The sequence below is a fragment of the Physella acuta genome, unplaced genomic scaffold (genome assembly GCF_028476545.2).
Source record: "Physella acuta isolate Inbredline_101_S28 unplaced genomic scaffold, ASM2847654v3 ptg000483l, whole genome shotgun sequence".
NCBI classification, from domain to species: domain Eukaryota; kingdom Metazoa; phylum Mollusca; class Gastropoda; family Physidae; genus Physella; species Physella acuta.
Window position 1 is genome coordinate 205,028 of NW_026732002.1, and position 221,791 is coordinate 426,818.

General features: G+C 42.0%; 10 protein-coding genes across 13 annotated transcripts; 6 read left to right on the top strand and 4 right to left on the bottom strand.

The window, feature by feature from the left end:
* Positions 1–6,111: 6,111 nt before the first annotated feature.
* On the bottom strand, positions 6,112–6,951 carry LOC131944135 (uncharacterized). The gene has a single exon (XM_059304648.1). The coding sequence runs from the start codon at positions 6,949–6,951 to the stop codon at positions 6,112–6,114; it is 840 nt and encodes a 279-aa protein (XP_059160631.1).
* A 7,699-nt stretch (positions 6,952–14,650) lies between these two features.
* LOC131944146 (uncharacterized) lies at positions 14,651–43,235 on the top strand. Of its 2 annotated transcripts, none has more exons than XM_059304663.1 (10): positions 14,651–14,740; positions 34,025–34,090; positions 35,812–35,928; positions 36,611–36,762; positions 37,198–37,320; positions 38,091–38,237; positions 38,659–38,764; positions 40,282–40,435; positions 42,221–42,394; positions 43,008–43,235. In XM_059304663.1, exons 2-10 carry the CDS (start codon positions 34,030–34,032, stop codon positions 43,123–43,125), a joined length of 1,152 nt encoding a protein of 383 aa, XP_059160646.1. In that variant the 5' UTR covers positions 14,651–14,740; positions 34,025–34,029; the 3' UTR covers positions 43,126–43,235. The 2 variants fall into 2 exon arrangements, with proteins under 2 accessions (XP_059160646.1, XP_059160645.1); XM_059304662.1 differs by lacking the exon at positions 14,651–14,740 and adding an exon at positions 33,124–33,252.
* LOC131944136 (uncharacterized protein PFA0635c-like) lies at positions 18,204–18,790 on the bottom strand. The gene is made up of 2 exons (XM_059304649.1): positions 18,692–18,790; positions 18,204–18,554 (listed from the first exon to the last, which is right to left on the bottom strand). Exons 1-2 carry the CDS (start codon positions 18,788–18,790, stop codon positions 18,204–18,206), a joined length of 450 nt encoding a protein of 149 aa, XP_059160632.1.
* LOC131944148 (uncharacterized) lies at positions 18,804–25,716 on the top strand. The gene is made up of 7 exons (XM_059304665.1): positions 18,804–18,809; positions 18,991–19,125; positions 20,484–20,630; positions 20,823–20,928; positions 22,774–22,927; positions 23,824–24,000; positions 25,506–25,716. Exons 3-7 carry the CDS (start codon positions 20,550–20,552, stop codon positions 25,618–25,620), a joined length of 633 nt encoding a protein of 210 aa, XP_059160648.1. The 5' UTR covers positions 18,804–18,809; positions 18,991–19,125; positions 20,484–20,549; the 3' UTR covers positions 25,621–25,716.
* Positions 25,764–27,690, top strand: LOC131944137 (putative uncharacterized protein DDB_G0282133). Its single transcript, XM_059304651.1, has 2 exons — positions 25,764–25,775; positions 26,758–27,690. Exons 1-2 carry the CDS (start codon positions 25,764–25,766, stop codon positions 27,688–27,690), a joined length of 945 nt encoding a protein of 314 aa, XP_059160634.1.
* Positions 43,236–46,342: 3,107 nt separating the features above from the next.
* Positions 46,343–55,228, top strand: LOC131944143 (uncharacterized). Of its 2 annotated transcripts, none has more exons than XM_059304658.1 (3): positions 46,343–46,476; positions 53,495–53,759; positions 53,929–55,228. In XM_059304658.1, exons 2-3 carry the CDS (start codon positions 53,541–53,543, stop codon positions 55,069–55,071), a joined length of 1,362 nt encoding a protein of 453 aa, XP_059160641.1. In that variant the 5' UTR covers positions 46,343–46,476; positions 53,495–53,540; the 3' UTR covers positions 55,072–55,228. The 2 variants fall into 2 exon arrangements, with proteins under 2 accessions (XP_059160641.1, XP_059160642.1); XM_059304659.1 differs by lacking the exon at positions 46,343–46,476 and adding an exon at positions 50,519–50,619.
* A 28,988-nt stretch (positions 55,229–84,216) lies between these two features.
* Positions 84,217–98,157, top strand: LOC131944147 (uncharacterized). Its single transcript, XM_059304664.1, has 10 exons — positions 84,217–84,316; positions 85,979–86,044; positions 86,462–86,578; positions 87,527–87,678; positions 92,161–92,283; positions 92,825–92,971; positions 94,474–94,579; positions 95,152–95,305; positions 97,606–97,779; positions 97,913–98,157. The coding sequence occupies exons 2-10, from the start codon at positions 85,984–85,986 to the stop codon at positions 98,028–98,030; spliced, it is 1,152 nt and encodes a 383-aa protein (XP_059160647.1). The 5' UTR covers positions 84,217–84,316; positions 85,979–85,983; the 3' UTR covers positions 98,031–98,157.
* A 2,278-nt stretch (positions 98,158–100,435) lies between these two features.
* LOC131944144 (uncharacterized) lies at positions 100,436–113,192 on the top strand. Its single transcript, XM_059304660.1, has 3 exons — positions 100,436–100,557; positions 110,700–110,964; positions 112,086–113,192. Exons 2-3 carry the CDS (start codon positions 110,746–110,748, stop codon positions 113,097–113,099), a joined length of 1,233 nt encoding a protein of 410 aa, XP_059160643.1. The 5' UTR covers positions 100,436–100,557; positions 110,700–110,745; the 3' UTR covers positions 113,100–113,192.
* Positions 113,193–114,412: 1,220 nt separating this feature from the next.
* On the bottom strand, positions 114,413–137,266 carry LOC131944142 (Bardet-Biedl syndrome 2 protein homolog). The gene is made up of 22 exons (XM_059304656.1): positions 137,134–137,266; positions 134,147–134,408; positions 133,698–133,901; positions 133,213–133,338; positions 132,871–132,933; positions 132,327–132,404; positions 131,344–131,448; positions 131,024–131,110; positions 130,103–130,180; positions 129,614–129,680; positions 128,501–128,592; positions 128,158–128,310; positions 127,593–127,877; positions 126,489–126,545; positions 126,332–126,365; positions 125,343–125,406; positions 124,676–124,783; positions 121,719–121,845; positions 120,438–120,704; positions 116,980–117,092; positions 115,943–116,091; positions 114,413–115,590 (listed from the first exon to the last, which is right to left on the bottom strand). The coding sequence occupies exons 2-22, from the start codon at positions 134,261–134,263 to the stop codon at positions 115,490–115,492; spliced, it is 2,475 nt and encodes an 824-aa protein (XP_059160639.1). The 5' UTR covers positions 134,264–134,408; positions 137,134–137,266; the 3' UTR covers positions 114,413–115,489.
* Positions 137,267–139,560: 2,294 nt separating this feature from the next.
* On the bottom strand, positions 139,561–188,328 carry LOC131944133 (uncharacterized). Of its 2 annotated transcripts, none has more exons than XM_059304647.1 (4): positions 188,153–188,328; positions 159,007–159,295; positions 148,836–148,871; positions 139,561–139,718 (listed from the first exon to the last, which is right to left on the bottom strand). In XM_059304647.1, exons 2-4 carry the CDS (start codon positions 159,284–159,286, stop codon positions 139,630–139,632), a joined length of 405 nt encoding a protein of 134 aa, XP_059160630.1. In that variant the 5' UTR covers positions 159,287–159,295; positions 188,153–188,328; the 3' UTR covers positions 139,561–139,629. The 2 variants fall into 2 exon arrangements, with proteins under 2 accessions (XP_059160630.1, XP_059160629.1); XM_059304646.1 differs by having other exon boundaries at positions 139,561–139,727.
* Positions 188,329–221,791: the final 33,463 nt, after the last annotated feature.

A 221,791-nucleotide genomic window follows, 5' to 3' on the forward strand; every position in this document is an offset into this window, starting at 1 on the left:
TTTCGCATGCTGACACCTCACACAAGCCTCACAATGGCGTTTGACCTCCATTTCCATATTGGGCCAGTAACACCTCCGTCGTAATATTTTGTGCGTCCTGTCCTGACCCTGGTGTCCTGCCCTGTCATGTGCCAACCTTAGCACTTCTTCTCGTAACTGTCCAGGCACCACCACCTGGTGTATTGTCCCATCAATTTGGTCATGAATTCTCCGCATGAGAGCACCATCCTCTATACTGAGACGGTCCCACTGACTCAGTATTTTCTTTGTTTCTCGACCAAATTGTTCCCTTTCCCTTCTTCCTGGGAATTTTTGTTCCTGGACGTATTTCAATAGCGGTTGTAAGCCACTATCCGTTCTCTGGGCATCTCTTATCTTTTTGTGATTAAGGCAATTAAAATCACTACTGTCCATATGTCCGGGCTCTGTGGATATGTGCTCCACCCCGGTCTGCCCGTTTTGCATCACTTGTACCCCATGAGGGATATCTGTTGACGCTCTGACCTCACATATTCCTGTCAGCGTTTCTTCCTCATCACCCGGTTTCTCGTAAGGATTCCTTGATAAGGCGTCCGCATTGCCATTGGACCGCCCCGGGCGATACTTTATCTCTAGGTCAAAGAGTGCCAATTCTGCTGCCCATCGCTGTTCGATGGATCCCAACTTTGCTGTCTTTAGGTGACTCAAGGGGTTATTGTCAGTGTATACCACACATTTAGCACCTAATAGATAGTCCCTGAATTTCTCAGTCACAGCCCATTTTAATGTCAAAAGTTCTAGTTTCATGGCGCTGTAATTTGTCATGTTCTTCTCTGATCCCTTCAGAGCTCGACTGGCATACGCAATAACCCTGAAACCTTGCTTTTGTTGTTGTGATAGCACAGCTCCCAGACCTTTAGAGCTGGCGTCAATTTCTAACCGAAATGGTTTGTCAAAGTCCGCGTATCCCAATATCGGCGCCTCTGTCAAAGCCTTTTTCAAGAGCTTAAACGAGTTCAGGCATTCATCAGTCCATAATTCACCTATCAGTTGTGTTTTACCTTTCTTTTTCTCCTTACTGTGTTTCTTTGTCATTTTGTTTACCAAGTCATGCAATGGTGCGGCAATTTTTGCAAAACCAGGCACAAATTTTCTATAATAGGAAGCAAAGCCCAAGAATGATCTGACCTCTACTGTAGTTGTTGGCTGTTTCCATTCTTTAACAGCTGCAATTTTATCTGGGTCAGTGGCGATGCCATCCGACGAAATCACATAACCCAAAAAATGTACCGATTTCAGACCAAAGCAGCATTTGTCTGGGTTCAGCTTTACTCCTATCTCCCTAAGACGGAGAAACACTTGTTCTAATCTTTTTAGATGGTCCTCCCAAGTTTTTGAGTAAACTAGAATATCATCCAAATACACCAACATTATTTGAAATAGAAAGTCACTCATAGCACTCTGCATTACTCGCTGGAATGTAGCAGGTGCATTAGTTAGACCAAACGGCATACGGGTCCACTCGTACAGTCCCAGTGGAGAAATAAATGCAGTTTTATGTTGATCGTTGGGGTGCATGGCCACTTGGTGGTAGCCACTAGCCAAATCCAAGGTAGAAAAAAATCTTGCTCCCCCCAACGCATCAAGACATTCATCAATACGAGGCAAGGGGAATGCATCCCTTCTTGTGATATTGTTCAATTTCCGGTAATCACAACACAGTCTTATCTCCCCTGACTTCTTTTTTACCACTACTATCGGTGCCGCATACGGGCTTGTACTGGTTGTAATAATTCCCTTTTTTAGTAGATCATTCAGGTGTGCTTTCACCGCCGAGTAGTGACTCGGTGGTAATCTTCGATAAGGTTGCGCCACCGGCTTGTCTTGTAGTAAGGGTATCTGGTGTTTTATTACTTCCGTGTACCCCAAATCACCCTCATACGAGGCAAATATATCACTGTATTTATTCAGCAATTCATTTAGTTTTGGGTCCTCAGTTTCCGGGAATGTATATGATCGGCCATCCTCTTTCTTTACCTCGGCCGTCACAATGACCGACCTAATTGTTACTTCATTACTGCTGGTATTGCTCAGTTCGATGCACTGTGCCGACCTTAGTACCTCGACGTTCTGTGGTACTCCTACCAGAGTATTAGGCGGTATAAAAATTTCCTCATCCAAAACATTTGCCACTAATCCTTGAACTAGTCCATTTTCCGCTGATGTGTATGTCCGCAGTAACACGACGCCTGCCCTCAGTGCGGCGCCACATGGTTCTATCATCACATCACCATTCACACTTCTATCACCAATTTGTAATGTGATTGCCTTGACCGTGTTTGCCGGGACTGCTGTCCTTCCTCTGGTCTTGGCAAACCTGGCCAACTTGGATCCCCGACCTGGTGTGGTCGATCCGACAATATTTGTAAGAAATTCTGGCAACTGGCCAAGAATATTCATGCCCAACAGGCAAGGTATATTTGACACATTTGTCTCTAGGTTGTGTTTCGTAACGAACACCCCAACCTGCTTCAACCTATGTCCTGCCACCACGACATCCGCCAGAAAATAACCACAGTATGGAATGGTTAGTCCATTAGCTGCCGTCAGGCGCATGCATGTGTCAGACCTCAACCTATGGTCTTTTCCTTTCATCCATTTGGTGTAAAAATTTTCCGTGATTGTCGTCACCTGGGAGCCTGTATCCACAATTGCCTTCACCGCGATGTCCCCAATCGTAATCACCATTTCGGGACAGACTCCCATCATTTTGCTTCTTGGGCCATAACCTCGCCCCTCTGTAGCCTGGCCCTGCCTTACAGAGGACGACCGTTTCCCTGGCAGTACCGTGCCATATGTCCGGGTTGTGAACAAGACAAACAAATTGGTCGACCGTCGGCCGTCCATTGGAGTGATGGCTTGGCAGGACGCGGCCGTCCAACCCGTCCCTGTTTTGTCCCGTTCTTTTCCTGATTCTCAGCTGTTGACCTGCTTTCTAACCTCTCCAAACGTTGGTCAACCTTATCTAGGTGGGCCAACAGTTGAGCCATCATGGTCTCCATCGTGTCGGCCCCTGTGGGTGGGGATTGTCTCTGTTCAGGCACAGAGACTTTGTCCACCGAACAGTTCGATTGGTCCTCATCCTCGGACCTGCGGATCGCTGAGTTCCTGACCTGAAGGAAGGTCAACTGCGGGTCTTTGTGGACCTCCTCTTTCAACTCTCTTCTTAGGATCGGGGTTGCCAGCCCCTCGATGAAATGGTCCCTCAGTAGGCGCACATCAATGTCAGGTGTTTTGACCTTTACCGAATCAAAGGCCCTGTTCATCCGGTGTGAGTACTCCATCACACTCTCCGCCAATCTCTGCCTTAAGCCTACGAACCCTGCTAGCAGTTGCGATCCCGACCGTCTCTCCCCAAAGGTCTCCATAATCAGATCCAGCACCTTATCTGGATCTGATTGGATGGTTTTATCGTGGCATTTGACCTCTGCCCTAACCGTCTCTCCTATACTGCCCATCAGCAGTCTTAATCGTTCCTCTGGTGACATGCCTCTCGAGGCCCAGGCCGCTTTGACCTCTTCACTGAACCTGTTGGTTAAAGTTGGATCACCGTCCCCGTAAAATTTGTTAATGTGGGACTCTCTGGGTAGGACCACTATATGGGTCTGCTTCTCGTCCAGAGTAGACATTTTATTCCGTAAGTAAAACAAAAGAGTTCTTTCTTACCGTGTGTATATGAAAAAAATTTTTCCTCGTTCCTCAATTTTCACAGTTCCTGAATGTCCGAATTCACATACACACAAAACACAGTTATGCACAAGGTTGACTATGGGTGCCTCAAACGGCAAGTCTAGTTGAATTCATCCTGCTCGCAGCGCCAATTGTGACCTAGGCTACTCGCAGCGCCAAATGTGACCCTGCTCGCAGCGCCAATTGTAACCTTCCCCGAGTCTATCCTGCCCGACAACGCCAATTGTAACGAGTTGAACCACTCATGCTACACAACATCGATTACAGTAGAAAGACTCGAAGATGCAGGTTCGCTATTGATCCTTTTATTACATGAATCAAGAAATGCTTCAATATAACACAATGAATCAACAGAAATGTTTCACAATAATAGTCTGAATCAACTGACCCCCTAACAGTCCTCACTAGGCTTCATATAACTGAATCCACATGTCTATTGTCCTTCTTAACACAATATAACCAACTTGATATGTCACACAGACTGACTGATCTAAAGCGAGCGATGAAGAGGGAAGAGAACGAGTTCAGTCGTCCCCTCCTATTTATCCCTTGTATTCGTACTCATCTTCGTACTTGTATTCCTCCGTAATCGATACTTGTACTCGATGTCTCCGACCACTAGTTGCGCAGTTCTAACGTACAGTCCGTGTCATAAACATCTGCATCCTATCAATCAAAGTTGACAGGCCGTCTGAATCCCCTCGTACCGTTTCCCAAAATAGCACGCGTTGGCTTTGAGATTGTTATCAGTCCGATCCAATAAGCCACCTGCTATCGGTTGCATCAGACTGTAATACTGCGTCTCGGCTTCTCGTTCGTTATCAGATTTGTAACTAGTAGCTAGGCCTACCCTAGTTACATATATATATAAATATATATAAATATATATATATATATATATATATATATATATATATATATATATATATATATATATATATATATGTATATATATATATATATATATATACATATACATATATATATATATATATATATATATATATATATATATATATATATATATATATATATATATATATATATATATATATATATATATATATATTATATATATATATATATATATATATATGTATATATATAAATTCTGTCTCCATTTAAAAACTGCGTATACGTCAAGCAGAGGGTGTATTGATGCAATCAATGTTCAGTTCCATTTGAACCAAAATCTTTTCAAGTCTGCTCACCTCGTATTTCTGACCTGATGCCAGTTCAAACACACTTTCTTTGAAAAACCATTTTGTGGTGGTGTTGTATAGGGGATGTAACCCGAACATAGGTACTCGAGTGTATTTCATAGATTTAAAAAAAATTATTTCCCATTTTAATAATAAATCTCAGTTCAACAGTATGTCTCTCTCTCTCTGTCTCTCTTTTTTTTAAATTATCGATCATGTCCAATAAATTACCGGGAACGGCGTGGTCGAGTCGATAAAGCTCATGGCTGCTAAACCGAAAAGTCTCGAGTTCGTACCCTCGGGCAGTTGAGGCTCGTTAGCTGGGGACAGCCACTCTTCTAGGAGAGACAACTCCAAAATCAAGCAACTGCTGCCTTGTAGTTTGTTTTTGATTGGACAAAGGCGCTATGGAAGCAAATCCAAAAAGAAAAGTAGGCTGAAATCGGAGTCAAATTGCGAATAACCAGTTGACACGTATCCGGTAATTGTGATGGAGGCGTAGTCGAGTCGGCAAAAGCTCATGGTTGATAAATTCGAAAAAATCTCGAGTTCAAACCCTCTGGCAGATAGTTCTCGATCCCTTCCAACACTAAAAATTAAGAACGAAGAAGAAGACAATAAATTACTTGAGCTTATTAAAAAAATTTCAAGTTTTGTGAAGAGTAAATAAAATAATAATAATCATTAAAAAAGTTTTTAAAAAACCACGTTTTCTGATTGAACTAAAAAGTAGAAAATAAATGCTATACATCACAATAATGCAAGCGATCACTCTACTATAAGCGATCAAAAACGTGGGGCGCCGAAGTAAAAGTTATATTACTATTGATTAGATAATACTATTGACTTTTATTAGGGAGCTTGTAGAGAGTCAACAGTATTCGAAACTGTAAGAAAATCACGGCGCCCCACGTTTTTCATCGCTTATAGTAGAGTGATCGCTTGCATTATTGTGATGTATAGCATTTATTTTCTACTTTTTAGTTCAATCAGAAAACGTGGGTTTTTTTAAAACTTTTTTAATGATTATTATTTTCTACTTTTTAGTCTTTGTCTGTTTGTTTGTATTAAAATCTTGCTATCGATTTTATCTTCTCGCATTCACTTTTGTTTTGGGTAAAAGAAGACAAATACTCACAAAGGACGAACACCAAGAGTTACACCAGGCATGACACGCTTATTATTCAGGATCAGCTGCAGGTTCGTGTCGACGCATTCTTTCCATCTCCTGTAGACATTCCTCATTGCAGGGTTTTTTTCCTGTTAGCTTGCTGCAATCCAATTCCACAATGCGTACGCCTTCGAGTGATCGTACTCGACTGAGCGCAACATACGCCTGGCCCGTTTCAAAAAGCGCTGGTCCTAAATAGACAACTGCGTGATCAACTGTGCAGCCTTGCATTTTATGCACTGTGCATGCCCAGCATAGAATTATGGGCAGTTGTCTTCGCTCGACTTTTCCATAATTCAGTTTTCCATCAAATTCTACGCATCTCGGCTCAATCCGATGGATTCCATCTGGTCCAAAGTCAATGCTTAAGTCGGGAATGTCTTTATCAATCTGGTCGCGTCTGAAATTTGGCCAATGAATTTCTGTAATGTTGCCGATTGCGCCATTAACCAGTCCCTTTTCAACGATGATGTTTGCTCTCAACATCACTTTAGCGCCGAGGAATATTTCCAATTCCTTTTGCAATCCTCCAGTCTTATTTATATCGTTGGATACAACTTTGCTCATGTCGATTTTGTCGGCGTTTCTTCCAGAATCAATGATTCGATCCTGAGACTCGATCTTGTATATTCGAATGCCTTGCGATCGATAATATTGCAAAACAGAATTATTGTGATCCTCGACCATTTTTCTTGTCGGATAAATTCTGATTGCCTTATTTAGTGCAAATTCTCCAGTTGGCTCTTTAAGAGTTTTCGTCATTAAGAGCTCGAAATGAGGACCTTTGAGCTCGCCAACTCGTAATGCATTTAGGAGATCAGCGAAAGATGTATCACCGCGCTGACGCATATTTTCTGTCAATTCGACTAGACCGAATAGATGCCAAAGATGAAGAGCTGGCTGAAATCTGGCTGGCTGCTTAAATACAAATGATGCCTTTATTGGGCGTAATTGCATCAAATCGCCAAATACAATTACATTAACTCCGCCAAAGACTTTTTCGGGCTCCTTTTTTAGCTGTCTCAATCGAATCGAGAGTCCTCATGTAAGTTTAAAGTCGGTTCAAACTAAATTATCTGCCCCTAAGCCTGTCGCGACGTGGGATCGTTCGCGTCACTGCGCGCGGCAAGAGAGAGGCGAGCTACGCGTCGCTCGTTTTTTTTTCTAATGGCTCGCAGAGGAGAATTATATATATAGATTATATAGCGGTCTAAAATGCTCAATAAAATGTTTCCATTGATCAATTTAGTAATAATAACAATTGAATATTCTATGGTCATCCAAAAGAAAGCTTCCCTGAAAATTTCAGCGCGCTAGCTAACTGGGAAGTGCCAGAAATTTCGATCACAAGATTTGATTGGAAAAACAAACAGAGAAAGCAAGTTAAAGAAAACGTGGGAAAAATGGTATGCGTTCATTGATAAAAAAATTTGTTAAAGTATATCCCCCACCCCCCCCCCCCCCCCCCCATTACAGTGCACCATGACGTTAAAACACGGTAGAATTGATTGCATTTTTAGCATCTGCTGAGTCACAGCAGAATAAAACAATTTACTCGCAAAACAGGTAAAAACGTTTTCGTTTACTTGGTTATTTACGTGCTAGACTAGTGCCTTTTCTTAGAGAAACGCAAATATAAACATGTTCATCATAACACTACACTTTCTCTACGTAACAAAAATACAATACCTCAAAATAAAAAAAAATTTAAAAAAAGTTAATAAAAAGTCTAGTGACAATTTAAGCGCAATTTCCTTATGTTGTCTAAAAATAGATAGTGATCAAGTTTGGGTGCGTTCAAGCTAGGAGAACGATCGGTTTGTAGGTGTTTATGTAATTTAAAAAATTTTGTTGTGACCGAACGAAAGGATATTTTTGAAAACTTTCTTCGGCAATATTGTTCTAAATTATGGCAGGAATCGATTGGTAAATGTTTCAAGTCGCTAAGTGGTCTGGTTGCCGAGATATGGGCCAAAAACTGCATTTGTTCGAGGTTTTTTGGCTTTTCCAGGAAATCCAGGAAGGAATTCCGGGAATTTTTTTTGGCCCATAATCATCCTTGGAACTTGCTTAGCTTAACATATTTGCTTTTGGAACTAGTCCTCGATATTGCTTCGTTGAGGAGGAGATACGACTTAAAGCTGCGGACACACATCCACACATCCATCCATCCATCCAGAAATGACGCATTATTAAACGCAATTGCCAGTATGGAAATTGCGCTAAAAACCACAACATAAACACAAGAATAAATAAACCGGAGTGATCTCCCCTAAACTTTCTCGAATATTCTTATATAACACTACGGGGGAAGGCACCTCGGGATATAGACATGATTTTTAGTCCATTTTGTATTTCTTAATCTTTTTAAAATAGAATAGAATCTGGTAGAAAAAAAAAAGAATTGCGCACCAAGTGAATGGCAAACAATAGGTGTATAATAGTGCGGACTATTATTATTAGTTTATAAATTCATATGAGTGTTTTGAGAAATCGTAAATAGCGTAAAGTATTATTTCCATGAAATATTGATAGTTTTCAGCGTTTTACACCTTAATACTTTATCATATACGGAGTATAGGGGACTTTTTTTTAATCGGGCAAAAATAATAATTATAAATGCAGGTGATACAAAATTTCGGCCATCTATGCGTAATCGAATCGATTAAACTGGGCATTACGATTCTGTCCGTATGTCTGTATGTGTGGATGTATGTATGTCTGTGAACACGATAACTTGAGTATCGTTACAGCTAGGTTGATGAAATTTCATATATACAAGTATTATATGAAATTTATAGTTTTGTAACAACTTTTCAGTTATTTCCGATGATTACAAGTGGAACTTATTCTACTTATAGTTTTTCAAAAGCCTGTAACTTGAGTACTGTTTCTCACAGATAAATGAAATTTCATATACAAGTAAAAGATTTAATTTTCTGCCTTCTATCAAATTTTGAGCTATTTACGTTGACCGGAAGTAGTACTGTACGCTGTTTCCGATTTCTCCACACACAAAAAAAACCCTATACGAATTTATACAGTACTAGTATTCCGCACTATTATACACATATTGCTTGCCGTTCGCTTGGTGAATATTCGAGATAGTTTAGGGGAGATAACTCCCGCTTTTTTTTCAGTACTCTAAATTTTAAAAAATTAAATAGAGTTGCATGACTAAAAATAATTGCGCACCTTATGAACATGCTAACGCGCGTAAAATAGTGCGGAATAATTGAATAGATTGCCTAATAATTTGGACAAAATTTTAATTAATTCATAAAAAATTAATTAGGCATCCAATTAAGTCAAATTTAATGTCAGATAGCATTGTCTTCATGTCTTGACCCACTCAGCCCTGAGTCACACCTGAGTCACACAATAACAGTCTTGAGTCACACAATGACAGCCAACTTTGAAACGAATCTGTCTGTTACAAGTGCCCGAAGTTTTACTCGAACGTTTCAATCTATGACTGACAGGCTTTGACAGAGAAAGCAAGTTAAATAAAAGCTTGCGAAAATCATAAATAATTGTTTTCAGGCATAAAATGTTTTAAATTGTTACAGATTTGCTTTTTAATGTATTAGTGATCAAGGTGTTTCGATTATCCAGGTTTGTAGATTAGTTTTTATTGACGTATGCTATTATAAAAAGAAAACTACGAGCTGCTTTATAGATACGACTTCTTTTGTCTTAGGAGACAGTGGGCGCACCTTTAGAAATGAAAACCTTAGTGCAACACCAGGGCATTTAATGAAGTCCTGAGTGACACCTGAGTCACACCTGTGTCACACAATGAAATTCCTGAGTCACACATGAGTCACACAATGACAATCCTGAGTCACACATGAGTCACACCTGAGTAGCACAATGACAGTCCTGAGTCACACATGAGTCACACCTGAGTAGCACAATGACAGTCTTGAGTCACACATGAGTCACACCTGAGTAGCACAATGACATTCCTGAGTCACACCTAAGTCACACAATGAAATTCCTGAGTCACACCTGAGTCACACAATGACAATCCTGAGTCACACCTGAGTCACACATGAGTCACACCTGAGTAGCACAATGACAGTCCTGAGTCACACATGAGTCACATCTGAGTCACACAATGACATTCCTGAGTCACACATGAGTCACACCTGAGTAGCACAATGACAGTCCTGAGTCACACATGAGTCACACCTGAGTAGCACAATGACAGTCTTGAGTCACACATGAGTCACACCTGAGTAGCACAATGACAGTCCTGAGTCACACATGAGTCACACCTGAGTCATACAATGACGTCCACAACGATGACTTTCAAGTAGATATAATTTATTCATTTCATCTTTTTCCACAAATCAACCTAACATACCCGATGCTAGTCGCTATCAAAAAATTCCATAACAATCGTTCTCTCCGCTTTTATATCCGTGTACGACCTTGGGATAATAATACCTAAATACCCCTACGTTCTAGATTATTCTAACCTATTCTTATCTAACCTACAAAAGCCCCGTAACACCTGTATCGACCAAGGCCGTTACGGGCAAAAAGAATGCTAAGCATTATGTTTGGTGCCTCATGTCTTGGACATCCAAGCACAAAGCCAGGACATCAAGTTGAGGGTTAAATATTCTCCAGGTATTAGCCCCCCCCCCCCCCCCCAACCCCACATTGATAGCTGGATAATCCGACTAATTCCTCATTCATTTTAAAATTTCTCAAGTTTTTATACATATAGGCGAGATAACACAAATATAACATTAGAATTGGCGAATTTCTCGAGTAGCTTCCCTTAGTTTGTTTAATTTAAAAAATCTTTCGATAATTACGGATATGCTTATTTCGATTTACGGTAGAAGAAATAAGCAACGCGCTTTTTTTCTAATTTGGGAATAATCTCACGTAAATCTCGGGGTCAAAGCCACGTGTCGATGTTAGCTGTGATGATTGTCAAAATAAAAAAGCAAGCGGCAAAAAATCGCAAGGTTTGATACTATAGTTTTAAAAACAATTCCATTACATCTAAATTAGCGTTAGTCTTACACTAATGATACTAAAGCTCTTTATCAGAGAGAAGATTAAGAAAAATTAATTATCAAAATTTTTTTTTTCCGTTTACATGTCAATGCGGAGTTTTGACTTTAGACATTTCAGTCATATTTGACCCATGTGAGGAAATAAGCACAATAATTGTTCCTTCGACAGCTCTTAAGATCATATAAGATTCTCTCTTCCGTAAGACGAAATAAGCACAACCGCTGGAATAAGCACTTTTTACAAGCTTTTATTTAACTCACTTCCTCTGTCTGTCGTCAGTCTCTCGTCAGTCTGTCTAGATCGAAACGCCCGAGCGAAATTACTGGCACTTCTAACTGACAGATACGGTTCGTAGTTGGAATGTGGGTAAAGCCATGAAGACAATGCATTATGATATTAAATTTGACTTGATTGGATGCCTAATTATTTTTTTTATGAATTAATAAAAATTTTGTTTTTTTCTTATCGTGAACCGATCTAAGCACTATCTGTTTTGTTGTCTAGAGCTATATTTAGACAGTCTGTCGTCTGCTTTGGGTGTTTTCTCTTGAGTGTGTTTGTATGTGTGTGTGTGTGTGTGGTGTGCTGTGCTGTGTATGTGTGTGCCAACAATGTCCCCGTTGCGTCCAGTTGGTCAGCACGGGGAGAGTAATCTTCTTCATCGAGCTCCCAGCAGGTGAGTGGACATTAGCCTGGGACATTGAATGAAGCTCCCGGGAAATTCATTTTATAAGTTCTAAAAAAAAACTCGCCCTTGGTTGAACACACGGCGAGTTTGTAGCTCGCCAGCCTGGCGAGAACAGGTCACAGGCTCACGTGAATCTCGCGGGGCAAAATCTCACGTGATCTCACAATCACACGTGAATCTCGCTTGTCACTTAATCATTAATTATTGCATTTTGGTTTAATTAGCAAGCTCGCGCGGGAGAAATTGGGTTGGTTGAATGTAGTCAGATCTAGAGCAGTGTTTCTTTCTCAGGGTTGGGGGGGGGGGGGGTGGATAGTGCCCACCTGAGTTCCTCCAACGCCTCACCCCCCTCACATTGACGAAGGAGAAATAAAAATGCAATTGAATAGACACTCCTTATCAGTAAGTTTTAAATTGCCCCCCACCCCCCTCACCTCTGACAAATTGTTTGAACGAAACCCTTATGTCGAGGGTAGGGATTGGGTTGATGGTTAAATACAAATATAATTAGATCCAGAGATGTTGGGCCGATTATCAAAATCATTACTTGACTCCTTGTGGAGCAAAGGGGCACAACCACACGTCCCCAATATTAAGTTCAACTTCAAGTTGAGTCCACGACATTCCTACTGCGTGTGTTTCACTAGCAACTGATCTTTCACAACTTTTGTTTTGGCCTATGTGGGGTTGGGTTCGTTACTTTTGTTTTGGCCTATGTGGGGTTGGGTTCGTTACTTTTGTTTTGGCCTATGTGGGGTTGGGTTCGTTACTTTTGTTTTGGCCTATGTGGGGTTGGGTTCGTTACTTTTGTTTTGGCCTATGTGGGGTTGGGTTTGTTACTTTTGTTTTGGCCTATGTGGGGTTGGGTTCGTTACTTTTGTTTTGGCCTATGTGGGGTTGGGTTCGTTACTTTTGTGTTGGCCTATGTGGGGTTGGGTTCGTTACTTTTGTTTTGGCCTATGTGGGTTGGGTTCGTTAAATCCAAATATAGTCAGGTATAGAGGAAAGGTTTGAGTTTGTTTAGATAGATATTTCAACATTGAAAATGAAAATCGATAAATCGATTTCGTCTATTGATTATTTTATAATAAACTGACGTTAATGATTACAACAATGAAGCGGCAACAAACAGCTGTTTTTGGCCTGGATATTCTTGTTACAGGCACATAAACGTCAGGCTAGCGGCGGACCTCTGAGAGATATAATTTATAGTTTGATAGCAACCTACGCGAGCTATTTAAATATCTTTAAGCTACACCAAATCAAGTTAAATAATTTAGTAGTTCTTGGGCATATTTTATAGTTTGATAGTCATCTACGCGAGCTATTTAAATATCTTAAAGCTACACCAAATCAAGTTAAATAATTTAGTAGATCTTGGACAAAACAATACTGTCAAACACATGATCCAGCTTATTTATATCAAAATGTTTGGCTGGGGGAGGGGAGGGTGGAGTCCCTAACTGTATGACTTGACGTGTCATACGTTGGTGAAATAAAATCTTGAACGAGATTCTAATTTGTTCTAGCATGACAAAGTCTGTCTGAGAACCATAGAACATCACGTGCATACGTCATGTAACTATCACGTGGTACAACAACGTCTTTAAGTCACTTGATGATTTCTTCTCTTAGATCACATGAATGGGACACGTCAGCTTGCCTGAACATCAACACAGGTCTGACACAAAAACAATTTGAATCAAATAAATGTCAACCGTAGCATACTGAAGTCTGAAAGTTTTAAATGTTAAGTCACGTGATGAGGTTTGGTCGATGGTAGCCACGTATGCGGTTTGGGCAAGTATCCAGGAAGCTAGTTAGTAGGTAGTTAGTAGCACATATCCTAATAGAGAATACACACAGGTAGCCAGTAGCCCATATCCTAATAGAGAATACACACAGGTAGACAGTAGCACATATCCTAATAGAGAATACACACAGGTAGCTAGTAGCCCATATCCTAATAGAGAATACACACAGGTAGCCAGTAGCACATATCCTAATAGAGAATACACACATGTAGCCAGTAGCACATATCCTAATAGAGAATACACACAGATAGCCAGTAGCACATATCCTAATAGAGAATACACACAGGCAGCGAGTAGCACAAATTACCCATATGCCATATGTTTTACATTGTAACACATCGCTGTATTCCAGCACTATTGGCCAAGATTCACGCTCGCAAGATTTGGCCACCTTCAGTTTGTGGCAACATTTGGCCAGCGAACCAAAAAAATAAATAAAATAAAATAAATACAATTTTAAAAGATTCAAATAACTACTCAAATCTTATTCGTTTTGTAAAACTGCCAGGTATTCAAAAGTTTTGTAAAACTGGCCGGTAGTGTAGGTAGACGCTTGCCTCGACCCATACAGGCATTGTTTACATTTAGATAACTCAGTCTTAGGAAACAATGTCACACGTCTAAGAAATTCGGATAGGTAACGCATTGATGAAACGCTCTAAAAATATTTCGTCAGACTTTCATCTGAGACCGCGGCAACGTGCGGGGACGGGCACGCTAGTATGCGTTATTCAAAGCAACTGGAATCGAATGTACATGGATGTGTGACATTATTGTACGAAAAAAAAAACATTTATGTTTCTCTGAAACTAAGAAAATATTATTTTCTTAAATAAATATAATTATGCATCAGAAAGTAATTTTCTAAATTATAGAAAGTAATTAGCAACGTTTAAAATTATCAGTATCGATTCTCAATATCTGTATCTGAGTATCGCTTCTCAATATCTATAGCCGAGCCGTAAAGTGGACGAGACGTGTGAGAACAAACGACTGGAGATGTGAGTAAAGCTGACACACCTGTGACAGGTATGGCTGCAGCCAGCGGATATAACCTGCAGCATCCGCAGGCCTGACAGCAAGGGGACATAACTCACAGGTATGTAGTTGTCTCTTGGCCTGTGTCCATGTAACATTTAAACATTCAGATAAATTAAAAATAAATTAATGTATCGTTGTCTCAGCATAAACTGGTGATTTCAAATTGTATTAGTGTATTTTAAAAAAAAGAGTCAATGAATTACATCTTGTGTAGACAACTAGATACGTTAATGAATATCTGTTCATGAAAGTAAATTGATTTCTATTTAGTATGGAGACTGCCGAAAAATATTACCTCCCTTCTGTGATATACCTTGAGCAGTAACTTATTATTATCTCTTCAGTGACTCTAACAGTAAAATATTACCTCCCTTAAATGATTTGACTATGTCTGAATAAGAAAAAAAACATGTTTGTTTAAAAGTTTGTCAACGATGAAATCTTTATTGCAGGTAAAATGTCAGGACACCTGATCTTATTTCTGCTTGGTGCAGTGCTAAGGCAGGCTGCTGCTCAAGGTAAGACTCACTTTACAGGTGTTATATTAGTTCACCTTGTGTCAGGTGTAATATTAGTTCACTTTGTGTCAGGTGAGATATTAGTTCACCTTGTGTCAGGTGAGATATTAGTTCACCTTGTCTCAGGTGAGATATTAGTTCACCTTGTGTCAGGTGAGATATTAGTTCAACTTGTGACAGGTGTAATATTAGTTCACCTTGTGTCAGGTGTGATATTAGTTCACCTTGTGTCAGGTGTAATATTAGTTCACCTTGTCTCAGGTGAGATATTAGTTCACCTTGTGTCTAGTGAGATATTAGTTCATCTTGTGTCAGGTGTAATATTAGTTCACCTTGTGTCAGGTGTGGTATTAGTTCACCTTGTCTCAGGTGTAATATTAGTTCACCTTGTGTCAGGTGTAATATTAGTTCACCTTGTGTCTAGTGTAATATTAGTTCACCTTGTCTCATGTGAGATATTAGTTCACCTTGTGTCAGGTGTAATATTAGTTCACCTTGTGTCTAGTGTAATATTAGTTCACCTTGTGTCAGGTGTAATATTAGTTCACCTTGTCTCAGATGTGATATTAGTTCACCTTGTGTCAGGTGAGATATTAGTTCACCTTGTGTCAGGTGAGATATTAGTTCACCTTGTCTCATGTGTGATATTAGTTCATCTTGTCTCATGTGTGATATTAGTTCACCTTGTCTCATGTGAGATATTAGTTCACCTTGTGTCAGGTGTAATATTAGTTCACCTTGTGTCAGATGTGATATTAGTTCACCTTGTGTCAGATGTGATATTAGTTCACCTTGTCTCAGGTGTAATATTAGTTCACCTTGTGTCAGGTGTGATATTAGTTCACCTTGTGTCAGGTGTGATATTAGTTCACTTTGTGTCAGGTGTGATATTAGTTCACCTGGTGTCAGGTGAGATATTAGTTCACCTTGTCTCATGTGTGGTATTAGTTCACCTTGTCTCATGTGTGATATTAGTTCACCTTGTCTCATGTGTGATATTAGTTCATCTTGTCTCATGTGTGATATTAGTTCACCTTGTCTCATGTGTGATATTAGTTCACCTTGTGTCAGGTGTGATATTAGTTCACCTTGTGTCAGGTGTAATATTAGTTCACCTTGTCTCAGGTGTAATATTAGTTCACCTTGTCTCATGTGTGGTATTAGTTCACCTTGTCTCATGTGTGGTATTAGTTCACCTTGTGTCAGATGTGATATTAGTTCACCTTGTGTCAGGTGAGATATTAGTTCACTTTGTGTCAGGTGTGATATTAGTTCACTTTGTGTCAGGTGTGATATTAGTTCACCTTGTGTCAGATGTGATATTAGTTCACTTTGTGTCAGATGTGATATTAGTTCACTTTGTGTCAGGTGTGATGTTAGTTCACTTTGTGTCAGGTGTGATATTAGTTCACCTTGTGTCAGATGTGATATTAGTTCACTTTGTGTCAGGTGTGATATTAGTTCACTTTGTGTCAGGTGTGGTATTAGTTCACCTTGTCTCAGGTGTAATATTAGTTCACCTTGTCTCATGTGTGATATTAGTTCACCTTGTGTCAGGTGAGATATTAGTTCACCTTGTGTCAGGTGTAATATTAGTTCACCTTGTCTCAGGTGTAATATTAGTTCACCTTGTCTCAGGTGAGATATTAGTTCACCTTGTGTCAGGTGTAATATTAGTTCACCTTGTGTCAGGTGTAATATTAGTTCACCTTCTGTCAGGTGAGATATTAGTTCACCTTGTGTCAGATGTGATATTAGTTCACTTAATCTCAGGTGAGATATTAGTTCACCTTGTGTCAGGTGAGATATTAGTTCACCTTGTGTCAGGTGTGGTATTAGTTCACCTTGTCTCAGGTGTAATATTAGTTCACCTTGTCTTATGTGTGATATTAGTTCACCTTGTGTCAGGTGAGATATTAGTTCACCTTGTGTCAGGTGTAATATTAGTTCACCTTGTCTCAGGTGTAATATTAGTTCACCTTGTCTCAGGTGATATATTAGTTCACCTTGTGTCAGGTGTAATATTAGTTCACCTTGTGTCAGGTGTAATATTAGTTCACCTTCTGTCAGGTGAGATATTAGTTCACCTTGTGTCAGATGTGATATTAGTTCAACTTGTGTCAGGTGTAATATTAGTTCACCTTCTGTCAGGTGAGATATTAGTTCACCTTGTGTCAGATGTGATATTAGTTCACTTAATCTCAGGTGAGATATTAGTTCACCTTGTGTCAGGTGAGATATTAGTTCACCTTGTGTCAGGTGTGGTATTAGTTCACCTTGTCTCAGGTGTAATATTAGTTCACCTTGTCTCATGTGTGGTATTAGTTCATCTTTTGTCAGATGTGATATTAGTTCACCTTGTGTCAGGTGAGATATTAGTTCACCTTGTGTAAGGTGTGATATTAGTTCACTTAATCTCAGGTGAGATATTAGTTCACCTTGTGTCAGGTGTAATATTAGTTCACCTTGTGTCAGGTGTAATATTAGTTCACCTTGTGTCAGGTGTGATATTAGTTCACCTATGTTAAGGCCCAATGATTTAGTGATAAGTTGATTGATAATTGTGATAGAATGTAACCAATGAATACATGTGACCAACTGACCTAACGTCCAAAGTCTAACGTCACGTGACCTTTGACCTGCAGGTGGACTATGTGGCACCCACTCCTGCGTCAGTGACGCCATTTGTGTCAGCAATACCTGCAAGTGCCCAAACCCGCCGTTTGTACGAGGAAACGGACGTTTCGCGTGCTACAGAAACAGTAAGGTCTTTCTTATGTTGTAGTGTACGGACGTTTTGCGTGCTACAGAAACAGTAAGGTCTTTCTTATGTTGTAGTGTACGGACGTTTCGCGTGCTACAGAAACAGTAAGGTCTTTCTTATGTTGTAGTGTACGGACGTTTCGCGTGCTACAGAAACAGTAAGGTCTTTCTTATGTTGTAGTGTACGGACGTTTCGCGTGCTACAGAAACAGTAAGGTCTTTCTTATGTTGTAGTTTTGTTTAACTGTCTGTATTGTCTGTCTTGGCTGGTACATTGTCTGTCTGGGCTGGTATATTGTCTGTCTTGGCTGGTATATTGTCTGTCTTGGCTGGTATATTGTCTGTCTTGGCTGGTATATTGTCTGTCTGGGCTGGTATATTGTCTGTCTTGGCTGGTATATTGTCTGTCTTGGCTGGTATATTGTCTGTCTGGGATGGTATATTGTCTGTCTGGGATGGTATATTGTCTGTCTGGGATGGTATATTGTCTGTCTGGGCTGGTATATTGTCTGTCTTGGCTGGTATATTGTCTGTCTGGGCTGGTATATTGTCTGTCTTGGCTGGTATATTGTCTGTATTAGCTTTGTCTGTCTGTTGATGTAAGCACAGACTTATTTCTCTCTCGAGATGTAGTGCATATTTGCTGAGATAAACAGACTTTTCTCGCCCTCCCCCCCCCCTCCCCATTAACAGACGAGGCGGATGCTGAGGTGAGGAACGACCCAAACTTGAGGACCTTCAATGGCGAGACGGTCAACTTCCCCTACCCCTGCCGCTATCTGCTGGCTCACGTCAGGCAGGAGATGAAGTCTGGGGGGGTCGGTCATCGGCTCCTGCGAGTTTCAGGTCCGGCCTGGCTGTCGTAATTCCCTGTAATGTAGTGGACGCCAGTTTATGTCGTAATTCTCTGTAATATACTTGACGTCAGTTTATGTACGAATAATGTCTTAACTTTTCATTATTGTATAATTGACGTACATCTACTTAGACTTAAAATATCCAGCTAATGAAATAAACACGTGAGCAGGTCCACGCGTTCAATGCACGAGATTTGGGCAAGTTTTATGTGCGCGGCTACGAGGTGGCACTACAAGCCACCTACAACAGCAACACCTACCCCGTGTCTGGCTTCTCGTCGACCACCTATGGAGACATCTCGACTGTAAGACACACACGTTGTATGGACATCTTCCTTCATACAGCTTTCTCTCTCGTTATGGACATCTTCCTTCATACAGCTTTCTCTCTCATCACTTTATGGACATCTTCCTTCATACAGCTTTCTCTCTCATCATTTTATGGACATCTTCCTTCATACAGCTTTCTCTCTCATCACTTTATGGACATCTTCCTTCATACAGCTTTCTCTCTCGTTATGGACATCTTCCTTCATACAGCTTTCTCTCTCGTTATGGACATCTTCCTTCATACAGCTTTCTCTCTCGTTATGGACATCTTCCTTCATACAGCTTTCTCTCTCATCACTTTATGGACATCTTCCTTCACACAGCTTTCTCTCTCTTTATGGACATCTTCCTTCATACAGCTTTCTCTCTCATCACTTTATGGACATCTTCTTTCATACAGCTTTCTCTCTCTTTATGGACATCTTCCTTCATACAGCTTTCTCTCTCTTTATGGACATCTTCCTTCATACAGCTTTCTCTCTCATCACTTTATGGACATCTTCTTTCATACAGCTTTCTCTCTCTTTATGGACATCTTCCTTCATACAGCTTTCTCTCTCTTTATGGACATCTTCCTTCATACAGCTTTCTCTCTCTTTATGGACATCTTCCTTCATACAGCTTTCTCTCTCTTTATGGACATCTTCCTTCATACAGCTTTCTCTCTCTTTATGGACATCTTCCTTCATACAGCTTTCTCTCTCTTTATGGACATCTTCCTTCATACAGCTTTCTCTCTCTTTATGGACATCTTCCTTCATACAGCTTTCTCTCTCTTTATGGACATCTTCCTTCATACAGCTTTCTCTCTCTTTATGGACATCTTCCTTCATACAGCTTTCTCTCTCTTTATGGACATCTTCCTTCATACAGCTTTCTCTCTCTTTATGGACATCTTCCTTCATACAGCTTTCTCTCTCTTTATGGACATCTTCCTTCATACAGCTTTCTCTCTCTTTATGGACATCTTCCTTCATACAGCTTTCTCTCTCTTTATGGACATCTTCCTTCATACAGCTTTCTCTCTCTTTATGGACATCTTCCTTCATACAGCTTTCTCTCTCATCGCCATGTCGCCTTTTATTAGCAATATGATAAGTTCTTAAACAATATCATTTTATCCTGTGTTTGAATTTAATGTTTTTTAAAAGTCTTATATTAAGCCTTTTTATTTATAAATAAAGATTATAATTTTAAAAGTTTATGTGGTCATGTCGCATCAAAATTGTATTTTTCTGGTCATTTCATGTCCTCATCATGTCTTGTGGTCAGTTCATGTCCTGTGGTCAGTTCTGTTATTTACGACTATGATGCTGTATATGCCACTAACCAGGTTGTGACATTTGAAGACAACACCTATGCACCAAACGGCCCCTACCCCTATGCTGGCACCAGCACTATGATCAGGGTCCCTGCACCTTCCGGCGTTAAGGTCAAACGCTATTTATCTAGCTCAGTCACACAAGAATACATCTTTCAGGTGAGATTTACACTCAGTGTTGTAAGGGTCTTAATACACACACACACACACACACACACATATATATATATATATATATATATATATATATATATATATATATATATATATATATATATATATATATATATGTATGTTGTAAGAGTCCAGAAGAAATAGGAATGTAAACTTGTCCTAAAACTTCCTCCCCAGGTTAACGACTGTGGGTTCAAGCTGACCTTCATACCATACGACACGGTGTTGAGAATCAACTCTCCCAGAACCCCTGGCATTTCCCTCAACATCGACAATGATTTTAGTGAGTACAGATTGTCCATCGACGTCATGGTGATGAGTTTAAGTCTGATGACGTCATCGTGATGAGTGGAAATCTAATGTCCTCATGTTGAAGTAGTTTCGACGTTCTTGTCTTACTTAATCATATTTTTTCTCTTACCAAATCTTACAGATCCTGTATGTAATGACCAAATCTTACATACCCTGTATGTAATGACCAAATCTTACATACCCTGTATGTAATGACCAAATCTTACATACCCTGTATGTAATGACCAAATCTTACATACCCTGTATGTAATGACCACATCTTACAGATCCTGTATGTAATGACCAAATCTTACAGATCCTGTATGTAATGATTACATCTTACAGATCCTGTATGTAATGACCAAATCTTAGAGATCCTGTATGTAATGACCAAACAAATTCTGTATGTAATGACCTAACAGATCCTGTATGAAATGACCATATCTTACAGATACTGTATGTAATGACCAAATCTTACAGATACTGTATGTAATGACCAAACAGATCCTATATGTAATGACCAAATCTTAGAGATCCTGTATGTAATGACCAAACAAATTCTGTATGTAATGACCTAACAGATCCTGTATGAAATGACCATATCTTACAGATCCTGTATGTAATGACCAAATCTTACAGATCCTGTATGTAATGACCAAACAGATCCTGTATGTAATGACCAAATCTTACAGATACTGTATGTAATGACCAAAACAGATCCTATATGTAATGACCAAATCTTAGAGATCCTGTATGTAATGACCAAACAAATTCTTATGTAATGACCTAACAGATCCTGTATGAAATGACCATATCTTACAGATACTGTATGTAATGACCACATCTTACATACCCTGTATGTAATGACAAAATCTTTCATACCCTGTATGTAATGACCAAATCTTACAGATCCTGTATGTAATGACCAAATCTTACATACCCTGTATGTAATGACCAAATCTTACAGATCCTGTATGTAATTACCACATCTTACATACCCTGTATGTAATGACCAAATCTTACAGATCCTGTATGTAATGACCAAATCTTACATACCCTGTATTTAATGACCAAATCTTACAGATCATGTATGTAATGACCAAATCTTACATACCCTGTATGTAATGACCAAATCTTACATACCCTGTATGTAATGACCAAATCTTACATACCCTGTATGTAATGACCAAATCTTACATACCCTGTATGTAATGACCAAATCTTACATACCCTGTATGTAATGACCAAATCTTACATACCCTGTATGTAATGACCAAATCTTACAGATCCTGTATGTAATGACCAAATCTTACAGATCCTGTATGTAATGACCAAATCTTACAGATCCTGTATGTAATGACCAAATCTTACAGATCCTGTATGTAATGACCAAATCTTACAGATCCTGTATGTAATGACCAAATCTTACAGATCCTGTATGTAATGACCAAATCTTACATACCCTGTATGTAATGACCAAATCTTACATACCCTGTATGTAATGACCAAATCTTACATACCCTGTATGTAATGACCAAATCTTACAGATCCTGTATGTAATGACCAAATCTTACAGATCCTGTATGTAATGACCAAATCTTACAGATCCTGTATGTAATGACCAAATCTTACAGATCCTGTATGTAATGACCAAATCTTACAGATCCTGTATGTAATGACCAAATCTTACAGATCCTGTATGTAATGACCAAATCTTACAGATCCTGTATGTAATGACCAAATCTTACAGATCCTGTATGTAATGACCAAATCTTACATACCCTGTATGTAATGACCAAATCTTACATACCCTGTATGTAATGATTACATCTTACAGATCCTGTCTGGATGTCTGGCTCGCAGGTCCTGGCCCTGGCGCCAGTGAGCGCGGGGGGTCAGCTAGTGTCAGAGATCCAGGACATGTACCCCTACCTGTGTCCGGCTAACGCCATGTTGCACCGCGCATTCACCAGAAGTGTGCTACAGAACCAGTGAGTTGGTTAGCCGTACCCTCCTGGGCTGATCTGTGTGTGCGTGCGTGTGTGTATGTGCGTGTCTGCGTGTGTGTTTGTGCCCTACCCCACCCATCTGCCCTACCCCACCCCCTGCCCTACCCCACCATCTGCCCTACCCCACCCATATGCCCTACCCCACCCCCTGCCCTACCCCACCCATCTGCCCTACCCCACCCATCTGCCCTACCCCACCATCTGCCCTACCCCACCCATCTGCCCTACCCCACCCATATGCCCTACCCCACCCATCTCCCATACCCCACCCATCTGCCCTACCCCACCCATCTCCCATACCCCACCATCTGCCCTACCCCACCCATCTGCCCTACCCCACCCATCTCCCACACCCCACCCATCTGCCCTACCCCACCCATCTCCCATACCCCACCATCTGCCCTACCCCACCCATATGCCCTAACCAATTTGCCCTACCCCACCCATCTGCCCTACCCCACCCATCTGCCCTACCCCACCATCTGCCCTACCCCACCATCTGCCCTACCCCACCCATCTGCCCTACCCCACCCATCTCCCATACCCCACCATCTGCCCTACCCCACCCATATGCCCTAACCAATTTGCCCTACCCCACCCATCTGCCCTACCCCACCCATCTGCCCTACCCTACCCATCTGCCCTACCCCAACCATCTGCCCTATCCCACCCATCTGCCCTACCCCCCACCCATCTCCCCTACCCCACCCCCTGCCCTACCCCACCCATCTGCCCCACCCATCTGCCCTACCCCCACCCATCTGTCCGACCCCACCCCCCCTGCCCTACCCCACCCACCTGCCCTACTCACCAATCTGCCCTACCCCACCCACCTACCCTACCCCACACATCTGCCCTACCCCACCGCTGTATTACAGCCCTGGTGCCAGCATGCGATGTGGTGCGGTCAGTTCCAGCCTTTCCTCCTGTAACCAGACAGAACTGGACACGCTCTACGACCTGAGTTCCTACATCTTTGGCGACTACACCCAGTTTACCCGCTGTATATCTGGCAGCGACCCGGCATCAGATAACGTGCTACACCTCTTCCAGCTGTAAGTCTCACCCCACCCCACCCCCAATCTTAGCTTGTTGATGACGTGCTAGTTAGCAGACGTGATGACGTGCCAGTTAGCAGACGTGATGACGTGCCAGTTAGCAGACGTGATGACGTGCCAGTTAGCAGACGTGATGACGTGCCAGTTAGCAGACGTGATGACGTGCCAGTTAGCAGACGTGATGACGTGCCAGTTAGCAGACGTGATGACGTGCCAGTTAGCAGACGTGATGACGTGCCAGTTAGCAGACGTGTTGACGTGCCAGTTAGCAGACGTGATGACGTGCCAGTTAGCAGACGCGTTGACGTGCCAGTTAGCTGACGTGATGACGTGCCAGTTAGCAGACGTGATGACGTGCCAGTTAGCAGACGTGATGACGTGCCAGTTAGCAGACGCGTTGACGTGCCAGTTAGCAGACGTGATGACGTGCCAGTTAGCAGACGTGATGACGTGCCAGTTAGCAGACGCGTTGACGTGCCAGTTAGCAGACGTGATGACGTGCTAGTTAGCAGACGTGATGACGTGCCAGTTAGCAGACGTGATGACGTGCTAGTTAGCAGACGTGATGACGTGCCAGTTAGCAGACGTGATGACGTGCCAGTTAGCAGACGTGTTGACGTGCCAGTTAGCAGACGTGATGACGTGCCAGTTAGCAGACGTGATGACGTGCCAGTTAGCAGACGTGATGACGTGCCAGTTAGCAGACGTGTTGACGTGCTAGTTAGCAGACGTGATGACGTGCCAGTTAGCAGACGTGATGACGTGCCAGTTAGCAGACGTGTTGACGTGCCAGTTAGCAGACGTGATGACGTGCCAGTTAGCAGACGTGTTGACGTGCCAGTTAGCAGACGTGTTGACGTGCTAGTTAGCAGACGTGTTGACGTGCCATTTAGCAGGCGTGTTGACGTGCCAGTTAGCAGACGTGATGACGTGCCAGTTAGCAGACGTGTTGACGTGCCATTTAGCAGGCGTGTTGACGTGCTAGTTAGCAGACGTGTTGACGTGCCAGTTAGCAGACGTGTTGACGTGCTAGTTAGCAGACGTGATGACGTGCCAGTTAGCAGACGTGATGACGTGCCAGTTAGCAGACGTGTTGACGTGCCAGTTAGCAGACGTGATGACGTGCCAGTTAGCAGACGTGATGACGTGCCAGTTAGCAGACGTGATGACGTGCCAGTTAGCAGACGTGTTGACGTGCTAGTTAGCAGACGTGATGACGTGCCAGTTAGCAGACGTGATGACGTGCCAGTTAGCAGACGTGTTGACGTGCCAGTTAGCAGACGTGATGACGTGCCAGTTAGCAGACGTGTTGACGTGCCAGTTAGCAGACGTGTTGACGTGCTAGTTAGCAGACGTGTTGACGTGCCATTTAGCAGGCGTGTTGACGTGCCAGTTAGCAGACGTGATGACGTGCCAGTTAGCAGACGTGTTGACGTGCCATTTAGCAGGCGTGTTGACGTGCTAGTTAGCAGACGTCAACCCTTTGACTGTGTCCTCTACAGACACGCCAATTTTTTCTGCGACCAAATGTGTGTCAAGGCACAGATACAGGCCATCGTGGGTACCTGCCCCGCCCCTCCTGAGTACACAAACGTGCTGAACTTGTTGACCTGCTAGCGCCCCTGACCTTTGACCCTCTGACCCGCTGACTCTGGTATCCGAAGGATTGCCTTGAAAACTTTTCTTGATTGGAGAAAAAAAAAAGAATTGAAACAAAATTGTCATTTTTATATTGTTGTGTTGATGGTGTAGCCCTAAATATGGCAGATGAAGTAGAGCTAATCTATAGCAACTGTGTGGTCACTACAACACCTAGCGACTTGTCTTTGCCACATGTGTCTGTAGCACCAGTCACGTGGCGAAATACACTAACAACACACACACACAGACACAGACACACACACTATGTCACTGCCTCTCGCCTGAATAATATCATTTGGGATATTCTAATGTGTCACAAGTATTTGAACAATCGTCCATTAGGGATTTTTACAAGCTTTTATTTAACTCACTTCCTCGTCCGTCGTCAGTCTCTGTCTAGATCGAAACGCCCGAGCGAAATTGCAGGCACTTCTAACTGACAGATACGGTTCGTAGTTGGTACGTGGGTCAAGACATGAAGACATCATGACATTCAATTTGACTTAATTGGATGCCTAATTAATTTTTTTTCAAAAACTTTTTAACACAAAATTTTTAAAAAAATGGCATCGCAGAGCGTGAACCAAGTGAATAACAACAACATGTGTACAATAGAGCGGAGAATTTGTTCTTTACACATGGAACATTGGTTACTTATTATCAAGTTAATTAAGCATCGAGTCTTGACCTTGCAACTGCAAAAGTTTGAAATAGACCGTTCAGTAGAAGTGAGCTTTTCTCAGAAATCGGGAATAGCGTAAAGTACTATTTTCGGTCTACGGAAATCACCCAAAAAATTGAAAAAGAAAAGGACCTTATACACATTTATTTAATATCCTCCACCTAACTAAAACGGTATTCAAATTATCGGTATTTAAGAAACCAGATAAAGAGTAAAGTACCACTTCCGGTGTTTTGAGGTCAACCAAAACCTGCGTATATTATGTAACTTATTGTAACACTCCTATGTGAAGTTTCATCCACCGAACTGAAATGGTGCTCTAGTTATTGGCTTTTATGTGACCGGAAGCGTCAGTTCCGGTTAGTGGAAATATCTTTTTTTTAAAAACGACAAATTTTATAATACTTATAACTGAAATGTCGTCAACCTAGCAAAAACGGTACTCAAGTTATCGCGATGACAGACATACAGACAGATTGAAGGACACACGCACTGACGGACGGACGAACTACACGGACCTAAACATCAACACGGACCTAAACATAAACACGGACTTAAACATCAACACGGACCTAAACATCAACACGGACCTAAACATAAACACGGACTTAAACATCAACACGGACCTAAACATCAACACGGGCCTAAACATCAACACAGACCTAAACATCAACACGGACCTAAACATCAACACGGACCTAAACATCAACACGGACCTAAACATCAACACGGGCCTAAACATCAACACGGCCCTGTTTGACCTAAACATCAACACGGACCTAAACATCAACACGGACCTAAACATCAACACGGACCTAAACATCAACACGGACCTAAACATCAACACAGACCTAAACATCAACACGGACCTAAACATCAACACGGACCTAAACATCAACACGGACTTAAACATCAACACGGACTTAAACATCAACACGGACTTAAACATCAACACGGGCCTAAACATCAACACGGACCTAAACATCAACACGGAACTTAACATCAACACGGGCCTAAACATCAACACGGACTTAAACATCAACACGGACTTAAACATCAACACGGACCTAAACATCAACACGGACTTAAACATCAACACGGGCCTAAACATCAACACGGACCTAAACATCAACACGAACCTAAACATCAACACGGACCTAAATGTCAACACGGACCTAAATGTCAACACGGACCTAAACATCAACACGGACCTAAACATCAACACGGACCTAAACATCAACACGGACCTAAACATCAACATGGGCCTAAACATCAACATGGGCCTAAACATCAACACAGACCTAAACATCAACACGGACCTGTTTGACCTATACATCAACATAGACCTGCCGAAGACAGTTTGAATCACATCAATGTCCAACGACTTGAACGATTTGTAATCGATTAAGTAATTTGTGATCATGTGATGAAGGTTTGGTCGATATGGGGCGGGGGGGGGGAGATGCTGGTTAGATTTTAACATAGACTTGTAAATGTTTGCAAGTTTGACACACAAGCTAGCGAATAACGCACATACACGCAAACACACACACATACACCAGCCTATTAGTACTAGATCATCATATTAAAGGTATAGAAAGATTAAACGGACATCTATACATCATAAGATCTACGATAAAGAATGGCTAGACTAAGATCTGTTTATCATAAGATTTACGGTAAAGATTGGCTAGACGACTAAGATCTCTTCATCAAAAGATTTACGGTAAAGTGTTGCTAGACTGAGATCTGTTCATCATGAGATTTACGGTAAAGTATGGCTAGAATAAGATCTGTTTATCATAAGATTTACAGTTAAGAATAGCTAGACTAAGATCTGTTCATCATAAGATTTAGGGTAAAGAATGGCTAGACTAAGATCTGTTCATCATAAGATTTAGGGTAAAGAATGGCTAGACTAAGATCTGTTTATCATAAGATTTAGGGTAAAGAATGGCTAGACTAAGATCTGTTCATCATAAGATTTAGGGTAAAGAATGGCTAGACTAAGATCTGTTCATCATAAGATTTAGGGTAAAGAATGGCTAGACTAAGATCTGTTTATCATAAGATTTAGGGTAAAGAATGGCTAGACTAAGATCTGTTTATCATAAGATTTACTGTATGCTAGATCTGGCAGCGGAAGCTACAGACATGGTGTTCACATGGAGTCATGTTGAGAAATTGGCACAGGACAGAGGGCTCTTTAGATCTTTGGTTGTCGGCCCATACCCCAGCAGGACAGAGAACTTTGGTTGGCGGCCCATACCCCAGCAGGACAGAGAACTTTGGTTGGCGGCCCATACCCCAGCAGGGTTAGGGCAGTGATGATGATGTTGCCTTGGAAATATATTGCTTGGAAATTAGTAGTGGCTGCCGACAAATTTTGAACAGGCCCAAAATAATGATTTAATACTTAACATAAATAAACGTATTTGAAAAAAAAATCGATAAAATAAATGCAACAATATAAGGGAAGTAACCAAATTATTACTCGTGAGAAGTTTTTGTGAAAAGATTTATCGTTACTTGCAATGAACATATTGAAGGAATCGGATTTCCTTTTTAAATGCACATTGCTAAAACAGGATGATTGAGAATATTATCAGAAAATATCTTTATAATTTTTTTAATAATTTCAAACGTTCAACAAATAATATGAGGAAATATACGAAATAAATAAAACATGACAAAACTTAACATAAATTTCTATTTGTACATTTGTTACTTTAAACATATAATTTGTATTCCCATTTCTCATTCTAATAATATAAAAACAATATCCATCAGTCGTCGGAGCTAATATTTTTTTTCTCAATAAACAATTATAAAAACCTTTATAGCAACAAAGCTTTTAAATGCACGGAATAAAAAAATAAAATGTATAAGATCTCAAGAACGATCATAGTTTTTGTGAAAGAAAGCTAATTGATTAATTGTCCATACATTTAAAAGCTTGTAGCTATAAAGTTTTTTTAATTTTTATTTTCTACTTTTTAGGGATTCCTAACTTACGAAGTCGACACGCCAAAAAAGAATTTGCTTTAAAACGCCATCGGTAGCTCGCGATATCTGAAAGACGATTATCTGCTAATTATCTGCCTAGTGAAACCAGTTGTACTCAATCATATTTTACAAACGACAGCAAGTTCTAAATCTTTTTACCTCCCCTTAGTTTCAAATCGTTTAAAAACTTCATTACCTGCCCCTATTAGCCTTCACCAGATCGACCGGCTCTACGATTGTAAACATTCGACGTGAACCACAGCTCACCAAACTGGTCGGTTGATAGCGTCTGGTAGTCTAGCTAGTTATCTCCCCTTCTGTTATTGAATATAGTAATGTCTCGAGTGATTTAATTTTATTATCTCCCCTAGATTTCAAACCCGTTCAATTAATTTTTAATGACTAATTAACCATCTAATTAAATAAAATAATATATAGACGTGTATTGCCACCGAAATGGAACGTACCTTAAAGCTTAAACGAAATCACTGCATTAGAAGTGTGTCAAAATTGAGTTACAAGATTTGCCACAAACCCTGAAACAGACGTTGCGAACTAAATAAAAGCTTGTTAAAAAAAACGGAAAATCTTCCAACCGTTGAAAAATGAATTCTAAAAAGGGAGGTCAGAAAATTAATTGTGGTTAAAACAGTTTCATGAGTTACCTTTCCTGGCGTTCGGCAGTTTTCTTAGTTGGATATATTTTTTGGATCAAATTTAATTTACATAGGACACTAAATTCTATGCGACAGACTTAAACATATTACCTGAACAAAATAAACCGCGAGTGATCTCCCCTAAACTTTCTCGAATATTCTTATATAAAATAGCAGGGGATGGGAACTCGGGCTATAGACATGATTTTTAATCCATTTTAAATACTTAAATTTTTAAAAATAGAATAAAATCTCGTAGACAAATTAATTGCACACCAAGTGTACGCCAAATCAAAAAGCGCATAACAGTGCGCAATATTATTAGTACTTTTAAAATTTACATTAGTTTTTTGAGAAATCGGAAGTAGCGTAAATTACTTCTTCCGGTCAACGGAAATTACTCAAAATTTAACAGAAGGTAGAGAATTAGATCTTTTACTTACATGTGAAATTTCATTTATCTATCTGAAATAGTACTTAAGTAATAGGCTTTTGAAAAATTCAAAGTAGGAAAAGTACCACTTCCGGTTATCGGAAATCGCTCAAAAGTTGATCCGGATCTACGATTTTGATAAAATACTTATATATGAAATTTCATCAACCTAGCTGTAACGGTACTCAAGTTATCGTGTTACACACACACAGACAGACAGACAGACACACAGACAGACACACAGACATACGGACAAGATTGCAAAATTATGTTTTTCCGTATCAGTGAGGTGTAAAACGTCGAGATTTGTAAAAATCTCGATTTTTTTTTTTGCACGATTACAAGACTTTCTCTATACTTCGTATATACGAGAAAGTAAAAATCATAGATTAGCTTGACTGTATGGTATCTAACTAAGCATGTGTTTGTGTCGGGGTGTGGTGTGGGGGTGTTGTGTGTATTGTGTAGGTGGGGTCTGTGGGTGTGAAGTAGTTGGTGGACACGTGAGCTGTGTGGGGTGGAGTGAATGTGTGGGGCAGGGTGTATTTATTTCCAGTCCATTCTTTGGGCATCAATTATTGTTGTTTTTGCATTACGAGACGGGTGGGGTGGGGTAACGTGGATACTAGATGCTAACCACACATTAAAACGCATACTCTACACCCCACATCATAGGCGTAGTGACATATTCGCCCGGGGCGAATTATCAACTCTGCGCCCCTTCCCTCATATGTATAGTTATTCAAATCGGCAATGGCAAAAAAAGCGCCCCCTCCCCACCCCAGGTGGGAAATATCGGGAGCCCTTTTTACCAGTCACTGTCCCTTAATGGTTTTTATTGCAATTTCCATAGCTTCAACTGTGTATAATTTAGTAATGCAGCTTAAAATGAGTTTTTTAAATTTATTTTCCTACCCTGATCGGCGTCCCAATTCAGTCGGCACCCGGGGCAGCCACCCCACCCGCCCCCACCCCCAAGCTACGCCTCTGCCCCACACTAAACTACCTGACATAACACAACTTAGCTCACTCATCTCTCACCTGACACCACACACCACACCACAAAACATTCACACACCACTTCACCACCATAAACTTTAAAGTATGACACCGATTGTTTTGTTATCTTTATAGTAGGATTTTAAAGTATTTAATTTATACGATTCATTTATTTTGTAATTAAAGAAAACCGTACTATTTTTTTTTGTTTGTCTGCTGATTTATTATAAAATATAATGTGATGTCTTACAATGCGCTATGATGTATTTCTAAAGATGAAGTCTGATGTGTGTGATGTTTCTCATGTCTATCTGATGATGTGGTGTGATGTTTGTCATGTCTGATGATGTCTGTCAGTGTTTGTGAATAAATGATGTTCAAGGATGTCTCTCTGATTTCTCATGATGTATTAGAACATCTCTGTCCAAGTGTACTCAACGTCCCCACCCCCACCTCCCACCCCCTGCACCCCGGACAACCTCCCCTTCAAAGCATGTTTATCTTGAATTTTGTTTTGAAATGACGGACGGTTGTTTGAAAGGTTCGTCAGCTGCGGTCGTTCATTAGCTGCGTCCCCTCATTAAAAGTTATCGCCCTGTTAATGACACCTGTAAACTTGGTCATCTTTCATCGCGTGACCTGGATGTTTCCTAACTCGAATCGATCAAGACTAGTAAGGTGGGGATCGATTCTGTTGGCTTACACTCGCTCGCTCTCAACACCTAGCTAGCCAAGTATGGTCTCGGACTACGAAATTAACCGCTTTCTGTGAATTGACAGTGTTCGTATCTTGGAACACTTTTCCTCCAGCTTTGAAGCAGTCCTCAGAAAGATGAAAACATATAGTTTACATCCACATACCCCCCCCCCCATCACACACACACACACAGAATACGTGAGAGGTATTAGCAGGGATAAGACACTGCTGATAAATTTGACCCTAATTCTATCCCCCCCTCCCCCCACAGGTCATTCTGACCAAATGTTGTCTCACGTGACTACATTGCTGTGAACCCGTCGCTCAGAGCTGCCACCACAAGCTAGTTCAGGTTGTTCGTAATTAGAATCACACTTCGGAACTCGTAAAGTTCAATCTCTCCTAATGTTCGTATAGTGGAGCTGCATTCTGTAATTTTATAACTGTACGTGCCTGCAAATCTCAACATCTCAGAAGTACGTGTCTGCAAATCTTAACATCTCAGAAGTACGTGCCTGCAAATCTCAACATCTCAGAAGTACGTGCCTGCAAATCTCAACATCTCAGAAGTACGTGCTTGCAAATCTCAACATCTCAGAAGTACGTGCCTGCAAATCTCAACATCTCAGAAGTACGTGCCTGCAAATCTCAACATCTCAGAAGTACGTGCCTGCAAATCTCAACATCTCAGAAGTACGTGCCTTCAAATCTCAACATCTCAGGAGTACGTGCCTGCAAATCTCAACATCTCAGAAGTACGTGTCTGCAAATCTCAGAAGTTCACATAACGCTGGTTTATGGGGGCATCAACACATCATGCAAACAGTAAATCTCAGTCTGGTTATCTTATGTCCAAGTTAATGACTGGATTAATGACCCAAGTTAATGACTGGAATAATGACCCTTTATTTTGTTCTTTTGGATTTTGTTCTTGACCTGCCGAGCACGTGACCCGGGCAACCAATGAGAGACGAGGTGAGATAAATTAACGGCAGGCCATAAACGGACGAGACGTGTGAGAACAAACGACTGGAGATGTGAGTAAAGCTGACACACCTGTGACAGGTATGGCTGCAGCCAGCGGATATAACCTGCAGCATCCGCAGGCCTGACAGCAAGGGGACATAACTTACAGGTATGTAGTTGTCTTTTGTCTATACAGTTATAGGACTTGGTTATATTTCAATATGGCATCGCATTTGACTACCATTTAATTAAATTAGTAATAAAACCTATCCCATGTACCCGTCAAATAGGAAGTCGAACAAAACTCGTAAAACAAGATAAGATTTCGTTAATTACAATTGTAATTAGACTCGGCAACAAGAGAATCTGATATTCAAGTTAGAATAGCCCACTTCAAGAGTGGAGGTTTTATCAGCCTTGTGGCCAGTCTTCAAATATTTTTCGTTCTAGAAACTCGTTATATCGCTAGAACCAAAATCAAATAGGACCTAGCAGCCCAATACAAATGTTGAGGCCATCAAATAGGACCTAGTAGCCCAATACAAATGTTGAGGCCATCAAATAGGACCTAGTAGGCCAATACAAATGTTGAGGCCATAGAATAGGACCTAGTAGGCCAATACAAATGTTGAGGCCATAGAATAGGACCTAGCAGCCCAATACAAATGTTGAGGCCATCAAATAGGACCTAGTAGGCCAATACAAATGTTGAGGCCATAGAATAGGACCTAGCAGCCCAATGCAAATGTTGAGGCCATCAAATAGGACCTAGTAGGCCAATACAAATGTTGAGGCCATAGAATAGGACCTAGCAGCCCAATACAAATGTTGAGGCCATAGAATAGGACCTAGTAGCCGAATTAAAAATATTTAGGACTTGCCTGCCTAGAAAGCTTTATATATTATAGCAAAGATATATATTTTTAAATATATGTATTCAGGTAAAATGTCAGGATACCTGATCTTAATTCTTCTTTGTGCCGTGTTAAGGCAGACTGCTGCCCAAGGTAAGACTTGCTTTACAGATGTTATAGTTTTATCAAAGTTCTGTTCCTATAGTTTTATCAAAGTTCTGTTCCTATAGTTTTATCAAAGTTCTGTTCCTATAGTTTTATCAAAGTTCTGTTCCTATAGTTTTATCAAAGTTCTGTTCCTATAGTTTTATCAAAGTTCTGTTCCTATAGTTTTATCAAAGTTCTGTTCCTATAGTTTTATCAAAGTTCTGTTCCTATAGTTTTATCAAAGTTCTGTTCCTATAGTTTTATCAGAGTTCTGTTCCTATAGTTTTATCAAAGATCTGTTCCTATAGTTTTATCAAAGTTTTGTTCCTATAGTTTTATCAAAGTTCTGTTCCTATAGTTTTATCAAAGTTTTGTTCCTATAGTTTTATCAAAGTTCTGTTCCTATAGTTTTATCAAAGTTCTGTTCCTATAGTTTTATCAAAGTTCTGTTCCTATAGTTTTATCAAAGTTCTGTTCCTATAGTTTTATCAAAGTTCTGTTCCTATAGTTTTATCAAAGTTCTGTTCCTATAGTTTTATCAAAGTTCTGTTCCTATAGTTTTATCAAAGTTCTGTTCCTATAGTTTTATCAAAGTTCTGTTCCTATAGTTTATCAAAGTTTTGTTCCTATAGTTTTATCAAAGTTCTGTTCCTATAGTTTTATCAAAGTTCTGTTCCTATAGTTTTATCAAAGTTCTGTTCCTATAGTTTTATCAAAGTTCTGTTCCTATAGTTTTATCAAAGTTCTGTTACTATAGTTTTATCAAAGTTCTGTTCCTATAGTTTTATCAAAGTTCTGTTCCTATAGTTTTATCAAAGTTCTGTTCCTATAGTTTTATCAAAGTTCTGTTCCTATAGTTTTATCAAAGTTCTGTTCCTATAGTTTTATCAAAGTTCTGTTCCTATAGTTTTATCAAAGTTCTGTTCCTAAAGTTTTATCAAAGTTCTGTTTCTATTATTTTATCAGTTCTGTTTCTATTGTTTTATCAAAGTTCTGTTTCTATTGTTTTATCAAAGTTCTGTTTCTATTATTTTATCAGTTCTGTTTCTATTGTTTTATCAAAGTTCTGTTTCTATTGTTTTATCACAGTTCTGTTTCTATTGTTTTATCAAAGTTCTGTTTATATTGTTTTATCAAAGTTCTGTTTCTATTGTATTATCAGTTCTGTTTCTATTGTTTTATCAAAGTTCTGTTTCTATTGTTTTATCAAAGTTCTGTTTCTATTATTTTATCAGTTCTGTTTCTATTGTTTTATCAAAGTTCTGTTTCTATTGTTTTATCACAGTTCTGTTTCTATTGTTTTATCAAAGTTCTGTTTCTATTGTTTTATCACAGTTCTGTTTCTATTGTTTGATGAGTTCGGTTTCTATTGTTTTATCAAAGTTCTGTTTCTATTGTATTATCAGTTCTGTTTCTATTGTTTTATCAAAGTTCTGTTTCTATTGTTTTATCAAAGTTCTGTTTCTATTGTTTTATCAAAGTTCTGTTTCTATTATTTTATCAGTTCTGTTTCTATTGTTTTATCAAAGTTCTGTTTCTATTGTTTTATTATACCAATGTTTCTATTGTTTTATCATTACTATTGTTTTTATTGTTTCATAATTGTTTCTATGGTTTACGATTACATAATCGTAAGTAGTTGTTACATAATTAACGAAAAACCAAGTGATGATGCTGTTAAACGAGAATTGTTAATTTTAATGATTCGCGTGACCTTTGACCTACAGCGCTATGTCGTAACCACTACTGCATCAGTGACGCCACGTGCGTCAACAACAACACCTGCAGGTGCAATAACCCGCCATTTTCACGAGGAGATGGACGCTTCGCTTGTTACAGACAAAGTAAGTTTTGATTTGTTGTACATGGTCGATGTTGTATCCAACATTCGCTTTATCAGTAGTGTGCCCAACATTCGCTTTATCAGTAGTGTACCCAACATTTGTTGTACATGGTCGATGTTGTATCCAACACTCGCTTTATCAATAGTGTACCCAACATTCGTTGTGCTTTATTAATAATGCACCCAACACACGTTATACTATATCAATGCTGTATTCAATATTTGTTATACTGTATAGATGTTGTATCCAACATTTATTGTGCTAAATAAATATTGTACCAAACATTTAGTGCACGATATTAATTTTGGATCCAACATTTGTTGTACCATATCCTTGTTGTATCCAGCATTCCTTATGCTAAATAAATATTGTACCAAACATTTGTACTCAACATTGATGAACTATATCCATGTTGTATCCAGCTTTCTTTGCGCCCTATCCATGCTGTATCCAGCTTTCTTTGCGCCCTATCCATGCTGTATCCAGCTTTCTTTCCACCCTATCTACGCTGTATCTAACTTTCTTTGTACCCTATCTATGAAAACTAACAAGTCTATCAACATACAGAACCACAGCCAAAGTATCTATGTACAGATCTTGTAACCTGTCCGCTAATTTTGTCTTCCTCACAATTACTTTCTGTAACGTTATCCTGACATGCTCCGGCTTACCCCACCCACAGACACCGTGGACGCTGAGGTAAGGAACGACCCGACCCTGACGACGTTTAACCAGGAGACGGTCAACTTCCCCTACCCCTGCCGCTACCTGCTGTCCCACGTCAAGCAGGAGTTCAAGCTTTATGGGACGGTCGTTGGATACTGCGAGTTTCAGGTCTGACGTTAGATACAAACACACAAACAAATATTGAGTTTTGTGACACAGAAACACAGAAACACACAAGCAAATATTGAGTTTTGTGACACAGAAACACAGAAACACACAAGCAAATATTGAGTTTTGTGACACAGAAACACAGAAACACACATGCAAATATTGAGTTTTGTGACACAGAGACACAGAAACACAGAAACACACATGCAAATATTGAGTTTTGTAACACAGAGAGAAACACACAAACACACATGCAAATATTGAGTTTTGTGACACAGAGACACAGAAACACAGAAACACACATGCAAATATTGAGGTTTGTGACACACAATATATATATATATATATATATATATATATATATATATATATATACATATATATATATATATATATATATATATATATATATATATGTATGTTATTCTGCTGCAGGTCCACGCATTCAATGCACGAGATTTCGGCAAGTTTTATGCTGAAGGTTTCGAGGTGGCCGTCAAAGTCACATACAACGGCGTGTATGGCTTCTCTTCAACTACCTGGGGAGACACCTCTGGTGTAAGTCCCACATATTTCTTCTCGCAGGTGTCTAATTGCTGGACGGATGTGTGCGGTCTCAACAGGTCTGTTTCTATCATCTGTCACCTGTTTCCTGACTAGAGCTGACCACATGACTAGAGCTGACCACATGACTTTAGAGCTGACCCCATGACTTTAGAGCTGATCACATGACTTTAGAGCTGACCACATGACTTTAGAGCTGACCACATGACTTTAGAGCTGACCACATGACTTTAGAGCTGACCACATGACTTTAGAGCTGACCACATGACTTTAGAGCTGACCACATGACTTTAGAGCTGACCACATGACTTTAGAGCTGACCACATGACTTTAGAGCTGACCACATGACTTTAGAGCTGACCACATGACTTTAGAGATGACGGCATGACTGTAGAGCTGACCACATGACTTTAGAGCTGACCACATGACTTTAGAGCTGACCACATGACTTTAGAGCTGACCACATGACTTTAGAGCTGACCACATGACTTTAGAGATGACGGCATGACTGTAGAGCTGACCACATGACTTTAGAGCTGACCACATGACTTTAGAGCTGACCACATGACTTGAGAGCTAACGGCATGACTGTAGAGCAACCACGTGACTTTTGTTGTCCTGACTTTATGGTTCTTGATGATTCCATTTTGTTGTCACGTGGTGTGCAGGTGATGTGTACATGATGTAGCCACGTGATGTGCATGTGATGTTTACATGATCTAGTCACGTGATGTGATGGTGTTATCTGTATATCCACCGCCCAGGTGACGACCAAGGAAAACTTTAACAGCTACGCCCCAAACGGCCCCTTCAATGATCCCTACTCCGGGGCGTCGAGAAACGTGCCAGCCTCGGGCGGCGTTCTCATCAAGACCTTTTACAACACTGTTAACCAGCAGTATGTCTTCCAGGTTAGGTTGTGTTCTACATGTCAATACAAACACAGACAGACAGACACACATACACGCACAGAGACAGATATACAAACACAGACAGATACACATACACGCACAGAGACAGATATACAAACACAGACAGATACACATACACGCACAGAGACAGATACACACACACACAGACACAGACAGATACACACATACCCGCACAGACACACACACACAGACAGATACACACAGACAAACACACACACACGCACGGACACACACACACACGCAGAACACACACGCAGACACAGAGATATACACACACACACACGCACACCCACAAACACACAAATACACAACCACAGATATCCACACACACACACACACACACACAGAAACACACACGCTGAGAGAGTAGATGTGTTGACCTGTGTACGCTTCTCCCCAGGCGGATCAATGCGGGTTCAAGCTGACCTTCACACCCTACGACAAGGTCGCCCGGATCAGGTCTCCCAGAATCCCTGGCATTTCTCTCGCCATCAACTGCGCTCATCGTGAGTACACTTTGTCTCGTGACGTCATCTTGAGTACATCTTGTCTGGTGACGTCATCGTGAGTACAACTTGTCTGGTGACGTCATCGTGAGTACATCTTGTCTGGTGACGTCATCGTGGGTACATCTTGTCTGGTGACGTCATCGTGAGTACAACTTGTCTGGTGACGTCATCGTGAGTACACTTTGTCTCGTGACGTCATCTTGAGTACATCTTGTCTGGTGACGTCATCGTGAGTACAACTTGTCTGGTGACGTCATCGTGAGTACATCTTGTCTGGTGACGTCATCGTGGGTACATCTTGTCTGGTGACGTCATCGTGAGTACAACTTGTCTGGTGACGTCATCGTGAGTACACTTTGTCTCGTGACGTCATCTTGAGTACATCTTGTCTGGTGACGTCATCGTGAGTACAACTTGTCTGGTGACGTCATCTTGAGTACATCTTGTCTGGTGACGTCATCGTGGGTACATCTTGTCTGGTGACGTCATCGTGAGTACAACTTGTCTGGTGACGTCATCGTGAGTACACTTTGTCTCGTGACGTCATCTTGAGTACATCTTGTCTGGTGACGTCATCGTGAGTACAACTTGTCTGGTGACGTCATCGTGAGTACATCTTGTCTGGTGACGTCATCGTGGGTACATCTTGTCTGGTGACGTCATCGTGGGTACATCTTGTCTGGTGACGTCATCGTGAGTACAACTTGTCTGGTGACGTCATCGTGAGTACACTTTGTCTCGTGACGTCATCTTGAGTACATCTTGTCTGGTGACGTCATCGTGAGTACAACTTGTCTGGTGACGTCATCTTGAGTACATCTTGTCTGGTGACGTCATCGTGGGTACATCTTGTCTGGTGACGTCATCGTGAGTACAACTTGTCTGGTGACGTCATCGTGAGTACACTTTGTCTCGTGACGTCATCGTGAGTACAACTTGTCTGGTGACGTCATCGTGAGTACATCTTGTCTGGTGACGTCATCGTGAGTACAACTTGTCTGGTGACGTCATCGTGAGTACAACTTGTCTGGTGACGTCATCGTGGGTACATCTTGTCTGGTGACGTCATCGTGAGTACAACTTGTCTGGTGACGTCATCGTGAGTACATCTTGTCTGGTGACGTCATCGTGAGTACATCTTGCCTGGTGACGTCATCGTAAGTACATCTTGTCTGGTGACGTCATCGTGAGTACATCTTGTCTGGTGACGTCATCGTGAGTACATTTTGTCTCGTGACGTCATCGTGAGTACATTTTGTCTCGTGACGTCATCGTGAGTACATCTTGTCTCGTGACGTCATCGTGAGTACATCTTGTCTGGTGACGTCATCCATAGTACATCTTGTCTGGTGACGTCATCGTGAGTAGCCTACATGTCGCTTACTGCCCTCATCTAGTGAGCGAAATGAAGGACATTATGTTTAAGTTTTTGTGTGTAGGGTAGGTCTACTTAAGTTAGTGTACGATGTGAAGCCCTAAGGTTTCTATTACGTTGTATGCCGTGTGTCCCACAGATCCACAGTGGCTGTCCAACTGGCAGGTGATGGGTCTGGCACCAACAAGCCAGGGCGGTAAGCTGATCGCGGCCATCCAGGCCATGTACCCCACCCTCAACCCCTCCAACGCCATGCTACAGCGTGCCTTCACCAGAGGCGTCGTCCAGAACCAGTGAGTCTTATTCTAACCCCCCCCCCCCCCAACCGCACCTACCTGCTCTTACCTGGGTTCTAACCCACCCACCTGTTCTCTAACCCACCTGTCCATCTGTTCCCTAACCCACCTGTCCACCTGTTCCCAAACCCACCTGTCCACCTGTTCCCAAACCCACCTGTCCACCTGTTACCTAACCCACCTGTCTAATGGTTCCCTAACCCACCTGTGCTCTAACCCACCTACCTGTCCCCTAACCCACTTACCTGTTCCCTAACCCAACTGTCCACCTGTTCTCTAACCCACCTGTGCTCCACCTGTTCTCTAACCCACCTGTCCACCTGTTCTTTAACACACCCACCTGTTCTATAACCCACCTGTCCACCTGCTCCCTAACCCACCTGTCCACCTGTTCTATAACCCACCTGTCCACATGTCCCCTAACTCACCTGTCCACCTCTTCCCAAACCCACCTGTCCACCTGCTCCCTAACCCACCTGTCCATCTGTTCTCTATCCCACCTGTCACCTGTGCCCTAACTCACCTGTCCACCTCTTCCCTAACCCACCTGTCCACCTGTTCCCTAACCCACCTGTCTAATGGTTCCCTAACCCACCTGTCCACCTGTTTCCTAACCCACCTGTCCACCTGTTCTTTAACCCACTTACCTGTTCCCTAACCCACCTGTCCACCTGTTTCCTAACCCACCTGTCCACCTGTTCCCTAACCCACCTGTCCACCTGTTCCCTAACCCACCTGTCCACCTGTTCTCTAACCCACCTTTCCACCTGTTCCCTATCCCACCTGTCCACCTGTTCCCGAACCCACCTGTCCACCTGTTCTATAACCCACCTGTCCACCTGTCCCCTAACCCACCTGTCCACCTGTTCCCTAACCCACCTGTCCACCTGTCCCCTAACCCACCTGTCCACCTGTCCCCTAACCCACCTGTCCAACTGTTCCCTAACCCACCTGTCAACCTGTGTTATAACCCACCTGTCCACCTGTGCTATAACCCACCTGTCCACATATTCCCTAACCCACCTGTCCACCTGTGCTATAACCCACCTGTCCACATATTCCCTAACCCACCTGTCCACCTGTGATATAACCCACCTGTCCGCCTGTGATATAACCCACCTGTCCACATATTCCCTAACCCACCTGTCCACCTGTTCTCTAGCCCACCTGTCCACCTATGCTCTAGCCCACCTACCTTTTCCCTAACCCACCTGTGTTCCACCTGTTCTCTAACCCACCTGTCCGCCTGTGCTATAACCCACCTGTCCACCTGTTCCCTAACCCACCTGTCCACCTGTTCTATAACCCACCTGTTCTATAACCCACCTGTCCACCTGTTCTATAACCCACCTGTCCACCTGTGCCCTAACCCACCTGTGCCCCACTTGTTCTATAACCCACCTGTCCACCTGTTCCCTAACCCACCTGTCCACCTGTTTCCTAACCCACCTGTCCACCTGTGCCCTAACCCACCTGTGCCCCACCTGTTCTATAACCCACCTGTCCACCTGTTCTATAACCCACCTGTCCACCTGTTCCCTAACCCACCTGTCCACCTGTGCTCTAACCCACCTGTCCACCTGTTCCCTAACCCACCAGTCCACCTGTTACCTAACCCACCTGTCCACCTGTTCCCTAACCCACCTACCTGTTCCCTAACCACCTGTCCACCTGTTCTCTAACCCACCTGTCCACCTGTTCCCTAACCCACCTGTCCACCTGTTCTATAACCCACCTGTGCTCCACCTGTGCTCTAACCCACCTGTGCCCCACCTGTTCCAGGCCAGGTGCTAGCCAGAAATGTGTCTCTCTGGGCACGAGCCTGAACTCCTGCAGCAACACGTCACTGACCAACCTCTACAACAGCGCTGGCTGGATCTTCACCACCCCGACCTTCGTCCGGTGTCTGTCTGCCAACGACCCATCATCAGATGCAGTGCTACAACTCTTCCAGCTGTAAGTTTACTTGACCCCTCCTCACATTTGTCATGACTTGACCCCTCACATTTGTCATGACTTGACCCCTCACATTTGTCATGACTTGACCCCTCACATTTGTCAAAACTTGACCCCTCACATTTGTCATGACTTGACCCCTCACATTTGTCAAAACTTGACCCCTCACATTTGTCATGACTTGACCCCTCACATTTGACCAGACTTGACCCCTCACATTTGTCAAAACTTGACCCCTCACATTTGTCATGACTTGACCCCTCACATTTGACCAGACTTGACCCCTCACATTTGTCATGACTTGACCCCTCACATTTGACCAGACTTGACCCCTCACATTTGACCAGACTTGACCCCTCACATTTGTCCAAACTTGACCCCTCACATTTGACCAGACTTGACCCCTCACATTTGACCAGACTTGACCCCTCACATTTGTCCAAACTTGACCTCTGACATTTGTCAAAATTTGACCCCTAACATTTGTCCAAACTTGACCTCTGACATTTGTCATGACTTGACCCCTCACATTTGTCAAAACTTGACCCCTCACATTTGACCAGACTTGACCCCTCACATTTGACCAGATTTAACCTTTGACATTTGTCCACAGGCTGTCTGATTTCTTCTGTAACGGCACGTGTGTCAAGGCCCAGGTGCAAACTTTGATTGGCAGCTGCTCCCCTAATCCACCCGCTAATCTCATTAGCTTGCTCGCTCTGCTCTGCTGACCTGCCGACTGACCTCTTGACCCGCTGACCTCTTGACCCGCCAGTCTAGCTACTCAATGTGTCCTGAATGTTTATGTTTGAAGTAATAAATGAAGGTGTCCGACACAGTTTGATTGTGTCTTCTTATTGTGTCTTCTTATTGTGTCTTCTTATTGTGTCTTCTTATTGTGTCTTCTTATTGTGTCTTCTTATTGTGTCTTCTTATTGTGTCTTCTTATTGTGTCTTCTTATTGTGTCTTCTTATTGTGTCTTCTTATTGTGTCTTCTTATTGTGTCTTCTTATTGTGTCTTCTTATTGTGTCTTCTTATTGTGTCTTCTTATTGTGTCTTCTTATTGTGTCTTCTTATTGTGTCTTCTTATTGTGTCTTCTTATTGTGTCTTCTTATGGTGTCTTCTTATTGTGTCTTCTTATTGTGTCTTCTTATTGTGTCTTCTTATTGTGTCTTCTTATTGTGTCTTCTTATTGTGTCTTCTTATTGTGTCTTCTTATTGTGTCTTCTTATTGTGTCTTCTTATTGTGTCTTCTTATTGTGTCTTCTTATGGTGTCTTCTTATTGTGTCTTCTTATTGTGTCTTCTTATTGTGTCTTCTTATTGTGTCTTCTTATTGTGTCTTCTTATTGTGTCTCCTTATTGTGTCTTCTTATTGTGTCTTCTTATTGTGTCTTCTTATTGTGTCTTCTTATTGTGTCTTCTTATTGTGTCTTCTTATTGTGTCTTCTTATTGTGTCTTCTTATTGTGTCTTCTTATTGTGTCTTCTTATTGTGTCTTCTTATTGTGTCTTCTTATTGTGTCTCCTACCATCGTGTTGTTGTAAGCCGTTAACAAAACTCCCTCAAGTTGATTGTTTTATATCCAGCAGACACCGTAGCTCAGTGCCACTCGCTTTGCCCCCCCCACCTCCCTTATATAAACTACGTCACCCCCCCCCCCCATCCTGAGGTGGGGTTTAGACGTTTATAACAAGCCTTATGGTGGGGAATGGGATCTTCAAAAATGTGACGTAGCTTTTACCTTTTAAATCTTAAGAAAGTAAGGACAGTTTAAATTTACTGTTTTATATGACAAGATTAGGGGGTGGGGGTAGTAGGGGCAGTTTTTACACTCCACCCCAGTAGGTGACTCACCGTTTCTAGCGGCACTGGATATATCGGTAATGAAATCACACCCCTACCCCACTGTGAAAGGGTTTCGATCCGCCAGTGTTAAGTTAATGAATTCTCTCAACTGCTCAAAGTTTTGATCCTTTAATTCCCCCTAGATCTACTACTTCGTCAGCTAAAGGGCCCGCTTTAAACCACGGGAACTCTTGACACTTTTTTTATCCCCCTTGAGCTGACACTTGATGTAGAGTTGTCGCACCTAATGAACCAACTCTAATCAATGTCAACCTGTCGAGTTGCGCCCCTTACATTGTGTTTGTAACTGCTGTTTAAATTGGGGAGCGTAATCAAAGGGAAATAACTTTTATAGTGAAACAAGCTACAAAGGGAAATAACTTCTCAAGTGAAACAAGCTACAAAGGGAAGTAACTTCTCAAGTGAAACAAGCTACAAAGGGAAATAACTTCTCTAGTGAAACAAGCTACAAAGGGAAATAACTTCTCTAGTGAAACAAGCTACAAATGGAAATGATCGCAACTTGATCTTAACCACCAATACTGGTGAGACACAACCACCAGAATTGGTGAGACACAACCACCAGTATTGGTGAGACACAACCACTGTATTGGTGAGACACACCCACCAGTATTGGTGAGACACACCCACCTGTATTGGTGAGACACACCCACCAGTATTGGTGAGACACTACCACTGTATTGGTTAGACACACCCAGCAGTATTGGTGAGACACACCCACCTGTATTGGTGAGACACACCCAGCAGTATTGGTGAGACACACCCACCTGTATTGGTGAGACACACCCACCTGTATTGGTGAGACACACCCACCAGTATTGGTGAGACACAATTACACAGTTACACTACTTACTAAAAAGGTGAAACAAAACTGTCTAACAGGTTCATTCCACAACATGGCTACCAGCAAAGCTCAAATGGTCCATGTTTGAAATGGTCTCACACAGAAAATTCTGTGACATTTTGTGATGATGGACTAGTCTGTGATAAGTTATTGTCTGTCGGTAAAGGAACAGCCCCCCCCCCCCCCCCAAATCCAGGTTTATAGTCCCTGTGTCTTTGAGTTTCCCCTAAATCCAGGTTTAGAGTCCCTGTGTCTTTAAGTCCCCCCCCCCCCCTAAATCCAGGTTTAGAGTCCATGTGTCTTTAAGTTCCCCCCCCCCCCCTAAATCCAGGTTTATAGTCCCGGTATCTTAAGTTTCCTCTAAATCCAGGTTTATAGTCCCGGTATCTTAAGTTTCCTCTAAATCCAGGTTTATAGTCCCGGTATCTTAAGTTTCCCCTAAATCCAGGTTTATAGTCCCGGTATCTTAAGTTTCCACTAAATCCAGGTTTATAGTCCCTGTGTCTTAAAGTTCCCCCTAAATCCACGTTTAGAGTCCCTGTGTCTTAAAGTTTCCCCTAAATCCACGTTTAGAGTCCCTGAGTCTTCCCCTAAATCCAGGTTTAGAGTCCCTGAGTCTTAAAGTTTCCCCTAAATCCAGGTTTAGAGTCCTTGTGTCTTAAAGTTTCCCCTAAATCCAGGTTTATAGTCCCGGTATCTTAAGTTTCCCCTAAATCCACGTTTAGAGTCCCTGTGTCTTAAAGTTTCCCCTAAATCCAGGTTTAGAGTCCCTGTGTCTTCCCCTAAATCCAGGTTTAGAGTCCCTGAGTCTTAAAGTTTCCCCTAAATCCACGTTTAGAGTCCCTGTGTCTTAAAGTTTCCCCTAAATCCAGGTTTATAGTCCCTGTGTCTTTAAGTTTCCCCTAAATACACGTTTATAGTCCTTGTGTCTCTAGGTCCCCCCTAAATCCAGGTTTATAGTCCCCGTGTCTTTAAGTTTCCCCTAAATCCCTACATATAGTTTGAACATGTGCATGATTGTTAAAGCTACCGTTGGCTGAGGAGTGGGGTCAATATTTTCCGCCAAGTGGCGCAGTACGCGTATGAATACATTCCTTCACATAGGGCTTTTCTCAACAAAAGACGGGCAATTAACAAGCAAATGAAAATGCAATCGCATACGAATACGAATAGGTTTTTACTTTTTATATTTCTATAAGAGCAGTTTACCCAGGCAGAAATCGATCGGAATGTGAGAGGGGTCGAATAGACTGCGTAGATTAGTCCCCAGACTGGCCGGGCGGCAAATAGTGCGAGCAGTGAAGCGTGGGACGTGCTGACACTTTCACAACACACCAGGGGCAGACGATAGAGCAGTACGTCAGCAGGTAAGTTGATGACAATTACACTTTAAAGTACCGATTTGTTTTACACAATCTGTTCAAAGTTGTGTTTATGAAAACATGTGCTGGCTTATTAATGGTGGTTTTGTCTGTTGTTGACTGTTGGTTTTGTCTGTTGTTGTCTGTTGTTGTCTGGTGGTTTTGTCTGGTGGTTTTGTCTGTTGTTGACTGTTGGTTTTGTCTGTTGGTGTCTGTTGGTGTCTGGTGGTTTTGTCTGTTGGTGTCTGGTGGTTTTGTCTGTTGGTGGCTGTTGGTTTTGTCTGGTGGTGTCTGTTGGTGTCTGGTGGTTTTGTCTGTTGGTGTCTGGTGGTTTTGTCTGGTGGTTTTGTCTGTTGGTGTCTGGTGGTTTTGTCTGTTGGTGTCTGTTGGTGTCTGGTGGTTTTGTCTGTTGGTGTCTGGTGGTTTTGTCTGGTGGTTTTGTCTGTTGGTGTCTGTTGGTGTCTGGTGGTTTTGTCTGTTGGTGTCTGGTGGTTTTGTCTGGTGGTTTTGTCTGTTGGTGTCTGGTGGTTTTGTCTGTTGGTGTCTGGTGGTTTTGTCTGGTGGTGTCTGGTGGTTTTGTCTGTTGGTGTCTGTTGGTGTCTGGTGGTTTTGTCTGTTGGTGTCTGGTGGTTTTGTCTGTTGGTAAATGTTGGCTTTGTATCTTTAAGAAAGATGATTTAGTCATTAGCTTCACGAGTGCTGTAAAACCATGTCCCTCGCCGTTTGAAGTTTATGTGTACACACAGTAAGACAATACTAGATGGCCCATTGTTGCTGTCCCCTCGTTGTTGGCCTCTGGTCGTTGGCCTTTGATTGTCTCTAACAAGTGTATGAGAGAACTAGCTCTCCTTACCTTCACTTTTCCATTCATTTTTTAAACTGCTATTTAATAAGGTTTGTGCACCACTTCATAGGACTGACATTAAAAACGTTCAATTACCATTATAGGCTGATATTTAGACAGTTGTTTTCAAATTTTCTGACAGTTTGTCTCGCACGAAAAAATAAATATAGACATTGGCACCTTTCCAGGCACCCACACTCTTATATATATTATTATTCCAGTATTACTACTTGGCTTCAATTTATGCTGTGTCAATGTATTTATCAAACTAATTTCTTTTAATTATATAATTTGTAATGACAAACTTTTGCTTGATACGCTTTGTTAGAATAAACGTCGTATCGTTGGTTGTTTCTACATTGTAAATCTGTTTCGAGTTCAGCATATAAGAAGGGAGGTAACAAAATAAGGGCACCTTAAAGCGGGAGTGATCTCCCCTAAACTTTCTCGAATATACTTGTATAACACTACGGGAGGGGGTGGCAACTCGTGATATAGACATGATTTTTAATCAACTTTTAATTAATTAAACTTTTGAAAACTTTTTAGAATAGAATCTTTGTAGAAAAAAAAATTTCAGAAATCGGAAATACCGTAAAGCACACACTTAAACGAAAATTAAACAAAATTCGACAGAAGATTAGATCTTTTACTTATATGTGACATATCGTCTATTTACCAAAGGTAGAATAAGTTCCAGTTCTACTTCCGGTTAGCGGAAGTCGCTGAAAAGTTGATACAGAAATACAAGTATATCAATACTTATATGTGAAATTTCATGAAAGTTCACTATGCTTTTCCGATTCAGGGAGGTGTAAAACGTCAAGATTTGTGAAAATCTCGATATCACCTCCTTGTACGTCATTACGGCATTTATGTAATGTTTACAATTTTATTTACACTTTTAGTTTTTAAAGTATATTTGTAAAAGTACGGGCGGATTCCCGGAGTGGTAAGCCCACACCCCCAACATATACATGGGTTACATTTGAAATTATCCACCACCATAACTCATATATATATATATATATATATATATATATATATATATATATATATATATATATATATTAATCTATAATAATAGTTTCGCTGTCTCTCTATGTATCTATCTATCTGTCTGACAAGAACGCTCTAGAGAAAACACAAGGAAATTAAAAACTCTCACAGTGAAACGAAAGACGAAGTATGACGCGGTCACATTTTGCATAGAGTAGAAAATAATATGACGTCATTGATTCTCGAGTAAACATTGAATCAAAAGGAAATTTTGTCTAATCTAAATGGTTTGCGTGAAGAGTTTCTTGCATACAATTCTTCGGGTAGGGGCGAAGCCCCACCCCCCGCGTAAGAACGTCTGAGCCCCCCCCCCCCTCCCCAACTCAAAAGAAATTTCCTCATCGATACTCTATAATAAAATTACCGCCTAATTAATGTGTCTAATCTAAAAAGTGGTTTTCTCGCAATTTCTTTAATGCAATTCTTCGGGTAGTGGCTAAGCGCGACACCAGTGTTTCTTTCAGACTTTTTCCTCCCCGGAGAGGGGTGGGGGTACTTGAAATTTTCGGGGGCGGGGGTAGAATTTTCGGGGAGGGGGCGGACACTGGAAAAAGTATATAATTATATTTCGTTGAATGGGACGGTAGACATGTTTTTTGGGGGGTGGGGGTGGGGGGGGGGGTGGGGGTGGGGGTGGTGTGTGTGGGGGGGGGGGTGGGGGGTTGGGGTGGTGTGTATGCGGGTGGGGGGTGTGGGGGGGGGTGGGGATGGTGTGTGTGGGGGGGGGGGTGGGGTGGTTTTAGTTTAGAGAAAAGAGACGGCACTATCAGCCTAGCGCCCGTTGTATCCTTCCTCAACGGGCCATTTTTCTCGTATATATATATATATATATATATATATATATATATATATATATATATATATATATATATATATATATATGTGTGTGTGTGTGTGTGTGTGTATGTGTGTTTTATATTTAAATATATCCACCCTCCTTTACATATATATACTTGGTTTAAATTCAAATCGAATCAGCTCTTTGCTCTAGACAACTTGACAGTATTATTATTGCTATTCCAGCGTTGAGGCTATACGGTGACGCATGTCTTTTGTGTTTTGTTGGTGCTTAAAACAGCATTAGCAAACCATTACACAGTGTTTTTATTTGTACACGTTTGTTTTTAAAAGTGTGTCTCAAACAATGACATTAACATACCCTCAACACTGACATAAACCTATCCCAAACAATGACATAAACCTACCCCTAACAATGATATAAACCTACCTCCAACAATGACATAAACCTACCCCAATGACATAAACCTACCTCAAACACTGACATAAACCTACCTACAATGACATAAACCTACCTCCGACAATGACATAAACCTACCTCCAACAATGACATAAACCTACCTCCAACACTGACATAAACCTACCCCAAACAATGACATAAACCTACCTCAAGCATTGACATAAACCTACCTACAATGACATAAACCTACCTACAACAATGACATAAAATTACCTCCAACACTGACATAAACCTACCTCCAACAATGACATAAACCTACCTACAACACTGACATAAACCTACCTACAACAATGACATAAACCTACCTCCAACAATGACATAAACCTACCCCAAACAATGACATAAACCTACCTCCAACAATGACATAAACCTACCTCCAACAATGACATAAACCTACCTCCAACAATGACATAAACCTACCTCCAACAATGACATAAACCTACCTCCAACAATGACATAAAATTACCTCCAACACAGACATAAACCTACCTCCAACAATGACATAAACCTACCTCCAACAATGACATTTGACATTTGACCTCGAAAAGTGTTTGTCGTTCAAACCTCGGTCTTTTCGTTTGATTTAAAAAAAAATTTTAAACAATGTTACGTCAAGTGAGAGTTGATCAAAATATTATGTGTGGTGGGTGGGGTGGTGTGAAACCTTTTTTTGTGCTGCATTATGTGTAGAACACTTGACACCGTGCCTTAAAAATGAAATCAATGCGCCAGAAAGTAGTCCCGATCAAGGCGGGGTGCCGGGCGGCTCAAATATCCGCGTTGCCTAGCGCTGTCGACAGTTAGGGAGAGTTTTTATCATAAGTAAATAATGGGCCCTTGGAGGGGATATGGCAGTAGATTTGTACCGCCTTCGTTTTGTGTTGGAGGGGATATGGCAGTAGATTTGTGCCGCCTTCGTCCTTGGCACCCTGTCATGTCGTCACAGATTCCTATGTCTGGCACCAGACGTCTGCTGTTGAGACTGCAGGTCTGTATCTGTTTTCTCTCACTTCTGCTACACAAAACTATTCAGACATTAATTTTGTATTGTCAAACTTTGGGTCGAATAGTGCCGTGTGGGGGGTCTCAGGTGTGGCGTGTATGTGCCGTGTATGGGGGGTCTCGGGTGTGGGGGTCTGAGATGAGGGGGTCGCACACACAGGGTACAGTCGCTTGTTTGTCAGAGGGGGTCAGTCTAGAAAGAACAGTTTGTTGTTGACCTTTGTATGTTGTTGCCCCTCGTCTGACTGCATCAGAAACATTGTCTGTACTGCTGTGTCACCTTTAGGGTTCACATTGTACTGCTTGCACTGTGTCACCTTTAGGGTTCACATTGCCTGTATTGCTGTGTCACCTTTAGGGTTCACATTGCCTGTATTGCTGTGTCACCTTTAGGGTTCACATTGCCTGTACTGCTGTGTCACCTTTAGGGTTCACATTGCCTGTATTGCTGTGTCACCTTTAGGGTTCACATTGCCTGTATTGCTGTGTCAACTTTAGGGTTCACATTGTACTGCTTGCACTGTGTCACCTTTAGGGTTCACATTGCCTGTATTGCTGTGTCACCTTTAGGGTTCACATTGCCTGTATTGCTGTGTCACCTTTAGGGTTCACATTGCCTGTATTGCTGTGTCACCTTTAGGGTTCACATTGTACTGCTTGCACTGTGTCACCTTTAGGGTTCACATTGCCTGTACTGCTGTGTCACCTTTAGGGTTCACATTGTACTGCTTGCACTGTGTCACCTTTAGGGTTCACATTGCCTGTACTGCTGTGTCACCTTTAGGGTTCACATTGTACTGCTTGCACTGTGTCACCTTTAGGGTTCACATTGCCTGTACTGCTGTGTCACCTTTAGGGTTCACATTGCCTGTACTGCTTGCACTGTGTCACCTTTAGGGTTAGACATAAAGAAACAGGCAAAGGGGGTAAATTATGTCATCATGACATCAAGCTTGATGACATCAGACTGTATGTCTTCTAGCATGACATCAGCCTAGATGTCACCTAATTCGCCTGCTTTACTTGTTGAATGCTTGACATCAGCCTAGATGTCACCTAATTCGCATGCTTTACTTGTTGAATGCATGACATCAGACTGGATGTCACCTGGATGTCACTTGGATGTCACCTAATTCGCCTGCTTTACTTGTAGAATCTCCGCTTTGAATGGTTGTCACCGGCCCGGTATCGCACAGGTGACGGGAACCTTTGAAGTGGGAGTCGGACATGTTCCGGTATCGATCCCGCCCAGTTGAAAGTGAAAGTTGCATTGATTTATCGAAATTAGAATCAGAAACACAAACACACCGGGCGGTTTGTCCATTCACCGGCCACAACCAGCAGCCAAACAAAAAATAATAATTTGCGCTTGTATCGATAACTTCCGCATTAGGCGATTGATTGATTCTATCGATTCGCTTTTTATCCATCGGGCTTAAAAAGTTCAAAGTTTGAATCAAACTTTTAATAGCAAGAGTCTATTTTTGTTTGAATCTATTTTCTTGTCCATTTTCGGGATGTGAACATTTCAAATATAGTAGATAAATGAAGTTCTCTTGGGATTTGAACATTTCAAATATTGTAGATAAATAAAGTTCTCTTGGGATTTGAACATTTCAATTATAGTAGATAAATAAAGTTCTCTTGGGATGTGAACATTTCAAATATAGTAGATAAATAAAGTTCTCTTGGGATGTGAACATTTCAAATATAGTAGATAAATAAAGTTCTCTTGGGATGTGAACATTTCAAATATAGTAGATAAATAAAGTTCTCTTGGGATGTGAACATTTCAAATATAGTAGATAAATAAAGTTCTCTTGGGATGTGAACATTTCAAATATAGTAGATAAATAAAGTTCTCTTGGGATGTGAACATTTCAAATATAGTAGATAAATAAAGTTCTCTTCCAGTCCTCACGGCCCATAGGGCAGATGTAGCTATGGTCTAATATTTCTGTACATCAGCATGTGAAGGGGTGATGAGGTCAGTATCGAGTAAATCAGTCGATCCAAATGTGACCTACAACACACTTGCCGAGTGTAGTGATGTCACTAAACACGTCAATACTATAAAAACATGACGTCACTCTCTCCCGCACGTCCATCATATCTGGTCTTACATCATCACCAAAAACAACAGCCAGGACGTGACCTAACTAGTGACCTAACCACTACGGCCAAGACGTGACCTAACCACTACGGCCAAGACGTGACCTAACCACTACGGCCAGAACTTGACCTAACCACTACGGCCAGAACTTGACCTAACCACTACGGCCAGAACTTGACCTAACCAGTGACCTTACCACTACGGCCTGGACGTGACCTAACCACTGGGTTCAGGACGTGACCTAACCAGTGACCTAACCACTACGGGTTGGACAGTGACCTAACCAGTGACCTAACCAGTGACCTAACCAGTGACCTAACCAGTGACCTAACCACTGACCTAACCAGTGACCGTACCAGTACCACTACGGCCAAGACGTGACCTAACCACTACGGCCAGGACCTGACCTTACCAGTGACCTAACCAGTGACCTAACCAGTGACCGTACCAGTGACCTAACCACTACGGCCAAGTCGTGACCTAACCACTACGGCCATGACGTGACCTTACCAGTGACCTAACCAGTGACCTAACCAGTGACCGTACCAGTGACCTAACCACTACGGCCAAGACGTGACCTAACCACTACGGCCAAGACGTGACCTAATCACTACGGCCAAGACGTGACAACCACTACGGCCAAGACGTTACCTAACCACTACGGCCAAGACGTGACCTAACCACTACGGCAATCACGTGACCTAACAACTGTGTCAGGTGCCTTAACCCCCTTATGTTGGTCTACCAGGTCAGGTGCCCCACCCCCGGGCCGTACTAATGTCAGCGTACCCCTCATGACGTCCACGTCACCCGTAGCGTCAGCGGCTGGGTCAATAGCCATGACGTCACCAGCTGGATGGCCAGGCTCTCCAGCGCGGCAGTCACATGACCTGAGCTTCATGCATCGGCCACCGAACATCCTCCCCAACTACGGCAAGAAATACAAGGAGATCGTCCGTCTCAAGACCAACCTGCCCCGCGTCCTGCTCTATGATAACGTCACTCAGCAGACGGCAAGTTCACTCACCTCTCGGTCCTTACTTTATAGGTTTATATATATATATATATATATATATATATATATATATATATATATATATATATATATATATATATATATATATATATATATATATATATATATGTCTGGCCATGTCTAATTGTCGTTACGTCGTCTTGCAGGTACTCGATGCTCAGCTGTCAGGTATCGATACCCAGAGCATGAAAGTACGACGCGAGCTGGAGCTGCAGAGAAAATCCTTCCTGCTGAGGAAACGCTTCAAGGAACGCTCGCTCAAGAAGCTGACCAAGGTCCAGCACTACAGCGACTGCACGGACTTTGAGAGAGAGTACCAGACCACCCAGCCCGGCCCCCACCAGCCCGGCCCCCACCAGCCCGGCACCCACCAGCCCGGCACCCACCAGCCCGGCACCCACCAGCCCGGCACCCACCAGCCCGGCGCCCACCAGCCCGGCGCCCACCAGCCCCGCGCCCACCAGCCCGGCACCCACCAGCCCGGCGCCCACCAGCCCGGCCCCCGCCTGCCGGACATACGCTACAACAACAAGACCACCAGACCGCGGGGACTCGCCAGGGGCCACAGGGCCAGCACGAGAAAGGCCACGACGTCACAGGGCGAGTCACACACGGGAAGTGACGACAGAGATTTTAGCCTGCCTTCCATTGCCCATAGCAACGAGCCGGGTCAGACTGAGCCACAGAGCCGGGAGCCGGGTCAGACTGAGCCACAGAGCCGGGTTGGCTACCGGGAGCAGAGAAGCGCTAAAGGGCTGACCCAAATTTTTCATACTTTCCCCAATGGTCAAAGTAACGGTCGAGTTGACCCAGCTAGCGGTCAAACTGACAGTACCAAAAACATGGATGAATCTGACGTCATTTCCGCTGTCGTTGAAGCCAACAAACCGGAAGCCGTGCTTGAAGACCCAGGTGACGCGGATCGTGACGTCACGTACATTAACATTGACGATGAGAGCGCCGACCTGGTGGAGCAACTTCCGGTCAACGTGCACCAGCCGTTGCTGGACTACAGGTTCGACCAGCTGCAGCGGGCGCTGGTCAAGCAGGCGCCGTCATGTGAAGGCTTCCTCGAGCTCAGTCCCAGCTTCGTCAGGCCGCACGTCTTCCAGGACGTTTCCAGAAGGTTCTTGCGCCTGGGGGAGCCGGCGGTGCTGGAGGAGGAGTGGAGGGGGAGCGTCTACTCGGAGGGTGTGACGCCGGCACTCACACAAGTCTCGGGGGAAGAGGAGGATGACGTCATTGAGAGCCGAGCCAACAGCGCCATCAAGCGGCTCGGGGCTCGGTGACCTTGACCTACTGGACTGAGGTCAGTGTCAGGTCAAACTATGACATGTCGGGTTAACTGACGACCACAAAAATTGGTTTCAACTGGTGTAGAACTATGTATATATACACTTAAATATATATGTATATATACACTTAAATATATATATGTGTATATATATATATATATATATATATATATATATATATATATATATATATATATATAGTGAGAGAAAGGAGTATATTTGTATATATTACATATGAGTTTTAAAATAAAATTTGTGTTTTTCTGACAAATTTTGAATTGTTGACATAAAGCGACAGGGATAAACGTGGGCGTACCAAGAAAACCCGGGACGTTTCTTGGAGAAGCGAGTGCCACCAAATATTGAGAATGTTAAAGGATGGATGCAGCCTTGTGCTTGCCGACACAATCACCGACACAATCTCCGACACAATCACTGACACAATCACTGACACAATCTCCGACACAATCACTGACACAATCTCCGACACAATCACTGACACAATCTCCGACACAATCACTGACACAATCTCCGACACAATATCCGACACAACCACAGACACAATCACTGACACAATCTCCGACACAATCACTGACACAATCTCCGACACAATCTCCGACACAATCACTGACACAATCTCCGACACAATCACTGACACAATCTCCGACACAATCACAGACACAATCACTGACATAATCTCCCATAACTGTAACTTGAGTCATACATTATTTATTTATAGAACTGCTGGGTGTATGATTTGTGTCGGGTGGGGTGGTGACACATGTGTACCGTGGTGGGTGGTGACACATGTGTACCGTGGTGGGTGGTGACACATGTGTACCGTGGTGGGTGGTGACACATGTGTACCGTGGTGGGTGGTGACACATGTGTACCGTGGTGGGTGGTGACACATGTGTACCGTGGTGGGTGGTGACACATGTGTACCGTGGTGGGTGGTGACACATGTGTACCGTGGTGGGTGGTGACACATGTGTACGGTGGTGTGTGGTGACACATGTGTACGGTGGTGTGTGGTGACGCCAATTGTATGGTGGTGTGTTGTGACATCAGTTGTATGGTGGTGTGACGACATATGTGTACGGTGATGTGTGGTGGCACCTGTGTATGGTGATGTAGACACACCACAAAACATATAAAGCTATGAACGAAAACATGAAGACAATTGGCTATAAAGATAATGAAAGTCAATAAACAGTTCATCCAGAAAGCAATTGAAGAGATTTGTTTTCAACTGAGACAAAAGAAATTGTGTAGTCAGATTTATTTATTTTTAACCCAGCTTTAAACATTTGCAACAAAATGTAACCTGACATTAGTACAACATCACTGTATGTGACATTAGCAATTCAAACAACATACATGACATTATTATGTTATTGTTAGTAGAACATTTATTTTAAAGTCTAAATATACAACAGATCTTAAAATAGTGTACATGAACAGATCTTACAGTACGAAATATATAATTCTGGACGGATAAAAACAAACTTATGGCATCAAGGATCTTACAGTAGGTCTTTGTGGTGTCTTTATAGGACACTGGGATAGACATATGCACACACTGACAAACACAATAGATGTGCTGACACACATACGCACACACACACACACACACACACACATACACACACATCAGATTCACACACACACAGTTCAAATACTGGAGAGACAGACCTAGCAGACAGTAACCCGACACAGAAAATTATTTTTTTTAAATTATGCTGGTGTGTCATGAAGTTGTTTGATACAGGTGTGTGATGCAGGTGTTTGATGGTGTTTGACAAAGGTGTTTGATGCAGGTGTGACAAAGGTGTTTGATGAAGGTGTGTGATGGTGTTTGATGCAGTTGTGTGACAAAGGTGTTTGATGGTGTTTGATAAAGGTGTTCGATGCAGGTGTGTGATGAAAGTGTATGATGTAAATGTTGATAAATTCTACAGTAAGAAGCACATTAAAGATGCACCTCACCATTAAGTACATCATAGACTGCCAACATCAACACACTAAACAGGACGGTTACAGCAGGCTTTATAAAAACAAACAATAAACAAGGGTTTCTTTCACTCACTAAATCTGTCTTACAATCCATCCAACACACAACAGGTGAGAACATTTTGGAGTTCAAAGGTCACAACTTTGTGCATTCAATAAGAAAACAACACAATGTTCATACAACCTGAAGATAAAAAAATCTGGAGCAATCAACATGTGGCATCATATAGCAGCAACATGGTGAGAGAAAATTATTCTAAACTATCTCACAGCATTCACAGAACCACATCTCAACGACAGAACTTGTTTCCATAAACTGTCTCACAGCATTCAGAGAATAACATCTCAACTATAGAACTTGTTTCCACAAAAATACCTCCACACCCTCCCCCACCCTAAATGATGACCTTGAAGAGAGATCCTCACTCCACACCGGTGTGGATGATCTTGAAGAGCGAGGGTGTGTCACTCCACACCGGTGTGGATGATCTTGAAGAGCGAGGGTGTGTTGTTGTTTTTGATGGCGTTACGACAAGAGGCAATCACTTGTGTCTTGTACCTGCCCACTGTAACATGAGTAGAACATGAGAGGTAACATCAACATCAACAGCACATCTAGACATCACAAGAACTCAACATCAACAGCACATCTAGACACCACTAGAACTCAACATCACTAGGTCATCTAGACTTAACACAAACACTGACTTCCCTAGACCATACAACTCTCAGGGCCACAAACAACTGACCTCTCAAGGTCACCTACACCGACATCTCAAGGTCACCTAACACTGACCTCTAAAGGTCACCTAACACTGACCTCTCAAGGTCACATAAAACTGACCTCGCATAGTAACCTCGCACTGACCTCGCATAGTAACCTCGCACTGACCTCTCTAAGTCACCTCACACTGACCTCTCAAGGTCACCTACCACTGACCTCTTAAGCGCCCTGCCTTCTGTATGACCTGGTTGACCATCTTGAGACAAGAGACCAGCTCCTGGTGGTTGTTGCACCTGATGTTGTAGCCAGCGATTAGGTCACGGTTGAGGTCATTCAGCTCCATGTAACCTTTCCTCATGCTCTTCCTGCACATACAGGGATATATATATATATATATATATATATATATATATATATATATATATATATATATATATATATATATATATATATATATATATATGTGTATATATATATGCTGATAAAAAATCTCTTACATAATAATGCAGTTCCCACACAAAATCTATATATATAATTCTCTTCTGGGAGCCGCTAAAAAACAAGCTGTAAACGCGCTCCCTACCTCCCCACCCCTACATGATCTTAGTGAGCTGTGTTCACTCTAAATGTTTACAAGCAGAGCCAATGATTTTAAACGTAGGGGGGGGGGGGGAGGGGGGGGGGAAGGAAGGAAGGGGGGGGGGGGTTATGGTCCTTAACGAGCTACTTATAGTGTTTTAAAGAAATATTTTCAGTGTCAGCATTGGTACTGTCGAATTCACAAATTATGAATTACTGAAAAGTAGACAATAAAACAACTAAATAGCGGCGTATGTTATGCCGCGGGCCGGCTCATACTAGTTATTTTATATATTTATTTCATATACATAAATTCATACATATATGTCCCCTATATTATTAGGTGTACGTACATGTCGTTTCCCCCCCCCCCCCCCAGCCACATAAGAAAGTGAAAGTACTCCATACAAGAATGTGTACATACATGTCCCCCATATAAAAAAGTGTACGTACATGTCCCCCATATAAAATATATACGTACATGTCCCCCATGATACGAGCATCTTCAGCCCTTACCACCATGCTACGTATCAGGTTGGAGTGGTCAGCCATCTCAGCGGTCAGCTTTGTCCTGACTTTATGGAACTCATCCACCTGTGGAGGTCAACCATCCTGGTTTTACCATCAACCCATCCTGGTTTTACCATCAACCCATGGTTTTTACATCAACCCATGGTTTTTACATCAACCCTTAACTAAACCCAACCTGACCTTAACTAAACCCAACCTGACCTTAACTAAACCCAACCTGACTTTAACTAAACCCAACCGGACCTTAACTAAACCCAACCTGACCTTAACTAAACCCAACCTGACCTTAACTAAACCCAACCTGACCTTAACTAAACCCAACCTGACCTTAACTAAACCCAACCTGACCTTAACTAAACCCAACCTGACCTTAACTAAACCCAACCTGACCTTAACTAAGACCAACCTGACCTTAACTAAACCCAACCTGACCTTAACTAAAACCATCTTCAGGTTTTCAATCTCCACAGGGAAGTCTGCTGTGGTCTGCAAGTCTTCAATGTTGAGGAACTGTGCCAGAGACTGGATGATGTCCCCTGCTAGGTTCATGTCCTCCGTGTGGATGGCCACTTGACCAGTCTGTGACATGCGCAGTCGCAGGGTGCCAGACTCTCGCATGCTGACCAGGGTGTAGTGGAGGTCACCCTCACAGGTCAGTTCATCTGGCACCAGAAAGTTCTGGTTCATCCACATCAAAAACTGGAAAGCAAGAGGATTGGTTTTAGAGGATTGTTTTAGAGCAGGGGTTCCCAACCCTGTGCACCCGGGCGCCATGGCGCCAGCTGAACGATTCGTATGTGCCCGCCTCTCACTATTCGACAAAGACAGAATTTCTTTCATAAACGTTATTTTAAAAATGATTTATTTTTATTCATTCGTTACAGTTTTAATTTTTTTTTACTCCCTAGGTTTATTAAATATGTTCGTTACTTGTCCCAACTTGTCTAGCGGCGAGCCAGACTGCACTATTTACGCTAGCCTGGAACGGCTAGTGCCATTTGCACATCACACCTTGTACACGCAGAAAACCGAAGTAAGCGAATGTAACAAACGCCACGAACTGATCCGATAAACGCCGAAGGCGCCAAATCACAAGGCACATTACACTGATTGCTTCGGCGATCATCGGCTCACTTCGGGTTTTCAGCGTGTACATGGAGTGATGTGCAAAAAGCATTCTCCTTCTGGAACCGTGTTGTTGTCATTGTGATTGCTGCCCTGTTCGGGTCGCGACAGTTAGATAAGAGACATGTTCGCCAGACGAAACACGAATTAGGAGTTTTCTATTAAAAAAAAAATTAATAGGCTCAAAGCGAGATGCGTAATTTATTGTATTCGTAAGCGATGATTTCTTTGTTTATTATTTATTAATACATTATGACTATAACAAAATAAATTATGGGAAAATGACAAGTTATGGAAGGAGTTTGTCGATTTAAAAATAGGTGGTGCCCGCCACCCTACCGATATTTTAGAATGTGCTCTAGAGTAAAAAAAAGGTTGGGAACCCCTGTTTTAGAGGATTGGTTTTGGAGGATTGTTTTTAGAAGTTGTTTGTGATGTCAATTATAATGCTACAACTATATGTTGGTCAAGAAATGTTTGTGATGTCAAGTCTAATGCTACAGCTATATGTTGGTCAAGAAATGTTTGTGATGTCAAGTCTAATGCTACAGTTATATGTTGGTCAAGAAATGTTTGTGATGTCAAGTCTAATGCTACAGCTATATGTTGGTCAAGAAATGTTTGTGATGTCAAGTCTAATGCTACAGCTATATGTTGGTCAAGAAATGTTTGTGATGTCAAGTCTAATGCTACAGTTATATGTTGGTCAAGAAATGTTTGTGATGTCAAGTCTAATGCTACAGCTATATGTTGGTCAAGAAATGTTTGTGATGTCAAGTCTAATGCTACAGCTATATGTTGGTCAAGAAATGTTTGTGATGTCAAGTCTAATGCTACAGTTATATGTTGGTCAAGAAATGTTTGTGATGTCAAGTCTAATGCTACAGCTATATGTTGGTCAAGAAATGTTTGTGATGTCAAGTCTAATGCTACAGCTATATGTTGGTCAAGAAATGTTTGTGATGTCAAGTCTAATGCTACAGCTATATGTTGGTCAAGAAATGTTTGTGATGTCAAGTCTAATGCTACAGCTATATGTTGGTCAAGAAATGTTTGTGATGTCAAGTCTGATGCTACAGCTATATGTTGGTCAAGAAATGTTTGTGATGTAAAGTCTAATGCTACAGCTATATGTTGGTCAAGAAATGTTTGTGATGTCAAGTCTAATGCTAGGCTGTATGTTGGTCAAGAAATGTTTGTGATGTCAAGTCTAATGCTACAGCTATATGTTGGTCAAGAAATGTTTGTGATGTCAAGTCTAATGCTACAGCTATATGTTGGTCAAGAAATGTTTGTGATGTCAAGTCTAAGCTACAGCTACATGTTGGTCAAGAAATGTTTGTGATGTCAAGTCTAATGCTACAGCTAGGCTATATGTTGGTCAAGAAATGTTTGTGATGTCAAGTCTAATGCTACAGCTATATGTTGGTCAAGAAATGTTTGTGATGTCAAGTCTAATGCTACAGCTATATGTTGGTCAAGAAATGTTTGTGATGTCAAGTCTAAGGCTACAGCTATATGTTGGTCAAGAAATGTTTGTGATGTCAAGTCTAATGCTACAGTTATATGATATGTTGGTCAAGAAATGTTTGTGATGTCAAGTCTAATGCTACAGCTATATGTTGGTCAAGAAATGTTTGTGATGTCAAGTCTAATGCTACAGCTATATGTTGGTCAAGAAATGTTTGTGATGTCAAGTCTAATGCTACAGTTATATGATATGTTGGTCAAGAAATGTTTGTGATGTCAAGTCTAATGCTACAGCCATATGTTGGTCAAGAAATGTTTGTGATGTCAAGTCTAATGCTACAGCTATATGTTGGTCAAGAAATGAAGCAAAGCCCAGGGCAGCTGGTTGCCATGACTACAAACCCTTTGTGGCCGGTCATTCAAGGTAAAGTGGATGGAGCTCCTGGGGTCAGGCAGGTCATTGCTGGCCAGTAGATACATGGAGAACCTGGGCAGTTCCCTGGTCAGCTCAAACACATGGAAGTGTGTGCTGGGGAACAGAGGGGAACATGGCTGTTACATGTGTGCTGGGGAACAGAGGGGAACATGGCTGTTACAAGTGTGCCGGGGAACAGAGGGGAACATGGCTGTTACATGTGGGCCAGGGAACAGAGGGGAACATGGCTGTTACATGTGTGCTGGGGAACATGGCTGTTACAAGTGTGCTGGGGAACAGAGGGGAACATGGCTGTTACATGTGGGCTGGGGAACATGGCTGTTACATGTGGGCTGGGGAACATGGCTGTTACATGTGGGCTGGGGAACAGAGGGGAACATGGCTGTTACATGTGTGCTGGGGAACATGGCTGTTACGTGTGTGCTGGGGAACAGAGGGGAACATGGCTGTTACATGTGTGCTGGGGAACAGAGGGGAACATGGCTGTTACAAGTGGGCCAGGGAACATGACTGTTACAAGTGGGCCAGGGAACATGGCTGTAGGATGAGACAACAACTGTACCTGACTAGCTTACCTGTTCTTCTGCCCTATCAGTGTCTTGATGTGCAGGTCCACTGGCACATCTTTGGGTGGGATGATGGGCACTCGGACAGAATTGGTCAGGGAGGCAGCGTTAGGGTGGCTGGAGGGGAGATCATTTATGAGGTCAGGTATGATTGGTCAAAGGGAGGTAAGGCATGATTGGTCAAAGGGAGGTCAGGCATGATTGGTCAAAGGGAGGTTAGTCATGATTGGTCAAAGGGAGGCAAGGCATGATTGGTCAAAGGGAGGTAAGGCATGATTGGTCAAAGGGAGGTAAGTCATGATTGGTCAAAGGGAGGTAAGTCATGATTGGTCAAAGGGAGGTAAGTCATGATTGGTCAAAGGGAGGTAAGTCATGATTGGTCAAAGGGAGGTAAGTCATGATTGGTCAAAGGGAGGTAAGTCATGATTGGTCAAAGGGAGGTAAGTCATGATTGGTCAAAGGAAGGTAAGGCATAATTGGTCAAAGGGAGGTAAGTCATGATTGGTCAAAGGAAGGTAAGGCATAATTGGTCAAAGGGAACTAAGTCATGATTGGTCAAAGGGAGGTAAGTCATGATTGGTCAAAGGGAGGTAAGTCATGATTGGTCAAAGGAATTGATCATTTACTTACACAACATGACATTCCCCATCAAAAATTCCTTCAGCAAATATAAGAACAGCTTTAATGATGGTTTCTGCAGGGGAAGAAATAGTTTTTTAGATAAGAGTTAGCTTGGATAGATATAGACAACAGTTAGCTTGGATTAGATATTATGGGGATATCTGCAGTTTATTTTTATTTTTTTAAATTTAGGATCTAAAGCCTTTTGAAGACTTTTACCATGTTTGGCACATGAAAGTAAGTATTAAACACAAAAATGTTATTATGGAAACCTGAAAAAACCTCCGCCATTTTTAACTTTTTGGTACTTATTAAAAGCTAAGGCTTTTTTATTTATGCACGTATAGCAATCAAATATAAAAGGCCTATATTTCAGTATATATTAAAACTTTTGCCACGACAACTTTTTGAAAGAGCTGCTGGTCAGAACTCTACAAGGTCTAAAAATCTACCCTTTTTAGTATGAAAAAGTTTCAAAATTTGCATATTTACCACACTTTTTACTTTCTCGTATATACGTAGTATAGAGAAAGTATTGTAATCGTGAAAAAAAAAAATCGAGATTTTTACAAATCTCGACGTTTTACACCTCACTGATACGGAAAAACATAATTTTGCAATCTTGTCCGTATGTCTGTGTGTGTGTGTGTCTGTCCGTGTGTGTGTCTGTGTGTAAACACGATAACTTGAGTACCGTTACAGCTAGGTTGATGAAATTTCATATATAAGTATTTTATCAAAATCGTAGATCCGTATCAACTTTTGAGCGATTTCCGATAACCGGAAGTGGTACTTTTCCTACTTTGAATTTTTCAAAAGCCTATAACTTGAGTACTATTTCAGATAGATAAATGAAATTTCACATGTAAGTAAAAGATCTAATTCTCTACCTTCTGTTAAATTTTGAGTAATTTCCGTTGACTGGAAGTAGTAATTTACGCTACTTCCGATTTCTCAAAAAACTAATGTAAATTTTTAAAGTACTAATAATATTGCGCACTATTATACGCGTTTTTATTCGGCGTTTGCTTGGTGCGCAATGTTTTTTTTATGAGATTCTATTCTATTTTTAAAAGTTTAAGTATTTACAATGGATTAAAAATCATAACTATATCCCTAGTTACCATCCCCTGTTGTTTTATATAAGAATATTCGAGAAAGTTTAGGGGAGATCACTACCGGTTTATTTTCCATAAAATACAAAGATTATATAGGGAAATACGACTGGTCAGTTTTGACCCCTTTACGAAGTTTACCCAGATATGCCGAGTTTTTTGTGACACCCCAAGGCGTTCTCCTACCACCTCACAAAATTTCAAGGGGGGTCGTCGGAGGAAATTTTTTTTCGTAATAGAGCTCATATAAAGAGAATTTCACTCGCGGTCACGTTTTAGCCCTCGTCGAGGGCTTTGAGTGAAACCGACAGTTTTCCCTAAAGGTCAAGCCATTGACCTAAGAGTATGCAAAAATTTAGCCAGATATATTGAGTTTAAGTACCCTAAAGCCTGCGTTGAAATGACCCTCTGTTTTTCCAATAAAATACAAAGATTATATAGGGAAATACAACTGGTCAGTTTTGACCGCTTTACGAAGTTTTCCCAGATATGCCGAGTTTATTGTGACACCCCAAGGCGGTCTCCTACCACCTCACAAAATATCAAGGGGGGTCGTCGGAGGAAATTTTTTTTCGTAATAGAGCTCATATAAAGAGAATTTCACTCGCGGTCACTTTTTAGCACTCGTCGAGGGCTTTGAGTGAAACCGACAGTTTTCCCTAAAGGTCAAGCCATTGACCTAAGAGTATGCAAAAATTTAGCCAGATATACTGAGTTTAAGTACCCTAAAGCCTGCGTTGAAATGACCCTCTGTTTTTCCCATAAAATACAAAGATTATATAGGGAAATACAACTGGTCAGTTTTGACCCACTTCCCGATTTTTCCGAGATATGCCTAGTTTTTTTTGACACCCCAAGGCATTCTCCTACCACCTCACAAAATTTCAAGGGGGGTCGTCGGAGGAAATTTTTTTCCGTAATAGAGCTCATATAAAGAGAATTTCACTCGCGGTCACTTTTTAGCCCTCGTCGAGGGCTTTGAGTGAAACTGACAGGTCAGCCGTACGGCCAAGCCATTTACCTATAAACATGCCGAAAATTAGCGAGATGTAAAGAGGGTAAGTGCCCTAAATTCCGTTTTGAAATGACCCTCTGTTTTTCCCATAAAATACAAAGATTATATAGGGAAATACGACTGGTCAGTTTTGACCCACTTCCCGATTTTTCCGAGATATGCCGAGTTTTTTGTGACACCCCTAGGCGTTCTCCTACCACCTCACAAAATTTCAAGGGGGGTCGTCGGAGGAAATTTTTTTTCGTAATAGAGCTCATATAAAGAGAATTTCACTCGCGGTCACTTTTTAACCCTCGTCGAGGGCTATAAGTGAAACCGACATGTCTGCCCTACGGCCAAGCCATTTACCTATAAGCATGCCAAAACTTAGCCAGATGTAAAGAAGGTAAGTGCCCTAAAATCCGTTTTGAAATGACCCTCTGTTTTCCCCATAAAATACAAAGATTATATAGGGAAATACGACTGGTCAGTTTTGACCCCTTTACGAAGTTTTCCCAGATATGCCGAGTTTTTTGTGACACCCCAAGGCATTCTCCTACCACCTCACAAAATATCAAGGGGGGTCGTCGGAGGAATTTTTTTTTCGTGATATAGCCCATATAAGGCGCCGGTCAGTCGAGGTAAGTTTTGACCCCCTCTCCGTATATTTTTCGGCCAACCGTCACTGGCCCTCGTGTTCTATCGCCCGAAGGCACCATCGTGCCAAATTTGACGCGCCTGCGGCGCCGGGAAGTGCCCTATCGGGCACTTGACCACTTTGCTTTATATATATAGACTAGGCATACTGCCTAGCTTCGCTTAGGTTGTCAAAAACATTTGATAATTTGAATACTAATTATTTATTGATTGATGAGGTGTGGAGTGTTAAATTTAAAAAGTAATGCTAATTTGAGAGGTTTTTTTTTTTTAAATGATTTGTAGACATTTTAGAAATATGTAATATGAGAGAAGATGTTGTTGTATGTTGTTTACGATCCGCTTTCAGAGAAAATAACTGAAAGTACGCAATTTATGACTAAAATGAAATTAGAACTACAGAGGTTCCACGATCAGTATATCTCATAATTTATGTTAAGTTAAATTTTAAAATTAATTTTTTTATTTAATTATGATTTGTAGCTTAATTAACAAATTAATGTTTTACTAAAACAAATGCTATACTTTGTCATTTTCTGTTTCTGTTTAAAATAGTATACAATTAATTGAAAAATAATTATTTAAAAAGGTTACCTCCCTTGAAAATGGCCCGAACGACGTCTGTCATTGTTTACTTTTTTTTACTTTCTCGTATATACGAAGTATAGAGAAAGTATTGTAATCGTGCAAAAAAAAAAATCGAGATTTTTACAGTTCTCGACGTTTTACACCTCACTGATACGGAAAAACATAATTTTGCAATCTTGTCCGTATGTCTGTGTGTGTGTCTGTGTGTGTGTCTGTCCGTGTGTAAACACGATAACTTGAGTACCGTTACAGCTAGGTTGATGAAATTTCATATATAAGTATTATATCAAAATCGTAGATCCGTATCAACTTTTGAGCGATTTCCGACAACCGGAAGTGGTACTTTTCCTACTTTGAATTTTTCAAAAGCCTATAACTTGAGTACTATTTCAGATAGATAAATGAAATTTCACATGTAAGTAAAAGATCTAATTCTCTACCTTCTGTTAAATTTTGAGTAATTTCCGTTGACTGGAAGTAGTAATTTACGCTACTTCCGATTTCTCAAAAAACTAATGTAAATTTTTAAAGTACTAATAATATTGCGCACTATTATACGCGTTTTTATTCGGCGTTTGCTTGGTGCGCAATGTTTTTTTTATGAGATTCTATTCTATTTTTAAAAGTTTAAGTATTTAAAATGGATTAAAAATCATAGCTATATCCCCAGTTACCATCCCCTGTTGTTTTATATAAGAATATTCGAGAAAGTTTAGGGGAGATCACTACCGGTTTATTTTTTCAAAGAAACCCATCACAAATCCTTCGTGACAAAAGTTTTATTTTTGCATGAAGGACAATACTGAAAACATGGGGGGTATTGTATAATAAATAAAAAAATAGTAATCTTTTTAGGGTTAAAAAAACTGCAAAAAGTAAGGAAAAGTAGGTCACGAAAAAATCACATCTGTGTAACTTGAAAAGGCAATTGTAAGCTTTGGCTGTTTCTGAGATCATTGAAAATATGATTATCAAATACATGAAAAATCCAGCTTACGATGATGGATATTAAACTTTTCATAGCGAGCTTGTAAGATTTGGAAAAAAAAAGAATTATTTTTTAATTAATAAGGTGATAAAAATGGTGTTTTAAAAATGGTAAAAAAAAATTTCTCAATAAAGTTATTATTTTCTTATTACAAAAATGGACAAAGTATCCAAAAATGCAAGAAACCCTTTATGACAAATAATCAGGATTTTGGTGATTTTGTAATGAGCATATCCCTTTAAATAGCATGATCAAAAATGTGGTGGTGATACAGTTAGACTTTCTATTGGTGGTAGAGGTAGACTTACTATTGGTGGTAGTGATAAAGTTAGACTTACCATTGGGGTAGTGATAAAGTTAGACTTACCATTGGTGGTAGTGATAAAAAGTTCCACATGAGCCTAAGGGAAAAGAAATAAAATTTAAATATTTCTAAAGACAAACTTTAGTTTACAATAACAGCACAAGTAGAACAATGTGTGAGCCATGAGTGAGCCATGAGTGAGCCATGAGTGAATCATGAGTGAGAACTTACTGGCTGTGTTTGATCACCTGGGTGGACTGACAGGGTTGTCTGTAGCTGGGTGTTAGCCTGAGGACAGCAAATGGCTAGGTCACCAGACACTTACAGGTATCATCACAGACTTACAGGTATCACCACAGACTTACAGGTATCACCAAACAATTACAGGTATCACCACAGACTTACAGGTGTCACCACAGACTTACAGGTGTCACCACAAACTTACAGGTATCACCACACATTGAGAATAAAATGGCGTCAACTTGTTTACTCCCGGAATTGATGTCAACTTTCTTTCATAGTTTTTAGTGTTTTTATTCACTATTTAATCCAAAAAATCTAAGGGAAGTACTACTCATCCATTAGGGTTGAGAATGTAGTTTAGTACTAATTTACTAGCCGGTTCTTATTGTGATATTTTAAGTTTTTATTTTATTGTCTCATCCATTGTTAAAATGTAAACCGGATATCTATATTCTTAGTTGTTGTAGATCTACTGATGATTCGTTTTCTTTTTTATCTATTTCTACTGATGTCAGCATGATATTTTAATTTTACTGGTGAGTGAAAATGTTAGGGACTGGTGTTGTCACCAGAAGCAGCAGAGCTAAGAAGTATCGTTTAAATAAAGAAAAAGCGATATCAAAAAAGATTGCTAACATTTGTGCAGCGGATGATATTCATTTTCAAAAGAAAGATGGAGGACAATGCGTTATCATTGCCTTTAGAAACTCAATTAGCTATGAAAAAGTAAAAAGAATCTTCAAAACAAAATATGCTGGTGTTGTTGAGGAAAGAAGGGATGATGATGGCGCCAATGTTGAAGATAATTATAAATTACCAGGGCTGTCTGTCCATCTGTACCACACGAATAACAGAATTATGGTACAGGGAAAATCTAACGTTGTGTCTGTTTGGGTAGATTCGGAATTTTGCTGTATTCTAAATAACCTAATTACAACAGACAAAGCTGTCGACATGCCTCTACCCATGTCGCCGCCACTATCACTGTCACCACCACCTTCACTGTCCCCACCCAGAGTATTGGAGCTACCCATTTCACCGCCCATGATTATGTCCGCTTCCAACAGTGACAATCAATGTGCAGAGGATACGATCAATACCAATCCGTTAGATTGTGTAACACCTATAAATAACTATACATTTTCATCAAACCTATCTCAACCAACTGATTTGCTTAGTCCAAAAATATCATTTCTTCAAACCACACAACTGGATAATAACTTAAGATCGTTTATTCTTAACGAGATCACCTGTGTTAAAAAAGCTTTTAAAGCGGAGAAATTGCAGTATAACAGCCAACTAGAACAACTCCGAGTCGAAAACGCTGTCTTAAGGGACGAAGTCAAGAGACTATCTAATGAAGTGCATAGCTGCAAAGATATACACGTTAACCTTAAGAAGCGTTTGATTGATCAAGAAAATATTTCTGCGTCACTAAAGAAACTCCTCACAACCAAGAATCCCTCTTGCAGCACAATATCCACCTCAACATATGAGGATAATCAACCACTAATAAATGAAACAAAAATCACATCGGCAGGCATCATGCAAGAAGCTCCGTTCCCAATCCCTGTTAAAATTACACAACGTGATGACAGAGCGCGAATCAAACCATCGGAACATTCGAGTCCCAGCACCCTGCAACGACCACGAACTAAAAGCAATTCTACACAATACAGCGTCCCAACGGTCAAGGCTGTTCATGTCCCTGTTGTCCAACGCTCTTCTCACTATGCCACTAATAGAGATAGCACACAACATGTCGCCGCCCCCTACACCAACCTAACAACGAAACACCATTTGATCCTTGGTGACTCTACACTTAAAGGTCTCCATCCTGATATAATGGCCACGGATCATTACGAGCGTGTATCGGTAATAGCGCTGCCTGGGGCAAATTTTGAAAAAATTAGGGACGTTATTAGTAGCCGATCACGTGACTCTAATACCACAACTGTAACCTTACATTGTGGTGTCAACGACAGTCTATCAAACGTCAGACTGTCACAAGCTAATATGCTAGAAATTGTGAGAAGTATCACTCACAAATTTCCCAACGCAACAATCCGATTTTCATCCATCGTACCCCCATGTCGAGGCAAGGGGAGGCACTTGATAGATATAAATAATAGATTTTTACAGTCTTTCTGCATTAGTTATAAATACTGTTTTATAAACAATACACCTTTTTTCACTGTGAAGTCAGGTGCCCCGAGACAACGCTTGTACAGTGACAGTATTCATTTGACTAAAATTGGAAGCAGCATTCTCGCTAAAAACATAAAGTATCCCCAAAGAGCCGTCAGCATAACAGATAAAGACCATGTGCAACTTTCAAACGTAAAAGGTACAAGGTCTGATTTGGTTTCGACTGTTGATTTGCTTCCAACAATATCTTCAGATCAATTGAACTCTAGCCCAGGCTTACATCACTTAATGGGCTTTAGCCCTTTGTTGCTTCATCAAGCTCTAATGTTGTCGCTTTTAAGCGCCTTCCTGGAACCTAACTTTTTTCACTTACTATTTACTAGTTTAGCTCACTGTACTATTTTAATTATAATACATAGTGATACTATTGTACATTTATATAGCAATATTTATATATATATATATATTTATATATATATTTATATATAGGTATTTATTTTGAGAGAGAGAGAGAGAGAGTGAGAGAGAGAGAGAGAAAGAGAGAGAAAGAGAGATAGATAATAAGGCAGTGTGAAGAGCAGCGACTGTTTGTTTTATTGGGTGACAAAGCGTTTAATTGTAAGACAATTATATTGATTCTGTTTAATTAGTTCATTATATTGATTTTTGTTTATAACATCTCTTATTCATTGATATTTTATTATCTTTATGCATTGTCTATTTTCATCATCCTGGCCCTCACAAAGTGGGCTAAAATTGGGCCATTTAAATATTTTCCACATATTTAATAAACACCATGAAGTTCTAAAAATTTTAAACAATTCCAACAATCCTTTCCATATCTTTGGTTTCTCTGAAACTCGATTACAATCTTTTATAGATGATGTTGAGATATCCGTCTCTGATTATAACCTAATACGCCGAGACCCATCCTTACACAAAGAAACTGGCCTTTGTGTCTATGTCCACTCCTCAATTCGTTTCAAGTACAGGAAGGATCTGTCAACGGACAATATAGAATGTATTTGGATTGAACTCGAAAAAAGCAAACACCATCCGGCAATTTTAATTTGCTTCCTTTATAGAAATCCCTGTGAAAACATGGATTGGTATGATCGTTTTTGCTCCATGATGGATACCGTTTTATCTACTAACAATGAATATATCATATTGGGAGATTTTAATATAAATTTATTAAAACCTCAAGGATATTGGCAAGATATTATTGATTCTTTGAATCTAAAACAATTTGTGCACACGGCTACCAGGGTAAATGATAAATCAAGTACAATAATTGACCACATATACGCATCACCTGACTGCAACCTAATAGAGGTCTGTGTCCCCTCTTGTGGTGTTAGTGACCACTTCCCTGTTTGTTGTACGTTTTCGACAAAAAGATTATGTGTACCCTCGCGGCAACACATAACTATAAGTTATCGCTCTTTTAGAAAATTTAATGAAAATCTTTTTCTTTCGGATTTATTGGCTGCCCCCTTCTGCAATGTATACAATTATAATTGTCCCGATCTTGCCATTTCTGAATGGCTGCGTATTTTCTATACTATATATGACAAACATATTCCTAAAATCTCTAAAAGGGTTAAGACTACATACAAACCTTCTTGGTTTAACAACAATATCGAATCTGCAATTAATAAAAGAGACTGGCTTAAACGTTATGGAACTTCTGAGGACTTCTGTAGGCAGCGAAATTATGTCAAACTGCTCGTGCGTAGGTCGAAGAAGGAGTATTTTAATAAGCTGCTGTCAGGCAAACCTAATTCCAAATCTATCTGGACTGCTATAAATCAAATAATTAGAAAAAAACGCACATGTAATACAGCTGGACATTGCCAGATATCTGCTGATGACTTTAACAATAATTTTATATCATCTGTAGCGCTCAACACAGATGCTGATTACACAATCAGTGAGGAGCTTAAAAATTTTTGTAATTCTGCTCACCGTGGTAGGACAGAGCTGATCATTCCGCTTCTCACTGTTCATGAAGTATATGTTAGCCTAAAATCTCTTAAACCGTCTTCAACAACTTCGTTTGATGATATTTCTAATAATGTATTGAAGATTTCAGCTCCAATAATTTCCGAAGTTTTAACCTATGTCTATAACCTCTGTATTGCCAAGCATTATTACCCGACACATTTTAAGCATGCTAAGGTTATACCACTACACAAAAAAGGTAACATCCAAGATGCTAATAACTACAGGCCAATTTCTATACTTTCTTCCCTCTCCAAGCCACTAGAAATACATATAAACAAATGCATTTCAAATTACCTAGAAAAGCTCAAGCTTTTCCATAGTAATCAGTCTGGGTTTAGAAAGTTTCATTCTTGTCACACTGCTCTGATTAAGATGAATGAAAACTGGCTTAAAAATATTAACAAAAACCTACTCTGTGGCTCGCTGTTTGTCGATTTCAGAAAAGCCTTTGATTCTATTGATCACACCATACTTCTTAAAAAACTAATTCCATACAAATTCCACGACTTTACAGTTAGGTTACTTCACTCCTTTTTATCTAACCGATCTCAACGCGTGTTTCACCTCAATACCATCTCTTCACAGAAATATGTTAATATAGGGGTTCCACAGGGCTCAATCTTAGGTCCTTTACTTTTTTCTTTATACATTAATGATCTTCCATTACATATTGACGCTGGTCAGTGCGAGATGTTCGCTGATGATACTTCTTTGCATGTCTTTGCAGACAGTGCTGAGTCACTCAGTTACAAACTTCAAACATGTGCCAATCAGCTTGCTACTTGGACAAAATTTAACAAAATGAAACTTCACCCCGATAAAACCAAGTCAATGTTTATTACAACTCATCAGAAACGCCTTCGTCTTCCATCCACCGCATTAAACATTACTATAGACAATTCAAACATTGAACAGGTAGACAGTTACAAATGCCTAGGATTGTTTATAGATCACAACCTCACTTGGTCTGACCATATTCATTTTCTAAGAATGTCCTTATTAAAGACAACCTTTCAATTAGCAAGGATAAAGAACTTTCTCAACTATAGGAGCAGGCTGGTTTTTTATGAGGCTTTTATTCAATCCAGGTTGGATTATGCTTCTGTAGTGTGGAGCGGCAGCTTTATATCTAAGCAGCGTCCTCTTCTTTCTTTACAAAAAAGGGCTATAAAACTGGTTACTGGCTTGTCTAGTAGTCTGGATTCTTTTCTTACTACTAAAATACTTCCATTAAATAAAAAGATAATATATACTAAATCAATTTTCTTATATAAAATATTCCACGAAACAGCCCCCTCTTACTTATCAGATCTATTTTCTTTTAACATAAAATTAAATCGTCGTCTTAATTTACCATTCCCTTATTCAACCTTTTTCCAAAAACATAGCTTTGCCTACTCTGGTTCTAATTTGTGGAACAATCTTCCTAATAAAATAAAGCTATCTAGATCTGAAAATATATTCAAATCTAAACTAAAACTAAAATTATTTAATGACCTAACTGACTCATTGTAACATTTCTCATTCATCTATTATATTCTCTTTTTTATCTCATTATGTATGATAGCTATGTACCATTGTTTCTTTATTCCACGTTTTCAGTGCTATGTGTTACTGCTATGTGTTATTGAATTGCTTTATTTGTTAAACGGCCAATGTGAAAAAAGGCCTTTGAGCCTACAATTGTAACCGTTGTTTGAATAAATTTGAATTTGAATTTGAATTTGAATTTGTATCACCACAGACTTACAGGTATCACCACAGACTTACAGGTATCACCACAGACTTACAGGTATAACCACAGACTTACAAGTATCACCACAGACTTACAGGTATCACCACAGACTTACAGGTATCACCACAGACTTACAGGTATCACCACAGACTTACAGGTATCACCACAGACTTACAGGTATAACCACAGACTTACAGGTATCACCACAGACTTACAGGTATCACCACAGACTTACAGGTATCACCACAGACTTACAGGTATCACCACACATCTACAGGTATCACAACAAAATTACAGGTATCACCGCAGACTTACATGTGTCACCACAGACTTACAGGTATCACCACAGACTTACAGGTATCACCACACACTTACAGGTATCACCAAAGACTTACAGGTATCACCAAAGACTTACAGGTATCACCACAGACTTATAGGTATCACCACAGACTTACAGGTTTCACCACAGACTTACAGGTATCACTACAGACTTACAGGTATCACCACAGATTTACAGGTATCACCACACACTTACAGGTATCACCATAGATTTACAGGTATCACCACACACTTACAGGTATCACCACAAACTTACAGGTATCACCACAGACTTATAGGTATCACCACAGACTTACAGGTATCACCACAGACTTACAGGTTTCACCACAGACTTACAGGTATCACCACAGACTTACAGGTATCACCACAGATTTACAGGTATCACCACACACTTACAGGTATCACCATAGACTTACAGGTATCACCACAGACTTACAGGTATCACCACAGACTTACAGGTATCACCACAGACTTACAGGTATCACCACAAACTTACAGGTATCACCACAGACTTACAGGTATCACCACAGACTTACAGGTATCACCATAGACTTACAGGTATCACCACAGACTTACAGGTTTCACCACAGACTTACAGGTATCACCATAGACTTACAGGTATCACCACAGACTTACAGGTTTCACCACAGACTTACAGGTTTCACCACACACTTACAGGTATCACCACAGACTTACAGGTATCACCACAGACTTACAGGTATCACCACAGACTTACAGGTATCACCACAAACTTACAGGTATCACCACAGACTTACAGACAGGTATCACCACAGATTTACCGGTATCACCACACACTTACAGGTATCACCATAGACTTACAGGTATCACCACAGACTTACAGGTATCATGCCCATGGAACTTTTGCCCACTTCTCCCATGGCTCCAAGTTTAAAATTTTGTGCTTGACCAGCTGGTGATAGCCGCCCAAAGGGGGGCCCTTGTGTTGTCAATCCAAAGGGGGGCCCTTGTGCAGTCAGTCCAAAGGGGGGCCCTTGTGCAGTCAGTCCAAAGGGGGGCCCTTGTGTCCCTAGGGTAGCCAGCCCAATCTGTGCCCCTGGGCCCATGAGTGGCCCAGCCAGCCCTGGCCTGGACACAGACTGACTGTCCCCGGCCCCAACTCCAGATGTATCAAAGCCCACTCCGCCCCCAGCCTGGGGAATACAAGGAAGTAAACATCAACACAAGGAAGTAAACATCGACACCAGTTCTTAGTGAAACATGAGCAAAGAAAATCTACTGGCTGAAACTTATTTTAAAACATCTTGTAAACACAACACAATACAATCAAAGCTGATCCTAAGAAATTGCTACAAAATATAACACATTTGCTATTTTATATGTTACAAAAATTTTTAGACATCCAAAATCTACCTGCAATCTCTTTAGGCCCAAAAGAATAAAAATCTACCTGCAATCCCTTTAGGCCAACAAAAATAAAATCTACCTGCAATCCCTTTAGGCCAGCAAAAATAAAATCTACCTGCAATCCCTTTAGGCCAACAAAAATAAAATCTACCTGCAATCCCTTTAGGCCAACAAAAATAAAATCTACCTGCAATCCCTTTAGGCCAGCAAAAATAAAATGTACCTGCAATCCCTTTAGGCCAACAAAAATAAAATTACCTGCAATCCCTTTAGACCCAAAAGAATAAAAATCTACCTGCAATCCCTTTAGGCCAACAAAAATAAAATATACCTGCAATCCCTTTAGGCCAGCAAAAATAAAATCTACCTGCAATCCCTTTAGGCCAACAAAAATAAAATCTACCTGCAATCCCTTTAGGCCAACAAATAAAATCTACCTGCAATCCCTTTAGGCCAGCAAAAATAAAATCTACCTGCAATCCCTTTAGGCCAACAAAAATAAAATCTACCTGCAATCCCGTTAGGCGGCCAACAAAAATAAAATCTACCTGCAATCCCTTTAGGCCAGCTAAAATAAAATCTACCTACAATCCCTTTAGGCCAACAAAAATAAAATCTACCTGCAATCCCTTTAGGCCAGCAAATGGAAATTTTCCCTGGCCAGGGCCATTCTTGTCCATCTCCGCAGCATGGGCTGCAGCAAATCCCACAGCCTCCCCTGACAATGCCACTCGTGAATTTTCTGCGTAGTTTTTCAGCTCCAACATCAGGTTCTGGGGGTTTCAAAAGGTCACGGTCACCCAGTCATCTCATGCATTGCATCATTTAACACACACACAAAGCATGCGGGATAGATTCTCAATTAGCACTGAGTGACATTGGTCACTGAGTGACATTGGTCACTGATTAGCAATTAACCTCAGGCCACACCCAGCACAGCACTGACCTGTTTCCTTTGGCTCAACTCTCTTATAGTATCTTGTTCAACATTTGAATCCATCAGAGCAGTCGCTCCTGCAGCTGGGTTATATCCCCTGACTAGATGCAAGAATAAAACAAACTTGGTTATATCCCCTGACTAGATGCAAGAATAAAACAAACTTGGTTATATCCCATGACTAGATGCAAGAATAAAACAAACTTGGTTATATCCCCTCTCTAGATGCAAGAATAAAACAAACTTGGTTATATCCCCTCTCTAGATGCAAGAATAAAACAAACTTGGTTATATCCCCTCGCTAGATGCAAGAATAAAACAAACTTGGTTATATCCCCTGACTTAATGCAAAGATAAAACAAACTTGGTTATATCCCCTGACTAGATGCAAGAACAAAACAAACTTGGTTATATCCCCTGACTAGATGCAAGAATAAAACAAAGGCACCAAGGCATTCATAGTATCCTAAAATATTACTTTTAGAAGTTTGAAATGATTGTTTAAATCAACTTGGAACCAGGATAGCACTAGCTAGACTGAGAGAGGGTAGCACAAGCTAGACTGTGAGACAGTGTAGCACTAGCTAGACTGAGAGAGGGTAGCTAGACTGAGAGAGGGTAGCTGGACTGAGACAGTGTAGCACTAGCTAGACAGATGAGCTGTACTGTAACATGTCTACTGTAGCACTAGCTAGACAGATGAGCTGTACTGTAACATGTCTACTGTAGCACTAGCTAGACAGATGAGCTGTACTGTGTCTACTGTAGCACTAGCTAGACAGATGAGCTGTACTGTAACATGTCTACTGTAGCACTAGCTAGACAGATGAGCTGTACTATGTCTACTGTAGCGCTCACCTTCACCCTCCACTGACACACACATCAGCTGCTCTGATCTGGAGTTGGAGTCCATGCGATAGTCAGCCTGCAAGATCAGGGCAAAAACTGTAACTTCACTAATTCTAACTAGGTCAAAATGTTTTCCCATCTAAATTTAACCAAGGCTAATTGGATAGAAAGTGACAAGTGTTAATGTATGTTTTAAATGTGTTCTGTGGTGTTTGTTAAATGTCCAAGAGCTTGATAAACAATTTAGAAAAGATAAGCTAAAATAACATTTTGTTGAGAGTTCCTCAATGTGGGTAGTAATGCCCCTTATGTGGGGGATGATGGGATAACCTGGGGAATGGACTCTAGACTAGAAATAAATTCATTTTTACAAGAGTAAAAATCCTATAGAAAGATGAAAAAATATAGTTTACTTCCACATAACCCCCCCCCCTCATCCCACACAAAGAGAATATGTGAGAGGGTGTAGCAGGGATAAGACACTGATAATAAATTTGACCCTAATTCTATAACCCCCCCCCCCCCCAACAGGTCAGTCTGACCAACTGTTGTCCCACGTGACGACATTGCTGTGAACCCGTCGCTCAGAGCTGCCACCAGAAGCTAGTTCAGGTTGTTCGTAATTAGAATCACACTTCGTAACTCGTAAAGTTCAATCTCTCCTAATGTTCGTATAGTGAAGCTGCATTCTGTAATTTTATAACTGTAAATAAGCCAGCAACAGAAGTACGTGCCTGCAAATCTCAACATCTCAGAAGTACGTGTCTGCAAATCTCAACATCTCAGAAGTACGTGTCTGCAAATCTCAACATCTCAGAAGTACGTGCCTGCAAATCTCAACATCTCAGAAGTACGTGTCTGCAAATCTCAACATCTCAGAAGTACGTGTCTGCAAATCTCAACATCTCAGAAGTACGTGGCTGCAAATCTCAACATCTCAGAAGTACGTGGCTGCAAATCTCAACATCTCAGAAGTACGTGGCTGCAAATCTCAACATCTCAGAAGTACGTGCCGGCAAATCTCAACATCTCAGAAGTACGTGCCTGCAAATCTCAACATCTCAGAAGTACGTGCCTGCAAATCTCAACGACTCAGAAGTACGTGTCTGCAAATCTCAACATCTCAGAAGTACGTGCCTGCAAATCTCAACATCTCAGAAGTACGTGCCTGCAAATCTCAACATCTCAGAAGTACGTGCCTGCAAATCTCAACATCTCAGAAGTACGTGCCTGCAAATCTCAACATCTCAGAAGTACGTGCCTGCAAATCTCAACATCTCAGGAGTACGTGCCTCCAAATCTCAACATCTCAGAAGTACGTGCCTGCAAATCTCAACATCTCAGAAGTACGTGTCTGCGAATCTCAACATCTCAGAAGTACGTGTCTGCAAATCTCAACATCTCAGAAGTACGTGTCTGCAAATCTCAACATCTCACAAGTACGTGCCTGCAAATCTCAACATCTCAGAAGTACGTGCCTGCAAATCTCAACATCTTAGAAGTACGTTCCTGCAAATCTCAACATCTCAGAAGTACGTGCCTGCAAATCTCATCATCTCAGAAGTACGTTCCTTCAAATCTCAACATCTCAGAAGTACGTGCCGGCAAAACTCAACATCTCAGAATTACGTGCCTGCAAATCTCAACATCTCAGAAATACGTTCCTGCAAAGCTCAACATCTCAGAAGTACGTTCCTGCAAATCTCAACATCTCAGAAGTACGTGCCTGCAAATCTCAACATCTCAGAAGTACGTGCCTGCAAATCTCAACATCTCAGAAGTACGTGCCTGCAAATCTCAACATCTCAGAAGTACGTGTCTACAAATCTCAACATCTCAGAGGTACGTGCCGGCAAATCTCAACATCTCAGAAGTACGTGTCTGCAAATCTCAACATCTCAGAAGTACGTGCCTGCAAATCTCAACATCTCAGAAGTACGTGTCTGCAAATCTCAACATCTCAGAAGTACGTGTCTGCAAATCTCAACATCTCAGAAGTACGAGTCTGCAAATCTCGGTGGCCGGAAAGAACCGCAACGGAAAAAAGCGCAACGGAAAAAGCGCAAAACAAAAAGCGCAACGGAAAAAAGCGCACACGGAAAAAAGCGCAAAGAGAAAAAAGCGCACACAGAAAAAAGCGCAAAGAGAAAAAAGCGCAAACGGAAAAAAGCGCAAAGAGAAAAAAGCGCACACGGAAAAAAGCGCAAACAGAAAAAAGCGCAAACGGAAAAAAGCGCAAAGAGAAAAAAGCGCACACGGAAAAAAGCGCAAACAGAAAAAAGCGCAAACAGAAAAAAGCGCAAAGAGAAAAAAGCGCACACAGAAAAAAGCGCAAACAGAAAAAAGCGCAAACGGAAAAAAGCGCAAACAGAAAAAAGCGCAAACGGAAAAAAGCGCAAACAGAAAAAAGCACAAACGGAAAAAAGCGCAAACAGAAAAAAGCGCACACAGAAAAAAGCGCAAACAGAAAAAAGCGCAAACGGAAAAAAGCGCAAACGGAAAAAAGCGCACACAGAAAAAAGCGCAAACGGAAAAAAGCGCAAACAGAAAAAGAAAAATGCGCAACCAGAAAAAACAACGAAAAATGTGCAAAAGAGAAATTTAACACAAAGACCATATGGACTAGATGACACATTTATACATGACTGTTAGGGCTGCTGTGAGAGTGTCGTGTTTGATCACGTGGTCTACTACCATTTAAAGCGTACCACTACCATCTGCATTCCCATCACCACGATACAGGCGATAATCACTTTACACAATGCCTATTATTTTCTTGGTCAATAATTATTCAACTACTATTCTCGTATAAACATAAAACTATTGACATTACAGAAGTATCTTTCACATTCTCCCTAGTCCGAACTACCTAGCTTGCATACTATAACAACCCGTTCCTATGGCAAAACTTCACTCTCTTTCATCCGCGTCATCAAACATGCATTCGTCATATCTCTCGTAACAACATTCATTCGCACCAAAAGAACAATTTTGTATTTAATATTTTTTTCACATCATGACGCACCTACCTACCTGCCTACTACCCACCTACCCACCTACCTACCTACCTACCTAACTACCCACCTACCCACTTACCCACCTACCCGCCTACATACTTACCAAACTACCCACCAAAAAAGTATCGGCGAAGTTCGTAAGTTTCGTAAACTGTACTAGACATCATTTTTTTAATGAAAATTCATTGACATCATTGACATATGTTACATATATGTTACATTTTGCGACAACCTTAATTAGTGCGTTGGGCTTGTATGAAAACTCACTTCGAACTAACTCAATTACATGCTATTTATTTTAACATTACACGGTAAGCGTCACCCAACTGTTGTGATGTGATGTGAGGACAGGTTCGACAATAAACCAACACGAAAGTACGAAAGAGACATAGACTGCCTGTTAGAGAATGGACCCCTTAACTTTCCTAACCCCACCATTTATTATACCCTACCTAACCTATATATATATATATATATATATATATATATATATATATATATATATATATATATATATATATATATATATAAAGTATGAGGGGGGTGGATATCAAAGTTTAAGGGGGGGGGGGGGTACAATCGAAAGTTTGAGGGGGGAAAAAGTCTGGAAGAAACACTGCATGTAGCCTGATGTAATTATAAAACTTCATCTCTCTTTGTTTCTTTATAAAAAGGTTACGGAAGGTTTTTAAGGTATTTTACTGAAATGTTTACCGGACGAATGCAAAACGATATAAACAACCATAGCTCTTCTGTTATATAGGCTACATGCAGTGTTTCTTCCAGACTTTCCCCCCCCCCCTCAAACTGTCGATTGTACCCCCCCCTCAAACATTCGATTTGCATATATTTATATATATATATATATATATATATATATATATATATATATATATATATATATATATATATATATATATATATATATATATATATATATATATATATATATATATATATATATATATACCGAGGGGTCTATGGGGGGGGGGTTATGACCCCCCATAAATCCATAAACCCCCCCTGCCTACGCCACTGCATATAAGTATTCGCATAGATTTAGAGTAGCGTCCCTTTTGTTTACATGTTTTCATTACCCTTCAAACAAAAGTCTATTTTAGTTATATTGAGATTAAAGAATGTAAATAAATAGTATACACAATTCTGTAGAATAGGAACGATTGGGAGGGAAGTGACATTTAGCGCAGTAAATTTAGAGGTTAGGTAGGGTATAATAAATGGTGGGGTTAGGAAAGTTAAGGGGTCCATTCTCTAACAGGCAGTCTATGTCTCTTTCGTACTTTCGTGTTGGTTTATTGTCGAACCTGTCCTCACCTCACATCACAACAGTTGGGTGACGCTTACCGTGTAATGTTAAAATAAATAGCATGTAATTGAGTTAGTTCGAAGTGAGTTTTCATACAAGCCCAACGCACTAATTAAGGTTGTCGCAAAATGTAACATGTATGTAACATATGTCAATGATGTCAATGAATTTTCATTAAAAAAATGATGGCTTGTACAGTTTACGAAACTTACGAACTTCGCCGATACTTTTTTGGTGGGTAGTTTGGTAAGTATGTAGGCGGGTAGGTGGGTAAGTGGGTAAGTGGGTAGTTAGGTAGGTAGGTAGGTAGGTGGGTAGTAGGTAGGTAGGTAGGTGCGTCATGATGTGAAAAAAATATTAAATACAAAATTGTTATTTTGGTGCGAATGAATGTTGTTACGAGAGATATGACGAATGCATGTTTGATGACGCGGATGAAAGAGAGTGAAGTTTTGCCATAGGAACGGGTTGTTATAGTATGCAAGCTAGGTAGTTCGGACTAGGGAGAATATGAAAGATACTTCTGTAATGTCAATAGTTTTATGTTTATACGAGAATAGTAGTTGAATAATTATTGACCAAGAAAATAATAGGCATTGTGTAAAGTGATTATCGCCTGTATCGTGGTGATGGGAATGCAGATGGTAGTGGTACGCTTTAAATGGTAGTAGATCACGTGATCAAACACGACACTCTCACAGCAGCCCTAACAGTCATGTATAAATGTGTCATCTAGTCCATATGGTCTTTGTGCTAAATTTCTCTTTTGCACATTTTTCGTTGTTTTTTCTGGTTGCGCATTTTTCTTTTTCTGTTTGCGCTTTTTTCCGTTTGCGTTTTTTTCTGTGTGCGCTTTTTTCTGTTTGCGCTTTTTTCCGTTTGCGCTTTTTTCTGTTTGCGCTTTTTTCTGTGTGCGCTTTTTTCTGTTTGCGCTTTTTTCCGTTTGCGCTTTTTTCTGTTTGCGCTTTTTTCCGTGTGCGCTTTTTTCTGTTTGCGCTTTTTTCCGTTTGCGCTTTTTTCTCTTTGCGCTTTTTTCCGTTTGCGCTTTTTTCTGTTTGCGCTTTTTTCCGTTTGCGCTTTTTTCTGTTTGCGCTTTTTTCTGTGTGCGCTTTTTTCTCTTTGCGCTTTTTTCTGTTTGCGCTTTTTTCTGTTTGCGCTTTTTCCGTGTGCGCTTTTTTCTCTTTGCGCTTTTTTCCGTTTGCGCTTTTTTCTGTTTGCGCTTTTTTCCGTGTGCGCTTTTTTCTCTTTGCGCTTTTTTCCGTTTGCGCTTTTTTCTCTTTGCGCTTTTTTCTGTGTGCGTTTTTTTCTCTTTGCGCTTTTTTCCGTGTGCGCTTATTTCCGTTGCGCTTTTTGATTTGCGCTTTTTTCCGTTGCGCTTTTTTCCGTTGCGGTTCTTTCTGGGAACCGCAAATCTCAACATCTCACAAGTACGTGCCTGCAAATCTCAACATCTCAAAAGTACGTGCCTGCAAATCTCAACATCTTAGAAGTACGTTCCTGCAAATCTCAACATCTCAGAAGTACGTGCCTGCAAATCTCATCATCTCAGAAGTACGTTCCTGCAAATCTCAACATCTCAGAAGTACGTGCCGTCAAATCTCAACATCTCAGAATTACGTGCCTGCAAATCTCAACATCTCAGAAATACGTTCCTGCAAATCTCAACATCTCAGAAGTACGTGCCTGCAAATCTCATCATCTCAGAAGTACGTTCCTGCAAATCTCAACATCTCAGAAGTACGTGCCGGCAAATCTCAACATCTCAGAATTACGTGCCTGCAAATCTCAACATCTCAGAAATACGTTCCTGCAAATCTCAACATCTCAGAAGTACGTTCCTGCAAATCTCAACATCTCAGAAGTACGTGCCTGCAAATCTCAACATCTCAGAAGTACGTGCCTGCAAATCTCAACATCTCAGAAGTACGTGTCTGCTAATCTCAACATCTCAGAAGTACGTGTCTGCAAATCTCAACATCTCAGAAGTACGTGCCTGCAAATCTCAACATCTCAGAAGTACGTGCCTGCAAATCTCAACATCTCAGAAGTACGTGCCTACAAATCTCAACATCTCAGAAGTACGTGCCTGCAAATCTCAACATCTCAGAAGTACTTGTCTGCAAATCTCAGAAGTTCACATAACGCTGGTTTATGGGGGCATCAACACATCATGCAAACAGTAAATCTCAGTCTGGTTATCTGATGTCCAAGTTAATGACCGGATTAATGACCCAAGTTAATGACTGGATTAATGACTCAAGTTATTGACTGGATTAATGACCCAAGTTAATGACTGGAATAATGACCCTATATTTTGTTCTTTTGGTTTTTTTTTCTTGACCTGCCGAACACGTGACCCGGGCAACCAATGAGAGACGAGGTGAGATAAATTAACGACAGGCCGTAAACTGACGAGGCGTGTGAGAACAAACGACTGGAGATGTGAGTAAAGCTGACACACCTGTGACAGGTATGGCTGCAGCCAGCGGATATAACCTGCAGCATCCGCAGGCCTGACAGCAAGGGGACATAACTTACAGGTATGTTGTTGTCTTTTGTCTATACAGTTATAGGACTTGGTTATATTTCAATATGGCATCGCATTTGACTACCATTTAATTAAATTAGTAATAAAACCTATCCCATGTACCCGTCAAATAGGAAGTCGATTTTGTTAATTACAATTGTAATTAGACTCGGCAACAAGAGAATCTGATATTCAAGTTAGAATAGCCCACTTCAAGAGTCGAGGTTTTATCAGCCTTGTGGCCAGTCTACGAATTTGTTTCGTTCTAGAAACTTGTTCTATCGCTAGAACCAAATCAAATAGGACCTAGTAGCCCAAAACAAATGTTGAGACCATAGAATAGGACCTAGTAGGCCAATACAAATATTGAGGCCATGAAATAGAAACTAGTGTCCCAATACAAATGTTGAGGCCATCAAATAGGACCCAGTAGGCCAATACAAATGTTGAGGCCATCAAATAGGACCCAGTAGGCCAATACAAATTTTGAGGCTAACAAATAGGACCTAGTAGGCCAATACAAATATTGAGGCCATCAAATAGGAACTAGTGTCCCAATACAAATATTGAGGCCATCAAATAGGACCCAGTAGGCCAATACAAATGTTGAGGCTAACAAATAGGACCTAGTAGGCCTATACAAATGTTGAGGCCATCAAATAGGACCTAGTAGGCCAATACAAATGTTGAGGCCATCAAATAGGACCTAGTAGCCCAATACAAATGTTGAGACCATCAAATAGGACCTAGTAGCCCAATACAAATGTTGAGACCATCAAATAGGACCTAGTAGCTGAATTAAAAATATTTAGGACTTGCCTATCTAAAAGGATTTATATATTTTAGCAAAGATATATATATATATATATATATATATATATATATATATATATATATATATATATATATATATATATACGAGAAAAATGGCCCGTTGAGGAAGGATACAACGGGCGCTAGGTTGATAGTGCTGTCTATTTTCTCTAACCCAAAACCAAAGCCACCACCTTAACCTCAAATTTAATCGGAAACGACAAATTTCTTTGAAAACGGATTTTTAGCAAGAATCGTCATTTTAATCGGACTTAAGCTTGATCTACACTTAGTTACCGCGCATTGATACTAAATACAGTCGTAGCCACACCCCTAAACCATGCACCTGATCTCAATCATGACAAAACTCGCATTTGGAGTTTCTTTTAGGCGACTCTACTTGGGGATTGGGGGCTTCGCCCCCCCCCCCCCCCCACCCCCACCCCAAAGCACGTCTACCGTCCCATTCAACGAAATACAATTATATAAATTTTCCAGTTTCCGCCCACTCCCAGAAAATTCCACCCCTGCCCCGGAAAATTTTCAAGTACCCCCCCTCCGTCTCCGGGGATGAAAAAGTCTGAAAGAAACACTGACGTCATATTACTGTGTGCACTCTCCGGCTTGATACTATTTTCTTCTATATGCTAAATGTGACGTCATATTTCGTTTCCGTCTGACTGTGCATGTTTTTAAATTGCATGTGTTTTCTCTAGAGCGTTCTTGTCAGATAGATACATAGATACACAGATAGATAGATACACAGACAGCGAAACTATGATATATATATATATATATATATATATATATATATATATATATATATATATATATATATATATATATATATATATATATTCAGGTAAAATGTCAGGATACTTGATCTTAATTCTACTTTGTGCCGTGTTAAGGCAGGCTGCTGCCCAAGGTAAGACTCGCTTTACAGGTGTTATAGTTTTATCAAAGTTCTGTTCATATTGTTTTATCAAAGTTCTGTTCCTATAGTTTTATCAAAGTTCTGTTCCTATTGTTTTATCAAAGTTCTGTTCCTATAGTTTTATCAAAGTTCTGTTCCTATAGTTTTATCAAAGTTCTGTTTCTAATGTTTTTATCACTGTTCTGTTCCTATAGTTTTATCAAAATTCTGTTCCTATAGTTTTATCATAGTACTGTTTCTATTTTTTTTATCATACTACTGTTTTAATTGTTTCATAATAGTACTGTTTCTATTGTTTACGATTACATAACCGTAGGTTGTTGTTACATAATGAACGAAAAACCAAGTGAAGATCGTGTTAAATGATAATTATTATTTTTTATGATTCGCTTGACCTTTGACCTACAGCGCTATGTCGTCGTCACTACTGCATCAGTGACGCCACGTGCGTCAACAACAACACCTGCAGGTGCAATAACCCGCCATTTTCACGAGGAGATGGACGCTTCGCATGTTACAGACAAAGTAAGTTTTGATTTGTTGTACATGGCAGTGGCGTAGGCAAGGGGGAGTTAGGGGGGTTATAACCCCTCTCATGGACTCACACCCATATATATATATATATATATATATATATATATATATATATATATATATATATATATATATATATATATATATATTATACATATGGAAAAATATTTAAACACCTCCCATGACCAATTCCTGGCTACGCAACTGATACATGGTCAATGTTGTATCCAACATTCGTTGTGCTTTTTATTAGTAATGCACACAACACACGTTATACTATATCAATGCTGTATTCAATATTCGTTATACTGTATAGATGTTGTATCCAACATTACTTGTGCTAAATAAATACTGTACCAAACATTTGGTGTACTACATTAATTTTGTATCCAACATTTTGCACATTATCCATGTTGTATCCAGCTTTCTTTGTACATTATCCATGTTGTATCCAGCTTTCTTTGTACATTATCCATGTTGTATCCAGCTTTCTTTGTACATTATCCATGTTGTATCCAGCTTTCTTTGTACATTATACATGTTGTATCCAGCTTTTTTTGCACATTATCCATGTTGTATCCAGCTTTCTTTGTACATTATCCATGTTGTATCCAGCTTTCTTTGTACATTATCCATGTTGTATCCAGCTTTCTTTGCACATTATCCATGTTGTATCCAGCTTTCTTTGTACATTATCCATGTTGTATCCAGCTTTCTTTGTACATTATCCATGTTGTATCCAGCTTTCTTTGTACATTATCCATGTTGTATCCAGCTTTCTTTGCACCCTATCTATGAAAACTAACAAGTCTATCAACATACAGAACCACAGCCAAAGTATCTATGTACAGATCTTGTAACCTGTCCGCTAATTTTGTCTTCCTCACAATTACTTTCTGTAACGTTATCATGACATCCTCTGGCTTACCCCTCCCACAGACACCGTGGACGCTGAGGTGAGGAACGACCCGACCCTGACGACGTTTAACCAGGAGACGGTCAACTTCCCCTACCCCTGCCGCTACCTGCTGTCCCACGTCAAGCAGGAGTTCAAGCTTTATGGGTCGGTCGTCGGATACTGCGAGTTTCAGGTCTGACGTTAGATACAAACACATGCAAATATTCAGTTTTGTGACACAGAAACACAGAAACACACAAACAAATATTCAGTTTTGTGACACAGAAAGAAACACAAACACACAAGCAAATATTGAGTTTTGTGACACAGAGAGAAACACACAAACACACATGCAAATATTTAGTTTTGTGACACAGAAACACAGAAACACACATGCAAATATTGAGTTTTGTGACACATATAGAAACACACAAACACATGAACACATTCATATTTTACCTCTTTTATCACACACACACATACACCACACAAACACATATACGTGTGTATATATATATATATATATATATATATATATATATATATATATATATATATATATATATATATATATATATATATATATATATATATATATATACATATATATATATACATATATATATATATATATATATATATACATATATCTATATATATAAAGCAAAGTGGTCAAGTGCCCGATAGGGCACTTCCCGGCGCCGCAGGCGCGTCAAATTTGGCACGATGGTGCCTTCGGGCAATAGAACACGAAGGCCGGTGACGGTTGGCCGAAAAGTCTACGGAGAAGGGGTCAAAAATGACCTCGACTGACCGGCGCCTTATGTGGGCTATATTACGAAAAAAAATTTCCTCCGACGACCCCCCTTGAAATTTTGTGAGGTGGTAGGAGAACACATTGGGGTGTCACAAAAAACTCGCCATGTCCGGGAAAAATCGGGAAATGGGTCAAAACTGACCAGTCGTATTTCCCTATATAATCTTTGTATTTTATGGGAAAAACAGAGGGTCATTTCAAAACGGATTTTAGGGCACTTACCCTGTTTACATCTGGCTAATTTTTGGCATGTTTATAGGTAAATGGCTTGACCGTAGGGTAGACCTGTCGGTCTTACTCAAAGCCCTCGACGAGGGGTAAAAAGTGACCGCGAGTGAAATTCTCTTTATATGAGCTGTATTACGAAAAAATATTTCCTCCGACGACCCCCCTTGATATTTTGTGAGGTGGTAGGAGAACGCCTTAGGGTGTCACAAAAAACTCGACATATCTGGGAAAACTTCGTAAAGGGGTCAAAACTGACCAGTTGTATTTCCCTATATAATCTTTGTATTTTATGGGAAAAACAGAGGGTCATTTCAACGCAGACTTTAGGGTACTTAATCTCAGTATATCTGGCTAATTTTTTGCATGCTCCTAGGTCAATGGCTTGACCTTTAGGGAAAACTGTCGGTTACACTCAAAGCCCTCGAAGAGGGCTAAAAAGTGACCGCGAGTGAAATTCTCTTTATATGAGCTCTATTACGAAAAAAAATTTTCTCCGACGACCCCCCTTGATATTTTGTGAGGTGGTAGAAGAACACCTAGGAGTGTCACAAAAACTCGGCATATCTGGGAAAACTTCGGAATGCGGTCAAAACTGACCAGTTGTATTTCCCTATATAATCTTTGTATTTTATGGGAAAAACAGAGGGTCATTTCAACGCAGACTTTAGGGTACTTAAGCTCAGTATATCTGGCTAATTTTTTGCATGCTCCTAGGTCAATGGCTTGACCTTTAGGGAAAACTGTCGGTTACACTCAAAGCCCTCGAAGAGGGCTAAAAAGTGACCGCGAGTGAAATTCTCTTTATATGAGCTCTATTACGAAAAAAAATTTCCTCCGACGACCCCCCTTGATATTTTGTGAGGTGGTAGAAGAACACCTAGGAGTGTCACAAAAAACTCGGCATATCTGGGAAAACTTCGGAAAGCGGTCAAAACTGACCAGTTGTATTTCCCTATATAATCTTTGTATTTTATGGGAAAAACAGAGGGTCATTTCAACGCAGACTTTAGGGTACTTAAGCTCAGTATATCTGGCTAATTTTTTGCATGCTCCTAGGTCAATGGCTTGACCTTTAGGGAAAACTGTCGGTTACACTCAAAGCCCTCGACGAGGGCTAAAAAGTGACCGCGAGTGAAATTCTCTTTATATGAGCTCTATTACGAAAAAAAATTTCCTCCGACGACCCCCCTTGATATTTTGTGAGGTGGTAGAAGAACACCTAGGGGTTTCATAAAAAACTCGGCAATTCTGGGAAAACTTCGTAAAGCGGTCAAAACTGACCAGTTGTATTTCCCTATATAATCTTTGTATTTTATGGGAAAAACAGGGAAATTTTAACACAATTTTTAGGTTACTTAATGTCTGTACATCATGCTAAGTTTTTGCATACACTACTATAGATGACTAGACCGTATGGAAAAACTGTTGGTCAGACTCAAAGCCCTCGACGAGGGCTAAAAGATGATCTTGAGTGAAATTCTCCTTATATGAGATATATATATATATATATATATATATATATATATATATATATATATAAATAAATTGACGAACGATCCCCTTAATATTATGTGACGTCGTAGACCGACCATGGAGGCTAACAAAAAAACTTTATTCCCGTCGGAAACAGCCATTATAGTCGTTAAATAAGTTCATATAACGTAATTTCTTATATAAGCAAACAATATAAGTAAACAATGACATACGTCATACGTTCAGTTTTCAAGGGAGGTAACGTTTTTAAAATTATTATTTTTCAAATAATTGTATACTATTTTAAACAGAAACAGAAAATGACGAAGTATAGCATTTGTTTTAGTACAAAATTAAGTTGTTAATTTAGTTAAGTATGTTAATTAAATTAATTAATTAATTTCAAAAGGCAATGTAATATAAACTATGAGATATACTGTTCATGAAACCTGTGTAGTTCTAATTCCATTTTAGTTATACATTGCGTACTTTCCAAAAATTCGCTACGAATCTGCATGTAAATGACTAACAAAAACATTTTTTAAGTTAGCATTACTGTTTAAATTAAACTTATTAAACTTATTAAAGCACTCCACACCCAATCCATCGCTAAATAATTAAGTATTCAAATTCTCAAATGCCTTTTAAAAACCTAAGCGAAGCTAGGCAGTATGCCTAGTATATATATATATATATACATATGTATATATATATATATATATATATATATATATATATATATATATATACATATATATATATATATATATATATATATATATACATATATATATATATATATATATATATATATATATATATATATATATATATATATATATATATATATATATATATATATATATATATATATATATATATATATATACTAGCCGTCCCGGCCAGGCCCTGCACTGGCCTCTGTGAAAGGACCATGACATATGTGTTTAGCATATACCCGGCATTGCCCGGGCTTAGGAAATATATTACTTTTTAATTAACCAGGACTACAACCATCCGAAACCAAAACAAAAAAAAACGCACACAACCACAAACGCAAACACAAACAATAACTCAAAATAATGTTTCAGCTTAGTAAACGACTATAGTACTTTTTTAGTACCCTGACTTATTTATAGTCTTTTGCACTCACTTAAACGAACGTAGGCGCCATAGCGAACACGTGAAGGCCCGGGGCGCCGAATAGCACGCTGTTGGGGCGCCGGAGGACGTCCGGATTTAATTCAGTCCAAGACTATAACAACCTTTCTAATCCATAGCCTATCGCACTGTATAAAACGAACGTATGCACCATATAGGTCACAGTACAGCCCAGGCGCCAAATGGAACCTTGCCTGGTTCAATTTAGTGAACGACTATAACACCCCGAGCTTGTGCGCAAACGAAAAGTTAGAAATAAACATAGAAGACATTTAGGTGCGGCTTGTAAACTGTAATTGATTACAAATAATATTTAGTAAACAGTACGTTCAGTGTATAAAATAAATAAAACTCAGTATTTGCTTATCACATTGCACTTTATCAATCCACGCTAATTATGTAATTATTATTTTCCCAACACCAAAACGCGTAATAAAAATTATTTTTCCCCCGATTAAGTTTTTTTAAAGGTAAGTAATTGTGATTTCCTAATTTATCAAGGGACGTAATTGGTGCTAAAGGACTAAATGAAAATAATTTTCAGACACAAATAAAAATTTTTGTGAAGAGTGATACATTTTCTTTCATTTTGTATCATGCAAATGCCATCAATTAACACTATAAGTTTGGAAAATAAAATTTGTTTTATTACACCTTCAATATAGATTTTTTAATTATTAATTTAGATAATGAGCACTTTAGATAAATTATATTATGGCGATCGTCCATTTTTTACTATATGCATTTGTAATCTCGGGTCCGTCTGCCCGTCCGTCCATATACAGAATTCAGCTTTATATATATATATATATATATATATATATATATATATATATATATATATATATATAATTTTTATTTATATATATATATATATATATATATATATATATATATATATATATATATATATATATATATATATATATATATATATATATATATAACAGTGTCACTGACGTGTATGTGAAGGACGTGTATGCTATTCCCCTGTAGGTCCACGCATTTAATGCACGAGATTTTGGCAAGTTTTATGTTGAAGGTTTCGAGGTGGCCGTCAAAGTCACATACAACGGCGTGTGTGGCTTCTCTTCAACTACCTGGGGAGACACCTCGGGTGTAAGTCCCACAATCATATTTCTTCTCGCAGGTGTTTAAATGCTGGACGGATGTGTGCGGTCTCAACAGGTCTGTTTCTGTCATCTGTCACCTGTTTCCTGACTAGAGCTGACCACATGACTTTAGAGCTGACCACATGACTTTAGAGCTGACCACATGACTTTAGAGCTGACCACATGACTTGAGAGCTGACCACATGACTTTATAGCTGACCACATGACTTTATAGCTGACCACGTGACTTTAGAGCTGACCCCATGACTTTAGAGCTGACCACATGACTTGAGAGCTGACCACATGACTTTAGAGCTGACCACATGACTTTAGAGCTGACGACTTGACTTTATAGCTGACCACTTGACTTTAGAGCTGACCACATTACTTTAGAGCTAAAGGCATGACTGTAGAGCAACCACGTGACTTTTGTTGTCCTGACTTTATGGTTCTTGATGATTCCATTTTGTTGTCACGTGGTGTGCAGGTGATGTTTACATGATCTAGTCACGTGATGCGCAGGTGTTATCTGTATATCCACCGCCCAGGTGACGACCAAGGAAAACTTTAACAACTACGCCCCAAACGGCCCCTTCAATGATCCCTACTCCGGGGCGTCGAGAAACGTGCCAGCCTCGGGCGGCGTTCTCATCAAGACCTTTTACAACTCTGTTAACCAGCAGTATGTCTTCCAGGTTATGTTGTGTTCTACTTGTCAATACACACACACACAGACAGACATACACGCACAGAGACGGATACACACACACAGACAGATACACACACAGATACACGCACAGAGACGGATACACACACACAGACAGATACATATACACGCACAGACACAGATACACACACAGATACACGCACAGATACACGCACAGACACAGACAGATACACACACAGATACACGCACAGACACAGACAGATACACACACAGATACACACACAGATACACGCACAGATACACGCACAGACACACACAGATACACACACAGATACACGCACAGACACAGACAGATACACACACAGATACACACACAGATACACGCACAGATACACGCACAGACACAGACAGATACACACACAGATACACACACAGATACACGCACAGATACACACACAGATACACCCACAGATACACACACAGATACACGCACAGACACAGACAGATACACACACAGATACACGCACAGATACACGCACAGATACACGCACAGATACACACACAGATACACGCACAGACACAGACAGATACACGCACAGATACACGCACAGATACACACACAGATACACGCACAGACACAGACAGATACACACACAGATACACGCACAGATACACGCACAGATACACGCACAGACACAGACAGATACACACACAGATACACACACAGATACACGCACAGACACAGACAGATACACGCACAGATACACGCACAGATACACGCACAGACACAGACAGATACACACACAGATACACAGACAGATACACGCACAGATACACGCACAGACACAGACAGATACACACACAGATACACACACAGATACACGCACAGACACAGACAGATACACACACAGATACACGCACAGATACACACACAGATACACGCACAGACACAGACAGATACACACACAGATACACGCACAGACACAGACAGATACACACACAGATACACACACAGACACACATACACGCACATAGACAGATACACACAGATATACACACACGCACAGACACATACAGATACACACAGACACACACAGACACACATACACGCACATAGACAGATACACACACAAATACACACACACCCACGCACAGAAACATACAGATACACACATACACGCACAGACACACATACACGCCAAGATACACACACACGCACAGAGACAGATACACACACGTACAGACTCATACAGATACACACATACACGCACAGACACACACACACACAAACAGATACACACACACACTAAGACAGACAGATACACACAGACACACACACGCACGGACACACACACACTCAGACACAGACAGATACACACACGCACACCCACAAACACACAAACACACAACCACAGATATCCACACACGCACAGACACACACACATGTACACAAACACCCACACCCACACACATATAAACACACACACGCTGAGAGAGTAGATGTGTTGACCTGTGGACGTTCCTCCCCAGGCGGATCAATGCGGGTTCAAGCTGACCTTCACACCCTACGATAAGGTCGCCCGGGTCAGGTCTCCCAGAATCCCTGGCATTTCTCTCGCCATCAACTGCGCTCATCGTGAGTACATCTTGTCTCGTGACGTCATCGTGAGTACATCTTGTCTCGTGACGTCATCATGAGTACATCTTGTCTCGTGACGTCATCGTCAGTACATCTTGTCTGGTGACGTCATCGTGAGTACATCTTGTCTGGTGACGTCATCGTGAGTACATCTTGTCTGGTGACGTCATCGTTAGTACATCTTGTCTGGTGACGTCATCGTGAGTACATCTTGTCTGGTGACGTCATCGTGAGTACATCTTGTCTGGTGACGTCATCGTGAGTACATTTTGTCTGGTGACGTCATCGTGAGTACATTTTGTCTGGTGACGTCATCGTGAGTACATCTTGTCTCGTGACGTCATCGTGAGTAGCCTACATGTCGCTTACTGCCCTCATCTAGTGGGCGAAATGAAGGACATTATGTTTAAGTTTTTGTGTGTAGGGTAGGTCTACTTGGGTTCGTGTAAGCTGTGAAGCCCTAAGGTTTCTCTGCTTCTGACGTGTGTATGACGTGTGTATGACGTTGTATGACGTGTGTATGACGTTGTATTACGTGTCTATGACGTTGTATGACGTGTGTCCCACAGATCCCCAGTGGTTGTCCAACTGGCAGGTGATGGGTCTGGCACCAACAAGCCAGGGCGGTAGGCTGATCGCGGCCATCCAGGCCATGTACCCCACCCTCAACCCCTCCAACGCCATGCTACAGCGTGCCTTCACCAGAGGCGTCGTCCAGAACCAGTGAGTCTTATTCTAACCCCCCCCCCCCCACCCCGCACCTACCTGCTCTCTATCTACCCACCCAACTGTGCTCTAACCCACCTGTCCACCTGTTCCCTAACCCACCTGTCCACCTGTAGCCTAACCCACCTGTCCACCTGTGCTCCTGTGCTCTAACCACCATGTCCACCTGTTCTCTAGCCCACCTGTCCACCTGTTCCCTAACCCACTTGTCCACCTGTGCTATAACCCACCTGTCCACCTGTTCCCTAACCCACCTATCCAACTGTTCTCTAGCCCACCTGTCCACCTGTTCTCTAGCCCACCTACTTGTTCCCTAACCCACCTGTCCACCTGTTCCCTAACCCACCTATCCAACTGTTCTCTAGCCCACCTACTTGTTCCCTAACCCACCTGTCCACCTGTTCCCTAACCCACCTATCCAACTGTTCTCTAGCCCACCTACTTGTTCCCTAACCCACCTGTCCACCTGTTCCCTAACCCGCCTATCCAACTGTTCTCTAGCCCACCTACTTGTTCCCTAACCCACCTGTCCACCTGTTCCCTAACCCACCTATCCAACTGTTCTCTAGCCCACCTACTTGTTCCCTAACCCACCTGTCCACCTGTTCCCTAACCCACCTATTCAACTGTTCTCTAGCCCACCTACTTGTTCCCTAACCCACCTGTCCACCTGTTCCCTTACCCACCTATTTAACTGTTCTCTAACCCACCTGTCCACCTGTTCCCTAACCCACCTGTTCCCTAACCCATCTGTCCACCTGTTCCCTAAGCCACCTGTCTACCTGTTCTATAACCCACCTTCCACCTGTTCTCTAACCCACCTATCCAACTGTTCCCTAACTCACCTGTCCACCTGTTCTCTAACCCACCTTCCACCTGTTCTCTAACCCACCTATCCAACTGTTCCCTAACCCACCTGTTCCCTAACCCACCTGTCCACCTGTACCCTAACCCACCTGTTCCCTAACCCACCTGTTCCCTAACCCACCTGTTCCCTAACCCACCTGTCCACCTGTACCCTAACCCACCTATCCAACTGTTCTCTAACCCACCTGTCCACCTGTACCCTAACCCACCTGTCCACCTGTGCTCTAACCCACCTGTTCACCTGTTCCCTAACCCACCTGTCCACCTGTTCCCTAACCCACCTGTCCACCTGTGCTATAACCCACCTGTCCACCTGTGCTATAACCTACCTCATGTCTACCTGTGCTATAACCCACCTGTCCACCTGTGCTCTAACCCACCTGTTCACCTGTTCCCTAACCCACCTGTCCACCTGTTCCCTAACCCACCTGTCCACCTGTGCTATAACCCACCTGTCCACCTGTGCTATAACCTACCTCATGTCTACCTGTGCTATAACCCACCTGTCCACCTGTTCTATAACCCACCTGTCCACCTGTTTCTTAACCCACCTACCTGTTCCCTAACCCACCTGTGCCCCACCTGTTCTTTAACCCACCTGTGCTCCACCTGTGCTCTAACCCACCTGTCCACCTGTTCCCTAACCCACCTGTCCACCTGTTCCCTAACCCACCTACCTGTTCCCTAACCCACCTGTGCCCCACCTGTTCTTTAACCCACCTGTGCTCCACCTGTGCTCTAACCCACCTGTCCACCTGTTCCCTAACCCACCTACCTGTTCTCTAACCCACCTGTCCACCTGTTCCCTAACCCACCTACCTGTTCCCTAACCCACCTACCTGTTCCCTAACCCACCAGTCCACCTGTATTATAACCCACATGTGCTCTAACCCACCTGTTCACCTGTTCCCTAACCCACCTGTCCACCTGTTCCCTAACCCACCTGTCCACCTGTGCTATAACCCACCTGTCCACCTGTGCTATAACCTACCTCATGTCTACCTGTGCTATAACCCACTTGTCCACCTGTTCTATAACCCACCTGTCCACCTATTTCTTAACCCACCTACCTGTTCCCTAACCCACCTGTGCCCCACCTGTTCTTTAACCCACCTGTGCTCCACCTGTGCTCTAACCCACCTGTCCACCTGTTCCCTAACCCACCTGTCCACCTGTTCCCTAACCCACCTACCTGTTCCCTAACCCACCTGTGCCCCACCTGTTCTTTAACCCACCTGTGCTCCACCTGTGCTCTAACCCACCTGTCCACCTGTTCCCTAACCCACCTACCTGTTCTCTAACCCACCTGTCCACCTGTTCCCTAACCCACCTACCTGTTCCCTAACCCACCTACCTGTTCCCTAACCCACCAGTCCACCTGTATTATAACCCACATGTGCTCTAACCCACCTGTGCCCCACCTGTTCCAGGCCAGGTGCTAGCCAGAAATGTGTCACTTTGGGCACGAGCCTGAACTCCTGCAGCAACACGTCACTGACCAACCTCTACAACAGCGCTGGCTGGATCTTCACCACCCCGACCTTCGTCCGGTGTCTGTCTGCCAACGACCCATCATCAGATGCAGTGCTACAACTCTTCCAGCTGTAAGTTTACTTGACCCCTCCTCACATTTGTCCAAACTTGACCCCTCACATTTGTCAAAATTTGACCCCTCACATTTGTCCAAACTTGACCTCTCACATTTGACCAGATTTAACCTTTGACATTTGTCCACAGGCTGTCTGATTTCTTCTGTAACGGCACGTGTGTCAAGGCCCAGGTGCAAACTTTGATTGGCAGCTGCTCCCCTAATCCACCCGCTAATCTCATTAGCTTGCTCGCTCTGCTCTGCTGACCTGCCGACTGACTTCTTGACCCGCTGACCTCTTGACCCGCTGACCTCTTGACCTGCCAGTCTAGCTAATCAATGTGTCTTGAATGTTTTATGTTTGAAGTAATAAATGAAGGTGTCCGACACAGTTTGATTGTGTTCTTATTGTGTCTTCTTATTGTGTCTCCTTATTGTGTCTTCTTATTGTGTCTTCTTATTGTGTCTTCTTATTGTGTCTCCTTATTGTGTCTTCTTATTGTGTCTTCTTATTGTGTCTTCTTATTGTGTCTTCTTATTGTGTCTCCTACCATCGTGTTGTTGTAAGCCGTTAACAAAACTCCCTCAAGTTGATTGTTTTATATCCAGCAGACACAGTAGCTCAGTGCCACTCGCTTTACCCCCCTCCCTTATATAAACTACGTCACCCCCCCCCCTCCCCTCGGGAGGTAAGGTTTAGACGTTTATAACAAACTTAATGGTGGGGAATGGGATCTTCAAAATGTGACGTAGTTTTTAATTTTTTAAATCTTACGAAAGTAAGGAAAGTTTAAATTTACTGTTTTATATGACAAGATTAGGGGGAGGGGGGTGGAAGTAGGGGCAGTTTTTACACTCCACCCCAGTAGGTGACTCACCGTTTCTAGCGGCACTGGATATATCGGTAATGAAATCACACCCCTACCCCACTGTGAAAGGGTTTCAATCCGTCAGTGTTAAGTTAATGAATTCTCTCAACTGCTCAAAGTTTTGATCCTTTAATTCCCTCCCAGATCTACTACTAAAATCTTTGATTCGTCAGCTAAAGGGTCCGCTTTAAACCACGGGAACTCTTGACACTTTTTTATTCCCCTTGAGCTGACACTTGATGTAGAGTTGTCGCACCTAATGAACCAACTCTAATCAATGTGAACCTGTCGAGTTGCGCCCCTTACATTGTGTTTGTAACTGCTGTTTAAATTGGGGAGCGTAATCAAAGGGAAATAACTCTCTAGTGAAACAAGCTACAAAGGGAAATAACTTCTCTAGTGAAACAAGCTACAAAGGGAAATAACTTCTCTAGTGAAACAAGCTACAAAGGGAAATGATCGCAACTTGATCTCAAACACCAGTATTGGTGAGACACAACCACCAGTAATGGTGAGACACAACCACCAGTATTTGTGAGACACAAGTACACAGTTATACAACTTACAAAATGACTACCATGGACACAAGACGTAGCAGACTGTACCAGCAGAGCTCAAGTGGTCCATGTTTGAAATAGTCTCACACAGAAAATTCGGTGTCATTCTGTGATGAACTAGTCTGTGATAAGTTATTGTCTGTCGGTAAAGGAACAGCCCCCCCCCCCCTAAATCCAGGTTAAGATTCCCTGTGTCTTTAAGTTTCCCCTAAATCCAGGTTTAGAGCCCCTGTGTCTTTAAGTTCCCGCTAAATCCAGGTTTATAGTCCCTGTGTCTTTAAGTTTCCCCTAAATCCAGGTTTATAGTCCCCATGTCTTTAAGTTTCCCCAAAATCCAGGTTTAGAGTCCCTGTGTCTTTAAGTTTCCCCAAAATCCAGGTTTAGAGTCCCTGTGTCTTTAAGTTTCCCCTAAATCCAGGATTAGAGTCCCCGTGTCTTTTAGTCCCCCCTAAATCCAGATTTAGAGTCCCCGTGTCTTCCCCCTAAATCCAGGTTTATAGTCCTTGTGTCTTTAGGTTCCCCCTAAATCCAGGTTTAGAGTCCCTGTGTCTTTAAGTTCCCTCTAAATCCAGGTTTAGAGTCCCTGTGTCTGTAAGTTCTCCCTAAATCCAGGTTTATAGTCCCTGTGTCTTCCCCCTAAATCCAGGTTTATAGTCCCTGTGTCTTCCCCCTAAATCCAGGTTTAGAGTCCCTGTGTCTTTAAGTTTCCCCAAAATCCAGGTTTAGAGTCCCTGTGTCTTTAAGTTCCCCCTAAATCCAGATTTAGAGTCATCGTGTCTTTAAGTTTCCCCTAAATCCAGGTTTAGAGTCCCCGTGACTTTTAGTCCCCCCTAAATCCAGATTTAGAGTCCCCGTGTCTTCCCCCTAAATCCAGGTTTATAGTCCCTGTGTTTTTAAGTTCCCCACAAAACCAGGTTTAGAGTCCCTGTGTCTGTAAGTTCCCCACAAAACCAGGTTTATAGTCCCCATGTCTTTAAGTTCCCCTAAATCCCTACATATAGTTTGAACATGTGCATGATTGTGAAAGCTACCGTTGGCTGAGAAGTGGGGTCAATATTTTCCGCCAAGTGTCGCAGTACGCGAATGAATACATTCCTTCACATAGGGCTTTTCTCAACAAAAGACGGGCAATTAACAAGCAAATGAAAATGCAATCGCATACGAATACGAATAGGTTTTTACTATTTATATTTCTATAAGAGCAGTTTACCCAGGCAGAAATCGATCGGAATGTGAGAGGGGTCGAATAGACTGCGTAGATTAGTCCCCAGACTGGCCGGGCGGCAAATAGTGCGAGCAGTGAAGCGTGGGACGTGCTGACACTTTCACAACACACCAGGGGCAGACGATAGAGCGGTACACCAGCAGGTAAGCTGATGACAATTACACTTTAAAGTACCGATTTGTTTTACACAATCTGTTTAATGTTGTGTTTATGAAATCATGTGCTGGCTTAGAAATGGTGGTTTTGTTAGTGTCTGGTGGTTTTGTCTGTTGGTGTCTGTTGGTTTTGTCTGTTGGTTTTGTCTGTTGGTGTCTGGTGGTTTTGTCTGTTGGTGTCTGGTGGTGTCTGTTGGTTTTGTCTGTTGGTTTTGTCTGTTGGTGTCTGGTGGTTTTGTCTGTTGGTTTTGTCTGTTGGTGTCTGGTGGTTTTGTTTGTTGGTTTTGTCTGGTGGTGTCTGGTGGTTTTGTCTGTTGGTTTTGTCTGTTGGTTTTGTCTGTTGGTGTCTGGTGGTTTTGTCTGGTGGTGTCTGTTGGTGTCTGGTGGTTTTGTCTGGTGGTGTCTGGTGGTTTTGTCTGGTGGTGTCTGGTGGTGTCTGGTGGTTTTGTCTGTTGGTGTCTGGTGGTGTCTGGTGGTTTTGTCTGTTGGTGTCTGGTGGTTTTGTCTGGTGGTGTCTGGTGGTTTTGTCTGTTGGTGTCTGGTGGTTTTGTCTGGTGGTGTCTGGTGGTTTTGTCTGGTGGTTTTGTCTGGTGGTGTCTGGTGGTGTCTGGTGGTGTCTGGTGGTTTTGTCTGTTGGTGTCTGGTGGTGTCTGGTGGTGTCTGGTGGTGTCTGGTGGTTTTGTCTGTTGGTGTCTGGTGGTTTTGTCTGTTGGTTTTGTCTGTTGGTGTCTGGTGGTTTTGTCTGGTGGTGTCTGGTGGTTTTATCTGTTGGTGTCTGGTGGTTTTGTCTGTTGGTGTCTGGTGGTGTCTGGTGGTTTTGTCTGTTGGTGTCTGGTGGTTTTGTCTGGTGGTTTTGTCTGTTGGTGTCTGGTGGTTTTGTCTGTTGGTGTCTGGTGGTTTTGTCTGTTGGTTTTGTCTGTTGGTGTCTGGTGGTTTTGTCTGTTGGTTTTGTCTGTTGGTGTCTGGTGGTTTTGTCTGTTGGTGTCTGGTGGTTTTGTCTGGTGGTGTCTGGTGGTTTTGTCTGTTGGTGTCTGGTGGTTTTGTCTGGTGGTTTTGTCTGGTGGTGTCTGGTGGTTTTGTCTGGTGGTGTCTGTTGGTGTCTGGTGGTTTTGTCTGTTGGTGTCTGGTGGTTTTGTCTGTTGGTTTTGTCTGTTGGTGTCTGGTGGTTTTGTCTGTTGGTGTCTGGTGGTGTCTGGTGGTTTTGTCTGTTGGTTTTGTCTGTTGGTGTCTGGTGGTTTTGTCTGTTGGTTTTGTCTGTTGGTGTCTGGTGGTTTTGTCTGGTGGTGTCTGGTGGTTTTGTCTGTTGGTGTCTGGTGGTTTTGTCTGGTGGTTTTGTCTGTTGGTGTCTGGTGGTGTCTGGTGGTTTTGTCTGTTGGTGTCTGGTGGTTTTGTCTGGTGGTGTCTGGTGGTGTCTGTTGGTTTTGTCTGTTGGTGTCTGGTGGTGTCTGGTGGTTTTGTGTGTTGGTGTCTGGTGGTTTTGTCTGGTGGTGTCTGGTGGTTTTGTCTGTTGGTGTCTGGTGGTTTTGTCTGGTGGTTTTGTCTGTTGGTGTCTGGTGGTTTTGTCTGTTGGTGTCTGGTGGTTTTGTCTGTTGGTTTTGTCTGTTGGTGTCTGGTGGTTTTGTCTGTTGGTTTTGTCTGTTGGTGTCTGGTGGTTTTGTCTGTTGGTTTTGTCTGTTGGTGTCTGGTGGTTTTGTCTGTTGGTGTCTGGTGGTTTTGTCTGTTGGTGTCTGGTGGTTTTGTCTGGTGGTGTCTGGTGGTTTTGTCTGTTGGTTTTGTCTGTTGGTGTCTGGTGGTTTTGTCTGTTGGTTTTGTCTGTTGGTTTTGTCTGTTGGTGTCTGATGGTTTTGTCTGGTGGTTTTGTCTGTTGGTGTCTGGTGGTTTTGTCTGGTGGTGTCTGGTGGTTTTGTCTGGTGGTTTTGTCTGGTGGTGTCTGGTGGTTTTGTCTGGTGGTGTCTGTTGGTGTCTGGTGGTTTTGTCTGGTGGTGTCTGGTGGTTTTGTCTGGTTTGTCTCTTGTTGTCTGTTGGTGTCTGGTGGTTTTGTCTGTTGGTGTCTGGTGGTGTCTGTTGGTGTCTGTTGGTGTCTGGTGGTTTTGTCTGTTGGTGTCTGGTGGTTTTGTCTGGTGGTTTTGTCTGTTGGTGTCTGGTGGTTTTGTCTGGTGGTGTCTGGTGGTTTTGTCTGTTGGTTTTGTCTGTTGGTGTCTGGTGGTTTTGTCTGTTGGTTTTGTCTGTTGGTGTCTGGTGGTTTTGTCTGGTGGTGTCTGGTGGTTTTGTCTGGTTTGTCTCTTGTTGTCTGTTGGTGTCTGGTGGTTTTGTCTGTTGGTGTCTGGTGGTGTCTGTTGGTGTCTGTTGGTTTTGTCTGTTGGTGTCTGGTGGTTTTGTCTGTTGGTTTTGTCTGTTGGTGTCTGGTGGTTTTGTCTGGTGGTGTCTGGTGGTGTCTGGTGGTTTTGTCTGTTGGTTTTGTCTGGTGGTTTTGTCTGGTGGTGTCTGGTGGTTTTGTCTGTTGGTTTTGTCTGTTGGTGTCTGGTGGTTTTGTCTGGTGGTGTCTGTTGGTGTCTGGTGGTTTTGTCTGGTGGTGTCTTGTGGTTTTGTCTGTTGGTGTCTGGTGGTGTCTGGTGGTTTTGTCTGTTGGTGTCTGGTGGTGTCTGGTGGTTTTGTCTGTTGGTGTCTGGTGGTTTTGTCTGTTGGTGTCTGGTGGTTTTGTCTGGTGGTGTCTGGTGGTGTCTGTTGGTTTTGTCTGTTGGTGTCTGGTGGTGTCTGGTGGTTTTGTCTGTTGGTGTCTGGTGGTTTTGTCTGGTGGTGTCTGGTGGTGTCTGTTGGTTTTGTCTGTTGGTGTCTGGTGGTGTCTGGTGGTTTTGTGTGTTGGTGTCTGGTGGTTTTGTCTGGTGGTGTCTGGTGGTTTTGTCTGTTGGTGTCTGGTGGTTTTGTCTGGTGGTTTTGTCTGTTGGTGTCTGTTGGTTTTGTCTGTTGGTGTCTGGTGGTTTTGTCTGTTGGTTTTGTCTGTTGGTGTCTGGTGGTTTTGTCTGTTGGTGTCTGGTGGTTTTGTCTGTTGGTGTCTGGTGGTTTTGTCTGGTGGTGTCTGGTGGTTTTGTCTGTTGGTTTTGTCTGTTGGTGTCTGGTGGTTTTGTCTGTTGGTTTTGTCTGTTGGTTTTGTCTGTTGGTGTCTGGTGGTTTTGTCTGGTGGTTTTGTCTGTTGGTGTCTGGTGGTTTTGTCTGGTGGTGTCTGGTGGTTTTGTCTGGTGGTGTCTGTTGGTGTCTGGTGGTTTTGTCTGGTGGTTTTGTCTGTTGGTGTCTGGTGGTTTTGTCTGGTGGTTTTGTCTGTTGGTTTTGTCTGGTGGTGTCTGGTGGTTTTGTCTGGTGGTGTCTGGTGGTTTTGTCTGGTGGTTTTGTCTGGTGGTTTTGTCTGGTGGTGTCTGTTGGTGTCTGGTGGTTTTGTCTGGTGGTTTTGTCTGTTGGTGTCTGGTGGTTTTGTCTGGTGGTTTTGTCTGTTGGTGTCTGGTGGTTTTGTCTGGTGGTGTCTGGTGGTTTTGTCTGGTGGTTTTGTCTGGTGGTGTCTGGTGGTTTTGTCTGGTGGTGTCTGTTGGTGTCTGGTGGTTTTGTCTGGTGGTGTCTGGTGGTTTTGTCTGGTGGTGTCTGGTGGTGTCTGTTGGTGTCTGGTGGTGTCTGGTGGTTTTGTCTGTTGGTGTCTGTTGGTGTCTGGTGGTTTTGTCTGTTGGTTTTGTCTGTTGGTTTTGTCTGTTGGTGTCTGGTGGTTTTGTCTGGTGGTGTCTGGTGGTTTTGTCTGGTTTGTCTCTTGTTGTCTGTTGGTGTCTGGTGGTTTTGTCTGTTGGTGTCTGGTGGTGTCTGTTGGTGTCTGTTGGTGTCTGGTGGTTTTGTCTGGTGGTGTCTGGTGGTTTTGTCTGTTGGTGTCTGGTGGTTTTGTCTGGTGGTTTTGTCTGTTGGTGTCTGGTGGTTTTGTCTGGTGGTGTCTGGTGGTTTTGTCTGGTGGTTTTGTCTGGTGGTGTCTGGTGGTTTTGTCTGGTGGTGTCTGTTGGTGTCTGGTGGTTTTGTCTGGTGGTGTCTGGTGGTTTTGTCTGGTGGTGTCTGTTGGTGTCTGTTGGTTTTGTCTGTTGGTGTCTGGTGGTTTTGTCTGGTGGTAAATGTTGGCTTTGTATCTTTAAGAAAGATGATTTAGTCATTAGCTTTACGAGTGCTGTAAAACCATGTCTCTCGAAGTTGAAGTTTATGTGTATGTGTACACACAGTAAACAATGCTAGATGGCCCATTGTTGCTGGCCACTGGTTGTTGGCCCCTGGTTGTTGGCCTTTGATTGTCTCTAACAAGTGTATGGGATCACTAGAGAGGACTGTTACGTTCGCCTTACCTTCACTTTTCCATTCATTTTTTAGCTGCTATTTAGTAATGTTTGTGCACCACTTCATAGGACTGACATTAAAAACGTTCAATTACCATTATAGGCTGATATTTAGACAGTTGTTTTCAAATTTTCTGACAGTTTGTCTCGCACGAAAAAATAAATATAGACATTGGCACCTTTCCAGGCACCCACACTCTTATATATATTATTATTCCAGTATTACTACTTGGCTTCAATTTATGCCGTGTCAATGTATTTATCAAACTAATTTCTTTTAATTATATAATTTGTAATGACAAGCTTTTGCTTGATACGCTTTGTTAGAATAAACGTCGTACCGTTGGTTGTTTCTACATTGTAAATCTGTTTCGAGTTCAGCATACAACACCATAAGAAGGGAGGTAACGAAAGAAGGGCACCTTAAAGCGGAAGTGATCTCCCCTAAACTTTCTCGAATATACTTATATAACACTACGGGAGGGGGTGGCAACTCGTGATATAGACATGATTTTTAATCAACTTTTAATTAATTAAACTTTTTAAAACTTTTTAGAATAGAATCTTCGTAGAAAAAGAATATTTGAGAAATCGAAAATACCGTAAAGTACACACTTCCGGTAAACGAAAATTAAACAAAATTCGACAGAAGATTAGATCTTTTACTTATATGTGACATTTCGTCTATCTACCAAAAGTAGAATAGGTTCCAGTTCTACTTCCGGTTAGCGGAAGTCGCTGAAAAGTTGATACAGAAATACAAGTATATCAATACTTATATGTGAAACTTCATGAAAGTTCACTATGCTTTTCCTATTCAGGGAGGTGTAAAACGTCGAGATTTGTGAAAGTCTCGATATCACCTCCTTGTATGTCATTACAGCATTTATGTAATGTTTACAATATTATTTACAATTTTAGTTTTTAAAGTATATTTGTAAAAGTACGGGCGGATTCCCGGAGTGGTAAGCCCACACCCCCAACATATACATGGGTTACATTTGAAATTATACACCACCCTAACTCATATATATATATATATATATATATATATATATATATATATATATATATATATATATATATATATGTGTGTGTGTGTGTGTGTATGTGTGTGTTTTATATTTAAATATATCCACCCTCCTTTGCATATATATACTAGGTTTATATTCAAATCGAATCAGCTCTTTGCTCTAGACAACTTGACAGTATTATTATTGCTATTCCAGCGTTGAGGCTATACGGTGACGCATGTCTTTTGTGTTTTGTTTCTGCTTAAAACAACATTAGCAAACCATTACACAGTGTTTTTATTTGTACACGTTTGTTTTTAAAAGTGTGTCTCAAACAATGACATTAACATACCCTCAACACTGACATAAACCTACCTACAACACTGACATAAACCTACCTACAACAATGACATTAACCTACCTCCAACAATGAAATAAAATTACCTCCAATAATGACATAAAATTACCTCCAACAATGACATAAAATTACCTCCAACAATGACATTAACCTACCCCCAACAATGACATAAAATTACCTCCAACACTGACATAAACCTACCTCCAACAATGACATTAACCTACCTCCAACAATGAAATAAAATTACCTCCAATAATGACATAAAATTACCTCCAACAATGACATAAAATTACCTCCAACAATGACATTAACCTACCCCCAACAATGACATAAACCTACCTACAACAATGACATAAACCTACCTCCAACAATGACATAAACCTACCTCAAACACTGACATAAACCTACCTACAACAACGACATAAACCTACCTACAACAATGACATAAACCTACCTCCAACAATGACATAAACCTACCTCAAACACTGACATAAACCTACCTACAATGACATAAACCTACCTACAATGACATAAACCTACCTACAATGACATAAACCTACCTCCAATAATGACATAAACCTACCTACAACAATGACATAAACCTACCCCCAACAATGACATAAACCTACCCCCAACAATGACATAAACCTACCCCCAACAATGACATAAACCTACCCCCAACAATGACATAAACCTACCTCAAACACTGACATAAACCTACCTCTAATAATGACATAAACCTACCTACAACAATGACATAAACCTACCTCCAACAATGACATAAACCTACCTCCAACAATGACATAAACCTACCTCCAACAATGACATAAACCTACCTCAAACACTGACATAAACCTACCTACAACAATGACATAAACCTACCTCAAACACTGACATAAACCTACCTCCAACAATGACATAAACCTACCTCAAACACTGACATAAACCTACCTACAATGACATAAACCTACCTACAATGACATAAACCTACCTACAATGACATAAACCTACCTACAACAATGACATAAACCTACCCCCAACAATGACATAAACCTACCCCCAACAATGACATAAACCTACCCCCAACAATGACATAAACCTACCTCAAACACTGACATAAACCTACCTACAATGACATAAACCTACCTCCAATAATGACATAAACCTACCTACAACAATGACATAAACCTACCCCCAACAATGACATAAACCTACCCCCAACAATGACATAAACCTACCCCCAACAATGACATAAACCTACCCCCAACAATGACATAAACCTACCTCAAACACTGACATAAACCTACCTCCAATAATGACATAAACCTACCTACAACAATGACATAAACCGACCTCCAACTATGACATAAACCTACCTCCAACAATGACATAAACCTACCTACAACAATGACATAAACCTACCCCCAACAATGACATAAACCTACCCCCAACAATGACATAAACCTACCCCCAACAATGACATAAACCTACCTCAAACACTGACATAAACCTACCTCCAATAATGACATAAACCTACCTACAACAATGACATAAACCTACCTCCAACAATGACATAAACCTACCTCCAACAATGACATAAACCTACCTCCAACACTGACATAAACCTACCTCCAACAATGACATAAACCTACCTCCAACAATGACATTTGACACTTGACCTCGAAAAGTGTTTGTCGTTCAAACCTCGGTCTTTCCGTTTGATTTTAAAAAAATTTTAAACAAAAAAGTGTCAAATGTTACGTCAAGTGAGAGTTGATCAAAATATTATGTGTGGTGGGTGGGGTGATGTGAAACCTTTTTTTGTGCTGCATTATGTGTAGAACACTTGACACCGTGCCTAAAAAATGAAATCAATGCGCCAGAAAGTAGTCCCGATCAAGGCGGGGTACCGGGCGGCTCAAATATCCGCGTTGCCTAGCGCTGCCGACAGTTGGGGAGAGTTTTTATCATAAGTAAATAATGGGCCCTTGGAGGGGATATGGCAGTAGATTTGTGCCGCCTTCGTCCTTGGCACCCTGTCACGTCACAGATTCCTCTGTCTGGCACCAGACGTCTGCTGTTGAGACTGCAGGTCTGTATCTGTTTTCTCTCACTTCTGCTACACAAATCTTTTCAGACATTTATTTTGTACTGTCAAACTTTGGGTCGTATAGTGCCGTGTGGGGGGTCACATGTGTGGGGGTCTGAGATGAGAGGGTCGCACACACAGGGTACAGTCGCTTGTTTGTCAGAGGGGGTCAGTCTGGAAAGAACAGTTTCTTGTTGACCTTTTCCGTTGATCTCAGTTTGTTGTTGACCTTTGTATGTTGTTGCCCCTCGTCTAACTGCTGTGTCACCTTTAGGGTTCACATTGCCTGTACTGCTGTGTCACCTTTAGGGTTCACATTGTACTGCTTACACTGTGTCACCTTTAGGGTTCACATTGTACTGCTTTCACTGTGTCACCTTTAGGGTTCACATTGCCTGTACTGCTGTGTCACCTTTAGGGTTCACATTGTACTGCTTGCACTGTGTCACCTTTAGGGTTCACATTGTACTGCTTTCACTGTGTCACCTTTAGGGTTCACATTGCCTGTACTGCTGTGTCACCTTTAGGGTTCACATTGTACTGCTTGCACTGTGTCACCTTTAGGGTTCACATTGTACTGCTTGCACTGTGTCACCTTTAGGGTTCACATTGTACTGCTTTCACTGTGTCACCTTTAGGGTACACATTACCTGTACTGCTGTGTCACATCTAGGGTTCACATTGTACTGCTTGCACTGTGTCACCTTTAGGTTTACATTGTCTGTACTTCTTGCACTGTGTCACCTTTAGGGTTCAGATGACAAACAATTCTCTGAGTGACATTTAGAAGTTATACGTGAAGAAACAGGCAAAGGGGGTAAATTATGTCATCATGACATAAAGCTTGATGACATCAGACTGTATGTCTTCTAGCATGACATCAGCCTAGATGTCACCTAATTCGCCTGCTTTACTTGTTGAATGCATGACATCATGCTAGATGTCACCTAATTCGCCAGCTTTACTTGTAGAATCTCCGCTTTCAATGGTTGTCACCAGCCCGGTATCGCACAGGTGACGGGAACCTTTGAAGTGGGAGTCGTACATGTTCCGGTATCGATCCAGCCCAGCTGAAAGTGAAAGTTGCATTGATTTATCGAAATTAGAATCAGAAACACAAACACACCGGGCGGTTTGTCCATTCACCGGCCACAACCAGCAGCCAAACAAAAAATAATAATTTGCGCTTGTATCGATAACTTCCGCATTAGGCGATTGATTGATTCAATCGATTCGCTTTTTATCCATCAGGCTTAAAAAGTTTAAAGTTTGAATCAAACTTTTAATAGCAAAAGTCTATTTCTGTTTGAATCTATTTTCTTGTCCATTTTCGGATGTGAACATTTCAAATATAGTAGATAAATAAAGTTCTCTTGGGATTTAAACATTTCAAATATAGTAGATAAAAAAAGTTCTCTTGGGATTTGAACATTTCAAATATAGTAGATAAATAAAGTTCTCTTGGGATTTAAACATTTCAAATATAGTAGATAAATAAAGTTCTCTTGGGATTTAAACATTTCAAATATAGTAGATAAAAAAAGTTCTCTTGGGATTTGAACATTTCAAATATAGTAGATAAATAAAGTTCTCTTGGGATTTAAACATTTCAAATATAGTAGATAAATAAAGTTCTCTTGGGATTTAAACATTTCAAATATAGTAGATAAATAAAGTTCTCTTTCAGTCCTCACGGCCCATAGGGCAGATGTAGCTTTGGTCTGATATTTCTGTACATCAGCATGTGAAGGGGTGATGAGGTCAGTATCGAGTAAATCAGTCGATCAAAATGTGACCTACAACACACTTGCCGAGTGTAGTGATGTTACTAAACACGTCAATACTATAAAAACATGACGTCACTCTCTCCCGCGCGTCCATCATATCTGGTCTTACAAAAACAACAGCCAGGAGGTGACCTAACCAGTGACCTAACCAGTGACCTAACCAGTGACCTAACCAGTGACCTAACCAGTGACCTAACCAGTGACCTAACCAGTGACCTAACCAGTGACCTAACCAGTGACCTAACCAGTGACCTAACCAGTGACCTAACCAGTGACCTAACCAGTGACCTAACCAGTGACCTAACCAGTGACCTAACCAGTGACCTAACCAGTGACCGTACCAGTGACCTAACCAGTGACCTAACCAGTGACCGTACCAGTGACCTAACCACTACGGCCAAGACGTGACCTAACCACTACGGCCAAGACGTGACCTAACCACTACGGCCAGGAGGTGAACTAACCACTACGGCCATCACGTGACCTAACAACTGTGTCAGGTGCCTTAACCCCCTTATGTTGGTCTACCAGGTCAGGTGCCCCACCCCCGGGCCGCACTAATGTCAGCGTACCCCTCATGACGTCCACGTCACCCATAGTGTCAGCGGCTGGGTCAATAGCCATGACGTCACCAGCTGGATGGCCAGGCTCTCCAGCGCGGCAGTCCCATGACCTGAGCTTCATGCATCGGCCACCAAACATCCTCCCCAACTACGGCAAGAAATACAAGGAGATCGTCCGTCTCAAGACCAACCTGCCCCGCGTCCTGCTCTATGATAACGTCACTCAGCAGACGGCAAGTTCACTCACCTCTCGGTCCTTACTTTATAGGTTTATATATATATATAATATATCTAATATATAAAGCTCAGTTCTGTATGTAACGCATATGTTTGTCGATGGTCTTGGATGGATTTAAGTGTTAGACAATTAGCGTGCGCATTTGTCTAAATTTATGAGTTAAAAAATTACTATTGAAAGTGTTGGGAAATCATTTTCATTTTTCAAATTACAGTAATAATTGTCGGCATGTTCATTCAACACAAGTTTTAAAAAAATATCATCTTTTACAACAAGTCTAATCATGTCTTTATTTAGTCCTATAGCACTTACTTCCCTTTGATAAATTAGGAAAACACAATTACTTCCCTTTATAAAACCATTGCATTTTGTGGAAAAGTATTTACTTTTTAATTACTTTGTTTTGGTGTTGGGAAAAAAATAATTACATAATTAGCGGGGATTGATCAAGTGCAAATGTTGTAGGTATTTTACGGATAAGCTTGGAGTATTATAATTGTTCATCAAATTGAAACAGGCGCGTTCGTTTAAGTGAGTGCAAAAGACTATGAATAAGTTGGGGTACTATCGTCGTTCATTAAGCTAAAACAGGTGATTCCGCCCCGGGCGTTTATGTTCGCGTTAGTGTTTTCTTTGTGTTTAGGTGGGTTTGCGTTAGTGGTTGCGTTTTGATTTGGTTCGTTTTTGTTCTTTCTTTTTTCGTTTTTGTTTTCGTTTGCTTTTTTGTTTGTTTTTTCTTTGTGTTTGTATTGGTGTTTGTGGTTGTGGTTGGGTTTGTTGTTAGGTTTTTGTTTTCTTTTGTATCTGTAATTGTGTTAGCGTTATGTTTGCGTTTTGTTGTTTTGGTTGGTTGTGGTTTGGGTGGGCAATGCCGGGTTTAAGATGATTACTAAACACACAGGTAATGGTCTTTAACAGAAAGGTTTTTCACAGAAGCCAGAGCAGGGCCTGGCCGGGACGGCTAGTATATATATATATATATATATATATATATATATATATATATATATATATATATATATATATATATATATATATATATATATATATATATATATATATATATGGTACATAGCCTGTCTGGCCCTGTCTAATTGTAGTAACGTCGTCTTGCAGGTACTCGATGCCCAGCTGTCAGGTATCGATACCCAGAGCATGAAAGTACGACGCGAGCTGGAGCTGCAGAGAAAATCCTTCCTGCTGAGGAAACGCTTCAAGGAACGCTCGCTCAAGAAGCTGACCAAGGTCCAGCACTACAGCGACTACACGGACTTTGAGAGGGAGTACCAGACCGCCCAGCCCGGCGCCCACCAGCCCGGCGCCCACCAGCCCGGCGCCCACCAGCCCGGCCCCCGCTTGCCGGACATACGCTACAACAACAAGACCACCAGACCGCGGGGACTCGCCAGGGGCCACAGGGCCAGCACGAGAAAGGCCACGACGTCACAGGGCGCGTCACACACGGGAAGTGACGACAGAGATTTTAGCCTGCCTTCCATTGCCCATAGCAACGAGCCTGAGCCACAGAGCCGGGAGCCGGGTCAGATTGAGCCACAGGGTCGGGTTGGCTACCGGGAGCAGAGAAGCGCTAAAGGGCTGACCCAAATTTTTCATACTTTCCCCAACGGTCAAACTAACGGTCGAGTTGACCCAGCGAGCGGTCAAACTGACAGTACCAAAAACATGGATGAATCTGACGTCATTTCCGCTGTCGTTGAAGCCAACAAACCGGAAGCCGTGCTTGAAGACCCAGGTGACGCGGATCGTGACGTCACGTACATTAACATTGACGACGAGAGCGCCGACCTGGCGGAGCAACTTCCGGTCAACGTGCACCAGCCGTTGCTGGACTACAGGTTCGACCAGCTGCAGCGGGCGCTGGTCAAGCAGGCGCCGTCATGTGAAGGCTTCCTCGAGCTCAGTCCCAGCTTCGTCAGGCCGCACGTCTTCCAGGACGTTTCCAGAAGGTTCTTGCGCCTGGGGGAGCCGGCGGTGCTGGAGGGGGAGTGGAGGGGGAGCGTCTACTCGGAGGGTGTGACGCCGGCACTCACACAAGTCTCGGGGGACGAGGAGGATGACGTCATTGAGAGCCGAGCCAACAGCGCCATCAAGCGGCTCGGGGCCCGGTGACCTTGACCTACTGGACTGAGGTCAGTGTCAGGTCAAACTATGACATGTCGGGTTAACTGACGACCACAAAAATTGTTTTCAACTGGTGTAGAACTATGTATATATACACTTAAATATATATGTATATATACACTTAAATATATATATGTAAATATATATATATATATATATATATATATATATATATATATATATATATATAGTGAGAGAAAGGAGTATATTTGTATATATTACATATGAGTTTTAAAATAAAATTTGTGTTTTTCTGACAAATTTTGAATTGTTGACATAAAGCGACAGGGATAAACGTGGTCGGACCAAGAAAACCCGGGACGTTTCTTGGAGAAGCGAGTGCCACCAAATATTGAGAATGTTAAAGGATGGATGCAGCCTTGTGCTTGCCGACACAATCACCGACACAATCTCCGACACAATCACTGACACAATCACTGACACAATCTCCGACACAATCACTGACACAATCTCCGACACAATCACTGACACAATCTCCGACACAATCACTGACACAATCTCCGACACAATCACTGACACAATCTCCGACACAATCACAGACACAATCACTGACATAATCTCCCATAACTGTAACTTGAGTCATACATTATTTATTTATAGAACTGCTGGGTGTATGATTTGTGTCTGGTGGGGTGGTGACACATGTGTACGGTGGTGTGTGGTGACACATGTGTACCGTGGTGTGTGGTGACACATGTGTACCGTGGTGTGTGGTGACACATGTGTACCGTGGTGTGTGGTGACACATGTGTACCGTGGTGTGTGGTGACACATGTGTACCGTGGTGTGTGGTGACACATGTGTACCGTGGTGTGTGGTGACGCCAATTGTATGGTGGTGTGTGGTGACACATGTGTACGGTGGTGTGTGGTGACGCCAATTGTATGGTGGTGTGTGGTGACACATGTGTACGGTGGTGTGTGGTGACACATGTGTACGGTGGTGTGTGGTGACACATGTGTACGGTGGTGTGTGGTGACACATGTGTACGGTGGTGTGTGGTGACACATGTGTACGGTGGTGTGTGGTGACACATGTGTACCGTGGTGTGTGGTGACGCCAATTGTATGGTGGTGTGTGGTGACACATGTGTACCATTGTATGGTGGTGTGACGACATATGTGTATGGTGGTGTAGACACACCACAGAACATATAAAGCTATGAACGAACACATGAAGAGAATCGGCTATAAAGATAATGAAAGTGAATAAACAGTTCATCCAGAAAGCAATTGAAGAGATTTGTTTTCAACTGAGATAAAAGAAATTGTGTAGTCAGATTTATTTATTTTTAACCCAGCTTTTAACATTTGCAACAAAATGTAACCTGACATTAGTACAACATCACTGTATGTGACATTAGCAATCTAAACAACATACATGACATTATTATGTTAGTTTTAGTAGAAAATTTATTTTAAAGTCTAAACATACAACATATCTTAAAATAGTGTACATGAACAGATCTTACAGTACGAAATATATCATTCTGGACGGATAAAAACAAACTTATGGCATCAAAGATCTTACAGTAGGTCTTTGTGGTGTGTTTACAGGACACTGGATTTACATATTCACACACTGACAAACACACTAGATGTGCTGACACACATACGCACACACACACACACACACATCAGATTCACACACACACAGTTCAAATACTGGAGAGACAGACCTAGCAGACAGTAACCTGACACTGAAAATTATTTTTTTTAAATTATGCTGGTGTGTCATGAAGTTGTTTGATGCAGGTGTTTGATGGTGTTTGACAAAGGTGTTTGATGCAGGTGTGACAAAGGTGTTTGATAAAGGTGTGTGATGGTGTTTGATGCAGGTGTGTGACAAAGGTGTTTGAAGAAAATGTTGATAAATTCTACAGTAAGAAGCACATCAAAGATGCACCTCACCATTAAGTACATCATACACTGCCAAAATCAATACACTAAAACAGGACGGTTACAGCAGGCTTTATAAAGACAAACAATAAACAAGGGTTTCTTTCACTCACTAAATCTGTCTTACAATCCATCCAACACACAACAGGTGAGAACATTTAGGAGTTCAAAGGTCACAATTTTGTGCATTCAATAAGAAAACAACACAATGTTCATACAACCTGAAGATAAAAAAATCTGGAGCAATCAACAAGTGGCATCATACAGCAGCAACATGGTGAGAGAAAATCATTCTAAACTGTCTCACAGCATTCACAGAACCACATCTCAACGACAGAACTTGTTTCCATAAACTGTCTCACAGCATTCAGAGAATAACATCTCAACTATAGAACTTGTTTCCACAAAAATACCTCCACACCCTCCCCCACCCTAAATGATGACCTTGAGGTGAGATCCTCACTCCACACCGGTGTGGATGATCTTGAAGAGCGAGGGTGTGTTGTTGTTTTTGATGGCGTTACGACAAGAGGCAATCACTTGTGTCTTGTACCTGCCCACTGTAACATGAGTAGAACACGAGGTAACATCAACATCAACAGCACATCTAGACACAACTAGAACTCAACATCACTAGGTCATCTAGACTTAACACAAACACTGACTTCTCTAGACCATACAACTTTGACCTCTCAGGGCGACAAACAACTGACCTTTCAAGGTCACCTCACACTGACCTCTTGAGGTCACCTAACACTGACATATCAAGGTCACCTAACACTGACCCATCAGGGTCATCTAACATTGACCTCTCAAGATCAACTTACAACTTACACTGACCTCTCAAGGTCACCTACCACTGACCTCTCAAGGTCACCTACCACTGACCTCTCAAGGTCACCTAACACTGACCTCTCAAGCGTCCTGCCTTCTGTATGACCTGGTTGACCATCTTGAGACAAGAGACCAGCTCCTGGTGGTTGTTGCACCTGATGTTGTAGCCAGCAATTAGGTCACGGTTGAGGTCATTCAGCTCCATGTAACCTTTCCTCATACTCTTCCTGCACATACAGGGATATATATATATATATATATATATATATATATATATATATATATATATATATATATATACTAGTTATTTTATATATTTCATAAACATAAATTCATACATAGATATCCCCTATATTATTAGGTGTACGCACATGTCCCCCATATAAAAGTGTATGTACATGTCCCCCATATAAAAATGTGTATGTACATGTCCCCCATATAAAATGTGTACATACATGTCCCCTATATAAACATGTGTACATACATGTCACCATTATAAAAATGTGTGCATACATGTCCCCATATAAAAATGTGTACATACATGCCCCCCATTTAAAAATGTATACATATGTGTCCCACATATAAAAATGTGTATGTACATGTCACCATATGAAAACGTGTACATACATGACCCCATATAAGAATGTGTACATATGTGTCCCCCATATAAAAATGTGTATGTACATGTCACCATTATAAAAATGTGTACAAACATGTCCCCCATATAAAAATGTGTACGTACATGTCCCCCATATAAGAATTTGTACATATGTGTCCCCCATATAAAAATGTGTATGTACATGTCCCCCATATAAAAATGTGTATGTACATGTCCCCCATATAAAAATGTGTATGTACATGTCCCCCATATAAGAATGTGTACATATGTGTCCCCCATATAAAAATGTGTACATACCTGTCACCATATGAAAACGTGTACATACATGCCCCCCATATAAGAATGTGTACATTGTGTCCCCCATATAAAATGTGTACATACATGTCACCATTATAAAATGTGTACGTACATGTCCCCCATATAAGAATGTGTACATACGTGTTCCCCATATAAAAATGTGTATGTACATGTCCCAGATATAAAAATGTGTACGTACATGTCCCCCATGATACGAGCATCTTCAGCCCTGACCACCATGCTACGTATCAGGTTGGAGTGGTCAGCCATCTCAGCGGTCAGCTTTGTCCTGACTTTATGGAACTCATCCACCTGTGGAGGTCAACCATCCTGGTTGTAACATCAACCCATGGTTTTAACATCAACACATCCTGGTTTTAACATCAACACATCCTGGTTGTAACATCAACCCATGGTTTTAACATCAACCCATGGTTTTAACATCAACCCATCCTGGTTTTAACATCAACCCATGGTTTTAACATCAACCCATGGTTTTAACATCAACCCATCCTGGTTTTAACATCAACCCATCCTGGTTTTAACATCAACTCATGGTTTTAACATCAACCCATCCTGGTTTTAACATCAACCCATCCTGGTTTTAACATCAACCCATGGTTTTAACATCAACCCATCCTGGTTTTAACATCAACCCATCCTGGTTTTAACATCAACCCATGGTTTTAACATCAACCCATGGTTTTAACATCAACCCATCCTGGTTTTAACATCAACCCATCCTGGTTTTAACATCAACCCATGGTTTTAACATCAACCCATCCTGGTTTTAACATCAACCCATCCTGGTTTTAACATCAACCCATGGTTTTAACATCAACCCATCCCAGTTTTAACATCAACCCATGGTTTTAACATCAACCCATCCCAGTTTTAACATCAACCTATCCTGGTTTTAACATCAACCCATGGTTTTAACATCAACCCATGGTTTTAACATCAACCCATCCTGGTTGTAACATCAACCCATCCTGGTTTTAACATCAACCCATGGTTTTAACATCAACCCATCCCAGTTTTAACATCAACCCATGGTTTTAACATCAACCCATCCTTGTTGTAACATCAACCCATCCTGGTTTTAACATCAACCCATCCCAGTTTTAACATCAACCCATGGTTTTAACATCAACCCATCCCAGTTTTAACATCAACCCATGTTTTTAACATCAACCCATCCTGGTTGTAACATCAACCCATCCTGGTTTTAACATCAACCCATGGTTGTAACATCAACCCATGGTTTTAACATCAACCCATGGTTTTAACATCAACCCATGGTTTTAACATCAACCCATCCTGGTTTTAACATCAACCCATCCTGGTTTTAACATCAACCCATGGTTTTAACATCAACCCATGGTTTTAACATCAACCCATCCTGGTTTTAACATCAACCCATCCTGGTTTTAACATCAACCCATCCTGGTTTTAACATCAACCCATGGTTTTAACATCAACCCATGGTTTTAACATCAACCCATCCTGGTTTTAACATCAACCCATCCTGGTTTTAACATCAACCCATGGTTTTAACATCAACCCATGGTTTTAACATCAACCCATCCTGGCTTTAACATCAACCCATCCTGGTTTTAACATCAACACATCCTGGTTTTAACATCAACCCATGGTTTTAACATCAACCCATCCTACATCAACCCATCCTGGTTTTAACATCAACACATCCTGGTTTTAACATCAACCCATCCTGGTTTTAACATCAACCCATGGTTTTAACATCAACCCATTCTGGTTGTAACATCAACCCATCCTGGTTTTAACATCAACCCATCCTGGTTGTAACATCAACCCATCCTGGTTGTAACATCAACCCATGGTTTTAACATCAACCCATGGTTTTAACATCAACCCATCCTACATCAACCCATCCTGGTTTTAACATCAACCCATCCTGGTTTTAACATCAACCCATCCTGGTTTTAACATCAACCCATGGTTTTAACATCAACCCATCCTGGTTGTAACATCAACCCATCCTTGTTGTAACATCAACCCATGGTTTTAACATCAACCCATGGTTTTAACATCAACCCATCCTGGTTTTAACATCAACCCATCCTGGTTTTAACATCAACACATCCTGGTTTTAACATCAACCCATGGTTTTAACATCAACCCATCCTACATCAACCCATCCTGGTTTTAACATCAACACATCCTGGTTTTAACATCAACCCATCCTGGTTTTAACATCAACCCATGGTTTTAACATCAACCCATTCTGGTTGTAACATCAACCCATCCTGGTTTTAACATCAACCCATCCTGGTTGTAATATCAACCCATCCTGGTTGTAACATCAACCCATGGTTTTAACATCAACCCATGGTTTTAACATCAACCCATCCTACATCAACCCATCCTGGTTTTAACATCAACCCATCCTGGTTTTAACATCAACCCATCCTGGTTTTAACATCAACCCATGGTTTTAACATCAACCCATCCTGGTTGTAACATCAACCCATCCTTGTTGTAACATCAACCCATGGTTTTAACATCAACCCATGGTTTTAACATCAACCCATCCTACATCAACCCATCCTGGTTTTAACATCAACACATCCTGGTTTTAACATCAACCCATCCTGGTTTTAACATCAACCCATGGTTTTAACATCAACCCATTCTGGTTGTAACATCAACCCATCCTGGTTTTAACATCAACCCATCCTGGTTGTAACATCAACCCATCCTGGTTGTAACATCAACCCATGGTTTTAACATCAACCCATGGTTTTAACATCAACCCATCCTACATCAACCCATCCTGGTTTTAACATCAACCCATCCTGGTTTTAACATCAACCCATCCTGGTTTTAACATCAACCCATGGTTTTAACATCAACCCATCCTGGTTTTAACATCAACCCATCCTGGTTTTAACATCAACCCATGGTTTTAACATCAACCCATGGTTTTAACATCAACCCATCCTGGTTTTAACATCAACCCATCCTGGTTTTAACATCAACACATCCTGGTTTTAACATCAACCCATGGTTTTAACATCAACCCATCCTACATCAACCCATCCTGGTTTTAACATCAACACATCCTGGTTTTAACATCAACCCATCCTGGTTTTAACATCAACCCATGGTTTTAACATCAACCCATTCTGGTTGTAACATCAACCCATCCTGGTTTTAACATCAACCCATCCTGGTTGTAACATCAACCCATCCTGGTTGTAACATCAACCCATGGTTTTAACATCAACCCATGGTTTTAACATCAACCCATCCTACATCAACCCATCCTGGTTTTAACATCAACCCATCCTGGTTTTAACATCAACCCATCCTGGTTTTAACATCAACCCATGGTTTTAACATCAACCCATCCTGGTTGTAACATCAACCCATCCTTGTTGTAACATCAACCCATGGTTTTAACATCAACCCATGGTTTTAACATCAACCCATCCTACATCAACCCATCCTGGTTTTAACATCAACCCATCCTGGTTTTAACATCAACCCATCCTGGTTTTAACATCAACCCATCCTGGTTTTAACATCAACCCATCCCAGTTTTAACATCAACCCATGGTTTTAACATCAACCCATTCTTTTTTTAACATCAACCTTAACTAAACCCAACCTGACCTTAACTAAAACCATCTTCAGGTTTTCAATCTCCACGGGGAAGTCTGCTGTGGTCTGCAAGTCTTCAATGTTGAGGAACTGTGCCAGAGACTGGATGATGTCCCCTGCTAGGTTCATGTCCTCCGTGTGGATGGCCACTTGACCGGTCTGTGACATGCGCAGTCGCAGGGTGCCAGACTCTCGCATGCTGACCAGGGTGTAGTGGAGGTCACCCTCGCAGGTCAGTTCATCTGGCACCAGAAAGTTCTGGTTAATCCACATCAAAAACTGGCAAGCAAGAGGATTGGTTTTAGAGGATTGTTTTAGAGGATTGGTTTTAGAGGATTGGTTTTAGAGGATTGTTTTAGAGGATTGGTTTTAGAGGATTGTTTTAGATGATTGGTTTTAGAGGAATGGTTTAGAGGATTGGTTTTAGAGGATTGTTTTAGAGGATTGGTTTTAGAGGATTGGTTTAGAAGATTGTTTTAGAGGATTGTTTTAGAGGATTGTTTTAGAGGATTATTTTAGAGGATTGTTTTAGAGGATTGTTTTAGAGGATTAATTTAGAGGATTGTTTTAGAGGATTGGTTTTAGAGGATTGTTTTAGAAGATTGTTTTAGAGGATTGTTTTAGAGGATTGTTTTAGAGGATTGTTTTAGAGGATTGTTTTAGCGGATTGTTTTAAAGGATTGTTTTAGAGGATTGTTTTAGAGGATTGGTTTTAGAAGTTGTTTGTGATGTCAAGTCTAATGCTACAGCTGTATGTTAGTCAAGAAATGTTTGTGATGTCAAGTCTAATGTTACAGCTGGCTATATGTTGGTCAAGAAATGTTTGTGATGTCAAGTCTAATGTTACAGCTATATGTTGGTCAAGAAATGTTTGTGACTTCAAGTCTAATGCTACAGCTATATGTTGGTCAAGAAATGTTTGTGACTTCAAGTCTAATGCTACAGCTATATGTTGGTCAAGAAATGTTTGTGATGTCAAGTCTAATGCTACAGCTATATGTTGGTCAAGAAATGTTTGTGATGTCAAGTCTAATGCTACAGCTATATGTTGGTCAAGAAATGTTTGTGATGTCAAGTCTAATGCTACAGCTATATGTTGGTCAAGAAATGTTTGTGACTTCAAGTCTAATGCTACAGCTATATGTTGGTCAAGAAATGTTTGTGATGTCAAGTCTAATGCTACAGCTATATGTTGGTCAAGAAATATTTGTGATGTCAAGTCTAATGCTACAGCTATATGTTGGTCAAGAAATGAAGCAAAGCCCAGGGCAGCTGGTTGCCATGACTACAAACCCTTTGTGGCCGGTCATTCAAGGTAAAGTGGACGGAGCTCCTGGGGTCAGGCAGGTCATTGCTGGCCAGTAGATACATGGAGAATCTGGGCAGTTCCCTGGTCAGCTCAAACACATGGAAGTGTGTGCTGGGGAACAGAGGGGAACATGGCTGTTACAAGTGGGCCAGGGAACAGAGGGGAACATGGCTGTTACATGTGTGCTGGGGAACAGAGGGGAACATAGCTGTTACAAGTGGGCCAGGGAACAGAGGGGAACATGGCTGTTACATGTGTGCTGGGGAACATGGCTGTTACATGTGTGCTGGGGAACATAGCTGTTACATGTGTGCTGGGGAACATAGCTGTTACATGTGTGCTGGGGAACATAGCTGTTACATGTGTGCTGGGGAACAGAGGGGAACATGGCTGTTACATGTGTGCTGGGGAACATGGCTGTTACATGTGTGCTGGGGAACATAGCTGTTACATGTGTGCTGGGGAACAGAGGGGAACATGGCTGTTACATGTGTGCTGGGGAACATGGCTGTTACATGTGTACTGGGGAACAGAGGGGAACATGGCTGTTACATGTGTACTGGGGAACAGAGGGGAACATGGCTGTTACATGTGTGCTGGGGAACATGGCTGTTACATGTGTGCTGGGGAACATGGCTGTTACATGTGTACTGGGGAACAGAGGGGAACATGGCTGTTACATGTGTGCTGGGGAACATGGCTGTTACATGTGTACTGGGGAACATAGGGGAACATGGCTGTTACATGTGTGCTGGGGAACAGAGGGGAACATGGCTGTTACATGTGTACTGGGGAACAGAGGGGAACATGGCTGTTACATGTGTACTGGGGAACATGGCTGTTACATGTGTACTGGGGAACAGAGGGGAACATGGCTGTTACAAGTGGGCCAGGGAACAGAGGGGAACATGGCTGTTACATGTGTGCTGGGGAACAGAGGGGAACATAGCTGTTACAAGTGGGCCAGGGAACAGAGGGGAACATGGCTGTTACATGTGTGCTGGGGAACATGGCTGTTACATGTGTGCTGGGGAACAGAGGGGAACATAGCTGTTACAAGTGGGCCAGGGAACAGAGGGGAACATGGCTGTTACATGTGTGCTGGGGAACATGGCTGTTACATGTGTGCTGGGGAACATAGCTGTTACATGTGTGCTGGGGAACATAGCTGTTACATGTGTGCTGGGGAACATAGCTGTTACATGTGTGCTGGGGAACAGAGGGGAACATGGCTGTTACATGTGTGCTGGGGAACATGGCTGTTACATGTGTGCTGGGGAACAGAGGGGAACATGGCTGTTACATGTGTGCTGGGGAACATGGCTGTTACATGTGTACTGGGGAACAGAGGGGAACATGGCTGTTACATGTGTACTGGGGAACAGAGGGGAACATGGCTGTTACATGTGTACTGGGGAACATGGCTGTTACATGTGTACTGGGGAACAGAGGGGAACATGGCTGTTACATGTGTGCTGGGGAACATGGCTGTTACATGTGTGCTGGGGAACATGGCTGTTACATGTGTACTGGGGAACAGAGGGGAACATGGCTGTTACATGTGTACTGGGGAACAGAGGGGAACATGGCTGTTACATGTGTGCTGGGGAACATGGCTGTTACATGTGTACTGGGGAACATGGCTGTTACATGTGTGCTGGGGAACATGGCTGTTACATGTGTACTGGGGAACAGAGGGGAACATGGCTGTTACATGTGTACTGGGGAACAGAGGGGAACATGGCTGTTACATGTGTGCTGGGGAACATGGCTGTTACATGTGTACTGGGGAACAGAGGGGAACATGGCTCTTACATGTGTGCTGGGGAACATGGCTGTTACATGTGTACTGGGGAACAGAGGGGAACATGGCTGTTACATGTGTGCTGGGGAACATGGCTGTTACATGTGTACTGGGGAACAGAGGGGAACATGGCTGTTACATGTGTACTGGGGAACAGAGGGGAACATGGCTGTTACATGTGTACTGGGGAACATGGCTGTTACATGTGTACTGGGGAACAGAGGGGAACATGGCTGTTACATGTGTGCTGGGGAACATGGCTGTTACATGTGTGCTGGGGAACATAGCTGTTACATGTGTACTGGGGAACATGGCTGTTACATGTGTACTGGGGAACATGGCTGTTACATGTGTACTGGGGAACAGAGGGGAACATGGCTGTTACATGTGTGCTGGGGAACATGGCTGTTACATGTGTGCTGGGGAACATGGCTGTTACATGTGTGCTGGGGAACAGAGGGGAACATGGCTGTTACATGTGTGCTGGGGAACATGGCTGTTACATGTGTGCTGGGAAACAGAGGGGAACATGGCTGTTACATGTGTGCTGGGGAACAGAGGGGAACATGGCTGTTACATGTGTGCTGGGGAACATGGCTGTTACATGTGTGCTGGGGAACATAGCTGTTACATGTGTACTGGGGAACAGAGGGGAACATGGCTGTTACATGTGTGCTGGGGAACAGAGGGGAACATGGCTGTTACATGTGTGCTGGGGAACATAGCTGTTACATGTGTACTGGGGAACAGAGGGGAACATGGCTGTTACATGTGTGCTGGGGAACATGGCTGTTACATGTGTGCTGGGGAACATGGCTGTTACATGTGTACTGGGGAACAGAGGGGAACATGGCTGTTACATGTGTGCTGGGGAACATGGCTGTTACATGTGTGCTGGGGAACATGGCTGTTACATGTGTACTGGGGAACAGAGGGGAACATGGCTGTTACATGTGTACTGGGGAACATGGCTGTTACATGTGTACTGGGGAACAGAGGGGAACATGGCTGTTACATGTGTGCTGGGGAACATGGCTGTTACATGTGTGCTGGGGAACAGAGGGGAACATGGCTGTTACATGTGTGGTGGGGAACATGGCTGTTGGATGAGACTATAACTGTACCTGACTAGCTTACCTGTTCTTCTGCCCTATAAGTGTCTTGATGTGCAGGTCCACGGGCACATCTTTGGGTGGGATGATGGGCACTCGGACAGAGTTGGTCAGGGAGGCAGCGTTAGGGTGGCTGGAGAGGAGATCATTTATGGTCAGGCATGATTGGTCAAACTGATGTAAGGCATAATTGGTCAAAGGAAGGTAAGTCATGATTGGTCAAAGGGAGATAAGTCATGATTGGTCAAAGGGAGGTAAGTCATTATTGGTCAAAGGGAGGTAAGGCATGATTGGTCAAAGGGAGGTAAGTCATGATTGGTCAAAGGGAGGTAAGGCATAATTGGTCAAAGGGAGGTAAGTCATGATTGGTCAAAGGTAGGTAAGTCATGATTGGTCAAGGAAGGTAAGGCATAATTGGTCAAAGGGAGGTAAGTCATGATTGGTCAAAGGGAGGTGAGTCATGATTGGTCAAAGGAGGTAAGTCATGATTGGTCAAAGGGAGGTAAGGCATGATTGGCCAAAGGGAGGTAAGGCATGATTGGTCAAAGGGAGGTAAGGCATGATTGGTCAAAGGGAGGTAAGGCATGATTGGTTGAAGTGAGGTATGTCATGATTGGTCAAAGGAAAGTAAGGTATAATTGGTCAAAGGGAAATAAGTCATGATTGGTCAAAGGGATTGATCATTTACTTACACAACATGACATTCCCCATCAAAAATTCCTTCAGCAAATATAAGAACAGCTTTAATGATGGTTTCTGCAGGGGAAGAAATAGTTTTTTTTGACAAGAGTTAGCTTGGATTAGATATTAATGGGATATCTGCAGTTTATTTTTATTTTTTTAAATTTAGGATCTAAAACCTTTTGAATACTTTTACCATGTTTGGCACATGAAAGTAAGTATTAAACACACAAAAATGGTTGTCATGGAAACCTGAAAAAAACCTCCGCCATTTTTAACTTTTTGGTACTTGTAAAAAGCTAAGGCTTTTTTATTTATGCACATATAGCAATCAAATATAAAAGGCCTATATTTCAGTATATATTAAAACTTTTGCCACGACAACTTTTTGAAAGAGCTGCTGGTCAGAATTCTACAAAGTCTGAAAAATCTACCCTTTTTAGTATGAAAAAGTTTCAAAATTTGCATATTATTTACCACATTTTTTTTTTAAAGAAACCCATCACAAATCCCTCGTGACAAAAGTTTTATTTTTGCATGAAGGACAATTACTGAAAACAAGGGGGGGTATTGTATAATAAATTTTAAAAAATAGTAGCCTTTTTAGGGTTAAAAAAACTGCAAAAAGTAAGGAAAAGTAGGTCACGAAAAAATCACATCTGTGTAACTTGAAAAGGCAATTGTAAGCTTTGGCTGTTTCTGAGATCATTGAAAATAAGATAATCAAATACATGAAAAATCCAGCTTACGATGATGGATATTAAACTTTTCATAGCGAGCTTGTAAGATTTGGAAAAAAAGAATTATTTTTTAATTAATAAGGTGATAAAAATGGTGTTTTAAAAATGGTAAAAAAAATTTCTCATTAAAGTTATTATTTTCTTATTACAAAAATGGACAAAGTATCCAAAAATGCAAGAAACCCTTTGGTGATTTTGTAATGAGCATATCCCTTTAAATAGCATGATCAAAAATGTGGTGGTGATACAGTTAGACTTACCATTGGTGGTAGTGATAAAAAGTTCCACATGAGCCTAAAGGAAAAGAAATAAAATTTAAATATTTCTAAAGACAAACTTTAGTTTACAATAACAGCACAAGTAGAACAATGAGTGAGCAACAATTGAGCTATGTGTGTGCAATGAGTGAGAACTTACTGGCTGTGTTTGATCACCTGGGTGGACTGACAGGGTTGTCTGCAGCTGGGTGTTAGCCTAGGGACAGCAAATGGTTAGGTCAGCCAGGTGTCACCACACACTTACAGGTATCACCACACAATTACAGGTATCACCACACACTTACAGGTATCACCACACACTTACATGTACCAGAACATGCTTTCAGGTATCACCACAGACTTACAGGTATCACCACACACTTACAGGTATCACCACACAATTACAGGTATCACCACACAATTACAGGTATCAACACAAACTTACTGGTATCACCACAGACTTACAGGTATCTCCACAGACTTACAGGTATCACCACAATTTTACAGGTATCACAACAGACTTACAGGTATCAACACAAACTTACAGGTATCACCACAAACTTACAGGTATTACCACAAACTTACAGGTATCACCACAAACTTACAGGTATCACCACAAACTTACAGGTATCACCACAAACTTACAGGTATTACCACAAACTTACAGGTATCACCACAAACTTACAGGTATCACCACAATTTTACAGGTATCACAACAGACTTACAGGTATCAACACAAACTTACAGGTATCACCACAAACTTACAGGTATTACCACAAACTTACAGGTATCACCACAAACTTACAGGTATCACCACAAACTTACAGGTATCACCACAAACTTACAGGTATCACCACAATTTTACAGGTATCACAACAGACTTACAGGTATCAACACAAACTTACAGGTATCACCACACACTTACAGGTATCACCACACACTTACATGTATCACCACACACTTACAGGTATCACCACACACTTACATGTACCAGCACATGCTTTCAGGTATCACTACAAACTTACAGGTATCACCACAAACTTATAGGTATCACCACAAACTTACAGGTATTACTACAAACTTACAGGTATCCCCACACAATTACAGGTATCACCACAACTTACAGGTATCACCACACAATTACAGGTATCACCACAGACTTAGAGGTATCACTACAAACTTACAGGTATTACCACTCACTTACAGGTATCACCACAGACTTACAGGTATCACCACAGACTTACAGGTATCACCACAGACTTACAGGTATCATGCCCATGGAACTTTTGCCCACTTCTCCCATGGCTCCAAGTTTAAAATTTTGTGCTTGACCAGCTGGTGATAGCCGCCCAAAGGGGGGCCCTTGTGTTGTCAGTCCAAAGGGGGGCCCTTGTGCAGTCAGTCCAAAGGGGGGCCCTTGTGTCCCTAGGGTAGCCAGCCCAATCTGTGCCCCTGGCCCCATGAGTGGCCCAGCCAGCCCTGGCCTGGACACAGACTGACTGTCCCCGGCCCCAACTCCAGATGTATCAAAGCCCACTCCGCCCCCAGCCTGGGGAACACAAGGAAGTCAACTCATCAACACATCAACACAAGGAAGTAAACTCATCAACACAAGGTCATACACCAGTTCTTAGGCAAACATGAGCAGAGAAAATCTACTGGCTGAAACTTATTTTAAAACATCTTGTAAACACAACACAATACAATCAAAGCTGATCCTAAGAAATTGCTACAAAATATAACACATTTGCTACTTTATATGTTACAAACATTTTTAGACACCCAAAATCTACCTGCAATCCATTTAGGCCAAAAAATATAAAATCTACCTGCAATCCCTTTAGGCCAGCAAATGGAAATTTTCCCTGGCCAGGGCCATTCTTGTCCATCTCCGCAGCATGGGCTGCAGCAAATCCCACGGCCTCCCCTGACAATGCCACTCGTGAGTTTTCTGCGTAGTTTTTCAGCTCCAACATCAGGTTCTGGGGGTTTCAAAAGGTCACGGTCACCCAGTCATCTCATGGATTGCGTCATTTAACACACACAAAAAGCATGCAGGACAGATTCCCAATTAGCACTGAGTGACATTGGTCACTGAGTGACATTGGTCACTGAGTGACATTGGTCACTGATTAGCAATTAACCTCAGTTCACACCCAGCACAGCACTGACCTGTTTCCTTTGGCTCAACTCTCTGATAGTATCTTGTTCAACATTTGAGTCCATCAGAGCAGTAGCCCCTGCGGCTGGGTTATATCCCCTGACTAGATGCAAGAATAGAACAAACTTGGTTATATCCCCTGACTAGATGCAAGAATAGAACAAACTTGGTTATATCCCCTGACTAGATGCAAGAATAGAACAAACTTGGTTATATCCCCTGACTAGATGCAAGAATAGAACAAACTTGGTTATATCCCCTGACTAGATGCAAGAATAGAACAAACTTGGTTATATCCCCTGACTAGATGCAAGAATAGAACAAACTTGGTTATATCCCCTGACTAGATGCAAGAATAGAACAAACTTGGTTATATCCCCTGACTAGATGCAAGAATAGAACAAACTTGGTTATATCCCCTGACTAGATGCAAGAATAGAACAAACTTGGTTATATCCCCTGACTAGATGCAAGAATAGAACAAACTTGGTTATATCCCCTGACTAGATGCAAGAATAGAACAAACTTGGTTATATCCCCTGACTAGATGCAAGAATAGAACAAACTTGGTTATATCCCCTGACTAGATGCAAGAATAGAACAAACTTGGTTATATCCCCTGACTAGATGCAAGAATATAACAAACTTGGTTATATCCCCTGACTAGATGCAAGAATAGAACAAGGCATTCATAGTATCCTGGAAGATTACTTTTTTAGTTTTAGAAGTTTGAGATGATTCTTTAAATAAACTTGTAACCAGGGTAGCACTAGCTAGACTGAGACAGTGTAGCACTAGCTAGACTGAGACAGGGTAGCACTAGCTAGACTGAGACAGGGTAGCACTAGCTAGACTGAGACAGGGTAGCACTAGCTAGATTGTGAGACAGGGTAGCACTAGCAAGACTGAGACAGTGTAGTTAGAGTGAAACAAGGTAGCACTAGATAGACTGAGAGAGGGTAGCACTAGCTAGACTGTGAGGCAGGGTAGCACTAGCTAGACAGATGAGCTGTACTGTAACATGTCTACTGTAGCACTAGCTAGACAGATGAGCTGTACTGTAACATGTCTACTGTAGTACTAGCTAGACAGATGAGCAGTACTGTGTCTACTGTAGCGCTCACCTTCTCCCTCCACAGACACACACATCAGCTGCTCTGATCTGGAGTTAGAGTCCATGCGATAGTCAGCCTGCAAGATCAGGTCAAAAACTGTAACTTTAATCACTCTAACTAGGTCAAAATGTTTTCCCATCTAAATTTAACCAAGGCTAATAGAATAGGAAATTGTGACAAGTGTTAATGTGTGTTTAAATTTTGTTCTATGATGTTTATTAAATGTCTAAAAGCTTGATAAACAACTTTAGAAAAGATAAACTAAAAAAACATTTTGTTGAGAGTTCCTCAATGTGGGTAGTAATGCCCCTTTGGGGGAGGGGGGGGGGGGGGTGATAGATTAACCTGGGGAATAGACTAGACTAGAAATAAATACACTTTTACAAGAGTAAAATCCTATAGCACAGCCCAACCCAACGTTACACCAAGCCAATGTTACATCAAAATGTTACACCAAACCAATGTTACAACTAAATGTTACAAGCTAATGCTACACACCTGTACAATGCCGGCTAATGAATGACTAAAATTGTCTTTGAAAACTACTTCACCAGTTCTGTCATTGCGGGCATCAACCTGGACAATAAAAATTTGGTTCTTAATGATTCATTGTAGTGGACAATAAAAATTTGGTTTTTAATGATTTATTGTAGTGGACAATAAAAATTTGGTAAAAATTTGGTTTTTAATGATTCATTTTAGTGGACAATAAAAATTTGGTTCTTAATGACTTAATGATTCATTGTAGTGGACAATACAAATTTTGTTCTTAATCATTCACTGTAGTGGACAATAAAAATTTGGTTCTTAATGACTTAATGATTCATTGTAGTGGACAATAAAAATTTGGTTCTTAATCATTCACTGTAGTGGACAATAAAAATTTGGTTCTTAATGACTTAATGATTCATTGTAGTGGAATAAAAATTTGGTTCTTAATCATTCACTGTAGTGGACAATAAAAATTTGGTAAAAATTTGGTTTTTAATGATTCATTTTAGTGGACAATAAAAATTTGGTTCTTAATGACTTAATGATTCATTGTAGTGGACAATACAAATTTTGTTCTTAATCATTCACTGTAGTGGACAATAAAAATTTGGTTCTTAATGACTTAATGATTCATTGTAGTGGACAATAAAAATTTGGTTCTTAATCATTCACTGTAGTGGACAATAAAAATTTGGTTCTTAATGACTTAATGATTCATTGTAGTGGAATAAAAATTTGGTTCTTAATCATTCACTGTAGTGGACAATAAAAATTTGGTTCTTAATGGTTCATTCTAGTGGACTGTAAAAATTTGGTTCTTAATGATTCACTGTAGTGGACAATAAAAATTTGGTTTTTAATGATTCATTAACTCTTAGATGGCCAGTTACAGACGTGAACAGTTTAACCCTTAGATGGCTGGCTCACCTTGCCATTACTCCAGCCTGTAATCAGCTCCTGCACACCATCCCCATCAAGATCAAATCCATGAATGGCCACAGCTTTGTTTTTAGACTACATCAATACAGGATCACAAGTCAGTCCAGGAATAGAACACAACAAGACATGTAATTAAAATATAAATAATACGGTTCTTGTACTTATTACAACAAAATTGATTTTTTAAACAAATATTCAAGCTAACTGCTGAAGACATTTTATTTTTAAACTTTTCAATAAAAATTCTGTTCGCAAAGTATGAAAATGTGTTTTTCTCAAAAAATGTTTGAAATAAAAAACTCTCTGACCTTGATTCTCCAGCAGCGCGACTGTGTCTCATACACGCCTACAGTTCCATTGGACAGGGCGTAGCCAAACCTGGTGCCCATCAGGTTAGACAGGCAGGTGATCACCTGCTCACAAGGCAAACTTTATCAAATTATGGTTAGACAGGCAGGTGATCACCTGCTCACAAGGCAAACTTCATCAAATTATGGTTAGACAGGCAGGTGATCACCTGCTCACAAGGCAAACTTCATCAAATTATGGTTAGACAGGCAGGTGATCACCTGCTCACAAGGCAAACTTCATCAAATTATGGTTAGACAGGCAGGTGATCACCTGCTCACAAGGTAAACTTCATCAAATTATCTCCCTCTTATATTACAATTTTCTACTAATTAAAAACTTTACTACACAGTTTAATTCTTGCATCCAGTTAAAATTTTAAGAATCTATATATATAATTCTCCTCTGGGAGCTATTAGAAAACAAGATGCAAGTGCCTCCTTGCAGTCCCCTCTCTTTCTCTCTATCACTATCACTACCACCCCCACCCCACCCCCACATTGTCTGGTGAGTTGTGGTCACGCTAAATGTTTACAAAGCTAAATGTTTACAAATCGTAGAGCCGTAGAGCCGGGTTTCTATTAGGGGCAGATAATTTAGTTCGATTTTAAACTTACAGGAGGTAACTAATAAATAACTAAGAGGAGGCTGCTTTCACAAGGGGGGGGGAGGGAGGGGGGGTGTAGGGTCGGGGTTAGGGGAAAGGGGGGGGGGGGGGGGGGGGGTAGTGTTTTAAAGCAAATATTTTCAGTGGCAGCATTGGTACTGTCGAATTCACAAATTATGAATTACTGAAAAGTAGAAAATAAAACGACTAAATAGCGGCATATGATACGCTGCGGGTCGGCTCGTTAGGTATATTTAATGTGAGAGAATTCTTGTAAAAAAAAAACACCACAAAAATGGCGGTTATGAGGACTATGTTGACGTATGATTAAATCACCTCAGTTTCTGTCATCTCAGCGATGATTTCGTCCTCCTTAAACACTCGTATGTCGTAATCCTCGGACCCCACGATCAGCTACAAGTATCAAATAATCAACGATGTATTTAAATAACAAACACGTGATATTAGAGAAAGAAAATAATAAGTGCTTTAAGTACAACAACTTGTGACATAAAATGAAGTTGGAAATAAAAAGTTTCAATCCTACGACCACTGATTGTATGAGTGAATGTATCCTGTTGTGGATCTGACTCAAGTTTGTAGAAAGCTGAGTTGTGTTTGGTACAGGTCTACACACACTTACAAGTGCAAGACCAGTGAGGCAGGAAACAAGTGAGACAGGTGAAACAGGTGAGACAGGTGAGACAGGTGAGACAAGTGGAACAAGTGAACAGGTGAGACAGGTGGAACAAGTGAACAGGTGAGACATGTGAAACAGGTGAGACAAGTGGAACAAGTGAGACAGGTGAGACAGGTGAGACAGGTGAGACAGGTGAAACAGGTGAGACCAGTGAGAAAGCTTATAGAAAAAGAAACAAACCTCATTTTGGCCATCCCCATTAAAGTCCATCAAACACAGAGACTGCACATTGTCCCCTGTGACCTGGAGGGGGGGGGGGGGGGAGAGTAAAATAAAAATAATCTTTTTATTCTTCTTGTCTGGCGCTGCTGAAAACACAAGCACAACTGACATGTCACAGCAAGGTTATGTCTGTGTATATGTATGACATGGCCTAAGATATGACATGATGACATGACCTAGGATATGACATGATGGTATGACATGATATGACATGATGACATGGCCTATATATGACATGACCTAGGATGTGATGACATGAGCTAAGATATGACATAAAGATGACAAGTGCAATGTACTTACTGTCCAGAAGTTATCTTCCCCCTGCTGGTTGTAGCCTAAAATGGAGCAGTTTCCCCCCACTATAGCTAGTGGTGATGGTATGGATCCAATCCTCCCAATTTTTATTGCGTTGGCTCCATCTGGACTCTGGATGTGTACAGGTCAACATGTGTAACACATAAAGGTCAACATATGTAACACATAAAGGTCAACATATGTAACACATAAAGGTCAACATATGTAACACATAAAGGTCAACATATGTAACACATAAAGGTCAACATATGTAACACTGAAAGGTTAACATGTAACACAGAAAGGTCAATATATGTAACACAGAAAGGTCAATATATGTAACACAGAAAGGTCAATATATGTAACACAGAAAGAACAGATGTACACTTGTAATATGTCATATGCTCTAGACAGGTGAGACAAAAAAGGTCAAAATGTGTAACACAAAAAGGTCTAGATATGTAACACAGAAAGAACTGGTGACAACTTACATCTTTGTAGAAGATATCCTTGTTGTTGTTGATGTCATAAGCCAGCACATTGGTGGGGGTGCCCACAACGAGGACCTCCCCCTCGTTGTCTGGGTCCAGGAGCCCTGTGGCCAGGGAGGTCACTTGTTGGTTTATGTTGAGCAGGTTGATGCTGGAATCTTCCCCTGGGTTCTGCTGGTGGGTGTGGGGGCTGTGTATCAACACCTACAACAAATTATGGGAGTAAAGTCCACTGGCACTGTCTAACAATGATTATCATTTCACATGTTACTTTAGAAATAAAGCTACTTTTGTATCAGACTAATAGTGACAACAGGGGGAACAGAACAAAATATCTCTGGAAAAAATATCTCACTGATAAAATATCTCAGGAAATAATACCTCACTGACAAAATATCTCCTGCAGCAATAATGCTGAGATATATTGTCATGACAACCAACAGATTTACCTTTCCAGCAGCGGTAGCACATGTGAGGGCAGGGTGTGTCCCATCATAGTGACCCACAGCAACAGTGCGGGGAATAACTTTATGGTTCAGCTTCAGTGAAAATATAGGGACCAGCATCTTGTGGCTGTGTGATGAGGACCTTTGAGATGGTGTGTAGCTCTAGGATGGTGAGAACCTCTGGGATAATGTGTGGCTCTCAGATGATGTGTGGCTCGAGGAAGATGAGGACAAATGTTTGTGGGGCTGATCAGCCTATCTAAGCCTGGCAAGATAAAAAGTCTTTTATTGATATATTTTATTGAATAGAATCCAGACATAGTTTTAATAACAAATTAAGTTTTTTTTTTACACTGTAGATCATCAACCTAAATCTACTGTTAAAAAATGTCCAAATTTACTACATTCAAATTGAAGAGTGTAAATCTTGTCTTTACCAATTTTACCTCTATATGATCACTAAACCTGAAACAGCATTGTTTTTTACACTCAGGTGACTTAGAACTTAGTCTTGTTGTGAACAGCTTTTTGATTGAATTACAAGCAGACACTTTGGTTCTGCTTTTAATTGTTTTTTCTAGTTCCGCCACTGCTCTAGATCTAATTCAAAGGTCTATATATTTTAAATTTTAATTTAGGAGGTGGCTATTAGGAGCCAGGTCCCTAAAGCCCTGACAGTTATTCGGACCAGGCATCAAGTTTGGTCTATAGGCCCTCCTATTACACATTCACATAACATGTATTAAAATTATTCCTTTTGTGTTTATTTGATTTTTCTTGTGGATTTGCAAGTATTTTGTTGTGTGTTAAATAGTTCTAAGTATTTGCTAGTATTAGGACCTATGATTTCTAAATATCCTATATTTAGCACTATATACAAAATCATTAAATATTAACTATTTAAGGTAAGACAAAGTGGCCGAATAGTGAATGTCATGCCTCCCAAATCTCTGAAAATAATGGTTCGGAACCTCACATGAAAATCAGACATAAGTCTTGTGCGAGAAGTAAAGTATTCAGCTAGTTAATCTATCACAAGTGTTTTATGCTTTTTTTAAATTCTATAGCTTTACTAGATTTAGATTTTTTTTTAAATATACCAATTCTTAACATTGTTGCTCCTTTGATCACCAGCTCATGTTGTCTTGTCAGCGGGAGAAAAATACCAACAGGGGTCTAGGGTTACTGTGAGTTCACTTTGGTTTAGATATCAGTAGCATTGGTGTATAGCATAAGTCATAGCAAGAACATTGCTTTTTGAGATTGTCAATTACTTCACTTTTATTTGTCCCCCAAACCAAGCAAGATAAAAAACATATTTGGGGTTATATGGGTTCATATGTTAAATTATATAATTTTCAATTATAGCATACTACCACGCATGCGAGATATTAGTGTTCAAGTTGTAGTCTACATTCAGCTATTTTATAAAATTATATTTTTTACATTTTGGACTGATAAGACAATTAAATAAGAAGAGAACAAAATAAAGTACACTTTACATGTGAGCTCTACATTAGCTCGGTCTGAGAAGTTCATACCATAGTGCGCCATAGGCAATATAATATTAAATATTTTAGATATTCTCGCTAAATCTAAAATTTACTCAATTTTCAATGTAAACATTTGGCACTAATTTTGAACTAAATTACTTAATTTAATATTGTCACTCACAGCCATGGCATGACACACCTTTCCATTACAACCATTATGTTTGAAGCCACGGCAAGCCACAATTAAATTGGTTCAACTTTTTAACTGGCAATGCACCAGAGTTCCTCACTGACACTAGTGATCAACCAATAGGCAATAGGGGTCAAATGGTTTTTAAAACCTGCCACAGTTTGTTTTTATAAGGCAAAAACCCACCATTTTGCTCGTGGTAAACAATTTTAAAAGTAATGGTCACTGAAACTATAACAAAAAATTCGTTTGAAGTTATGCATCCGGTGTGGATGCCATATTCATGTTAATGTTAACAACTGGTCCCGCCTCCAGATAGTGAGCAATACTAATACTATTAATACTAGATCTATAATTATTAACAGACCATATCAGGAAAAAATCACAACAGAAAAGATATATTCTAGAATCTTTTCTAGATCTACAATAAAAACATCTTAAAATTAGGCTTGTTATTAAATGTTAACAAATTTAGCCGCAGAGGCTAATTTATTTAAGCTTCAGTTTTAGTTAGAGTAGACTCTTAGTCTTAGACTCTAGAACTAAGTTTTCGACGTCTTTTTCCGACTTTTGCTGTCTGCAGTGTCTGGCTTGTAGGCGAGCCAACTCGTTTGTTAAATTGTTACTGATACTGAATCCATGATGATTAGAATCTAGGGTAATCTATCGTTTTGGGTACGTAAAATCGCCCGCGGCTATTAATGTACGAAAACGTTACCTCATTGTCAAGGCTGTAATAGAAGTATATTGTGATATGTTTGTGTCAAATATTATAGATAAATGAATAATAAACCTAAATCAATGGCTAAATATATCAATATAGGCCCGAAATTAACTTTAAACAGCAAGCAAGATTTGCTATATAAACAGCAGCCATTTGTAAAATAGAGTGACTTCCGCCTGAATCTTGCGCTATAAGTCTATAAAAATAAAACTTTAACAAAATGGCTGCTATAGTAAATGAGCATGGTTGCATCTGTTGGAAACATCGCTGGTGTTCATTTATTACTGAAAAGTTTTAATTCGATTGTTTAGAAACAGGTACATAAATGAAACAAGGAAACATTTTTGTATTTTTCAAAACATAAATCCTCCTCAAAATGTGAAATAATTATTAAAATGTAAGGAGTCACCTGTTTTTCACATTACTAGTCGCGGGCGATTTTACGTACCTAAAACGATAGATTACCGAATCTAGATTCTAGTTCTAAGTTCTAGAATCTAGTAATTTTCTAAATAATGTATGTTTAAATGCTTACTAAACAAATCAACTAATGAGATGATAAGTACTTATAAATATAGTTTACCATTATTGAAAAAGCTATGTATTATTTTAATCACAACATTTAAGAGTGTGGAATTTGATAATGAATTTGATAGAGAGAGAGAATTTGGTTGTCAATGAAGCCGTCGGAAAAAATGTTAACCACTAGGTGAGAGTACATTCCCTTGAATATTTTCATTTGGGAGAGCTAGACTGCAATTTTTGATGACGTCATTTTTAACAAATTTTTAAAATTAAAAATAAATAAAATTAAAATGCTTATTTTTTAATTATACCAAGCATTTAATATATTTTTTAATATAAACGAATACTTCTATCTACATCTTTATTTGACTATTAAAGAAAAAAAGAGGTATTGAAAAGACATTCCAGCTACTACTAAAAGGGGGGGGGGGGCTGTGTCATCCATAAATGACATGCTTTTTTGACGATTTTACCCCACCCACCCTCACCACTGTAACACACCTTCACAAAAGCCAGACTCCTCCCTCCTTTCCAAAATGCCACCCCCCCCCCCCCCCCACCCCTCAAAAATGCAGTTCAATTGTTTGTTATTAAAAAAGACTAAGGGATCATCCACAGTGGCGTAGCGAGGTCGGGTGTCATCCGGTGCGGTCCGCACCCCCAACCCCCGCCGCCCCCCCCCCCCTTGCTACGCCTCTGTCTCTATGACTGTGAACATTTGTCATCAACGCCAGTGATCGCTTCCCTTTACTTATCCCCTAAAGCAGGTCGCAAAGTGGACATGATAATGTTGTCGTTATGTGATTGAAAACTTAGGGGACGTGATGGTTTATTTGTACAGAAATATTTCGTCACATTTTGATTTTAAAACAAACAAAAAATCAGTGCTAGTAAATCAGTGCTAGTAAACAGCAACAACATCAATTCAGACATTGCCTAATTAAACAAATCATTGCCTAAAATATCCAAACATTGCCTAAAGTATCGAAAGTTTTGTTGTTTTTTTTTTCATTTATGGCAAAAGAACGTCCAATTATTGCCTAACTTTTTTTCAATTATTGCCAAACGCATTCAAACATGGACCACAGCTGTTGTGATTTGTTCAACCATTGATCTCACAGCGTCATATAAATCGTGCGAAGAAAGCTAGCTTTTTCCTGTTTGTGTATTTAGTCAATCAACCAAATGTGGTCTGATAGTGGTGCAGCCTAGTAAACAGTGTTTCTTCCAGACTTTTTTCTCCTGGGGGGCACTTGAAATTTTCGGGGGGGGGGGGGGGGGCGGTAGACTTTCTTCGGGGGGGGGGGGGGGGGCGGACACTGTTAAAAGTATATATTTTCTATATAAATTATATAAATTTTATTTCGTTCGGGGGGGGGGGGGGCGGTAAAAAAGAGATGCCTGGAAGAAACTCTGCTAGTAAAGACGCAATAATTGTGGTAACTCGGTAGCTCTGCTGTTGTTTTTTTATTCTCGCCGTATTGCTGGTTTTGTTTGATTGGTTGGTGGTTCCTATTGTTTAAAGATAAAGCGGCTGAGGTCTGGTTCAAACTGTAATTATCTGGGTTTTTTCCATCGCCGCCTGTCACGGTCTGGCTTTTTACCTGTCATGATCTGGCTTTTAACATGCAATGGTCTGGCTTTTTACCTGCAATGGTCTGGCTTTTTACCTGAAATGGTCTGGCTTTTTACCTGTTATGATCTGGCTTTTTACCTGCAATGGTCTGGCTTTTTACCTGCAATGGTCTGGCTTTTTACCTGAAATGGTCTGGCTTTTTACCTGCAAAAATCTGGCTTTTAACATGCAATGATCTGGCTCTTTACCTGTCATAATTTTTTTTTTACCTGCAATGATCTGTTAATCACTTATATGCCCATGTACGTTATCCCCCCCCCCACACACACACACACACCCACCTTCCGCCCGTCCGTCAGAGAATCCTCACCTAGTGTCACGTGACAGATTAACGTCTGCAATTAGCAGACGATATCAGGTAGTTGAGTTGAGCACTCAATATTTGATGAGAAATTATTACCCGAGTAAATCAGGTGCCAGATAGAATTTCACACACACTGTGTTGGGTGTCCACTCTCTCCCCACAGTGTGTCCTGAGGTCCTTAGTTTCCTCTACCACCGAACAATGCGTCCCTAGTGCCCCCCTCCCCAAATTGTGTCTTTATCGTCCTCTCCTACTCCACACTGTGTCTATAGTGTCCTCTCCCACCCCACACTGTCCTCTCTCCCAGACTGTGTCCTTGGGTCCCACCCCCACTTTCCTCAGTGTCCTTCCCGCGCTGCACCATGTCCTTAGTGCCTCCACCCACCCCCACCCCCACACACACTGTGACCTTAAGTGTCTTGGGCTGAAGCGCCACTTTTTGTATCCGTGTGTTTATTTATTTATTTTTTTTTTTTTTTATTATTTTGACAAAAAAGTATGACTGGAGACAGATGAAAAAAAAACGAAACAAACTTTAAAACAAAGACTTTATTTTAGCATCTACGGCCTGACACGACATGCCACTGTTGGAAGCACGTCTGTCGTCTGCCCTGCTAGCCGTGCAGCTGCATCTTATTCCTGTTGCTGGTCTTCTGGCTGTGGTGGTGCAGCATGTCCATGATGTGGTCAATGTTGTCCAGGCCTGGAAGGGCTGACCGGAAGGAGAATAAAAGGGTGGGGAGGGGAGGTTCAATGTCTAAGTTAACTATCATCTTCAGCACAAGTAAGTAAAGAAACACAGCTACACACGAAGGGTACACAATACACACCAAACACAGCACAGTAAATAAAGAACACAGCTACACACGAAGGTACACACCCACAACACACACCAAACTCAACACAAGTAAATAAAGAACACAGCCACACACTAGTGAACACACATCCACAACACACACCAAACTCAACACAAGTAAATAAAGAACACAGCTACACACCAAGGTAACACATCGACAATACACGGCCAGTAACGTACATTGTTGACTACATTTAGGTACCATGTTTATACAAGTGCAAAAAAAAAATTCACTGCCAAGACTCCGAGCAGTCAAATTTATGAACCACTTTCCTACTGATGTATTAATGGCCTACCACAGGATTCAATAACTGAAATCTACTTTCCTACTGATGTATTAATGGAACCTTCAGTTTGCAAAGGTTAGCTGAAACGTTTTCTCTCCAACTAGAGTCTAGATCTAGATCTAGATTTCTAGATCTAGTCTAGATATCTAGCTTCGAATTGTTTCTGTATAATTCAGATGTCCGCTATAGACTCTACTTGTTTGATCTGCTTCTTCAATTCTACGTGTTAAGATCTAGAATTTCTAGATCTACTTGTTTAGATCTATAACTACTTTTTTTTAGATCTAGATCTACGTGTTTAAATCTACGTGTTGAGACTAAAGTTTAGATCTAGATCTACTTGTTTAGATCTATAACTACTTTTTTTTTTTAGATCTAGATCTACGTGTTTAAATCTACGTGTTGAGACTAAAGTTTAGATCTAGATCTACTTGTTTAGATCTAGAACTACTTTTTTTTTTAGATCTAGATCTACGTGTTTAAATCTACGTGTTGAGACTAAAGTTTAGATCTAGATCTACTTGTTTAGATCTAGAACTAGATCTAGATCTACTTGTTTAGATCTGCCCTCTACTTAAAATATATAGAATCTAGATCTGTGCTCAGCTCATTCGTATCTGTTTGCCTCAATCTTTAATTATGGATGTTTTGACATTTCTTTTAATTATGGATGTTTTGACATTTCTTTAACTTGGCTAGACAGTAGGCAATATTTTTCGCGTCGAGCTATAGAAAAGTAAATAAATAAAGCGAGAGTGACCTGACCTAAACCTCTTATATTTTTATGTAACAGTTGAGTAAGGGGGAGGAAGCTTTCATTGCATTCGTGCAACAAATGTTTTTTTTTTTTAATTAATTTTTTATTCTTAAATATTTTTAAAAGCGTAAAATCGAGTGTAAAAAATAATTTTGCACCAAAATGACTGCAAACTATGTGTGCCTAATTGAGCAGAAAAGTATCACATTATTACATGACTAGACGACCCAGTTTCCCATTCGGAAACGGTCGGTCGGCGACAGCCCACAACACAATCCCCATTATGCCATCCATTCTAGTCTAATATAATTATAATGTAAGCACCGTTTCACTTAGGTCAAATAAAGCTTATACATAAGTATAAGATCTTATTATCTTGCCGCTTTCAAATTTTGAGTGGTTTTCGGAGACCGGCTGTAGTATTTTACGATGTTTCCGAATTCTCAAAAAACTATAATTTCTACTGGACCGATGTGTCTCAAACTTTTCACGTAGGTAAAGACTCAATGACAATGAACTGTGAAATAAAATGGGACTTAATTATGTGTATCATTTACAAAGTAGACCTACTAATATTCCTCTTAATTGTGTACACCTTGTTTACATTCATTTTGGTGCGCAAATCAGTTATCGGAAATCACTGAAAAGTTGATACAGATCTACATATTTGATATAATACTTATATATGACATTTCATCAACCTAGCTGTAACGGTACTCACGTTATCGTGTTTACAAACACACACGCACACACACACACACACGGACAGAATAGGATTGTACAGTATAAAACGCCAAAATTGTGATAAATCTGGATGTATAATTTTTGCCCGATTAAAATAAGTACCCTATACTCCGTATATGATGAAGTACTGATGTGTAAAGCGGTGAAAACTCAAAATTTCATGTGATTTTTTATATATTTTTTTTTGCACGATTACAATACTTTCTCTATATTCTGTATACAATCTATAATATAACGCTGCTGGTAGTGTGTCAGTCCTTCCTTCCTTCCTTCCTTCCGTCATCGCTATAGATTTTGGGACTATAAAAGTAAACATCGCACCATGCTGTGCTTTTCAGTGCACCGCAGTGTCTTATTATAAGTAATAGAGTAGGGATTGTTTATATAGCGGCATAGAGCTATTTTATAATTTCCACTGTTTTTACAATTTTGCATAACGTAAAGAGAATATTAAATACACGCACATTGCTAAAACATATTAAAAGGATCAATGTCAAATATAGTTTTCGTTAATATTCCTAGAAAAAGTGGATACATTTTAATAACATAATAACTGTAGGCTAGAAAAATCAAATGAATTTAACTCTTTTCTAATTTTGACAAAGGAGGTAATTTAAAAATACATTAAACTCACGCTAATAAAAAATGTGAATGCAAATATACGTTCGTCATAGAAGGAATTAGTGTTGCAATAATATAATTAGCAAAATGTGAATGCAAATTATGTGGATGTGTAAGAGGAAATTGTTGTTAGAAAATTATAATTAGCATGGATTGATACAAGGCAATCTTTTATTTATTTTATTCACTGAATGTAGGCCCTACTGTTTATTACTTATAATTTTTAATCAACTATTCAGCACTATTATAGACGCGTCATCACGTTCATTAGGTGCGCAATGGTTTTAGTTATGAAACTCTATTGTAAATTTTTAAAATTTAAAGTACTGGAAAAAAAATGCGTGAATGGATAAAGTGAAATATTGTATATATTATAGATACTGCCTATTATTTATACTGTTTTCTAATTATTATTCTATCTTTCGGGTTTTATAGGAGAGGCGTAGCTAGGGGGGGGGGGCATATGTCCCCGGGTGCCGACCTTAGGGGGCGCCAAAGTGGGTTGGAAAAAATGTGCGAGGGGGGGGGGTTGAAATCGAAAGTTTTAGGAAGGGGGGGGGGGGGGGGGAAGGGGTGCAAATCGAAAGTTTGAGGGGGGTGCAAATCACCGGAAAGGGCGCGATTTGGCGCTACGGGCTAGACTGTGAGCAATAAGCCTTTATGATTGCATTTAAATTGTGTTTATGTTATGAGTGTTGTTTGTTTTTTCGTTTTTTTTTTTGTTTTTTTTGCGTTCGTTCGTGTTGTGTTTAGTTTTGTTCTGTTCCCAAGTTGGTACATTTTAAAAAGATTTACCGTGGCGGAGCACGGGATGCAGCTAGTCTATAATATAACGCTGCTGGTAGTGTGTCAGTCCTTCCTTCCTTCCTTCCTTCCTTCCGTCATCGCTATAGATTTTGGAACCATAAAAGTAAACATTCGCACCATGCTGTGCTTTTCAGTGCACCGCAGTGTCTTATTATAAGTATTAGAGTAGGGTTTGTTTATATAGCGGCATAGAGCTATTTTATAATTGCCACGGTTTTTACTCTTTCGCATAACGTCAAGAAAATATTAAATACACGCAAACTGCTAAAACGTATTAAAAAGATTAATGTCAAATATCATTTTCGTTTAGGTTCCCAGAAAAAGTGGATACATTTTAATAAGATAATAACAGTACGGTAGAAAAATCAAATTAATTTAACTCTTTTCTAATTTTGACAAAGGAGGTAATTTAAAAATACATTAAACTCACGCTAATAAAAAATGTAAATGCAAATATACGTTCGTCATAGAAGGAATTAGTGTTGCAATAATATAATTAGCAAAATGTGAATGCAAATTATTCGGATGTGTAAGAGGAAATTATTGTTAGAAAATTATAATTAGCATGGATTGATAAAAGGCAATCTTTTATTTATTTTATTCACTGAATGTAGGCCCTACTGTTTATTACTTATAATTTTTAATCAACTATTCAGCTCTATTATAGACGCCTCATCACGTTCATTAGGTGCGCAATGGTTTTAGTTATGAAACTCTATTGTAATTTTTTTAAATTTAAAGTACTGGAAAAAAATGCGTGAATGGATAAAGTGAAATATTGTAGGTAAAACACGGATATTTTAAATACTGCCTATTATTTATACTGTTTTCTAATTATTATTCTATCTTTCGGGTTTTATAGGAGAGGCGTAGCGAGGGGGGGGGGGGGCATATGTCCCCGGGTGCCGACCTTAAGGGGCGCCAAAGTGGGTTGGAAAAAAATTGCGAGGGGGGGGGGTGGAAATCGAAAGTTTTAGGGCGGGGGGTGGAAGGGGTGCAAATCGAAAGTTTGAGGGGGTTGCAAATCACCGGAAAGGGCGCGATTTGGCGCTACGGGCTAGACTGTGAGCAATTTGCCTTTATGATTGCATTTAAATTGTGTTTATGTTATGAGTGTTGTGTTTGTTTTTTCGTTGTTTTTTTTGCGTTCGTTTGTGTTGTGTTTAGTTTTGTTCTGTTCCCAAGTTGGTACATTTAAAAAAGATTTACCGTGGCGGAGCACGGGATGCAGCTAGTTCTGTATACACGAGAATGTAAAAATTTAAAGTACTGAAAAAAAAATTCATAAAAAAAACAACGTTTTAATAACAAGCTTTTATGTAATAATGCACGAAAAAGTAGAAAATAAATTATACACTACTATTTTAATAACTACAAAGTAAAGTGTGGGTCTCTTCCTGAATATTAGTAAAGGTATTCAATAAAGTGATCCACGCTTTTCTTTATAGTTATTTAAATAGTAGTCTATAATTTATTTTCTACTTTTTAGTGCATTATTACATAAAAACTTGTTATTAAAACGTTTTTATGAATATGTGTATGGTTACAATATTTCCTCTCTATACCGTATACGAGAAAGTAAAAAAAGGAGAAAGGCATATTTATTATGTATGATACATGATATCGTGAACTAAACTAGACAATGAGTTTAAGTATCGCTCCGTCAGCCGACTAAATGAGAAGAGGAATCAAAGTATCACTCCGTCAGCCGGCTAAATGAGAAGAGGAATCAAAGTATCGCTCCGTCAGCCGGCTAAATGAGAAGAGGAATAAAAGTATCGCCCCGGCAGCCGGCTAAATGAGAAGAGGAATCAAAGTATCGCTCCGTCAGCCGGCTAAATGAGAAGAGGAATCAAAGTATCGCTCCGTCAGCCGGCTAAATGAGAAGAGGAATAAAAGTATCGCCCCGGCAGCCGGCTAAATGAGAAGAGGAATCAAACTATCGCTCCGGCAGCCGGCTAAATGTCAGCCGGTACTACTTGCACGACCATCTAGAGTTGCCGGCTTTGATTGGTCGAGACCTCATTGTGTATGAACGTGGAGCGCGAGCGAAATGTCAAGACAAGGGGGGGGGGGGGGGTGACGAGTTTAAGGTGGGGAAGGGACGGGGCAAACAGGGTGGGGGAGGGGGTTTACTTTGATGCTATCCATTGATTACTGAGTGCCAGCATTTTTTAAACTCATCAGGTCTGGCTGTCATGAATCAGTGGGGGAGTCGTGGTGTGTGTGTGGGGGGGGGGGGGACGACGACAGTGGAGGAGTCGTGGTGTGTGTGTGGGGGGGTGTAAGTCGTAGTGTCAGCCAACATAATATCGAGACCCACGGTGTATTTTAGTATATACTAGCCGTCCCGGCCAGGCTTTGCACTGGCTTTTGTGAGAAACGTATCTGTAAAGGACCGTGGCTTGTGTGTTTATAAAGCAGCATATACCCGGTGCTGTCCTATTAATGTCTGTATGTAAATAACGACATTTGAGAAAATATATATAACCCTTAACCCAACTCTAAACCTAACACTAACTACAACCAACCGCAAACATAAATGTAAACGGACATAAACCCCCTCCCTTCCTCGCACTTCTACGTCTAAAAAACAACCACATAAACACAACCATAAAAACAACATTAAAACCAACTCTCCCCACAGTCGCAAACAAGAACATTAACATAACAAAAACATAAACATAAACCAACCCTGACCACACCCTCAGCCACAAACATAAACACAACTACAAGCATGAGCATACACTCAAACCAACCCTCACTTCAACATCAACCAAATGGTCTGCCATAACAATAAAACTATTGAAGCCCTAAACCCAACATTAACATCAAATCGTTTTTAAATTCCATTAGAAACGTGTCAAGTTATAATTATCTTATTATTTAATATCGTTATCCTGATTTTCGTTTAAGAAGGATAAATACTAAAATAGTACATGTAAACACCCTTTCTAGACAGTTCCGAGGATAATGTATCACACCGGTGCTGAACGTACCTCGCAAATGCCAAATATAATGGCGGAAATTAGGTCACCTATATGGCCTATAGAAATATTATAAAAATTGAAAACAATTAAAAATAGCATCAGATCTAGCCAGAAAGTGCGAGCAAACACTCCCAGTGTTATTATGTACCAGGGTGGCAAAATGTACCAGTGTGGCAAAAATGTACCAGGGTGGCAAAAATGTACCAGTGTGGCAAAAATGTACCAGGGTGGCAAAAATGTACCAGGGTGGCAAAATGTACCAGTGTGGCAAAAATGTACCAGGGTGGCAAAAATGTACCAGTGTGGCAAAATGTACCAGTGTGGCAAAATGTACCAGGGTGGCAAAAATGTACCAGTGTGGCAAAATGTACCAGTGTGGCAAAAATGTACCAGGGTGGCAAAAATGTACCAGTGTGGCAAAAATGTACCAGTGTGGCAAAATGTACCAGTGTGGCAAAATGTACCAGTGTGGCAAAAATGTACCAGGGTGGCAAAAATGTACCAGTGTGGCAAAATGTACCAGTGTGGCAAAAATGTACCAGAGTGGCAAAAATGTACCAGTGTGGCAAAATGTACCAGTGTGGCAAAATGTACCAGTGTGGCAAAAATGTACCAGGGTGGCAAAAATGTACCAGTGTGGCAAAATGTACCAGTGTGGCAAAAATGTACCAGGGTGGCAAAAATGTACCAGTGTGGCAAAATGTACCAGTGTGGCAAAATGTACCAGTGTGGCAAAAATGTACCAGGGTGGCAAAAATGTACCAGTGTGGCAAAAATGTACCAGTGTGGCAAAATGTACCAGTGTGGCAAAAATGTACCCGATCCGTTCAGGCCTACGGTTTTCGTACCGGACACGCAGACATACTTTGTTTTTTATATAGATCTAGATAGAAAATAGATTTAAAGAAAATTATTTTTCTTTTTGTCTGATTGTTAGTGCATAACAAAAGCTTGCTATTGTAAAGTTTTTATTTTTAAATTTTCGCATCCCCACCCCCATTCCTTCCCCACCCCGTCCCCTTCCCACCCCGTCCCCTCCCCACCCCGTCCCCGTCCCCTCCCCCACCCCGTCCCCTCCCCACCGGGGCCACTTCATGCTCTTCCCGTTTTCTTTGATTGGTGCAGCAGCGGTAAGTGGCCGCATTTTAAATAACCCTCACACTCACACACGCCCATACACGCACACACACGCACACACACACACACACACACGCACTCACACACAACGGATCTGTTATCGCCCATGCAATCGCTGCTCCAGTGTCCGTCAAGGCATGTATGACGAGCTTTGTATCCAGCACGCGTCACGCTACAACGTCTGACGGCATTGATGGATTGACCTGTTTGCTTAACGTGAAGCTCCGCCAGACCCATGTAACACAATCGCTTAACACAATCACTCGACACAATCACTCGACACAATCACTTCGCACAAGAGCTTTTCGGATATTTTGAGTTTTAGTTGGTGTCTATGCGCTACAAGCAGCATATTTGCCCCCAAAAAATATCGGTCAAATCATCAAGTTCTGGCGGCTAGCGAGCATATTTGACCGGCTAATGTATGCTGTTCTATAGGTCATGAGAAATGATGTCTGACATGCTAATGTATGCTGTTTTATAGGTCATGTGAAATGATGTCTGACCTGCTAATGTATGCTGTTTTATAGGTCATGAGAAATGATGTCTGACCTGCTAATGTATGCTGTTCTATAGGTCATGAGAAATGATGTCTGACCTGCTAATTTATGCTGTTCTATAGGTCATGAGAAATGATGTCTGACCTGCTAATGTATGCTGTTCTATAGGTCATGAGAAAAGATGTCTGACCTGCTAATGTATGCTGTTTTATAGGTCATGAGAAATGATGTCTGACCTGCTAATGTATGCTGTTTTATAGGTCATGAGAAATGATGTCTGACCTGCTAATGTATGCTGTTCTATAGGTCATGAGAAATGATGTCTGACATGCTAATGTATGCTGTTCTATAGGTCATGAGAAATGATGTCTGACATGCTAATGTATGCTGTTCTATAGGTCATGAGAAATGATGTCTGACCTGCTAATGTATGCTGTTTTATAGGTCATGAGAAATGATGTTTGACCTGCTAATGTATGCTGTTCTATAGGTCATAAGATATGACGCCGTCGGTTGATTGGTCATTGCTGTATTGACGTTGAGTGGTACGTTCTGGCAATAACGAGCGTGACAACAGTTAACGTGACAACAGTTAACGTGACAGCAGCTAACGTGACAGTATAAAACGCGACAACAGCTAACGTGACAACAGCTAACGTGACAACAGCTAACGTGACAACAGCTAACGTGACAACAGCTAACGTGACAACAGCTAACGTGACAACAGCTAACGTGACAACAGCTAACGTAACAACAACTAACGTGACAACATTTAATGCAACTACAGCGAACGTGACAGTATATAACAGCTAACGCGACAACAGCTAACGTGAGAACAGTGAACGTGACAAGTGCTAACGTGACAACAGCTAACGTGACAAGTGTTAACGTGACGATATCTAACGTGACAATATCTAACGTGACAAGAACTAAGGTGACATCAGCTAACGTGACAATATCTAACGTGACAATATCTAACGTGACAATATCTAACGTGACAAGAACTAAGGTGACATCAGCTAACGTGACAATATCTAACGTGACAATATCTAACGTGACAACAGTGAACGTGGCAAGTGCTAATGTGACAACAACTAACGTGACAATCAACAATGACTTACCAAACATTCTTTTAGACCTGGATCTGTTCTCGGTACCTGGAAAAAAATGCGATAAATTTGTCCAGAGACGGAAAATATCAGTGTAAAAATATTAATTAGATCTGAATCAGTGGGTGAGAAATTAGCATTCAACCAAATCAGTTCCTTACATATATTTTAACAAAGTGGTTACAAGGTTTCACATTTTCAACTATTTAACTGTGTAATAATTTATTTGGCTCCAGTTTAGGTGTCCGTTTTTACTTTCTTGTATACGAAGTATAGTAATAGTACAAAATAATCGAAACCGATATTTTCACAAATCTCAACTCTTTGCACCTCCCTGAGTCGGAAAAAAACATAGTTTTGGAATTTTGTCCGTATGTCTGTGTGTGTCTGTGTGGATGTGTATGTCTGTGCGTGCCTGGTTGGATGTGTGCAGTGTTTCTTCCAGACTTTTTTCTCCGGGGGGGCACTTGAAATCTTCGGGGGGGGGGGGGGGGGGGGCGGTAAACTTTCTTCGGGGGGGCGGACACTGTTAAAAGTATATATTTTCTATATAAATTATATAAATTTCATTTCGTTCGGGGGGGCGGTAAAAATTTTTCGGGGGGGCTTAGCCCCCCCGAAGAGATGCCTGGAAGAAACTCTGGATGTGTGTCTTAGAACACGATAACTTGAGTACCGGTATAGCTAGGTTTATAAATTTTCAGATAAGTATTACATCAAATTTGTAGTTCTGTTTCAATTTCTTAGCGATTTTGGTAACCGGAAGTGGAGCTTATTCTACTTTCGGTTTTTCAACAGCGTATAACTTGAGTCTGTTTCACATACAAGTAAAATATCTAATTTTCTGCCTTCTATCAAATTGTAAGTTCCTTTTAACAAGTGTTTCTTCAAGACTATTTTCTCCGGGGGGCACTTGAAATTTTCGGGGGGGGGGGGGGGCGGTAGGCTTTCTTCGGGGGGAGGGCGGACACTGTTAAAAGTATATATTTTCTATATAAATTTCATTTAGTTCGAAGAGATGCCTGGAACAGAAGAAGTGCTTTACGCTATTTCCGATTTCTCTAAAAACGCATATGAATATTCCGCACTATTTTAAACACATTGTTTTCTGTTCACTTGGTGCACAATTTTTTTTTTCTACGAGATTATATATTAGTTTTAAAAGTTTAAATAATTAAACTGATTAAAAAAACCACGTCTATATCCCGAGTTGCCATCCCCCGTAGTGTTGTATAAGAATATTCGAGAAAGTTTAAGGGAGATCACTCCCGGTTTATTTCCTTATACGGTGAGCTGTAGGTAACCAGTGAAACTTTGAGTAGCGTTAGTTATTAGACGTTTCAGTGGAAAAAGAAGTTTCCGGTCGAACAAGACCCTCATCCGTCTGATCTTTTGTTTTTACTGGGACTTTTCGTAGCATGACCGTAGGAGCTGGTGTTGTAGTGGACCAGTTGTTGTAGTGGACCAGTTGTTGTAGTGGACCAGTTGTTGGACCAGTTGTTGTAGTGGACCAGTTGTTGGACCAGTTGTTGTAGTGGACCAGTTGTTGTAGTGGACCAGTTGTTGTAGTGGACCAGTTGTTGGACCAGTTGTTGTAGTGGACCAGTTGTTGGACCAGTTGTTGTAGTGGACCAGTTGTTGTAGTGGACCAGTTGTTGTAGTGGACCAGTTGTTGTAGTGGACCAGTTGTTGTAGTGGACCAGTTGTTGTAGTGGACCAGTTGTTGTAGTGGACCAGTTGTTGTAGTGGACCAGTTGTTGTAGTGGACCAGTTGTTGGACCAGTTGTTGTAGTGGACCAGTTGTTGGACCAGTTGTTGTAGTGGACCAGTTGTTGTAGTGGACCAGTTGTTGTAGTGGACCAGTTGTTGTAGTGGACCAGTTGTTGTAGTGGACCAGTTGTTGGACCAGTTGTTGTAGTGGACCAGTTGTTGGACCAGTTGTTGTAGTGGACCAGTTGTTGTAGTGGACCAGTTGTTGTAGTGGACCAGTTGTTGTAGTGGACCAGTTGTTGTAGTGGACCAGTTGTTGTAGTGGACCAGTTGTTGTAGTGGACCAGTTGTTGTAGTGGACCAGTTGTTGGACCAGTTGTTGTAGTGGACCAGTTGTTGGACCAGTTGTTGTAGTGGACCAGTTGTTGTAGTGGACCAGTTGTTGTATTGGACCAGTTGTTGTAGTGGACCAGTTGTTGTAGTGGACCAGTTGTTGTAGTGGACCAGTTGTTGTAGAGGACCAGTTGTTGTAGTGGACCAGTTGTTGTAGTGGACCAGTTGTTGTAGTGGACCAATTGTTGGACCAGTTGTTGTAGTGGACCAGTTGTTGTAGTGGACCAGTTGTTGTAGTGGACCAGTTGTTGTAGTGGACCAGTTGTTGTAGTGGACCAGTTGTTGTAGTGGACCAGTTGTTGTAGTGGACCAGTTGTTGTAGTGGACCAGTTGTTGTAGTGGACCAGTTGTTGGACCAGTTGTTGTAGTGGACCAGTTGTTGGACCAGTTGTTGTAGTGGACCAGTTGTTGTAGTGGACCATTTGTTGTATTGGACCAGTTGTTGTAGTGGACCAGTTGTTGTAGTGGACCAGTTGTTGTAGTGGACCAGTTGTTGTAGAGGACCAGTTGTTGTAGTGGACCAGTTGTTGTAGTGGACCAGTTGTTGTAGTGGACCAGTTGTTGTAGTGGACCAGTTGTTGTAGTGGACCAGTTGTTGTAGTGGACCAGTTGTTGGACCAGTTGTTGTAGTGGACCAGTTGTTGTAGTGGACCAGTTGTTGTAGTGGACCAGTTGTTGGACCAGTTGTTGGACCAGTTGTTGTAGTGGACCAGTTGTTGGACCAGTTGTTGGACCAGTTGTTGTAGTGGACCAGTTGTTGTAGTGGACCAGTTGTTGTAGTGGACCAGTTGTTGTAGTGGACCAGTTGTTGTAGTGGACCAGTTGTTGGACCAGTTGTTGTAGTGGACCAGTTGTTGGACCAGTTGTTGTAGTGGACCAGTTGTTGTAGTGGACCAGTTGTTGTAGTGGACCAGTTGTTGTAGTGGACCAGTTGTTGTAGTGGACCAGTTGTTGTAGTGGACCAGTTGTTGTAGTGGACCAGTTGTTGTAGTGGACCAGTTGTTGTAGTGGACCAGTTGTTGTAGTGGACCAGTTGTTGTAGTGGACCAGTTGTTGTAGTGGACCAGTTGTTGTAGTGGACCAGTTGTTGGACCAGTTGTTGTAGTGGACCAGTTGTTGTAGTGGACCAGTTGTTGGACCAGTTGTTGTAGTGGACCAGTTGTTGTAGTGGACCAGTTGTTGTAGTGGACCAGTTGTTGGACCAGTTGTTGTAGTGGACCAGTTGTTGTAGTGGACCAGTTGTTGTAGTGGACCAGTTGTTGTAGTGGACCAGTTGTTGTAGTGGACCAGTTGTTGTAGTGGACCAGTTGTTGGACCAGTTGTTGTAGTGGACCAGTTGTTGTAGTGGACCAGTTGTTGGACCAGTTGTTGTAGTGGACCAGTTGTTGGACCAGTTGTTGTAGTGGACCAGTTGTTGTAGTGGACCAGTTGTTGTAGTGGATCAGTTGTTGTAGTGGACCAGTTGATGTAGTGGACCAGTTGTTGTAGTGGACCAGTTGTTGTAGTGGACCAGTTGTTGGACCAGTTGTTGTAGTGGACCAGTTGTTGTAGTGGACCAGTTGTTGTAGTGGACCAGTTGTTGGACCAGTTGTTGTAGTGGACCAGTTGTTGTAGTGGACCAGTTGTTGTATTGGACCAGTTGTTGTAGTGGACCAGTTGTTGTAGTGGACCAGTTGTTGTAGTGGACCAGTTGTTGTATTGGACCAGTTGTTGTAGTGGACCAGTTGTTGTAGTGGACCAGTTGTTGTAGTGGACCAGTTGTTGTAGTGGACCAGTTGTTGTAGTGGACCAGTTGTTGTAGTGGACCAGTTGTTGTAGTGGACCAGTTGTTGTAGTGGACCAGTTGTTGGACCAGTTGTTGTAGTGGACCAGTTGTTGTAGTGGACCAGTTGTTGTAGTGGACCAGTTGTTGTAGTGGACCAGTTGTTGTAGTGGACCGCAGGCGGTGGACTAACGTCATTTAGGACGTGGGACGGGAATTATCCAAACAAATTTTCTTGATGACGTTAGCAAGCGCAGCCCAGGGGCCCAACATTAAGTCAATCGTCCTCAGGGGGGGGGGGGGGGTCAGGTAATGAAATTGTCGGTTTGATAATTCAAACTGGATTGTATTGGAGAAAACTTTTGAAATGATTTGTGTCATTAGTCCAACATGTTGCTGGGGTGGTCTGATGCTCGACTGAGGTGAGTTGATAGATATGACGTCAGCAACGTTTGGTCGACTGAGGTGAGTTGATAGATATGACGTCAGCAACGTTTGGTCGGTTTAGGTGAGTTGATAGATATGACGTCAGCAACGTTTGGTCGGTTGAGGTGAGTTGATAGATATGACGTCAGCAACGTTTGGTCGACTGAGGTGAGTTGATAGATATGACGTCAGCAACGTTTGGTCGACTGAGGTGAGTTGATAGATATGACGTCAGCAACGTTTGGTCGGTTGAGGTGAGTTGATAGATATGACGTCAGCAACGTTTGGTCGGTTGAGGTGAGTTGATAGATATGACGTCAGCAACCTTTGGTCGACTGAGGTGAGTTGATAGATATGACGTCAGCAACGTTTGGTCGGTTGAGGTAAGTTGATAGATATGACGTCAGCAACGTTTGGTCGGTTGAGGTGAGTTGATAGATATGACGTCAGCAACGTTTGGTCGACTGAGGTGAGTTGATAGATATGACGTCAGCAACGTTTGGTCGGTTGAGGTGAGTTGATAGATGTGATGTCAGCAACGTTTGGACGACTGAAGTGAGTTGATAGATATGACGTCAGCAACGTTTGGTCGACTGAAGTGAGTTGATAGATATGACGTCAGCAACGTTTGGTCGACTGAAGTGAGTTGATAGATATGACGTCAGCAACGTTTGGTCGACTGAAGTGAGTTGATAGATATGACGTCAGCAACGTTTGGTCGACTGAAGTGAGTTGATAGATATGACGTCAGCAACGTTTGGTCGACTGAGGTGAGTTGATAGATATGACGTCAGCAACGTTTGGTCGACTGAGGTGAGTCGAGAGATATGACGTCAGCAACGTTTGGTCGACTGAAGTGAGTTGTTAGATATGACGTCAGCAACGTTTGGTCGACTGAAGTGAGTTGATAGATATGACGTCAGCAACGTTTGGTCGACTGAGGTGAGTTGATAGATATGACGTCAGAACGTTTGGTCGACTGAGGTGAGTTGATAGATATGACGTCAGCAACGTTTGGTCGACTGAGGTGAGTTGATAGATATGACGTCAGCAACGTTTGGTCGACTGAGGTGAGTTGATAGATATGACGTCAGCAACGTTTGGTCGACTGAGGTGAGTTGATAGATATGACGTCAGCAACGTTTGGTCGACTGAGGTGAGTTGATAGATATGACGTCAGCAACGTTTGGTCGACTGAAGTGAGTTGATAGATATGACGTCAGCAACGTTTGGTCGACTGAAGTGAGTTGATAGATATGACGTCAGCAACGTTTGGTCGACTGAGGTGAGTTGATAGATATGACGTCAGCAACGGTTGGTCGGTTGAGGTGAGTTGATAGATATGACGTCAGCAACGTTTGGTTGACTGAGGTGAGTTGATAGATATGACGTCAGCAACGTTTGGCCGGTTGAGGTGAGTTGATAGATATGACGTCAGCAACGTTTGGTCGGTTTAGGTGAGTTGATAGATATGACGTCAGCAACGTTTGGTCGGTTGAGGTGAGTTGATAGATATGACGTCAGCAACCTTTGGTCGGTTGAGGTGAGTTGATAGATATGACGTCAGCAACGTTTGGTCGACTGAGGTGAGTTGATAGATATGACGTCAGCAACGTTTGGTCGGTTGAGGTGAGTTGATAGATATGACGTCAGCAACGTTTGGTCGGTTGAGGTGAGTTGATAGATATGACGTCAGCAACGTTTGGTCGACTGAGGTGAGTTGATAGATATGACGTCAGCAACGTTTGGTCGGTTGAGGTGAGTTGATAGATATGACGTCAGCAACGTTTGCTCGACTGAGGTGAGTTGATAGATATGACGTCAGCAACGTTTGGTCGACTGAGGTGAGTTGATAGATATGACGTCAGCAACGTTTGGTCGACTGAAGTGAGTTGATAGATATGACGTCAGCAACGTTTGGTCGACTGAGGTGAGTTGATAGATATGACGTCAGCAACGTTTGGTCGACTGAGGTGAGTTGATAGATATGACGTCAGCAACGTTTGGTCGACTGAGGTGAGTTTATAGATATGACGTCAGCAACGTTTGGTCGACTGAAGTGAGTTGATAGATATGACGTCAGCAACGTTTGGTCGACTGAAGTGAGCTGATAGATATGACGTCAGCAACGTTTGATCGACTGAGGTGAGTTGATAGATATGACGTCAGCAACGTTTGGTCGACTGAGGTGAGTTGATAGATATGACGTCAGCAACGTTTGGTCGACTGAAGTGAGTTGATAGATATGACGTCAGCAACGTTAGGTCGACTGAGGTGAGTTGATAGATATGACGTCAGCAACGTTTGGTCGGTTGAGGTGAGTTAATAGATATGACGTCAGCAACGTTTGGTCGACTGAGGTGAGTTGATAGATATGACGTCAGCAACGTTTGGTCGACTGAGGTGAGTTGATAGATATGACGTCAGCAACGTTTGGTCGACTGAGGTGAGTTGATAGATATGACGTCAGCAACGTTTGGTCGGTTGAGGTGAGTTGATAGATATGACGTCAGCAACGTTTGGTCTGTTGAGGTGAGTTGATAGATATGACGTCAGCAACGTTTGGTCGACTGAGGTGAGTTGATAGATATGACGTCAGCAACGTTTGGTCGGTTGAGGTGAGTTGATAGATATGACGTCAGCAACGTTTGGTCGACTGAAGTGAGTTGATAGATATGACGTCAGCATTGTTTGGTCGACTGAAGTGAGTTGATAGATATGACGTCAGCAACGTTTGGTCGGTTGAGGTGAGTTGATAGATATGACGTCAGCAACGTTTGGTCGACTGAGGTGAGTTGATAGATATGACGTCAGCAACGTTTGGTCGACTGAGGTGAGTTGATAGATATGACGTCAGCAACGTTTGGTCGACTGAGGTGAGTTGATAGATATGACGTCAGCAACGTTTGGTCGGTTGAGATGAGTTGATAGATATGACGTCAGCAACGTTTGGTCGGTTGAGGTGAGTTGATAGATATGACGTCAGCAACGTTTGGTCGACTGAGGTGAGTTGATAGATATGACGTCAGCAACGTTTGGTCGGTTGAGGTGAGTTGATAAATATGACGTCAGCAACGTTTGCTCGACTGAGGTGAGTTGATAGATATGACGTCAGCAACGTTTGGTCGACTGAGGTGAGTTGATAGATATGACGTCAGCAACGTTTGGTCGACTGAAGTGAGTTGATAGATATGACGTCAGCAACGTTTGGTCGACTGAGGTGAGTTGATAGATATGACGTCAGCAACGTTTGGTCGACTGAAGTGAGTTGATAGATATGACGTCAGCAACGTTTGGTCGGTTGAGGTGAGTTGATAGATATGACGTGAGCAACGTTTGGTCGACTGAGGTGAGTTGATAGATATGACGTCAGCAACGTTTGGTCGACTGAGGTGAGTTGATAGATATGACGTCAGCAACGTTTGGTCGACTGAGGTGAGTTGATAGATATGACGTCAGCAACGTTTGGTCGACTGAGGTGAGTTGATAGATATGACGTCAGCAACGTTTGGTCGACTGAGGTGAGTTGATAGATATGACGTCAGCAACGTTTGGTCGACTGAGGTGAGTTGATAGATATGACGTCAGCAACGTTTGCTCGACTGAGGTGAGTTGATAGATATGACGTCAGCAACGTTTGGTCGACTGAGGTGAGTTGATAGATATGACGTCAGCAACGTTTGGTCGACTGAAGTGAGTTGATAGATATGACGTCAGCAACGTTTGGTCGACTGAGGTGAGTTGATAGATATGACGTCAGCAACGTTTGGTCGACTGAGGTGAGTTGATAGATATGACGTCAGCAACGTTTGGTCGACTGAGGTGAGTTGATAGATATGACGTCAGCAACGTTTGGTCGACTGAAGTGAGTTGATAGATATGACGTCAGCAACGTTTGATCGACTGAGGTGAGTTGATAGATATGACGTCAGCAACGTTTGGTCGACTGAGGTGAGTTGATAGATATGACGTCAGCAACGTTTGGTCGACTGAAGTGAGTTGATAGATATGACGTCAGCAACGTTTGGTCGACTGAAGTGAGTTGATAGATATGACGTCAGCAACGTTAGGTCGACTGAGGTGAGTTGATAGATATGACGTCAGCAACGTTTGGTCGGTTGAGGTGAGTTAATAGATATGACGTCAGCAACGTTTGGTCGACCGAGGTGAGTTGATAGATATGACGTCAGCAACGTTTGGTCGACTGAGGTGAGTTGATAGATATGACGTCAGCAACGTTTGGTCGACTGAGGTGAGTTGATAGATATGACGTCAGCAACGTTTGGTCGGTTGAGGTGAGTTGATAGATATGACGTCAGCAACGTTTGGTCTGTTGAGGTGAGTTGATAGATATGACGTCAGCAACGTTTGGTCGACTGAGGTGAGTTGATAGATATGACGTCAGCAACGTTTGGTCGGTTGAGGTGAGTTGATAGATATGACGTCAGCAACGTTTGGTCGACTGAAGTGAGTTGATAGATATGACGTCAGCAACGTTTGGTCGACTGAAGTGAGTTGATAGATATGACGTCAGCAACGTTTGGTCGGTTGAGGTGAGTTGATAGATATGACGTCAGCAACGTTTGGTCGACTGAGGTGAGTTGATAGATATTACGTCAGCAACGTTTGGTCGACTGAGGTGAGTTGATAGATATGACGTCAGCAACGTTTGGTCGACTGAGGTGAGTTGATAGATATGACGTCAGCAACGTTTGGTCTGTTGAGGTGAGTTGATAGATGTGACGTCAGCAACGTTTGGTCGACTGAGGTGAGTTGATAGATATGACGTCAGCAACGTTTGGTCGACTGAGGTGAGTTGATAGATATGACGTCAGCAACGTTTGGTCGACTGAGGTGAGTTGATAGATATGACGTCAGCAACGTTTGGTCGGTTGAGGTGAGTTGATAGATATGACGTCAGTAACGTTTAGTCGGTTGAGGTGAGTTGATAGATATGACGTCAGCAACGTTTGGTCGACTGAGGTGAGTTGATAGATATGACGTCAGCAACGTTTGGTCGGTTGAGGTGAGTTGATAGATATGACGTCAGCAACGTTTGGTCGGTTGAGGTGAGTTGATAGATATGACGTCAGTAACGTTTGGTCGACTGAGGTGAGTTGATAGATATGACGTCAGCAACGTTTGGTCAACTGAGGTGAGTTGATAGATATGACGTCAGCAACGTTTGGTCGGTTGAGGTGAGTTGATAGATATGACGTCAGCAACGTTTGGTCGACTGAGGTGAGTTGATAGATATGACGTCAGCAACGTTTGGTCGACTGAGGTGAGTTGATAGATATGACGTCAGCAACGTTTGGTCGACTGAGGTGAGTTGATAGATATGACGTCAGCAACGTTTGGTCGACTGAAGTGAGTTGATAGATATGACGTCTGCAACGTTTGGTCGGTTGAGGTGAGTTGTTTATTATGACGTCAGCAACGTTTGGTCGGTTGAGGTGAGTTGTTTATTATGACGTCAGCAACGTTTGGTCGGTTGAGGTGAGTTGTTTATTATGACGTCAGCAACGTTTGGTCGACTGAGGTGAGTTGTTAGATATGAAGTCAGCAACGTTTGGTCGACTGAGGTGAGTTGATAGATATGACGTCAGCAACGTTTGAACGTTAGAAATGGACAACTCGGCTAAGGTTCTCTTCATATGACATGGGATATGACATTAAGCATGAAATTGTATACATGAAATGACATGATATGGGCTATGAAATGACACTTGACTTACAAAATGCCCTATGACATATGACATGGCATATGATATGACATGACATATGACATGACATATGACATGACATATGACATGACATATGACATGACATATGACATGACATATGACATGACATATGATATGACATGACATACGACGTATGACCACTGACCTGAGTTGAGCACTGACAGCATCTGATGCAGCTGTTGGAGTCTGCGACTGGACTCGATCAGCTGACTGATGTCTTCCAGCAGATTTATACTGACGTCATCATCGTCTGCTAGGCCTGCCGGGACCAGCTGATCGTCGTCTGTCTCCACGGGGAGGTAGAGCTGCTCGTCCCCCGGGCTGGAAGTGTGGTACGGGGAGGGGAAGGCCGCCACCAGCAGACGACTCAGCAGAACTACATTCACCAAAAGTCGCGCTATGGACGTTTGCTCTGAGGGCTTCATGCTGTCGGCCTGTAGGTAAAGGTGTGGGGTTTAGTAGGCACAGGTGTGGGGTTTTGTTGGCTGTAGATACAGGTGTGGGGTTTAGTCGGCCTGTAGATACAGGTGTGGGGTTTAGTTGGCCTGTAGATACAGGTGTGGGGTTTAGTTGGCATAGGTGTGGGGTTTTGTTGGCCTGTAGATACAGGTATGGGGTTTAGTTGGCCTGTAGATACAGGTGTGGGGTTTAGTTGGCCTGTAGATACAGGTGTGGGGTTTAGTTGGCCTGTAGATACAGGTGTGGGGTTTTCGTTGGCCTGTAGATACAGGTGTGGGGTTTAGTTGGCCTGTAGATACAGGTGTGGGGTTTAGTTGGCCTGTAGATACATGTGTGGGGTTGAGTTGGCCTGTAGATACAGGTGTGGGGTTTTCGTTGGCCTGTAGATACAGGTGTGGGGTTTAGTTGGCCTGTAGATACAGGTGTGGGGTTTAATTGACCTGTACATACAGGTGTGGGGGTTTAGTTGGCCTGTAGATCCAGGTGTGGGGTTTAGTTGGCCTGTAGATACAGGTGTGGGGTTTAGTTGGCCTGTACATACAGGTGTGGGGTTTAGTTGGCCTGTAGATACAGGTGTGGGGTTTAGTTGGCCTGTAGATACAGGTGTGGGGTTTAGTTGGCCTGTACATACAGGTGTGGGGTTTAGTTGGCCTGTAGATACAGGTGTGGGGTTTAGTTGGCCTGTAGATACAGGTGTGGGGTTTAGTTGGCCTGTAGATACAGGGTGGGGTTTAGTTGGCCTGTAGATACAGGTGTGGGGTTTAGTTGGCCTGTAGATACAGGTGTGGGGTTTAGTTGGCCTGTAGATACAGGTGTGGGGTTTAGTTGGCCTGTACATACAGGTGTGGGGTTTAGTTGGCCTGTAGATACAGGTGTGGGGTTTAGTTGGCCTGTAGATACAGGTGTGGGGTTTAGTTGGCCTGTAGATACAGGTGTGGGGTTTAGTTGGCCTGTAGATACAGGTGTGGGGTTTAATTGGCCTGTACATACAGGTGTGGGGGTTTAGTTGACCTGTAGATCCAGGTGTGGGGTTTAGTTGGCCTGTAGATACAGGTGTGGGGTTTAGTTGGCCTGTAGATACAGGTGTGGGGTTTAGTTGGCCTGTAGATACATGTGTGGGGTTTAATTGGCCTGTAGATACAGGTGTGGGGTTTAGTTGGCCTGTAGATATAGGTGTGGGGTTTAGTTGGCCTGTAGATACAGGTGTGCGGTTTAATTGGCCTGTACATACAGGTGTGGGGTTTAGTTGGCCTGTAGATACAGGTGTGGGGTTTAGTTGGCCTGTAGATACAGGTGTGGGGTTTAGTTGGCACAGGTGTGGGGTTTAGTTGGCCTGTAGATACAGATGTGGGGTTGAGTTGGTACAGGTGTGTGGTTTAGTTGGCCTGTTGATACAGGTGTGGGGTTTAGTTGGCCTGTAAATACAGGTGTGGGGTTTAGTTGGCCTGTAGATACAGGTGTGGGGTTGAGTTGGCCTGTAGATACAGGTGTGGGGTTTAGTTGGCCTGTAGATACAGATGTGGGGTTTAGTTGGCCTGTAGATACAGGTGTGGGGTTTAATTGGCCTGTACATACAGGTGTGGGGGTTTAGTTGGCCTGTAGATCCAGGTGTGGGGTTTAGTTGGCCTGTAGATACAGGTGTGGCGTTTAGTTGGCCTGTACATACAGGTGTGGGGTTTAGTTGGCCTGTAGATACAGGTGTGGGGTTTAGTTGGCCTGTAGATACAGGTGTGGGGTTTAGTTGGCCTGTACATACAGGTGTGGGGTTTAGTTGGCCTGTAGATACAGGTGTGGGGTTTAGTTGGCCTGTAGATACAGGTGTGGGGTTTAGTTGGCCTGTAGATACAGGTGTGGGGTTTAGTTGGCCTATAGATACAGGTGTGGGGTTTAGTTGGCCTGTAGATACAGGTGTGGGGTTTAGTTGGCCTGTAGATACAGGTGTGGGGTTTAGTTGGCCTGTAGATACAGGGTGGGGTTTAGTTGGCCTGTAGATACAGGTGTGGGGTTTAATTGGCCTGTACATACAGGTGTGGGGTTTAGTTGGCCTGTAGATACAGGTGTGGGGTTTAGTTGGTCTGTAGATACAGGTGTGGGGTTTAGTTGGCCTGTAGATACAGGTGTGGGGTTTAGTTGGCCTGTAGATACAGGTGTGGGGTTTAATTGGCCTGTAGATACAGGTGTGGGGTTTAGTTGGCCTGTAGATACAGGTGTGGGGTTTAGTTGGCCTGTAGATACAGGTGTGGGGTTTAATTGGCCTGTACATACAGGTGTGGGGTTTAGTTGGCCTGTAGATACAGGTGTGGGGTTTAGTTGGCCTGTAGATACAGGTGTGGGGTTTAGTTGGCACAGGTGTGGGGTTTAGTTGGCCTGTAGATACAGATGTGGGGTTTAGTTGGCCTGTAGATACAGGTGTGGGGTTTAGTTGGCCTGTAGATACAGGTGTGCGGTTTAGTTGGCCTGTAGATACAGGTGTGGGGTTTAGTTGGCCTGTAGATACAGGTGTGGGGTTTAGTTGGCCTGTAGATACAGGTGTGGGGTTTAGTTGGCCTGTAGATACAGGTGTGGGGTTTAGTTGGCCAGCAGATACAGGTGTGGGGTTTAGTTGGCCAGCAGATACAGGTGTGGGGTTTAGTTGGCCTGTAGATACAGGTGTGGGGTTTAGTTGGCATAGGTGTGGGGTTTAGTTGGCCTGTAGATACAGGTGTGGGGTTTAGTTGGCCTGTAGATACAGGTGTGGGGTTTAGTTGGCCTGTAGATACAGGTGTGGGGTTTAGTTGGCCTGTAGATACAGGTGTGGGGTTTAGTTGGCCTGTAGATACAGGTGTGGGGTTTAGTTGGCCTGTAGATACAGGTGTGGGGTTTAGTTGGCCTGTAGATACAGGTGTGGGGTTTAGTTGGCCTGTAGATACAGGTGTGGGGTTTAGTTGGCCTGTAGATACAGGTGTGGGGTTCAGTTGGCCTGTAGATACAGGTGTGGGGTTTAGTTGGCCTGTAGATACAGGTGTGGGGTTTAGTTGGCCTGTAGATACAGGTGTGGGGTTTAGTTGGCCAGCAGATGCAGGTGTGGGGTTTAGTTGGCCTGTAGATACAGGTGTGGGGTTTAGTTGGCCTGTAGATACAGGTGTGGGGTTTAGTTGGCCTGTAGATACAGGTGTGGGGTTTAGTTGGCCTATAGATACAGGTGTGGGGTTTAGTTGGCCTGTAGATACAGGTGTGGGGTTTAGTTGGTACAGGTGTGTGGTTTAGTTGGCCTGTTGATACAGGTGTGGGGTTTAGTTGGCCTGTAGATACAGGTGTGGGGTTTAGTTGGCCTGTAGATACAGGTGTGGGGTTTAGTTGGCCTGTAGATACAGGTGTGGGGTTTAGTTGGCCTGTAGATACAGGTGTGGGGTTTAGTTGGTACAGGTGTGGGGTTTAGTTGGCCTGTAGATACAGGTGTGGGGCTTAGTTCGCACAGGTGTGGGGTTTAGTTGGCACAGATATGGCGTTTTGTTGGCTTAAAATGAACTAGACACCCACTGACCATCAAATCTTAAAATGAACTAGACACCCACTGACCATCAAATCTTAAAATGAACCATACACCCACCAGCATACGCCATAGTGCCAAGATATTAACAATATTTGACAACAGAGCAGCAGAAGCATTTGCTTACAAATCTCAGGTTTCACGAGAGGATTATGATGGCGATCTATTTTGAAAAGATGCCGTGTTTAAAAACAAGATGTTTTCTTTATCATGAAGGAAGCAGTGGGCAGCAATTTACTAATGGCGGGTTTCTTTAGATGAGGATGACGTCACGGGGCTGGCCAGGGGTCAGAGGGGGGTCGATAGAGTGGTGATCGGCTCTGAGAAAACGCCTTAGACGAAGACAGTTGACTAAGTTCTACATGTGTCCAGTATCACACGCCAGCAGTCTTATATCAATGAACATTTTCCCCACCCCAGCCCCCCTATTATCTTTAGGAACATTAATAATCGAATTAGTTAACATAACCCCAAATTATATTTAAGAACGTTAACATGTATCATGTACCAGCCGTACTGGCCAGGCCATGCACTGGAATTAGAAATAAACATTTCTGTAAAGGACCGTGACTTATGTATCATCAAGCGACACATAGCCTGGGCTCCCCGGGGTTTGGGAATATGTAAAATTTACAACTAAATATGGACGTTTGGGAAAATATAAACACAAACACAAATGCAAACTTAAACTCAAACATAAACATAAACGCAAACAGAAACTTAAACGCAAGCAAAACAGCAAATAATATCGCACAAATAATTCAAACATAAACGCAAATATAAACGCCAACATTAACGCAAACAATAACGCAAACAGAAACAGAAACGCAATTTTAATAGCAAAAATGCAAACGCAACCATAAACACTCTTAGCATGTAACTATGCTACAATTTGATTGAGTTAACAAAATTTAAAACATCTCTCAATACCGTCTAAATAGGCCTACTGTTGTAAACATGCTGCTCATCTGTGTCCAATGGAAGACACAGGATTATATCATCAAATAGATGTGTCACTTAGTCTTGTTTTGGTATGTCATCATTTCTACTAAACATATTTAGATCTGACAAAGTAAGCTTAATATAACTTACTCACTGGTCGTGTTTTAAAAGCAGACCAATCAAAAACACATTTCTTATTTTAGGGAGAGCTCACGTTAAATAAACATTGTTTGATATGAAGCGATGACAGCTAGAGTTTGCGCTGTAGAGCTTGGGCGTATGTCCGACTAAAGGACAACTGTATATTTTCATGGGGGGGGGGGGATATAGAGGGGAAAAAGCTTATGGTTTGAACATTACATTTCCGTTAGAACATGGGTTCCCAAACTTTTTCGAGTGGGGACCCTTTTATAATTTGTAAGGAACTTCAAAACACTCTTAAAAAAAAAGATTTTCTTGTATAATTTTAATTTAAATTATTTTTGATAAATGTTTTAATGCGTTTAATGAAATTGCATGCTATTAACTAACCTCAAAATTCCTGCCGACGAAAGAACTATATTTCTTTTTTGGTGTGTTTCGCAGAGGCGTAGCGATGGGGGGGGGGGGGGGGGCAGGGGGTACATATGTCCCCGGGCGCCGACCTTAGGGGGCGTCAAAATGGGTTGTAAAAACAAATTAAAATGTCATTTAAGCTGCACTTTTGCATTATAAATAGTTTGAGGGGGGGGGGGTGCAAATCAAAATAAGGGGGGGATGCAAATCGAAAGTTTGAGGGGGGGGGGGGGGGGGTGCAAATCGAAAGTTTGCTCCCGAGGGGGCGCCAAATTGAAAGTTTGTCCCCGGTTGCCGGGAAGGATCGCTACGCCCCTGGTGTTTCGAATGATTCGTCTCATAGACTAACGACTGAGAACAACTTTCCACAGTATGCTTTGTGGTTTCTCTAGCCCGTTATTAGAATTTAGTGTTTGTTTTAGTCTACCATTTGGCAACCCCCCCCCCCCCCCCCCCCCCCCCCAGAAAGCCTTTCGCGACCCCAGTTTGATAACCCATGCTTAGTATGTAAGAAAAAAATAAAAATCGATAGGAAAATTATTTTTTACTATCGTTAGTAAGAGAAAATTTTGGGAGCCCCTAAACTGAGGGTCTTCTGTTCTGCTTCTTAATCCGCCACAATCAAAGAGCCTTATAACTAAATTTTCTAAACTCTTGAGATAAACCTCGCCACATCATCTGTGGCATCCCCATGGCGTCTAGTTTCGGTTTCACTTCTTATAATCCGGCAAATAAAAACAATAATACTAACCGACCTGTCGCTTCAAATAACTAATAATAAAATTCTTAATACTTTTTAAAAACTTAGTGATTTCAAACGGTGCAAATTAACCGTGCAAATAGCTGGATCAGTATGTCTACACATTTTTTCTACTATTAGACGGACCATTCCTATACTCACACGTTGAAGTAAAACAAGATTTTTGTGTGCCAGAAATAAAATGTAGACTATTTTAGGGAGCGTCGCTTTATGTACACAGCTTCAGAGCAGAACGCTGATGTTATCGTAAGATAGGTGGAGTGTTTTTCATGGGAAACAACTCATATTTGTGTGGTTTTTGTTTGGTAAATAAAATGGATTGTCATTTAAACATTCAAATGATCTCTTAATTTACATAATCAAAAGACTGTCGGAAAGTTAAATTTACCATATAAGAGCAAATATGGGACCCCTAAAAACCTACCACAAACAGAGATCTGTAATCAAAATGTCTTACTTTATTCATTCGACATAACTCTTTGTTGTTTTCTGTTTTTTGTCAATTGAATGACCTCCCCTGATTTATCTGTCGTTGTGTGACATCGAGTAACGGCTTGAAGCCAATCGATCACGTGACACTTATCAATAAATAAATACCGCTCTCGTCCTCGGCTCGTCGTGGGCGGTAAATGACGAGATGAAAGCAAAGGGCGCATACGTGGGGTGCTACATTTCATTAAGGGGCGCATACCTGGGGTGCTACATTTCATTAAGGGGCGCATACGTGGGGTGCTACATTTCATTAAGGGGCGCATACGTGGGGTGCTACATTTCATTAAGGGGCGCATACCTGGGGCGCTACATTTCATTAAGGGGCGCATACGTGGGGCGCTACATTTCATTAAGGGGCGCATACGTGGGGTGCTACATTTCATTAAGGGGCGCATACGTGGGGTGCTACATTTCATTAAGGGGCGCATACCTGGGGCGCTACATTTCATTAAGGGGCGCATACGTGGGGCGCTACATTTCATTAAGGGGCGCATACGTGGGGCGCTACATTTCATTAAGGACGCATACGTGGGGCGCTAGATTTCATTAAGGGGCGCATACGTGGGGCGCTACATTTCATTAAGGGGCGCATACCTGGGGTGCTACATTTCATTAAGGGGCGCATACGTGGGGCGCTACATTTCATTAAGGACGCATACGTGGGGCGCTACATTTCATTAAGGGGCGCATACGTGGGGCGCTACATTTCATTAAGGGGCGCATACCTGGGGTGCTACATTTCATTAAGGGGCGCATACCTGGGGTGCTACATTTCATTAAGGGGCGCATACCTGGGGTGCTACATTTCATTAAGGGGCGCATACCTGGGGCGCTACATTTCATCAAGAGGCGGGGCGCTACATTTCATTAAGAGGCGGGGCGCTACATTTCATCAAGAGGCGGGGCGCTACATTTCATCAAGAGGCGGGGCGCTACATTTCATTGAAAGATGGGGCGCTACATTTCATTGAGGGGTGCATATGTGGGGCACTACGTTTTGATTGGCTGCGTGTGGTGCCTAAAAGGAGCATGACAACCCGAGGACATGGCAGCTTGACAACCCGTTGACATGCCAACCCTAGGACATGGCAGCTTGACAACCTGTGGACATGCCAACCCTAGGACATGGCAGCTTGACAACCTGTGGACATGCCAACCCTAGGACATGGCAGCTTGACAACCTGTGGACATGCCAACCCTAGGACATGGCAGCTTGACGACCTGTGGACATGCCAACCCTAGGACATGGCAGCTTGACAACCTGAGGACATGCCAACCCTAGCACATGGCTGCTTGACAGCCTGTGGACATGCCAACCCTAGGACATGGCAGCTTGACAGCACGAGGATATGCCAACCTGACAACATGACGCACGCAAAACGTTGAACAAGTCACAGTGGCTGCGCGCACTATCGGATTTCCCCGACAAAGCAAACAGATAATCCCGCTAACTCTACTCACACCTGAGTAATCACCTAGTTGACGTCACCCGCAGATAATCCCGCTAACTCTACTCACACCTGAGTAATCACCTAGATGACGTCACGTCACGACGCCGCTGGGGGCGGGACATAAAAGGGGTTGAAACGTTGTCCTGAGGGCATGTGATCCATCTATGGCTTGAGTGATAGGTCGTTAGATCACACTTACGCTGGCTAAGTGATAGAGTGTTAGACTACGAAACACAAGAATGGCACAAGGACAGTAAAAAATAATGTCCGCCATCTTGTTAACCTTGGCACCCTGGATACAATCGTAACATTGTACTCGCATCCATGGTCTCCATGACGACAGGTTACTGACGACAATGAAAAGATCAAGTAGAACATGTTATTACCTCCCCTTAGTTTCAAATCGTTTAAAAACTAAATTATCTGCCGCTAATAGCGATTGTAAATATCCGACGTGAACCACAGCAACGGCGTGCGTTTACGTGGTGTCTCGCATGGTCCCCATGATGAGAATTATTTATATAAATCTAAATTATATATAGACCTAAATTGTATACTATTCAATTTAATTTGGTGGGATGGACGTGCTTCGGGGTGTAGGTAGCAGTGCCCCCCCCCCCTTTCCCCACCCTACCCCGAAGACGTGTTCGCGGACCATTTGCTGTTGTTGTCAATAAACGTCGGATTCTTCTAATTAATGAACACAACAATTTAGCAAAAATGCGGAAAGACCATTTTCTTTTTTACTTTCTCGTATATACGAAGTATAGAGAAAGTATTGTAATCGTGTAAAAAAATCTCTCGAAATTTTAACAATTTTCACCGTATTACACCTCAGTCCTTCATCACATCCGAAGTATAGAGGACTTATTTTAATCGGGCAAAAATTATCAATCCAGATTTATCAAAATTAAGAGGTTTTATGCGTAATCCAGTCTGAAAAACTGGGCTTTGCAATTCTGTCCGTATGTCTGTGTGTCTGTCTGTGTGTCTGTGTGTGTGTGTGTGTAAACACGATTACTTGAGTACCGTTACAGCTAGGTTGATGAAATTTCATATAAATGTATTTTATCAAAATCGTAGATCTGTATAAACTTTTGAGCGATTTCCGATAACCGGAAGTGGTACTTTTTCTACTTTGATTTTTTCAAAAGCCTATAACTTGAGTACTATTTCAGATAGATAAATGAAATTTCACATGTGAGTAAAAGATCTAATTCTCTACCTTCTGTTACATTTTGAGTAATTTCCGTTGACCGGAAGTAGTAATTTACGATACTTCCGATTTCTCAAAAAACTAATGTAAATTTTAAAAGTACTAATAATATTGCGCACTATTAAGCACTTTTTTATTTGGCGTTCACTTGGTGTGCAATTCTTTTGTCTACGAGATTTTATTCTATTTTTAAAACTTTAAGTATTTAAAATGGATTAAAAATCATGTCTATAGCCCGAGTTCCCATCCCCTTTTGTTTTATATAAGAATGTTCGACAAAGTTTAGGGGAGATCACTCCCTGTTTATTATTTATAATATTAAAACTATAACAGGCGCTACCCGGGAAAAGAAAAGACAAAACATCGCTTCAATTAAACGTTAGTGTTGATGTTTTACGAAAACTTTAGACAACAACTTAACACAATTGTAAGACAAAACATCGCTTGAATTAATTTAACGTTAGTGTTGATGTTTTACCAAAACTTTAGACAACAACACAATTGTAAGACAAAACATCGCTTCAATTAAACGTTAGTGTCGCTGTTTTACCAAAACTTTAGACAACAACTTAACACAATTGTAAGACAAAACATCGCTTCAATTAAACGTTAGTGTCGATGTTTTACCAAAACTTTAGACAACAACACAATTGTAAGACAAAACATCGCTTCAATTAAACGTTAGTGTCGCTGTTTTACCAAAACTTTAGACAACAACTTAACACAATTGTAAGACAAAACATCGCTTCAATTAAACGTTAGTGTCGATGTTTTACTAAAACTTCAGACAATAACACAATTGTAAGACAAAACATCGCTTCAATTAAACGTTAGTGTCGCTGTTTTACCAAAACTTTAGACAACAACTTAACACAATTGTAAGACAAAACATCGCTTCAATTAAACGTTAGTGTCGATGTTTTACCAAAACTTTAGACAACAACTTAACACAATTGTAAGACAAAACATCGCTTCAATTAAACGTTAGTGTCGATGTTTTACCAAAACTTTAGAAAACAACACAATTGTAAGACCAAACATAGCTTCAATTAAATGTTAGTGTTGATGTTTTACCAAAACTTTAGACAACAACTTAACACAATTGTAAGACCAAACATCGCTTCAATTAAACGTTAGTGTCGCTGTTTTACCGAAACTTTAAAAAACAACACAATTGTAAGACCAAACATCGCTTCAATTAAACGTTAGTGTCGATGTTTTACCAAAACTTTAGAAAACAACACAATTGTAAGACAAAACATCGCTTCAATTAAACGTTAGTGTCGATGTTTTACCAAAACTTTAGACAACAACTTAACACAATTGTAAGACCAAACATCGCTTCAATTAAACGTTAGTGTCGATGTTTTATCAAAACTTTAGACAACAAAACAATTGTGACTGCTGGCTTTATAATTCCGTTGACATTTTTAAAACTTGTACATAGAAATATAAAATAAAAAAAATAAATAAATCGAAATCGAAATCTAGATTTTATGCTAAAACAATCATTTTAAAACGAGTTTAACAATTGTTAAAGGCTAATAATATGTATGTATCGTAATATATAATTGCTTCGGTTTTGTCTGTCGCGAAACTTGATTCATCCACTGAAACTACTCCGTTTAAATTTAAATTTGATTTCCTTTTTTTTAATTTTTACATTCCTTTTAATAATTGGATATTTTTTGTTAATAAATAACATTTTTAAAATGCTATACTTATTGTGGGCGTGCTGATCTAGCAATATACACACATATGCTGCTACATTAGCAAAACAACAAAAATACCGAACACTGAATAAACCAAGAAGAGTTGCGGGTAATGGGGAACAAAATAATTTTTACAGATTGAAATCCTGTCATCCACAAATTTTATTTTAGATTTTTTGTGGCTAAAATTAATTTTGTATGATTAAATAATAAAAAGGTTTTTTTAAGAGCATTTTTAGTGTTTTATATTGATAGGCCTCCTACTGCAATATTATATCAATTCTGAAACAAAAAAATCGTTTAAATTTGATTAAGTATTGGAGTAAGTAAGTGGGCATTTTTTAAAGAGAGGGTGGACAGGAGTTCGTATTTAAAGATCGGGTGGATTAGGGTTTGGTGGGGGTGGGGGTGGACGGGGGTGGATTAGGATTGGGGGTGGGGTTAGGGGTGGACGGGGGTGGATTAGAATTGAGGGTGGACGGGGATAGGGTAAGTTATGTGGCCTAGTACAGCTAATTTAATCTAATATATAAAGTTCACTTCTGTAAGTGTCGGGGGCGGATCCTTGACACCAAAGGAATATAAGAAAAAAATTAATCTATTATTATGGTCATAGTGTTATACGTCTTAGGTGCTCATCGTCTAAATTCATGATTTAATAAACCGGGAGTGATCTCCCCTAAACGTTCTCGAATATTCTTACATAACTTGGAATATAGACATGATTTTAAAAATAAAATAGAATCTCAAAGAAAAAACAATTGCGAACCAAGCGAACGCCAAAACAAAATGTGCATAATAGTGCGCAATATTATTAGTACTTTGTAAATTTACATGCGTTTTTTGAGAAATCAGAAATAGCGTAAATTAGTACTTCCGGTCAACGGAAATTACTCAAAATATTGACAGATAATAGAGAATTAGATCTTTTACTTACATGTGAAATTTAATTTATCTATCAGATATAGTACTCAAGTTATAGTACCACTTCCGGTTATCGGAAAACGCTCAAAAGTTGATCAGGATCTACGATTTTGATAAAGTACTTATATATGATATTTCATCAACCTAACTGTAACGGTACTCAAGTTATCGTGTTTACACACAGACAGACAGACACACAGACAGACAGACACACACACACACAGACACACACACACACAGACACACAAACATACGGACAGGATTGCAAAATTATGTTTTTCCGTATCAGTGAGGTGTAAAACGTCAAGATTTGTAAAAATCTCGATTTTGTTTTTTTTTTTGCACGATTACATGACCTTCTCTATACTTCGCAGGCCCTATGACGAGAAAGTAAAAATTAATATTGAAGGTGTAAAAAAATTTTCATTTTTCAAACTTATAATGATAATTGTCGGCATGTCTAGTAAACATAATTTTATAAATTGTATCACCTTTCACAAAAGTTTTAATTATGTCTGAAAATTATTTACATTTAGTCCTTTGGCACTCATTACGTCCCTTGATAAATTAGGAAAACACAATTACTTCCCTTTATAAAAATCATTACATCGGGGGGGGGGGATTTACTTTTTATTATTTTGTTTTGGTGTTTGGGAAAAAATACTTACATAATTAGCGCGAATTGATCAAGTGCAATGTTGTAGGTATTTTTAATACTGCCTTTTATTTATTTTATACACTGAACGTACTGTTTACTACCTATTTTTTAAAATCAATAACAGTTAACAAGCATGTTCCTAAATGTCCCATATGTTTACTTTTTTCCGTTGGCCAGTAAGCTTGGGGTATTATAATTGTTCACTAAATTGAAACAGGTGTGTCCGACGGCGCCCCGGCAGGGTTCGATTTGGCGCCCTGGGCTATCATGTGAGCGCTATGCAGTGTTTCTTCCAGACTTTTTTCTCCGGGGAGGGGGGGGCACTTGAATTTTTTTTTTTGGGGGGGGCGGTCAACATTTTTCGGGGGGGGGGGGGGGGAACCGAGTAAAAGTGTATGTTTACTATATAAATTCCTTCTCGTTTGGGAGGGGGGACGGTAGACTTTCTTCTTCTCCCCCCCCCCCCCCCCCCCCCCGAAGAGATGCCTGGAAGAAACTCTGGCGATATGGTGCATTATTTCGCTTTAAACAGTGCGATAGACTATGGATAAGAAAGGTTATAATAATCTTTAAGTGAATCAAATCCGGGCGGCCTCCGGCGACCAGACAGGGTGCTATTTGGGGCCCCGGGCCTTCCCGTGTTCATTATGGCGCCTACGTTTGTTTAAGTGAGTGCAAACGACTAAGAATAAGTCGGGATACTATAGTCGTTTACTAAGCTGAAACAGGCGGTTCCGCCGTCGCCCCAGCATGGTGCGATTTGGCGCCCCGGGCTAGACTGTGAGCATTTTGAAGGGCCTGCACGGGACGGCTAGTAATTATCTTAATTCTTCTGTCTATATGTGACTCAATACAAGTAAGCTGTTAAGATAGACCAAGGTGTTTTCAATGGTCCCCGTGAATCAAGGGTTCTCAATTTGACAAAAATCTAAAAATCTTTGGGTTATGTTTCCTTGTTTTTGTCTAGTGTTGAGTTCTGTCTGTTGTACGAGAGTAGTAAGACATACAAATGTAGAAACACAATCAATTGAAACGGCGTAGTATTGCTGGTTGCCTATATGACGGAGAGACGAGCCTCGCCCATCCCTGCTTGCAAACCAAAACTGTTACGTTGTTTTTGCTGTGACATTTATAAATATTAGATCCTACCGCGAGGTTTTCTATCATTTTTCTATCTCATTATCCGGGTAAAATCTAACAATTTTCTAACCATCTCATTAAAAAGGTTACAATCAGTGTTTCTTCGGGGGGGGGGGGGTCATTTCTACCCCCTTCCCCCGAACGAAATAGAATTCATATAGAAAATATATACTTTTATACAGTGTCAGCCACTCCCCCGGAAATTTTAGTCCGTGTCCCCGAAAATTTCAATTACCCCCCCCCCCCTCCCTCCGGAGAAAGTCTGGAAGAAACACTGGTTAAGATCTACCCCTTTTCAAACCATCTCATTAATCAGAATAATATCGACTTAATTTACACCTGGCTAAAATCTAATTATCTACTAGCCCTATCATTAACCTGGTTAAAATCGTCTTTATTTCTACCACGCAAACATCGACTCTTTAATTGACCAACATGATGTGAATTGTGTGACGTCACATCACTGTCCGGCATGTGACGTCAGCTCGTTGGTAGGGACAGCACTGGTGTGTAAGACACCACTGGTGGTGTGTGAGACACCACTGCTGGTGTATGAGACACCACTGGTGGTGTAGACTGGTGCGGTAGGACGTGTAACCAGAAGGTTTCTATTACACCACGATAGAGCGGGCAGCTACCAGAGATGGCTAAATAAAGGAAATCATTGAATAAATCTTCATGTCAAGTAGGCAAACAACACGATTGCCATATTGGCAATGCTGGCCAAATCTAGTAGCTTTTGATATCAAACCCCAATCTGGCAATCATGGGCTATGGCGCAACATCACGAACTTTTATTTCCTAACCTTTTTAAGTCACCATCTGGCATTAGGTAGTTACATATACAGCAATGATGGACGCGTTGGAAGATGTTTGCTGGTTTGGAAGTCACAATTTAGCCAGTATTTACCCACCATTTAGCCACCTTTTTGACATCATTTAGCCAGTATTTAGCTATCATTTAGCCACATTTAGCCTGTATTAATCCACCATAAAGCCAGTATTACGCTTCCATAAAACCAGTATTTAGACACTATTTGGCCACTATTTAGCCACCATTTAGCCACCATTTATCCACCATTTATCCACCATTTAGCCACCATTTAGCCACCATTTAGCTAGTATTTAGCTATCATTAGCCACCATTTAGCCAGTATTTAGCCACTATTTAGCCACCATTTAGCCTCCATGTAGCCAGTATTTAGCCACCATTTAGCCACCATTTAGCCTCCATTTACCCACCATTTAGCCACCATTTACCCACCATTTAGCCTCCATTTACCCACCATTTAGCCACCATTTAGCCACCATTTAGCCACCATTTACCCACCATTTACCCACCATTTAGCCTCCATTTACCCACCATTTAGCCACCATTTACCCACCATTTACCCACCATTTAGCCACCATTTAGCCACCATTTAGCCACCATTTACCCACCATTTAGCCACCATTTAGCCACCATTTAGCCAGTATTTAAGACATGTCGTGCGTCCGACTCCCTGGCTCTCGTTACATGGCGTTTAGCGCGTGTGGGTGGGTAGGTGAGTGGGTGTGGGGGAGGGGGTGGGGGGATCAATGATTTATTGAAATGTCACTATTTATTTGAAACTGGTTACCTCGGCTCTAGATGAGCTTTTGTTTCAATACCTGAGCCTTCAAGCTAACTCGAGATGGGAGGGTGAACGGGGGAAAAGTCACAGAAAAAAGTCACAAAGGAAAAATTGTATCGGAAAAGTCACAGAAATAAAGTCACAGTAAAAAGTCACAAAAGAAAAATTGTATCGGAAAAGTCACAGAAAAAAAGTCACAGAAAAAAATCACAAATGTGTATCAAGAAATATCCTACTTGTTGTGAGAACTGTACAATTTTAGCTGTTTATAAATATGGATGGTGTTTTTTTTAATTAGCATTTATAAACTGTAAAAGAATTATGCTTTTTAATAATAATCCAACTTTGATGTTTACTAAAAGTAAGAGTACTTTAAAATAATTTACGCAGCACCCTCCAATTTTTTTTAAATATATTGTCAATATTGTGAATTGTTGACGTTTTGCTTCAACGACAGCCTTTGTACCGTGTCGGCCTTTTGGCTGGATCCTATACTTTATGATGTAATGAGGGTGATAAATGTGGGCAGTAAAGGTGGCTGAACTATTGTTGCGGTGAGTGGAGGAGAACAAATCATATTAACTATACACACTTCTGACTAAATACTTTTAAGTGTGTTACCATACACATACAACCTACGCAAAATATAACAAATGTTTACTTTACATTTAATTAATCGTATGTTGATTTGCACTTTCTAAAAACACAAAAGTATTAACAAAGCCCCTGACAACAAAGATTTGTGACTTTTTCAATGTAACTTATTCAAGTTTTTTTTTTCTGTGACTTTTTTTTCCGGTGACTTTTGTCTGTGATTTTTTTTGTGACCTTTTTTCCGGTGACTTTTTCCCTATGATTGTTTTTTTGTTCTTACAGTCGATGGGAAGGGTGAACACGAAAGAGCAGCCTGGAGGACGGGAAGTGACGTCACATGTTGTAAGTTAATACTGTCTTTCACGGGCGTTTGTTTAGCAGTGCTGGCCAAGTTCAACTAATGAAATAATTAATGTTCTGGCCGGTGTTGATGTCGGATTTGTTGATTTAGCCCCGTGTCCAGTTGAGCCATGACAAATATTTTTGTCTGGAGATGGAGATTTGACTCATTTATCTTCTTGTTTGTTTTTCAAGTCGTCTCATAATCTTTTCTTTTTTTTTACGTAACCACATAATCTTTTCTTTTTCAAGTCGTGTCATAATCTTTACTTTTTCAAGTCGTGTCATAATCTTTACTTTTTCAAGTCGTCTCATAATCTTTTCTTTTTCAAGTCGTCTCATAATCTTTTCTTTTTTTACGTAACCACGCAATCTTTACTTTTTAGCCACAAGATCAATTTTCTCTTTCCTAAGTAGTCACACAATCATTTCTTTTCTTTAAATAGTCACACAATCATTTCTTTTCTTTAAGTAGTCAGACAATCATTTGTTTTCTCTAAGTTATCACATAATCAGTCGTCAGTTTTTCAAGTGGTTAAAAAATGAAAATAAATTCAGTAAATAGCTACACAATCATGTGAGATGGCCACACAATCAAGTGAGATGGCTACACAATCATGTGAGATGGCTACACAATCATGTGAGATGGCCACACAATCATGTGAGATGGCTACACAATCATGTGAGATGGCTACACAATCAAGTGAGATGGCTAAACAATCATTTGAGATGGCCACACAATCATGTGAGATGGCTACACAATCATGTGAGATGGCCACACAATCATGTGAGATGGCCACACAATCATGTGAGATGGCCACACAATCATGTGAGATGGCTAAACAATCATGTGAGATGGCCACACAATCAAGTGAGATGGCTAAACAATCATGTGAGATGGCTACACAATCAAGTGAGATGGCTAAACAATCATGTGAGATGGCCACACAATCAAGTGAGATGGCTAAACAATCATGTGAGATGGCTACACAATCATGTGAGATGGCCACACAATCATGTGAGATGGCTACACAATCATGTGAGATGGCCACACAATCATGTGAGATGGCCACACAATCATGTGAGATGGCCACACAATCATGTGAGATGGCTACACAATCAAGTGAGATGGCCACACAATCATGTGAGATGGCTAAACAATCATGTGAGATGGCCACACAATCAAGTGAGATGGCTAAACAATCATGTGAGATGGCTACACAATCAAGTGAGATGGCTAAACAATCATGTGAGATGGCCACACAATCAAGTGAGATGGCTAAACAATCATGTGAGATGGCCACACAATCAAGTGAGATGGCTACACAATCAAGTGAGATGGCTAAACAATCATGTGAGATGGCTAAACAATCATGTGAGATGGCTACACAATCATGTGAGATGGCCACACAATCATGTGAGATGGCTACACAATCAAGTGAGATGGCCACACAATCAAGTGAGATGGCCACACAATCATGTGAGATGGCCACACAATCATGTGAGATGGCCACACAATCAAGTGAGATGGCCACACAATCAAGTGAGATGGCCACACAATCATGTGAGATGGCTACACAATCATGTGAGATGGCTACACAATCATGTGAGATGGCTACACAATCATGTGAGATGGCCACACAATCATGTGAGATGGCTACACAATCATGTGAGATGGCTACACAATCAAGTGAGATGGCTAAACAATCATGTGAGATGGCCACACAATCATGTGAGATGGCTACACAATCATGTGAGATGGCCACACAATCATGTGAGATGGCCACACAATCATGTGAGATGGCCACACAATCATGTGAGATGGCTACACAATCAAGTGAGATGGCCACACAATCATGTGAGATGGCTAAACAATCATGTGAGATGGCCACACAATCAAGTGAGATGGCTAAACAATCATGTGAGATGGCTACACAATCAAGTGAGATGGCTAAACAATCATGTGAGATGGCCACACAATCAAGTGAGATGGCTAAACAATCATGTGAGATGGCCACACAATCAAGTGAGATGGCTACACAATCAAGTGAGATGGCTAAACAATCATGTGAGATGGCTAAACAATCATGTGAGATGGCTACACAATCATGTGAGATGGCCACACAATCATGTGAGATGGCTACACAATCAAGTGAGATGGCCACACAATCAAGTGAGATGGCCACACAATCATGTGAGATGGCCACACAATGATGTGAGATGGCCACACAATCAAGTGAGATGGCCACACAATCAAGTGAGATGGCCACACAATCATGTGAGATGGCTACACAATCATGTGAGATGGCTAAACAATCATGTGAGATGGCCACACAATCAAGTGAGATGGCCACACAATCAAGTGAGATGGCCACACAATCAAGTGAGATAAATTACAGGAGGTTTCTATGCTAGCACAGAATGACTGATGCCAGACAAATCATTGGTTTTAAAGCTAATTATAATAATTATATGAGCCAATAGCTACACACTTGTAAAATATTCTGTTCTGAACAAACTGAAAGATAAGATGAAGTAGAGTTCACTAGAAAAAAGAACTTTAAAGATCGGCATCGTTTGGACGATGTGATAAAGTACAAAAATTGGATAGCCCAAACACGGCCCTATATTTGACGGCCCAAACACGGCCCTATATTTGATGGCCCAAACACGGCTAGATATTTGATGGCCCAAACACGGCTAGATATTTGATGGCCCAAACACGGCTAGATATTTGATGGCCCATGTTGAGTGTAGTTCTACAAGCAGAAAGTAGATTGGTCTACAAGCAGAAAGTAGATTGGTCTACAAGCAGAAAGTAGATTGGTCTACAAGCAGAAAGTAGATTGGTCTACAAGCAGAAAGTAGATTGGTCTACAAGCAGAAAGTAGATTGGTCTACAAGCAGAAAGTAGATTGGTCTACAAGCAGAAAGTAGATTGGTCTACAAGCAGAAAGTAGATTGGTCTACAAGCAGAAAGTAGATTGGTCTACAAGCAGAAAGTAGATTGGTCTACAAGCAGAAAGTAGATTGGTCTACAAGCAGAAAGTAGATTGGTCTACAAGCAGAAAGTAGATTGGTCTACATGAGAACGTAGATTGTTCCACAAGCAGAAAGTAGATTGTTCCAGAAGCAGAAAGTAGATTGGTCTACAAGCAGAAAGTAGATTGGTCTACAAGCAGAAAGTAGATTGGTCTACAAGTAGAAAGTAGATTGGTCTACAAGCAGAAAGTAGATTGGTCTACAAGCAGAAAGTAGATTGGTCTACAATTAGAAAGTAGATTGGTCTACAAGCAGAAAGTAGATTTGTCTACAAGCAGAAAGTAGATTGGTCTACAAGCAGAAAGTAGATGTGTCTACAAGCAGAAAGTAGATTGGTCTACAAGCAGAAAGTAGATTGGTCTACAAACAGAAAGTAGATTGTTCCAGAAGCAGAAAGAAGATTAATACGTTCTAACGCAAGGGGTGGTCCCCCCCCCCCCCCCTTTTGTTTTTTGCTGACGTCAGGCCGGGTCAGTTTGCTAGTTCAACCCCCCAGATATTTGGGTCACTTTACGCAGATAATTCGTCACCTACTTGCTAAAAATATTGCAATTATCTTTAGCTAAAATCAATCTAGGTTAATATGCTGCATTTTAAAGCCACAAAAGAAATAAATCTTTGGTTATTGATGATATGTTTTAACCCATCTGTGACGGCGTTTCTTTTCAAAGTAAAAAAAAAAATGTACAAAATTGCATGGTTTAAATGTAGCCGGTTAACTTGTATCTCTGGTTATTTATAGCCAGCTAGCGTGGATGTTACTGGCGATAATAGCCTGGTTAGCTGGAGATGGAGTTACGTGTATTTGTCAAAGTATGATCCAAGTTTGAAGCAGGAGTTACGTGTATTTGTCAAAGTATGATCCAAATTTGAAGCAGGAGTTACGTGTATTTGTCAAAGTATGATCCAAGTTTGAAGCAGGAGTTACGTGTATTTGTCAAAGTATGATCCAAATTTGAAGCAGGAGTTACGTGTATTTGTCAAAGTGATTTTGTTGAACAGCTTTAGGATTGTGCCGGACAGCCCTGTTTGTGCCGGACAGCCCTGTTTGTGTGGGACAGCCCAGTTTGTGTGGGACAGCCCTGTTTGTGTGGGACAGCCCTGTTTGTGTGGGACAGCCCTGTTTGTGTGGGACTTGTTTGTGTGGGACAGCCCTGTTTGTGTGGGACAGCCCTGTTTGTGTGGGACTTGTTTGTGTGGGACAGCCCTGTTTGTGTGGGACAGCCCTGTTTGTGTGGGGCAGCCCTGTTTGTGTGGGGCAGCCCTGTTTGTGTGGGACAGCCCTGTTTGTGTGGGACAGCCCTGTTTGTGTGGGATTTGTTTGTGTGGGACAGCCCTGTTTGTGTGGGGCAGCCATGTTTCTGTGGGACAGCCCTGTTTGTGTGGGACAGCCCTGTTTGTGTGGGACAGCCCTGTTTGTGTGGGACAGCCCCATATAACGGTGTTCATGCCGTGCCTACTGCTAAAATGTTGTAATATTTGATGTAAAAATCTGTTATATACGATGCATCGTTTATCTGTGATTTGCAGACTGATTTCCGTTGGACAATGGTAACACTAACCTCAAAACTACACAATGGTAACACTAACCTCAAAACTACACAATGGTAACACTAAGCTCAAAACTACACAATGGTAACACTAACCTCAAAACTACACAATGGTAACACTAACCTCAAAACTACACAATGGTAACACTAACCTCAAAACTACACAATGGTAACACTAAGCTCAAAACTACACAATGGTAACACTAAGCTCAAAACTACACAATGGTAACACTAAGCTCAAAACTACACAATGGTAACACTAAGCTCAAAACTACACAATGGTAACACTAAGCTCAAAACTACACAATGGTAACACTAAGCTCAAAACTACACAATGGTAACACTAAGCTCAAAACTACACAATGGTAACACTAAGCTCAAAACTACACAATGGTAACACTAGCCCAAGCAAATACACCTTGGTAATCCTAACCGACGATTGTTTTAATGTAGACAGATCAGCTTTCGTATCGCAGCACGTTTTAGCTGGACGGTATTCGATTCCGTTCTATTTGTAGCTAGACGGTATTCGATTCCGTTCTGTTTGTAGCTGGACGGTATTCGATTCCGTTCTGTTTGGCGACTCACACAGAATACAACAGAGCCATTATTTTCTTTGGGTCGGTGTTCGAGTCAAATGTAACTGAGCTTTAGGACATTTTTTCTCACACTTTTCTCACACTTGCCTCACAATAGCCTCTCAATAGCTTCATAATAACATCACAATAGCCTCACAATAGCCTCACAATAGCCTCACAATAGCCTCACAATAGCCTCACACTAGCCTCACAATAGCCTCTCAATAGCTTCATAATAACATCACAATAGCCTCACAATAGCCTCACAATAGCCTCACAATAGCCTCACAATAGCCTCACAATAGCCTCACAATAGCCTCACAAAAGCCTCACAATAGCCTCACAATAGCGTTACAATAGCCTCACAATAGCCTCACAATAGCCTCCCAATAGCCTCACAATAGCCTCACAATAGTCTAACAAAAATAGCGTCACACAGCGTAAAGTGACAATACTTGACTTCAGTGTTGAAATAAATATCCTATTCTATTTTCAAATGTCTAAACTTTATTTCTTATATATTGTGCCGGGCCATTGTTTAGATTCGGATATTCCCGACTTCTCGGGCGTTTGCTGTCTGTTAGTAGAGAAACGTGATGTTACGGGTGAAAGATAATACACGGACAGTTTTTTATACAAGCCAATGTAGCTCAACTCGGGTAAAAACAGTTGAACTAAAAAAGTATTGTACTAATGATATTTTCATGTTTTATTTTATACACACACACACACACACACACACACACATATATATATATATATATATATATATATATATATAATACATTAGCATCATTCGATTAGTTATTTCAGTAATGATGTTTTTAGAAACTTTATTTAAGCTTCTTTTTATTTAAGATACGATGATAAAATATAGTGTTAAAGATCTTTTGAAACAAGATATTTTGTTGAAGATCTGTTGATTAATATAATTTGTACAAGATATTTTGTTAAAGGTCTGTTGATTAATATAATTTGTACAAGATATTTTGTTAAAGGTCTGTTGATTAATATATTTTGATACAAGGAATTTTGTTGATGATCTATATATATTTGGTCCAAGATATTTTGACAAAATCAACGTTACAGTAGTTAAACACATTTGATTTGAAGGACGGCTATAGTGAAGTAAACAGCTCACCATGAATATTAATGTTCGCATTTTTTCGAATCTTGTAAAAAATCAGACTTGCCAGGTAATAACATAATGAAATGGAAGGTGTTTCTAACGCGGGTTACTCAACACGTTTAAAGTATTTACATTGTAAGCATTGTAATTGGAAAACTGGGTTAAAATAAATTATCAATAATTGTAAAGGTAAAATGTTTTGACATGATAATTGGGGACCAGAGTTGTACGTGGGCTGGTGTAGGGAGGGGAGAGAAGGGTTGTTGTAGGGGAGGGGGGAGGGGCGAGTCGTCTGTAGTCTAGGGGGTGGGGTGCTGAGGGGGTGGGGTGCTGAGGGGGTGGGGTGTTGTAGACAGACGGAATTCCAAAGCAAAATCAGGTCATTTAAAAATAGTTAAATATTCTTTTTAAAATCCGAGTTTTACTCTACATCAAGGTCTGTGTCATTTCAGTCTAGTATCGATATCAAGTTGGTCTAGAATCGATGTCCTTCTGGTCTAGTATCGATATCAAGTTGGTCTAGTATCGATATCAAGTTGGTCTAGTATCGATGTCCAGCTGGCCTAGTATCGATGTCCTTCTGGTCTAGTATCAATGTCAAGTTGTTCTAGTATCGATGTCCTTCTGGTCTAGTATCGATGTCCAGCTGGTCTAGTATCGATGTCCAGTTGTTCTAGTAACGATGTCCAGTTGGTCTAGTATCGATGTCCATTCGGACTAGTATCGATATCCAGCTGGTCTAGTATCGATGTCCAGCTGGTCTAGTATCGATGTCCAGCTGGTCTAGTATCGAGGTCCAGCTGGTCTAGTATCGATGTCCAGTTGGTCTAGTATCGATGTCCTTCTGGTCTAGTATCGATGTTCAGTTGGTCTAGTATCGATGTCCTTCTGATCTAGTATAGATGCCCTTCTGGTCTAGTATCGAAGTCCAGTTGGTCTAGTATCGATGTCCAGTTGGTCTAGTATCGATGTCCAGCTGGTCTAGTATGGATGTCATTTTTGTCTAGTATCGATGTCCAGCTGGTCTAGTATCGATGTCCGCTGGTCTAGTATCGAAGTCCAGTTGGTCTAGTATCGATGTCCTTCTGGTCTAGTATTGATGTCCATCTAGTCTAGTATCGATGTCCAGCTGGTCTAGTATCGATGTCCAGTTGGTCTAGTATCGAAGTCCAGTTGGTCTAGTATCGATGTCCAGTTGGTCTAGTAACGATGTCAAGCTAGTCTAGTATCGATATCCATTTGGTCTAGTATGGATGTCATTTTTGTCTAGAATCGATGTCCAACTGGTCTAGTATCGATGTCCAGTTGGTCTTGTATCGAAGTCCAGTTGGTCTAGTATCGATGTCCAGCTGGTCTAGTATCAATGTCCAGTTGGTCTAGTATCGATGTCCAATGGGCTTAGTGTCGATGTCCAACTGGTCTAGTATCGATGTCCAGTTGGTCTTGTATCGAAGTCCAGTTGGTCTAGTATCGATGTCCAGCTAGTCTAGTACTCAGCTACTATGCTCACCAGGTCGTGCATCTAATTGAATAATATTACGTCTGATTGCACGTGCAACGTGCGTGCACTGTCAAACAGACTTATAACGGTCTTCGCTTGACCTCGGGCTATTTTTAGAAAGGTCACAAATAAGAGTTTCAGCTGCTCATAGACATGTGTCCTGTCTATAGACATGTGTCCTACCTGTCTATAGACATGTGTCCTACCTACCTATAGACATGTGTCCTACCTGTCTATAGACATGTGTCCTACCTGTCTATAGACATGTGTCCTACCTGTCTATAGACATGTGTCCTACCTGTCTATAGACATGTGTCCTACCTGTCTATAGACATGTGTCCTACCTGTCTCACCACCTATCAATACACTCCCCTCCCCACATTTTTGTTCCCGCCCCGCACCCAACCCCCCCCCCCCCTCCTACTAGTTACCCAGACAGTACGCTGAAGGTCACGTGTTAACTACTAAGTCCGTACTAATGAGAGTCGTCCCAGATTGACTAACAAATTACTTAGTTTGAGATGTTGGCGTCATGTACCCGCTATTAGCGACTTGCTGTACCGTCAGATAATTGCTTGAATCAAAAAGCCGTGGCTCCCCGTGTTCCTTTAGAAGTCCTTAGAGTCGGCCACAATCGTTCAGTTCGTGTCTTCAAGTTGTCTGTTTATAGTCTTGGTTGACTGCTAGCATTGGGTCACGTCATAGCTTACTTGAAGTATGGGGTCATGTTATAGAAGTATGGGATCACGTTATAGAAGTATGGGGTCACGTTATAGAAGACTTGAAGTATGGGGTCACGTTATAGAAGTATGGGGTCACGTTATAGAAGACTTGAAGTATGGGATCACGTTATAGAAGTATGGGATCACGTTATAGAAGTATGGGGTCACGTTATAGAAGACTTGAAGTATGGGGTCACGTTATAGAAGTATGGGGTCACGTTATAGAAGACTTGAAGTATGGGATCACGTTATAGAAGTATGGGGTCACGTTATAGAAGTATGGGGTCACGTTATAGAAGACTTGAAGTATGGGATCACGTTATAGAAGTATGGGGTCACGTTATAGAAGACTTGAAGTATGGGATCACGTTATAGAAGTATGGGGTCACGTTATAGAAGTATGGGGTCACGTTATAGAAGACTTGAAGTATGGGGTCACGTTATAGAAGTATGGGGTCACGTTATAGAAGTATGGGGTCACGTTATAGAAGACTTGAAGTATGGGGTCACGTTATAGAAGTATGGGGTCACGTTATAGAAGTATGGGGTCACGTTATAGAAGTATGGGGTAACGTTATAGAAGTATGAGGTCACGTTATAGAAGACTTGAAGTATGGGGTCACGTTATAGAAGTATGGGGTCACGTTATAGAAGTATGGGGTCACGTTATAGAAGTATGGGGTCACGTTATAGAAGTATGGGGTCACGTTATAGAAGACTTGAAGTATGGGATCACGTTATAGAAGTATGGGGTCACGTTATAGAAGACTTGAAGTATGGGGTCACGTTATAGAAGACTTGAAGTATGGGGTCACGTTATAGAAGTATGGGGTCACGTTATAGAAGTATGGGGTCACGTTATAGAAGTATGAGGTCACGTTATAGAAGTATGGGGTCACGTTATAGAAGTATAGGGTCACGTTATAGAAGACTTGAAGTATGGGGTCACGTTATAGAAGTATGGGGTCACGTTATAGAAGTATGGGGTCACGTTATAGAAGTATGGGGTCACGTTATAGAAGTATGGGGTCACGTTATAGAAGTATAGGGTCACGTTATAGAAGACTTGAAGTATTGGGTCACGCTATAGAAGAATTGAAGTATGGGGTCACGTTATAGAAGTATAGGGTCACGTTATAGAAGACTTGAAGTATTGGGTCACGCTATAGAAGAATTGAAGTATGGGGTCACGTTATAGAAGTATAGGGTCACGTTATAGAAGTATGGGGTCACGTTATAGAAGTATGAGGTCACGTTATAGAAGTATGGGGTCACGTTATAGAAGTATGGGGTCACGTTATAGAAGTATGAGGTCACGTTATAGAAGTATGGGGTCACGTTATAGAAGTATAGGGTCACGTTATAGAAGACTTGAAGTATTGGGTCACGCTATAGAAGAATTGAAGTATGGGGTCACGTTATAGAAGTATAGGGTCACGTTATAGAAGTATGGGGTCACGTTATAGAAGTATGAGGTCACGTTATAGAAGTATGGGGTCACGTTATAGAAGTATGGGGTCACGTTATAGAAGTATAGGGTCACGTTATAGAAGTATGGGGTCACGTTATAGAAGTATGGGGTCACGTTATAGAAGTATAGGGTCACGTTATAGAAGTATGGGGTCATGTTATAGAAGACTTGAAGTATGGGGTCACGTTATAGAAGTATGGGGTCACGTTATAGAAGTATGGGGTCACGTTATAGAAGTATGGGGTCACGTTATAGAAGTATGGGGTCACGTTATAGAAGTATGGGGTCACGTTATAGAAGTATGGGGTCACGTTATAGAAGACTTGAAGTATGGGGTCACGTTATAGAAGTATGGGGTCACGTTATAGAAGTATGGGGTCACGTTATAGAAGTATGGGGTCACGTTATAGAAGTATGGGGTCACGTTATAGAAGTATGGGGTCACGTTATAGAAGTATGAGGTCACGTTATAGAAGTATGGGGTCACGTTATAGAAGTATGGGGTCATGTTATAGAAGACTTGAAGTATGGGGTCACGTTATAGAAGTATGGGGTCACGTTATAGAAGTATGGGGTCATGTTATAGAAGACTTGAAGTATGGGGTCACGTTATAGAAGTATAGGGTCACGTTATAGAAGTATGGGGTCACGTTATAGAAGACTTGAAGTATGGGGTCACGTTATAGAAGTATGGGGTCACGTTATAGAAGACTTGAAGTATGGGGTCACGTTATAGAAGACTTGAAGTATGGGGTCACTTTATAGATATAACACGAACTGCTACAACAACTGGCCAGGTAATACAACTACAACTAGCCAGGTAATACTCCTAGCCAGGTAATACAACTACAACTAGCCAGGTAATACAACTAGCCGGGTAATACAACTACAACTGGCCAGGTAATACAACTACAACTAGCCAGGTAATACAACTATAATTAGCCAGGTAATACAACTACAACTAGCCAGGTAATACAACTACAACTAGCCGGGTAATAAAACTACAACGGGCCAGGTAATACAACTACAACTAGCCAGGTAATACAACTATAATTAGCCAGGTAATACAACTACAACTAGCCAGGTAATACAACTACAACTAGCGAGGTAATACAACTACAACTTGCCTGGTATAACAACTACAACTAGCCAGGTAATACAACTACAACTGGCCAGGTAATACAACTACAACTAGCCAGGTGATACAACTACAACTAGCCAGGTAATACAACTACAACTGGCCAGGTAATACTCCTAGCCAGGTAATACAACTACAACTAGTCATGTAATACAACTACAACTAGCCAGGTAATACAACTACAACTGGCCAGGTAATACAACTAGCCAGGTAATACAACTAGCCAGGTAATACAACTACAACTAGTCATGTAATACAACTACAACTAGCCAGGTAATACAACTACAACTAGCCAGGTAATACAACAACTAGCCAGGTAATACAACTACAACTAGTCATGTAATACAACTACAACTAGCCAGGTAATACAACTACAACTAGCCAGGTAATACAACTACAACTGGCCAGGTAATACTCCTAGCCAGGTAATACAACTAGCCAGGTAATACAACTACAACTAGTCATGTAATACAACTACAACTAGTCAGGTAATACAACTACAACTGGCCAGGTAATACAACTAGCCAGGTAAAACAACTACAACTAGTCATGTAAAACTACTACAACTAGCCAGGTAATACAACTACAACTAGCCAGGTAATACAACTACAACTGGCCAGGTAATACAACTAGCCAGGTAATACAACTACAACTAGCCAGGTAATACAACTACAACTAGTCAGGTAATACAACTACAACTAGCCAGGTAATACAACTACAACTAGCCAGGTAATACAACAACTAGCCAGGTAATACAACTACAACTGGCCAGGTAATACAACAACTAGCCAGGTAATACAACTAAAACTGGCCAGGTAATACAACTACAACTGGCCAGGTAATACAACTACAACTAGCCAGGTAATGGTTGTAAAATTATTTTACAACTAAATATCAACAGACGCCACACTACAGGTGACAGAATTTAAAAAATAACAACATTTTTTTGTTTAGCCAAGCGGCAGGCGCGACTTTTAGTTCGACTTTTTGATCAGTATTTTGTTTTAATGTCTCTGACAAACGTTATCAAACTTAACAAAAATGCAGAAAATGTCATCTTTCGCAAAGAAATTAATTGAATAAAGCGTTTACAAAAAAATGAATTGACTGTTTAAAAAAATGAATTTGACCGTTTACAAAAAAAAATTAATTAACAATTTTTAAAAAAATGAATTGACTGTTTAAAAAAACGAATTGACCGTTTACAAAAAAATGAATTGACTGTTTTAAAAAAATGAATTGACCGTTTACAAAAAAAAAAAGAATTGACTGTTTACAAAAAAAAAATGAATTGACTGTTTACAAAAAAAATGAATTGACATTTTATGACAAAAAATGGATTATTTGTTTACAAAAAATATATATTGAATGTTTACAAAAAAAATGGAGTAAATGTTAGCAAGAAAATGGATAAAATGTTTACAAAAAAGTTTGGATTGAATGTTTGGCTTAAAGCAGCAAAATTAAAACGTGTTTGCAAACTGAAATACAACAAACAAGCCGGATCATCGTATATTTATTCCTTTCACCTTCGTCAAAAAATTACTTTCGTTGTGAAAATTCTTTTCTAATAAACTTTCCGTCTAATAATTCCGTCTAAACAAAAAGTTTACAACGCGCTAAACAAGAATTTATATTTTTCATGTAGAAAATCACGTGCCAATCCAAAGTTACTGTCTAGAAATGTGCATCCAAAGTTTCCATTTGTAGAAAAATGTTTTGGCTTACGAAAAAAAAATCAAACCTCACCTTGAAATAATGTCCTCTAATTCTTACCTTTAGGCTGTGTCACCTTAGTGTGACCTTCGAGCTGTGTCACCTTAGTGTCACCTTCTAGCTGAGTCTGGCACCCGTGTGAAAATCCTGCCTGAAATAGCTTTGAACGTCTGCCTACCTCCAGCGAGGTCCTGGCTCTATATACCGACACTCACGCGGGAACTCAGCACAAGAGGGCGAGAAACTTAGCGACCAGTGTGGGTGTGTGGGTGTGTGGGTGGCTGGTGGTGGCCGGGGGTGGGGTGTACTCGAACATTTCCAGCAGTTCAATAGTAGCAGGCTAGGATTAGAATAAAGAAGTTTCCAGCCAGATCTTGATGTAGGTACTAGTTCGCTTCAAGTGTCGACACTTTGTTCAAACTTTGCAATAGCCCCATCTTAGATTCTGTGGCCCCCCCCCCCTTCACCCAACACCCACAACCAACACCCACAACCAACACCCACACCCCACACTTAATTAATACAAACAAATACATCCCACATATTACCCACACATATTAGGCTCCCACACACGACCTTGACATTTTTAATTCCCTCACAGTTTTGTCAAACTAATGACTCACACACACACACGCACACACGACCTTCACAACACACACACACGACCTTCACACAAAACACACACACGACCTTCACACACACACACGGCCTTCACACACACACATGACCTTCACTCACACACGACCTTCACACAAAACACACACACGACATTCACACAAAACACAAACACGACCTTCACACACACACACACACGACTTTCACAAACACACGACCTTCACACAAAACACACACACACACGACCTTCACACACACACAACCTTCACACAAAACACACACGACATTCACACAAAACACAAACACGACCTTCACACACACACACACACGACCTTCACTCACACACGACCTTCACTCAAAACACACACACACGACCTTCATACACACACGACCTTCACACAAAACACACACACACGACCTTCACACACACACGACCTTCACACAAAAAACACACACACGACCTTCACACACACGCGACCTTCACACAAAACACACACACACACGACCTTCACACACACACGACCTTCACACAAAACACACACACACGACCTTCACAACACACACACGCGACCTTCACACAAAACACACACGATCTTTACACAAAACACACACACGAACTCACGACGAACCCCTTACGTGAAAGTAACTAGCCATGCTCTATGATTGATTGGGCAGTCAGAATTTGTTTGTTCGTGGCGTTATGATTTTTTGAACAAACTTTCTTCCCACTTTTTAAAAATAATCATTTGGTCTGATATTTTATAGCGTCAACATGTACACACACACCTACACCACACAGATCCCCCCCACACACACCTACACCACACAGATCCCCCCACACACACACCTACACAACACAGATTCCCACAAACATAGAGAAACAAGAGAGAAAGATAAATTAAAAAAACAATGAGATAGCGTCGTGTGGCCCTCCCTGAAATCAGATCTTTATGTTGATTGTCTTTTATATTTAGTGTCCAATTGAAGGCGTCCCACAGTTACACATGGGACACAACTCACAGGGGACACACGACCTTCACACAAAACACACACACACGACCTTCACAACACACACACGCGACCTTCACACAAAACACACACGATCTTTACACAAAACACACACACGAACTCACGACGAACCCCTTACGTGAAAGTAACTAGCCATGCTCTATGATTGATTGGGCAGTCAGAATTTGTTTGTTCGTGGCGTTATGATTTTTTGAACAAACTTTCTTCCCACTTTTTAAAAATAATCATTTGGTCTGATATTTTATAGCGTCAACATGTACACACACACCTACACCACACAGATCCCCCCCACACACACCTACACCACACAGATCCCCCCACACACACACCTACACAACACAGATTCCCACAAACATAGAGAAACAAGAGAGAAAGATAAATTAAAAAAACAATGAGATAGCGTCGTGTGGCCCTCCCTGAAATCAGATCTTTATGTTGATTGTCTTTTATATTTAGTGTCCAATTGAAGGCGTCCCACAGTTACACATGGGACACAACTCACAGGGGACACACGACCTTCACACAAAACACACACACACGACCTTCACAACACACACACGCGACCTTCACACAAAACACACACGATCTTTACACAAAACACACACACGAACTCACGACGAACCCCTTACGTGAAAGTAACTAGCCATGCTCTATGATTGATTGGGCAGTCAGAATTTGTTTGTTCGTGGCGTTATGATTTTTTGAACAAACTTTCTTCCCACTTTTTAAAAATAATCATTTGGTCTGATATTTTATAGCGTCAACATGTACACACACACCTACACCACACAGATCCCCCCCACACACACCTACACCACACAGATCCCCCCACACACACACCTACACAACACAGATTCCCACAAACATAGAGAAACAAGAGAGAAAGATAAATTAAAAAAACAATGAGATAGCGTCGTGTGGCCCTCCCTGAAATCAGATCTTTATGTTGATTGTCTTTTATATTTAGTGTCCAATTGAAGGCGTCCCACAGTTACACATGGGACACAACTCACAGGGGACACAGGGGACACAACTCACAGGGGGCACAACTCACAGGGGACACAACTCACAGGGGACACAACTCACAGGGGACACAACTCACAGGGGACACAACTCACAGGGGGCACAACTCACAGGGGACACAACTCACAGGGGGCACAACTCACAGGGGACACAACTCACAGGGGACACAACTCACAGGGGACACAACTCACAGGGGACACAACTCACAGGGGACACAACTCACAGGGGACACAACTCACAGGGGACACAACTCACAGGGGGCACAACTCACAGGGGACACAACTCACAGGGGACACAACTCACAGGGGACACAACTCACAGGGGACACAACTCACAGGGGACACAACTCACAGGGGACACAACTCACAGGGGACACAACTCACAGGGGACACAACTCACAGGGGGCACAACTCACAGGGGACACAACTCACAGGGGACACAACTCACAGAGGACACAACTCACAGGGGACACAACTCACAGGGGACACAACCCACAGGGGACACAACTCACAGGGGACACAGGGGACACAACTCACAGGGGACACAACTCACAGGGGGAGACAACTCACAGGGGACACAACTCACAGGGGACACAACTCACAGGGGACACAGGGGACACAACTCACAGGGGACACAACTCACAGGGGGAGACAACTCACAGGGGACACATCCCACAGGGGACACAGGGGACACAACCCACAGGGGACACAGGGGACACAACTCACAGGGGACACAGGGGACACAACTCACAGGGGACACAGGGGACACAACTCACAGGGGACACAACTCACAGGGGACACAACTCACAGGGAGCAATTCTTTCCTCCAGGGTGGGCTTATACATGTACAGCAGAGGGAGCGTGGCGAGGGCCGTCTCTGTAGGGGTGGGGTGGGGGTACATCTGTGTAGGGGTGGTGTGAGGGTCCGTCTCTGTGGGGGTAGGGGTACATCTGAGTAGGGGTGAGGGTCCGTCTCTGTACGGGTGTGGGTCAGCCAATACGTATGAATTATTGTTCTTGTTTAGTTGAGCGACCACATAACGTGGACCTCTGGGATAAATTAATGCCATAAACTACCCATGTATGTTAGCATATGGTAGATGGGGTCAGGTAAAATCAAATTTGGTCACGTGATGTGATGCTATAATTAGCTGATTATTGGATGCAAATTGTCTTATTTATCAAATGACGGCAATGGCCAGTTGAACGAATCCCCATCAAGCCCTGCAAGCACTGACCGGACGCTACAAGCCTGGGATAAGTATCCGACACTGTCGTGTAGGATTCGATTATTCACCAGAGCTTATCGGCGGTGGGGGCTCCTCCATTTTTCTCGTGGGGCGGGTGATAGAGGGTTAAACACAGGGCTAATCAAATGACCACAGCTAGCCCCTGGCTTTCAATGAGCACTGGAGTGAACGTCTCGCTCTCAGGTGCCGTACAATCGACGAGCAGCTTAGAGGATCAAGTCTTACACAATACAAGTGGACACTAGGGACTGGACACTGGGGATTGGACAACGGGGACTGGACACAAAAAAGTTGTCTACAAGACACCCTAGGCCCACCAAATCAGTCTATAAGACACCCTAGCCCCACCAAATCAGTCTATAAGACACCCTAGACCCACCAAATCAGTCTATAAGACACCCTAGGCCCACCAAATCTATAAGACACCCTAGGCCCACCAAATCAGTCTATAAGACACCCTAGGCCCACCAAATCAGTCTATAAGACACCCTAGGCCCACCAAATCAGTCTATAAGACACCATAGCCCCACCAAATCTATAAGACACCCTAGGCCCACCAAATCAGTCTATAAGACACCCTAGGCCCACCAAATCAGTCTATAAGACACCCTAGGCCCACCAAATCAGTCTATAAGACACCCTAGGCCCACCAAATCAGTCTATAAGACACCCTAGGCCCACCAAATCAGTCTATAAGACACCATAGCCCCACCAAATCAGTCTATAAGACACCCTAGGCCCACCAAATCAGTCTATAAGACACCCTAGCCCCACCAAATCAGTCTATAAGACACCCTAGGCCCACCAAATCAGTCTATAAGACACCCTAGCCCCCACCAAATCAGTCTATAAGACACCCTAGGCCCACCAAATCTATAAGACACCCTAGCCCCACCAAATCAGTCTATAAGACACCCTAGTCCCACCAAATCAGTCTATAAGACACCCTAGCCCCACCAAATCAGTCTTTAAGACACCTAGACCCACCAAATCAGTCTATAAGACACCCTAGTCCCACCAAATCAGTCTATAAGACACCCTAGCCCCACCAAATCAGTCTATAAGACACCCTAGGCCCACCAAATCTATAAGACACCCTAGCCCCACCAAATCAGTCTATAAGACACCCTAGCCCCACCAAATCAGTCTATAAGACACCCTAGGCCCACCAAATCTATAAGACACCCTAGCCCCACCAAATCAGTATTTAAGACACCCTAGCCCCACCAAATCAGTCTTTAAGACACCCTAGGCCCACCAAATCAGTCTATAAGACACCCTAGGCCCACCAAATCAGTCTATAAGACACCCTAGCCCCACCAAATCTATAAGACACCCTAGCCCCACCAAATCAGTCTTTAAGACACCCTAGGCCCACCAAATCTATAAGACACCCTAGGCCCACCAAATCTATAAGACACCCTAGGCCCACCAAATCTATAAGACACCCTAGCCCCACCAAATCTATAAGACACCCTAGTCCCACCAAATCAGTCTATAAGACACCCTAGGCCCACCAAATCAGTCTATAAGACACCCTAGGCCCACCAAATCAGTCTATAAGACACCCTAGGCCCACCAAATCAGTCTATAAGACACCCTAGCCCCACCAAATCAGTCTATAAGACACCCTAGGCCCACCAAATCTATAAGACACCCTAGGCCCACCAAATCTATAAGACACCCTAGCCCCACCAAATCTATAAGACACCCTAGGCCCACCAAATCAGTCTATAAGACACCCTAGGCCCACCAAATCAGTCTATAAGACACCCTAGGCCCACCAAATCAGTCTATAAGACACCCTAGGCCCACCAAATCAGTCTATAAGACACCCTAGTCCCACCAAATCAGTCTATAAGACACCCTAGGCCCACCAAATCAGTCTATAAGACACCCTAGGCCCACCAAATCAGTCTATAAGACACCCTAGCCCCACCAAATCAGTCTATAAGACACCCTAGGCCCACCAAATCTATAAGACACCCTAGCCCCCACCAAATCAGTCTATAAGACACCCTAGTCCCACCAAATCAGTCTTTAAGACACCCTAGCCCCACCAAATCAGTCTATAAGACACCCTAGGCCCACCAAATCAGTCTATAAGACACCCTAGGCCCACCAAATCTATAAGACACCCTAGCCCCACCAAATCAGTCTATAAGACACCCTAGCCCCCACCAAATCAGTCTATAAGACACCCTAGTCCCACCAAATCAGTCTATAAGACACCCTAGTCCCACCAAATCAGTCTATAAGACACCCTAGCCCCCACCAAATCAGTCTATAAGACACCCTAGCCCCACCAAATCAGTCTATAAGACACCCTAGGCCCACCAAATCAGTCTATAAGACACCCTAGGCCCACCAAATCAGTCTATAAGACACCCTAGTCCCACCAAATCAGTCTATAAGACACCCTAGTCCCACCAAATCAGTCTATAAGACACCCTAGCCCCACCAAATCAGTCTATAAGACACCCTAGGCCCACCAAATCAGTCTATAAGACACCCTAGCCCCACCAAATCAGTCTATAAGACACCCTAGTCCCACCAAATCAGTCTATAAGACACCCTAGGCCCACCAAATCAGTCTATAAGACACCCTAGACCCACCAAATCAGTCTATAAGACACCCTAGCCCCACCAAATCAGTCTATAAGACACCCTAGGCCCACCAAATCAGTCTATAAGACACCCTAGTCCCACCAAATCAGTCTATAAGACACCCTAGTCCCACCAAATCAGTCTATAAGACACCCTAGCCCCACCAAATCAGTCTATAAGACACCCTAGTGTGACCTACTTAGGTCGAGTCAGGTTCTATTTTTATGTTGACATTGTATAATACCTTATATGGAGTGATTGTGCAACAACCGGAAAATTTCCACTGACTTATTAAGGAGTCTAAGATATAGAAATTTTCCATTAAGATCTGATTGAATGATTCTAATCAGATGACTATCCCAACCAATGGCTACATGAGTTGAGGATAATCTCCCCTGTTGCAGAAGTCTTTAATTGCCCCGCACTCTCGCAACACGAGGCAGTCTACAGGGCGATTTTACCTTGGTCAGGCCGTCTACCTTGATCAACAGTCTAATAAGACCATAGCCGTCCATATTGTCCGGCTATAGACTCTGACCATTTGAACGTGAGAGAACTTAAGTCCTGTGTGTGCCTTGCTTTCTTAAGTTGATTTAGGCTTCTAGTATAATATTACTCGTCGCTGAGTTATTCTAGAAGCTATAGCAGTGTTGTGTGGCCTGTAGTTTTTTAGACAGTGTAGAAATCTGTGATAGTGTTTTTCCTACATTTTGTAAGTTGTGTTTTGATATTTTATACATTAAATATTTTAACTAGTTCAACCTTGTGTTTTGCCACAACTGTGTTCGCTGATTAAAGTTGTATGTAGATTGGATGAGTGTTAATTACAATAGTATCACTAGTTTACCCTAGACATTGAATTCGAGCCCTAGTGTGCCGTTGTGTTAGTGTTCATCCACTTAGGCCGTAAGGCATTTGCATATGACCCCGAAAAAAGAATCCGGGGACGTTCACCGTCTATTTGGCTGATAGATAGGGGACGTTACAAAGTGGGGGCTCGCCGAGATTTAGTCTGTCGTTCCAGTTGTTGGTCATATCAGTTAAATACTAAGGTTAGTTGGATTTAGTTGTTTTTATATCCAGTAGCGCAGTGTTCTGACAACGCGCGCAAGCATAGAGTTATCTAGGTCAACAGCCAGACGTGTCACGATAGGAGGTCAAGTACACGGCCCAACGCACCGTGTTAAGTTAGTGAACCTAGGCTTGTTGTGATTTGAAAGTTAGTGTTATGGAGTCTTTTTTGGCTAATCCTACTTTTGAAGAGGTCGAGAAGTTGAGTAGAAAAGTTTTGATTAGTGTTGTTAAGGAATTGAAATTGGATTATTCTGTTACGCAGAAGTCAGAGGTGTTGAGAGATAAAGTTGTTGTTCATTTTATTAATGAAGGGGTATTTGATGAAAGTTTGTTGGCTGGGGTGTTACTCCGCGAGGAGAAACCTCTAGAGAAGATAGAATTAGAAGCTAGAATTGCTTTAGAGAAACAGGAGTTAGAGGCTAAAATTGCTTTAGATAAGAGGAGGTTGGAATTAGAGTTTGGTCAAGTTAGTGATGTCACTTCTCCGGTAGATCCAAAAAAGTTGTCGGTAGGGCAAGTGATTGCCAAATTTGGGAAATTAGTTCCTAAGTTTGATGAAACAGATTTGGTCGTTTTCTTTAACTCGTTTGAGAGTTTAGCGAAGACATGTGAATGGCCCGAAACTTCCATTACTGCTTTATTGAGTTCGGTCCTTACTGGGAAAGCTGCAAAAACATACCAGGCACTCTCTCACGACGTTCAAAATAACTATAGTTTGGTCAAGACTGCCATTTTGAAGGCCTACGCACTGACGCCCGAGGCCTATCGGACAAAATTCCGAACACTCCGCAAGTCACCCACTCAATCATATGTGGAATTTCTCTTTGAAAAGGAGAAAATATTCTCAAGGTGGCTACACTCTGAGGAAGTTTCTGAGTTTGAGAAACTCAGGTCACTTATCCTAAGGGAAGAATTCCTATCGTCCCTGCCTGAAGAGATACGACTACACATACTGGATAACAAGATAACTGACATCCAGAAGGCTGCTGAGTCGGCTGACACATATATGTTGGTGCATAAGAAACCACCAGTGTCAGGAAACCGCCTCAACCCTGTGCTTCCCCTTTTTGGCAGCAATCCTCCTGTTGGCCAACACGTGAAGGCATTACAGTCCAGAGAGAAACCAAGATCAACTCTCAATCGTCGAGCAGTATGCCAGTTCTGCAAAAGGCCTGGTCATCTTGTCAAGGACTGTTACAAACGTCGTCAATATAACAGAGAGGTGGTGCGTACTTCTGCGCACTATGCTCTATCCCCTCAAGCAGCCAGTTCAACTATGAACTCTAGAATTCAAAAGGACTCTAACCCTAAGTGTCCGCAAGAAGGTAGTCAAGTCTCCACACATTATGTGCAGTCACATTTTGACTGTTCTCGCCACCATCCAGTTTCTTCCGAGTCTACCGATCTCGAGGGATCGAGAAAAGTTGACTTTTCATCTTTTATTGCCGAAGCCATCATTAGCAAACCAGGTGATCCGTTGTCTCAGCGGAATATCACCGTCCTAAGAGACACAGGAGCGTCACAATCACTCCTTTTGAAAAGTTCAATGGACATTACACCTGAGACGAACACCGGAAGGATTTCCATTATCCAGGGAGTGGGGACAAAATCTACTGTCGTCCCTCTACACATGTTTGCCCTGAAACATCATCTCGTCGAAGGTGAGGTCATTTTAGGTGTGATAGATAGTATTCCTGTCCCAGGAGTACACCTACTTCTAGGGAATGACCTTGCGGGCAGCAAAGTATACCCCTGTACGGTTTCAGACCCTTTGTCAACAGTTCCAGATAATGATAATGAACTGTATCCTGCATGTGCGGTGACAAGAAGCCAGACCAAACAATTGGCTGACACAACGTCTGAACCACACCTGCCATCATCGTCAAGAAATTCGACTCCCAAATTGGAGTCTATGCTTCCAGAAAACACAAGTCTGGGCTTACCCCTGAGGATATCTCAGGAAGACCTCATTAAAGCTCAACAAGTCGACGCGGAACTCAAAGCAACGGTCGAAAAATCTCTATCATCTGACGATGGAGAATATTTCTCCGAGAACGGCCTTTTCTTTCGTCGCGCTATACCAGTGAATGCCTCACCAGCCGAACCATGGTTGGGTAAAAACCAGCTGTGGGTCCCTCCACCTTATCGGCATGAAATACTTAAGCTGGCACATGACCATCCAATGTCAGCGCACCCAGGAGTCACTAAAACGACGGCGAAGATCAAAGAACTGTTCTTTTGGCCCAAAATGAGAAAAGATGTGTCGCGTTACTGCAGAAGTTGCTCGAACTGTCAGTTGGCCGGAAAGCCAAACCAGACAATTCCTAGGGCCCCTTTGAGTCCGATTCCTGTATTAGAAGAACCCTTTTCAAAAATCGTCATGGACTGTGTAGGTCCCTTGCCTAAAACCAAGGCGGGCAACGAGTACCTACTTACCTTTATGTGTTCAAGTACCCGTTTTCCCGAGGCGATTCCCTTACGGAACATTAAGGCAAAGACTGTAGTCAGAGCCATGACCCGGTTCTTCACTACCTTTGGATTACCTAGAATCGTGCAAACAGATCAAGGCAGCAACTTCACCAGTCACCATTTTCAGGAAGCACTAGCCAAGCTAGGCGTTACCCACATCACCAGCTCAGCCTACCACCCTCAGTCTCAAGGCGTACTTGAGAGGTTCCACCAAACCCTCAAAACCATGTTAAGAACGTTCGCTAATAGTAACTCCCAATGGGATGAGTCTGTTCCTTGGATTATTTTCGCCGCGAGGGACTGTGTCCAGGACTCTTTAGGCTACTCGCCTTTTCAACTTGTGTTTGGACATTCTGTCCGTGGCCCCCTGAAGCTGATACACGAACGTTGGACAGGTACCAGTGATCATCCTGTGGAAAACTTTGACGATTTTCACGTTCGACTGAAAGCCGTGTGCGAAATGGCTCACAAGAACTTAAGAAAGGCCCAAGTGAGAATGAAAGGACTGTATGATAAGAGTTCTTGTAAACGAACATTCAATCCAGGCGACAAAGTTCTTGTGCTAGTGCCTAATCTGAACAATGCGTTATCCTTGAGATATTGTGGACCCTTTACTGTGCATTCAAAATTAAGTGATTTGAACTATGTTGTCAATACGCCCGACAGAAGAAAGAAACAGACAGTGTATCATGTTAACTCACTGAAAAAGTATTATGATAATTGTAACAATGTTCATTCCACAGCTAAAATTACTTTACCTGTATGTTCAAATGTTTCTGATGATGTGATATATGATAAATTGAAACCCCCAAAATTGGTAAATTCTTCCTTTTTAGATAATTTGAATGTCCACCTTATGCACTTGTCCACAGAGAAAAGCCAGAGATTGTCTCAGTTATTCGAGACATTTCCCTCTATTTTTGGGGATGTCCCCAAAGAAGCGAAGGTTCCACCTCATGATGTAGACGTAGGTGACGCAAAACCCATTAAACAACACCCCTATAGAGTTAACCCGGAAAAAGCTGCTTTGATAAAGGATGAAATTGATTATATGCTCAAGAATGATATCATTGAGCCCAGTTTCAGCAGCTGGAGTTCCCCATGTCTCCTAGTACCGAAAGACGGTGGATCTTTCAGGTTTGTGACCGACTTTAGGAAGGTAAATGCGCTCACCAAAGCTGATTCCTATCCATTACCTCGGATAGAGGACGTTATTGATAAAGTTGGTCAAGCTAAGATAATTTCCAAAATTGATTTACTTTCAGGATACTGGCAAATCCCCTTATCTGACCGTGCAAAAGAAATATCTTCTTTTGTAACCCCTAATGGTTTTTATAGATACAAACGTATGCCCTTTGGTATGCGAAATGCTGGTCAAACTTTCCAGAGAGTCATTAACTCTGTCATTGCTGACATAGACCAATGTGAGGCCTACATAGATGATATAGTGGTATTTTCTAATACTTTTGAAGAACATATTGTTCAGTTGACTAACCTTTTTAGAAAATTGTCTGAAGTGAATTTTACTGTAAACTTACATAAAAGTGATTTCTGTAAAGCTTCAATTACCTATTTGGGTTACCAAGTGGGAACGAACCAAGTTCGGCCCATTGAAGCTAAAGTAGATGCTATTGTAAGGTTACCACCTCCCAAAAATTGTAAAGAAATCAAAAAGTTCCTTGGGATGGCTGGTTACTATAGACGGTTCTGTCAAAACTTTTCAGCTATTGCTGAACCTCTTACTGCATTATTGAAAAAGGGTGTTGAGTTTGAATGGTCAAATAAATGTCAAGAAGTTTTTTTTACCATTAAGTCATTTCTATCTAATGCTCCTGTTATGGCTGCACCAAATTTCAGCAAGCCCTTTAAACTTGCCATTGATGCTAGCAACTTAGCCATTGGCTCAGTCCTATTTCAAGAAGACAACATGGGAATTGACCATCCCATTGCCTTTTTTTCCAGGAAGTTAAATGAAAACCAAAAGAATTATTCTACTATTGAAAAAGAGGCTTTAGCTTTGGTTTTGTCAGTACAACATTTTGAAGTCTATGTCTCTTCTTCAACCAATCCAGTCAGAGTGTTTTCTGACCATGATCCCCTGAAATTTACCTCTAAGTTAGGACAGACAAATCAAAGAATATTGAGGTGGTGCTTATATTTCCAAAATTTTAATCTGGAAATTTCACACATTAAGGGTAGTGATAATGTTGTGGCTGATTGTTTGTCAAGGATGTAAAATCTTATTGCACACATTAATCATGTGACATGTTTTGTGGTTCATTGGGACCACACACAAGTGTTGTGTTTTAACATGGAAATGAGTGGTATGATTTTTGATTTTTTACAAAATTCCAATTCTATTGAATATTTTGTTTCTTTTCAGGTGAACCTTAATTAAAGGTGGTTTTTGATTCTATGTAATCTTTTATAATAATATGTCTCATATGACTCAATTGATATTGTAGCTAGTCATTGAAATAAAGGTCTTACCCTGGCGGGTTTACCACTTTTAATATCCTCATGGAAAAATTGTAATACCCTTTTTTGAGGGATTTTGAGTATAATTACTTTTTGAAGGGTTACTTCCCTTTTACCAATTGTAAAAGTTGGAGTTACTTCCCTTTTATGTTCAGGGATATTTTCATCTGGTATTATGATTTTGATTGCCTACATTTGTAAAACATTTTTTTTATTTCATTGCCAGATTGGTTCCTTATGTATGTTTTTGTGGAACCTATCTGTCACTTCCAAAAAGGGAGGGGATGTGACCTACTTAGGTCGAGTCAGGTTCTATTTTTATGTTGACATTGTATAATACCTTATATGGAGTGATTGTGCAACAACCGGAAAATTTCCACTGACTTATTAAGGAGTCTAAGATATAGAAATTTTCCATTAAGATCTGATTGAATGATTCTAATCAGATGACTATCCCAACCAATGGCTACATGAGTTGAGGATAATCTCCCCTGTTGCAGAAGTCTTTAATTGCCCCGCACTCTCGCAACACGAGGCAGTCTACAGGGCGATTTTACCTTGGTCAGGCCGTCTACCTTGATCAACAGTCTAATAAGACCATAGCCGTCCATATTGTCCGGCTATAGACTCTGACCATTTGAACGTGAGAGAACTTAAGTCCTGTGTGTGCCTTGCTTTCTTAAGTTGATTTAGGCTTCTAGTATAATATTACTCGTCGCTGAGTTATTCTAGAAGCTATAGCAGTGTTGTGTGGCCTGTAGTTTTTTAGACAGTGTAGAAATCTGTGATAGTGTTTTTCCTACATTTTGTAAGTTGTGTTTTGATATTTTATACATTAAATATTTTAACTAGTTCAACCTTGTGTTTTGCCACAACTGTGTTCGCTGATTAAAGTTGTATGTAGATTGGATGAGTGTTAATTACAATAGTATCACTAGTTTACCCTAGACATTGAATTCGAGCCCTAGTGTGCCGTTGTGTTAGTGTTCATCCACTTAGGCCGTAAGGCATTTGCATATGACCCCGAAAAAAGAATCCGGGGACGTTCACCGTCTATTTGGCTGATAGATAGGGGACGTTACACTAGGCCCACCAAATCAGTCTATAAGACACCCTAATCCCACCAAATCAGTCTATAAGACACCCTAGGCCCACCAAATCAGTCTATAAGACACCCTAGACCCACCAAATCAGTCTATAAGACACCCTAGGCCCACCAAATCAGTCTATAAGACACCCTAGACCCACCAAATCAGTCTATAAGACACCCTAGTCCCACCAAATCAGTCTATAAGACACCCTAGTCCCACCAAATCAGTCTATAAGACACCCTAGGCCCACCAAATCAGTCTATAAGACACCCTAGGCCCACCAAATCAGTCTATAAGACACCCTAGTCCCACCAAATCAGTCTATAAGACACCCTAGTCCCACCAAATCAGTCTATAAGACACCCTAGCCCCCACCAAATCAGTCTATAAGACACCCTAGTCCCACCAAATCAGTCTATAAGACACCCTAGTCCCACCAAATCAGTCTATAAGACACCATAGCCCCACCAAATCAGTCTATAAGACAATCTAGTCCCACCAAATCAGTCTATAAGACACCCTAGTCCCACCAAATCAGTCTATAAGACACCATAGCCCCACCAAATCAGTCTATAAGACACCCTAGTCCCACCAAATCAGTCTATAAGACACCCTAGTCCCACCAAATCAGTCTATAAGACACCCTAGCCCCACCAAATCAGTCTATAAGACACCCTAGCCCCACAAAATCTATAAGACACCCTAGGCCCACCAAATCTATAAGACACCCTAGACCCACCAAATCAGTCTTTAAGACACCCTAGCCCCACCAAATCAGTCTATAAGACACCCTAGTCCCACCAAATCAGTCTATAAGACACCCTAGGCCCACCAAATCTATAAGACACCCTAGGCCCACCAAATCTATAAGACACCCTAGACCCACCAAATCAGTCTATAAGACACCCTAGGCCCACCAAATCAGTCTATAAGACACCCTAGCCCCACCAAATCAGTCTATAAGACACCCTAGGCCCACCAAATCAGTCTATAAGACACCCTAGCCTCACCAAATCAGTCTATAAGACACCCTAGGCCCACCAAATCTATAAGACACCCTAGCCCCCACCAAATCAGTCTATAAGACACCCTAGACCCACCAAATCAGTCTATAAGACACCCTAGCCCCACCAAATCAGTCTATAAGACACCCTAGTCCCACCAAATCAGTCTATAAGACACCCTAGGCCCACCAAATCAGTCTATAAGACACCCTAGTCCCACCAAATCAGTCTATAAGACACCCTAGCCCCCACCAAATCAGTCTATAAGACACCCTAGGCCCACCAAATCAGTCTATAAGACACCCTAGGCCCACCAAATCTATAAGACACCCTAGCCCCACCAAATCAGTATTTAAGACACCCTAGGCCCACCAAATCAGTCTATAAGACACCCTAGGCCCACCAAATCAGTCTATAAGACACCCTAGTCCCACCAAATCAGTCTATAAGACACCCTAGCCCCACCAAATCAGTCTATAAGACACCCTAGCCCCACCAAATCAGTCTATAAGACACCCTAGGCCCACCAAATCAGTCTATAAGACACCCTAATCCCACCAAATCAGTCTATAAGACACCCTAGGCCCACCAAATCAGTCTATAAGACACCCTAGACCCACCAAATCAGTCTATAAGACACCCTAGGCCCACCAAATCAGTCTATAAGACACCCTAGACCCACCAAATCAGTCTATAAGACACCCTAGTCCCACCAAATCAGTCTATAAGACACCCTAGTCCCACCAAATCAGTCTATAAGACACCCTAGGCCAACCAAATCAGTCTATAAGACACCCTAGGCCCACCAAATCAGTCTATAAGACACCCTAGTCCCACCAAATCAGTCTATAAGACACCCTAGTCCCACCAAATCTGTCTATAAGACACCCTAGCCCCCACCAAATCAGTCTATAAGACACCCTAGTCCCACCAAATCAGTCTATAAGACACCCTAGTCCCACCAAATCAGTCTATAAGACACCATAGCCCCACCAAATCAGTCTATAAGACACCCTAGTCCCACCAAATCAGTCTATAAGACACCCTAGTCCCACCAAATCAGTCTATAAGACACCATAGCCCCACCAAATCAGTCTATAAGACACCCTAGTCCCACCAAATCAGTCTATAAGACACCCTAGTCCCACCAAATCAGTCTATAAGACACCCTAGCCCCACCAAATCAGTCTATAAGACACCCTAGCCCCACCAAATCTATAAGACACCCTAGGCCCACCAAATCTACAAGACACCCTAGACCCACCAAATCAGTCTTTAAGACACCCTAGCCCCACCAAATCAGTCTATAAGACACCCTAGTCCCACCAAATCAGTCTATAAGACACCCTAGGCCCACCAAATCTATAAGACACCCTAGGCCCACCAAATCTATAAGACACCCTAGACCCACCAAATCAGTCTATAAGACACCCTAGGCCCACCAAATCAGTCTATAAGACACCCTAGCCCCACCAAATCAGTCTATAAGACACCCTAGGCCCACCAAATCAGTCTATAAGACACCCTAGCCTCGCCAAATCAGTCTATAAGACACCCTAGGCCCACCAAATCTATAAGACACCCTAGCCCCCACCAAATCAGTCTATAAGACACCCTAGGCCCACCAAATCAGTCTATAAGACACCCTAGCCCCACCAAATCAGTCTATAAGACACCCTAGACCCACCAAATCAGTCTATAAGACACCCTAGCCCCACCAAATCAGTCTATAAGACACCCTAGTCCCACCAAATCAGTCTATAAGACACCCTAGGCCCACCAAATCAGTCTATAAGACACCCTAGTCCCACCAAATCAGTCTATAAGACACCCTAGCCCCCACCAAATCAGTCTATAAGACACCCTAGGCCCACCAAATCAGTCTATAAGACACCCTAGGCCCACCAAATCTATAAGACACCCTAGCCCCACCAAATCAGTCTATAAGACACCCTAGGCCCACCAAATCAGTCTATAAGACACCCTAGGCCCACCAAATCAGTCTATAAGACACCCTAGTCCCACCAAATCAGTCTATAAGACACCCTAGCCCCACCAAATCAGTCTATAAGACACCCTAGGCCCACCAAATCAGTCTATAAGACACCCTAGTCCCACCAAATCAGTCTATAAGACACCCTAGGCCCACCAAATCAGTCTATAAGACACCCTAGGCCCACCAAATCAGTCTATAAGACACCCTAGTCCCACCAAATCAGTCTATAAGACACCCTAGGCCCACCAAATCAGTCTATAAGACACCCTAGCCCCACCAAATCAGTCTATAAGACACCCTAGCCCCACCAAATCTATAAGACACCCTAGGCCCACCAAATCAGTCTATAAGACACCCTAGGCCCACCAAATCAGTCTATAAGACACCCTAGTCCCACCAAATCAGTCTATAAGATACCCTAGACCCACCAAATCTATAAGACACCCTAGGCCCACCAAATCAGTCTATAAGACACCCTAGGCCCACCAAATCAGTCTATAAGACACCCTAGGCCCACCAAATCAGTCTATAAGACACCCTAGCCCCCACCAAATCAGTCTATAAGACACCCTAGTCCCACCAAATCTATAAGACACCCTAGGCCCACCAAATCAGTCTATAAGACACCCTAGTCCCACCAAATCAGTCTATAAGACACCCTAGCCCCACCAAATCAGTCTATAAGACACCCTAGTCCCACCAAATCAGTCTATAAGACACCCTAGGCCCACCAAATCAGTCTATAAGACACCCTAGGCCCACCAAATCAGTCTATAAGACACCCTAGCCCCACCAAATCAGTCTATAAGACACCCTAGCCCCACCAAATCAGTCTATAAGACACCCTAGGCCCACCAAATCAGTCTATAAGACACCCTAGGCCCACCAAATCAGTCTATAAGACACCCTAGGCCCACCAAATCAGTCTATAAGACACCCTAGGCCCACCAAATCACACAAAAGTTATCCAACACGAAAGGCAACATTTTTAACCCTTTTATTTCGACATCCTGGTGTTTACAGAAACTAATTAGTGGTTGGTACACTGACTCGTGACTGACTAATTAATTAAATGTAATGCGATCAGTTAAAAAGTAAGGGGGTCGGTAGCTATAGAATTTACACGACTTAATTTTCTTTTTACTTTTTAAAGAACTTTACGACCTACATGAAAGTACTGTTACAGTAATATGGACTTGACCGCTTAAGTCATCTGGACGACCTACATGAAAGAACTGTTAAAGTACATATAATGTAGACTTGACTTGACCGTTTGAAACCAGCTGGACGCCAGCTGCCCAAAGTAACCTGAAGTAAGACGAAGTAACCTGAAGTAACCTGAAGTAACCTGAAGTAACCGGACAAAGACAATTGACTATTGCATTACCTCGTCAAACTATAACAGTGCAATTATTTATAAATTTAATTTGCTGGAATTATGATATAAATCTTTTTCTTGCATTTATGATATGAATAATATATTGTATTGACGATACGCTTGTACTTTGATAAATGATTAGATTTAAAATGTACGTATAGCCCGCCTGTGACACTGGAACATCCACAATATATTTAAATATCTTTTTTCAACACAGATCACTTAATAAGATTTATTTCTAGCGGAAATTTTTTTTTTCAAATTGAATTATCCGTGACTTGATTTCTTTTCTAAAAGTTTATGACATTGTGCTGGCAACTTTCAGGTACTCTGTGAATGATACGTCCTTCTGCCTGAACCATCAAGTCGTCACAAAACGTCAACCACCCCCCCCCCACACACACACACACCACACCACACCACACACACATCTCCACATTTCCCTCACCCTAAAAAAACACGTGTATAAACATCACCCCTCCCGCCACCACCACACCCACCGCACACACACCACACTCACACCACACACAACCCTACAAATTTCCCTCGCCCTAAAAAACCAGCAGTGTATAAAACGTCACCCTCCACCCCACCCCCACACACACCACACACCCTTACACACCCCTCCAAATTTTCGCCACCCTAAAAAAACACCAGTGTATTAACATCACTCCTCCCCCCTAAACACAACCACACACATGCACACACAAACACACAATTTCCACCACCCTAAAAAAAACCACCTGTGTATAAGACAGACAGAGCCAACATGCCCATCTTGTGGCTAGGCTACAGAAGATATTTTAGAAATCGGACAAGAAATTCTCTCCGAGTTTTTGCCACTGCCGTCCATCAGAAGGGCTGATCAATTGATTAATTGTCACGTCATACTCACACTTGCCAGACTGCACAGCTTAGGTTCAACTTGTTGGGGTTAAATACATGTGTCGTGTGCTGGATGGGCCGTGTTTTGATGACATGTGTGTTGTGTAGCTGAACCCACCTGACAAGTGTGTAGCTGAATCCACCTGACAAGAGTGTAGCTGAACCCACCTGTAGTGTGTAGCTGAACCCATCTGTAGTGTGTAGCTGAACCCACCTGTAGTGTGTAGCTGAACCCACCTGTAGTGTGTAGCTGAACCCACCTTTAGAGTGTAGCTGAACCCACCTGTAGTGTGTAGCTGAACCCACCTGTAGTGTGTAGCTGAACCCACCTGTAGTGTGTAGCTGAACCCACCTGAGAAGTGTGTAGCTGAACCCACCTGTAGTGTGTAGCCGAACCCATCTGTAGTGTGTAGCTGAACCCATCTGTAGTGTGTAGCTGAACCCACCTGACAAGTGTGTAGCTGAACCCACATGACACGTGTGTAGCTGAACCCATCTGTAGTATGTAGCTGAACCCACCTGACAAGTGTGTAGCTGAACACACCTGTAGTGTGTAGCTGAACCCACCTGTAGTGTGTAGCTGAACACACCTGTAGTGTGTAGCTGAACCAACCTGACAAGTGTGTAGCTGAACCCACCTGTAGTGTGTAGCTAAACCCACCTGTAGTGTGTAGCTGAACCCACCTTTAGAGTGTAGCTGAACCCACCTGACTAGTGTGTAGCTAAACCCACCTGTAGTGTGTAGCTGAACCCACCTGTAGTGTGTAGCTGAACCCACATGACAAGTGTGTAGCTGAACCCATCTGTAGTATGTAGCTGAACCCACCTGACAAGTGTGTAGCTGAACACACCTGTAGTGTGTAGCTGAACCAACCTGACAAGTGTGTAGCTGAACCCACCTGTAGTGTGTAGCTAAACCCACCTGTAGTGTGTAGCTGAACCCACCTTTAGAGTGTAGCTGAACCCACCTGACAAGTGTGTAGCTGAACCCACCTGACTAGTGTGTAGCTGAACCCACCTGTAGTGTGTAGCTGAACCCACCTTTAGAGTGTAGCTGAACCCACCTGAGAAGTGTGTAGCTGAACCCATCTGTAGTGTGTAGCTGAACCCACCTGACAAGTGTGTAGCTGAACCCATCTGTAGTGTGTAGCTGAACCCACCTGACAAGTGTGTAGCTGAACCCACATGACAAGTGTGTAGCTGAACCCATCTGTAGTATGTAGCTGAACCCACCTGACAAGTGTGTAGCTGAACACACCTGTAGTGTGTAGCTGAACCCACCTGTAGTGTGTAGCTGAACCCACCTTTAGAGTGTAGCTGAACCCACCTGACTAGTGTGTAGCTGAACCCACATGACAAGTGTGTAGCTGAACCCATCTGTAGTATGTAGCTGAACCCACCTTTAGAGTGTAGCTGAACCCACCTGACTAGTGTGTAGCTGAACCCACATGACAAGTGTGTAGCTGAACCCATCTGTAGTATGTAGCTGAACCCACCTGACAAGTGTGTAGCTGAACACACCTGTAGTGTGTAGCTGAACCCACCTGTAGTGTGTAGCTGAACACACCTGTAGTGTGTAGCTGAACCAACCTGACAAGTGTGTAGCTGAACCCACCTGTAGTGTGTAGCTAAACCCACCTGTAGTGTGTAGCTGAACCCACCTTTAGAGTGTAGCTGAACCCACCTGACTAGTGTGTAGCTGAACCCACCTGTAGTGTGTAGCTGAACCCACCTTTAGAGTGTAGCTGAACCCACCTGACAAGTGTGTAGCTGAACCCACCTGACTAGTGTGTAGCTGAACCCACCTGTAGTGTGTAGCTGAACCAACCTGACAAGTGTGTAGCTAAACTCACCTGTAGTGTGTAGCTGAACCCACCTGTAGTGTGTAGCTGAACCCACCTGACAAATGTGTAGCTGAACCCACCTGAAAAGTGTGTAGCTAAACCCACCTGTAGTGTGTAGCTGAACCCACCTGTAGTGTGTAGCTGAGCCCACCTGACAGGTGTGTACCTGAACCCACCTGACAAGTGTGTAGCTGAACCCACCTGTAGTGTGTAGCTGAACCCACCTGTAGTGTGTAGCTGAACCCACCTGTAGTGTGTAGCTGAACCCACCTGCAGTGTGTAGCTAAACTCACCTGTAGTGTGTAGCTGAACCCACCTGTAGTGTGTAGCTGAACCCACCTGACAAGTGTGTACCTGAACCCACCTGGTGTGTGTAGCTGAACCCACCTGTAGTGTGTAGCTGAACCCACCTGTAGTGTGTAGCTGAACCCACCTGACAAGTGTGTACCTGAACCCACCTGTTGTGTGTAGCTGAACCCACCTGACAAGTGTGTAGCTGAACCCATCTGTAGTATGTAGCTGAACCCACCTGACAAGTGTGTAGCTGAACCCACCTGAAAAGTGTGTAGCTAAACCCACCTGCAGTGTGTAGCTAAACCCACCTCTAGTGTGTAGCTGAACCCACCTGTAGTGTGTAGCTGAACCCACCTGACAAGTGTGTACCTGAACCCACCTGTTGTGTGTAGCTGAACCCATCTGTAGTGTGTAGCTGAACCCACCTGACAAGTGTGTAGCTGAACCCATCTGTAGTGTGTAGCTGAACCCACCTGACAAGTGTGTAGCTGAACCCACCTGTAGTGTGTAGCTGAACCCACCTGACAAGTGTGTAGCTGAACCCACCTGGCAAGTGTGTAGCTGAACCCATCTGTAGTGTGTAACTGAACCCACCTGTAGTGTGTAGCTGAACCCACCTGTAGTGTGTAGCTGAACCCACCTGTAGTGTGTAGCTGAACCCACCTGACAAGTGTGTAGCTGAACCCACCTGACAAGTGTGTAGCTGAACCCACATGACAAGTGTGTAGCTGAACCCATCTGTAGTATCTAGCTGAACCCACCTGACAAGTGTGTAGCTGAACCCACATGACAAGTGTGTAGCTGAACCCACCTGGCAAGTGTGTAGCTGAACCCATCTGTAGTGTGTAACTGAACCCACCTGTAGTGTGTAGCTGAACCCACCTGTAGTGTGTAGCTGAACCCACCTGTAGTGTGTAGCTGAACCCACCTGACAAGTGTGTAGCTGAACCCACCTGACAAGTGTGTAGCTGAACCCACCTGACAAGTGTGTAGCTGAACCCACCTGACAAGTGTGTAGCTGAACCCACCTGACAAGTGTGTAGCTGAACCCACCTGACAAGTGTGTAGCTGAACCCACCTGACAAGTGTGTAGCTGAACCCACCTGTAGTGTGTAGCTGAACCCCCTGACAAGTGTGTAGCATAACCCAACTGACAAGTGTGTAGCTGAACCCACCTGGCAAGTGTGTAGCTGAACCCACCTGTAGTGTGTAGCTGAACCCACCTGTAGTGTGTAGCTGAACCCACCTGACAGGTGTGTAGCTGAACCCACCTGTAGTGTGTAGCTGAACCCACCTGTTGTGTGTAGCTGAACCCACATGACAAGTGTGTAGCTGAACCCACCTGACAGGTGTGTGCTTAATTTGATTAGCTGCAAGAATTTTACAGACGTCTGCAATTGTACCCAGATCTAGACAGACGACTGCAACTGTACCCAGATCTAGACAGACGTCTGCAACTGTACCAAGATCTAGACAGACGTCTGCAACTGTACTCAGATCTAGACAGACGTCTGCAACTGTACCCAGATCTAGACAGACGTCTGCAACTGTACTCAGATCTAGACAGACGTCTGCAACTGTACTCAGATCTAGACAGACGTCTGCAACTGTACCCAGATCTAGACAGACGTCATCAACTGTACCCAGATCCAGACAGACGTCTGCAACTGTACCCAGATCTAGACAGACGTCATCAACTGTACCCAGATCTAGACACAAGTCTGCAACTGTACCCAGATCCAGACAGACGTCTGCAACTGTACCCAGATCTAGACAGACGTCATCAACTGTACCCAGATCTAGACAGACGTCTGCTACTGTACCCAGATCCAGACAGACGTCTGCAACTGTACCCAGATCTAGACAGACGTCATCAACTGTACCCAGATCTAGACACACGTCTGCAACTGTACCCAGATCCAGACAGACGTCTGCAACTGTACCCAGATCTAGACAGACGTCATCAACTGTACCCTGATCTAGACACACGTCTGCAACTGTACCCAGATCTAGACAGACGTCTGCAACTGTACCCAGATCTAGACAGACGTCTGCTACTGTACCCAGATCTAGACAGACGTCTGCAACTGTACCCAGATCTAGACAGACGTCTGCAACTGTACCCAGATCTAGACAGACGTCATCAACTGTACCCAGATCTAGACACACGTCTGCAACTGTACCCAGATCCAGACAGACGTCTGCAACTGTACCCAGATCTAGACAGACGTCATCAACTGTACCCAGATCTAGACACACGTCTGCAACTGTACCCAGATCTAGACAGACGTCTGCAACTGTACCCAGATCTAGACAGACGTCTGCTACTGTACCCAGATCTAGACAGACGTCTGCAACTGTACCCAGATCTAGACAGACGTCTGCAACTGTACCCAGATCTAGACATCAACTGTACCCAGATCTAGACAGACGTCATCAACTGTACCCAGATCTAGACAGACGTCTGCAACTGTACCCAGATCTAGACAGACGTCTGCAACTGTACCCAGATCTAGACAGACGTCTGCAACTGTACCCAGATCTAGACAGACGTCTGCAACTGTACCCAGATCCAGACAGACGTCTGCAACTGTACCCAGATCTAGACAGACGTCATCAACTGTACCCAGATCTAGACACACGTCTGCAACTGTACCCAGATCTAGACAGACGTCTGCAACTGTACCCAGATCTAGACAGACGTCTGCTACTGTACCCAGATCTAGACAGACGTCTGCAACTGTACCCAGATCTAGACAAACGTCTGCAACTGTACCCAGATCTAGACATCAACTGTACCCAGATCTAGACAGACTTCATCAACTGTACCCAGATCTAGACAGACGTCTGCAACTGTACCCAGATCTAGACATCAACTGTACCCAGATCTAGACAGACGTCTGCAACTGTACCCAGATCTAGACAGACGTCTGCAACTGTACCCAGATCTAGACAGACGTCATCAACTGTACCCAGATCTAGACAGACGTCATCAACTGTACCTAGATCTAGACAGACGTCTGCAACTGTACCCAGATCTAGACATCAACTGTACCCAGATCTAGACAGACGTCTGCAACTGTACCCAGATCTAGACAGACGTCTGCAACTGTACCCAGATCTAGACAGACGTCTGCAACTGTACCCAAATCTAGACAGACTTCTGCAACTGTACCCAGATCTAGACAGACGTCTGCAACTGTACCCAGATCTAGACAGACGTCTGCAACTGTACCCAGATCTAGACATCAACTGTACCCAGATCTAGACAGACGTCATCAACTGTACCCAGATCTAGACAGACGTCTGCAACTGTACCCAGATCTAGACAGACGTCTGCAACTGTACCCAGATCTAGACAGACGTCTGCAACTGTACCCAAATCTAGACAGACTTCTGCAACTGTACCCAGATCTAGACAGACGTCATCAACTGTACCCAGATCTAGACACACGTCTGCAACTGTACCCAGATCTAGACAGACGTCTGCAACTGTACCCAGATCTAGACAGACGTCTGCAACTGTACCCAGATCTAGACAGACGTCTGCAACTGTACCCAGATCTAGACAGACGTCTGCAACTGTACCCAGATCTAGACAGACGTTATCAACTGTACCCAGATCTAGACAGACGTCTGCAACTGTACCCAGATCTAGACAGACGTTATCAACTGTACCCAGATCTAGACAGACGTCTGCAACTGTACCCAGATCTAGACAGACGTCTGCAACTGTACCCAGATCTAGACAGACGTCTGCAACTGTACCCAGATCTAGACAGACGTCTGCAACTGTACCCAGATCTAGACAGACGTTATCAACTGTACCCAGATCTAGACAGACGTCTGCAACTGTACCCAGATCTAGACAGACGTCTGCAACTGTACCCAGATCTAGACAGACGTCATCAACTGTACCCAGATCTAGACAGACGTCTGCAACTGTACCCAGATCTAGACAGACGTCTGCAACTGTACCCAGATCTAGACAGACGTCTGCAACTGTACCCAGATCTAGACAGACGTCTGCAACTGTACCCAGATCTAGACAGACGTCTGCAACTGTACCCAGATCTAGACAGACGTCTGCAACTGTACCCAGATCTAGACAGACGTCATCAACTGTACCCAGATCTAGACAGACGTCTGCAACTGTACCCAGATCTAGACAGACGTCATCAACTGTACCCAGATCTAGACAGACGTCTGCAACTGTACCCAGATCTAGACAGACGTCTGCAACTGTACCCAGATCTAGACAGACTTCTGCAACTGTACCCAGATCTAGACAGACGTCTGCAACTGTACCCAGATCTAGACAGACGTCTGCAACTGTACCCAGATCTAGACAGACGTCTGCAACTGTACCCAGATCTAGACAGACGTCATCAACTGTACCCAGATCTAGACAGACGTCTGCAACTGTACCCAGATCTAGACAGACGTCATCAACTGTACCCAGATCTAGACAGACGTCTGCAACTGTACCCAGATCTAGACAGACGTCTGCAACTGTACCCAGATCTAGACAGACTTCTGCAACTGTACCCAAATCTAGACAGACGTCTGCAACTGTACCCAGATCTAGACAGACGTCTGCAACTGTACCCAAATCTAGACAGACTTCTGCAACTGTACCCAGATCTAGACAGACGTCTGCAACTGTACCCAGATCTAGACAGACGTCTGCAACTGTACCCAAATCTAGACAGACTTCTGCAACTGTACCCAGATCTAGACAGACGTCATCAACTGTACCCAGATCTAGACAGACGTCTGCAACTGTAACCCAGATCTAGACAGACGTCTGCAACTGTACCCAGATCTAGACAGACGTCTGCAACTGTACCCAAATCTAGACAGACTTCTGCAACTGTATCCAAATCTAGACAGACGTCTGCAACTGTACCCAAATCTAGACAGACGTCTGCAACTGTACCCAAATCTAGACAGACGTCTGCAACTGTACCCAAATCTAGACAGACGTCTGCAACTGTACCCAAATCTAGACAGACGTCTGCAACTGTACCCAAATCTAGACAGACGTCTGCAATTGTACCCAAATCTAGACAGACGTCTGCAACTGTACCCAAATCTAGACAGACGTCTGCAACTGTACCCAAATCTAGACAGACGTCTGCAACTGTACCCAAATCTAGACAGACGTCTGCAACTGTACCCAAATCTAGACAGACGTCTGCAACTGTACCCAAATCTAGACAGACGTCTGCAACTGTACCCAAATCTAGACAGACGTCTGCAACTGTACCCAAATCTAGACAGACGTCTGCAACTGTACCCAGATCTAGACAGACGTCTGCAACTGTACCCAAATCTAGACAGACGTCTGCAACTGTACCCAAATCTAGACAGACGTCTGCAACTGTACCCAAATCTAGACAGACGTCTGCAACTGTACCCAGATCTAGACAGACGTCTGCAACTGTACCCAGATCTAGACACACGTCTGCAACTGTACCCAAATCTAGACAGACGTCTGCAACTGTACCCAAATCTAGACAGACGTCTGCAACTGTACCCAAATCTAGACAGACGTCTGCAACTGTACCCAAATCTAGACAGACGTCTGCAACTGTACCCAAATCTAGACAGACGTCTGCAACTGTACCCAAATCTAGACAGACGTCTGCAACTGTACCCAGATCTAGACAGACGTCTGCAACTGTACCCAAATCTAGACAGACGTCTGCAACTGTACCCAAATCTAGACAGACGTCTGCAACTGTACCCAAATCTAGACAGACGTCTGCAACTGTACCCAAATCTAGACAGACGTCTGCAACTGTACCCAAATCTAGACAGACGTCTGCAACTGTACCCAAATCTAGACAGACGTCTGCAACTGTACCCAAATCTAGACAGACGTCTGCAACTGTACCCAAATCTAGACAGACGTCTGCAACTGTACCCAAATCTAGACAGATGTCTGCAACTGTACCCAAATCTAGACAGACGTCTGCAACTGTACCCAAATCTAGACAGACGTCTGCAACTGTACCCAGATCTAGACAGACGTCTGCAACTGTACCCAAATCTAGACAGACGTCTGCAACTGTACCCAAATCTAATCTAGACAGACGTCTGCAACTGTACCCAAATCTAGACAGACGTCTGCAACTGTACCCAAATCTAGACAGACGTCTGCAACTGTACCCAGATCTAGACAGACGTCTGCAACTGTACCCAAATCTAGACAGACGTCTGCAACTGTACCCAAATCTAGACAGACGTCTGCAACTGTACCCAAATCTAGACAGACGTCTGCAACTGTACCCAAATCTAGACAGACGTCTGCAACTGTACCCAGATCTAGACAGACGTCTGCAACTGTACCCAAATCTAGACAGACGTCTGCAACTGTACCCAGATCTAGACAGACGTCTGCAACTGTACCCAAATCTAGACAGACGTCTGCAACTGTACCCAAATCTAGACAGACGTCTGCAACTGTACCCAAATCTAGACAGACGTCTGCAACTGTACCCAGATCTAGACAGACGTCTGCAACTGTACCCAGATCTAGACAGACGTCTGCAACTGTACCCAGATCTAGACAGACGTCATCAACTGTACCCAGATCTAGACAGACGTCTGCAACTGTACCTGGAACAGGACAGAGATCTGCAGCTGTACCCAGATCTAGACAGACGTCTACAACTGTACCCAGATCTAGACAGACGTCTGCAACTGTACCTGGAACAGGACAGAGATCTGCAGCGGGGCGAGGAATCCAATGACGTCATTAATTGCTCACGGACAATATGGAAACAGGACCAGGAAGATATTTATTGAGGGGGTCACGTGACACCCGTCTGAGCTGGCCAGGGACAGGTGAAGTTTGACCTTACATGTGGGGGGGGGGGAGATATGAAGTTGTCTAGTAAATGGATAAATTGGGTCGGTAGAATGGTAGAAGTGTGGAGTCACTAGGTCGAGTGGAGTCACTAGGTCGAGTGGAGTCACTTGGTCGAGTGGAGTCAGTAGGTCGAGTGGAGTCACTAGGTCGAGTGGAGTCACTAGGTCGAGTGGAGTCACTTGGTCGAGTGGAGTCAGTAGGTCGAGTGGAGTCACTAGTTCGAGTGGAGTCACTAGGTCGAGTGGAGTCACTAGGTCGAGCGACACGCGGTGTGGTGACGCAGAGTGTCGGAACCCCCCCCCCCCCCCCCACCCCTTCGACATGATGAAATAATAGAAATCTAGATAAAGAGGTGTTAACCCCCCCCCCCATACACACACCCAGATGGAATCCCCTGTGCTTGAACTAAAAAGACTTTTTTATTCTTTTTATTTTACGGTCCTACTCATCTGATTAATAGAAACGTTTGAATGTACCTGCCCCCTCGTCTTCCTGTCGCCCCCCCCCCCTGTCGTCCCCCCCTCATCTTCCTAGTGGAGGGAAATTAAAAAGATATGAAGACGTACGTCCAGGTGGATGGTGTGTCTCCACCCCCCCCCTTACTAGTGGTTGGGGGGGGGGGTGGTGTCAGATATTACCCAACTAAAAATAGACATACTAGTCAATTTTTTTACTACAATTATACTAGCTAGCAAAATCAATGTAACTAATAATAAATGTTAATAATGTTTAAATTTAATTTTTTTTTAATCGATAACAATGAAGTCGTATCCACTGAATGGTGTAACTAATAAATCAAATTCTTTCTAGATACGGTACGTTTTGATAACATTGTAAATATTAAAGGGAAGTAACTGTGTTAGGTGTGAAAATTGTCATTATTTCCCTTGGTATATTTTAGCAGCGATGTTACAAGGTTGGATTTCCCAATGACAAACATTTTTCACAAGCTTGAGAACTTGATGGCAGAAGGTGTGTTTCCTCTCGCACACATACAACCTGACACACACACACACACACACACACACACACACACACACACACACGTACACATACACGCTTCTATCCGTACTGAAAAACTTGGTGACTGTGAAAAGATCTTTGTACACAGGGGAGGCTAGAGACAAAAAAATAGATTTCTAAAATCATGATTACTTCCCTTTGCTTTTAACTTATTTTTTCTTTCCCCCACACACTATAGTTAACTTGGGGTCTCTCGGTTTGTACGGGTCAGGGGTCAGTGTGGTAGGTCAGTTAGACGGGTGTGTGTGTGTGTCTGACCAATCATTGAACCGTGTCACTAAGTCCAAAGCTTGTCACGGTCCTACACGTCGCGGTCCTACATGTCGCGGTCCTACAAGTCACGGTCCATCACGATCCGTCGTGTCAAGGACCCCCAGGACACAGAAACAAGGAAACATCGGGAGAATTATGGGCCATTGTGTTGTGACGTCAGCACCAAAACTAGGTTGGACATCAGTTCCGGCTGGACTGTCCGCTGATTGGCTAAAAATCTTGGAGCTTTCCGAACTGTGGCGGTGGACGTAAGATTCACCAGCTTTCTGAACTGTTGACACATTTTCGTCCTGAGAAGTCGAGGCGTTTTGGCATATCCGTCTTTGCTATGTCAGTTGCGGCCACATTGTTTTCTATTTTTAACTTTTGAACTTACCGACCTAAGAAAAGTTCCAAAGTTTAAAATAGATAATATTGACGAACTTCTTTTAGTTTCTACTCACTAGATGGCGTAGGGGGAGGGGAGAGGGTGATTAAACCGTTTATAAAGAACCAGATGTAATTGACCTATAGAAAATTCTTTAGAATGTCTCTAGTTTAAACAACGGTTGTTTACGTGTTAAAGACACGAGGCAACAGCACTTTAACAGCAATATGTCAGTACCCAGCATTAGACACGACAGCCTAGATTCTAGAGGACCTGACCTCTTTTATCATGCCGGTTAAATCATACTTGCCCTAATTTGGTCTGGCCGGTTAAACCTGTAGGTCTGATGACCACACGAGGTTCATGTGATGTTGCCGGTAGACGAATGGCGTCCATTTTGCTGGGTAATATCTGACGCCACTCCCCCCCCACCCCCCAACCATTAGAAACATTTTTATGTGCACGACTGGGCCATTTCACCACCCTCAGGCCTGGTGATTCCACCAGGAATTCCCAGCACAAAGAGGAACCGTTCGAATTCCGTCACGCCTTCGCCAAGGTCATACTTTCGCCAAGGTCACAACCTGCCGACGCCCTGTTCGCGCCGTCATGACGTCACGGAGCGGTGGCGCGGTCCAAGGAGCGCCTGTGACTGATGACAGATAGAGTACCTGGAAAATCTTCCGGATGTCAAATCGATTCGTACCGCTAGGTCAGAGTTCACACGCGGTGAGTTAAAAATAGACATTGTTTTGTGTGTCAGCCAGTAGGAGAGACGAAGATTCGCATGGAAACGTCGGCATCCAATCAAAATCCTCGTGACATTCCTCCTGACCCAGTTCTGGTGGTGACAAAACTTTAGTAACAATAGTTCAGTAACAAAAGTTTAGTAACAAAAGTTTAGTGGTGATTTCTGCTGGCCGCTACATAACTAGAAAGTTAGGACAAGACACTAATCGGCAAGTGCATACAAGACACAAGTGTAGACAAGATACGAATTGGCAAGTGCAGACAAGACATACAGCTAGCCAGATCCAAGTCTGCTAACAAGCCAGGGTGCCACATGTTGACTGGGTTCAAATACCGGCAGCTCCAGGAGACGAGGTAAGAAAACTGGTCACGTGTGGGGGTCATTGAGTACATAGGCCGATCGGCCACTTGTTAGCGCCATATATGCTCTGGTTTCCAATGAAATCGAAAGGTTTATTTAACAATACAAGCGGCCCTCCATTTTCAGGGATAAGCGGCCTCAGTGAGTCGGGTTTCAGCCTGTGGGATGATGGGGGTGACACCCCACCCCCTTAAAAGTTAAGCATTTTCGGTTTGATGTCCTCGCCCCTCCACTGTTTAAGGATCGCCCCCCCCCCCTCCCGAATGGTTTAGAATGCTATCTCTTATTGTTTTTATGTGTTATTCTATCTCTTATTGTTCTTTTTGTTATTCTATCTCTTATTGTTTTATGTGTTATTCTATCTCTTATTGTTTTATGTGTTATTCTATCTCTTATTGTTCTTTATGTTTTGCTATCTGTTTATTTTCTATATTTGATGCTATCTCTTATTGTTCTATATGTGGTGCTTCCTGTTATTATTCCGTATGTATTTTTGTGTGTTAGCGTTCTGTATATGGGGCTCACAGATCACAGCTTGTGGTGCACACTACACACAAAACACTACACACAACAATACTGACCCCCCATAACACAACAATACTGACCCCCCATACAACAAGCATAGTGCCCCCCCCCCATAACACAACAATACTGCCCCCCCATACAACAAGCATAGTGCCCCCCCCATAACACAACAATACTGCCCCCCCATACAACAAGCATAGTGCCCCCCCCCCCATAACACAACAATACTGACCCCCCATAACACAACAATACTGACCCCCCATACAACAAGCATAGTGCCCCCCCCCATAACACAACAATACTGCCCCCCCATACAACAAGCATAGTGCCCCCCCCCCCCCATAACACAACAATACTGACCCCCCATAACACAACAATACTGACCCCCCATACAACAAGCATACTGATCCCCATACAACAACCATAGTGCCCCCCCCCCCATAACACAACAATACTGACCCCCCATACAACAAGCATACTGATCCCCATACAACAACCATAGTGCCCCCCCCCATAACACAACACTACAGACCCCTCCAATCCCACAACCACACTGACCCCCGCCCCTCCCATTGTGACGACGTGTAACAAGCTAACACCGACCCCTGTGTCTGTCCCCATAAACCATCAAAACATGACATTATTTAACGTTAATTTTTAACACTGTTTTACCCTGGCGTGTATTACTGCCCCTGGCGTGTATTATTGCCCTGCAGAGTTTCTTCCACGCATCTCTTCGGGGGGGGGGGGCTACCCCCCCCCCCCCCAACGAAATGAAATGTATATAATTTATATAGAAAATAAATACTTTTACCAGTGTCCGCCCCTCCGGAGAAAGTCTACCGCCCCCCCCCCCCCGAGAAAAAAATCTGGAAGAAACACTGCTGCCCTGCGGCACCCGACCGAATAGTTTTGTTTATAACGACGTACGTAGTTCTATCGTGTAAATATTTCACCGACAATCAAATGTATTAACCGACGGTAATTCGCGCCGCCACCCATCCCCACCCTACCGTCACCTCTGTATTCCGCCCCCCCCCCCCCCCCCTTTCTCTCACTCCCTGCACATCGCTGCCAGCAGTTGTGTTTTTTTTTTTTTTTTGCCGTCTGCACTTTTCCCCGCTGATCTGCATAGTGGGCCGCGACTACCGGCAGACAAGGAAGTAATCCCCCATTGGCTGAGAACGCCGGCTCGCGCAGCCAATCAAATCGCGCGAACCATTCTTCCGCGTCTACCTTTCATGTGACGGGAAAAAAATGTAATCGCACCGTCCGATACTCGGAACATGTTGAATAAACGATACTACGTACGAATACTGGAGTAGGTAAATAAACATTGCGGGATTGTAAAATATGAAGTCAAGCGGTTTAAAATATATGTGCTGAATGTGTGTATGTGTGTTGATTGCGTATGTGTGCTGATTGTATGATAGCTGATGGGTTTTGTTTTTTCTGTTCGGCCTAAATGGTAGAGCAAAGATAAGAGACGAGCTAAAAATAGATGACCCACATTGCTTGTCCCACAGAATCGCTGACACTTAGCGACACCACGGGGTTCCCGCATTGTTCCCTGTAGCCCCATCAACGGTTCCCGCATTGTTCCCTGTAGCCCCATCAACGGTTCCCGCACAGTTCCCTGTAGCCACATCAACGGTTCCCGCATTGTTCCCTGTAGCCCCATCAACGGTTCCCGCACAGTTCCCTGTAGCCCCATCAACGGTTCCCGCATTGTTCCCTGTAGCCCCATCAACGGTTCCCGCATTGTTCCCTGTAGCCCCCATCAACGGTTCCCGCACAGTTCCCTGTAGCCACATCAACGGTTCCCGCATTGTTCCCTGTAGCCACATCAACGGTTCCCGCATTGTTCCCTGTAGCCCCATCAATGGTTCCCGCACAGTTCCTTATAGCCCTATCACGGTTCCCGCATTGTTCCCTGTAGCCCCCATCAACGGTTCCCGCACAGTTCCCTGTAGCCCCATCAATGGTTCCCGCATAGTTCCCTATAGCCCCATCAACGGTTCCCCGCGTTGTTCCATGTAGCCCCATCAACGGTTCCCGCGTTGTTCCCTATAGCCCCATCAACGGTTCCCGCATTGTTCCCTGTAGCCCCATCAACGGTTCCCGCACAGTTCCATATAGCCACATCAACGGTTCCCGTATTGTTCCCTGTAGCCCCATCAACTGTTCCCACATTGTTCCCTGTAGCCCTATCAACGGTTCCCGCACAGTTCCCTATAGCCCCATCAACGGTTCCCGCACAGTTCCCCGTATCATCACGAGGCTGAGCACAGCTGTCGATAAAATCAAACTTACAGCGACATCCGCGTGAGCAGGATTGGGGTCATTCAAGAAAATCTGGCAGGCCTAACTGGCAACCGACATCACGCCTGCTGTCATCTGGCTAGTCTCTACCGTAGGAAGTTGATCTAATTATAGACCAAAGACAAACTCACATGGGCGAGTCCACGACGGAGCAGACGGCCGATG

What these genes read in the sequence shown, in the direction of transcription:
- LOC131944135 (XM_059304648.1), bottom strand. Translation starts at nt 6,951, where the DNA reads ATGCGTCAGCGCGGTGATACATCTTTCGCTGATCTCCTAAATGCATTA.
- LOC131944136 (XM_059304649.1), bottom strand. Translation starts at nt 18,790, where the DNA reads ATGACCGACCCCCCCAGACTTCATCTCCTGCCTGACGTGAGCCAGCAG. An exon ending in TCGCCATTGAAGGTCCTCAA is followed by an intron (nt 18,555 to 18,691) that starts GTTTGGGTCGTT and finishes TTACATCAACAG; the next exon opens with ACAGACAAAGCTAATACAGA.
- LOC131944148 (XM_059304665.1), top strand. Translation starts at nt 20,550, where the DNA reads ATGATCAGGGTCCCTGCACCTTCCGGCGTTAAGGTCAAACGCTATTTA. An exon ending in CACAAGAATACATCTTTCAG is followed by an intron (nt 20,631 to 20,822) that starts GTGAGATTTACA and finishes CTTCCTCCCCAG; the next exon opens with GTTAACGACTGTGGGTTCAA. An exon ending in AGAAGTGTGCTACAGAACCA is followed by an intron (nt 22,928 to 23,823) that starts GTGAGTTGGTTA and finishes GCTGTATTACAG; the next exon opens with CCCTGGTGCCAGCATGCGAT.
- LOC131944146 (XM_059304663.1), top strand. Translation starts at nt 34,030, where the DNA reads ATGTCAGGATACCTGATCTTAATTCTTCTTTGTGCCGTGTTAAGGCAG. An exon ending in CCTGGGGAGACACCTCTGGT is followed by an intron (nt 37,321 to 38,090) that starts GTAAGTCCCACA and finishes TCCACCGCCCAG; the next exon opens with GTGACGACCAAGGAAAACTT. An exon ending in CGCCATCAACTGCGCTCATC is followed by an intron (nt 38,765 to 40,281) that starts GTGAGTACACTT and finishes TGTGTCCCACAG; the next exon opens with ATCCACAGTGGCTGTCCAAC.
- LOC131944143 (XM_059304658.1), top strand. Translation starts at nt 53,541, where the DNA reads ATGACGTCCACGTCACCCGTAGCGTCAGCGGCTGGGTCAATAGCCATG. An exon ending in ATAACGTCACTCAGCAGACG is followed by an intron (nt 53,760 to 53,928) that starts GCAAGTTCACTC and finishes GTCGTCTTGCAG; the next exon opens with GTACTCGATGCTCAGCTGTC.
- LOC131944147 (XM_059304664.1), top strand. Translation starts at nt 85,984, where the DNA reads ATGTCAGGATACTTGATCTTAATTCTACTTTGTGCCGTGTTAAGGCAG. An exon ending in CCTGGGGAGACACCTCGGGT is followed by an intron (nt 92,284 to 92,824) that starts GTAAGTCCCACA and finishes TCCACCGCCCAG; the next exon opens with GTGACGACCAAGGAAAACTT. An exon ending in AGAGGCGTCGTCCAGAACCA is followed by an intron (nt 95,306 to 97,605) that starts GTGAGTCTTATT and finishes CACCTGTTCCAG; the next exon opens with GCCAGGTGCTAGCCAGAAAT.
- LOC131944144 (XM_059304660.1), top strand. Translation starts at nt 110,746, where the DNA reads ATGACGTCCACGTCACCCATAGTGTCAGCGGCTGGGTCAATAGCCATG. An exon ending in ATAACGTCACTCAGCAGACG is followed by an intron (nt 110,965 to 112,085) that starts GCAAGTTCACTC and finishes GTCGTCTTGCAG; the next exon opens with GTACTCGATGCCCAGCTGTC.
- LOC131944142 (XM_059304656.1), bottom strand. Translation starts at nt 134,263, where the DNA reads ATGCTGGTCCCTATATTTTCACTGAAGCTGAACCATAAAGTTATTCCC. An exon ending in CTGAGATGACAGAAACTGAG is followed by an intron (nt 131,449 to 132,326) that starts GTGATTTAATCA and finishes CCTTGTGAGCAG; the next exon opens with GTGATCACCTGCCTGTCTAA. An exon ending in GATGGGGAATGTCATGTTGT is followed by an intron (nt 124,784 to 125,342) that starts GTAAGTAAATGA and finishes TCTCCTCTCCAG; the next exon opens with CCACCCTAACGCTGCCTCCC.
- LOC131944133 (XM_059304646.1), bottom strand. Translation starts at nt 159,286, where the DNA reads ATGAAGCCCTCAGAGCAAACGTCCATAGCGCGACTTTTGGTGAATGTA. An exon ending in GCTGTCAGTGCTCAACTCAG is followed by an intron (nt 148,872 to 159,006) that starts GTCAGTGGTCAT and finishes ATTTTTTTCCAG; the next exon opens with GTACCGAGAACAGATCCAGG. An exon ending in CAGGTCTAAAAGAATGTTTG is followed by an intron (nt 139,728 to 148,835) that starts GTAAGTCATTGT and finishes CCTTCCGGTCAG; the next exon opens with CCCTTCCAGGCCTGGACAAC.